General features: G+C 33.7%; 1 long non-coding RNA gene, 1 other non-coding gene and 2 pseudogenes across 2 annotated transcripts; 2 read left to right on the forward strand and 2 right to left on the reverse strand.

Moving 5' to 3' along the window:
* Positions 1-85,994: 85,994 nt before the first annotated feature.
* On the reverse strand, positions 85,995-86,113 carry LOC118607361. Its single transcript, XR_004952754.1, has one exon. It is a non-coding gene; the product is annotated as a 5S ribosomal RNA (ribosomal RNA).
* Positions 86,114-103,189: 17,076 nt separating this feature from the next.
* On the forward strand, positions 103,190-170,991 carry LOC107510985. Its single transcript, XR_004952655.1, has 5 exons — positions 103,190-103,369; positions 110,772-110,902; positions 156,114-156,211; positions 168,701-168,826; positions 170,918-170,991. It is a non-coding gene; the product is annotated as an uncharacterized LOC107510985 (long non-coding RNA).
* Positions 170,992-172,213: 1,222 nt separating this feature from the next.
* Positions 172,214-193,430, forward strand: LOC107510981 (annotated as a pseudogene).
* A 2,502-nt stretch (positions 193,431-195,932) lies between these two features.
* LOC107510982 lies at positions 195,933-204,973 on the reverse strand (annotated as a pseudogene).
* Positions 204,974-288,358: the final 83,385 nt, after the last annotated feature.

Here is a 288,358-nt window from a genome sequence, read left to right on the forward strand (position 1 = left end):
AAAACTCATTTTTTTTTCCTCAGAGAGAGAATGCAAAAATATTTAAAACTATAGGTTGTATGCTAAGAGATGCATGAATATAGAAAGCATTATGCTACTTTAATGGGTCATGGAAAGAAAATATGTTGTACAAGTATAACACACACATTCAGAATGTGTAATAAAGGATAGTGTCATCTTTAAAAATGAAAGAAAACAGCATAAATAACTAAAATGAGAACACTCTTAACATGTCAGTGATTTTATTAGAGGAATAGTTTCACTTTGTATACATAGCTTCAATTTTCCTCTGGGCACTCGAGTATAAAGTAACAATTTACACATTATAATGAAATAGAATAAACATCTCTATCTAAAATTTCACTATATGGTGGGAATTTATTCTTTCAGAGCACCAAGGTAAGGTACACCACTCTTCAGTGGTGTACAGATGCATCAGACACACAAATGGAGAATGTTCAGGAGTGTAGGAACCACATGACATTCCATTTGAGAAACTAATTCTGTTTCATTGCACTGTCCCACCCTCCACATGCTTCTGGTTGCTTGTCTGAATCCTTTGAGAGGTAGAAACAAAAATATTAAAAAAAAAAACACAAAAAACTGAAACATCCTTATAAGCATAAACCATGGAATGGCTGCCAGAGAACCTAGAAATCGTTAAATTGAACTTCCTTTCTAGATAAGCATCAGCTGTACAGATATTAAGTGACTTTCCCAAAACTACACAGCAAGGTAATGGCAGAGCACAAATGAAAACTCAAGGTTTTTCTGACACTGCACTATATTACGCTGCTTCCTTCAAAGATAGCCTCCCCTCAACTGACATACATCATGTTCTATGGCAGTAGAAGATTATAGTTGTGGCCACCACTGCTTTTCCCGCTTTACTTTTCGCCTTTGCTATGTTAGCTAACATCTATTGAGGAACTGCTATCTACTAGGCATTATTATGAGGGTTTTATATGTAATACTTTATTTAATCTTCAAATGAGGCTATTATCTGTTTTTATGGATGAGAAACTATCTTCTTGCTTCTCTTCCATCCCCTCTTCCTTCTTCACCCTTCTCTCTCTCTTTCTCTCTCTCTCGCTCTCGCTCTCGCTCTCTTTCCATAGAAGGGATTACCAAGGCTAGAATATTGCCCACAAATTGCCCAAGGTCACAAGCTGGTAAGGGGAGGCATAGGGATTGTAACCCAAACTATCTGGCTTCAGAGACTATTTTTTTTTTATCACCAAGTGGATGGAGTTCCTTTTTTTTTCCAGTAGATGGAATTTTTTCTGAAGCTGATTCTATTCTTCCCCAGAATCATCAGTCTAAAACAACAGGAAGGAAGAGAAAACATGAATAGCAGAGGCTAGTTCCTTATCACCCACCCTTGACTCATTGTAGCTCTGTTGCATGCATTCTCTTTTTCAGAAGATTCCTGGCCCATGCTACAGTTCTTGAATTTGCGGTCGCTTTAATCCAAGCCTATGTATTCACCCTCCTAGTAAGCCTCTACTTGCTATACAGTAAACTCAAGCCCCAAACAGCCTTTGCTGCTATTGAAAGTTATCTTTCGATGCAAGGTGTGTAATATATTAGTTATTTGATCTTCCTCCCATCCCCCTGCAAACTCACTTGCCTTTTCAACAGATAATAATGTAGCTCATGGTATTTAAATCTGTTACTCTTAGGAAGCCAGCATTAGTATTCTAAATTAGTGCTGGTAATGTATGAGTATCTTTTCAATTATAATTTTTAATTCTTGTAGATAAATATCTCCCTTAAGTAAGATGATATGCTTAAATATAAGAAAGTTGTCTGGCCAACTATATAATTTAAAGTTTTATTAGGACCAATATTAACTTTTATTGATGGTCATTGTGCTCTACACAGTTGGGTTGGGATTAAAATAATTAAATTGAGTCATTTGAGAAACTAACTCTGTTGCTGGAAAACTGCTCAGGTCGGTGGTATGAAAGCTGATTCCAGAATGAAAAAAAATAAGCTAATTTTTGTCAGTGATTTAGTGTTCTTCATATTACATTTTTTGATCAGTGAGATGATAATGTCGGTGATAAAATTATCACTCTTTGTGGCTTTTAATGTTATTTTACCTATTTTATTTTTATTTTTTCCTGGAATTTCTAAGAAGTTCTGTTTTTCTTTGGATATTCTTTTTTGGTTTTCTCAACTTCATTTGATCAGAGAATCATAAAATTTCCCAGATATTTTAATTTCCCATAATTCAGTTTCTCAATTATTTGAGACTTTTATGGTAATTCTTATTGGCAAACTGCTTGACAATTATATCATTGAAATAAAATAATTCTTAGTAATTTCATTACTTTTAAGTATCAGTCAAATAATAAGAACAATATTTATATTAAAATTTAAATTGTTTATACTTATCAGAAATTAGACAAACTAGGTTGTATGATTCAAATTATGTAATATTTAATATTAGGTGATTGAATAAATTATCTGAACAATAACTAATCACAAACATAGTTATAGGTATATATATATATCTATTACTATCTGTATGTATATATATATATGTTATCATTGTCTACTTTTTCTTGGTAGAGGGTTTATATTAAAGAATACTTAGTATCTGTTTAGTATATATTCCTGATTTGACAATAGTTTGTTAAGGAGAATAGATTTGCAAACTCACTACTTTTAAAATATAAAAAAACTATATGCCATGGAGTCCTGCTTCAGCATGGATTTGGGCTATCTCCTTGCAATCAGTCACCTAAGGTGTGGAAAGTAACTTTACTGCTAGACGGATAAGAATATTTCTACTTATTCAACAACAACAAAAATGTAAAACTTTTACTGTTGTTCTCTTTAATTAGCATATTTAACACAGATGCATGTGATTTCTCCGTGAAAATATCATCACAAATATGTATAGATGTTGAATTGACCTTATACATTTGCATGAATGATTTCACATATACTACTTACTGTCTTACCCACATACGTTTTATATAAAATAGTCACAGAACTATTTGTAAAATAATCTTGCAATTCTTGATTCCTCTCTCCTAATTTTCTTTCTCAATTAGAAAATTATTTTTGATATTCTGCTTTCGCCTAATTACAAATTTCTATGGAAGAAGCACAAGGAAGTAATACTTTCAAATTCCATTCCTTTTAGTTTTGAGAAAGCTGAATGCTTCTATATCTTTAGTTTTCCTTTTTAATAATCATGAAGATAAGAGGAAAATTATTAATTAGTGTTTTATGAGAATAAAGTAACAAAAACATAAGGATCAGCAGCAGATACTGTCAAGAATGCAACGCTCTCACTTCTTGGTATCTTTCCTGCTTCAGCCAAACTTTGCACTTCCCCAGAAAAGACCATAATGGTGGAGTTAATAACGTTGTCATTTTTATTATGTCCTAGAGAAAAATAAATGATCCACTTCTTTTTAAAAATTATTTATGTTTTAGATGTCCATTATAATTAGACTTCTGTATATGCAACAAAGTGATCACTCCCAAAAGTCTAGTTACTCTGCATCGCCATACAATTGATCCCCCTTCTCTGCAGTCCCCCAACACCCTTACCCTCTGGTAACCCCCAACCTGTTCTCTGTATCTATGTTTGTTTTTGTTTTGATTTTTGTTTGTTTGTTTTAGAGTCCACATTTACGTGAAATCATACAATATTTGTCTTTCTCCTTCTGACTTATTTCACTTAGCATTATATCCCTAAGGTCCATGCACACTGTCATAGATGGCCAGATTCATTATTTTTTATATCTGAGTGGTTTTTCATTGTGTGTATATGTACCAGATATTTTTTTATTCATTCATCCATTGATAGGCACTTTGGTTGTTTCCATATCTTGGCTACTGTAAATAATGCTGCAATAAACAGAGGGGTGCATATATTTTTTTGAATTAGTGTTCTTTGATATTCTTCAGATAAATACCCAGAAGTGAAATAGCTAAAATGATCCACCTCTTTATCGTGTACTGAACTTTCCTCATAAGTAAAATGTGTGTTTCTAGACTTAGCCAGTCAGGGAAAATGAATTTTGGTTTTCCTATACCTCTGTTAGAATTAGCAAGAGCTCTGTGAGGGGACTGCTAAGGGTTCCCCTTATGAGAAGCCATATAATAGGAGAGGCGAGGGATCTTAGTTAAAATATTTGTTTGATCCCCATCAGGGTTCCCGGTTGCCATGGAAAAGTTGTCTTTTTCTTTTCTCAACTCTTTCCTTTTTCATCTGCAAAATGGTGATGGGGTAAAACTCTCTAGTTTGCTTTTATCCTGTAAACATTCAGTAGCATATATATCCTGCAATATTTCTTAAAAGTTTTATAGGCTTTGCCAACCTGAATTCTTTTGTGTCTCCTTCATCCTATGTGTGAACTATTCTATCTTATCAGTCCCCAGAATGAAAGATAATGTTGAGTTGCTCCGTGAGTTGAGACATTGTTTTCATCAGAAAAATAATTTGGGCTGGAGCTGTAGAGAATAAATGTTGTGTTTTTAACATGGAACCAAAGATCATGGGATATGATTTCCTGTGCAAAGACCATTTTTTTTCAGTAATATATCATACCTCTTTTCTCCTGTGTGTGCAAAAGAACCTTCTTTCGTTATATGTTAGAAGGTGCATAACTCCAAAAGAGATGGAGCTAGATGAAAAAGAGCTATTCTGAACACTACTGATTAAAATAAATGTGCTCATAAAAAAGGCAGGAGAGTAAATTACTACATCCCCAGAACAGCAGTAACTTATACACCAACAAGTTATTTTCGAGTTTGCCAGAGGAAATAATCTGCTATCAACAAGGGGTAATTGCCTGAGCAAACTCATCTTTACATCTCACACACACTGTCACCTTGTATAAAAAAGGAGAAATGTATTACATATCAACTTAGAAAAGATTTTCTGAAATATTTTTCTAAAGATTTCTTCCTTCTCCTAGGCAACCAAAAAGAGAACATGAATACAGTTCAAAACACATCTAATCTCTGCTCCTGCCTTATCGTGGAAGAGCATCAGAACACACTGCAGATTCCATACCTCAGAGGCCTAGGGGCAAGATGAGAAAGGATCCATTTAGATAGGTATAGAAATTTTAATCTGAGATTTACCTAGCACTGCCACAGGTGAAACAGGTTAGCTAAGAAACCCTCTAGGAATAAATGTTGCTATCATTAGGAAGAAATATCAATGTGATGTATATACTTAATCTTTCACAGAATAACAAAGTCAGAAAAACAGGCAGGAAAAAGAAAGGAGAGGATGGTTAAGTAGCAAAGTGAGACAGGAGGTCTCTTTTTGAGAATAATATTTCAGGTTGTGTAGAGGACAGAGGAAGATCTTGATAAAAAAAAAAATTAAATGTACAGTTAGCACTCCAATTCTGCCTTCAGTACATTCTATTAAACTTGGTAAGTATAATTTTAATGTCTGGGATATAATGTCTATGTTAAAATTGTTAAGGATTTGGTGAGTCATTAGGGTAATAGGATGTGGGAACATGTATGCGTTGGAAAGTAACCAGAAATTCTAGGAGGTGAGTGGCCCACAGCTTTTTTAGGGGAATGGGAGTAAAGTACTTATTTTGCTAAAAAGTTGTTTCTAGAGGCATAGGCCTTAAGGTCTCTTACCTAAGGTGATTTCTCTTCATTTGAGAAAAAGTATCTGAATATGGGACTTGAGTGTATGCGTATATCTGCATGTGTACCATGACTGCATTTTGATTGACTGAAGACCAGGTCACATGACTATTATTAAAACTTCTATTGTATTTTTTTTAAAAATACTGGTTTTTCTCTTTAAATTGCCATATGGACATATATTTGAGGAAACAAAGTATACCATGCTTATTAGTATTCCTATAAAATTTCAGTAATTTTTTTTGGTGACTACAAGTGTGTTTAAATTTTTTTGCTCACAAGAAGAACTCCAAGTCCATATGCACTTTTTGATAATATTTTACGAAGTTGTTTTCTAGGATAAGTTGTATGACTATTGTATGACTATAAGAAAATGACATTTAAAGAATCAATGTGAGTAGGCTGTGTGTGTGTTTAAAAGCACATAATGTTTCTTTTCTTTTTGGTATGTTAAAAACTATAAGAGGTGACATTTTGGCCACCTATTCCTTAAAATTTTTCTTGCCTTACTGGACATTGTTATGTTATTCTATTTCTGGTCCTATGACTATTTCTCCTTTAGTCATGATTTTCCCTTTCTCCCATCCTGCGTGTCAACATGTCTCTTGGCCTCCTTCTATAACCTTAGCTCCACTTTCCCTCCCTTAGTAATTTTTTCCTCTCACAGCTTCAGTAATCATTTGCATGAGATGACTTCTATTCTTTTTTTGCCAGCACCAACAGCTCCCCAGAGCCAGTCTCTATTTCTTGTTGCTCGTTGGATTTTTTTCTCTACTAAAGCCAGCATCTTATCTGCTTATCATTGTACTCTTTAACTCTTATTTGATACATAACTTATGATTTCGTTTGACAAAATAGAGAGGATCAATGATTCAGAGTGTGGACTTGGGGACTAGACTGCTTGGGTTCAATCTTGGCTCCATCATTTAATAGCTTTGTAGTTTTGGGGCAAGTCACTCAAACTCTTTGTGCCTAGTTTTCTCCTGTGTAAACGTTAAGATTGTGGTGAGGATTAAATGCATTAATATAAGTAAAGCCCTTAGTACATAGCCCTTAGTAAGCACCAGATATCATTATTATAATAGTTATTTTTGGACATGTAATATTTTCCTCACTAAACTATATGTTCCTTGAGGGAATGATATCAAGAGTAGTTTGTACATTGTTATACCCCTAAAAGAGTTTAGCGAGACATCTAGCACAGTGACTTTCATAAACTAAACTATATGTTCCTTGAGGGAATGATATCAAGAGTAGTTTGTACATTGTTATACCCCTAAAAGAGTTTAGCGAGACATCTAGCTTTCATAAAGTTGGTGGTTAGTAAACATTTGTTGAATCAAAATTAAATCGTGTACTTCAAATTATTAGCTAAAATTTTGACATTTCCATACAATAACTTCAGACAGGATGTAGTAAGAAAAGAAAACATTTTTAGGCCTTACTTACTTGAGTTTCCTCTTAAGTAGTATTTAACACACCAGTTTTAGAAGGTTTTTTTTTTTTTTTTGCATCAAATTTCAGTTTGACAATTAAATCATGAATGCCACCTATAGATTAAGGCTTTTTTTTTTTTTAAACAGTGGTTTAAAAAATAGTTTTTAAAAAAACACATTAAAATAGAAACATTCATTACTTTGAAGAAGTTGTTTTTATTTTTACCCCCTGAGTGAATAGAGAAAGCAGAAAGTAGAAATACCCAGATGCTAAATGAATGGTCCTGTTATAAAATTTTCTGAAATGTAATTATGGTGTGAGATCCTTCCAAATTCTAACAGCTTGTTATATGTTCTTATACAGAACTTTGGTTTCATTCATGAACTCTTCAAGATTGCAGTTTAGTGTTCTGAATTGCTTTTGTTATTAAATGAGGGATACCTGAGCAGCAGTTAAGTTTAGTCAAAATCATGTCAGGGGTACCCTATAAACAGAAAGTAAAACCAATAAGGACAGAAATGCAGGAAACAAAGACAATCTGACATCTCTGGCAGGTAGGTGCTTGCCTTTGTTCTGACCTTGTGCCTTCTATATTCACGTATTTAGTTTCTTTCCCTTTCATGGCTTTTTTTTTTTTTTTTTTTTTAAAGATATTTAAGCCACTAAGGAATTCTTGACTCAAATTATTTTCTTCCTTCATACTCATTCCCAGGAAAAAGATCTTTGGAATCATCCTAAGAGTTAAAACAGTCAGGGTCCCAGTCCTCATTAAAGGATATAAAGTAAACAAAATGTAGGAGAGAGAAGTAGAAACAGAGGTGTCTCTGACGGCCCAGGGCTGCTGCCATATTTAACGTGTTATAAATGTTCTGAAAACAGAGTAAACAATGAAATCACTAGATTTAAAGATGATGTTAAGCGACTCAGGGTTCTGACAGACCAAACTGATGAGAACAAGCTACAGTGTAGTGTTCCTGACGAGTGGCAGATGAGATTGACTGGCAACAATAATGAGGGGGAAAATTAGCCCAAATATCTTCCCATGTGTAGTTAAACCTCTGGACTTTTGGAATTGTCCATTTATGGAAAATAGAAGCTCTGTGAACAGTCATTTCCTGAATACTTTAACTCAGCCTTGGTGTAACCCAACTTGGAAATCAATGAAATATAGACTAGCCTAAAAAATAAAATAGAAAACAAAATAGAGAATAATAATTTGGCCTTTTATACAAAACACATTGCTTCTACACTGATAAAATTGCATCAATTCCACTTAAGCTTTTATTTTGGATTTGACAAATGCTTTATTTACTGCTTATTGTCTCAACTACTTTTTACACATAAATAAAAAATACATTTTCTTATATCATACAACTATATAATATATAAATATACGTATGTACTATTAAATAATATTAATTATATTTTATACTTAATGTATAAATATAATACTTGCAAAAATTAAGTACCACTATAATCCCTGTTTCACAAATGAGGAAACAGAGGAATGGGGAGGTTGAATAAAACATGAGATGGACGATGCAGAAAAATCATGGCTAATAGATTAAAACAGATAGTACTCCAAATTCAAAGAGAAAACTCAGGGAAAAAATATGATAAAATTAAGGCTAGTAGTATTCAAATTATTTTTAGTAGATAGTTTCAAGGTCCCTAGGAGAGCCAAGTGAAGCCATTACTATCTTTTTATATCTTGGTATCTGCTAAGAAAGAAAGTACTGGGGTGTTAAAAAGTTTGAATGCCATTGGTATAGACTGGATTTTCCATACGTATTCAACCATACTCATTAATTTTTTTCCCAAAATACTACTGTTTTTTGGGGGGGAAGTGGTCACAGTTTGTGACACAGGACTGGACAGTCAGGCAGGTTTAAGAATATGATGATTGTATGTGTTCACCAGATCTCTCTCTCTCTTTCTCCCCCCACTCCTCTTTTTACTCTCTTTATTTTTTTGGTAACTAACATAAGCTACAGCTGTATCCTGTGATATCTAGATATTCTAAGAAATAATGTATACTAAATACAGAAATAGGTGTAAGTGGAGTTTATATTTCCTGGATAAATGTATAGTCACATTAGGGTGCTAGTGTAATGATAAAACTAGAATTTATTATATAATATTAATGTAAGTAATAGTAGTGGCTCACTATTACAAAGATTAAGTGAAACTAAGTAATCTTCAATAGCCACTGGCCAATGAATATGCTCAGCATTTAAAGACGAGCTCAGATAGTGTACTTGTGGTTCTGTTCAGCTCCACATGTTTAAAAAGTAAAGCAAAAAAAAAAAAAAAAAAATAAGGATAGTTGATAGAAACCTAGTGGAAAGAAAGAAATACCACTTTTCTCCTCATGCTACTCACTTACGAAGATTTTCTTGGCATCAGAACAAAAAAAATAACAGTATGATAAAAAATCATAGACACAGTCATTCCATTTGATAATTAAGTAATTTAAAAATAAACATTTGAAAAGAAGCTGAAGTAGGGGTTTTTCTCTCATAGGCAATAAGGCAGATTCACCCACATAGACAAGCATTTAATTGAAAATACTTTTTAATTACTGTGAATTATCTAGCTCTTTCTTTACAGAAATACCTTCAGGAAAAGCAGTTGAACTAAGTTTTCATCTTTGTTTTGCTGAGGCAATCTCTTCCTGACTTGCTCTACAGTTAAGGAAAGACCCTCTGGATATACTAAAATGTTTTCCTAAATTTATTTTTACAATATAAACAAAACAACTTTCTCTCAAAAAAAGAAATGCTCGTATTTATTTGTTAGAAAGCTGTGAAGTTATCATTATACTGAATATCCAATTGTTAAAATATGATCTCATGTGAATAGAATTTGAAAAAAATTATAATTTAAATTTCCTATAATTTATAGACTTCAGGTCATCCTTCATTTTAATCTTCATTTCTCCTATGGAAAAATAATGCTCGTCTTTGACTCAGAAAGGATGCTGGTAATTTGCATATGAGATGTATTTTATTAAGATGTTTTTATATTTGAAAACTATATCATTTGAAAATATACTGAGAAATACAGGTCAAGATTTATTGACTTGTGTCTCTTGTATGTGTTAATCAGTCTTAAAATGGTAGAAACATGCTGCCCTGCTACCTACACACTGGGGAACAGCGCTGCCTACAATCCTCAAAAAGTTTAACCTAAATTCAGATCTAGATCTCAGAGAAATATAATGTGAGATTCTGTGCCTCATGCCTGATGTGGTTAGAGGAAAAAAAAAAAAATCCTGATCTATTAATTCTGCACTAATTCCCACAAGACTCTATCCCCTTGAGGGGGATAATATGAATACAATTTTACCTATTTGAAATAGGTTGTGCTTATATTCCTGAAAATTGTTCCATTTCTTGGATCCACTTAAAAATTTTCTGTTGGCATAGCAACAGATTAACAGATCTACCACAGTTTTTAACACTTGCTTCATTCTTCAGAAAACAAAGTATATATTTATTTTACATTTAATTACATCCTTTCTGTCATCTTCTATCAGCCTGTGCATGTGAGACTAACTTCCTCTCTCATGCCTCTAAGACTTTCAATCCTATTATGTATGTTTGTAATTCAAAACCATTGTGCTAAACAGCTCTCTTAACAATGTTTCACTAAGTCACTTTCTTATTATAAAATGTTTATATGTAAATAACCAAACACTTTTAATATCTGACCTGGAAAAAAAAATCTCATTGATCTTATTTATAATACTGGATTTGAAAGCTTCTATCAAAATATTACCCAAGTATTTTTTCTTCTTCTCTGATAAATGATATTTATAAATTCTTGGGGCATAAATTAACATTTTGGAAAAAAGTACTCAGAATACAACGCCTAAATAGCTTAGTATATTTTCCCACTTTGTTTTTAATAAATCAGAATTTGAAAATCCATAGATCCAAAAAGCACAGCTCTTGCTCATCTCATCAGCATTGTCAAGGAAATTCTAATTCCTGTCCATGGAGTCCATGGGATCTGTTTAGGTCAGGGATTCTCAGCCCTGACTGCACATTGGAAACATCTGTGGAGCTTTTAAAATTGCCCAGATCACCTCCCATTCATCACCCCAATTCTGTTTTAATTATTCTAGTGTGGATTTCAAGCAGAGATATATTTTAATGTTTCCCCATGTAATACTAATGGGCAACCAGGGTTGAAAACCAGTAGGTTAGGACAAGAAAATCAACATAGATAGGTTATGTATAGATCCCTTCTCATTCTGCCTTTCACCATCCATAGGAGTAGGAAGCTAAGAAAATTTGGAAGACAAGTCATTGAGGATGAAAAGGTCAAGAAACTATGAGTTCGGAATGTTGATTATTTATACTTTATCAATATTATTTTTCAAATGGCATGTCTAGAATTAAAAAGTTTCTAGATTTCGTCTGTAGTGTATAAAATAAGGGAAGCGATAGTTCTCTTGTTCTGGTTAGTATTTTTCTTCTTTAAGTCCATGACTGTATTAATCTTTCCACACCTATATCATAATGTGTTGGATCATTTTCAATTGTGGTCTATGTTCCAAAAATTAATAAATTAAAGTAAAATAAAATAATACAGTAAAACAAAACCAAATAAAATTAATAGAAGCTGAACATTCTTTCTCACATCTTGAATTTGTAGAATTAAAAGTTTAAAATGACAATCTTTCATGCTCATTTTGAAAAATTTCATCACACTTACTCCATCATCCAAGCTCTATTATTCAAAATACTCACTTCCTCTGCTTGACCTGTATAATATGTATGGTCTCTAAAATAGAAAGATGACACTCTAGAAATCCAAAGGTTTGGATTTTTTTCTGGATGCCATAATCTAAGTACATATGGAGAACATGCTTAATTCTTATCATTCATCTTAATTAGGAATATAAAAGTTGTTATTCTGGGTCAGACTAATTTCATGTAGCCAGGAAATGGCATCATGAAGTGTCCTTCAAAATGCATATTGCTATGAATTCTTTAAACTTCCTCAATTTCATTAGTATATAGCATAAACACATATAGGACTGAGTTAAAGTTTTAAGCTTCTCAAAACTTCTCAAAACTTGAGTATTTGTTGATTTAAGATTTAAAAAATACATACAATTCTCATCTTTTTAACTTGTTTTTTTAAAAAAAGAATAATGGATTTTTCTTTTTCTTTCTTATACTAAAAATTTGCTTGCTACTACTCCCACTCCTTCTGCCCTACTGCCCCCATTGTTTCACAATGTGCCTTATACATTTGCCATTTACAAGGAAGTACCAAATTTTAAATCTGACACTTACTGAACACATCTTATTAAGCACTGCAGAATTTAGTTCTGGTAACCCCCCAAATAACATAATCATTATTACTACTAAAAATAAAACTAGTGAGTGAAGTTTCAGATTTTATTTTGCTGTTCTTTTTTGTTCTTAGAATAATCCCACAAAGGATGTAGAGTACTTTATTTAAAAGACACTTAAAATAAGTCTTTTCTCTAGATGATTTGTATTACCAATTTAATGCACAGTTAATTCTGTTTCATTTTTTCATTTAGAGTTTGCTTTTTTTTCTCTTTGAATTATTTTTTCAATCAGTAAAATATTTACATGGTTTTAAAATTAGAATTATATTTAAAGACATATTCAGAGAAGTCTCACTTACATCTTTATTCCCTTCACTCTTTTTTCTTCCTCAATCCATAAATGCTGTTTTTTTTCCCCAAAATAAGTATGTATGTGTGTGTGTATGTATATATTTCTTATACAAAAGGTAGTATACTATATACATTGTATTGCACCTTACTTTTTCATGTAATGACATATCCTGAAGATTACTCAACGGTAATATATAAAGATCCTTCTCATCTTTTCTATGGCTGCATTTTGTTCAAACTATCTCCTATTGTTGAATATTTGGGTTGTTTGCAGTCTTATGTTATTACAAAATACTGCAATTGATAACTGTGTGCACATCTTGTTTTATATGTGTAGGGAAATATCTTCAGGGTTGATTCCTACCCTAAGACTGTCTAAGTCAAAAGGAAAATATCTCTGTCATTTTGGCTGATAACTATAATCTTGCCTTCTTGTACTATACTCTATTTGGTAATGAATGATACATAATATTATTTTTTGTGTTATTAAGTTGTTTGCTCACATTTTATTTAGGAGTATTACAAAATGTTTGTTAAGGACTGAATTGTATTCCCTCAAAATTCATATGTTGAAGCTCTAATCCCCAATCTATTTGGAGATAGGGCCTTTAAAGAAGTAATTGAGGTTAAATGAAGTAATAAGTGTGGGACTCTAATCCAGTCTGACTCTTATAAGAAAAGAAAGAGACACCTGGGGTGTGTGTGCACGAAGAAAAAGTCATGTGAGGACACAGGGGGAAGATGGCCATCTGTGAGCCAAGAACAAAGGCCTCAGTAGAAACCGAACTTGTCAACACTTTGATCTTGACTTCCAGCCTCTAGTTCTGTGAGAAAATACATTTCTGCTATTTACACCACTTGATCTGTGGTATTTTGTTATGGCAGCCCTAGAAAACTAAAACACGGTGTTTATAAGTGAAGTTTGACTATAGTTGCTTTTCCTTGTTTAGTTTTTATCTTATTAGTTATATATATTATACTCTTGTCATTAAAAAGTATTTATTTTTTCTTTTTTTCTGTGCTCTAGAACAGTTTATGTGGGTTTAGGTTATCAGATCTTTGAAGTCTGACAGGTTTCCCTGAGAAAGCATTTGGGGCTGGTGTGTTTTAGAGAATAGCTTTTTGATAACGTTATTTCTTGTTTTCAAATTGGTCACTATTTCTTTTATATCAATTTTCTTTGTTTTTAAATTTACTTACATGAAGTTGTACAAAGTGGTCTCATGATTTTTTGAATTTCCTGTTTAAACGGTTATTTTCTCCTTATCATTTCTTATTTGAATGTGTGTGGTTTTTAATTTTTTTTTCTTCTTTAGATTAGCAACTAGTTGGTGTATTTTATTAAAACTTTCAAAGAACCAATTTTATTTATTCATTGTCTTGTTTTTCTTATTCTAACTCAGTAAATTTTATTATCTTCTTTCTTTTAGTTAATTTTTGAGTAAGAAGTTAATTTTATTTATATTATTTTATTTTTATTAATATAAATATTGAAAGAAATTAGTTTTCCTCTGAGTACTGCTTTAGTTGTATCCCCACAGACTGAATATTTGTGTAGCTTATATTAACATTATTTTAGAAATTCTATATTTATGTTTATTTTTCCTGAGTTATTTAATAGTTTTTAAAGTGGAAGCTTGTTTTTATATTTCTGATTTTGTTATTAATCTAAATTTTATTGCATTGTGATCAGAAAATACTATTTCTGTTGTTTTTACTTGATGCAATATATTAAAGCTTTCTTTTTGGCCTAATAGATATCAGTGTTCCATATACATTGAAAAAGAATATTGGATGAGGAATATTTTCAAGGAGTACCCCTCTCACCTTTTACTTTTGGGGAGGATGTATCTTCTGATTATATCATCTTGCTTCAAGGAAGCCCTTATCCTCATCTATTTTCTTTTTTTTTCATTCACCTTTTGAGAACACTCTAACTGCTACATGCCTCCTTTCCCAGAATATTGCTTTCCTCCATACTGCCACACCTGGATATGCATATTTTCAAGGCTCTCTCTTTTGACTTTTCAAGAACCACTTGCTCAGATCTGCCAGGTCTTAGATCTCTCAGTATTTCTCACTCAGGGTAGAGCCATCTCTTCCTGTGGTGAAATCCTAGTTCATGTTATATGCGTTTTGCCACAACTGAGACCCCATAGAACTCCTCTCCTTTCTTCCTCATGATCCCCACATTGCTATCAGAAATGAAAAGTCTGAGATTTTACCCCACTTGTAAGCTAATCCGACAGTCACATGGATGTGAGTGGAGAACATGAGATTTTTGCATCAAAAAGGAAGGACTGTTTATTGCTCATAGCAGTAGCAATAAAGTATCAACATTTTTTTTTTTTTTTGTGCCAGTTCTCCAAGCCCCAATTTCCATAGAGCAACACACAGAGGGCCATACGATAGCTGCATCTGAAGTTACTTATGTTACAGGAGGGGAACCTAAGCTTTGCAAACCCAAATCTTTATACTGGGCCATAAGCATGCTGCACTAGGTTCCAGATGGTGACACTATGTCTTTAAAGGCAAACCTGACATTTTTTTTCCCCAAAGCAAAACAGTATATCTTTCTTCTACGCTGTTCGCTATACAAACATCCTTGAAAAGATAGTCTGGAACAAAGTGCAATCATGACTTGCTCAGTAAAATGCAGAAACCTGAGACCTCATGGACAGTTGTCTCTCAACACTGCCTCTACCCTGGAGGACGTTCAGAGGCTGCCTCTGCTATATGTAAATTGGAGTTTTAGTCTTTTCTGTCTCCTAGTTCCGCTGTTGGCATGAGTTGTATATAATATTATTTGTTCTCTTACCATCCTCAGTGGTTTTTAGAAGATGTCTGATGATTCAAATTCAGGTGGTAGCCAGTACCCTACAACAATCTGAAAACCTCTAGCTACTTTATTAATTTCATAGTAAAGATTATCTATATAATAATAATGATTACATAAGTACTATATATTGTTTTCAAAGTTTTAAATCTACTGTGGACAAAATTTGGAAAGCAAAAATAAATATTGATAGAATATAAATATTATAGACCTTGACAGTATGAGTAATTGTTTAGCCAATAGAATTTGGTAGAAAATAGGCAGCAGAGATAGAAATGTAGGTATGCTAATTTCCCCATTTCATGTAGTATGTACTAAATAGATATTATCCAACAATAATGTCTAACTAGAGTCTTGAGGTTAATATTTCATGATTAAATACAGCTACTAGAAAAATTAAAATTATATAATATGACCAAGAAAAACAAGAATTGGGATGAGGAGAAGTCTGAGGGGTAATATAATTGGTTTATTTTTCATAGCCAAAAGTTAGTAGATTTTTTTATACATTTATTATAATTCCTTTATTTGAAAATAGTAACTTTTAAACCTCTCCTTTGTTTTTTTTAAACCTTTTTAAAAATTAAAGTAGAGTTGACATTCAAATATTATATTAGTTTCAGGTGTACAGAAAGTTAGTAGATTCTATTGGAAAGTGATAAAGATATAGAGTTGTAAATATTTTTTTTTATAAGTATAGTACTAATCTCTGTAAAAAGAAGTAATTATTTAAAAAATTGCCTCTGGTAATGAAATAGGAGATAATTTGGGAATAGAACATTTTACTTTTTATTTTATACAATTCTGTACTAATTAAAATTTCTGTTTTACCAAATATATGTATGATTTATAATTTAAAACAATTTTGTAAATTAAGAAATACTATTTTAAGGGCTAAGGATTTACCTCTAACAAATATAACAGCCAACACAAAAATCACTAGAGAGAGCCTCTCCTTGACGATCTCAGAATTATAGTTTGCCTAATATGGAATCCACCAGTTGTCAGCTTGGGACACATATTCAAAGGCCTGAATTGAGACATTGTATTTATGGTCTTAAGCTAGAGAACAAGGAACTGGATTAAAATCAAAACCAAAACACATTCCATAGACAAAGTATACCATTTCTTAGACTGTTATAAGTGAAGCTATGAAACTATGAATTTCTTCAAAAGAAATTCAGAGACTTTCACCTACTATGAGAAATTTAGACTCTTGCCTACTGTGTAAGGCTAATCCAATATCAAAATTGTCCTGCTTAGAAATGGAGAGTGAAGATGAAACAATATACTCAGTCGATATTACTTATTGTTACCTTCTTAAATTTTTTATTCATTTCCAAAATGTCTTATCAAATGAGACCTTATCTCTCTTAGTAGAGCTCTTTTTGGAGCAGTGTAACAAGTAGAAAAGAATGGAGTAAGTCATATCTGTGTTTTAATTCTAGTTTCTTATCGCTAGAATTCTTGTGGTACTTAAATACTCTTAGACTTATTTGTTTTCATTAGAAAATGAAATGATAATTTTAATGCAAATGATAATTTTAATTTTACAGGATTGTTTTAAAAGTTAAAAGAGATAGTGCAGGGGTCCCCAGTACTGGGTCGTGTTCTGTTAGGAACTGGGCCGCGCAGCAGTAAGGGAGCAAGCCAGTGAAGCTTCATCTGTATTTGCAGCTGCTCCCCATTGCTAGTATCACCACCTTAGCTCCACCTCAGATCATCAGGCATTAGATTCTCATAGGAGCACTGGTCCCTGGTACCAAAAAGGTTGGGGACTGCTGAGATAGTGAACTCGTGGTTGCATTCTTTACCTCATTATCCTGGCTTTGGTCTTTATTATAGAAGATAAAAGATTCAATATTTTAAAAATCAGAATATGATGAGTACATTCAGACATTCTTTTCTTTCAACCAATATTTATGGAAGGATTACTGTGTATTTCACTGTGCACTACAAGAGAGGCTAGGGTACAATTTGAGAAAAACAAGTAGATGCCTAGCCTCATCAAGCTTAGTTTCTTGTAGCAAAGACCGACATTGATCAAAGTATCACAGAACAGTTGTAAACTCACGTAAGTGTAGTGAAGGAACTCAGTTTTATAACAGTAGGTAGCAAAGACACAAAGTTTAAATTAACCAAGAAAAACTTCTCAGAGAAAAAGACTTGACCTGAATACAAGGAATTAATAAGAGTTGAACAGAAAAAGGAGAGTTTTCCGGGGAAAAAGAATAGTGTGAGTGAAGGTCATGGGTTGGTGGAGCAAACTATAACAAAGTCAAGAACCCAAGAATGTTGGGTAACTGGCACAGAGAGTGAGGGAACAGTGAGGGTATGGTTGAAGTAATTGGTGTAAATTTTTTGGTTCCCAAAAATATCTAGTACTTTGTCCTGTAATGTTAGGTATATTTTTGGTGAAAATATCAGTCTCTGTATTTTTTAAGTACTTTTTTTGTGTTAGGCACTTTATATGTATCAGTTCATGTAAATTTACCAACCCTCAAATGCCCTTTGAAGTAGCTACATCCCTGTTTTACTAATGAGGGACTTGAACTGCCGGCTATGTGGTAGAGCTTAGATTGGAAGCCAAACAGGTGCCAGGGTCTGCAGTCTTAAGTCACTACTATAATTATTGTCTTTTAGGAATGAATGAGTGAATGAATGAAATTGCTGTGTTTTGAGATCCCGCAGACTAAAATATAAGCATATTATCTTTGGACCGTTATACATTAGTTGATAACTTCTTGCACATGGTGAACACTTTATTCAGAGCTAAAATAAGGACTACTATTTATTGAGCACTTATGTGCCAGGTATTATGCAAAAGTATACATGGATTATTTCAGTTATTTGTTTATATGCCCATAAACCAAGTTAGTCTGTGAACTCATTGAGATAGGGGCCTTATTTATCTTGGTATCAACAGTGCTTGTCTTATTGTTTGTCTTCACTATATCTGCTTTTCCCTTTCTGTCCTTTTATTCCATATTTAAGTGCAATTTTAATTGCTTAAGTGCAGGGAGAAGGAGTAGGTGACCTTTTAAGAACTTCCAGGAGCTGTAATTCTGAATGTCCAATCAAACCGCTGTTAACTCAAACTACATTTTAGTATGTAACAGCAGGCTCAGTTAATTGAAAGATTGTCCTTAGATTCAAAAAAGGCTGATGCAGAAAGATGCATATAATTTTCAGCCAAATGTACTTTCTCTAAAATGTGCTTTCACATGCCTAATGAAGTTGTTTACTCTGATACTTTATCTGCATTGAGAAGAGTTGGAAATGTATATTTTTAAAGAGGGGGTATTGTTGCAAGACTTTTATGGTTATTTATCTGGGTTCTAATCCATCTGAAATGATTCCATCCCCAGGCATGCCTCAGGCCAAAACAATGTGAAGAGAACTAGGGCTGACCACAACCCCCAGTTCTCCATATCCTTCTATTTATAAAACTAACATCATAAAGAAATGTTGCAAAATATTGAGGTTAAAAATTAGTTGCAATGAAATAAATTTTAAACATGTAATAGAGTGTTAAGCAAAGTGATTGCCACAATACAAGGTGAATCACCTACAGTTAAATATATATATATATATATATATATATATAATATATAATATATATTACTTATGAAGCTACTAATCATAATCCAGGGCATTTTTGTTAAGAAATTGCCAAAAAGCACTAGGCAGAATTTACAGAGATGAGTAAAAAGCATAATTATGAAATATATTTGGGATATTCCAGTTGGTAAATGAGGCTGTGAAATTGCCTTTTGTTAAAGAGGAATATTAGTGATGATGTTAGTATTTAACTAATATTTTATGATACTTAGTCTGCTATTATGTGAAATGCTTCATACATCATCCTATATGATAGTTTAGAAATAGTTTTAATGTCTATTTTATACCTTGCTAGTGAATTGTAGTCTGTTGATACTGAATATCTTTTAGAATAATTTAAAAATGAAATATGTTTGGTTAATGACAATCAAGAGAAATTATTGAAGCTTGCACAATTTCCTTTAATTGGTGTATTCTGTGCAAATTTTAGTGAATATGAAATATCTGATAAGATGAAAATTGCTAAACTATATCCTAATCATCACCAGTACCCTCATATATGCCAAAATTCTTGCAATTTGATAAAAATCTGACAGGGCAAAAGAAACTTGATGTCTATCAATATTTACCTTCAGAAAATTTTGAATGTAAAAAGAAGTACACACAACATTACTTGCTTTGTAAAATAAATATGTGTAAAAATAGAAGAGGAGTTTGTGTTGTATTACTTTTTTTGTGGTTCTCCACAGGATATCTCTGTCTCCCTTTGCTTCCTCCCAGTGGGTTTATTCCATGATTTAGTTCTTGGCTCTTTGGTCTCTTGTTGTTACAGCTGTTGTGAATTTAAAGGTTACATCTTCTCTCAGCTCTTCAACTTTCATCTTTATGTGAACAATATTTAATTCCCACATCTTCAATATTGGTGTTCAGAACTTTACTATACTACTTCTTGCTTCTAGAAGAATATTTCAACTTAACTCCCTGGCTTCCACTTCTGCTTATTTTGTGTCTAAAATTGCAGATGTCATTCTCCATGACTCCTCTTCTAGGTCTCTGTATATATAAGTAACTCTCAAACTATTGTTCCAGCCCAGTCCTGTAGTACCTATTTCTGTCAGAAGAGCCACCTCTTTCCAACATCCAGGCTTGAGAATCTCAGAGTATCAGCTTTGCCCATGAAATAAATGTTAGCGTCATAAGTACCCAATACTGCGGTAGTAGATGCTAGAGGTAAAAGATGAATAAAATCTACTCTCTGATCTCAAGGAGCTCTGGAAAGAGCCACACTTTGTTTCTTTCCTGGTGTCGTTAACTGTATTACATTCTAGTGTGACACTATGTGAACATGAGCAAAGTGCTTCAAAGTCCTTGGGCCTAGAATTACTGGAGGAATTACTTCCATAAGAAGGGATCCCAGAAGATTCTAGATTTATACCAGTCTCAAAGGCTAAGATTCCTAAAGAGAAGTGTGTGGAAGACTTTGAAGGCTCAGAGACTTGTACAACAAAAATAAAAATTTCTCTGTAACTTTCTCTTTCTTTATTCGCCTGCCTATACATTGCTAAGACCTAGTCTAGACTTTAACATGCTCATGACTGGCCTTCACAATCTCATAAAATTTTAGTTTTAGGCTTAGTTTTTTCTTGTTCCAACCTATATAAGGCTGATAAATTAATTTTCCTCAAATCTGTTTATATTCTATAATGTCTTATAATAAAACTCAGAAATCTTAATCTGAAAATCAATGTCTTTATAATCTGACACTAATCTTTTATTGTAATTCTATTTCCTACTTTTAGAATGCAATAAATAGTAATTGAAACAAGAAGCCTAGGAAAATTTATATTTCTTAAAAAGGGACCTACTTGTTTTCTAATGGTTCATTGGGCGATAGTGTAGCATATAGTTCTAGAGTAAAGAGAGCTCTGAATTCAGATCCTGACTATGTGACATTGGGCTAGTTATTTAACCTCTCAGAGTCCTTATTTGTAAAAGGAGATGACACCATTCATGAGTGTTTTCGTGTGTGAATCTTGGCCAAGAATTGTTTCAGGCACTAGGGTTATGGTGGGCGAAGAAGTCCCAGTCTTCATGGAACTTGCATTAAAGAAGCAAATAAGTTAATAAATGAGATATGTTTTGATAATGAAAATGTCATGAAGAAAATGAATCAGACTAATAGGGAGAGAAAGGGGATGGGAGTAGTGGTCATGAATGAGCTCATAGTAGTACTAATCTCTTAGAGCTTTTGTTAGTATTAAATAAGAGAACAGTGCCAGACATTTAGTAAACCCCCAGGGAATCTTATCTATTTTAGCATCCTTGTTCTTAACTCCTCTGAATCTTGATTCATATGATTCTCCCCATCTGCAATATGCATCCTCTTTTCTGCTCATATCCTGCAGTTCCTTCAAGGCATATTTGAAACCCTCTCTCCTTTATGCTCTTGTATTGTGTCTCTCCAAATCTTAGGAATCAACAGTGCTCTGACCTAAAAGTACTTGCACATATTTGGCATTCATTCATGTGCAGCCTTGTGACCTCTCTTGACTTACATTATTTTGAATTTTTGTATTACAATTTTACTTCCCATATATGAATATTTGTTCTTCCCAGGTAGAATATAAGTTCTCCAAGGACAGAGCAAGACCCATACTTTGGATTAAAAAAAAAAAAAAAGGAGATATTATGTATATAAATAAATTTAACATAAATTTGCTGATACATTAACAGAATACTTTATGACCTTGCCTATAAACCCTAATCTAGAAGGAATTATTCTGCATATGGAGTTATGTGTCCTGGAGACCTGGAAATTGGTATGGGCAATTTAGATCAACATTTAGATTTACTTTTAAAGTTCAAGGATATAAATCCACAAAAGGGTAGACTGATGGCATATTTTCACTGAAAATTATCCTGTTTTGCAGCTTCAATCAAACGGTATGTTTGTTTATTAAAATATTATAACAACAAAGATAATGTTGCATATGGTGTGCTCAATGAGAGTAATATTTAGATTCTGAAATTTAAACACTTTGAAGAGGATGAGAGTTTAGGACTGTACATTATTGCTTTCCTGATGCAATAGAAGGTGGGAAAAAAATGGCAGCCACGGCACTTTATGTCTGCAGCTATCATCTAGATGAAGCTACAGTGTCTGGTTCATTTCCCAAATTGGGTAATTACAGCTACGAAGAAATACTAAACTTTCCTCAAGTGTCACAGAGTCAACAACATCATCTTTATGTAAAAAGTGCAAGCCCATAAATGTTAAACTTTCTCTGTGTTTTTCTGTGTAATTCTCTTCATGAGATGAACTGTTACCCATCCAAGCAAACAAACACTGCACCAGCCCTACATATATACAGTCAGTGAAGGGCAAGAAATTATTCAGCATTCAAGGCTGAGGTATTATCTGTTTTTCTTTCAAGTATGGGTGTAGATTTTTTTCTTTCATGTACCCTTAGTCTTTCTTAACCAAAGCTTAAAAAATTCAGGAGCAGTAAAATTTTATGATACAAAAGAAACTAAAGGAAAACCAAAGGGTAGAAAATAGAAACCATTGAAAAACCATTATCCAGAAATAACAATTAGTTTGTTGTACATTTGCTCATATTACTTCCTATATTTATATGCATGTAGTTTTATAAAAGTTGCATTTTATTCAAATTGTTTTTATCTGCTTTTCCATTAATAATGTATTGTAAACATTTCCCATTTCACCAAATGCTCTATAATAGTGTCATTTTTATGGCTACCTGAATCCCTTTTATATATGTGTCTGAATGTTTTTAGCAAATACTCTGTTATTGTTCATTTATTGTGATTTTAATTTTCTTCTACACAATGTGATGATGAATATAGCTTGATGTTCAATATATTCTAAATTTTTCTTCTGATTCTTGCCTTATTATTTCAATTGTGTGTATTCATGAGTGTATAAACACACACACACACACATATAATCTCATACACACACATTAGGCATAGCTCCCAAATTAGTGCTAGCATTCAGCTGTACAGTTATCAATCCACAATCCTTTATATGAAAGCTTTGGGGTCATATGTGCTATTACAATATAGAACTTTTAGAATTTAGAATATGCTACATAATACGTGCATTATTTGTAGGGGCTCAGGCAACATATGAAAATCAAACTTATAAATATTTCTAAAATAAAATATATACACATTCTCACTAAGTGGATAAATGACCTCATGTAATTTGAATCAGTTTTTGCCACCAAATGAATTTTAGAATCACCTTATGAAAATATTTGGTTTGCAGATCTGTTTGAGTTTTAGAATTGTGAGTAAAGAATTGTGAACCCATCCTATTGATAAAATATATTTGAAATGCAAACTAATATTTAGAGTCAATTGATTACACTTCAATGCATTTCACATTTTATACTTTCCTATTTCAATAAAATAATATTAAAATTTTCTTGAGGGGGAAAGTCTACTTAGCTACCTCTTTTCTTTTTCTCTATATTTGCTCTTATGAAGGAGCACAAAAACATTTCCAGTCTACATCTAATTGAAGTCACAAGAGCTTCTGAGCTTCTTAAGAAACATTTATTTATTTGTGGCAATCTAGTAATCAAGTATAATCAAATTCTGTATAGTACATAAACTTTTCAGATTAGGAATTACAGTATTTAAGAATACTAAGAAAAACATGTAAAGATGAATAGCAGGTAGGAGAACCAAAAACCCAATTGAGTGTTATACTTGCTGCCTGACAAGGTCTGAACAGGACTTACAGGAAGAGCCCCACCCACCACCACAGAGGATAGAGCCATCATTATTAACAGGAGGCTCACACCAGTGGTCAGACAAAATTGTGTCTATTGGGAAATCCTGCAGACAAAGATCCTCTAGCTGCTGGGGTAATGATCCCAAATAAATGCTTATAACTACAATGCAAGACACCCAAGGTGCAGCTCTTCTGAGCATCTGCGGCAGCAGCAATAATGTGCAACGAGAAATAGGCTCTCAGTGGCTGCTTCATGGAGCATATCCCTAGTCTAGCCTGAAGCAGAAAAATTGTTTTTCAATCCCCACAGAAATAAATAGAAGTCTAATACTCCTAGGGACAAAGTGAAGGAAGATCAAACAGGCAAAGCATTTATTTTTTCTTATAGATATATGGACCAGGAGGTTAGATTACCGCTTGGTACTTATAAGTATGTGGTAAGAGATTCCATGGATCTCAAAGTTGCTTCACTGTTTCAAAACAATCAATTTGGAGCATCAATATTTCCATCTAAAAGCTTAAAAAAGTCTCATAAAAAATAAAGGATATTATAGCTCAAAGATCTTATCTCTTCTGTAAATCATAGTTAATAAACATTAAAATCTTATCAATCCAAATGCAAGTGAAAAGACTGAATTTCTCAATATGAATGCCATTATATTATAATAATATATTACTATGTTATATTATTATTACAATTATAATAAAATCTTATAATCTTTAAATAGAACTTTCTGTCCAAAATGGCTGTGATCAGTTCTGAAAGCAGAGTAGTCTACAGCCTGATGACAGGTCAGAAACTGGCAGAGCCCCAGGGGACAGGCTCCATGATGTATCTAGATGGTAGATGTGAAATTAAAAAAAAGAAAAAGAAAAAAAAAAAGGAAAAACTGCAGCGCTTTTTGGTTAAGGTAATAAAAATGTAAACTCTATCTGCAGAGAATTTGTTATTGCTAGCACCTAAATATGCTCTATTCTTTGCAGATTGTCCTGATTTATTAAGAATCTGAACATTCAGAATTAACCATATAAATACCTTGAAATGACTTAGTCAACATTGTTATACACCACACATCATGTTTTTTATTATTAAAAAAACTGCCTATCCGTGTTTACTTGAGATGTTCATTTGGAGCTAGGATGGGGAGTGGCTTTTTAAACAAAAAGTGTTTGATTCAACTAAATCGGTTATTACAGGGAAGAGCAAAATTACAATGAATAGAATTACTAATCTTAGTTGGTACATAAATGGACTTTGGAGCCAGATTCCATGGATGCAGTCAGGATTACTCCTCACTGTCACTTTGGACAAGTCTTTTAACCTCTCTGTACATTCTTTGCTGTCTTTGAAAAAATAAATATATCTCACAGCTTTATTGACATATAATTCATGTACCATACAATTTACCTATTTAAAGTGTTCAAGTCAATGATTTTAAAATATATTCACAGAGTTTTGTAACCATTACCAAAATGAATTTTAGAACATTTTTATTACCTCAAAAAGAATTCCCATATCAATAAGCAGCCACTGTTCTTTCCCTCAACTTTGTCAAATCTTAGGCAACCACTACCCTACTGTTTTAATAGTTTTGCTTATTCTGGATATTTCATATAAATGAAATCATACAATATGCTATCTTTTGTGTCTAATTTCATTCAGTTAGCTTAATGTTTACATAGTTCATCCAATACGTAGCATGTACCAGTAGTTCATTTTTATTTCAAATACTATTCCATTGTTTGGATATACTGTATTTTATTTTCTATTGATCAGTTGGTAGACATTTGGATTTTCCTTTTTTAGCTGTTTTTGAACATCTGTAGAAGTTTTGTGTGACCATGTGTTCTCATTTCTCTTGGGTATACACTTAGGAATGAAATTGCTGGATCATATGATAACTCTGTTTAATATTTTAAGAAAATGCCAAATTGTTTTCCAAAGAAGCTGTACCATTTTACTTTCCTACCAGCAGTATATGTGGGTTTCAACTTCTCCATATCCCTGTTAACATTTGCTATTACCTATCTTTCTGATTATAGTTATCATAGTGGTGTGAAGTTGTATCTCATTACGGCTTTAATTTGCATTTCCTTGATAGCTAATACTCTTGAGCATCTTTCATGTCCTTCCTGGCCATTCGTATATACTTGGACAAATGTCTATTCAGGTCATTTATTCATTTTTTTAATTAGGTTATTTTTTATGTTATAGATTTGGGAGAATTATGCAAGTGCATTAAATACTTAGAACAGTGTCTGTTATACAGTAAATGTGAAATAATATTAAGTATTAGTATTATGACCTCATTTAAAACTATGCTAGTTCACTGAAAAATCTACAAAACTTAAAGCCTTTATTTTGAGAAAAAAAGATGACTAGGGGAACTCAACTGCAAAGAGGAAATGAACTTGATTTTTTATTGTTTTGTGTTCAATGTTTAATTGTTTTCTCCCCAGGGATTATTGTAATGAGCTTAATTAAAATAAATTAATAAGAGTTTTTAACCTTTTTTTTTTTTAAAAAATTCAACTTAGTAGTTGAAAGCCATCCTAAAAATAAACTGTTGCTATATAGAATAGAGAAAAGCAATTCAATGAATAGATTTGTTTATCATGATAAAAAGATTTTTAATAATGGAAAGGAAATGCTTACTGTATATATGTTAAAAATATAAACTATTCTGATAGCAAAATGTTTCACTTTAATAATTGCTACAAGCCTTTTTCTTACTAACTATCCCCAGTTATGAAATATTTTACTTCTATTTTATAAACTCAGAAAAAGATTCTTTTTGAGAATGCTGACACATCATGGAAGGCATAGATTAAAGCCATGTTTATAGATGCAAGTCCTATCATTTTTAAAATAAAGTAGGATATTTTCACTTTTTGCAAAATCATTTCCTGTATAACCATGGTGATCACAGAAAAGATGAAATGAACATTCAGAGTCATAGAGGGTGCACAGGAATAGCCATTAACTACTAATGGAAAAAGTTCAGCAGGGGCATTTAATCTGTATTACAGAGCCACCAATTTGTATTTTATTATATTGATAATGAATACCAACATCACCATTGAAACGAAACTAGGCATTCTCCCTTTAATCCCAATACAGAATTTAAATCAATAATGCCCACATTATCCATCTACGTGCATATCTATATATGCACATGTACTTTTAAAATACAAAATCATATAATGTGTTTCACTTTCATTTCCAATCTTTAACACAGTGATGTAGTTCTCTATTCTTCTAATCAATTTATTCTGTTAGTGTTTTTCAGCATTTTAAATCCCTGAGCTAAGTCAATAATGTTGATTACTTACCATAAGCACTGTAAATGCTATTCTAATACAGGTTATTTGCAATTTGACATCCTCATCTATATGCATTATTCTGCTAGGAAAATTAAATGAAACCCTTGATTTAGAATCTGAAACACTTAGAAGTAATGATCCTGTTTACTGATTGACTGAAGTTGTGGTTTTTAAGCACTACTTAATAGAGGAAACAAAAAGCAATATTCAAATAAAATGAAAGCATCTGAGTTACTTTAGAAAGCATTCATAGTCAAGAAATAATAGACTTTTATTTTATTTTTCCCTGTTTATACCTCAGTGCTTCTTAGCTAACATTGTTATTTAGCTCAATAGTACCAATTTCTTGAGATGTTTGATCTTTCCAAATTTAAATATAATGAATCTTATCTACTCAAAATTTCAAGATTAGAGCATTATATATATAAATCATTTTGTTATATATTTGTTTAAAATATATTACTAAAAGACTTATAAAGTATCTTTAATATATATCCTTTAAAAGGGATTGGTTTTACTTATCTATTTAATTTACCTCTTAAAATTTTATGCATCTGATAGTATAGGGGCATTTATCATAGATCACCTTCTTAGTTGAGTGAAATACTATAAAGTAATATTTATGCCATAAAAATTATGTAGACATTTGAAATAATTAAAATACTAATGAGTATATTAAACACTAAATGTAAAAATTCTCATTTCCAGATATATAATATCTGTTTTGTATAGTTTTAATTATTTTGGTTATTGATTTCATTAATTTTACTTCATTTTTTTAAAAAGTAACTTTAGTCTGTTGTGGAAACGTGAAGACAATTCACATGACAAATATTTACATTTTGGCAAAAAAAATCATGGGTAGATAGTTTTCAAGAGGATGCTTTATAGTGAAATAAGTGATTTAACTTACAACAAATGGGTAGTCCACATACCTGCTCTCTCATTAGGCTCCTGTAATGATTAAAGGAAGTACTTTAATGTGGAAAAGAGGAATACTCACTAAACTAAGTTCACGAAGTGATATACAAAAGTTGTCATTGAACTTTACCTATACAGTATTATGTTTAAAAGATTTGAAGAATGATTTTGCTTTGCATTTTAATGTACTATTGTCCAGTTGTATATTCGAGTGGCATACTGTATTAAAGTGATAAGATAGAATCTAAAGAACATATTGTATAAACACACATACGTGTGTATGTGTGTGTGTGTGTGTGTGTGTGTGTACACATGTATATATTAAATTTAAAATGTTGGGTCAAGAAAAAAAGGCTTAGGATAAATAAGTCAAACCTTTCTACAACAAATAATTCAAAAGTTAAACGGTATAAATTAGGACATGCTTTAGACACACATGTATGTGTATAGTTAATATATTTTCAATTTCTAACATGATGAGGCAAGAAAATAAAGGTTTAGTATAAATAAATCAAACCTTTCTAAAAGAAACAATTCAGAAGTTAAACTGACTAAATTAGGACATACTTAGTTGATGATGACAAGTATTTCTTTTCAACAGTATTAATGGGGGAAAAAATAAGATTAAGAGACACCTATCTACTGCACTTCAGGCTTTGAAGTGGAAATGCCTGTACGGGTTCTGTATTACATTAAGTACTTAAAGTTGGTCAACACCCTAGATATGATAAGAAGATTAAGTCCTGATTAAACTCCTATCAGTGTAATTGAAATACGTAATCTGGCAGGACAAGAGCTCTAATCAAGTGCTCTTGTTTGTCTGTCTTTGGCTCAGTATCAGATACAATCAGTCACCATTTCTTCTAAACACAGCTCCTTCAACTTTAGTTGTTTATAAAGTAATTTCGAAAGGACTTGTTACAGTTAGGTGTATGAATTTCATTTATCTGTGTTTAGGTGAGATTATGGCACTGAATTATAAGGACAAATACTAGGCTAGAAAATGCCTATACAGATTAAGTTATTTTTCCCCTTTTCCAACAATTAACAACACTAGACTGTTTAGCAGAAATCAATTGTAATTGAGGAACTGAGAAAAGGCAATAAACAAATTACTGGCGCTTTCACCAAAGTCTGAAGTTTGTTGGTTTACAGAACCTCTGTTATTTAATCCAGAAGCTCTGTAGCTTGTAAATTATCCATTACAGTTGTCACTAGGCCCTTAAACAGAAGTTACTGTACTAGTTTAAAAACACAGGAAAAGAGAGTCTCCTGGTCTTTGTCTTGGACAAAACAGACTACATAGAGTTAGGACAGTTTAAAATATAACACTAAACTTTTCAAATGATGTAAAAAGTTTAGAGGTTCAATAGGATAAAAACATATAAATGGGACTGTTCTTGTAATTAAAAATCTGATCTAGAAGCTCCTTGAAATGTTTGATTTTGACAGATTCTATTATGTTATAATTTTTCTGTGAAACTAAGAAGTTAATAACTATACATTTTAAATTATTTTAATATTGTAAGATCTTAAATTCTATATTAAAAACAGGAAGCATAAAATAGCCTTTTTTTGATTATTTGAGAGAAAAGACATTTTATTTTTTGAATATTTGGGGGGAAAATACTGTATATAACAGCATATGAAGAATCAGAGTCTGAGGATTCATTTTCTTAACCAAACTTTGACTCCCTTGCTATTTGAACTGTGTAATGTTTGCAAGAGCCTAAAATTAGATAAAAAGAAAAGCAGAATGAGTTTTGAAGGCACAAAATAGTATTTTTAATAAACAATTTGTTTAAAATATATTTGAACAAATAGGGTGACAACAATTAAAAATCTTTCTTATATTAGAATAGTGATATCTATAAAAATTTGTAAAATATTCATAAAGTATGTGATTTTTATGGCAATGAAGCTTCCTGTAGAAGAAATCCATTAAGGGCACATGGACTCTAATGTTAAATAGAAAATTATAAAAATTTAGAAGAATGCATATATGACTACCTTTGTAACATGTCATGTGGACACGAACTATAAAAAAAAAAATCTGACTGCTTTACAATCAAAGACAGCTACTGACCAAAACTCATTATAAACAAGATTAAAAAGATAAATGACAAGATGGGAAAAATAACCATTCTACTTGCGATAAATGAAAGGTTAAAAGCTCTGATATTTAAAAAAGGCATTTGCTAGTCAGCTAGGAATAAATTAATATGATACTAGCAGAACTCACAAAAAAATGAGGATGTCTCTCTAGTATCAAAGACATGGAAATAAAAACAAGTATTATTTTTTACCCAAATCAGAGGCAAAAAGTAAACAAGTTGGTATATTTTAAGGCATGAGGAAACTGATCATGTGAATTGGAGGAAATATAAATAGATTTTACCTTTGAGCAGGGAAGTTTGATAATATGTAACAAAATATTTAAAATGTCTATATTTCTCTTCTTCTAAGAATAGCACACTACAAAGTGGTACCAAAAAAATGTAAGCTAAAGAATAATTTGAAACAACTCTAAAGGATAATTTGAAACAACTTAAAAGTTCATCAATGAGGAGATGAGGAAGTAAATTAACAAATGGACTACTATGTGGTTATTTAAAATGATGCCACAGATCTATATTTATGCTAGTATGTGACATGCACCTATGTCCTTGACATACTATTGAGTTTAAAAATAGCTTTTAGAATAATATAAATATATTTATTAAGGAATTAATTCTTTCATGGGTAACTGTGCATTTTTTTCATGTATATATTACTTATGTGTATAATATGTGAACATAATTGTATATATATAATTTGAAAGAATGTTCACCAGAATTTTGATTATGGTTAATATTGAGCTTTCTAGTTATTTTTTTTCCCCAATGAATATATATCATCAAACAAAAGTAATGTTACCTGTAGAGAGAATGATGGTATATTAACAGGTGTTTCCTTTTAGTTTATTTTGTTTTTAACTTTAACTTCAGTAAGGTAAATATACTTTGTTTAATTTTCATAATAAATAGTTCATGGAATACCTGTCATAAATTAGCAAACATAAAGTTCTTTGTTTTTAATGGAAAATTTCTTTGGCTGAAGAAAACTCCCTTATGTGCTACAACTAGTCCATTCTTTTGTGAGTTTCTCTGTTTACTGACCAGAGCCTTCACTTTAAGGATATATATCATTAATAATAATTTAGAAAAAAGAGAAAAACTTGGATTTGCATTTGCCTAATCTTTTCAAGATTAATAGGTATGCTCCTTAGAAATATGTTCATAGTCATAACAGCAAAATGATAATATTTCCACAAATAAGCAAAATGGGCATGTTAGATAAAGTCCATAGCATTGCTTAGCATTTCCCTTCTGTGTTTCATAAAGTAAAACTTGAGATGCCACTTTCTTTTATAACTCATTAAAGAAGAGTCATCTGTCATCTCCAGCAAATTCTGCTCTACCCTTTACTTTTATTTCCTCCGAAGATCTTAATCGAAAAAACAATTCATAGAAATGAAAGAAATCTTGGTGACAGAAGCAACCCTTTGGAATATGGGACAAAATCCCATTCTTCAATTTGCTCTGCAGGCTTTTCTTTTTCTCTTGCTCTTTTAGAAACTGTGTTTTTTACTGCACATCTTTTTCTCATCTACTATGCAGACTTGCTGTTTATTGAGGTGTAAGTTTTGTAAGTTGAATGAGTATCAGCACAATTGGGAGCCACAACATAGTTTAAAAAGTTATCCTGGGAATAGACAATGCAAAGTATTACCCGTGGTTTTCAATATAGATTTTTTTTTTTATTACAGCACAATAGAATAAGTAGTAGAAAGTAATTTTTTTAAAAAAAGAAATTTCTGTGCTTTTGAATGTTGACCATGTCTGGGAGAAAGATACAAATTGGTTGCCAGAACAGCAAAGAAGGCAGTTGTAACCACCAGATGATTATACCTTAATGATTATGAGTACCTGAACATTAAATTTAAGTGGGATATTCCACGTGGATAATGAAGAATATCATGTGGATTATGTGATTAGAATGGGGCACTCTATTGTTCTACTAATTATGTATGGCTCTCTTTACTGAATCAATGCAGGTAGCCATTTAATTAAATTGACTACATAACTGCTGTCTTTTAACTTTGGTTGTACTATTTGTCCAAAATTAATACTAGACGGTTTTAATGAACTAGTTAAGCAGTCCCAGAAAGAAGTGAGATGCACATTTCAATGAAACTATTGATGATAACCTTTGATAATTCTGGGCAAAAATGAAATATCTTTCTCTCTTCTTTTTTCCTCTACCACCTCCTCCTTTTTTTCCTCTACCTTCCTACAAAATAATAATAATTAATAATAATAATAATAGCAACAGTAGTTTGTCTTTTAAAGTACTTGAGATTCTATTTCCATTTAAAAAGTAGACAGCTATTGTCAATTATTTCTACTTTGGAAAATATTTTTCTTATAAAATAGTAATTTTGCCAAATAAATTACTTGGTAGAGTTCAAATAGCTTAAGATGGAATTTCCAAAGCAAATGCTTGTTTTATTGAGACATGTTTTGAGTGGAAATAAAAATTTTTGTCATTGCAGAAAAAGATTATTTTGTTGTGGGAGCACAATAAATTGTTTGCTGCTATTAAGGTCCCTATGAAGAGTTCTTACATACCAGAAATGCTTAATCACTAGAAATTGAGCAGATATTTAATATAAATTTGTCCGATAGGAAGTAAACAAATACTTAAAACACAGAGAACTTCAAAAGTGTTCTGTGCTGATTCATCCTGACAATGCTTTGTCTATGGCTGAAGACTGACAACACCATATTTTCTGAACAAAACAGTTTGACAATAAATATTTTTACTATTTTAATTCTGAGAGAACTTCTGGATGGTGTGGTGTATATGTTAAATTATTAAGATACCTTTGATCTTATGGGGATACACCTGGGAAGACTGTCAGATAATGTGTTGGTATTGGTATCTGGTCATTTTATGACCTATTTTCAGAAAGGAAAACATAAGTATGTGGCTATATTCTTACATATAAAATAGAGATTTAGGTCAAGATATTAACTTTACAACTCAATCTTAAATCGAGATGGCTACACTGATTAACAAATTCAAGAGAGTGTACTTGATTGTGATTTCACTAAACTACCAACATTGGTCGATTCTCTAATTCTTAGTCTTTATTTTAGGTTTTATGCATAATTATCATAGTGTTTGATTTTTTAAACTAAAAAAATAGCATAAAATATCAACAAATTGGTAGTGATTTGATTCATTTTACTATGATTCTCTCCTTAATGGAGAGAGAATTACTAGTAAAAATAATCTGAGGGTTGGCAAACTTTTTGTGTTTTTCTGCAAAATTGTTTTTAATCTTTTTGTTAACTATCTCAGGTACACTACTTCTTTGGTAAATGCATGATTTTTAAGAATTACAATGTGATTCCAAATTCCGAGGAAATTTTATTTTGTATAAAAAGACACCACGGAGACGTTGTTAAGATGTTTCTTCTAGATCAAATGAGACAGAACCAATTATGTGCTTCAAGCTGGCAAAACCCTGAAATATTACCTCCCAGAATTCCATGAGGCTAGAAAAGGTACTTCCCCTTAACATCCATTTCTAGCCTAGAAAAGGCCAAAGTCATCCCTAGAGCAACCTGACATCAGTTTGAATCTAGAGCTTGATACCACAAGCTTGTAGGTTCATCTGGATAACAGGACCCAGTTATTTTAACCCTAGTGGTGTGAGAATCTTTTTATATACTTGTACCCTGAATTAAGAATTTAAGAATCCTTACATTGTTACTCAGGTAGATTTGAGTGATGTCTACTTGGGACTTTTTCAGTCAGAATGTCCCAGAGAAGATGTGTGTCTGACTACCCAGAAAAGAACACACTAGATTTCAATCCTGAGCAACTTGAAAAATTTTCAAATATTGTTACCCAATGCTAATAGGAAATCCGTGTTGTCAGTTTAATAGACAGAAAAGATCAGAATTGTCCTGACAGCAAGAGAATCTAGAGAGCCTACGAAGATTCAGAGTTACCTTGACTTCTCTAGGACCCCAAATCCTCTCTCAAACAAATGACACTGAGCCCCTTGGAAGTGTTATTTTTGGATGTCATATTTTATAGTTTACTATATGCTACTTTAGAACAGAAATGGTAATTAACCAAAATTGGCTGATATTACTCTATCCTTAACAGTTAACCTTCATGCTCAAAAATTGCTATTAGTACTGAATATAGCAGTGCACAAGGAGGTTGATTGGATCAGGAACTGGGCAAAAGAGAGTGTGGATTTTACAGACATTCTTACTTTGGATTTTTGATTCTGGATAAGATAGCTATTCTGAGATAATAAACAGAGTTACCAGAGATAAACACTTTCTCCTTCCACTTTGTCACCGTTTTATTGTGATATTAGTGCAAAGCCTATTCTACTGCCCTCGACAGGAGCAATGAAAAGACATTAGACTGTATATAGTGGAACTGACCTTAACATTGCCAAAAAAGGTAAGAACTTCAAACTCCAGTTCCTGAAGATTTCAAGCTCAGTATCTGTACACAAAAGGGACTGTGTGACAACATTAATTTTTACTATCTTGATTTTGAACCTAAAAAGAGTTTATCTTAACATAATAGACATGATTATCATCTGGAACACCTGATATTATTAAAAATAAAATTTATATTTTTTGAAGTTTTCTTCTGCTATTATGTAGTAGAGCAAGAGATCATGTTTACTGAAGAAAACATCAAAGACAACGTTGAGTTAGTACGAAACGATCACTTGTAAACTTTGTAATCCAGGGAGCCTGTCATTTCTTCTGACATGGCTGAGTACATAATCACTCCCAACCTCTCCGATCACATTAGATTTAGATCTCATTTACATAATACATAAGCATGCAGAAAACATCGTAGAAGGCAAATAAACACATTAAGAATGAAAGAGAAGAAATGCTCAGCCACCAAATAATTTTTCTCATGAGCACTTTAAAATGGAAACACCCAGTATGCTAATGTCTAATCCAGTTACTTTTATTCATTTCCCATTTGTAAACTATTTCATGGATTTCAACTTCAAGTTCACTTCCTAATGTTTCAGGGCAGTTCTTTGGATGAAGCTTCAAAATGAGCATGTTGTTTAGAGCATTTACTTCTGCCAGTTTGTAGAAAATGCAATCTGCTCAGCTTTTAACCATCTTGATTAATTAAGAAGCACAAAGGTAATGCACGATCAATCACGTACCTTACATTTTTCTTACATATGTCTCAACAGTTTCCAGTCCATATCATGGCATCACTTTCTTTTGTGACCAAAAAGAGATTAATAAAAATTTCTTAAGTCAACAAATAAAAATATCTGATAATTACCAGAGGTTCTTAGACCTTTTTGCCAATTGGAGAAAGATAGAAGCTAGAGGAAGGAATATTTTAAGAGCAAATTCTTAGGTAAGTAGTGACAAAATCCTTGTCCTTGCAGCTTATATAAATAATTTTTCAGTGTTTTTTTAACCTTTTCTCTCCCCTCCCAAGTCCCCTCAGCAATGAGGCATGTCACTCCACTCATTCACATCCATCTTTTTTTATTGATGTCCACTTTGGTGTCTGTACAGGTCATCAATTTTGCTGCCTCTTAGGCAGCCAGTGGGAATGTACAAGTTAAGTCACTGGATTTTGTGTGTCGAGCTTGAGGAGGAGGGAAAGGAGGAAGTGTCAGCTTTCTTTAGCACTAACAGTCCCAATCAGATACTGGCACTAGGCCTCATAAATCTTGTGGCTGACCCAGGTGAACCCTGAGGCTCAGCGCTCACTGAAAACTGATCAGGCCTCTGCTTAGTTTAACAGGCCGTTCTCAGTGACAAGTGAAGGGTTCAACAAATGCACAAAACAGATATATATTAGTTGAAAAACTAATGGCTTTTAAAAGAATGTTTGACAATTGTTTAAGGCTGTCTGTAGATCCATTATACTGATAAACGACCAACTTGGTGTACACTAAAGTGGAGCTGCTTAGGAGGACACCAACTTAAAGTTTGTTTTTTCTTTCTTTCCTCTTTTTTTTTTTTTTTCCTTTTCCTTCTTTGGTCATCCTAGTGTGAATTCCATGAGCAACATGTCCAGAAAACCTAGGAAAATACCTGCGCTGCATAAATTTAACCTTGCAGCCCAAGCAGAATTAAAAAAGCCTCTGAGTCTGCCCTCAGTGACCTGCAATTGACTGCTTGAACTTCTAAGTTAGGGTCATTCGGAGCCCAGAATAAGAGGTCAAAAGCTGGTCAGCTTTCCCTAGCCTTAACATGCTGAATAGGAAAACTTTATTGCTGTGATTTATGCAATTTGCCGAGACAGGTTAAGGAGACCTTAAAACACACCACAGGGCTCACTTGCATGAAGATACCCTCCTCTTGGAAAATAAATTCTGATTGTCCAGCTGGAAATCTCTTGGGGATACGCCTTGAAGTATTTTACCCTCTGTTTCTACAGATTCATTCCCACACTCGACCCCTGAACGTGACAGGGTTAGTGTTTCCAGATTTATTTAAACAATACAAATGCACCAAATAAAGCACTTTCAAACCTGATTAATTGCGAAGGCAGAATAACCATTGGTAATGAATTATTTGGGGGAGCAGTAAACTCCTACAAAAGTTAACTCTTAAATCAGTTGCTTCAGAGATCCAAACACAATAAAAGCTACAATATTGAAATGTTTCCAAATAAAAGATTTGGGGATTTGTGTTTGTCTTTGAACCTTGGTTCTAGTGAATTGTATAGAGTCTCTTTTGGATAATGTAGATGAAAATTATTCTGTTTTTATGGAACAGTAAGTTTTAGAGCTCTTACAAATAAGTTTCTGTTCCTAGTCTGTACATAGTGGAGTCACAAACAGATCAAGACTCGTGATTTCCTCTTTTACAGAAATTCGCAATATGTGGTTGCATTCTTTGTTCAGTTTCTACATTTGAAGCAAACCAACAATCTGGTTTTTGTGATACAAGTCATGATACAGCTATGAATGTCAGTTTTACTCAGGCTGAAAGCAAAGAATTGAACCCAGGCCTTTCACAGATGAAAAGCTACTTGGTGCTATAAATCTTTAAACTACCTTTCCGCTTTTTCACAGGGCATTTAGTGCTTCTGGGTGCATACGCTTCTATAACTCACATTGGCTCTGATCTAATAAATGTAATTCACAAGGTATTAGCCTGTAATGTGGTCTAATTTCATTTGGTAAATGAAAGAAAAAGGTAAAATTGTGAAAGATTTTCACTTTGAAAAATGGCTAGTGTGTAATATTCAGTGGCTTATTTCCATAAAAGTTTTAAAGACACAGTTTAAACAAGGGATATGTATGTCCCAAATATGTGTATGTGTGGGATTGGGATGAGTCGCTGGGTGCTCTATCAGTTTGTCAGGTAAATAAACTAAATTATGTGTGTAATAAGCTTATGTCGGGACAAGCTCAAAGGTTATAAATTAATAAATGTTCTAGAAAAGATTTTCTACACAAATATTTAGCTGATTGACCTCAAGACCTCTCTGTTTTGCAAGGTCACATTGATTTTTCTTTCCTCCATTTTAACACTGTCCAATGATGTTTTTTCTTGAAAACAAGACCTAGCTGTAAAAGACACATTTCTAATGGGCCTAGAAAAACTCCGTATATTTGTGGGGATGGAGGCAAGGAAAGGACCTTCCATCTTGCACACATTACTATAATACTTCGCTCCTGATGGTAGAAGCTGATCTTCACCCAGGTTAGAGTCCCTATAGATATGCATGAAGCCTGTTAAGAGTCGGACAAGGGAAGTTAAGGAAAAGACAAGAAACTTCAAGCAGGGCCTCTCCCCTCACATCAGACTGTCATAGCTTTTGTCTTCTCAGCGGCACAATTGACTTTTGCCAGTGGGTTCCGACACTTTAGTGTGGTTAAAATGCTGTTTTCCTGCTGCATTTAATCTGTTGTAAAAAGGGTATCTTCATTCTTGAACAATAAAAATTAAAGCTAATGTTCCCAGTTCACTGTAAATAGCTTTTTGGAAACTCAGTTAATTAAATCTTCCATTATAAAGTATTTTCTATTACTAGAAGAAATTAAAAGTAGACAGGGAGCACAGGGCAGCCATTAATGAGGTTACTGAAGATCCAAAGGGATGCTCCATTATGAGATTGGCTCCGGAGGAAGTCTGTGGTTAAGCAAACTCCTAAAGGAATGGGAGTTTGCTATACCAATGAGCACTATTGATCAATTGGTATTTTTGAAAGCTCTTACAGTAGTCAATGGGCAATTTTGTCTTTTGCCTTGGTACTAACTGTTGATTGATGCATGGATGACCTTGTTAAAAAAATAAACAGATTAATATTGAAAACTTGTTAGTAAGTAATAAATTAGGAATTTAATGTACTACATAGTACAGCCCTCTTAGGGCAGTTCAATCCTTTCCATCCTGCACGGACTAAACCTCAATTTTTAAGTGTTATTTCTTTAATTCATGCCAATTCAGTCTGTGGGATTTCCTCATCATTTGTGTTCAAAACCATTTCTATATTGACGAATATTTGGAAGAGTTGAATTCTTTCCAATTGCTTTTCCTGCCAACTCTGCTGGGATTTTCTCTCTTTGGGTTAAAATTAAAATATAAAAATATGGTCTTGTTTTCTTATCATCACCAATAATTTTTACAGTCTTAAGAACATTAACTTTAGGTATTATGGCCAAATTACAACTAAAACAACATGTGTTCCCTCCCTCTACCCCCAACCCCCCCCACCCCACCCCCAGAATGCAATCAATATAACTTTACTGAGAGAGAATGGTTGCCTTCTTAGTCTGCTGTGAGGCATTACTGGCAATAAATAATTGGCAATTGTGTTCCAGACTTGAGACACAGAAAGTTGCTTATTCCTGTGCTTGGCAGTTGGCTTTATTCAACAACTGTGTGTCACCAACAGGGGCTGTGAGGATTGCCTCTCTTTATATCTTAAGAATAATTTCATCCCTTTTATATTTCTCATCTTTACAGTTCTAGGACCTTATATTTAACTTAGAGAGCCTTTGTCTAAGAAAGGAAAAAAATGCTTAAACTAATAGAAGGCTAATTTTCCTGGAAAATTCAATTAGATAATTATGATGAAAATATTTATATTAATATATTCAGTTCAATATTTTGAGGGTCCATACTCACAAAGAAGATAATCTCACTCTTTCTTTATATAGCCTGGACAATAAGTTGATAAATCTTTTATCATTTAGTTTTATTGAATAAGAATCAATACATTATGGCTTCACTGTGCTTCCTGCACTGTTTTTACTTATATTAACTCTTAATCCTCATAACAACGTATTTGCTAGGTACACTATTATCTTCATTGAACACATGAGAAAACTAGGAGATAATAAGACTTAAGGACATACAATCAGTCATGGTAACAGGATTTCAACCCAGGGAATCTGCCTTTGAAAAGTGTGCTTGTGAACATGCTATACCACACCAAAAAATCCATGTATAGATAAAGTGAAACGGGGCATTTCTACGCAAAATCATGCAAAGTACTTGCGTCTTTAGTGTCTTCCTTAGAAAACTACTTGACTTCTTTTTCAATACCCTTCCCTTATATTCTGGTGTAGTCTTTTCTCCATCTACTTACCTCTCTGCCACCATTCATACCTTATCTAACAGGAACAAATGTAGTTTTCATTATTTGTCATTGGCTAAATGCATTCGCACTGTGATACCTTCTTTTAAGTAATATTCATTAATTCATTCACTCCACAAATATTTATTGAATCTTTATTGTGTTCCAGAAACCCCTTTCGCCTTTCCTTTCCTTTCTTCATTTTTCTCTCCCCCTCTTCTTCCTTCCTTCCTTCCTTCCTTCCTTCCTTCCTTCCTTCCTTCCTTCCTTCCTTCCTTCCTTCCTTCCTTCCTTCCTTCCTTCCTTCCTTCTCTCGCTCGCTCTCTCTCTCTCTCTCTCTCTCTCTCTCTCTCTCTCTCTCTCTCTTCCATTTTATTCTCCTCCCTCCTCCCTTCCTTCTTTTCTAACTCCCTATCTTTTCTCCCGAATAAATCCAGGCCTCAGCAAACAAGTAGAGAAGATGTTAGGTTTTCTCCTTGCCTTTTGAAATTCTGCTAAACCAGACTGGCTTCAAGGTAAACTTTTAACCGTTTTGGAAAGAGGGAGACCAACACAGTGAGGAAATCACTCCTCTGGGACCAGACAGCCCTAATCCCTGGGAGAAGCTTAAAAAAAAAAAAATACAGACTTTTCTGAAGAGTTTACTAAGTCCTCTTAAATTCTGAGGCTTGGATTCATAGACTCAGAAGTAAAGCACTTCATCTGAAGTCTACCAAGTACAATGATCTCTCATGATGAACTGGCAGAGCATTTGCTCTAACTTCTTAAGGAAAAGGTGACATGGTTCTTCAAGTTTGCTTTTAGCTATACATTTTATATGCGTAATTTCAAATGATAAGTTAATTGAAACTAACTGAAGTTTAGAAGTTTATAAATCACTTCATTTGAAATAATTTGGGGTTAGCAACAAGATCTGTGTTTTTAATGAGGCTGGTCTAAACCATGGGTTTAATTTAGAATTCAGTTAAACTTGCTTTTTCTGATCCCATTGTAAATGTTTTTTATGGTTCTAATACTTAAGGGACTTTTGTCAAACTTTTTGGTGATAACTGGACCAAAAATCTCACAGTTATTTGGCTCTCACTCTCTCCAGAGCTGGCAGAGAACAGGAATTGCAGAATGCGATTGGTAGAGCCAAATACACACAAAGACAATCTAATAACATTTCAAAAGAACGATTCCCTGGGGTTCTTTGTTGAAAGTATTTTGTCTCTTTTCAGTGATTTACTGGTTTTTCTTCTCTAGATTTCATTCCAGAGCTTAGAAAGACTTAGAAATAATAAGAGAAAAATACAATGATTTTTGCCGTTCATAGACCACAAAACACACCCAGAAAAGACTGAAATAATCATAAGTGAAAACTGGAGTTTTTGTGACTTTATTTTGTATTGAATTTAATTTATACACATATACTCATACTTATGCCTGAAATTTTGTTTCCTCAACAGAAAAAATTATATCATAAATTTAAAAGAGGTCACAAAAAGAAAGAAAAACAAAAGTAGAAATAAAATAGAATTTAAGTGATCAAAAAAGATACATATATAAAAAGATGTACAATATTTTAGCCTTTAGGAAAATTCAGATTAAAGCCTCAGTGAGATAATACTGTACCTATGTTAGAATGGCTTATTTTTTAAAAAAATTATTTATTTTTTAACATTTTATTTTTTAATTTTTTTCTGTTAGAATGGCTTAAATAAAAATACCGACAATACCATGTGTTGGCAAAGAATGTGTATAAATGAAACTCTCACACATTGCTGGTGAGAATGCAGAATGGTGTATCCACTCTGGAAAATAGTTTGGCAGTTTCTTATAAAGTTAATTATACACCTATCACATGAATTAGCAATATCACTCTTGATGTTTATCTATATAAATTAAGCCTTATACTGACACAAACACTCTCAGACAGATATCGATAGTTCTGTATGTTACTGTTGCGAACTGAAAATGACTCAAAGTCTTTCAATGGGTGCATGTACAAACAATTGGTGGTACATGCAGTCCATGTAATACTACTGAGAAATAAAAAGGAACACACTACTGATACATGTAATTATTTAGTTGAATTTCACAAATGACGTACTGAGTGAAAGGAGCCAGTATCAAAAGGATACATAGTGTTCAAATCCATTTATATATTTTAGAAAAGACAAATACAGTAGTGGAGAGCAGCAGAAGTTGCCAATGTTGAGGTAGAGGAAAGGTGTAATTATTCGGGGGATGATAGAACTGTTTTGTATCCTGATTGTGATGATGGTCACACAAATCTATGCACATGTTAAAATACATAGAATTGTACAACAAATAAAAAAATAATAAAAAGAGTATTTAGTTTTTAATCTGGATCAAGTTTTCTAATGGGAAAAAGGAAATTCATTTAGCTACACAATTTACAAGATATATAATGGAGAGAGAACACCCTGGGAACTCTGAGGAAGTTCAATTATTATTTTTATTGATACTAGGTATGTCTTTACAAAGAGGACAATGTATTAATCACAGGATTATTTTCTATATGAACAATGATGAGTTTCACTGAAATGTTTCCTTTTTTGTCCCTCAAAATAGGCAGATAACATCATTTCAAAACACAGCTGAATAAAATTAATTCAAAGTATGTCAACTCCATGTAATCTAAAAATAATCGTTTTGAGTTTGCTCAATTCATAGGTAGATTTTAACATATTCTTCAAAGAATCTCATTTATATAGCATATATATTTCGCATAGAAATCACATCTGTATTAGCTTATCTCTCAAATAATTTTGGTTTCTAAAGACTATTTTTAATGATCGTAAGCATAAAACAATGTAAAATAAAGGTGAAAAAGGCAAGAGTGAAAGAGGCAAGGTGTAGGCATTAAGCCATAAAGACATGAAATTAATTTTGTGGGATCTGTATCATCTCGCTGTAATCATACTATGTGTGTACAGGTATAAAATACCAATTTTCAATAGCATTTTAATGTCACAAGTTTTAAATAAGAGCATAATATTCTATATGTGATAAATGTTAAGTCCAACTTAAAAATTTTAATTCCCTATTTATTCAGTCCACTTCAAAAAGGCTTAATTTGCAAATTTAATCTCAGAAAAACACAATCTACTTTAACATAAATGCTTTCTCTTGTGTTTTGGTTACACTGAACAGAAGAGAAAAACTCTGGTTAATGTTTAACATTAAGTAAATCTTATATGTCATTTAAAGGCATAAATATATGCATATTTGTGTCATGTGTGGGGAAATTCACTACTTTACCCACTTTGGTAGGAGCAGTATTGCTTTAGACTAAAAACGAGTTAAATAAGATTACATAGGCCATACCAAATCTCTTGGAATATCAGAGAGATAATGGGAACATCAAAATAGGTACATTATAGTACAATAGCAAAACTCTAATACACACACATCACACATAAACACACGTTTGAGAATCATGACAATAATTGAAAAATTTGTATTATGTGTTCCAGAAATATTCAAAAAATATTTTTTCATTAAAAAAAATCTTAAAATGTTTAAAATTCTATTTCTTGAATGCTATTTAGTATTAATCAATACTATTTTCCCTACTGCATTTGAGGATCATTATTTCTCAAAGATGAGCTCTCTCTGTCAACCCTTTTCTAGGGAGCGGTTTTGTGAATCATAGATCATTCTGATTGCAATGAGTTGGGAGGTCTTATCTACTCAATGCTATTTTTTGAAGACTTTCTATTGCTAATCATGACATAACTTTTTTTTTTTAAACCTATGCACTGTTTGCCAATAAGTCATAAACAAACACATCGTAATATTTTGTTTTATTGACATCAGTAAATTCTTCCTTTGAAGGAAAATGAACACTTAAATCTTTCAGATTACATGAGTACCATTGGATACTCTGAAGAAATAATGTAATGTTGAGGTCTAATATCAGGTTATTTGTATAGAGAATATTTTATGTGATCTAGTGTGGACCAGATAAATAAAATAATTGTTTTAATATCTCAGGAAAATGACAATTTAGGATGAAAGTCAATTTAGTTGTTGAACTCAGTAAACATATTCCCAGAAATATGTAAAGTATATAATAACTAAGCTAGGAATACAGTGATATTTACAAATTGTATCAAAGAGGCAAATCTTATCAGTTTCTCTTTATCTTATCTTACATCTTACATCTGTTTTTTTTTTTTTTTTTAAATTAAAACCTTCATGGTTTCCCTATTGCACTAAATAGAAAAATCCCAAATCCTTAGAATGGGATAAATTTTCTTCTAGAATCAGTGTTCTTGTTCCTTTTATAGTGTCATCAAGCCATGTTCCCTATATCTACCCCATGACGTAGCCATCCACACTATTTGAAGTAGCTGTTTATATGTGCAGTTCCGTTTGCCCGAAATATCCTTTTTCCCCTTTCTGCTTAGTAAACTCTTCAAAGTCCATCAGAACTGGCCACTTAGGCCATTTTTGTGAAGCCTTCTTCTCCATAGCAGAATTAGGTGTGATATTTATTTTGCTCCACAGCATCTTGTGTCCAGCTCTAAAGAGAAGCAGTAATGTTGTTTTTAACCATTCATTTACTTGCCATTCTCACTAGAGTGTATTTTTAGAGAATAAGAATTTAACTTTCTTAAATCTTTGCATCCTATCAGACTTAATAAATATTTGTTGACTGAATTAAATGTGTGTGACAATGGTAATGGTAGGAAGGAGTAGTGCTAAAGATGAGGGAGAGGAAGGGAACACACGGAACAGCTTTCCCTCTGAGGACTAATTTGAGAAGACTCAATACACAACTGTGAGAAAGATATTGCAGATGAGACTATTGACTGGGATTTATGAACTGTGCCCAGAGAACAGCAGGATTTTTAAGGCTGCATGGACATAAGTGTTCTACAATGTTTTAGAAGTAAAAACAAAAGAGTTAGGAGTCATTAAGATGTCCACACCTTCTAGTTTGAGTCTTAAATTAATTTGCTCATTTTACTTTTTTTTAACAGCAATTTACACTGGATGGACTACTATGAAATTTCTCTGTGGCCTTGGGAAAGTCATTTAACATTGTTAGGCCTCAATATGCTTATAAAAATGAAAGGAATTTAGTATTCACACTAAACCAATATTTTGTTCTTCACTGACATCTTAATAGTTTAATGAAAGCCATATTTTACAGGCTTAATATGTAGAATCTGAGTTCATTCCGTGACATAATTGATGGGCTGTTCAATTTCCTTACCCAACTTTTTTCTTCATCAGCTTGCTGCAGTATTTAAAATTCCCACCAGGATCTGCTTGAGTTCAGGATTACCTCTACAAGGCTCCCTTTAAAATGTAAACAAATTATCTAGAGCATCGACACTTAAAGTCATTAAGACATGATCAATATGGATTAGTGATCTTTAAAATTTAAATTTGATCAGGTCACTACCTGACTTAAAACCTTTTAGTGGCTTCTCATTGGGCTTAGGATAGAGATAAACTGCTTATTGTGGCCTCTGAGCCCCAGCACATTTAATCCTCAACTTCCTACTCATCTTTCCAGACTCATCCCCATTACACTGCTCCAGCTCTCTGGGCTCCAATCACTCCACCTTCTTTCAGTCTCCAGCAGTCACCCTTCTTCTGCCTGCCACTTGCTATTCTCCTAAGTACTTTTTCCTGGACTGCTTAGTTAACGGCTATTTATCTTTCTACTTAATTGTTGCTTTCTCAGGGCAGTATTCCCTGACCTTCATGACTAAGTCAAATTCCCTTATTCAGACTTCCAGAAACTACGCCCCTCTGCTTCATTGGCTTCATATCACTTCTTCTCTGATGATCATATTATTGTTTGTCTTCCTTACTACACCATAAACTCCCTCAGGACAGGGATCGTGTTTCCTTTTGCTTACTGTTATATTCTTACTTTCTATCGTGAAAGATAAGCCTATCATGCCTAGTACATGTTATGCCCTCCATAAATAGTTTTTGAATGGATGGATAGATAAAAGATAAAATGAACAAATAAGTAAATATATCATCAATCTCATCAGCTCTGAGTCTTAAAGCACAGAACTCTGTGGAATGAGATTTAAGACAGATTAAAAGCCAAAGCTTTCCAGTGCCTCCCAAGATGATCACTCCTCCCTCAGCCTGCTATTCTTCTCATCCCTTCTCTTATTGCTCTCCTTCTTCTTCACTGCATTTCCTTGTGGTTCCTCAAGCACATCAAGAGCACTCTGACCTTAGGACCCTCCGACATTCTTCCTTGGAGCTCTCCTCCAGACTTCTGCGTGGCTGACTTCTTTACTAAGAAGTCTCCTTCCTTGCGAGGCCTATCCTGGCTTCTCTATTTGAAAGTGCAATCCTCTCTCTTCCTGCTCCTATAATCCTCATCCCTTTTACCATACTTTGCTTTTTTATTTTTTCCCATAGACATATTATCTGCTAACAATCTGATTTACCCATTTACTGTTTATTATTTTCTTTCTGTTTTCCTTCTTAGACTGTAAGCTCTCTAGGACCAAGGATCTCTGGAGTTTGTTGGTATAATCCAAATACCTACCTGAGGCATTGCCTAACACATGGAAGGTGCTCAACAAATATTTGTTAAATAAATGAAGGGCAGGGCATGACAGAAAAGTTGTCTAGGATAGAATAAAATATACCCAGCAATTGAAAGTCATTAGAAAAGTTGTCTAGGGGTAGAATAAAATATACCCAGCAATTGAAAGTCATTAGATTCCTGATGGAGTGCAACAGGAAGGGAGCAGGGTTTTAAAGACAAAGTCATCCGCTGCTCCATTTTACATGTGGCCTGCTTTTAAGTTGATGAACATTTATGAAGAAAGATTCTAATCTACTCCAAAATAATATATATAGTAAGTAGGCTTATGGGCATGGCCATGCTTCTGACAAATGAGAGATTTCTGCCCTTTAGTTCTGCTATGTAAACATGGCAGGTGGTTATATAAACATAGTACTTAAGAACTGTATTTGGCAAAAGAACAAGAAATATTCTTAGAAGGACATTCTGTATTCTTCTTAGTAAAAACTAGAGAATTATATAAAAGCATGAAGCCCCTTTCCCTCATATCTGTAAAAAGTGAGTATCTATATAACCATATTCACCCAAGTCAACCAGATTTCCAAATTCATCAAAATTTCTTGCTTTTACTCCACTGACAATTTTGATATTGATTATCTTTATACTTAGGATGTCTGTTTTCGAACTATATTCTTTAATATTGATAAGATGTTGACATTTATTTAACAATTGAAAATCTATATACTCATGAAGTACAAAAAAGGAAGAAAAAAAATCATGGAAGCATCCTGGAAGTACTTTAAGTAATACAGCACCTATAAGAGGGAAACTTGCTGAAATTTTCTATTCAGTGGAAAATCATAACTAAGTTGGTTTTAAAACTCAATTGTATCAGACTTACAGGAGGTTACATAATTTTAAAGGTCAGACTTGGTCACAGGAAAGATAGTACAAACTTTATTCTGAAGTACAGCTGCCAGGAATGCATTTAGCCTCTTAATAAACAGATAAAGATCTTTTGTTTCTTTTACTGTTACTCTTGCTCTTTGAATCTTTACATGATTTCTCTGCCCACATTTCCTCTAAGTTTTCTCCCAAAGGATGGTTGTAATGGCAGTTTGCCTTCTACATCTTTCCACCCCAGTCTTCAATCTTCTTGAAAGAATTAGGAAGAAAAAAAGAACTAATCGTACACAGTTGGCGCTGTGATCCTCTCAGTGAAATTATTTAGGCTACCAAAGTTCTCTCTACCCACCGTGTAGCTGTATAAATTATTTGCATTAAAATTTCTTATGACTTTTGTTATGTTGGCATTCATATCTTATATTTTATAGAAAGATTTCTAATTAAAATCCAATGGTCTAGGTTTCAATTATCTAGGCAGGGACTCTCGTTACATAGTAATACCTACTTAAAGCATTAAATCAGAAAAAAGACCAAACCAAATAAAATAAAACTGCAGATAGGTGGGGTCATGAGATATGTGGCTGGAATGGGGGATTTGCAAAACCTTGTTATTCAAAAAAACAGGAACACTGGAAAAGCTTTACTCTCTCCATGAATTTTAAAGCGTGAATAAGCTTAACCTACTGAACACAACTCTGAAATGTTTCTAATTCCCTTATTATCAATGAAGGTAGACCAGAGAATGCGGAGAGAATTTCACCTTAGGGAAATGTACTGCTGTGCATTTTCAGTAACTGTATAGTCCATTTCTGCCGCTATGCTTGAAAATTAACAGCATGTTAACAGGACTATTACCTACACTGTGGCACTGTCTGTTTAGGATTAGGCCATTAAATATTGATGGAGATAATTGTTCCTGCACTTGAACATCAGAAAGATGGAACTAAGAGTAGTTTAACTGGCATTTGCTTTTATGCTTGGTAAATAGAGGGCTGGATTTCAACATATAGAAGGATAAGTATTACCTTGTACTCAGTTTCACAGCCAAGGCATCATTGATCAGAAACTGTGGTTTGTAAAAATGTTATAGTAAAAGTTAAACGAAACAGTTCAGCTGAGCTTTGTTGGAATTTACTGAAATAAAATGTGATAAAACTGTTTCTTAAGAACATGCAAGCAGAATTCTTGCTGTTTGTCTATTTATTTATTTTAAAATGTTACATGTTATGCTAAGAATTACCATAGTATTTAGTGTATTTTATAATCTAGAAGATTTTTTTATACTTTTACTGAATAATGCATTAAGCAGCCTGCTGATTGGGTAAAAGAGTCTAAGACTTTATCCCATGGCAGTTTGTCCTGTCTGTCTTTCTGACCAGATTGTGAGTTTCTTCAAGGATTATATCCTGTTCATTATTCTAACCTCAGTGCCTAGCATAGCACTTAATATATCTTAGGTAGTCAATAAATACAAGTAGAACTTATATTTACAATATGGTCTTTGCCCTTGATATCCTTACCCAGTTATAGAAATATCTCATCTGATGGAATTGAGCATTACTAGCTTTGAATGACAATGCTGAAGACTCAGGAGATAATTTAGATTATTGGTAAAAACGATGGGCCTTTGTGGCAAGCAGACGTGTTCAGATCTAGGCTCTATCACTTAACAGCATGTGATTTTGGGCAAAGTATTTAAAATTCTGAACCCTTAGGTTTTTCATCAGTAAAACAGGGATAATAATATCTACCTCATAGGGCCGTTCTGACAATAAGTAGATACCATAGATTTTCAATGACAGCAATTACTTTTTTTTTTTTATTACATATAAAAAGAAGTTGGGCTATTTTAAGAATCTATTCAATTAACTTGTCTTTTAATTAAAACAAAGCAAAGCAATAGTGTCTAGAATGTGGCAACAATACTCAGGGATTATTTTTTTTTTAAATAAAATGACTTTCAATATTATTTCTTTCATGCTTGTATGTATGTATGTATATACGTATGTACGTGTGTGTGTATATATATATATGTATGTATGTATTTATAACATTCTAATCCTGTTTTTTACTAATGACTTGTTGGATATACTACGTCAACCCAAAATTAAATCAGAACATAGCTCATGATTTGGTGAACACAGTAGTTATAGGCTGAATTGAGTCCTCTCAAAATTCAAATATCGAAGCTCTAACTTACAGTACTTCAAAATGTGACTGTTTTTAGAGATAGAGCCTTTCAAAAGGTAATTAGGTTAAAATGAGGTTGTTAGGGTGGGCGCTGGGCCAATCTGACTAGTATCCTTATAGAAGGGAAACCTAGGACACAGTGGAAGAGACAGCAGGACTGCACACTCCCAGAGCAAAGACCGTGCGAAGACACAGTGAGAAGGCTACCGTCTGCAGACAAGGAGAGAGGCCTCAGAAGAAATCAACCCTGCTTTCCACCTTGAGCTTAGACTCCTCACCTCCATACCTATGAAAAAAATACATTTCTGTTGTTTAAGCTACCCCGTTTGTGGTATTTTGATATGTCAGCCTTAGGAAACTAATACAACTGTAAATACTAAACTAAATTCAGTTTAGTTTTAACTTTATAGAAACCGAATCAAACAAATAATTTTTAAACATTTACTTGGTAAACTACTTAAACTTACTGGTAATGTATGAACCCATTTTCAAGTAATGGATTTTTTACCATGAACTTTGAAAACAATTCCAAAGAAAGCTTCAAAAAGTATTTGAATACTCAGAATCAGTGCCAATGCAGTGGGAACCTTGATGTTTGATCTCTTATAATCTGAAGCTCCTGCAGCCACTGGCAGAATCTCTTGCTATGTCTCCTTGTACTTTCTTATTCCTTTTATTTTTGGCAGCATGGTAGATACATCTGCTTGTTGCCACAGTTCCTAGGGTTCACAAGTTTATGGTATCATTTTGTTTTTGCTTTTCTAATATCTTAAAATATTTTCTTTGATTGACCCTGTTTGGTGTGCCTCATTTTAGCTGACTGTCAGGTAAGCTAGTGTTGGGATCTAGGCTCTATCGCTTACCAGATGATTTATTCCTAAGTCTTTATCCCCATCCTTTACTTTGATCATTGCATCCACATACCTATCTCCTCAAGTTTCACCTCATTAGAATTGGTTTTGTTGTTAAAACAAGTTAAAATTTCTTCCAGTTTTTTATACCATCAGCACAATAAAAGTGATACAAAGTAGCATAGTAGTTAAGTGAGAGCCTCGGGGTCAGATGCCTGTGTTCAGATCTCAGTTTTGCTTGTTTCCACCTGTGATTTGTTGGACTGTTTACCTCTAAGAGCCTCAACTTCCTTCTTAAAATGGAGATTTCAATGGGTCATTGTGAGGTTAAATGAGAGGATACGTGTCAAGTTCTTAGCAGAGAGACTAGACTGGCACACAGTAGACCTCCAAGTAACATTAACCTTTGTGATCTTAGAGCATCTATTTCCAGGAGTAACAATGTGCCTCAACAATGGCTGAGTTTTGTGCAAAAAAATACATGATGGTAATCTGAAAAGCTGTAAATTGTTCTTCATTTCAGGAGCAACGGTAAGGTGAATTTCATGTCCCTTATCTTTGAGTGAAGTTAAAACCAACAGCAGCTGGTTTCACCTAAGAAAGTGGTCCTAAAAGTTATAATTGCACATTTCTCTCTTGCTTTTTGCTTTTCAACTGCACTCTCTGAAGTCTTTACTTGAGTATGAAGCTGTTCAATATTTTATTTTTGATCTCATTTTTATACTGGAAATATATAGACTTTGGGTGGTAGGGCAGAAAGTAACTGAGTCCATTTCAATAACATCAATTTAGTTTAGCTAAAAAGGACTTAACATCTGTAATCAGACTTCCAATCAACCTCCAACTTCTGGCATTCTCGACAGACAGGACAATGCAAACCTAAAAGGAATACATTTATTTAGACTAATTAGAGATATGTTCTGGAATATAGGTGGAGAATTACAAATATATTTCTTTTAGATCATTTTTAAAAGTTTTTACCTACCAGTCTCAGGGAGGAGTCACCTTTTCTTGACATGAGAGCACAAATATTGTGGATGAAGCCATGGAAGTGTTCAACATGTCCATCTTAACAGACGTTAGTGGTAGGATGAGTCATATTCTTATTTGTTTTTTATTACATTTGTTGATTAAGCTAAAAGTGTTACTTAAGATATATCAAAGACAAATATTAAAGACTATAAACCATTTTAAATTATTTTTTTCAGAAATGTTTAATGCATATTTAATAATCTCTTTTCAACTATACCAAGTTTCTACTGTGAAAGCTAGAAAACCTCTGAAGAATTAAAAGAGCTAAAATTTTACTTCGAACTTTTTTCTAAGTAGATAGAGTTTCATTCACAACCAGATAAAGACATCTTTGTATCCTATTTATTGCAATAATAGACCGGATGGATTCTTGGTAAAACCTGAATATTTTTAAAAGCTGTATATGTTCTAGTTCTAAATTGCATGTTTTAAGCATATTGCTTTGAAATCCTGAAAAAAAAAATGCATACTGAATTTTGATGTGTTCTAAAACAGTCATGAAAATTAACATCTTCCCTCAGCCCAGGGCCAAACAGATTTTTTTGCAGGGCCAAATTAGAATCTGCCTACAGGCTTCAGATAAAAAAAGGTAACAAGCAGGCAACTTTATAAAGTCAGAAAAGGCAAAGTAATCTTACATGGCTATCTTTTTTGGTAATTTAAGTAGCTAGGGAAGAAAATAATCTTTTAACTAAGCCTAAACCCTCTGGAGTGTGTAGATATTAATAGGTCTTTTTCAGGATGTAAGCAGGCATAATGGTTCTTTACTGCCTATAGGCAACAAATCGATTTAATGTAGAAATATAAGTTACGAGAAGTAGAACTTGCAAGACATATTAACTAGGTACTCTTTTTAGATTCTTTTAGGGTTCACATTTGAACAGGCCTAGCTTGTTACATAGAACTGGGAAGTCAGAAGCCAGAATCATGGATTACTAATTACAGATTATTATTTCTACCTGCTTTGAGATGCCATTGATGAAACTAACAGTGTGGATCATAATAGCCATTAGACTAAGCACAACAATAGAGAAGCAATGCCTAGAGCATCAGGAAGGCAAGAACATAGAGCAGTCCAGGAAGAGAAGGCCTGGGAATGAGAGCATGTAGACTTGGAGACTCCATAGTACATAAATGTGGATATCAGTGTACTGAGTCAGGAACCAGTTCAACATTCAAGAAACAATTATGAGCACCAATTATATACCTGGTAGTGGTAGCTGTTAAAAGTCAAAAATGAATGAGACAACTCTGCTCTCAAAGAGCTCAAAGTCTGGTGAAACGTCCATAAGAGAATGAAGGAAATATGGCCTAGAAAAGATAATAAAAAAAATATATCAGCAAACATGTCTTGAGTACTTAAGATAGTCTGATCTCTGTTTCAAGCCTATTAGCATTCATTTTCATTTATACAACAACTCAGTAAGTTAGGGATAATTATGATTTCCATGTTACAATTAAGAGAACTGAGACCAGGAAGGGGTAAGTAGCTTATCCAAGGTCACAAAAGTACTAAGCAGTGCTTGAGCCAAGAGAAAGGAAATAAAACAGGGGCAGCAAGAGAAGACATGGATAGATGGATGGATAGATGGATGGATGGAGATATCTAGATCTATATATATCTCAACATATGTGTATGTCATTACAGACATCTTCATCATCCTCACACACACATCGTAAATATGCTTTATGTGTTTCTGCTTTACCAGTTTCTTGTATGCCATTGCCACACTTGGACCATACTTAATGCATTTCCTCATTCCTTGTGTCTGTCTACCAAGACCAGCTCAAATTCTACTTTATTCATGAGTCCTTCTCTGAAGATTCTTAATAGAAATGATCTTTCCCCACTCTAAAATGTCATTACCTTTATTCTTGTTCATTTACTCACTAATACTATTTTATAGAGTGCACTGTAGCTAGTTACCTTTCTTGAATGTGGCAGTTTGAAAAGTGTTTCCCCTCAGTGCTGCACATATAAGGCACACAATAAGTGTTTCTTGATGCATCAATGCATGGATCGATTGGAGCAAGAAACCCCCTGCCATTCATGCACCATTGCTCCCTGTACCAATGTCTGATGAGCTATTGTTTTTTGTGGTTCCATTAATATTACAGTTTTAATCAGAGATGTCCAAATGGAATCTACTCTACTATCTCTGTTCTGGTAGAACTGATTTCTAGCATTGTGTTATGCTGGGTTCTTTGCTGGGTCATTTCTTGGTTCACTCTGATAAGCTTGTTTCAAAGTTCTATATCTTTTCTAGTCTGGTAAACAGTATCTCCCAAGGAAAGTCTGGAAAGGAATCAGTCAGCCAGCCAGTCAGCCAGCCAGGATGCTTTTTCCTTACAACATTTTATGGCCCTTTACAAACCTGCTAAAATGAGAATCATTCTTTTGCAGTTCTCTCATCAGATTACAGTTGTAATGTCTGGAGTGTTGATCATCTCCAAATTCAGAGACCCTTAGAATAGATGAGACCTCTCTCTCCTCTGGAGTCCATAGTAAGTCTGGCCTGCACGATGGTCATTTTAACTGGCAGAATAAGAGAAGGACTGAAACCTCATTGCAGCCTTTTCAGCTTCCTTTGAATTCTTTCCCAGAGCAGTTACCCCTAGTAGGCTAAGCTCTAAGGAGTTGGTAAAATACCCCAATTGTTCTCTATTACACTCTTTTTATTTACTGTGCTGACAGAGTCAAATGACTCCACAAAGACATCATGTTGGCTGCAATTACTCCCCCCTCACCCGCCCTCCCTCCCATCCCCGCCTCCAATCTTTGTGTTTTCTAAGCTGTTTCAAATCTTCGAGGAGTGAGTCCTAGGGGAAACCAGAGTTTAGAATTCTTAATCTAGTGAACTAGGGTTACAAAAAATAATATGAAATTATAATTATGTTATTCTTGGGTAGAAACAGGAGAAACATAAAATTCTTTGTCTAGGAGTACCCAGATTATGGATTTAATGGACTATAATAGAATTGCATGATCCATTCAGTCAGAGCCAATATTCTACGTGTGTCAATTGTGGAGGGGTTTTATGATGAGAGGGCTCATGATCTAGTTGATCAAGAAATATGTAGCACAAATCTTTGATTCACAGATCATATATAAGGTTCATCTATAAGAAGTCTGAGGAACTATTAACCTTTTTTATTAATATGGCTGATGCACATATTCTCTGGATTAAATGCTGAAGGAGGGGTCGAGGATGGGGGTTATGCGTTGCTGGTTTTACAAAAAACAAGAATCTCTGTGGACTATCCTAACTCAGTGAGTAGATTACGCTTGCCAGTTATTGAGGGAAAAAAATCCTTTATATCCTCTTCAAAATCTCTCTTCAAAAGTATCTATTTGACCTAACTGATAGTTCTATGTATGACAGTGCTCAGATTAATGCTAACAACAAACAAACAAGCAAACAAAACAAAAACACACAAAGAACTAGGTTAATGCTTAGGATTGGGAGAAAAAGAACACATATTTTCTCTTTTCCCCTCCATCACCCTCCCTGTCTTCTTTGTCAAAATTATATTATACATTGAAGAGTTGCATAGAGAAAAAAAAAACATTTAAACAAGTGAACATGTAGCAGCAATACAAATTAAATTTATCTACTATATGCCATGTACTGTGTAAGTAACCAGAGAAAGAAAGAAAAGTGAGGTGCTCTTTGTATCCAAAGTCCAATAGAATCGATAGAAAGCAAAAGAGAATGTACATGAACAGATGTAATATGAAAAGTAGGGAAATGAAAAAAATCAGAAATTATAATGGAAAAGTAACCATGTGGAAAGAAAGGAAGTTTTCATAGAATGCTCTAAAAATATACCAGAAAGATGATTTTTTAAAAAAGAATAATTCTTAATGAAGAAAATTATATTTTTTGCCCTATAAAAAAAGAAGCATGCCATCCTAATCCATTATAGTAGGACATGTGTTGTTTGTTAGCTTTTGTTTTTGTTTTTATAAGATAATGAATTGTACTCATCTCCCTTGTGATTTGGAGCATAAGGTTTCATATATGTGGGATGTAGCAGAATAGAAATATTAACTGTTCTAAACAGAGATTATACTGGCAGTATTAGTTATATTAGCTCAAAATAAGTCCTAACTCTAGAAATAGTGAAAAAAGTCAAACAAAGACATGAAGCTAAGCAGAATTCCTTTAAGTTATGCTGTTTTTGACCTTTAATGTTAACTTGGAGACCTAGAATCAACAGTATCTTTTTTCTATCAAATGTCCTATTGGGAGTCTTTATCAAGGTAAATATCTAGAGACAGGTAGTCAGAGGTAGAAATAAGACCAAGTTTTACATTTTCAAAATTTGGAAAAGAAAGATATTGTTTTCTAAAGTAGTCAAAGCAAAGGTCTTTCATCAGAAACTCAGAAGAAAATAGTTTTTAATAAATCCCTTACAAATATATTGGCATATTTATACTCGGGTGGTAAATGTTATTAATTACCTTACTAATCACTGCCCAAACTAATTTCTTTGGAACTCAAGATTTTTTCAAATTATTTAACAAAACACAGAGATAGTATTCACAGTGCAGTATTGATTATGTCACACCCATTCATTCCTGTATTCATTCACACATTTAGTGTGTTACTATACTTGGGGATACAGAGAGGAACTTGGCACAGTTCCAGATTTCAAGAAACCACATTTTTTTGCAGGAGATGACATCATCACAGTTTTATAATTGCTTATCCCCTTTCATTGTATGTGTACGAAATATGGAGTGATGGATAAAACAGTTTGGAGGTTAGAAGGCCTTGCTCTGAGTTCTTCTACCACTTAATAGCTGTGTTCTAAGCAGAGCAGCTTAGAACACCGTAAAATGAGATAGAAATTCCTTCGTGGAGTTAAGAGGATTATATGAAACAGTGCATGTGAATCATTTAGCACAGGACCTGGCACCTTCAAATTAATTTTAACAAAAATTAGCCATTATTATCATCATAGCACTGGAATCTGGTCAAAAACTTTTTTTTTTTTTTTTTTTTTTTCCCCTGAAAAATACTAAGGAACTTATTTACAGATACATAGATCATAGGTAGAAATATTAGGATTCCCACCCAGGTTTCACTGTCAAATAATTTACATGTTCAGGATTTTTTTCTTTCTACAACATTAGATATCTTCTGAAATGGCTTCATTTCCATGACTTCCTTGAAAGGATAATACTTGTAATTAATATGGAAAAATCATCCATGCAGTTTTTTCTAAATCTCCTTTTCTCTGGCCTATTTTGCTAAATCTTCTGTAAGAATTATTCTTTTTACCCTTTTACAGAAAGACTTATAATATTGAGGCATGATACTTGTTACTAAATGATTAATAATAATTATAGAAGTTTCACTTTTTCTCAACCAAATATCACCACATTATGGAGCCAGCAACTTTAGACACTTAATTAACTCTTATTTTGTAGCTTCTAAACACAGTTTTTAAAGAAATCTTTTAAAAAGATGTCAAGTATGTACTAAAGCTTTGTCAGTTCTGTTTTCAGGCTAGAGTACTATTTTTTTTTTAACTGCTAAGTTATACATCCCATTGGAATCCATTACCGTGACAGGTTTTTCTAGGCAAATAGCACACCAGAGGAAAGTTTGGCTTTGAGTTTTCTTTCTGATTTAGTTTATTCTTTGGTTGCTAATTTGCATTTTTCTCTGAAACAGATTAAAATTAAAATACATATTCAAAAGCATAAAGCAAAGAAAGACAACCTCTGGCCCCCAACTAACAGTATAAATTTGGGAAGATTATTTCACTGATTTCTATCTCAGTTTAAACATTTGTAAAAGTGGGTAATAATTTTTATTATAAAGTTCTGTTTTGAGGATAGAATGTGGTCATGCGCTAGAGTTGACCTATTGTTAATTATTCAGGAATTCTGAGAACTGGATATTAAAATTTTGGTAGTTTAAAATTGGCCATGGGGGGAATATTTACACCAGAGAAATTGGCAAATGCTATACATTAGAGCTTTCCTTTTCTTTCCTGGACAGTGGGTTCACCACATATCACTGGATAATCTTCATAAATCACTTAGTAAAATTCCAGGCCCACATTAAGATTTTAATATTCTTAATTCTTAGGAGCATGATTATGATATTATTTCAGAAATCTACCTAGGGGTGTTTTTCTAAGTTACCTCTCCAAAGATTTGTATCAGTTTTTACCTTTATGCTAACAATAAAGATGTCAAAATGTTTGTGTTAAGAAACCTACCTTTTAGTACCTGCACGGAAGAATTAAAGAGGAATATGCAGAGCCTCATGAGAGAAAATTTATCCTTAGTTGATAGCTGAGATGCCTTAATGAGACGGAGTAGAAATACTGCCGATTGCAGGTCATTGTAAGCTTCTTGTTTTATTTCTTTTCTTCGGTAGCAGTACAAAAAGCATTTCATAAATTAATCTAGCTAACATTAAAAAGTAAATATTTTCTAGCATAACATGCCACCTTATTTCTCTGTTTGTTGATTTGTTGGCTACTATTACTTTTGTTTTTTTCTATACAATAAATTTTGCTTACCTGGAAGGGAAGTGTTTGAAAATCACATACAAATTCAAAATGTGTTTTTAATGATAAGGTCCATGGCTTGGCTCTGAATAGATCATCCATATATCAAATACTTTTATGGCTCTGTCTTCTACTTGATCTGGACACAGGAAAAGCAGGATTCCAGGCAAAGAGGGCAGTTTCCCAAACTTCACTTGTGTAAGTGATTAGAGGCGGCTGTTTGAATTCACATTTCAGAGCATGAGCTCAGAAACGGGCCACATTTTTTAGTGTGACTGCTTTTACTAGGAGGGGTGTGGGCATCTGCTACAGCTAGATAGCAGATGTTGGGGTAAAAAAATCCCCATTTAGATATAAAATGTATGAGAAAGGATCTAGAGAATAAATAAGGAATGTCAAAAGATGTTGAAGGAATACACTGACATATTTATAGTGACTACTGACTGACAGAAAAAAAAAATTGACCATAGCAATTTTATTTTTGAAATGTTCAGAGAAGTTATTGCTCAGATTCAGTTAATTCCTTTTATTTTTCTAACATCTTATTGGTATATATAGTTTTATCTTATTATATATTCCCAATGCAAAAATTAAATGTGTATAGCATATGTAGTCTCAAGTAGTTTTTATTTTTTCCTGATAATAAATTTTTTACAACTCAATGAAAATTTTAAGAAATAGAGAAGAGAATGAAGGGTAGATAATCTTATCCCTGGATTAAACAAGTGTTAACATTTGTGTAATAAGCTCTTAGACTTTTTAAAAGCAATATTTGAACACATATATAGACATATGAATATAAGCATGCATATATATAATTGTTCATTTGCTATTTATTTATTTTAAATACGGGGCCATTTCATTCTGAAAACTTGTTTTTTCATTTATTATAGCTTGGTTATTGTTCCATGTTCATATCTGTAGACCTATTTCATTATTTTTGATAGCTATTTAGTATTCTGCTGATTGTATATACTATGACTTATGTAATAAGATATATATTGATAGACATGTAGGAGTTTCTAATTTTTAACATTAAAAACAATGGCCATTCACATGTATATTTCTATCTCTCTATATAATTATACATTTATGAGTATTTCTATAGAATAAATACCCAGAAGTGGAGTCTTAATTATGACTTATTTTAATTAAAATTTTTTTTTCAATTACAGTTGATATACAACATCATATTAGTTTTTAGTGTAGAACATAACGATTAGACATTTATATAACTTACAAAGTGATCACTCCTTAAATCTGGTACCCATCTGACAACATACATAGTTATTTGTTATTACTACTTTTAATTCTCAGAATAACCTTGTAAGTTAAGGTTATTATTATTATATTCATTTTATTGAAAGTGACTAAAGAATAAAAAATTTAAATAGCCTATCCAAAGTCATGTAGCTAATAACTAGAAGAGCTAAGTTGTACGCCTACCCCTTGTGTGAGCACAGTACACAATTTGACTACAGAATACTATATTGAGCTGTCTCTGATTACTTCTGTCTCGTAGTATTTCAATTATTTTCATAATTTAATATTTCTGAGATCTAAATCTATCTCCCCATTGATGACATTTAATAATCATTGTTATTCAGTTAGCAGTATAGCATAGATGTCATTACTGACATATGTGCGTCTAGGTTGTTATTTACTGGTTCTATGACTAGACACCTATAACCCTTGAAAAGACCACTTAAGGACCTTGAAGGCAGGACTATGATTTGTCTGAAAATCTTGTGACACTTTCATTTAAGAGAAAAAAGTAACAGTAACAAAACTTGCCAAATGGATGTCAAAATCCTGGAAGGAAAACTTAGAGATGATATTAGAGAATTTTATAAAGAAATAGGAAATAGTGCAACACCAACTATTTCGATGAAATAGTGGGTAATATTTGGCAGAAAAACGCAGATATTGTTAACTCTGAGTCAAAAAGTATTTAAAAAGAATGGATCCCAAATGTAAAGATTCCAACAAATTTATTTAATTTATACATTCTATGTTATGTATGCATAGGAGTAATATATGATAGAGTCAAAGTCTAAATGTAAAAGAGCTCTTTGAGTAACTGAAAATGAAAATTGCGAATGATGAGAAAATGTTGTGTATGGTATAATTCACGATAGTTTTTTTCTTTCTCTTGGATATACATAATACAATGGTATCCCTTACAATTAATGACTTTTTAGTTCCATTGTGATATATTAGTACCTACTTTATAAGTTGGTTATAAAAATGGCTATAAGAGCTTAGAATAGTGCCTAGTATATGATGAGCATTTGATAAATAATAGTTATTAAAAATATTTAATAAAAATTGCAAATTTTCCTCCCAAAAGGGTGAATCAATTTACAATACCAATTTAACAATTTTATTACAGTAATTTATAAACCTAAAACATAATTTGGTGTAATTCTTTTTTTTTAAAAAAAGCTATTATCTCAAACCTATCATATGTGACCATGTATCTTCCATATAGATAAAAGGAATAGTTAAGTTTGCTGAAAATCTTAAAAAAACACACAAAGAAACAGAACAACTTTTGTGTAGTCCCATGATTACTTAATTCTACCTATTATTTTCTCAAATAGGTTTTAATTTCTGGGTTATAGGTGGAAGTTAAAATTTCACTTTCACCAATGACACTTTGACCTCTAGAGATAATAATAATAAATATTATTCAACAAATAAATTATATTTAAAAAATTTTTTAAATCAGTGGAAATTTCTTGGATGCTTGGATTTAAAAAAAAAACACTGAGAACATATTACAAAACCGAGTTCAGGAATATTTTGATATATATGAAATTAATCTACTTTAAAAACAGTTTTTAAAAATTTGTGCCTATTGTTGTATTCAAGAAAACCAGAATTCTGTTGGTAAGGAAAATATGGAAAAAAATATAAAATACAGTATATACATCTCTAGATATTTACCATTTACCTCAAATATATTCGTGAAAGAGAAAGTTCATTTTACATTATGTGTTCAACCACTTGCTGACATATCTTTCCATTTAGTCATGTCTTAAACCTCTGCTCCTAGAGTTTATAAATCTAAGGGATGACCAAGTCAAAGGCTGGGTTGTAAAATTATTGCAATGAAGGTTTTAGTTGTTTCTAGGGCTATCTGAAGAAGAAGTTTAATTTTCTTCATGAGGGCAGACAGTAGTTGAGTCCTTCTTAGATGCTCATATTAAGTCCAAGAAATGGCCAAACCTATACAGAAACAGCATGGCCCAGCTTACCTGAGTAGGGCTGTTGAGGCTAGATAGGTATGCTTAAAATGTAGCAGGCCTCATGCCAGCATATCTAATACAGTAGTTGTTAAGATACGTAAACAATTGTAATTGAAAGTGGAGTCAAGCATTTAGAGGCAGAAACACTAATTAGAACTAATTGACAAGTGTTATAACACTCACCAGGGTAGCTCTTTACATAGGAAAATGATAGTTATGTAAATACAGTGATTAATTGTATTCACTTAGCCATTATTTTTCTTCTTGGCATCAAGCATGACCAGAATTTAGCCACTGATTACAACTTCAAATTTGCGGTAGATTTCCAAGTGAAAATTTCTGTTTCTCAAATCAGTTTTGCTTCTGTCATTTATATATGTGTGCTTGTATGTATGTTGTGTGTATGTGTATGTGTGTGTGTGCTTTATCACATTTCTATGTGTATAGATATAGATACAATTTATAACTATCTTCAACCTCTGCTGTAGAAGCTACTCTCAATCCATTGACATATTAAAAAATTATTCTATGTTGATAGGCATAAAAACACTTATTTCATATACTTTATGTGATCTAAATATTCTAGTAATAATAATTTGAAAACAAGTCTTCAGGTCTGTCAATCTAGTATTCCCACCAACATTACAATTCTCTTAAGAAAGAGGAGTTATATTAAATACATTATACAATGTACTATAAGTACATTTTGCCATATTAAAAATATCATTTGAAAACTCTTAAATGGAGGTTTCATTGAAAGTGAAACCAAAGAAAATATATTTGACTATTTCTTATAACATAAGATATGGTAAGGAAAAGTTTGTTAGCTCAAACTAGACACTCCAGATGAGAACTGCAGTGGAAAGACAACACAGTTCAGAAAAGTTTGAGGATCTGGGTTCAAGGTATAATTCTATTACTAATTATCTATAAAACCAAAAAAAGCCACTTGAGCTCATTTGATCCTAGTTTTCTCATCTTTAAAATGAGGGGAATGAAACATGTTTTCCAAGGTCTCTTTTTCCTTTGAAAAATTAGTCCATTTAAAGTTACTTATTTTGAAATATTTCCAAGGTAAATTCACTAAAGTGAAGTTTAGTCCATTTTCACAAAAACTGGTACAGAGCCCCTGGGATGTTAATGGTAGCTCATACCTAAGATTGAGTACCATCTGGTTTATGACCCTGATGATCTTTACCCATTTCTTTGAGGGGTGGGAGTGGGAATTGGATAGAGGTAAGAGAATCTGATATCCTTGAATTTAGTTACTTTATCCAGTTGTCCTGTTTCAGTGACATAGGTATTATAAACCATTTTTCTGTTTTTTTTGTTTGTTTGTTTGTTTTTGTTTTTGGTTTTCAGTTTTAGGTCAGGGAAAAGAATAAATTTGAGGGAGTTGATAATTCACTTCTACATAAAATCATACCTCTAAATAACTTTTTTGAAAATGTGTCTGATTTTTGCAACCAAAATCATCACAACTTCTTTTATAAGTTAATGTCAGAGTAATTGAATATAAAGAAGAATTTTATTATTATATTCGTTTTTTGAGGTCTGCTGTAACAAATAATTACAAACTGGGTAGCTTGAAAAACAGAAAATTATTCTCTCATGGTTTTGGGGGCTAGAAGTCTGCAATCATGCAATTGACAAGGCTATGCACCCTCAGAAGTCTCTAGGAAAGAATCTGTTCCATGCCTCTCTCCTAAGTTATAGTAGTAGATGCTTTATGGTATTTCTTGATTTATGGAAGCATCATTCTGTCTTTGTTATCACATGGTGTCATCCTTGTGTGTCTGTGTCTCTGTCTAAATCTCTCTCTCCTTATATGGCTACCAGTCATTGAATTTAGGACCCAATTTAATGAAGTATGATGTCATCTTAACTAATCACATCTGTAAATACCCTATTTTCAAATAAGGTCACATTTTGTGTTTGGGGACAGACATAAATTTTGGAGGGGTCATTATTCAACTCACTATTTCTCCTAAAGAAAAATAACAACTTGACAAGTATCTGATGACAAATAAAAATATTTTAATTTAAAAATCAAAAATTCACAAAAATCTATCATGCCCAAGAACTTTTAGGAGTAAGTATTGGATATTATTTTCAAATATGGCTTATATTAGTCCAAACTGCAAATTTTGAGTAATAATTTTCATAATAAACTTTAAATGTATGAATCTATAGGATGATATGAAAATTGAGAACATGCCAAGTATATTTAGCTAAACAATTTTGAGGAGACAAAACTGGTTAATGTATACAAGAAAAACAAAAAAAGAACAAAAACAATGTTTCTTTCAATCCTAAATTCTTTCCTTTATGGCTTTTTCTCTTCTTTTAAAACATTTTTCTTTTTAATATCTCCATCTGATGTAACCTTACATATCTACTATTCTGTTTTCTTCATTTTTAACCTTTTTTTTCTTTTATCATTGATTTTAAAAACTCAACTTTTAACTTTGATATGTAAGTAAGAACTGGTTATTTATCTAATAACCAGTGATCTAATTTAGCTGAAATCATTTTTTTTTTAAGAAAGGTACCATGACTTAAATATTGACAAATTAAAAAAAATACTTTTATCATATTTTTTTCTGAATCCTTTTTCTCTTATGACTTTATAATGATATTTTAATTAAAATGTTGATAATAAAGATACAAAAATTATTTAAATTTATGCCTGTAAATAATGCATAAAATTCAAAATATTAACACATACACTTCATGAGAGAGAAAGAAAGGGCTCAATGGTGAAAGGGCAGAGTGTGTTCAATGAAACAATTGAGAAGTGAAATAGTATGTATATGTATTTTTAAAGGATTTATCTTTTTAAACAATGAGGGGAATTGAGCAGCATAATGCAGGAATCTACATAATTAGGGCTGATAGTCTTTAAAGCAGATAGTGCTAGTGGTAATTCAATAGAAAAGAATACATTTAAAAGAAGTTTAGAGAGTATAATTGATAATACAGGTTAAACGATGGAAGAGAAGGATTTGAGGATGACATGTAGGTTTATATTTTGGTCAATTTGGTAGATGGCAGTGGCTTTAACATCCGAGGGTGAATACAAGTGGCTTTAACATTCTAGGGTGAATACAAGAATGAATAAGATTTTGGGGAAAAAAAATGAGATGTTTGTAACTTGAGATGTTTATGGAGCATCAAAGAATAGTCATCCAAACAGTGGGTTTGGAGCTCAGAAAAAAATACCTTAGATTAAGAGAATTTAAAATTTGATTTAATTTTTCTAATTTTTTTCAAAAAAAAAGTTTTAGTGGTTTATGAATAACAAAAAATAATAAATTGAAAATAAGTAATAAAAATGTATTTAAAAAGAAAATAAAAGTAGGAAAATTAGAGGGAGCCTGAAATGAGATTTGTTAACAAAATGTACTGCTACAAGGCCTTATACTGTTGCTTGAAGTGAAGTAAAAATATTTCTTTAAACTTTCCAACACAATCATGAGGTGGGAAGGCTGTGAATGTTAAGAATTCATAGAGTTTTATATTTTGTTAATTGTCATATCCCCTGAACTTAAAAGAATGTCTGACACCTAGTAGTTTTTCAGTAAGTATTTTTTGAGTAAATGCATGAAATAATAGATTTTAAAATAATTTTTATTGACAATAATTATTTGGCCTTGACAAAATTACTATAGTGTTTTAGATTATATCATTTTTTCCAAGGACATTGATATTTGGCTGGTTCAATTATCCACAAAATATTAATATCATTTTCACTTTGGAGAGGGGAAGGAAATCTAGGTTTCCTTGAAATAGTTCTTACACTTAATATTAGCCTGTTCCTAGATGCTTCAGAAAAGGTTTGCTCATGAAGTTCTACTTTATAAATGACCATGGTCATAGCTGTTGAAGGAGGTTGTTTATTCCTATCAGGTTCACAATTAATGGGAATAAGAAGGAGGATAATTGTACATTTGTTTCCTCTAGTTTTAAAGATATGCAAGAGTTTAATTTTCCTCATCTATGCAAAAGTAGCTTCTATTGCATCATTTTCCTATTTCCTGTGAGCATACGACCAACCCGTGTGTCCCTCAGGCTCCTTGAAAAAGAGGGAGCCAGATATAGCCGACATTGACTAGGGACTGAGAGACCCAGAGTCCATTAGAACAGTGAAATAAATTATGATCACAAATGTAACTTCGTAGTATTCTGAGTTTGAGAACCATGAAAAGCCAATCATATAATTTGTATAAAATGCCAAAAAACATTCTAAGGAAATGAGTAAAAAGGCAACTGAGCTTTCTCCTGTCAGAAACACAAGAGATCTTCTGAATGCTTATGAGATTTTCTGAATGTTTATGAGTCCTAGAACATTCTTTTGGCATCTCTTTTTGTATTCAGCCCCTCCTACCACCACCCCCCACCCCCGCCCCGCCGCAGCACACACAGAGACAATATTTCTCTGCAATTTCAAATTTTTGTGAATCAATTTCCTCCAGACCCAAGAGACTATACTTCATTGGAATAGAGGCTTTACCAACATCACAGATGGAGTTTCCTTTTTGCTCTACCCTAGCCAAGCTCTGTATCTATAGCCCTGAAAATCTACTCTGATTCTTTCTTTCTACCTGCTACTATTCTAATTCATGCCTTACCCTCTTGACTTGTTGGGTGTTTGAAAGAATAGGTAGTGGAAAGAAGACAACATTGATCACCAAATGCTTTCTAAGAACTCCCACTGTACCGGGTCCATGGTAGCTCTTATGTGACAATCTCATGTAATCATCTATTTGAAAGTGCAAATAACCATCCTTCATTCTTTGGGGGCAGTCCTACTGTTTCCTGAATGTTAGATTGATCTGTGCCACACTTTAGGTTTCACTGCTGCTTTCTGGAAGACACAGCTCAACTTTTCAAAAGACTTCCCAGATGCCTTCTCTCTGAAAGATGATGGATCAAGAGTCTGAATTATCACAAGTGTCAGTGATTCTCTTCCACCGGGAAGATGTGGTAAAAAAGATAAAGCCATAATGTCAAACCTTATGCACTTTTATATATCTAAAAATTTTAGCGAAAAGCATAATGTGGATAATATTTTTAAACATATTTTCAGATGGATTGCTGTATCTTATCACTCTTATTTTCTCTGAGACTTCTCACCCAATGATGCTTTGAGTTTTGGGTCTGCAAGGGGAATAGTACATAATCCCTAGAACAAGAAATCTTTATTCAAAATTTACTGTCCACTTAGATTTCATTTGAGAACACATCGAGAAAACCAGTCTTTTGAGGAGAGATATAATTTTTAAAATTTCTTTAGTAAATCAAATCAAGCCTTAAGAATCTAGATCATAAAGTAATTTCTATAATATAGAAATAATTTTCTTTCTGCCTAGGACTCTCCACCATCAGGCTGACAACCCTGGTGTAAAAAGAATATATGCTAGAACTGAAATCTGCCCCTTATGGCATCTAGGGCTATGGGCAAGGGGAAGTAGAGACATAGAGAAAAAAATTCTGATGAATTGGGGTATCATTCTTAAGTACTCTCCATCCTTAGCATAATCATTACTGGGTCCCAAGGGAGGGAGCCGTATTTTCGAGGAGCCTTAGGACACTGTAACCAGTGGTATACTTTTGCTGCCATACTAGTGGTGTGCTTTTGCAGGCATGCTGCTTTTTTTCTGTAGATGCCTCAAACCAGGCCACTTCCAGTATGGTACTAAGGGGAAAGTAAAGGGCAAGGTTTATTAGGTTGGCAGAGTGTTGATCCCTCTTCATGGCATGTACATAGCAGACAGGAACCCATATTTGTCCCAGTGACAGGAAATGGCTGCAGGTCATCAGAGCTTAGTCTAGAGTAAAGAGGTCAACTTATACAGCGAATTTTAGCACCATAGTGCTGGTACATCATAATGAGAGAGCTGGACGGCTACATTAGCTTCTCAGATGTCACCAGTCCAGGGAGCAGCTAGTCCAGCCACTCTTCAGCCAGAGACTTGCAAGGATCCTGAAAGAACCATGCATATTGAAAAACCCTTCTCATTTCCTACCCAGCAAAAGGCTACATGCCAACACTGCCCCGTATACCAAGATGCCTTCTCAGAGAGGAGCAGAGGCTGGGAGTAGAACTTTATAAGACTGAACATTTTCTTGAGTGGTCTAGTCAGAAACAGTTACCTACAAAGTTTCTTTTAATTATTAGGTTGTACTAAAGTTAACCAATTAGACTAAGTTATAGTCAATTCTAAACCTTTCCCCAATACCCAGAAGGATGAAGACTTTTTAAGGAAATTAGGTCAATTATAGAAAAACAAAGGCATTTTTTTCCTACATAAAGGTGTGTTTTTGAGAACATGTTCTAGATTATATTTGATCTTTGTTCAGATAATTAGGAAATGAGACAAATCAAGGAGACTGGTTTTAGTAATACGATGCCTACCTAGTTTTGCATACTAATAAAAGTTTTTGGGATCATGGATAAATTAGTGTGGTTGATACTACGGTCATACCATTTATCCATGGTGGGGAGTTCCAAGACCCATGGTGAATGCCTGAAACCACAGATCGTTTCAATCTCTATTTATACTATGTTTTTTTTTTCCCCTATAAATACATACCCGTGATGAAGTTTAATTTATAAATTAGGCAATTTCATGGATAGAAGATTTATTCTTACCACAGACCTTAGTAACCTCAGTATGATTTTTTTCTTTCCTTAGTAAGTGGAAAACTTTCACCTTTTCACTTAAAGAAAACATTTATAGCTTCTCTTTGGCATATTTGAACTGGCAGCATCACTATTCTTATGTTTATTAAGTAAAATGATGGTTACTTGAATACAAGCACTGTGATACTGCAACAGTGACCTGATAACCACAGTAGCTACTAAGTGACTAATAGGAGGGAATACACTCATGGATACACCAGACAAAAGGATGATTTATGACATCCTAGGTAGAATGGAACAGACAGTGTGAGATTTCATCATGCTACTTAGATTGCATGCAATTTAAACCTTATGAATTGTTTGTTTCTGGAATTTTCCATGTAATATTTTCAGAGCATGGTTTACTGCAGGTAAGGGAGAACTACTGTACTTAAGAATTCTGGCCCATTCATAGTTTCAGGAGGTCTACAGTGAGAGTAGACATGGCTTCTCCTTTCAAAATAATTATTTGGGAGAGAAGCAAGAAAGACCTGTTTTAAGAGTACAAATGAGCTAAAAAATTATACTTCTTCTGCTTTAAGAAAGTACTCAGGCTCAGGGTGCCCAGCTCTCATCAGAGACACTGGAAAGCTCTGTCTTTAATTTGATGGACGAAATGAGAGATTCGTTTGAACAGCTGATTTTTATCCCAGTCATCCCACAAACTGTTGGTATTTGTTTGAGATTTCTTCCTAGTAGGCTGTTTATCACTCTGACTTTCTTTGTTCTTCCTGGCTTTGATCTCAGTGGACCAGATTCTTGTCCTAAGTAACTCTAGGGGAATTCCAAGACAAGAGCAACACTCTCTGATTTGATGTTTGCAAGCGTTAGTTTTTGCTTTCTCCAGCGTTTGTCTTTGCTTTTCTGTGTGCTTCTTTCATTTCCTTTTTTCACTTCAGTTCATTTTTAGAGTGCAGCGTATCAGAGAAACAAGAAGATGGGTCTTCTACAGAGTTTCTCTTTTGGATTGATTTTTCGAAGAGGGGCAGAATAGTGATAAAAGCCTTGCCCTGGTTTTGCCACATGGGAGTCAGTCCAAAGGCGAGTGTTTATTACCTCAGCGAAAAATAATACCCAAGCCTGTTTGTGAGCAGTGGTTACAAGTATAGAATTGTATTAGCTGATTATTGGGAGGCCTAACCCTTTCTAGACATTTATGTTTAATTGTTGTAAAAATGTTTTAAAATCACAATTTTTGGCTCACTTGCTATTGTTTTTAGATTTCTCATCGATTTTTGGTTATTTCTGACATTGTATATGTATACTTTCAGCACATATACATAAATATTATCATGACTGTCATTGTCTCTTGCAGATTCTCCCCTTTTGAGAGATGCTTCTTTTGTCAATGTTTGGTTGAGGCGGATGCTACTTTGATAACACCATCTCCTGGCTACGATGGAGTTAAACTATTTTTAATCTGGCAGTAAAATAGCCCATTCTTAGAAATAAAGCTGTTGTCAGTACTTGCAAAACAAATCAATGATGATAAAGAGACTAAAGATGATGATGATGTATCTCTAATACATATCCCAATAAGATATGTTTGTTAACTACTGTTCTGTATAAATAGCATTCATATATAAAACTAGTTACCTCATAAAAATCTCTAAAACATGTGTTTACTTATTATTTTATGTGTAAACCTTCATTCTTTATATATCATTCCATCTTATGAACTTCATGAAAGTGAAAATATGACACACTTCAGGTAGCTCAAATCCTTAAAGTATATCATCAGTTGGAAGCATTTTCCATAAAGAAGAACATGAAAGGCAACACTAGGCCTAAGTCTCTCTGGCAATGACTTCTTCTTCTTCTTTTTTTAATTTTTATTTATTTATTTATTATTTATTTTTTATGGTGACATTAGTTAACGAAATCTAATAAGTTTCAACTCTACACTTTAATAATAAGGCATATGTGTGTGTGTGTGTGTGTGTGTGTGTGTATTTACACTGTGTGTTCACCTCCCATAGTTAGATTTCTTTCTGTCACCACATATTTGACCCTTTTACCCTGTCTACCTCTCCCGCCAACCCCCTACCCTCTGGTAATCACTAGTCTATAGTACATGTTTGTTTGTCCTGTTCATTTGTTGCTTTTAGGCTTCTATCCCATATGTAAGTGATATCATGTGATTTTCAATTTTTTTCTGTCTGGCTTATTTCACTTAGCGTGATTATCTTGAAGTCCATTCATGTTGTCGCAAATGGCAGTATTTCATCTCTTCTTATGAATGAGTAATGTTCCATTGTATATAATGCCACAGCTTCTTTAGCCAATCATCTATCATAGGACACTTTGGTTGCTTTCATGTCCTGGCTACTGTGAATAATGCTGCTATGAATATTGGTGTGCAAATATCTTTTCAGATATGGGTTAAGTCTTTGAGGTAGATACCCAGTAGAAGAATTGCTGGATCATATGGTAGACCAATTCTTAGTTTTTTGAGGGACCTCCATACTGTTTTCCATAGTGGCTTTACCAATTTGCAGTCCCACCAGCAGTATATGAGGGTTCCTTTTTCTCTGCACCCTCTCCAACATTTGTTATTACTTATCCTGTTGATTATAGATATTCTAACAGGCGTGAGATGGTTTCTCATTGTGGTTTTGAGTTGCATTTCCCTAATAGCTAGCGATATTGAACATCTTTTCAAATATTTGTTGGCCACTTGTATGTCCTCTAGGGAAAAGTATCTGTTCAGGTCCTCTGCCCATTTTTTGATTGGATTTTTTTTAAAATTTTTATTGAGTCCTATGAGTTCTTTATCTATTATGGATATTAGGCCCTTATTGGAGGCATTTTTCTCGTTCGGATGGTTGTCTTTTTACCCTGTTGATGATTTCTATTGCTGAGCAAAAGCTTTTTAGTTTGTTGTCATCCCACTCATTTATTTTAGCTTTTACTTCCCTTGCCTTTGACATCAAATTCATAAAATTCTCTTTAAGTCCAAGGTCCTTGAGTTTTGTTTCTGTTTTCTTCTATGCATTTTATTGTTTCAGGTCTTATATTTAGGTCCTTAATCCATTTTGAATTAATTTTGGTGTGTGGTGATAGACAATAATCTAGTTTCATTCTTTTGCAGATGGCTTTCCAGTTTTCGCAGCACCATTTATTGAAGAGGATTTCCTTTCTTCACGGTATGTTTTGGGCTTTTTTTGTCAAAAATTATTTGCCCATATAAATATGGGTTTACTTCTGGATTTGGCAGTGACTTTTTATACCATGAGTATACTCACTTTTCACTTGTAACATAGATACATTGCTGCTTAGGCCTTTGTCCTTTAAGATAGATGTTCCCAACCTTTTTGAACCCAGGGTCGGGTGCTCCTATGAGAATCTAATGCCTGATGATCGGAGATGGAGCTGAGGTGGTGATGCTAGTGCTGGGGAGCCGTTAGGTAAAACATAGCCTTAGCTGATTGTAGCTGATGAGAACTGGTGCTGGCCTCTCTGGAGGTGGTTGAGTGTGGTGTCTCAGAATTTGTAGCAGATTTATTTTTTAAATTGCTGATTCATTCCTCTGCTTCATCTAATCTACTCTTGGTCCCTCTAATGTATTCTTCATTTCAGTTATTGTACTCTTCATTTCTGACTGTTCTTTTTTTGTTTTTGTTATTGTTGTTTATCTCCATTTTTGTTTCCTATCTCTTCGTTGAAGTTCTCACTGAGATCACTGAACACCCAAATAACCAGTGTGTTTTGAACTCTGCCTCTTGTCTCCATTTCATTTAATTTTTCTCTGGAAATTTATCTTTTATTTGGGACATGTTTCTTTGTCTCCCCACTTTGGCTGCCTCCCTGTGTCTCTCAGTCTTGGTAGAGTGGCCTTATGTAGTAGATATTCTGTGGTGCCTGGTGGTGCATTCTCCCTGGTCTCCTGAGCCTGATGTTTCAGGTATGTTCCTTGTGTGGGTTGTATGTACCCTCATGTTGTAGTTGAGCCTTGATTTCTGTTTGCATATCAATGGGAAGGACTTACCCTCAGGTCGATTGGTCATGAGGACTGGCTGTGACTATAGCAGAGAAGCTGTTGTGTGGGAGCTGACCACAGAACACGATTTGCTTTAGCAGGGCTCTGGTGCCTGCCAAGTCTGCCCTGTAGGTGTATCATTTTTGGAGGTGGTTGGGTGGTGCTCTGGTGTGGTCTGAAGCTGGCCAACAGCAGTTGTTTCTGGGGCCTCTAGGGAGGGACTCTGTTGCAGGCCAAAGTCAGCCATTGCCAGTGCCCTGCCAGGGCCACTTGTGCTGTGCTTGGAGGTTCCTAGGAGAGGCTAAGCTGTGAACTGAGGCCAGCTGCCACTAATGCTGGGCTTGGAGCTGCTTTGCAAGAGGCACAGGACATGCTGAGGCCCTGAGATTTGGCAACCCTGGCTTTAAGACATTACCAATCCTTTTCATGTAGGAGTTTGTCCTCAGCAAATACTTTTAATGCAGTCTCATTAAGCTTATCACATCTTTGATGAATTTTGAAATCAGAATTTACTAGTCAGTCAACTAAAATGTTGCTGAATGTGTATAATTTATTATCTTTATGTCTTGGCTTATAAGTTAACACAACACAATAAAACATATTGATGAAAAAAATGTAAAGCTTCACATAAACAAAAAACAAAAGGCAAACAGATGGAAGCTCAGCACATAGGAGAATAGCTATAGGGTTGAGAGAATGTATTTTTTATTTTCATTTAGCCGTCTACATTATAAAACTTTTGGCAATTATATAAATTTTGGGCCGAAGTTTTGAATGAGAAATGAAACTATTCAAACTAATTGTCACAAATTAAAAAAAAATATTATAGAAATTTTATAAGATAAAACCTTTTAATTTGATTTCTTGACATTAGATAAAGCATGCTCATAGTGTCCAAATTCCTCTCAGATAATTCAGCTAAGCCACATACCAAGGTAGTCTAAGACTTGCTTTATTTTGAGAAGGCCGAATCATCTAGGACAAGCCCTAGATAATCTCAGGGTTTTTATATTTCTGAATTCACCCAAGTATGGACATAAACTACATGCAGAAGTGATAGAATTTGACACTGAACCTCAAAAATTTACTAAGCCCGGAGTTAAACCTAGAATGTGCTTTTTTTTTTTTTTTTTTTTTTTTTTTACTGTAGCACAAATGAAAATCGATTCAAAACAGAGCCAAACTAGGATTATGAATGAGTCTCCAAATACTCTAGAATTCCAAACCTAAATGAATTTAGAACCATGACCTTTAGAGATGCAGCTAAGATAGGATTTAAAAGACTCACCTAATAGCCTGTTCTTGAGCCTTAAGATTTGTTTGGTGCATGTTGCCAACGATCATGCATGTGGAGGAGGATTTAAAAGGGCCCTTTTCGGACATGGTTCCTTAGTGTAGTGGTTAGCACATCTGCTTTACACACAGAAGGTCTTGGGTTCACACCCTAGTGGAGTCAATGGTCCATGGTCTATGGCCATACCACCCTGAACAAGCCCAATGTCTGATCTCAGAAGCTAAGCAGCACCGGGTCTGGTTAGTACTTGGATGGGAAACCACCTGGGAAGACCAGGTGCTGTAGGCATAAATAATAATGAATAATAAAAAATAAATAAATAAAAGGGCACTTTTCTGAAACCCAGTGCATTATTTAGAAACTTAGAGGTGTCTATGGCCAATCTGTTTTTCAACCAACCCTTATCTTCCCCCCAAAATACTTTTTTGGGATGAGTGTATTATTTTATCTTTTATTAAACTATGAGTTTTGCTGAATTATGGAAATGGTCTGCAATGTCAGCTTTGTTTCTCTCTACCTTCCATTTGCAGAATCTTGATCTGGGATCTTTATACACATTAGCTACTTAACACATGCTTTTATTTAAAGGACACTAGTAAGTAGAACTTCTGAGATCGGAAATATTTTTGGCAATGTAAAATTTTCTCTAACTTTTTTCAGACATAGCTTAGTAAGTTGAGTGAACTGATTCATAGGTACTCATGTTTTACACTAATTTCACAAACTTTATGGAAAATATCAACTATTATATTGTACTACATAGTAAATATATGTGGAATATGATCTGCTTTGTGAATTAAAATTTATTTAACATTCATTCAACTAACAGTTGTCGAGTTATTAATAGGTGCCTAATAAGCATCACTCTGGTTCGAATACTGGGAATAAAGTTTAATATTCACAGTTCTCAAAATTATTATGCTCTGTAAGTTTACTAAGTAAATACTATGTATTAAGTACTTATTTAATAAATATTTATTAAATAAGTTTAAAAGGCTTTACCTGCTTTTTCTCATTAAATTATAACAGTTTATCATTTCCACTTTTACAGTCATGACAACTAAAGCTTAGAGAAGTTAATTGCTTTCCGAAAGCTAAAATCTTTATGAAGAAATCTGATTCCTAAATCTGTGCTTGCAAATATAGCCAGGAGGCAAGGATTAAGGGTAACCTAAAAGCTTTCTTAAAATTGGTTTCCACCACTGAGATTTGGGGAGATTTCATTGAAAAATCAGAATATTTGAATTCTCTTGAAAAAAAAATGCATGGTAAGTACTTAAGGCAGTAATTCAAATATTTAACAATTAACATAGTCTGGACAACAGTTAATCATAAAGAGACATTGATCAGTGAGAAAGGACAGCTTCTTCAAGCAATTGGGATTGCCATTCCAATGTCTAAATTAAATATCAGCTGATTCAAAGATAGCCATTAAAATAATGAAAACGAATGCATACTTTTCAAAAATATCAGTAGACAAAAGCGAATACAGAAATTTCATCAATTCTGCAAGAATAAGAAACTGAAGTCTATAGAAATTAAGTGACTTACTTTATAGTGAGCCAGATGGAGTCAGGACTAAACTTGGAGTTTTAATTAAGTCTGATGTTGCTCTACTGTACCGCAACAAATTTGATCCCACAAATTCAATGTGCAAATCAATATTTGGAAAATGTTTATTTTTCCTTATTTCAGGTATATATGTATATGCTATCATTACTATGGGTGACTCATTTTTTGAGTTTAAACATCTCCATTTATGCTTTATAGATTATTAATATGTACATCTGTGAATGTGCTTTAAAAATATTACCTACATCTTAAATCTTAAAGTGTATACTTTGTAAAACTGTATTAATTAGGAAAGTATTGCTGCCTCTATTAAAATCATGAGTAAATGGCTGTTATTCAAAAAAAGTAAGAATTTGTTCTATGTATTTATAAACATACATTATTTCTACCACTTCAATTTTTCTGAGAGAAAGACACGTTTCAAGTTATGTCTTTCTTTGCTACATAATGTAAAAGGTAAAATATTTTTCTTGATTAAATGATTTGTAGCATCCAAGTAACAAGTTGAAAGCTTAAAAAAGAAAGAAATATGCAATCTAGAAATGATTCTCTTACTTTAGCAGGTACACATTTATTCTTTGACCCCAAATACTCTAATAGCAATATAAGTTAGTTTCCTATTTTTAATAGAAAAAGAAATAGTAAAGCGAATCTTTAAAATTCCATTAATATCATTTGATAATACACTGGGAAGTTGTTATTAAAGTTCAGTATTTGTATAATTCTGGTTGGATGTTATCTAAGAAAATTTTAGCTAAAGTAGTTTAAGAAAGTCCAATTAAATCAGATCAGATTATTAAAAATTAAATTTCTGTTATCTAACAGAGGAATCATTTTTGAACACCTACTGAAAGTTAACCATTATTTTATAACAGTTAAGTGATATAATAGCTAATAGTATTTTCCTTGAACATTGTGCTATATAACTTACATGGAAGTGAAAACAAAAAGAAAATGAGTAAAGTTATCTCAGGAGAGAAAAAAAAATGTTGGGTCAGAAATATAGTTACCATATTAGATCAAAGTTGGCCATGACCTATGGAGGGTCCTTATTTAAAAAAAAAGGTGTTTTCTTATGAGTCAGCCAGCCTGGCTTTAAAGAAAGGAATGTTGTTATGGAACGAATATAAATAATGAGGAACCAGAGAGAAAGGCTGTTAAATATCTTTTAGCACAAAAACAAAGGATTAGCTTTTGCAGGCACAAGGGATTAAACCTAAAGCTACTGAATTATGCTTATTAAATCCCTGAAACTCCGCCGCCCAGTTTATTTAAGAGCCTTTTCCCCTTGGTTTCACATTCTACTTTCCTTATGTGTGTACAATGAGACATGCATTTCTTCTGAAAAATAAAGAGAAATCTACCCTGCTCAAAATGACTTCTGAGGGTGGTTAGACCCTTCCTCTGGCCACCTGCATGTATCCTCTCAATCACTGTGCACATATCTAATGGGGCAACAGGACAGGTGCAATAGATGACAATAACGTATGCCATCCACAGGGATGTGAGGTCTGGTCTGGCCCTTGGTCTTGGGTCGCCTCTGAGGATGATGGCATGCAATCATGCTTCATCATACTTTGTTATTGATATTTCTCTTTAGACTTGTCAAAGGGACTGGCTGTAGAGTTTCTATAAGACAGAAATCACATTTTGCAAGAATGTTGTTAGTGACACAGGTTACACTGAAAATGTGACATTATAAAAATTAATTTACAATAAAAATTGCTCTTTGTCAAGAGTGTGGGTCAGACAGAGGATGATTCATCTGCGCATAGACCATCCTTGGCCATAATGTAGAGTATATTGCTTTCTTGTCACTAGCAAAAGTTTTATTCAAATGCATCTCCAAGATGTTATTTCTGGATTTGGTCAGAATCCTATTAAATTCAAATTTTAGAATATTTTTATGTTTCACTTGATTTCCTCAATTATAGAGCTTTACTTCTGATATCAACTGTTCTCCATAACAGTTTCACACTATAAGTTTACCAGAAAAATTCATGCCAGTTATTATTATTTTTATGAGTTTATATCCTCAAATATGAAACATACAAAATAGGCTAGAATTTATTAACATGAAACATTTAATACAGAAAGAGATAGGGCATTATAAAGTTATATGTCATGAGCATATTGAATGTGCCCAATTGCTTTTAAACGCCTCAAGTATAACCATTATGTGCTATTATAGGGATTATAAACTATATTGAAGTAATATATTCAAGCATCCAAAAAATCAGAGTAAATAAAAATAATTTTGCTCATTGGCTCACAGTTAGGAAGGAATGAGAGTAATAACAATAAAATAATAATGTGCAGGGAAAGATGGATACATCCTGCAGCAGCCTGAGCTGCAGCAGGCCCTGATTCAAGGGAGGGAGCCGGAGGCTTCCAACTCGTAAAAATGAATATTTGTCTGCCAAGGAAATACTGCACATATCTCTTTCCCACTCTTGCCCTCCAGGGGCCTATTCTGACCTCTCTTTGTTCCCGTCGAGATGGGGAACAGAGGGTAAGAATATGGCTCAGGACATTTCATTCTAGGAGCCCATGACTCTGGGAGTAGTTCGGCCCCTGCATCTCATGGGAGTAATTTAGTACCTGGATCACACTGACCTTGCAGAGCAGAATCTGTGTTGAGCATCTTACTTGGGCCTTAGGCTTTGTTCTTATTAGGAGATGAAGTGAGAGACCATTTCAAGTTATACCGTTTAGCAGTGAGAAAATTGAGGAATAGATACGTTATGTAATATCTTATTCCAATTCAATTTTTTCTAGAGTTCTCTTGTTGAAATCCAGTCGATACTGTTCATACTGATATCAGGAGATTTCTCAGGAATATGAGCTATATGCCAGTGTTCTAGGACAATGGTTATTTGCTGTCTTATCTCAGGCTGCCTCAATCATATTCACTGGAAAGTGTGTGTGTGTGTGGGGGGGGTGTGGTTTGCACATACCACTTACCTTAATGCCTCACTAGGGTAAGCAGTGGGGGAGAGGAAGGTACCTGTGTGGGGCAGGCTGGTGCTGGGAAGAAGGGGCAGAAAATATTTCTTGTCAGCCCTCGTTAGTCACAGTCATAGGAGGTACAGTAGAAGATCAAGCTCATTACAAGGAAACATTTTTTTCTTATGGCAAAATGTATGAAAATCTTAAAGGTCAAGCTGTGTGCTAGGAATTGTTGAAAAGCTTTGTGCATTTGCTAACTGAATCATGAATAACAGTGCATGTTAAAAGTGATTATGTTTAAAAATAGGGCACATACAGAGTTAAAAGTGACTTTGAAATTCGTCTTGTTCATGTACATATGTGATCTTAGAAAGGCATATATTCATTTTTATACATAATTTTAATAAAAATTTTATTTTAGAATAGTTTCAGATGTATGGAAAATTGCAAACTAGTAGAGACAATTTCCCCTCATATATCAGAACAATTTTCTTTACTATTAGCGTCTTATGCTGGTATAGTATATTTGTCACAAGTAATAAACCAATATTGATACATTATTAACCAAAGTACATACTTAATTCAGATTCCTTTGGTTTCTACCTATTATTCTTTTTTCTATTTCAGGAACCCATCTGGGAATATAATTTTCATTGACAAATTATGTGGATGATTCTTTCATATCCTTATCTGTCACATATATGTTCTCTTCAGAGAGGTGTCAGTTTAGATCTTTTATTCATTCTTTAATTTCTCTCCTGTTGTTGAGCCTTAAATGTTCTATTCTGGTACAATCTCCCCATTATATATGTTTTGTAAATACTTCATTAAGATATGGTCTGTTTTTTCAAATTCCCAACAGTACCCTTCAAAGAGCAATTTTTGATTTTAATAAAATAAACTCATGAATCTTTTCTTTTATAGATTGTGCCTTTAGTGCTGTATCCAGAAACTCATCACCAAATCCAAGGTCATGTAGATTTTATCCCATGTTTTCTTCCAAAATTTTCACAACCTTGAATTTTAGGTTCAGTTCTTTATGCAAATACTCCTTATATTGTTTGTCTTTATTTTCTACATTGAATTGAACCCTTGTCCAAGATCAGTTGGCCATATCTATGTAGGTCTATTTCTGAGCTCTCTATTCTATTCCATTGATCTTTAAATATTTCACTCCACTTTCTTCTTGCTTCAGGAATTCTGATAGGAAGTTTACTGTCATTCTGATCTCTATTCCTGTCTGGATAAGGTGTCTTTTCCTCTTTCTTCTTTCAAAAATTTCTCTTTGTCTTCCATTTATTGCAGTTTAAATATAATATGGCTAGTTAGAGTTTTTGCTTTGTTTTAATCTGTGGTTTAAGGTCCATCATTAATCTTGGCAATTTTACTTTAAATATTTCTCCTGCTTTGTTCTTTCTTCTTCAGAGATATACCAATTAGGTATTTGTTACACATTTTGACATTGCCCCACAATTCTTGGATGTTTTGTTTGTTTTCATTCATTTTTTCTCTCTGCATTTCAGTTTGGGATGTTTCTATTGATCTAGCCTCACTTTCATTGATTCTTTACTTGGCACTTCTGGTCCACTGAAGGCATGCTTCATTTCTGTGACTCTGTTTTTACTTCTAGCCTTTCTTTTGAATTTTTGCTTAGAGTTTCCATCTCTCTACTTATATAAACCATCTTTTCTTGACTGTTCTTTCCTTTTCCAATTAAAACTCTTAACATATTAGCCTTTATTATTTTAAATTATCTGATAATTCCAGCATCTGTGTCATTTCTGAGTTTAGTTCTGATGATTGTTTCCTGTATTCGGAATGTGTTTTTTCTTGCCTTTTGTCATACCTTGTAGTTTTTTTTTTTTTTTTTTTTTTTGAAATCTAGACATTGCATTGGGTACTAGCAACTGAAGTAAGCAGGCCTACCTTGTGAGGATTTACAAACATTTGTCTAGGAATTTGACTGTATTTAATGTGTGCTGTAGCTCTAGGTACCAGAGGCTTTAAATTCCTCTATTGCCCTTACAGTATTTCCCTCCTTAACTTTGGGCTTCTGTAAAACTCTTTCACAGAGGAAATTTGCATCTTATTCAGCAGTAATCCGCTGTTGTTTTACTGGAGACTTGTTGGTGTGGTGGTGAAATGTGAGGAAGGGGAGCATTCTATTGTTTTCCAATGAAATCTCCATGGTTTAGTCGCCTGTCTTGTGGAAGTGACCTTCGAAAGTGTTTCTCCAGTTGTCTAATTCCTCCGTGTCTCCTCTGTTCCCTGACTGCTGAATTCCCGGTCTATTTACTTGAAGCTTTGATTCCTGTGGAATATGTTTTTTTTCTCTCCGTGGAGAAAGCAGGGAGGCCTTAGGGAACTGGAGCAGAACGCTTGCCCTGCCCCGAGTTGCGATAAGGCTTTGGCAAAGTCTTTCTCCTTAGAGTCTAGGCCTTTGTTGTGGAGAAGGTTCTGGAAATATTTCCAAATGATTCATCTTCCTGCCCCCTTGCAGTTCCATGAGAGTATTTTTTACAGATCACTGTGAGAACCTGATGGAGTTCATGGAAGTACAGCCCTTAAAAGTGTGAGGCCTTCCACGAGATTGTGGTCCCTAGGAGTTTCTTATTTTTATGCAATCCAAATTCGATTTGTAAAAATTAACCTTTAAGTGTTCCTATAGTTTATGACTCCAGAGATTAGAAACAGTGATCAAAGTTAAGTTTCAAAATCAAATGGAGTCTCTTATTTTAGACCACATGTTTCATAAAGAGCTCATGTCCTACTCAGCTATATCTCCAGCAAGAACTCCTTTTAGGCTCTCCTATACAACTAATTACTGGTTAAAAGAATGAGAAAACAGGTGATGGAAGCATAGCTACACGTTAAACACTTTCTTCAGTCACTTCTTGACTGATTAAGGAATAATCTTTTTGAAATTAAGTAAGGAAATTTCTGACTTCTGCAAAAATTCCAGCATACATGTAACTATACAAGTAGTTGTTCAGAATCATGAAAAATTCAACTAAAATTTGAGAAAAGCATCTAATCCATACAGACTAGAAATTATTTCTTTGACTGATGAATAGAAGATAATAAGTACATTTCTTCATAATTAATATAGATACATTTCCTATCTACCACCTACTCTGATAACCATCATTATAAGTAATCCCTTAGCTCCTTTGAAGTCCTATAACATTGTTCATGTGGTATTTGCACTTTCTTCTATGTTTTATGCTTATTTCACATATTGGTTTTAGACTGTAAGCTTCCTAGGAGCAGTAGTAACACATAATAGTTGCTCAATAAAAATAATCTTTCAACAAACATTTACTGAGTGTTTATGATATACTTAAGAAATATGATATGCTGCCTTTAACAGAATGTCACGTTAGTGAGTAAATAAATTTAGACTGTGACTCTTCTGAATAATCAAAATCCTCTTTTGAAGGAGATCACACTAAGTAAAGATTAAAGCAGATTCTCATTCTTTGAAATTAAGAAAGAAAATTATCATTTGATTGAGTATGATTCATCAGAGAAAGCAGACATTCTTGCTTTAAAAATAAAGACATATTTTGTTGACAAAACTCAAATAGAAGCATATAATAGGTCACTAAAAATAAACAGAACAAACTTTTAAAAACTTGAGTGTCTTGATATTGGAGCACACACAAACTAGTCAAAAGAGAAGTCCCAGAAATCTTTAGAATCATATACTAAAACATATACATTTTCAGTTAGGGATGTACTGTGCCCTGAAAGTTCTAGTCTTTTTGTATCATAATGAGAACTATGTCTAATATTTCTTCATATTTGTCAAAGATAATGAACTCCCTTTCATATTAAACTAGACTACTCTTTATACATTGGCTTTATAAGGTTTTACTGACATTCATTTTCAATTATGCATCAGCAGGTTCACCTCTGCTCTGTTCAATTCACAGACTGAATGGAAACCATAAACTAAGCATATACTGTATCAGTTAAAGGTTTACCAAATGAGTTCCCATGGTTTCCTTTTCTTACTAAATGCATTCCCACATGCTGGAAAATATCTCTGAAGCGGAATGCATCCTGGCCTTTAGGCCTGAGGGTACATTATTTCAAGCATATCAGGCGCCTGGTCTAGTGCCTTTTACATGGGAAACATCTAAAGACCCTGTTCCCTAACAAAGATTTCAATAAAAATCCAAATAAAATTGATTCCTCCTTTGGCTTTGTTTTCATTTGGAGATAGAAGCTCTGGCATGTTTATTTACTTACATTGTTTTAGCTCCCACAGCTGAACACAAGGAAGAGGAAGGGACTACAAATAGTTTGTTTACACAAATTGACACTGGCTTTTTAAAATCATGTGCCATATTTCATTTTTATTAAAAGAACTGCTATTGTAAATCCTTTAGTAGAAGCTATTTGCGAGATCTATTAATTAATAAAATTTATACAAAATAAAAATAACACTCTCTTACAAACATTTAAAGTATCATAATTTCACAGGACTAGCTTATGTGAGTCTAAATGTAGTGTTCCATAAATCAGATAAATGCCATATGCCAACTCCTAATGAATATATTTTTTTAAATCTCACATTTTCCTGTCCCGTGCTTAATTTGTGAATAAAGTTATATATTATATCTTAAACTCTAAAGGTGGATTTGTTGGTTTATTAATTCAAGTGTGATATCAGATCATAGAGGTGATTTGCCTCATTTGGGAATGTCATGTGGTGACGTTCTGATTAATGCACTACCATGAACAGAGGCAACAGATTAACCATAGCATGCACAGGAAATGCTAATTCTTCATTGAAACTCTCAATTGTTGAGTCACATGCAGTTTCAATTATTTTGCATGTTTGGCAATCTTTCTTCCCCAATGGAACAATAAACATTAACTTATTATGAAAACCTGGTTGACATAAATTACTATATTAAAAAAAATTATTAGAATGCTAGTTTTCTTTTTTGCAACATGATAAACTTGTGTTTTATTTTTAAAAGGACTTAATCAAACTTCTCCACAAATATTTCAAATTTGTCATGGACCACCAAAATGTCAGCTCTCTGATGGCTCTGTTAATTCATTCTTTTTCAAGATGATATACTGGAGAGTGGGGAATATTATAATCTGGAATTTAGTACTTGAACAGAGACATTTTAAGGGTACTAAGATGGCTTTTAAAAAATCACAATGCCTTTTTGTTCCATATTTGTTTTCTAACATCAAATGTTCTTGGAAACACTTAAATTATAATCTCAGGGTCCTTTGTATTTACGACCATGATAGTTTTAATATGAGAAGTTCATGCTACATTTTCTCTCTTTTTTTTTTTTTTACTGAAAATACACATGAGAACAGTGGATACTCTCTGCAGGCTCTAAGAGGCCAAGCTGACGTCTGGGAAGGCTTTGGTGGGCGGCCTCCACTGTCCAGGCCCCCTTGTGAAGGAACCTTCTGTCTTGCAGTGGGATTGCAGCTTCTTGGAAAGGGGAGCCATTTATCACAGTCCTAAATGAAAGCATTCTTTAAACACAAATGTCTTTTTTCTCCCTTTGTCTAATTACTGAGAGGAAAAGTGAGAAGGAAATGTCAAAACAGAGAAACAGTGGTGTATAGAGAGAGCAGCCACTCTGGAGCTCAACCAGCTTTTGTGATGGTCTGGGCGATTTGTCAAATGGTTGTGGCATAAGTCAAGCTCTAAGGTTGAAAGGTCTTGACCTAAGGAGTCCTGGAATCAGACAGTGTAAGCAAGGGGTCTGCTAGAATTTTCAGCTATAGTGGAGATGAACAATAATGAGAGCTGGACATAACAAAACCTCATTTGCATAATTCAGGTAAGTAATTTTATTGAAACTGACAAGGATGTGACAGGCTAAGAAAGAGAAGAGAACACACTCTTACTGGGAACCATTAAAGCTCCTCAGTTAGGTATGTGAAAATAAATGACAGCTAATCTCTTCACTAAAAAATCTGTAAACAATGCTATTTTACCCAGGACTCACCCATGACCTTTTGTAGAACTTGCTATAGATTCTTTAGTCTAGTCTTCTAGAATATAGCAAATAGAATGGACTGAATTCAAATTGTGTTTTAGACTTTCACTGATAGTAATTACTTCCCTAATAGGTACTCCTTCCAAAGCAGGTCCACATTAAAAAAGAAAGAGTGGAAACATTTTTAAGTGGGCAGCAATCAAAGATTTGAGATTGGAGCTACATAAAACCTTACTTTTACTTAATAATAGATTTTTTGTGGAGAAAATTTTAACTTGAGTTGCTTGTACTAAGAATCTAAAAAATGAAATTCCTTAAGTACTTGAGCTTCCTGATACATGTTCAGGAGATTATATTAATCATTACTGATTGACTTTTTCAACTGTTTTTTGTTTTTCTATTTCAAAAGGTGCAGATTTAAACAAGGCATGAGTTTAATATTGATACATAGTGTTAAAAACTAAAACATTTAATGCCTAATAAATATTGTTATTAATTTTGATAAAATCTTATAATATCAGTAAAACCTACAAATTAGATTTTATGTGGCCCGGATATACCTATCCATAAAAAAAAGCAACCAAAATGATAAGATTATCAGCAAAAGGATTTCCTTATTTTAGATAAAAGAAGCTACATTCTTAAAAGCACTCTCCTTGTCCTTTATATTTGGCTTGCTTTGATGTGTGGATCACCAGGAGATAGCTACATATCTTTTGTAATCCAGGCTGCTCACTAGTCATTGGTGACTTTTATAGGCAAGGCAGTAATGGATGGAAACAGTAATCAGGCTAGAGAAGAATGCTACTCAAACCTAGTGTGCCAGAGGAGAACCATGTCTGCTGTGTCCTGCAAACATGAGAAAAATACAAAACCCACTTAGATACGAGTTGCAAAATCTCCAAGCATTTCTAGGTAGCAAATATACAAGTACTCCTTCTGCAGTGTATGGAACACATATATAGTTTGACCAAAATGTGGGTATTCCATCGAATGAGAAGCAATTGAGAGTTCTGGCTAGATCAAATGTGGATCTCAGTATTATAAGTAGTCTAATGCATAATTCATGAGGCTTAATGAATATTCCAATTCATGACAGCCAACTGGCTCCATAGGTCACACCTCCTAGTCTCATATAAATAAAGAATGAGATGCTGGAAAGCATACCAGCTGAACCAAACTGAGTGCCAAAAACATGCATATTAATGAGGCACTATAATAGATACTTGACTCTTTGGAAGTGCCTATATTGGTTTCCAGCTACAGAGGGAAAGGAAGTTCACAATGTACCTTTAAACACACCATACTGTGTACCATAAAATACAGCTTTTTCTATGAAATATGAAATCAAATTATACTGATGTGCTTTCAGATTCAGTCATTAACTCCATAACATCCTCTGACACTTCTATCAAAATTGAAACATTCTGGAAAGATCCCCACCCCCTGTTCCCATGTTCCTTTGCAAGTCTCAACTTGGTAACTAGGGAGAGGAAGTCCTTCAACAGTGCTGTTCTTTTATGTGTTCTGTTTAGACCTTGGATCAGGATGAATGGTAGCTCAGATGAATGCATTTGTGCCATTTTTCTTGGCCTCAGACTATGTTTTCTCACTACCATGACATCTGAACAGAAGGAGAAAACATCTCCCTTTTGTAGCAGGCTAATTTAATTTGTACCTTCCACCTAGGGGTAAATATGTTTGTCTGTCTGTCTGAGCTTTTTTGCCTACTTTCTTTTCTCACGGGAAACCCTACTGAGTCAAAAGCAGGAAATTGCTTAGTGCTCTAACTTTATTTTAACGTAATTTAATTTCAAGCCTTCACACCCACCCTAAAGTGAAGCAACTGTTGGAACCCCCTCGGGATACCCTTAATGACTTCTGCATGTCTCCCGTGTCACAGATGTCAAAGGCTTGTTGTTTGGGGGGTATTTTATTTTTTGGAATAGATGATTTAAAAGAGACTGCTTTGGGCTGTTTTACCCACAGAAGATGTGCATTCGTTTTAAAATAATGAAGAAAAAAGTTTTGCAGACTTTACATTGACCCACATCCTTTCAGATCCATATTACAACCCACTGATCTTTACCTGATCTTGAGCTGATCTTGGGTATTATTTGTGGCTTGACCTTGTTTGATGTAGAGTTTGTCAAAGATTTAAAGTAGACTACCAACAAATACATTTTGTCCTGAGTAAAACAGCAGTAGTTCAATACTAAAAAACTTGGACATATTTAGGCATTTGATCTAGATAGTGTTACTGTTGTGTCAGGGCATCCCAGATATCAGATTGAACAGCTCAAATTAAAATTACAATAATAGTCTACTTAATAAAAAAAGCTTAAATGGGGGAGAATTTTTTACTTGAATGAAATGAACTTATCAACATGAAATTTTGTTTCTCTGAATTGTAATAGTTTTCAAATATACTTTTTATTTTTTTTAATGCCTATAGCACCTGGTCTTCTTAGGTGGTCTCCCATCTAAGTACTAACCAGGCCCGACCCTGCTTAGCTTCTGAGATCAGATGAGATCGGGCATGTTCAGGGTGGCATGGCTGTAGTCAAAAGTATTTTAAGGTAAAAAAAAAAATTGCTTCTTTTTTCTTATGTTTGTGAGAACACACTCTAATCAAATTCTCTTTCATGATGCTTATATCTCTCTTTACCACTTTTCATATTTAGAGATATAACCACAATTAATAATTCCCCATAATAAGAAATAGGACATCTTTGACATTGTATTATAAATATGAGTTGTTTAAAATAGAAAAATCACGATAACATTATTTTATTAATTCCTATTTAATTTTAAAGGTCTTTTTGTAATATGTTATTAGTTTATAACATGAGAATCTTTAAATACTCATGGACTGACCAATCTTATTTTTTAGCACCATACCGTAATAGTTTTCCATGCATCTAATTTAAAAGGAATATCAATTTATAGTAATTATGTTAACGATAAAGTTGTATTGTTTGAGCTTGAATTCTGAACTGTATAGAGTTAATCCATAAAACAGTTAAACATATTAACTGGTTTGATGCTATTGAATAAACACATGTGAAAATTTCTTAGATTAGAATACCTAAGTATACTTGTGTGAAACTATGTATTCAAAAACATGAAGAGATATGGCTTTTTCAGAGGAAGAATTCATAGAAAAGAATATTACAGTTGGGTATAAGAAAATTTCAGGGCTTTCAAAAAGTCTGAGTTGTGGATCTCAGATCCATGTTTCTTCAAAATATGTAAAAAATATAGCTCAATTTAAAAATTATAGAAATACTTCATTCCTAAAGCATTATGTTTGATAAGGAAGCCAAATCTAGTTAGTGTGATTTAATTAACTAGGAATTTGAACATTTGATTTGTTGCTAGGGAAATTTTCCATCTTTTCAGGCTCAAAAATGGCACAAATTAACTGCTGCAGGAGAAAGCTATCTTTGATATAATAATGTGACATTTCCAACAGAATCCAAAATTGCACATTGAAGCTGGCCACTAGTACATTATAATCTAAAGTACTTCTATAAATGGCTAGATAATAAATATTTTGGGCTTTGGGAGCTACATATGGTATCTGTCATATATTTCTCTTTGTTTTATTTTGTTTTACAACCATTTAAAATTTTAAAAACCACTCTTAGCTTGAGGGCCATACAAAAAAATGGCCAAGGACTGGATTTGGATCACTGACTCTAGTTTTTTAACCTCTAATTTAAGCTTTTAAGACCTTGTTTAATGTGGCAAACATCTGCTTATTCTCAGATATGTTATTATACAGATGATCATTTCGAACTCAGAATTTCTTTTTTTATTTTATATGGTGCTATGATTTATGAAAGAATATCTGCTCTATAAGGTTACATATATATAATATGTAACATTATATATAGTATGTATTAGCATTATATATTGTATATATTAGAATTATATATTATGCATATTAGTATATATATGCACACACATATTCTAATTGGTGGACTTAAAAAATTTAATTTCTAATACTTATTCACAACAGCCCAAGAACTGCTATCATTTATCCTACTACACATGGTAATCTTTTATTGGAAAGTTGAATATTTTGTGGGAATCTGAACACCTTTCCACAAGCATTAGCTTTTCCATATTGCTGCTAAGTGAATGATACAATGTGAAAATTTCTCCAATTAACTTTAATGTAAAATACTATAAGATGTAATACTACATGTATTGTACTTTTACAATTTTTCTTTAACACACATTTAAAGTCAAAGTCTTTTAATTTTAAATAACACAAGATTTCAAAGAATTCAGGGTATTTTTCTAGTAATTACTTCAAATATTTCAATAAAATATAGTTTTTCTAATTTGTAGACTAATATAACATATCCAAAATAGTATGTCTGAATAGGCAAAACTTTCCTCTTTGTGTGAATGGCTTTTTTAAATAAAATTATTTGGCTCTAGATTATCTTTAAAATATCAAAATGCATTATTCAGTTCAACTTCCCTATATATTTAATGACTGTGTTTTGGGGCCACATTTTCTTTAAACTACAATATACAGACTGTTGCTGTACTGCTTGTCTCTCCCAGCTTCTGCACTCATTACCTTCTCACAGTTTCCTCACAGTGTGGATGAGACTGTTCACCGAACTAGTGCAGAATATGAAATAGAGACTCACAATGTGATGAGGAAAAGAATTTTGCCTTTAGGCAGGTTGTTATTTTAAATGCAGTGCCAAAGATATTATTTCATTTTACAGCAATACTTAAGCTCTAACATTTTGTCTTAAAACTAAAGCGATCATGGTCTAATGGCCACAGGGTTGATCCCTACCCACAGTAGACATGCAAAGGGTATTCAGACCCTGCTAGAGGCAGTTGGGGATGCAAGGGGGTGAATCTAATGGGGAGTCTTTACCTTAGAAGTATTATAAGAACCATTTAGTATCAGGCAAAGAACTGTAAGGATGAATATTTTGTTGTTGACTTATCCATGACCTTTGCTTTCTTTAACAAAGGCTGTTTTACACTTACCATATATATGCCAGAGATTGCTTTTGGCTCCAGGGATATAACAGTATTTTAGAATCTTTCCTTCCTTCTTGACTGGCTTTTCTTTTTAAACACATTTTCAAATTACATCTCTATAGTCATCACAAAGGGGTCCAAGATCATAAAATATGCATAGTTTACTTCAAGTCCTGTAAAAATTATGGTCTTGCAAGTAATAGCATTTATTGTAATCATTAGTAAACTTGACTATTTCCTCCACTAACTAGAACAGAAGTTAAAAAATTCCCTAATTTGTATTAAAAAAATTTTTGTGTAGGATCACATGCACGCTATTCTGCAGAGACCCATAGCTTTTTCTGTGTCTCAGAATTCCTTAATCCAAAAGAGAATAAGAAACACTGAATTAAGCTCTGAATTTCTTAAAGGTGGAGATTTCTCTTCGAAAACTGGAATGCCAATTTACTCGTTTACCATGAGAAATATAAGGAAGATCAGGTTTTTGAGTTTATATTTTATTGCATTCTTATATCATAGACACATCAACCAAGAAAATCTAATTACAATCATTTTCTCTGTAAACTTTTGTATACTCAACAATCTAATTTTTAAGGCTTTTCTTAATGACTTATATGAAACTTATGACATTTTGCAGATTCATCTCAAGTTGTATTTTAGTAACAAAAGTAAAAAAATAGTATAAAATTCAAATTATCTTTGAAAGGTGATCTTTTTTCAGTGCTCAAGAAATATTTGTCAGTAATGATGAGAATGATATTAAATAAAAACTTTCATTATTCTCCATAAACTTTTAACATAAGACAGGGGATAGTATTAGACATTAGTGCTCTTTTAGAAAGTGATGTTTTGGATACATTAGGATGCAAGCCCTCTCTGAAGCCTAAGCTCTTTGATATCTCTATGTAATGTCTATCTTCTTAAGCCAGTCTGGACCTGAAATTTAGTGCTTTCACTGGTTTACAAAAAAATCTGCAGACGTGATACTTTTGTTGAGTTGAAAAGATTTTGCAGAAAAATTGAAGATCATGAAAAGGTAGCCTTATGCCATTTTATATTTTTTAAATCTTAAGCTTTACCTTGTCTCTTTGCTTTTCCTTCTCTCCCTCGAAGATTTTAACCACCCAGAGTTCTTGATTCTTTTTATCTGATATACAGAACAGCTTCCTCTTTCTCCCAGGCCCTTTCACTGCTAATCCTCAAATATAGAAAACTCAGTTTATTTTCCTAGAAAAATATAGCTATTTCTATACAAAAGTATTGTGGCGTGAATTGTTAAAGTTATTGTACTTTGTGCACCCTGCATGTAAAATTTACCCTGTATTTGCATTCCTTATCTGTAACATTGTTAGTATTGTGAGAGCTTCTCAATAATACTTCAGGTGGATATAACATGGTTCATCTAGAATTTTTTAATTTACTGCTTCATTTGCTCCTTCAAAATAACTAAGTAATTGACAAGAGAAATTAAAGCAACAATGACTTGTGTTAAACAGGTTAAATGATTTTTCAATTTTGTCATGTGGCTTAACAGGAAAGAGATTAGAACCCAGGTCTTTGAATGCCAAGTGCAGTGCTTTCTCTGACATCAAGCCAAAATGAATGTTAGCTGGATAAAGAAATATTTAAATATATCACCAAAATACATCTACAGTTAAATGGATATGGTAATTAAAAGTAAAGATTTGATGACTCTTCTATGAAAAGAGGTAGAAGGGTGGTGGGGGGAGAGGTAAGACCAAACATCACACAGACAATATGATATTCCACTCTAGAAGAAAAAAGTGTTTTCTTATATTGTCAAAGGAACATTATAACACCTAACAAAACTAAAAATTATACTTGAGTATCATCTCACACCTGATCCATTTTTAATTACCAAATATACCCAAACCATGCCTCAGTACCATTTTGATGAGGCTGTGATTTGCTGGTCTTTTACCAGTAGGGATTTCTCACACTAGTGAAGAATATTCTTCTCCTCTGGGTCCTTGTGTAAAAGGATTGTTTGGAGGCTGATGAAATGATCTTTTAATAGCAGGATCAACCAACTTTATTTGTTAGATAAGGCAATAAATTCATCTGTGACAGGAATGGGACACTGGACAAAACAGCTTTGGGATTACCCATTCTGAGTTCTTACATTTTTTTTTTTTTTTTTCTGGCAAGCTGATTGTCCAAAATGGCTGAGGACAGAGTTTGGGGACTTCCTTGAGATTATAAAAACAGGATGTAGGACTGTTTTTGTGCCTCTTTCCTAATAATTATTTCATATATGACAGATATTTATTTAAACTTGCTTTCAATTCAGCATATCACCTGGTAGAGAGGCTATGAAGAAAATAGAGATTTAAATTATTCATTCTCTTTATATCTTCTTTTACTGTAGATAATAAATACTTGACTATATCAACACCAAAATCTATGTACATGAGACACACACAACCCAACAAATAAGTGAGTATAAAATTACTTTGAGATTTGTTTATTTCCAATGCCAACCAGTACCAGGATATTTTTGGTACAGTCAGACTAATCAAGCATCTACAAACAGTGTGCAGAGATTGATAGATTTTTAGATATTGGCACATGTACATTTACAGCTATTGACAAAGCTTAACTCCTTTGAAGAACATTCCAACTAATATTGGCATTCTGTTTTATCCGTTGACACTCAACATGATGTACTGTGGAAGACTTTAAGACTTTCAGTGTTTGACTAAGCTTTACAGTCATTAATGTTTAATCACTTACAATTCAGTAAGCATTGTGCTTTCATTTTTTATATGGCTTGTTTATATATGTAAAGTAAATCAACAGTGCCTTTCTGATAGTCTCTCAGAACATTTATAATCAATCCCATTAATTATAATCAGTGATGAGTATGAATACAACTGCTATTTGAAATTACTTTATCATTTTATACAGGTTCTGAATTCAGTTTTCCCTTCATAAAAATTATAATAAAAATAAACACCAGTCAAATTCTTTAAAGCTATGAATATCTTGGAAGATGGGAGAGCAAAGATAATATTATCCCTTTTTTATAATGCACTGCATGAAAAATGTTATATGTCCATGCACTATTTCTATATTGTAAATAAGAAAAATAATTAAATTTAATTTTTTTTGGATGAAAGAGATTTTTACCCATTGAGAGAGTCAAAATGCTACAGTGTCCATCCTTAAGAACAAGTGCAACTTGCTCATAGAATGGTTACCCTGAGGAAACAATGAAGGGACCTTGAAGCATCATTTTGCACATGCCACTGCAATGAATGAACACCATTGTATCATCACCATCAGGACACTAGTGAGAGACAAAATGCACTTGGCCAAGGCTGGGGGAAATGGGGACACAAAGAACCCAATTCAAGCAAAGCATAGTGGGTAGAGGACACATTTGTCGAATTTTAACAGACTCCTGGCATTTGTATTTTACTCTTTGTTTACATTTTGGCTTTTACAGAAATGCTGAAGTGATTTTGCAAGTCTTCTTTGTATTCTGAGGAACCGAAAATGTAGATAAAAGCACAATACATTACTTAAGAACATTTTTTAATGTTCTCAGAAATATTTAAAAAAATTGGTTTCAAAGAAACTAAGAAACAATGGAAAACTTTTCATATAACAAATAAAAATGTCATTTTTTATTTATAGCTCTACATATGGAAAAATACAGTTCTATTTTTCCCTTTCATGAAACTGGCCCTAAGTGCGAACAAACAAGCCACAACCAGGCTGTCAGATACTTAGTTATACTTTATTGCCATCAGAGTCCTACCATTGTGTCAGATATCATATTATTTAATCACCTGTCTCTATTTTCAATAAAACGAATTTCTTTAAAAAGTCTAAATTCATTTTTTTTTTCTGTACTGTAGAGTTTGAATACATACCTGTCTTTTATTGACATGTAATTCATGGTCACTGAAAATGACAGGAAAATATGGCAATAAGTGGAGGTTTAGATAATTGAATCCATTGTAACTTTCAGAAAAATAAGGCAAAAGACTGAAGCCAGAGTATCTGTATGCTGCCATAAAGGTGGCCATAACTGAAATGCCCATTTGAGAATGGCACAGCTGGTCTCCTTCTGTCTTTACCAAGTTTGTCTGGTGACTAGTTCTACTCTGGAGTTACCCTACTGGAGCCAGTTCAGTCTGAGTACATAGGACTGTATGGGAAGTTAGCTGCAAATGTCAATCATAAGGTCCATTCTTGGAACCCATTCTCTGGGTCTTTGTGTCCTATTTCTTCCTCTTAAAGTGATTTTATCCTAGACCACATGCAGGTTTACTCTATAATTTCACTGAAGTCTCTGTTTAAATTTGATCTCCTTAGAAAGTTTTAAAAAGAATTTCTATACATGTAGTGTTCTGCTTCATTTTTCTTAAGATGACTTTTCATTACTTAATATCTTATATAACTTATAATTTATTATATGTATTGATTTATCTTTATGTGTTACATGCACATTGATGCCCCCAGATCTGAAAACATGTGTCAAATTAATAAGTGCATAAGTAAATCTAAAGTAATAAAATTAAATTCACTATATGTCTTTTCAAAAATAGTTTTACCTTCAAATTTCACCAATATGATATAATACCAGCAAGCTAGAAGATGGAGTACTAAGTATGAACGTTTTGAGTATAAATTTATCTTTATGTCCTGAAAGACAATGAAATTACACATAATGATAAAAAATAATTAATATTATCTTAATAATTCATTAAAAACTACTTGATATGATCATCAAGATGATTAATTTATTCATCATATACATAAAATCTTCAGTTCAATGCTCTTGGCACTATCCATATACCTGCTTAAAGAGGCTATTGATTATGTAATTATAGAACAATTGTTACTTTTGTTTAAAAAGAGCTCCACTTGCCTCATTTCTTATGGATGTTAGCCCAATTAATTTCCCAGAAGCAAACTGAAATTTAGTACTAGACGTTGGGCTTTTGAGGCTACTTAGATTCTTGTTTGTACTAATTCTTTTTATGATTGGCTTTTTTCAACTCATCGAATAGAAATTGATTCCCTAGAATTACTTAATATTTAGATAATGGTGAAATGGTTATGTTTTTCTACACAGTTTATTATTTATTTATATTGTTTGGGTTGAAAAGTTGTTTAAATATTGAAAAAATCCTTTCTCTCTCTCTCTCTCTCTCTCTCTCTCTCTCTCTCTCTCTCTCTCTCTCTCTCTCTCCCTCCCTGCCCCCCCCCATTACTGCTACTGACATGTTACTGTTCATGATTTTAAGTACTTATTCTTGAGTACTCCTATGTCCTAGGATTGTACTGAATGCCTTCAATACCTCAATACCTTTTTATTTTTTTTAAATCTAAATCTCACGCTGGCTTTAAGATGTAGCATCATTTTACAGGTTAAGAAACTGAGTCCCTGAGAGACCAGCCCTCATCACTTAGACTAATTGGCTTCATTGGATTAAACATCCAGGTTATCTTCCTGAGCACTTGAACTCTGTGTCTTTAAAAGAGAGTAGACTAATAAAAAAGGACTGTGACATGTTCCTTCTTTTCATGGTGACCACCAACTTTTTCTCTATCTTATCTCTTCTTCCTTGTCTTATACATGAAACAGAAAAATATTGTTTCACATCTTGAGAATATGATACATAAATTAGGAAAAGAAATAAAAATCAAGATATAAATAATAATGTGATAATGAACATTAATAAAAGCTGATTTGAAAATTAAGTATTTTTCCCTAAACTCTGAGTGATAAAAGAATAAGAGGTTAGTTTATGATGAACAGGTTAAAATTGTTTAAAAATTTTTTTGATTAAAGTTATACTCTTTTGGCCTTTTTTGTGGAAATACTCTCCAAATAAAATAAGACAAAAACAACATTAAACATAAACAGAACAAGTAGGCTTCTTTATATCAGTAGACTTATTTAAAATGTTCCTTTTATTGTTGAATGTAGTAAAATATATTTGCATCATTCCAACTGTGTTTTTCCTACCCCAAGGGAAAATCACTTTGAAGAATGCAGCAAATTATTTTGTATACTACATCCAAGACTACTGAACCAGAAGAATAAGGACATACTGCTTGTGAGTTCAGCTGGATCAATAGCTCAGTTCTGGGATTTGCTTGTCTGCTGGATACTGAATGAAAAGCACTAAGCTGCCAGTTTGTGCCAAGGATATTTAAGACCCCAGTGTAGCCAAAAGACACTTTTCATAAGATAGAAAGCAACTTACCTGTAAAAATGTTTAGATATATGAGCACACAACATACAGAGATTATGAAATGTACTTGGCACATCATGTAGAAAATTTTTCCTTTCTGTCCTATTACTTAAGAAAAAGAGCTCATGCGTGTGCACACGGATACAGACACACACACACACACACACATACACACATTCAACCATATATACAAATATATATTTGTAGAATGACTCTATTCCAAAGGCCTCAAAGCACTCCACAGATATGATCAATCCATTCTCATATCTCTGTTAATGAAAAGTGAGTGGCTGTGAATACCTACTTTTTTTCTGCTGGAGAGCATTACACAGCTGGCCATGCAGGCTCAGGAACCAGTTTTCTCCATCTCTCACTTTCTGGACTCCACTCTTCACCATTGTATGCTGCCTTGTTGCATGCATGTGCAAACTGATGAATCATCAAATCAGAGTCCTGCCAACGATTTGTTCCTGTCTGCTTTTCTGCCAGTCCTAGTTTTCTCTCAGTAAGCATCCCTATAAGGTCCTGATATCATAGCAGCAAGATATGCAAGCAGGCCTTTTAGATAGGAAGAAGCAGCAAGAAGTTACTAGGTCTAGACTTTCATGCTTAGTGTCAGATCTCTGTGGTACTGTCACTGTTCTGAACACTAAAGACTCTCCAAAGTGGAATTAGGAACTGCCATGAGAAAAGGGGCAATACAAACAAAGCAATTAAAAGTGGAAAAGTAAAAGTCATCCTGTTAAAAAATAGATATACATTGAGGTGACAAAAAGTTCCTGGCAATTGGCTGTACTCATTATTCTTACCCTCTAGTCTATACTCAGAATAGAAACATGCAATCCAGAATGATAGGATAAGTGAAAGCTCTCAACATCCCATTCAGGCTCAGTTGCCTTCCTGAGGATGTAGGAGTGCTTTCCTGGCATGGAGCCCAGCTGGGATCTGCAAGAGGAGAGTTAGCACTTGAATCTCTTTGTTACTGAAAAGTGGCCCTTGCCTTTAGGCGTTTCCTCAACTCCAGCTTCTGCTTCAAGCAGTGGTGCAGTGACTAAAAACTGTCGAAAATAAAGAAAAAATATAAAAATATTTGGTAAGACAATTCCTTCCACTGTAGTAAAAGGGAAAACTCTGCTTCGATTTCACAATTAACCTCCACATTTGACTCAGGACTTTGAGTCTGACCATCAATCAAGAAAGTGAAGAGGAATTTTCTTTCCTTTAGGATGTCACGTTCACTGCAAGTGAAAGGGAGAGGGCGGTGAGGGAGGAGGAGGGCGGGAGGGTGCGGTGCGTGGGACGTCGTGGAGGGGGGCGGGAGGGCGGAGGGGGGGGAGGGAGGGAGGAGGGAGGAGGGAGGGAGGAGAGAGAGGGAAAGAGAGGAGGGAGAAAAAGCAAGGAAGAGAGAAAGAAAGCAGGAAGGAGGTGGGAAGTTGGTTGCGGCTCTGAACTACCTCACACCCCCTCCCTCTCTCACCTATCCCCTCTATCCTCCCTCCCTCCCTATCTCTCTCGCCCTCTCTCCAGCCCGTCCTCCCTCCCACCCCCTCAAAAACAGTTCTTTCATACTTTTTAGGAAAGTATCAAAGATCAGTGATTTACTATACCTGTGCTGAGAAAGTGTTTCTGAATCAAATAACTTTAAATCTCTCTCTACTCAAAATATTCTTTCAAGAAGAAACAAGCACAAGTGGCCTAGATGTAGCTTAACCAAATGGTTAGGTTAATGTAGCACAATCTCTGCAATCAATCAAATGTGAGTCCAAATTTCTTTTTAACCTTTTAAATTGTATGACCTTGGGTAAATTGCATAATGTCTCTGGGCCTCAAATTTTCCAGTAAATTACCAGTAATAATGTCTATGTCATAGGGTTGTGGTGAAGATTAAATTAGATACTGTATATAAATGGCTAAATTTAGTGCCAGGAATTAAGTAAGCCCTTAATGAGTGGTGTGTGATTGGTATTACTCAATGGTCCAAATTTTTATTTTCCTACCAGCAATAAAAACTTTCAGATAAGGGATTGTAAAAAATAGTTTTGCTTATGGCAAGGGCACATTAATATGTGTAACATGGGTATTGATAGGAGCCAAAGAAAAATACAAAGAAATACAATGAACAAAAAAGAAAATGGGAAAGATCAAATTGGGAAGAATAACTAGGAAAGGGGAAGGCCAAAGTGTAATAGAAAAGTCAGTTCTATGTTGAAGCACATAGTATGAAGTTTGAAAAGATGGGCTATAGGTTTAGATAAAATCAGCTTCAAAATTTCCCTGCGGCACTTACTATTTTTGTGCCTTGGGTAAATTATTTAACTTCTCTAAATTCCCCCTCCTTCCTTTCCCTTCAGAAATGTTAGAATATTAAGTACTTCAGAGAGTGTTGGAAGTATTAAACAAGTATAATATATGTCAGTTAAACTGAGAAGTTTCTTTACTATCTTCTCTATTGGAATAATTCCCTAAACACACTGCATAACCACCTCACTCACATCACTCAACTTTGTGAAATAAAGATATACACAATACAAACAAATAATGAGCTACATAAAAATAGTGAACAATTTCATGTATAAAATAATTTCGATAAAAGTTTAATGTCTTGTTTCTTTGTTATTAATTTAAATTTCCAAAACAAAACGAAATGTTCAATTTAGGACCAAATCTGAGGGCATGGCATTTCAGCCCCCTTTATCACCAGAACATTGTATTTTTATCAATAAAATTTAAAGTTTACTTTAAAAAGCTAAACAAAAGTGCTCGCTTCAGCAGCACATATACTAAAAAAGCTAAACAAAGGTATTTATTGTACTAACATCCACCTTAACCATATTTGTTTCCTAAGTATGAACTCCTGACTGATTTTACTGACAAGTGGAATTGAGAAAGTAAGGAACAACCAGCTCATCAATACTACATAGCATTGCTCTATTTTTTAGTGGACAGCAAATTGTGCTGAGCTCAAATATTATTTGAGTATTTGTTCTATAAAATAAATGTTCTATGAAATAAAACCTTCTTATCATGCTTTTAAATATCTAAGGGAAAAAAAGCTATAAATAAATAAAATATTTTAAATGGCATAGCAAATGTTCACCTCAGGCCATACTTAAAAGAATGAGCACTGGAAATAAGAGTGTTACAAATAGACTTTATTATTTTGCTTTATGGATAGCACAGCAGTTTTTTTAAAAATATGTAAAACTATAGAAAATGGCCATTAACATTCTAGTGATCTCTAAGTTACCTGGTGTTTTTGGAAGTATAAAAAGTTTTCATAAAACTGCTGATGTCAGTATAGCTTTTATGCATAGACAGGTGATTAGGTTTGATTTAAAAAATCAGACTTTCCAAGTAAAAGATCACTTGGATTTTACTTTAGTTTAAATAAATAAATAAATAAATAAATAATAATAATAATAATAATAATAATAATAATAAACTCCAATAAAATTTTAGGCTGAGATGGGGAAAGCATACATTTTGTTTCTTGTTCCTTAGTCTTCTTAACTAAACTTCTGTTTCTGGTTGATAATATATTTTCAAACAACCAGTAAAATGTCACATAAAAAGCTTTCTTCTATATTAACAGAGGACATTGTATGTAATCCCATAGAAATTATTTTGGAAAATTTAGAGGAAATGTTCTGATTTAGTTTTAAACTGGTATCAAATATATATATATGTTTACTGAGTGGGAATTGAGAGTATTTGTTCAGATCAGCTGACGTTTAAAATAGATAGGGAGATCCGAAAATAAGTCATAAATATTTTACAACAATATAACTGGCTTTTCCTAGTTCTCTTTATTTATATTGGTACTTTGGTGGGAAAGTAATGAATTATAAGTATAAATATAAATTATAACTATAAATATAAAATATAAATAATAAGCATAAATTATAAATACATGAGATTTCTGATAGCCATTATAATACAAACCTCTCTGAATATCAGCTTGAACCCTAAACTTCAAACATGTGTCATGGCCAAAAATGGTAACTGGGATTTTTCAAGTAGAAAGTTTTCCACATTTCAGGAAAGTCTTGATTTCACCTCCCTGTTCTCATGCTTTATGTATTTTATAAGGAAAATAAAAACGTTTTCCCTAAATTTTGTCCCCCTAATTCTCTTATATTTCTGCAGCTAAAGGAATCCTAATCTCTTACTATCACTCTAAAAATATGATATACTTCAATATAAATACTGAATGTGCCATTTCGGAATCATCTCTCCGGAGACCTTTCCTTGCACCAGTGCTGCTCTTCTGCCTTGCTCCCTGCTCCTATGAAATACTAAGGAGAGGACAAGTCCTGTTCTGAAGGTCATAGATGTCGCTTCAGATCATCTGGGGTTTCCATAGTGTCCTATAGTGGTTACCCTCCTCTCACTATATCTAGCTATTTCTATAAGCCCCTGAGTTTGACTCTGATTGAGGAGCCTAGGTTTTAGTCCTGGTGTCATTGTCTTTTTATCTTGCTAGAACCAATGTCTTCCTCGGGTGGGAAATTGTCTCTGTTATATTCCTCCCCGCTCCCCAATCTCATGACTTCCTTTGAGATCGCCCTTTCTTTCTGGCGTAAATAAACATCATAGCTTAGCGTTAGTAGTAGAAAGTACACTAATTTAATGTTATTAAAATCTTATTCCAAGAATATTAGTGGGTCGAGGACTTGAGTAGGTTCTGGGATGAAGAGGTATATTCTCTGCCTTCAAAGAGCTGAGTTTACTGAACAGACCAGACTGGTCGTGAATATGAGAGAAGCACTGGGGTAGGGAGCAGTGGCAGGGAGAGTTTCTCAGGAGTGCCATTTGAAAGGAGTTACTAGTATGGCTGGTGCTTAAGGCATGAGAGGGAGAAGACTAGAAATAAATTTGGATAGTTGGGCAAGGTCTTTTCCTGGCATTGTTAATACTTCATGGAGACTGTTGCCATTGAAAGCCAGCGATGCATTTGGGGCAAATCAGATGTGCATACTGGAAAGATCACCCTAATGGTAGAATGGAAGATAAATTGAAAATGAAGATTGGAGTTGGGTGGGGAGAATTAGATTTAGGGAGACCAGGAAGGAGACTACTGAGTAGTCCAGTTGTATACTGATGACTGTTAAAGAGTAGATGTGAACATTTTAGGAAGTAGACTTGATAGATTTGGGCATTGATTAAACGTAGAGGATGAGGCTGACATCTGGATTCCTGGCTCAGACAACTGGGTAAACACCTTGTTTTCCCCCCAGAGACTCAGAATAAGAGGAGTTTTGGAGTGGATTTGGTAAGAGAGAGAAATGAGATCAAATGAGTTTGGCTTTGGATCTGCAGAATTTGAAGTCTATGTGGAAGAACTCAGTGGAAATGCCTTAAATAGCCTGTTAGATATATAAAGCTGGAACTTCGTACATTTAAAGTAAAGTGTTTAAAAGTTATATACAGTGACATACTAAGGATGGACTGTGGCAGCAGTCCACCCTGGGCAAAGACAGTAAAAGGGGCCTTATTTGTAGAATTAAAAATGAAAACAAAACCAATTAAAAGTCAGTCTGCACTGACAATTCAGAAGAATGCCAATGAAAAAAATATTCCTCCCTGAAAACATCTTTTATTTGTCTAAGCTCTAAGCAATTGCTACAATTACTGTCCCCTTTATAAAATTATGGTGCACATGCATCAGAAGGCTATGATCTTACATTCCATTTTGGTTGTGGAAATCTAAAACAGATAGAATAAAATTTCTGTAATTGATAATCCAAATTATGAAAGGTGTTATCAGGACAGTTTAATACCATTAGAACACGAGTTTGGGAAGATGAATGCTGAATTGGGATATAATGGAAATATACAAAAATCATATATCTATAGATAAGATAAATTTTAGTACTTCATAAAAGTCTACAAGATCTAATACTGAGTTATTTCTCTTATTATATGTCCCCATTGATCACTTCATCCACGTTGGCTTTTTTAGTATTTTTTATACTCTGCTGCCTTGGGATTTCTGCACTCGTCTTCTCTTTGGAATGCTTTTCCCCTCATAAACTCATGGCTTATTCTTCACTTTCTTCAGGTCTCTTATCAAATATTGTCTTCTAAGAGAACTCTTTCTTGCTTACCTTATCGAAAGCTATATCTCCCACCTCACCCACCATTCATTTGCTATGCTATGCACTTCCATACTTTTTTAAAAACCATTTATCACTATCTAATGTGCAATGGAGTTTATTGCTTTTTATAAATTACTTTTTATTTGTTCCTTTGTTATCAGTTTCCCTGAAATGTAGGCATGAACAGTGGTTTTCCTTTTTTATTTATTGTTAGATCCTAGTTTTTATAGGCTCACAGGCATAAAGTAATTACATAATAAATATTTGTTGATTAAATAGACAAAGGATATTACATGATTTGCAAAAGTAGTTTTATAATAAAGAAAATATATATATATATATATATATACTACATAAAAATAATAAAACATCTTTTTTTGGAAGGAAGAACTCATGTCTTACATACTAAATGCTTTCACAGTGTCTACCTCAGTTTCTGTACAAAAAAGTGCTCAATAGATAGGGTAACTATATGTTCTAGTTCGTTCCTGTAGTCTCAGCATTAATTATTAATGGCACCACCTTTAATTTTCACAGGGGTCTCAGTTAGGACAATAATATAATCCTTTAGTAAATAAATGTCTGATGAATGAAATATTAAAGACTACTGTGAAAAAAATAAAGCTATTTGAGACATATCCTACTTTCACCTCCCCCCAGCTAATTATGCATTTAATTGGGTGAAGTTTCTAAGGAAAACAGCTTAATATAATTCCCTCTCCCCACCTCAACCTGATTTTATCTCCTGTAGCTGTCTTAGTTTTATATTTCCATTGAATTCCATAACAGATATATATTTTTGGATTGAATGGTTCAATTCATTCACAAAGTATTTACTGAGTCCCTACAATGTGTTTGGTCTTTTAAGAGACTCCCTTTCTGATGGGGATTCAATTGGTATTTTAGAGCCAATGTCACAGGTATAAATGATTATTAATTATTTTTAGAAACATTTAAAAAATACTTTTAATGCAAATAAAAAATATAAAAATAAAATTAACATAAACCGAGTCCTCTAAAATAGCTAAAATGCTCTTAGAAGTTTTCCCAACTCTGCCCTACTATATAACCCTCCATAATCCTAACGACTGAAAAGTAGCACTCTCAGATTTGGCATTCATTTAGTCTTTAATTTTATGAGTATTTTAAAAATTTATATTTTATATAAAAATTTTGTACTCTACTTTCACTCATTATTTTATCATAGGTGCTTTCAGACCACTACAAGTCGCATACATTATAATTATAAGTATAGCTATAATTTATGTTAATTGTTTAATCAATTCTTTATTATAGACATTTGATTTATTATTACTTTTAATTATAGAGAAATTCTATAATAAATGCCCTTATGACTCTGGGTTACTTTATATTTTGATTTCCTTTGAGTAAAAAATGTTGAATCTCAGTCACAGGGTTTAAGCTAGACTTTTTAAATCTCCTGGTATGATCTTCTAAAATGTTTTTACTAATTTATGGCATTAACAACAATTTAAGATGCTATACTTTGTTTTCTAAATTTAACTGCACTTTTCCTAATTTGGGTATTGTTACTATTTTCTCTTCTGTTACTAGAGGAGACATGAAAAATTTGTTGAACAGATAGAAGGCCAACAGCTACTGTGATGAATATAGTTATTTTTAGTTATCTATTGGCTGATAATATAATTTGATGGTTAAAAGCCTAGATTTCAGATAAAATTAGAGCCAAATCTTACTTCTGTTTAGTATCTGCTAGAATTTCAATTTTGTACATATTATATAACTAAATCTTTGTTTCTAAGATGGATATAATTTCTACTTCATAGGATTACCGCAGGCTAATTATTATAAAACTCATATTAGAGTGCCTGTACTTAGTAGGCACACAGAATATTATATTATTATTATTATTATTATTATTATTATTATTATGAAAAAGTAAATTAGGCTAGGAAGGAAAAAGGTATACAACAAATAGCGTGCTTTGTTGTTTTTATCTGATGCTTTAAATGTCTAAAGGTTAAATTTTTTTTCTATAAGTTGATTGATTACATTTACACATTCCTATGGTATCATTTAGGAGACTTCATTTATATGTGACAGAAATCACTGCAAAGTAATTTTAGGAAAATTACAACCACTGGTTCTTGTAACTAGTTAACTCATGGGTAGATTTGGATTTGGCTTTTGTAGATTAAGAGTCTCGAATGATGTCAAGTCTTTGTTGCCTTCTTGTTCTGGCTCTCACTCTCGCTGGTTCCACTCTGCCCCTTGTAAAATGTTCTCATTCTCTCCTATACAGGCAGACTCCCTCCATGTGGCTAAGAAGCACACTTACCAGTGATTCCAGGCTTCCTCATTCCAACTCATCACAGTGGACAACTGCTGTCTCCCACATCCATGATTGAATCTTTTGGGATCCACCTTTTAACCTCCATTTACAATCCAGCCAGCTTTTTTCAGGAGCACTAAACCCTACAGCATTTATGGTATGTAATGAATACACTTGTTTCTTTTGCTTCTAGAAAGGTATTAATTTTATAGCACGAGTTTCATGGCTCAGATCAGGAACTTCGACTGAGAAAGTCTGAAGGCAAATGATGTAAATGCCCAGGCCAAGATGAGAGAGGTGATCAGAAATGAGTTTGGGAAATCTTCTTGGACATCCAAAGAACTACAAATATCACCTATGCTTAGCTGATGACATTACAGAGAATTTTGTCACATACCTAGAAGAATATTGATAAGTTGGTTTCTTTGATAAATATTCATTTTCCAAGGCACTCCCTGCGGGTGCTAAAGGGAAACTATTATCATTACCACCATCTGGGGCCCAGAGGAAGCAGGGTTAGGCCTTGTATATTCTTCTGTCTGGCTTCCCACGATGGATGTCTTCTTGAGGTCTTTATTGAAGTGCCTCAAAAAGTAGGGGAGAACTTTCTGAGGTGAAAAAGTGGTAACAGTCTTTTGGTTGTTAGAATACTATTAGAATACTATTCATGATCTGCTAAAAAATATCCCTTGGTACCATTGTCAGAGCCATAATAAAAATTATTGGTTAGTTTGAATATGATATTTCTTATGTTTCTATATAATGCTGCTTAGATTACAATCCTAGACAATAATTATTGTCAGCTGAATCATCTTAGAAAACACAGGAAACCATGAGCATCCAACACCCAAAACTGAACCATTCCATTTTCTCTAAGCAACATGCACCTGCTGAGGTGTGAGCTGCCTGCCATCAGTGTCATTTCAAATGATGACATTTCATCAATGTCATGAGAAATACGATTGACTTTTCTTCTGCTATGAATGAGGGCTAGATTTTTATTCCATTTTTAGGGCTGTTTGACTGACCTGCATTTTCTTTGGTGTCTGTGGTAAATTCTTGCTCAGAAAGCTATTACCTCTTCGATTTTGTGTTGAAGGTTACAAGTCATGTTAGGCAAAGCTGTGAGGATTTTGCTGAATCCTTGGTGAAAAGCAATCATCGCTGCTGAGTTTTCTTCATTTATACTTACATACATTTTGACAAATAGTATGCTTTAGCACAAATTATGTTGTCATGTTTGTGCCTTCGTCTTATTCTAAAAATCTCAGTTTTAGGGGCATGGAAATCCAAGTGGAAGATGAGGTCCTTGATGTCAATTAGCAGGTAGCAATTTCTAGCTTGTTTTATTTCTAAATAAGCTACTTTAAATTAAAGAGGGTTAATCACTTGTAACCTGCATGTGTAGACTGAGAAAAGAAAAAAAAATTCAATACTAGACTCACATTTTTTTTTATAATAGAACCTTTTTTTGTGTATAAAACTTTTGTGCCAATATTTAATTATTCAGATAATTACCTTAATTTGCCAATGGAAATACAACTACACCTAAATGAAATTAAAGTTGGGAATGTAGCCCAGTGCTTTTGATTTTGTTTTATTACTTTACTCTGAATATTGCCTTATTTAATCCTCTATTGTTCTCTCTACACTTTTATTCTGAGCTAATTTATTTTTCCAGCCCCAAATTGCACCTCTATGTGAATAAAATCTGAACTATGGATAATTTCAATTCTATTGTCTCAGACTATCTATACCTATCTTTCTAGATGCCTACTATACGTTTCCATTTTGAGATTCCATCATAATCTCAAACCTCATGTACCTAATATCCAAAATATATAAAGAACTCATATAACTCAAAAATAAAAACTTAAACAATTCAATTAAAAAATAGACAGAGAACCTGAACAGACACTTCTCCCAAAAAGACATAAAATAGCCAACAGACGTATGAAAAGATGTTTCACTTCACTAGCTACTAGGGAAATGTAAACCAAAACTACAATGAGATACCATTTCACACCTGTTAGAATGACCCTCTCAATGTATTCTCATTGAGCAGAGAGACTTATTAAAAAATAAATCAGATAATATCACTTCTTTGCTGAAAACTCTCCAGTAACTGCCATTGCACTCACAGTAAAACCTCCATTTCTCTTTCTTTGACCTAAGTTATTACATCATCATGTCACACCTAGATAACTGCAATATCCCCCAAGCCTTCTTATACTATTCTCTCCAGATTTTGATCTGTCTGAATACCTTAACAAGGCCAGTCTTTATGAAACACTTTTTTATCACCTTACTTTATAACACACAATTTTTATCTCATAATATTTCAAGTAAAAATTTCACTTAATAACCACTTTTTGGAAAGGGCCACATCTTTTCCATTTGATTTTCTATTGCAATGTTGAGCCCACGAAAAGTACTCAACACATATTTGTTTATTGACTCATTTTAAATGTCATCTTAGGTTATCTATTAATTATTAAACATGTTGTATGTGCTAACAACATGGCACTAAATATGAAACAAACAAAAGCAGACCTTTTTGGAGTCTACCAGAGAGAAAATGCATGATACGCAGAATGAGAGTTATTTATTAAGCATTTGACATTTTAGTTATGGGTAACCCGAAGTTCAAAGAGGTTAAGGAACTTTGTCAAGGACAAAAAACCAGGAAGTGGCAGATACATTTCAAATATAGGTAGTCTGCTAGCTGAGTCCATGAACTGAATTGCCCCTCATAATGTACATTTGTTTACTGTAAGATTTTAAGGCTGTGGACCACTATTATAATTTTAATGTAAAGTTTCTTATGTATTTTGCTAACACTAAATATATAAATCATAAATTTTCCTTTTTGTTATATCAGAGAACTATGAGGGCTTGTACTTTGTTTCAGTCAAATATCAGAGAAAAATAGTTAAATATTCACCAATTTTCTCAGTTATGCCCACTTTATAAATAGCTCTTGGCAACTTAGGGGCCCACATGGTGAGTGCATAGTACTATCTTGCAGTCATTCCATCACTGGGACAAGAATTTCGAGGAGCTGTCAGTCTTACAAATTACTTTCAGAAAGACTTGTTTTCAATAGTTGAGTTTAAAAACATTCTAAATTACATTTACTACAGTTTGTTTAAAGCTTTTTTTCTTGGCCTATCTTTCTGAGTTACAGCTTAATTTTTCACTGTCTTATTTTAATTTCTCTCTTTCTTTCTAGATCTCATCCTCTCATTTATTATTCTTTGTCTCCTCTCTGTTTCTGGCTTTTCTTCCTGCAGCTGGGCTTTGGTTAGAAGGGGTGGGCGCAGCTGCCCAACCATTTTCACATTCTTTACTGATGTGATTTTCTTGAGGTAAAACATCACTTAAGAAATATTACTCAACAATTAAATGTTTCTGTCCTCCTCAGATTCAGTATCTGAAATTCTGCCAATAGACCCTTTGCAGTTGTGTGTATTGGTTTGGATCCCTTCCTGTTATACATTATTTTATTTGTTCTGTGCTGGTTTGCCTTTTATGTAATATTTTGTTATAGTTGTAATTTCTCCTTTCTATCTAATCTGAATCACTGACTTGTTTCCACTGTTATCTTTCTTTTTCTTTCTTTCTTCCTTCCTTTTCTTCCTCCCCGCCCCCCCTCAGGGAAAGGGGACTCATTCACTACTTTTTTGACTGCTTTTGACTACAAATTTGACTGTTTTTTAAACTAAATGTTTCATCAGTTTGCTGGACTAGGTTTTCACAGGATTCAGGGACAATTTTGGAGGCAAGAGTTGGACTCTTGCTCAGCCTTTGAAGACTAACTTGTCCACTGTGCTTTTGGATTAAAGTAGGGGATAATTTATATTGATATCGCTACTTAAGGGCACAAAGTTGCACACAGCAAATTTATGGTAGACACCATGACGTGTTTTTAATCTTTCAAAAGTTATCCTAGACTTTTTTAGAGTAGCACTTCAGCTGACTTTTCAATAGAAGTATTAGATATTTAAACATTTATATTAATTTGTTGAATAACCCATATACATTATGCTTAGTTTATCTTTAGACAAATAAGGATGTATCAGGGTGCCTGAATTAAATGCCACTATTTAGCATTTATAGAAATAAAGGAGGTGGGTTCAGGGATAATATTAAGATATTTAATAATCACGAATACCAATGCTCAGAATGCAAGCCAGCCTTAGATTTGGGTTTTGGAACTCCTATCACGCTAGTACTTAACATCTTAGTTGTTGGATTATTGGGAAGCTGGCATCCTAGTGGAGGGCACCAGGGGATACACATGGGAAACTTGAGTTAGTACAGAATTATTTTAATACTTTAAGTGGATACAAATTAGTCTTAGGTGAGAGTATGCTTACAGTTGATTTGTTTTTATTCAGATGCAGTTATCTCTTTCCAATTTATACAGTGTGAACCATAGAGAGTATTGTGATGGCGTATAATTTCCCATGGTGGTTTTGGTGAAGTGTTTCCAGGTCAAGTTTAGATCTTTTTAAATTGAGGTTCTCAACTTTATGAAAATCAAAGCCTACCTTCATCTAGAAAAGGAAATTTTGTTCGTTTGTTTGTTTCACAAAAGATACTTAATTAGGATTGAGTTTTGGTTGCACCAATTATTAACTATAATTTTGGGAAAATTATTTAATAACTTTAATTTTACCCTTCTTCCTTACTGGTAAAAAGAAGAGAATGGAATAAAATAAGCTCTAAGCTCTCTTTAAGATCTAATATCTCAAATTCTATTCAAAAACCAACACAAAAACTTCTTTTGTCTCATATTTAATAAAAATCAACTCTTAGAATGTATAGGAAAAGACAGAGGATGACCAACTTCTGGGGTTATAAACCATCCCTGATAATTACTTCCATATTTCTTTCCACAGGGCTTCAACACTCTGTTTAAAGATTATCTGACTAAAATATTTCTTCTTTGATTTGAATACAAAAGCAAAAAATGACTATATAAAATAAATTTCCTTTTCTCTATATAGGAGCATTTGATTGCATTGTGAAACATCACGATAACCTTTCTGCAATAAGGGTGCAGTTAAATTGAATTCTTCTCTCTGTCTTATGTGGAAGACAATTTTCAATGTTTATTTTAATTGAAAATGGGTCGAACTTAGTGAAAGTTCATTGTTGAGTTAGCGTTTGTCACTTTTGGGACCATGTAGAATGAGCTGTTTTTTGTAGAAAGTCAGAACTATTAATTTGTAGAATTAACAGTTCTTACCTAAATTAAAAGAATAAACAAGAAATGATAATTTCTTTTTAACCTTAAAACTGCTCTGCAATTAATCTGGATCACACACTAGAATTCTCTTAGCCTTTGGCATTTCCACAGGTTTCTGAAGCACAACAGCTAAATTGTTTAGGTCATTTGATGACCCGTTTTACAGACAACAGCTTTAGACCCTAATGATCACATTTTGGTAATGCTCTTATTTAGAAACTAAATCATGACCTTTCACACAAAACTAAATATATTCCCTTTAAGGTGAAGACCAGTACTTTGCCTGGTCTAATTATAGTATCAGTTATCATCTTCTAGTCTTCTGAGACTAACATACCACAATGGAAATGACCTTAAGACAATGAATACCTTGTTTATGATTGGGATTAATATATTTTTTATTGAATTTAGGTGTAATTCTTGTTAATTCCAATTTAACTGCAGTGTATGTATTTATTAAAGACTATACAACTAATTAAAGAGCGAAATTTGCAACTAGAATTAGAAATCAGAAAAAGTAACCACAACAGGAAAGACTCAAGCTGAGGATTTGGCCAAAAATGTATTTATTTGTTCTTTCATCTACTACCCACCATTAAAGAAATATTTATTCTCTCTGTCTTCTATGGAAGACAATTTTGTAGGCAGTTGTTAATATTTGTGATATAAAAACAGAAGAAAACAGACCTTGATCCCAAGGAATTCACTTTTGGGGGCATATTAAAAATATGAATTATTATAATATCAGGTTTGTGGAACTAGAGAGAAATATTACAAATATAGTGGTGGTAAGAGTAACAAAAATTATGGAGTTCTCATCTATATCAGACAATCATCTAAACAATTTATATTCAATATTTACGATAACAAGAATGAACTATGTACTGTGATTATCGTTTCCATCCTACAGATTGGAAATTGAATTATATTCAGTGTCACTCAGTGATTCTGGGACCATTGAGAAGAATCACTTCTCACAGAAGGGAGACTGAGATCTCTCAGATATTAGCTCCTAAAAACAGTTATAAAAGGACCCTATGTATGGCAAGCAAAATCATCCCCTATAGAAAGATGTTTCTATCTAGAATATCTAGAATATTTCATCCAGAATATACTTGCACTGCTGAACAAAGATACAATGGGCATTAGTTTTAGCATTACATTTCTCTTCCATTACATGTATGTTACAGTCAGTTATTGATTTTTAAGGTCTACATATATGGCAAGACACAGGCTGAACATACATCATGAGATTTCTTCACATAAAAATTCAGATATGGGGATGCTCTTAAAAAACACATTGTTCTCATAATGCAGAGTTTGAGTTCCCACCAGATAGGGCACTAGCTGGAAACAAGCAACCATTGTCCTTTGTAAATGGGCAGATATGTTCCAGTTTGCCATGGTTCCCATCACTCCTTATTTTATCTTACGCTTGGTTCAAATTCCTTGCCTAAATTTACAGGCATTTTAGTTTGCTATTCCTTTTTGAATCATCGCTATTTTTATTATATTTAAGAATAAGAATGAATGAATTAAAAGATGAACATTCTCTTTACTATCTTAAGTAATATTATCTGGATGATAGTTGACACTGTAATACCAGGGTATGTTTTCTTATTATTTCTCCAAAAATATGATGGGGGAGGAGGGGAGAGAGAGAGAAAGAGAAGAAGGGAGAAGGGAGAGGGGAGAGGGGAGAGGGGGGAAAGAAAGAATGAGAATAAGAGAACTATATAACAAAGACATTTATCAGAAGAACACATGTAATGTCAATTGAACTAGTACTCATTAAGATTTTTTTTCTCGTTAACAACTTTATCAATGTCCATACAAATTTACTTTATTTGTATTTGAACAGTTCAATATTTGTTTAGTTTGTGCTTTAAAGTAAATAATTGAGACTTTTTCCCAACTGCCTCTGGGTATAAGAGTAGAAAAATAATGAAACATTAAAAGGAAACAAGCTTTACAAATTTATTGACTCAAAAACAGAAAAACAGATTAGTTGGAAATACTACAAGGGGTCGTTGTAGTATTAGGACATTGTTGTGTTAGGACATTGAGGCATCAACCAGTGTGCAATTAAAAAATAAAACCTGTGAGGAGGCAATGTGGGAGAATAAAAGCCTATTAAAGCACTCCTAAGATTTAAGTCTCTTGCCAGCAGAGCCATCTGTCAAGAGATTATGGTAGGAAATTTCTGCAGGAATTTTCCCTTGGGATCAAATGAAGTGCCAAGAAAAGGTGTTTGGCATAAGAAGTGAGGACAAACTCTGAGAGTCTTCTGCTGTGTTTATCACAGACAGAGAGGGAACCACCAACCCACTGGGTCTCAGAGAAGAGGAAGAGAAGAAAGGGATGTCTCTGTATTGCTTTTGACCAGAGAACTGAAGTCATATTAAAAAGAGTTTATGACAACAAATCTCTTTTAAGGTAAGTTAAACTTTGCTGCATTGAATTCTTAAAATTTTTCATAATTTAAAGACAATAAAGTAATTTATTGATCTTTGCATACTAAGGATACTAATATAAAAATGAATGTTAAGTTTCTGAGTCAAATTGCAGAAGGCAATAAAAAATACTTGAGCCAAAGTGAGAATGTCATTTTTTTTTTTTGAAAACATGAATTTTTGGAGTTTGTGAAAATACCCAAGACATTTATTTATATGGAATGTAATACTAATATGCTATTTTCACTGATTTACGAGTAAATGCTGGGTAAAAAGTAATCAAGATGGATTCATGAGTATTTGCCTCTAGAGAATTAAGTTCATGCCATGCTGTGAAATAATTAAAAACCATACAACCATGAAAGTTACAAGGGTTTATAATAAGGACAAATATTTCATAAAGTTTCTAGAATTATGTCAGGAAAAGATACTTTAACTTTTAAGATTCTAAGTAGATCTTAGTTCATTTCCTGACCTATGTTCTCGTATAGTAGTATCCTGTATTTTTTAACAATAGTTATTCACCATTTCCCTTGTGATTGATTTTATTTTTATTTCTTTTTTAAGAGATGAAAAATGTTGATTATAAAGTTAGAATAAAAATATCACAGATTTATTATCTAGACTTTTTTGTCAGAAAGAGAGCTGTTTCTTTAACTGTCAAGAAAATAAACAGGTAAAAAGGTATATCTCATCCCAATTAAGCAATTTTTAAAAAATGTGTAATACTGACAATTGTTAATCAGAAATCAGGACTAACTGTAGTTAAATTCAATTTTATTTTGTCTTAATCAAAATAAAGACTTTTTGTTTAACACATTGGTTACTTAGAGAAATGGAGATGAGGAGACATAAATATAAATTCTAAGTGGAAATAGGAAACAATCTTATTTGCTTGGAAAGAATAAAAAGTCTAATAAAACAGGGCTAATTCTGAGTGATCACAGCGATCCAGTGTTCACGCTGGCACTGTGCCCATATCAGATTATTGTGTCTGTAATTGGAGAGAAATTATCTAGTGAATTTAAGTCAAGTTATCTTATGAATTCAATTATAGTGGACAATTAATTTTAATAACATAGTCTTTTGAATCTTCCTTCTTCTCTGACAAAGGAACAGTTCTGCCTGAATTATCAGGATATTGTTTAAATTCTTAATATTTTGTTCATTCTTCCATTCACTTGTTCATTCAACTAATATTTAGTGAGCAATGTTCAGATGGAGGGCATTATTGGTCTAGGCAAGAAATAATGAATGGACATGGCCCCTCTCTCAATGAACTTATAGTTCATTACATGACACATAATTACTCCTTTAATAAGTTTCAAAATCATTTGTAAAACAAAACTTGAATATTATTTCACCAACATAAATTTAAGGTAACAGAAGATAAGTGATAGTAATAAGATGTATCTGTATTAATATTATAATTCAAGATTTTCAGTACATTGATTTTATTTTTACTTGAATAGTTTAAAAATTTGTTTAAATAAGCAAGTACTGAAATGGACATTATTTGCTGTGCTTTTTAATTTTCATTAAATATGGTTTCTAATTCTTTAAAAATATGAAAACATTAATTTTATATGTGGAAAAAGACAAATCATTACTGCACAATAAAAAGTACACCAATTTTACTAAAAATTTATAAATATTGCATCTTGTTTGTGGTCAAAATCTGATTTCTGCATATGGACACATACTTGAATGTTAAGTCTATTTGAAATTGGAAATTAGATTCTTACCTGCTATATCCATCGTTCCTCAGGTTGATTTGGGGGTATGTGCATTTCTAGCATTTTTGGCAGTAGTATAATGATTGGTCCTGAACAAAAGTAATATGTTAAGTTTTTGAGTTATGGAGATCCTCTCTGGGATCCTGGCCAGAAATAATGAAGTTCTTGCTTAGATAAAGGGGTCTGGAGCCTGTCACCTCAAATAAAATGCATTTATCATAGAGTACTATCATAGTATCTTTTCAAAACAATGAAATGCATATTTTTGAGTAAGCGAGTATAGAAAACAAGTATGATCCTTGTCTCTTTCCCACCAATAGTGAGCTGCTTCTAGAATCTCTAATCTTGAATTCTCTGCACTTTGAAAAAAAAAAACAAAACACTGTTTCCATATTATAGGAAGAGCCTATGTGCCTAGATTCTTTCCTGCCCACAGCTCTAGTACTGATTAGGGGTTTCTGTGCTTGCTGTTATAACAAGAGCAGAAGGGGGAAACATCACAGTACAAGCATGAATTCACTGCTGCATTGCTTGTTCTCTGTTAGCTTAAGCTCTTTGGCTCCTGCTTTCTCTTGCCACCCATGTGGACATGACCCTGCTTGGGGCCTCAGTTTTGAGGTTCTGAATCCTCAGCACAGTGCAGTGAACCAACACACAGCACCAGTTACTCACATAGGTGTCGTTCCAGCACTAAACTTGTCAGGCAGCTGTGCTATCTCCAGGGATTTTCTTTTTTTGGTCCTTTACTTGATATGAAAAATAACTGTGGCACAAGCTGATTAGGGATGAAAATATTACAACCTTGAACTTAACTGCTATACCAATGAGTATACCAGAGTAATAATGAGTTAGAATAAAATGATACTACCTTCTGATGTAGCTAGTTTTCCTTCTGTTCTTTACTCTTTATGATCTACTCAGACAGGTGTCAAGGACTGCTTTTTATTTTATTTTATTTTATTTTATTTTATTTATTTTATTTATTTTATTTTTCTTTTAACACTATTGACTGAAGGCCCACCAATATTTTTTAATCCACATTATAGTCATTGGGTAAATAAGTCTTCATGGTGAATTCTCTAATTGCTTCTTTGTGGTTCCAGGACCTGGCATAATTCTTGGCATAAAGTAGATACTTAATCTTTGTAAATACTTGAATATACTAAACAGAGATGGAATACCTGCTACATGTGGGCAACTTGGAGAAATTGTGTAGATCCTAGTTCATTTTTAAGAAAGATGAACTAGTATTGGAAAAATAACTAAGAGACTATCCTCAGACCATTGGGTTTCTCTGTCACAGGAGGACAGTCACAGAGAGGAGCCTTTAAGTCGCATTCTGGGACCTCCCAAACTTTCACTTTTTAAAGCCGCTTCTAACGATATACAGGAACACAACTGTACGGGAAGGACACAAAATCATTTAGTTCCATGGATGCAAGTCAACAACGCCTAGGAAAAATATTTATCTAAAACTAAAGTACTAATTCTAAAACCATTTTATGAAGTTGAGAAGTTCAGATTAAAAGGATAACAATTAATTAAAGTGGGAAACTGGATCATTTGACAAATTCATCTATGTATATAACTAAATTTATATTTCCATTTTTATTTCAATAGTAGTTTCCTTGCTGTCCTTCTTTACGAATTGCTGAGATAAATATTTTACCATTGTCTGAGTATTCAAAATTCTATACAATATCATTTTGTGGTACACGGAATTACTTTAGTATTATTATTAAAACAATAGAAATCTACATTTATGTAATAGTTCATATTAATTAGTCACAAATGTTAGCAATGTAAAGGTCCTTAGCAGCACTCTAAGCAAATCACCTCATTTTACAAATGAGGGAACTGAGTTATATAAAAGTTAACTTGAGTATTTTTTTTTCCAAAAAAATAAAATAACCAAAATTATCATTCAAAGTTATGTTTTCTGTTATATGAAAAATGATTGTCAATGAGACACTCAAGGTCAGAGTTGGTATCTGGCTTTATCTTCTTTTAAAAATGAATTTAATGACTTCATTAAAATTTAGGCGTATATAAAAGGCAGCAATACTATCACTCAGTTAACAGATTTACTTATCAGAATTTCAAACAAGGAATTCATCAGGCTACAAATTCTTTTCAAGGAACAGACTATCCTGTATTTAAAGGACATGAAGGCCATATCTCCTGTCATTCCCCTGATGAAAATTCTGATGATGTATGCTAGTATGTCGTGGAGAGAGGGCTGCTTTCTGTCTTGGCTAGCTCAGGGTACAGAAATCCACCAAGAGAAAGGCAGAGTTAAAAATTTTCTCCTCTTTAGAGAACCAATATGTTTGGAGCATCCTGCCATTTCTATTCTAAATTGGGTTTCAATATTCTCAAGTTATCCTATCTGGATGTCCTTAAGGGCATTTATCCTGCTAGGTGTCTTTAAGGCTGAGAACTGGCCTTTAGAGTCAGCTCCTGCAGTGGCTCAAGACACAAGGTAGTTCAAGAGAAAAGGCAGAAACAAATGCAAGACAGTGACTAAGACACTGACAGACACACACCGAAAAGAAAACAACACACACCCATACACATACACAATTTATGGAGAGACAGAGACATACTATGGTAGTGACTTCTTTATTTATAATAATAAAAAACTAAGCTCTTAAAGAAAAATAGCATAATTAGAGTAAAACTATCTTGACCCAAAGAATACCAGTGTTCGAAGACATTTTCTTTCTCTGAATGCAGCTTAAGAAAGTATTTTTGAATGTGTTCTGTGGGAACACCAGCTCCATTGAATGTCCTCTATCATCATCCCCCAACCCTCATTCTAAGAATTTGGTGATGATATAACTTTAAGAAATATTGGATTGAACAAAGTTAATTGACCATCTTTATCACAGAGCTTTAAAAATCTCTAAGATGCAATTTTCCTAAACATATCTCACTACTGAAATTTTTTTGGTTCGGAGCTTCTCATGATACCAGTACTCTGTTCAACATATTGGAGAGGTGGTGACTTCCATCATTTAACTGTGTTGGGCACTGGGGTTAACCAAGACATTTTTTCATCTTGTGTGGAGCTTATAGTTAAGTGCTATGAGGGAATCCTAATTTAATAAGTCTTATGGTTGGGTTAGTAGTATAATGGCACCATTGACCACCATTTTCATTCAGAGTAGACTATCAGAGATCTAATAAGTTATTCAGAAGTGAGCTGACTCAGGTTACTAGTGTCCCAGCTTTTTAAAGCAGTGATAGATCTTTTGTTTAAATATAATCTTCCATTGACATCTAATATGTAAAATAGATAAAAGGCAGGTGAGTCAGTTGGTTTTGGATAGGGTTATAGAATCTTTCCTTTTTGACTTTGTTCAAAGCCAGCAATTTAGCATCTCTTTGACCTTGCTTCCATCATCACATCTCTCTTCTTTCTGACCACAACCAGTAGAAAATCTCCATTTTTAAAATCTCATGTAATTACATTGGGTCTACCTGTAAAATACAGGATAATCTCATTCCAGGGTCCATATCCTTAGTTATATATGCAAAGTCCCCTTTATATATTCACAGATTCCTAACATTAGGATGTGAACGATTAGGCTGCATTATTCTGCTTATCAGAGTATTATAAGCTCCTCCCTCAAATGCTAAATCCCTAAATATATTAGTTTCATCTAACTAAATAAATTATGAGTCATTTTCCTCTTTGCATGTGGGTTCTTTTCCAAATGAATAGGAAACTACTATTCACCCTCCAGGGTCCTGAGCCAGTGAGCCCCTACTATGAGACAAATGCCTTTCTCTGATGCATCTGATTGCTGCTCCTTCCGGGTTTCTTCTTTATTTATAAATAGTGGCTTCTGTGTCCAGATCTATCTGTGTCCTCTTGGGCTCCTGTTAATAATGTGAGCTCCCCAAAGTGAGCTCCTCAATCCAATTTGGCTTTTATTTATTTATTTATTTACTTATTTATTAAATCAGTAGGCTTTCTCTTGGTGATATTCCTTGAGATACTTTGTAGGTGACTTTCCCACATTTTGGTCTATCATCCATGTGTCAATGACTCAAATAATTTTTCCAGCTTTGAGTCCTCCTACAGTTCTCAACTTACTTAGCCAACAGCCTATGAGATATCTCTTCTTTAATGCCCAATAAACATCGGAGTCAAAGTCTCTAAGACTACTCTCAGCTTCAGTGATTTGCTAGATGGACTCTCAGAACTCAGAAAAGCTCTTAAACTCATGATGGGACTTTATTGCAGTGAAAAGACACAGATTATATTTCGCAAATGAAAAAGGGACATAGGCTGTAGGCCAGGAGAAATCAGGCGCTAGCTACCAGCTTTTCTCTGCCAGTGACATTCTAAGCATACTTGATTCTTTCAGCAGCAATGTACAATAACATATATAAAGTATTTTCATTGTTTACCTTTTAAAAAATGTGTTCTATCTTCTTCCTTACTTTGGCAAAATATAAGACACTGTAAGCTTAAGATCTTACTAGTTCCCTTTATATCCCTTGGTTAACAATAAAAGATATTCACGTAATATTTACCCATCCCTAGAGTTTAAAAAGTTGCTTGGATTATAATTGATGTTTAATAAAAAGTTGTTTAACTAAACTTGAAGACTAGTAATATTGAGGGAAGTCCAATAAAGCAGGGGTCTCCAACCCCCAAACCATGGACTAGTACTGATCATGGGCTATTAGGAACTGGGCTGCACAGCAGGAGGTGAGTGGTGGGCAAGTGAGCAAAGCTTCATCTGTATTTGCAGCCACTCCCTAGCACTAGCATCAAAGCCTCAGCTCCAGCTCAGATCATCACGCATTAGATTCTCATAGGAGCACTGGTCCCTGGTGTCAAAAAAGCTTGGGGACTGCTGCAATAAAGTCATTTCTCTCTCAATTTTCTTTAACATTTTCCTTCCATTTACTAATTTGGTAAAAAAAAAGCTTTATTTATTTATTTTTGTCTTAGCTATTAAAAAATAAAAATGGTTCATACAAGTTTTGGTGAGTTTTACCATTATATTGAAATTTTATTTTGAGGCTGACATGGTTTCAACATATTTCACAATTGATTAAGCAACTGTGAAATACATTGGAGAGTTGTGTTCATAAGATTCCTCTACTTTTTATTTGATATATCTAGAATTTTAGATGATGAATATTATGTTTAGACTAAAAATGTCATGTTGTTGTTTTAATTTTGTTGTGTTGCATATTGCTATTGCTTTTCTCTTTAGTTTTGTTACTTATGTTGTTTACCTCTACTGAATAAAAATAACAGAGGAATGTCACTAACGTTTAATTCAGAGTTTAGTTAACATGGTTTTGTGATGATAAGCAGAATCAATGACAAGCAAACTAACTTATTTTTATAATAAAGTAAATTACAAAATGAATTTATAATTATAAACTGCATTTTAATTGCCAAATATTTATTTATATTTTGGCAAATCTAGTAATCTTCTAAAATAACTTCACTTTGACAATCTTCTGTTAACATCAAGAACATGTTATAACATCTGATTACAAAAAGTATTGAGTAATTTACTTTAATATGCTGACAACAAAGCTGTACCAATTTATAAAAACATTGGATACAGATGAAAGCCTACGAAATGAAGGGAGCATATTCGGGTAACTATAACTACCCCATTATCAAACCTGAGATTAATATTGGCATGTACTAAAAAACTGTTGCTAAATCTTAATCTACCATGTCAGCATCTTTCAAAAAATTTCATAACTAACCACTAGCTCCTGAAAAACATAACTCCAGGTCTATTCCCTTCTTGCCTATAACACATAGCATGTCTGTGACTTGGTCCTGATGCTGTGGTTCTTGCCTGAGCATAACGAAAAGAACCATGTGTGTTGTTCCTGTCCACCACTGTATCCTGGACCCTGCTGTTCTGGTGGATTTTCCTGACATTAAGCAAAATTTAGGGTTTGGGAAATCTGGGCAGGTGCACTAGATGCATCAGAGGCACATGTGTAACAGTGTGGAGCATTTCTCCTTGGCCTGTTAGGTTTGACATGCCAAAATAGCCCAGAAGGAATAGCAGTACCCTTTGAAGTAGGTAAGATGCTTCCCTGATGTCACTTCTCTAAGTTTTAGATCAATGCCTGGGAGATGAATCAAAACATGTGAGGGAGTCACCAAGGGGAAATGTGCAGGAAAGGTTGCAGAAAAAGTGAAGCACCCAAGCCCAGGGAAAAGGTGGGGTGAGATGTGCAAGCAGGAAAAAACAAAAGGCTGAGTCATTGGAAGCCTAATTGACAATGGCACAGCTGTGACAACATTTTGCTGGCGGTCTGACCTATTTGATGAAAGGGCCTTTGCTTTCCTTGGAACCTCAGATTTGCAGTGGCTCATAGGAACGCACCACTCGTGTTTCCAGCTGGCTCAGCCTCATAAATACCTAAACTCACAGGATGACATTTTTAATGCTCTGCAATTGCTATTCTGCATTTATATTTATTGCAATTCAACATATCCATTAGTGCATCTATCATTGATAAGTTTGTCACTGCTTCAGGAATACAGTCCATCACGCTGCATCAATTTCACTTTACAAGCTATTAATGTACTATAATACGGCTTACAATATCATGTGGATATATTTGATTAGAGAGGTGTCAGAGTCAGTCAGATTGAACTGAGAAATGCAAGAAGACCCAAAATCTTAATTTATTTATTGTAAAGATGAACAGCCTTGATGCATAGTGAATATGTTAATATAACAGGTGTATCTCTTTCACTTTCTCAAACAGGCACTGAAAAGAACAAATTTAAGCAATATATTTTGACTCAGTTTAAACACAGCAGACTTATAATATTTTGTTGACATTTGGCATGTTTATTCTTCAGCAGCATCATATTTATGTTTTAATATTTTCTGCATGCAATTAGCAGCTTTATTCAAGAGACAATGATGGCATATGAGTCCAGGAGATAGAACCAACTATAGGTTTCTGAAATAAGGTAAATAAAAATATTAAAACAGTAAATACCACAGATTTTTAATACATGACAAAACATTTTTGGTTGCTATAACAATTTCTGTTAAAAATAAACACAAACAAAAGGCACCTGTACAACAACAAAAATAAAATTGTACAGAAATAAACAATGCTCATAATTATGAACTACATTATTCTGACATTAGAATCTGGCAAATTACTGTTGATGTCCATGGATTCCAGAGGCTGAATTAGGTTATGGCAGTCTGAGCTATTTCAACATTTCTGATCCTAATAATTTGTTTGAGCCCCATTTTAAATCTTATTATACTAGCTGCAAAATAGAAGGGAACACAAATTATGCACTTAAAAAATCTGTTTGTGAACTATTATGAAATCCACCCATGAAAATCATTTTCTAGAGAAGTTAGTTATAGCTTACATGGATAAACACTAGAGGCAGATATACACTTGAACTTTTACTGTTCGAATGTGTGGCATTGGGCAAAGCAATGATTTCTTCAAACTTCACTTTCTGTATGTTTAATGGAGATAATAAGACCTAATGCACAAGATTGTCCTTCGAATTAAAGAAGAATTAAATTGGGGTACATTCACACTATAAAATATAGGTTAGAAAGAGTTAGATGACCCTGTATGTTATGCTACAAAATCATCAGCAAGAACAAGCTAGATTAAAAATATCTAAGATCAGCACGTTATAAGCATTATGTAAAAACATGATATATAATGTATATGCATAGAAAAAAAATGGTGGGATATTCAAAACATGGAAATCTGTCATAAGGTAAGATAAGGGCAAGATTTACTTTTCATACTATCTGATGTTTTGCTATTTGTTCATATTATTTTTATGATAAAATTCATAGTTTAATTTTAAAAGATGTAATTCATGAAAAAGATTAACATTAACACATCCAAGAGTTCAATAGATGCTGGCTGTTTTTATAATGCCAATAATAAATTCTCCCTTCACCGTGAAATGTGATAGACATCTTTGTTGCTGTTCTAATAAGTAATATAATTTGACTCTGAAATTAAATAAGGAGGAGTTGTATGGTAACGGGATGGATTTACAAAGTCCATGTGATAAATTTCTCCGAGTGTGGGTACACTATAAACTTAGGAAACACCAATAGTATGAGAGGCTGCTTAAAAAGAGTGCTAGCAAAAGGGTATCTTCATAAGGAGCGTGCATAAGACGAGGAAGGAGCAGTTCCTGTCTACTCTTACCAGTCACTGTACTCTGGAAACTTGTGTCCTGGGCAGGTTTCCTATCTTAGAAGAGGTTGACAAATTAGAGTATTTGTAGAGGAAGATGACCAGGACAACATAGGGAGCAGAGTCCATATCCACATGGATAGCTCAAGGAGCTGAGCACCCGGGGAAATAAAGGAAAGGGGGCCCCCATAGTGACAGTTCAAGGGCTGCTGCACAGAAGGAGGATACAACTTAATCTGTGTTAGTTCCTGAGGGCAGAACTAACGGAGTAGGAGTTAAAAGGAGACATATTTCAGCTTGCTGCCGCAGCTAAAACTCAGCATGTCATGATTTACAGCAGCAAATGCCACCCTAGGCAGGGATAGACTTTTCTGTTGAATTCTAAAGATAAAATGTACCAAAGCATCTGGTTTCTCATAAGGATAATGTCCCAAACCTAAACTAAATAAATAATCCCTGCAGATATAGCTTTACAAAGGTTAGATACATCTAGTGGATGAACTTTGCGTCTTCTGTAGAAGCTCCTGCTATCACTGGCTCCATCTCATCTCTACCCCCACCTGTATTCAACAGAATGCTTCATCGTCTTGGTTTTGCCTTTTCAGTGCCGTTAGCCATCATCACTTCATTCTGTTATCACAGCTGGCAGAGTTCAGATACTGGGCACCACTGTCCACTAATGCTAGACTTGTCTCTCTACCTCCAAATTGCCCCCTCCACCCTTTTTATCCTTTGTGCCTTTATGACCATGTATTTATACTTTTGCCTTTGTATTTAGCTTCTGCCTTGCATCAGTGTCAGTTAGGTAATATTCATTTCTTCCTACTGAAATGTAAACTCCTTGAGAGTTTAAGAGCAATATATATTTGTGTCCTAGTATCCTAGAAGAGAGTAAACCTCAATAGAGTGAATCACGTTCCTTTAGGAATAGCAAATGGTGGCAATTGCAGATTTGAATATAGGTTTAAATGTTTATTAGTGAGCCATTTACCACTTCTTTCTGGTCCTTATTTTTGCCAGAGATCTTCTATCCCTGTTGGGTATAAGTAACAAGGAAATACGAAGCATACAATCAGAAGAGAATTGTTAGATAATAATACATGTGTAAAACTGTGTCAGTTATTAAGAAAATCTTTAACAAAAATGTATATTATTCTTCAAAACTTCTAGGATTAGTTTTACGGATACTTTCAGATTTGTCCACGAGCGATACTCCAAATATTTTGCAGTGATTGTTGGTAGGGACTGACAGATACTGGCTTTAGGACTAGGGCAGAGTTTGGGGTCTCCTGCTGTGCTAGGGCATTAACTCTTTGGCTGTGGGAACTCATGATTAGTGCTGGAAAGTGCTAAGGAGCAGAGGCAAGCCTCAGGAATGTACAGGGGGACAACACTCAGCTTACATTTGGTAGTCAAACTATTTCCCTAAAAGTAACTAAATCTCATAGGTGTGTCACTCACTCTCTCAGGCCACTGGATGCTTATAAATATCAGGACTTTTCAACATACAGCTTCATTTTCACCTCTGCCCTCCTGTACTCTATTCAAAAGTAGATTTGAGAATTTTAAAAGTAGGTTTGATAAGCGCTTCACCCAAAATGAGGGAAGCAGATTAGGATTTTAGTTTAGACTATGCATCAAAAAGATGAGAACTCTGAATCAGATTCAAATGTTACAGTGAACTGCACCAAATCTTTGCCCTAGATTTCCAAAAAATATGGTTCAAGCCTGAAAATCTAGCACATTAGAAATAGTCTTTATCGCTTAGAAATACTTTTTGGGGAAACCATTCAAATAGTACATACTTAAGAAATGAAAAGCAAATATAATGATGGGAAGGGGAAAACATTCTAAAATTTCACGAATCAAATTTTTTTTACAATCTTACACTCATTAGCTCAATTTAATCAATTGTTTGTTTGTTTTTTTTTTTTAATTAAGCAACTGCTCTGTGCCAGGTATAATCCTTATTGCTATTGAACGTATATAGACTCAATAAGTCATTCCAGACAAGGGGACTCAGTCTAGGCAACTGATATTTCTTCATAACACTTATCTAAATTGCAATTTTTACAATAATTTATTTAATTTTTAAAATGTCTATCATTTTGAGCTGTGACTCCACAAAGGCGGGAAACTTCCATTTTTTTCATTAACAGGGCAGCACCTAGTACAGTGACCAGCACATGATAAGTGTTCAAAAAATGTTTGCTGAATGGATGAGTTGGAAGATGATCAAATTACTATATTTCAAAGTAGAATAATATAAGTATTAGGAGAGAAGTACCCACAAAGCACTGTGATTGAAAGATAGGTGTCTTATGTGTTAGGGTGGGAATTAAAGAACATGTCATTTGAGATATAATTGTGTGACATACACATTTATATTACGTGACCAGATTAAGATACCACACATACTTTCATCCTAATAAATTCTAAAATAAAAGTTTCATGTTTAATTCCTCAAAATGTCTAATGGCTTGAAGGAAGGATATGTAAAAGACAGTGCTTCATTACGGCCTCAATTTGCACCTACCTGTAGAGCCTGTGCAGTCATCATCACCATCTTTTCTAATAGGGAGAGAGAGTGACCTCTGCTTATATTTACAGATGACAGAGCTGAAAGTATTTCAAACCACATGCATGAGTGCAGACCACAAGATCAATGGAGCCCTGCAGAGAGTTCCACAGGCACAGTATGAATGACTTAGTCCTTTCCCAGCCTAGGAGCTGCTGGTAGGGAATCTTTTTGCTGTCAGTAGTCCCACTTGTGTGTTCACTCTTGGACAGTGTAACATTATTTTTCTAGTACAAGCCACCCCATTCCGATTGCTACATGCCAGCATGCACTCCTGTTGCTACCCAGAAAATGACAGCTTTTCCACATTGCTTCTGGTGGTGCCTCACAGCACCCTCATTACTTGTGATCAACAGTCTTATCTCCCTTTCCACTGTTTCTTTAGCATCTGTCTCTGTTGGTCTTCCTCGCACTCTTAGCCTAGTAGTCCTTGGTGGCAATGAGCTTGACTCTGATGACAGTTGGCTTACTGAGTAGGAACTTAGTACTGATGACTCCTTCTTTCATTTGCAGTACACACAGTTGTTACTGAGAAAATGAACACAAGAGATCCTGATCTGGTGTGTGACTTGGAAGTGCCATTCTTCGTAGGGCTTGTCCAATCAAGAAGTTTGGGGTGATTCTATTTGCTAAGAGTTAATAGTTTATTAGCTATGTATCAATGCACCCTTTGAAAGAATCTCATTAGTTTTGAATTGCCTATAGGTATTCTGAATATATACTACTCTTTTGATGTATATGATATGATACAACATCATGTAGACTTCACAAATAATCCATAATTACTGATTGAGTCTTCTCTTTATGGAGGCTAATCAACATATATTTATAACCATAGAAGTTTAGAAATTTACAACCTAAGATATAAATGATCATCTGATAAATTTACAAGTAGCAGTTCCATGTTCTTCATTATATCCTCTAGCATAGTCAGCTGAAAGTATATTTCACTTTCTAATGTCATTTTGATATCAAATGTAAGGGCCACGATAAATCTAAGTCAGAAACACAATATCATTAATTGCCAGTGTCAGTAATATTGGCTGAAGTTTTATATATATATTTTTAAAATTAAAAATCTCATTTTGTAATTCTTAATGACCACTCGTTGATCAAAGCTATTTTCAGTCATGATAAGGAACAGATAATAATTGTTGAAAAATGTAGGCTTTCATCATCGAGATATTCATTACACAATTTTCCAGAGAACCTAAAAGAGTTCTTAAAATTTTTTTCTACCTAAATTTAATGAAGTAGATGAAGTCTATAGTTGTTTGGTGGCTGACAAATGTAGTTGTTTTGTCTATTAAGGTATGTTCAGCTTGGGTAAATGTAGGTGTTAAGTCCCAATGGCAGCTTATGATTTACTTTATGAGCCATGCTACTGCTTTAGTTTCAAGCTATTAACATGCAAAATTGTAAAAAAGGCTAAAAATGCAGTATTTTCCTCTTCTTAAAGTTTAACCTTTAGCCTGGTACTGAATGTCCTATTTATATTAGCCAGGTTTCTTTTGGTTTTAAATCCATTTTAAGTCATTAATTCAGTCATTTTATCTACCTCCACTTAACCAGTTCTCTAGATTGATAAATGTCCTCTATTACTCCTATGAAGTGCACTAATATGCACAGCATGCAATGCAAGTGTTAGATGACTATTCTCTGTCACGTTTGTGCATGTTTTCTCCAACCAGTGAGGGAAATGCTTAAGAAGAATAAGGTATGTTTTTTTTTTTTCTCCTCAGATATGTTTATACCTGTTGTAGTAATACAATTATGTAATACAATTTAATACCTGTTTCCTGATAAATTAGTGTAAAAAAATAGAGTTGTGAGTATTGAAACTAAATGAAATACTTGAGAGAATTGGGTAAAGGCAAGTGATTAAAACAATATTGATCAGAAATCATGTGTGCGTAAGACAACTATGAATCAGGAAAATATTTTTAAAATTTGGAAGAATTGTATATCCAGATTGCTTTACGATTAGCTTTAAAACCACCATTTCACTTTGAAAAAGATTAAACTAAAAATCATGTTCAATTGACAGATATAAAGTAATTGAAAAATATGTATACTTTTTATATTTTAAGTTAAAGAGTTAGAAGTATCCATCACCTTTATGAGTTCACACTTGAGCTTTTTCAATTAAGCAGTAATCTCCTGGTCTAGGTTCTTATGGAAAATAGTTTTATCCAGTAACAGAAACTAACTTTTGTTCGTGGATTTATGTGAATAATACTGGGTATTTCATTGAATCTCAGGATGAACTAAATCAAGACCTCAAAAGGGAAGGAGGTTTGGAAGTTTTGGAGAGCTCAGAAGCAGAAGTTCGGTTTATGACTATTTTCATTTACTCTGCTCATTTGCATCTTGGGACATCTCAGTCTGTGTCTCTAGGTCTTAAGTTTCAAGATCCTGGAGAAGAGAAGCTGATTCTGCCAGCTTAGCTCAGCTACCCTTAAATCAATTACCTATCCTGAATTCAACATCTATATTCCAGAGGAAGAGCCTGGTTTTATAGTCATGAATCAAGAAACTATTTTTGGAAAAGAAGAACCCTTATGAGTTATGCACTGACCCCAATAAGGATATACTTCACCTTAAAATTGAATATTTAAGGATAAGAAAAAATAGAAAAGAAGTTTACTGATAAATATACGAAAAGAATGAGGAATTTTATCCATCAGAATTCTGGGGAGCTGCTTTTAGAGCTAGGAGAGATTAGAGTGGAGGATCAGGATATAAATTCTGAAGATATGAGAGAAAGAGAGGGTCACAAACATAAAAAGTAGGGCTTTTGAAAAGGTATGGGCAGCAACAGTCTAGAAGGATGAAACCAATGATACTGAGTGGCTAGGAAAATAGGGAAAGAGAGAGAGACAGAGAGCAAGACAGAAAGAGACAGAGAGACAGAGATTTTGTCATCTGTCTTGCATATGGGATGTTGGGAAGAGAGAAGATCTAAAGAAGCTTTTAAAACATTTGCAGGAGGGAAGCACTGCACAAATACCCATACCCTCTACTGCAAGGAAACCAAAATAAAAATCAATATTTTTTAAGAATTTAGTTGTTGAATTGGATGAGCAAAATCAGGTCTCAAGACGGCAGCTGATAATTATTCAAGCTAAAATATACCTAATGTAATACACACTGACTACAATACTTTAGATTTTACATTGCTTTTGGAAATAATCCTTGTTCTTAGAGAAAAAGAATTATATCCAAACACATTTTCCACTTAAAGCAAAGTAGAGAGTTACAAACTCAGGTTCTAGTCTTTGTTTCTCCAATGAATAGGTCTATAAACTAGTATTTCTAAGCCTCATTTTCCTGACTCATAAAATGTGGATGACGGATATGAATATCAAATAAGCTGATGTACAAATGTGTGCAGTACAAAAGCAAAATATTATTCCAGCATGAAATTATTAATGGCTTATTTTTCATATACTTATTTATTATGAAACCTAGAATCTTACAAAGGTATAGATAGAATAAAATAAATGTTAATAAATATTATTGATAAAGGAACATTATTTCGTTTCAGACCTTTTACTCTCTTCCCTTTTATTATTTCTTCTGAAAGATCACAAAGATCACTCGTTTTTATTTTTCCCTGCTTCTCCAACACATTTAGATCTTCTAAAATTCCTCCCTACACACCTCCAGAATATGATACACATTTCTAGTTCTCTTCCTACATGACTTTGAAACAAATATTCAGGGCCCTTTTTTTTAGTATGAAGTTGCCAATTCTCAATATCCATCAATACATTCTCAGCATATTAGGCTCTGGACTATGTGGAAGTGTATACTAGCTCTTCATGGTTTCATATTACCTCCTCCCTAATTTCATAATATCTAGGGTATTTTATTATACCCTTAGTATTTTATTATAATTTTTATTTCTGGGTAAAAGCTCCTAAGATCACAGTACTACTTCTCCATGTCTTCAGGAGAAGAACTTGGTTTGAGTAACCCCCACAATCTCCTCTCTCTGTCCCCCACGGTTCTTATCTGTGGTCTAGAACTTTGTGCCATAAAAAGATGATCAGAAAAGCCTATTAAGGACAAAACAGACATCCCAGTGCACTCAGCATCAGGCAGATCATTTGTAAATTTAGGAAACTCCTGACAAGTCCTTGCAATTTTAATATCCCCTTGTCTTACACAGAAAAAAAAATCACCTTTGGTCATTTTTGACAGATATAATTTGAGTCTTCTGTGTATACGCTAGATGAAAGGAGACATATATGAATTACTTTTTACTGTACACTATATTGCAAAAAAGATTATAGCTTTTCATAAACCTAATTCATAAAATGACATTCAATGTAAGTTATTTCTTTCCAGAGAGATTCCCATGGAATGCCCGTAGGTTTAAAATAGTACTCATTGTTTATTGAACTACTTAAAAGAAATCAAAAGTGATTATGCTTATGCTTTCTTAAAGAAGAAAAAAGTTAGATTTTAATCTATTCATGTTCCTTCTATGAGAGTATGTTCCAACTGAGAAATGGGACAAAACAGGAAATACTTTATGATTTTTTATGTGAAAAGGGGACTATAACCATCACTTCTGTTTAGTTTGTAATTTTTCAAGTTTTGCCAGCCTTTCATCCCCTCCTGATGGGGCACTTCTTAACTTTCATCATACACAGTTATACAAGTGGGTATTAACAGAGGAAAAATTACATGAATTATTTAGAAAAGCCAAATGTTTTAAGCATTGCTGTGAAAAGTAATATTTCAACGTTATTCCTATCATCCTTTGTATATAAAAAAGCCAACATTTACTTACTCTGGGTAAAAACAAAAATATGTTCTTATGCTAAAGTTATTGAAAAAAAGTTTCTATAAAAATAATAGATATTATTTATAAAATATAGTATAGATAAAACACTATATATATATGTATACATATATATGCAGTGAGCAAAGTATTTTATTCTGAAAGTGTTGTTTCTAAATGTTGTATGTATGGGTGATATTTAAAACCATTTATTTAATTCCTCCATAGTCATTCTAATTCCTTTCATATAAAATAAATCATTTGAACTACAATCATTAAAATGCTTTTAAACAGTAAAGTTCTATACCAGTAAGCAGTATTATTACTTCTATGGTTTATTTATACCTCTATACACTGCTTTCTGCATTTTATGTATTCTTCATGAAAATCATTGACAACACAATGAACTTTCCAAATACCACAAACTATCCTGTTCACAAGCACTCTGGGAGAATCATTTAGAATTTTTGAATAATAAAAAATGAAATCAATCCCTATTTGTGCAAGTTCCTAGTGTGTTATGAATGCAATGAGATCTTGGTATTTGCTTATCAAAGGAATGCACTAAAATATTGCAGAAAAGGCCACGGGGCATGGCAAACTCCATTTTATTACTTCACTTTCCTTTGACTATTAATTCCACATTCCTTTCTTCTGTTGGTCTTATTAATGGATTTTAACAATGAGATGAAGTCTTCAGTCTAGTGTTTAGCAAAAAATGGTGGAATTCCAATATGAATGAGGCTTCGTTTTATAGAAGATATCGTGAGTAGTGAATAGTCTGTTTTTTGATGTTTTCATATTTTATTAGGAAAGTGTAATCAGTGAGTAGTTTTCTTACTTGATGATTATTTTCTTATGTTCTTTTCTCATGGAAAATTAATTCGGCAGATATTGATTGAATTCCTATGTATGCTTCTGAGGTGGTCTTTTAAAATGACTCCCTCTATCTAGTCTTTTCTTCTGTTTTATATTCTGCTCTTGTGTTACTCTTAAGATTCAAAGTCCCAATAAAGAGGATCCAGTTGGCCAAACTTAAATAAAGCTGTAATGTGGTAGTAAGAGAAAAGTTTTGGCAGAAGGAGCCCAAATGCCTTCTATCTCTTAGAGGTAAAACAAGTGCCTGGATTTATCCCATTAAGACTGCATTTATTAGAGAAGAAGTGTGGTAAGCAAAGGGATATAGGTAATGGTCTCTATGGTCCGGAAGCCTACATGGAGTAGGTAGAAGTTTAGCACAGCTTTGAACAAAGTGTGGGTTTCAGATGGGCATAGAATGGAAGCCAAAAGCATTATAAGAATGAATCAATTTAAATGACTAATATTCAATTGTTCACTTTCTTACAATCTATTGAGATAGCCATGAAATAATCAATCACAGAGACAATAGCATTACGAACTTTGAGTATTTGGGTTTCATAAGTGATGCCACTTTACAACATGATTCTTGATAGAGGTTCTTAGTTTGTTTTATATTTACCTGAATTTTACTTGGTCATTACTAGCCTTATTGTGAAATAAAACATACATACAACGTTCCACTTTCCTCTTAGGGGAATTGAGACTATTGCGAGTTTTGTTAATGACTCTGATGCCCTCAGAGGGAGGTTCAAAGTATTGCACATAAGGGATGTGAGAAAATGATTTTCCTTAATCATTTCTCAATTCAAATTTTAGTGTATCTTTGTTCTGTAAACTTGAGCAAATGTTTTGAATGCTGAACTTCAATTCCACACATAAATATATAATAATTTATATCATTGATTATCTGACATATATTGAATATATTAAAAACTATTTATAGAAGTAAGTATAGTGTCAATTACATGCCTTACTTTAAGAGAAATAAATCCATTCTAAATTTAAAAAAACTCAATAATTTGAAAATTCTATGCCATTATCTAGGGAAAAATATAACCAAATGGTTCAATATGAAATATACATGCACAGTACAAGAATGAGGTTGAAATTTTAGTGTCTCAATACTAGCATTTGATAATCTTAAAACTAAAATTATATTCTTAGAAATTCGTATAAATGTCATTTCTATTTTTTCCATTGTTTCATAAGCCAATAAAAAGACAACTCATTTTATCATCAATTATATCAGATTTTCTAGTTTAAAAGAATAGTGAGAACAAATAAATACATAGTTCTTTCTCAATTTTCTGCACTAAGGAAGCAATGATGTGGATACTCTGAAATAGCAGATGATGTAAGCAATGCTTATGTCATTGGCTTGGCAAGTGTGGGGATTCTTAGAACCAGCCTTGCATAAACTGGATCAGCAGCTGAGAGCTTGGTTATGTGATGTAATTTGAGGGAACCAATTCAAAAGTTTCTTTTTAGCATCTAGAGTACCTGAAAATCTCCCGAAACGTATTGAAAGACCTGTTGAAGAATTAAAACATTATCTGACAAGAACAGAAAATTAATTTACTAATGCCCAGAAACATGTATATCCTCCCTTTTCCTGGATTCAATTCCATCTTTCTTTGCTCTTCTCTCTAAAAAAGTGTCTTTTATTTTTTCCCAAACACTACCTGACTTCCATTTTATCCTATTCTGGAATAGGCTCCCCTTTTCTCCTCACTTGTTCTAATTCTATGTTAGCCTTAAAGTCCACCTTAAACCCTGTCTTCCATAAACCTTCACTACTAACTGAAGTTGAAAGGCATTGTTCTTTCTCTGAACACTTATAAGCCTTGTGGTTTGTAAGACTCATTTAGTACATAATTGTTTAGTTTTGCCTTGTGGCATCTAATCTTTTGTATGCTTAGTTCTTTTTAAAAATTGTGGGGTTTTTTCTTTATTTATATTTTCCTATTTTTTTTTTTTTTTGGTTCAATCCGTTCTTTACACAACATTCAGAAGGAACTTTCCAAATGTCATTCTCCTGTTTAAAATCCAATGCACATTTAATTAGGTCTATATTCCTTACCTTGACTTATAAAGTAACATGGGTTTTCTTTCCAAACACAGACCACAAAGAGCTCTTTCCTGCCTTAGAGCCATTCCAATGCTATTCTTTCTGTTTAGAATTCATTCTACTTATCTCTATGCTGTTGGCATCTTCTCATCCTTTAGTGCTCCATCTATGTGTTACTTCTTCAATAGTCTTGTTCTGATTATATTATCAAAATATGATTATCTCTAGGTTCTCTATGTTATGGCTTATACTTTTCTTTTATATCTATTTTGATAGTTTCTATTTATCTCATAATCTTCTCTTCACCATGCTTCACTCTAACTCTGCTCTGGAGTCTTGTCATATGAACTGCATCGGTGGGCTCCCTGCTCTCTGGATTCAGGTTGGATTTAGTCAATGAGGGGAGATTTAGAAAGTGAGGAGTGAAGGCAACATATTATTCTCTTGATTCTCTCCCTTTCAGGTCATCCAGTGTTGGCTGTTTCTTATAAAGTAGATATTGTGTATTTCCATTTTAGAGATGAAACAACTCAGAGCGGTGAATAGATTCACAGTCACACAGGTACAATTGAGTGTTGAGATTTAAATTTAAGCACTTTCTCCATATCACCCTGCCTCATTTAACAATTGGAATAACCATATTTGATACAACTTTCATTTCTCAGACCAGTTGAAAGTACTAATCTAAGTTTCATTTCTTTATCTCTTTGCTTCGAAAATTACCATGTCTTTGACTTACGTTCACAACACAGGGTTGGGGGAACAGTCACCATAGCATTTATACCATGTGTGTTGACCTGTAGAATCCTTGTAGAATTTGTTATCGAATGTCTTAAAAGTCAGTTAGATCTGTGACACATAACCAAGAGTTAGTAAATTTTAAAAAATTGGAATAATAACTATTTTGAAATATATCCTGAAGGAAATATAATAAGATATCATAATAATAATAAGTTACTATTAAAAATTACTTCAACTTAATTTTCAGAGTAATTAAAAAAATCACCGAAGTTGTTAATGTTGAGCTACATATATTGTCTATCACAACAATATGGATCAAACTCTCAATGAGAGATTCTTTTTGAAATCACCATGTCACAAACCCTTTAACAGTAGTATTTCTGTTATATGTTAACTGGAAAAAAATTACTACTTGGACTTTATTAATTGAGAGAACAAATGAAAAAGCTAGAGTTTAATTTCAGGCAGAATGCAAAATTCTTACAGGTTTTAGAAATAGTCTTAGAAATAGTCTTGTGGGGAATAATTGTTTAGGCCTTGAAAGTTTGATTGTTTCACATGTTTTGCTAATGTCGTATGTGCAATACCTCCACTCTTAACTCAAATATGAAGAGCTGTGTAAAAGTCTTTTATTCCCTTAAGAAAATCCATTAATCTCCCTAAATATAGAAAAGGCAAAAAAAACATAAAGGATGAGACTGAACCTTAATGTAAATACAGATAAATATGGCGACAGCTGTAGCTGAATAGTTACAGAATTGGCTTGAGAAATGAAACCTCTGTAGCACACACACACACACACACACACACACACACACACATACACACATACACTTTAGATTTATTTATGAAACAGCATCTTCTAAACACAGAACCTTGCATTGCAGAAAAGGCAATTAAATAGAACAGCATGAGGTTGTCAATCACTTCAACAACTAACAAAAGCATCTACTATCAAAGCAAATAATGTAAATGTGCAAAAAGGTACCTTGCTATCAAAGTAAATAATGTAAACATGCAAAGGCACAGAATTCTCTGTATCAAATGTCACCATTTTAATGTTCACCATTTTTGTACGTTTTAGCATATGCTTGAATACTATATCACTTATTCTGAAATTTGATATATAATTGGCCATTATCATTTCTTAGAGGATTTGGTCATCATGTGAAGCTTTAGAAAGAAGTTGGGACTTTCTTTTTCCTTCCTTCCTTCCTTCCTTCCTTCCTTCCTTCCTTCCTTCCTTCCTTCCTTCCTTCCTTCCCTCCTCCCTTCCTTTCTCTCTCTCTCTCTCTCTCTCTCTCTCTCTCTCTCTCTCTCTTTTTCTCTTCCTTTTTTGTTGGTAGTGTTGTACAAATAAATGGACAGTCACAGCTTATCATCACTTAAAGATGCATGTGCATGCTGCAGTTTACTGAAACATGATTGGCTGCTACATAAATCAATCTGATAGAGATCAGTTCCATGAAGAAGAGATAAATCATTAGCCAGAGCTTTTGGAATGTAATTCATTTTAGATAGTGATTATTGATGATTTAATTTTAGCAGTACATGTACATGTCTAGACCACGATTTTATATAAAATGTTAATGCAGAAGAATATGTTCATTTTAAAAGTGATTATAAAGAAACCAATTAGGAGTTTACATGCAAAACATGTTAATGAAATGGCAGGATTGAGAGGTCCAAAGTTCTATTTCCTAAGTGAGTTAGAAAGTAGCATATTTCTCAAGGAAATTTCTTAAATATTTTCTTAAGACAAAGCAGCATAACGAGGTGGCCCCAAACTTATTTGACTTACCATACCCAGGTGACTGAGGCTCTGGAACATTTTGGATATATATTTTCTGCAACTTGTCCTCCATTTCTACTGTTCTACGTGTCCTAGACCTCCACTTCTATTCATTTCAATTCAGCAGCATTTAGTGGGAGTTCTTATGAGGAAAGATCTTGTGCTCCAAAACTCATTGCTTGTTTTCTGTTATGTAGGTAAGCAGGGAGTGAGAAACATGTGTTTAATGGTGCTGACACCAGTAACTCCAGGTAGTGGCTTGATACCAGCAAAGTTGTGTGGAAAGGTGGACCAGCTAAGATGATGTCCAGGGCGCCTGTCTCTTAGGAACATTAGGATAACATTGGGAAATTAATGGGATGAAATAATTAAATTTATTAGAAAATTTCCAAGGAAAGTTTTATGCCCTATTGGGAAAATATTTTGAAAGTCTACTTAGAGTGGGGATGAGCTGGTCAGATAACAATAGCTGTTCACTAGAATATCTTCTCAGAAGTGTGTTTGATTTACTGAGTTAAGTTTTCAGGTTTGGGTCAGAGATGAAGGCTGCCACCAACAGGAATCTTCCTTCTTTATCTTTTCTTCATGAGGTCCTGCTTTGAATAAATGTGAACAAATATTTTAACTGTACTGGTTTATAGGGACACAAAATTGACCTGCCCAAATGCTGATCTAAGTCTCTGGTTAATAGGACAGATGAAAGCACAATGGTAGACTTCAGAAAAATTTTTTATTTCATGTCTCTGGTCTTGCCCCTGGTGAACTCAGAGTTAGTCATCTGTTGTTGTTTTTTTTTTTTATTCGATCTCTAGCCTTTAATAAGGACATCCATTTCACTGAGGAGGTAGAATATATTAAAAATCCTAGTTTGTGATCAGTTTTGCAGTTTTCTTTTCCATCTCGTGCCTCTCCATACACAATCTTTCTAGTCTTTGCTTCCCCCCTGGAAGTGTCATCGTCTTTTCTAACTCCTAGCAGTTCCTCAGTCTACACTATTTAAAGTCTGAACTGATTGACTTGCCAGCCTCCAGAATCCACTTTTTGTCTTATCCTTTTATACTTGTGTTTCTGCTAATAGCTTATTTCTTTTCCTTCTGCATGATCCCAAGACATCCTGCATGCTTCACTTTAGTCACCAACTCCACAGTGAAACAGGGTGCCCAGGTGGATGCCAATATTTGTTTAAAAATGAATGACTAGAAGATAGAACTATCCTGCCTTTTAAATCACAAAGCTTACTGTGTCCCATCTTGATTAAAATAAATAAAGGAAAGATTTTATTCTCAGTAAGTTTGAGACATTGGAGAGAGAAGCTGGCATATATGATAATATAAATGGTTATATTTTTGTATTTCACATAAGGTTTATTTTAGGAATATAAAATTTCCCCTCTGTGGCAGTTACAAAAGATTTGGGGGTCTCGATTCCAGAAGAGAGAGAAGTAAGCTAGCTAGTGCAACATGAAATAAGAGGGAGGGTATGGTGTGTATATGTGTGTGTGTATGTGTGTGTGTGTGTGTGTGTGTGTGTGTGTGTGTGTGTGTGTAAGGAGACACATTTAGTAGGGGATCCCAGTGGAAGCGTACACATTCTGGGGCAGAAGGAGTCATACAAATCTTGATACTGTCCTATATTTCTTTTCTTTCTATTTTCTTTGTAATTTCTTTCCTTCTGTTTTATCTAAGCTTTCATCAAAGCTTTGTGAAATATCTCATTCTGCAATTGACTGTGCTGTAGGGAATAACAAGATAAGCCCATGTCTACATTTAGCACAAAATGGCAAGAGGGGAGCAAAGATGGCTTTAGGAAAGTCAAATTTAGGCAGCAAGAGGTTGCCAGAAGTAGGGTGTGGCAGCAGACAGACAGATGGCTGTCTGAGGGAGAAAGTGACAACTAGCACACATTCTTGAACATATAAGCGATTTCTGGGATTCTCAGAGTTATTAGGGCACAAGAAATTGCTACAAGTCCAAAGTCCCTCAGGGTGGGGGTCTCAGACTATTGTTGTAGTCATTAAAGGGAAGGGTGACCCCTGGAGGCCAGAGCAGCCTATAGCGAGAGTTCTCTTCATCAATTCTAAGATGTATTCCTAGGTAAATAATAAAAATGCCCACCCCTTCCGAAATGCCAGCTAAGCATTTTTGAAAAGTGCATTATTTTATTAGACCATCTTATTGAATTAATGTACAGTTAGAGCTAAAGAAATAAATGCAGACTTTGCAGTGTTTATCCTCCCAGGCATCACCTGCTCCTTGATTCTCCTGAGCCAGAAATTCAAGCATCCTTTTACTCTTCTTGAAGAAACCGCAACACATGCCCAATGGCATAAGTGTCCTCTCCCCCTCTCTTCAATCTTCCTCCATCACCCAAAATACGTCTATTAGTGAATGCAGTGCATTCTGAACTAGCAGTGCATTTGATAGAGTTAAATGTTTTCTTCTCACAGTCTAGTGGATAAGCTTCTTCTTGACAAGATTTGAAGGTATTATATGCTTCAGCTTCACTGTCAAGCCTATTGAGGGAAATTCTGTGTATACTGGAGACATGTTCTGTACTGAAACTGCGCAGCTAGAAAGTTATGTTTTCAGCCTGATCCCAAGGGTTGTTGGGATCTGATATGTTCATGCTGAAGCAGAGGTGTTTATAGTAACTCTAGTGAACATAAAACTGTATCCAGACTTGGTGGATTATCTCTGAACCTTTGACAAATACATTAGTCTCTTTTCGAATAACATTCTCAATTTCTCCAGTTCAGAAACAGCTTTTGTCTCCTTAAGCACAAGTTATGATCCCCAACTGCCTCACAACTTATGTTCTGATCAAAAGTAGATTTGTTCTGTGGCTTGACTACTGAAAAGGTCTGCGTCCTCCCTTTTTCGTCATTTATAACTTAGATAATATAATGTACTATGTGATTTCTAATGAAAATATTTTCTGAAGGGCAAAACAAGAATTATTTGATTAGTTCTTGATTCAAGTTAGCAGGGCATATTACAGAAGTGAAATAAATTATGTTTAGATCATTTAGATTACTTTAAATGTGTAATTTTACTGAAAATTTTTTGGTTATTGTAGCTGCTTAGGCATCAAAAACTCAGGTAGTGATGATTGTCCCAGAGTTTAAAAATCAGAGCAGGAAGCTATCATTTATTGTGACCTGACTTTATGTAAGACTCTAAGACTGCTACAAACTTTTTCCAGAATGTTTTACAGAATTGCTTTAAAAAACCCCACAGGGTAAATAGTATTCTCAGAATAAACAGAAAAATGCTGACCTTGTCAGATTTAGTTGCTGAAAGCCAAGCTGTTTTAAAACTTGGAATATCAAGGGTCATGGTTATAAACAATGCAGATTATGAGAGAGAGAGTAAGAGAGAGAGAAAGTAAAAAAGCTCTAATGGGAAAAAAGTATAGTGAGCTGCACTATGAATATAAGTAATAAATACGTTGACCTTGATAAGAAGGGAATGAGATATTTATGTAAACATATAAAATAAAAATAAGGCTAAAAAAAAAAAATCCCCAAACAAAACAAAACCCTGAGGCCCAGAACACTTGAAAAAATTTTTCTTAGAGCATATTTAAAGCCGGAAATGAGTCACTTTAACTTCATCTGTTTTTGGTTTCAGAAGGGGAGAAAGGTCAAAGCTTCTTTGTTTTAAGTACGCTGGTCACTACTTCTGAAGTGTAACATGATAGGGTTCAGGAACCTAAATGAAACAGGCATTTCCCAGACACCCAGAGCTGTATGAGAGTCCTCTGCTGTGACAGGCCAAGAAATGGGCTTCAAAAAAAGTATCTTAAACAAAGGCAAGGCGGAGCATGACCCTTTCTTGACTTTCATAGCTGGGTGGATGTTTCTATAGCCAGCTCTATAGAGAATAGGATACAGAAATCAGCCAGTCCTTTCTATAGTTTTATACATTATCACACATTATAGCCTCACAACCAAATCATTACAGTTCTAGTTATACCTAGGCACTAGACACAAAACGATGCATTCTATATGTTGCCCTGATAGAAGCACTGTTTTCAGCTAAGCCAAATAAAAGAAATAGGTTAAGAAACAATTCTCCTTGCTGAGAACACAAGTACTAACTTCTATAAAGTTCTATAGTCCTTAAACCTACTGGATTCAACATCCTTCTAATGGGAATGTTAAAGTATAATATGCCTAAAAAAGTGGGGCCGAGGCTGGCCGAACAGGTGGATTTTAAGAAGTAAGCTCAATCTCTACTCTGAGCTAGAGAACAAACTACTTTATTTAGCAGGAAAGAGAAAATATATCCTTTTCCATGTCTTCACCAAATTTGCCAAAGTGAGGGGGCCTATCTTGAGAAAAAGAAGGAGTTTTAGAGCACGGAAGCAAAACTTGCAAATGCAGTCACTGAGGCTTTCTGTAGCCTCTCCCGTTTGTTGGTGGCTGACCTCTCCTTTGCTGTCCTCCTCTACTCCATCCAGAGCTTGCTGTTTCACATACTTCTCTGGACTATAGGCTGGATGTTCCTGACTTTGACTCAAACTCTTTCAGGTCTGCTGTATTTCTGACCCTGCTTCCCTTGAGCAATATATTCACTCTGGGTCATCACTACCATGCCTGTCACCATTTTGCTTAATGGTTGGGTTTTGATGTTTTTGACCTTGGGTTGAACCCAGTAATGAATAACTTCTCTATACTGGCTCAGCGGCTGAGTTATCAGTGCCTTTCCCTCACAATACGCATGTTTTCAATGATTAGAAATGCAACCTCCAAGGATATGGGGTGATATTTAGTTGCAGGTTCTGGAGATGGAGGTATTCCAATCTAGATGCCTGTTCACAGAAATGCTCCAAATTTATGTTTAATATAAGGACAGATCCTATCTAAAACCCTGGATGACCTTCTCCCTCCATTGCAACCCCCACTTTAAGAAGGCAGAAAATGTTTCCCAGTTAGTACATGCAGCTCATTATAGTTTATCGAGATTTTTCATATATATATTATCTCACTGGATTTTTTACAACCTTGAGAACTTAGAAGAGAAATTATTATTATCCCTCAAAGTTACACCGCTGGAAGGTGGCAGATCTGGAATGAAAATCATGTTCTGTTGTCTCTAGTACCAGCACTCTTTCTACCACTCCATATCTCTATGCCTTTTTCTAATTATTATTACAAGAATAGTCAATCCACAGTTGCAGAGTTATAGAGCCTTATGAAAGTTTAAATATTGTCTGATTTAACATTATTATTATTATCAAAAAGAAAATATTGTCTCTGAAGAAAAGAAATGGCTTACACAGAATTATTGGTAGAAGACACCATATCGTCTGACTTTAAATCACGCACACAATACACACACAAAGAGAAAAAGAAAGGAGATTGGGACAGAAACTAACAAGACTTAGGAGGCAGTAATAAGGAAATATTCAATATAGTTACTGGTTTCAGGTAGTAAATTTCAGTAAAGGCTATATTGTAGTATGAAAAACTAAAATAATTAGTTTTGTCTTAACTATAAAAAACATAAACAAAGGCTAAATTTGTAATAATTTTTTTAAGTTTATGTCTTATGGTTCTTTTAAAAATTTATTTATTGAATATCTCTTTATGCACATATCATCGCTGTTCATATAAATATGACCACTACTCTCAAAGGACTCTTTGTGTTAAAGAGGATTGTGGCAATTTTAAACTATAGCCACGAATTCTTTGACACTCTTCCCACCTAAAGGTGGGATCTGTGTCCCCTCCCAATGAATCTGGGTCGGCTTGTGACTGCTTCAACTAATAACAGTGATAGTATATGACTTCTTAGTCATGTAAGGCCATGCTGAGTTGATATGTAAGAAGCCCAACAATTACTATGAGGCCACCATGCTAGGGAGACAACATGCCTACTCCATATGTAGGCACTGGCACTTCTGTTGACAGTCCCAGCTAAGCCCAATCTTATCACCAGTACCACTAAGGTGCCAGAATGTGAGTAATCTTTAACTCTCATCCCAGTCCATCTACTAGCTGAGTACCACTAAATGACTCTGTCAATGTCCCATAAAATAGAAAAACCACCTGTCTGAGCCTTGTCCAAATTCCTGATCCATTACAATCATGAGACATAACAAGATGGTGGTTGTTTTAAACTACAAAGTTTTGAGATTTATTTTATAGCAGTAAATAATAAGAACAAGACTATAATAAATAAATTGTAAGGAACTGAGAAATAATAGAAGGCATTATCTCAATCTCTAAGAGCTTTTGGGTTAAGGGATAAGAATAATTCCTGAAGCAATTAGAGATCAAAAAAACCCAGAAAAGTCAAGAAAGTCTTAGGAAAATGTCATATTGAAATGGATCTTGGAGAGGTAACATAACTTAGTGAGGGGGCAATTCAGGAGAGAACAATGTGATATTTAGTGAGCATTAAAACTGGCATATAACCTTGAAGTTGTAATCACAAGCTCTAAATTACCTATTCTGAATGCCTCAGAAAGTAGAAGTAATGACAACTACCATTTATTTAGTGCTTATTATGAGCCAAGAACTCTACGAAGTGCTTTATATATTATTTCATTTATCTTTTAATGAACTTTCAAAATATGCATTATTATGCTTTTTGTACCTGGGGAGGAACGGAACAGTTTGCTCAAGGTAACACAAGTAGTGGGTGGCAGGACCACAGCTCTGACTCTGAAGTTCATGATTTTAACTCCTGTTCTGCACTGCTCCTCTGCAATCACCTTTCCCCAAAGTGAGAAATATAACTGTACTATACCATAGCTTAGATAGAACATTATTCATACTAATAAAATTCAAGAAAATATTTTATTTTCTAGAGCTTTAATAAGTGAATCAAAACATCCTCTTGAATCCACAGCATAAATCTGGTGATTGAAATTATTTTTTCAATGTTTTTAAAAAGCCATATAAAATGTTATATTTAATAAAAATTTACAAAATCTCCAAATTTTCACTATTATCCTTTTCTCAAAAACCTCTCTTTAGCTTAAAAAAAAAAACCAAAAAAACAACAACAAAAAAAACCTCTTTGTTCTAATTGAGACATACCAACAATTCTAAAACGTCCCTTTGGGGATTTTCTTGTTAAGTAATGAGAAAATACCTCTGTTATGTAGCTGAATGCATGATTGGTTATTTCATTGAAGGTATTTTAACCCCTATAAACTAATAAAGAAAACCAAAATATGACGAAGGTGCTCAAACTTTAACACACTAATATAAATGAATACTCAAAATCATATTCTTAGCTTTAACTAAAAGAAAACACATGTGAAAAGGTGCAAAGATCTGCAAAAAGATAGAGTTTAATGGTCATCTGGTATAGAAAGGATATCAGTAGATTGAGCAGCGTTGTTCTCTGTGATTTAAATTGTCATTAAAAACAGACTCAATCTTGAAGTGATAATCACAAGCTTTAAATCACCTACTCTGAATGTCTTAGAAAGTAGAAACCTCTTCTCTCAGGAGAAAAAAGTAAAGAAATACAATGTGCCCACCAAAGAAGGCAGCTCTGTGCGGATGACAGAGGAGGTTCCTGCCTTCTTTCTACAGTGTATTAAAGTGTATGGAATTACTAGTGAGAAAACTTCTGTGACTAGAAAGAACAGTTTATCCAGAAATGAAGAGTTTACCACATAGCCAGCATAGGAGTGTTTCAAAAGTAGAAGTTTATAACATATACACATACAATGCTAATCATCTGTTCTTCATTAAGTGATTGAATTAAGAGTATTTGAAAATAGATTAAATGTCTTTCTAAAGAAGTAAAATGGTTATAGTTGTGTTATTATTTGAAAACCTGTGTATTATAAACCTTTTCCTGTCATTAATTATTCTATTATATGGAAATACCAAAGTTTACTAATTTAATATTCTATAGTTGAACATCAGATTATTTTCTTGTCTTTCTTCAGGACAAAAAACTTATTTGAACATTAATGTTTGTGTACATTTATAATAATTTCCTTAAAATACAGTTTATAAATTAAGTTACTAGGTCAAAGAGTGTACATATTTTCAGCCATTTTTTCATTGACCAATTTGCCCTAGAGGAAAGTCATGCCTAGGAGAGTGTTTCTGTCCCTTAGTGAGTATAAAAATTTAAATTTTTTCATTAAAAATGTGTGGATTTGTTAAACTTCTTTATTCCATTTGTTTTCTTTTAATTTCCTAAATGAATTTTTTCTAATGTACTATTCTGATTAACTATTAATTATATTAATAGTTAATATAGGTTCTCACTTTGTTGTTATGATATCAGCTAATCATCTGTAATTTCTTCTAAATTTTTATGGTTTAACTTAAAAAGCATGTTTTTAATGTACCAACAATTAATTTGAAGAATAGTATAGGAACAAAAAATGTCTTTCTACTTTTTAAAAAATGTATATTAAAAAGCTATATACCCAAATGTAATTTTTCTTTAAAATCATTATCTTAGAAAGCTAATCACATATTCTAATGATACTCAGAACGTACTGTAACTTTTATCTAAAATTGTCTTTAATGCCTTAGAAACTTAGAAAGCCACCTAAACACACCATTTTGTGATTTATAAGCATGCTTTGATTTTGATGAGAACTGGAACGACTCAGCTTGATCACTTATCTCATTCAGCAGCCTTGGCTTTGATTGGCTTTTTGCTCTCTCTAAAAATAAAATCTGCCCTCAATTGATGAAGATTCACTATCCCTAGGATATTTCAAAGGATTATACCAAAAGTACCAAAAAATTACTAAAATAGGACTTCCAAAAATACTCTGAGCAGTAGAATAAAAATCTGTCTTCCTAAAGTGACTAATTTGAAAATGACAGCGCTGATTTTGTTGTATTCTTTCTTGTTTGGTTGTTTAAATTTTGGTTTTATTATTTAATAATTGTACTGTCATATTTTCCCTAAGAATCAACTTACTAAGTGGCCAATTTTATCTGATTTCAAAATGTTCATGTACTTGTGGGAAAAAAAGCAAGAATGTGTGTGTGTGTGTGTGCGCGCGCGTGCGTGTGTGTGCATGCATGTGTGTGTGCATGTGTTTTAATCAGATTAATTCTAGGACATATATAGCACAGTATCTCACAGATAGAGCTAGGATTATGAATATTAGTATTAAACAATTATTCTACTAGTAGATTTAGTAATGAGAAGCATGACAAAGAACACAAATAATACATTATGCTAATTAATAAAAATATATGTTCTAATAACACACTTTTGGGGGGGGGCGGGAGGAGGGAAGGAATAGAAACTCCATTTCCATATATACCAAAGAAAGTATAGGGATATACTTTAGAAGTCAAAAAGGGAAAGAAATTTTGTTTAGAGATGGCAAACTAGTGGGCCTAAATTCTTTCTATTAATTTAATTTTCTTTTTCCTCAATGTACATGCCTTTGGGTCATTTCTATACCCTGAAGTGATCATAGACTCTTCCCACTCCTGGGCCCTAAGGTACCTGCTTTTGCAATTCCCAAATTGGAATTTCTCGATAACATTAGGCACTAATTAAACAAGTAAAACTCTATACACCTGAAAGTTCTTTTGAGAAAGGACTATGACTGGAAAAGAAGGGGAGTAAGAGATTGATCCTTCAGGTATCAAAGAAAGAGTGAGCACATGATTTATTGATCCTTTACCTTTGGGATCCACTAACCTTGTGATCTGTAATATCTTAATTCTTACCTGGAAGTTCAAGGAACTCTCACGCTTTAGGGGTCAATTTTTCTTTGGTCTGAGGAGTTTAAGGAGCACCGGGCCAAAAATGAGAGCCCTGTGCCATTTACCCTTCACTTCACGGTCCCAGGTTCATTCTGCATCTTGAGGGGTCTTTCATACAGGTGGGTAGATATTATAATTACCTGTCTAAATTCAAGTTCTGTCCGTCTTTTCCCTTACCCCAACAGTCACTTCATAGCCACAGCGCAGGACTAATTGTGCCTACAAAGGTGGTATTGTCCGCTACTGAAAGAATAAACAAGGAAAGGGCCTATTCGAGCCCCAGAAACAGGCTCAGGGTCATTTGAGCAGAGTCTAGAAGGATGGGCACAGATGAGCATGTCTCCTTAGCATAGTGTTCTCCTTGTTCCATTGGAATTAGCATGGCTAGAGGAGGAGACCCACAAAATTCACTAAAGCACAGAGCACAAGACCTCTCGCCCGAGTCCAAGGTGACAGCTATTTCCAGGGACTAAAATCTTGGTGATTTGTGTAGTCTTGAATCCCAAACTAGCACTGTTATTTTATTGTGCTCTTCTCAAAGACCACATCTTTGCCTGGGACTCTGTTCTTAAAGATTATGTCTCCACCTGCTTCTGCTAATGACCTGGATTTCTGCCTGATGTCTGCTCCAGGGTCCTTGACCATCTTGCTAATACAGAGAGCTGGAATCTCCAATTAGCTTCTTTTGGACATAATCATGAAGCTGACTGCTGGTTTTAACCTACATCATAGCCTGCCTCTGGTTTAGTCAGTCATCTGACTGCCTACTATGCTCTAGTAGTCATGCCTTCCAGCCCCACTTTGTGACCTGATCTAGAATCAAGTGAAACTTCTGTGGATAAGAGATCCCAACAAATACACTTGTCCCCAGCAGGATAGCTTCAGGCTGGCAGAGAAGTCAGGTAATTGTAGCAACCAAGCACTGGGGAATAGGTTTCTAACAGACTTCCTGAACCCATTCTCCTTAAATGATTAAGAGGCCATTTCAAGGAGAGGGCTCTTATCCCTTTTGAGCATAGGTACAACTATCCTAAAAGGAGTCAAGCAGATTTACCTTTAATGTGGACCTTATTTCTCAGAGTCATTCTTGCCTTTCTTCTCACTGATACCTGAAATTGATTTAACAAGGATTCAGTCTTCCATTTCATAATTAGAGACAAAAGGCTCAAAATACACAGGACTGACTATGGTTAGGCATTTACAGAAACTCATTCACACTCAAATGTCATCAGTCAATCAATCAGTTAACATCTATAAATGGGAGATATTAGATTCCTTTCTTTTTTGATGAGTGTGTATGTGGGTGGGTGAGGGATAGTAGAAAGAAACTTAAAAAATCAGTGCTTCTGCATATGTGAATGCAATTACCATGGAGAGGGGGAAAGAGGAACATAAATGGAAGGCTGGCAACATAGAAGACAACTATGAAAACTTCATGGATTCATTCACCTTCTCATTGCCAGATGGCATGTGAAATTCAGTTCTAATTCTATTCCATTCTTAGGACATAGCATTCAAAGAACATAATCTATAAATGATTTACCAGTGATGCGATTATGTTTGAAGAACAAAAGATCATACTACAATTTTTGTAGAGAAAAGACAATACACATCTTTAATTTAAATTCTGTAACCTGAATGCACAGATATAAAGCAGTGTTTCATGCTGTGTGGGGTCTGAGTGTAACTGAAACACGGAATCTGGCCTGAGGTTACCATGACTGGGTATCTTGTAGCTGTTCTTTGAATAGATACCTTCATACATCATTATCTGTTCTTATTTTTACTTTGAGTCTTAGGGCAAAGAAATTTCATAGTCATAAAATAATATAGCTAATATTTTTTTAACAATAGCCCTAAGAAATAAGTTTGAGGATCAAGGGGTAGAAAGTTTATTAACTTGCAAAAGTCAATGGAGACAGAGGCTGATAGCACCAGGATTCTAAACTAGACAGTTTGATCCCATGAATACTCATGAAAACCCTTGTTGTCCTGTGCTAAGTATAATAGTAAGAGCCACACTTTATAGTTTCTTCTGTATAATTTTGTGTTCATGTCACTGTTTGCCTCAAGACTTTGGATTCAAGGGAGTGTTTTGCAACAGTAAATAGACCAGATAAACATCATAATTACCTCTGTTTTAACTGTTTCCAGCATAAAATGTTTTCACTGATGTAACTGTTCAATAAGTGACATAAAAATAAGTGGTACAAAGGCATTCTCATAGATGGCAAGCAGTAAATTAATATGGCAAGAAACAGAAAATGGCTGGTCCTCAGAAAACCAGTAGGGGCACATGCTCAAAGTGCCTACTTTGGAACATGCAAACAAGTTTAATGTCAATCTGCCTTTCAGAATTTCTCTGCTTAAAAGATTTTGTTCTTTCATAAGTAACCAAGCTAGAAGGCTCTGATTAAAGTAGGCTAGACTCACAATAGAATGTTTGAGAAAAGTAGCAGTTTTATCTTAAGATGTCTAGGTCCTAGGAAGCTAACACCAGAATTTGGTTGGGATTAGAGGATTATTGAGAATAGATAGTAATTAATGCATCAATTCATTTATTAATTGCACAAACATTTATTATCAATAAGATAATGTATTAAGGTACAATGATTTGTTCTTTGGAAAATACAAATTTTAGCCATATAAATGCTCAGGTATTTTGGTTTGAATCAGTAGAAACCAGCTGAAGCTAACACTGAATCAAGGGGAGATTTATTATAAGGAGATATGGAATTCTAAGAAAGGGAATATACGAGACCTCAGGAAAGGATGCTCCAAGAAGTCATGGAACTTATCTCTTTATCACTGTGACCATGACTACCAACCCAGTATTTGGCACATAGAAGGTACTTGATTAACAATCGCAGAATAAATTAAGGGTAGAAGGTACTCGATTAACAGTTGCAGAATAAATTAAGGGGTAAACCAAGAACAGAAATGTCTGTAGCAGGAAACCCAGAAAGTGGTCAATTTTCTATGTCTCATTTTTTTGCCTTTGCATTCCTGTTCTCTCTGATCACTTGACAGAGAATATGGCAGGCAGCTCAACCATCCTGGAGTCTAGATATTTCAATGCAGTTATACTTCTTAACTGTGTGTGATTCTAACTGGCTCAAAGTGGTTTCTTGGTCATAAAAGCTGGCTTAGTCCTCATGGCCAGGAGTGAGATTATGTGGAAAAACATGGTTGGTTGCTGGGAGCACACCTAGAGAGATGAATTCTGAAGATGATGTTTATTGCAGACTTGGCAAATAACTCAAGGAGTGTTTATTCCAAGCTAAAAATGTATATCACAGTAATAGGGCCTTTAGGTACATATATAAATATATACAAACACACATTGATTTTAGTGTTCTACATTTGAGCCATCTTACTCTATTTATTCTCCCTGAAAACATGATACTTATATTCATGTTTTCAAATAACCTCTCATAATTTGATGATTCTCAAATCTATAATTTCAGCATAGAATCTCTCCTAAACTCTGGATCCACAAATTCAGCTTTTTACTTAACTTCCCATGCATGTTCTTAGACATCTCATTTTTGTATATTCAAAAATCAAATCACCTCCCCTCCAAACTTTCACCTCCTCCAGGATTCTTTAACATGTGAAAATGAATATATTTTTCAAATACACTAAAAATGTGGTCAATGTTTGCAAATCATTCTTATTAGAGGCAAAAATATGATGATTCAAAGAGGATATCTTGGAATTGGAAACAGAAAATTAAAATATGAAAACTGCCAGCAATATCACACATTAATAAAATGTATGCCCACACAGTCTAAAAACAATATGTAGTTTGGGAATTCAAATCAATTTATTTGGCCATTGGAGTGAGTACTAGGGTGACTATATATCCCAGTTTCCTGAAGCAGTTCTAATTTATTCCTATTGGCACAGCATCCTGCCTAATTTGTATTTGCTTTTAATGTTTATTATTATAAAATGTTATCAAGAATTAAAATAGTCTTGGGTGGATTTAGTATAATCATACCTTTTCCTCTAGCTTCTGCCATGGGCTTATCCCATAATATGTGAGATGTATATACAGTGGACAGAATTCTCACTTTATTACTACTGATAGTAACTAATGATAACCTATTACTGATTTCCTAGCTTTTTCCAGCCAATGTGGCTAGACTACTATTTCATCTAAGGGCAGCTAAATTCATGTAGTATTCATGTGGTAATGGGAGAAGTATTCTACTCTGATGCCCCTAGTGGTATTGGGTATACTAATCATTTTTGCCAGGGTCTATACAATGGTCTGTAAGATGCACAAAATCTTCTATCAGTGAGGTTGAAAGGAAACATGGGAAATTATGTCATGTTTACATGAAGCATAAACAGGCCATAAAAAATGAACAGCCCTGCCATGGAAAACATAGAGAGTAATTTAATACTCTTTTGCTAAATGATTTTTGTATTTAATATATGGTGAAAATCTATTATTTAATGGTTTTATTTTTTGGTAATAGTTCTAAATTTTGTAATATACTCTCACTTAAGCAAAAAATTAAATTGAAAAGGCAAAAGTGCATGTTTGTTGAACAAGCTGCTACTGCTTTTCATATTTCAAGATATTTTAATGTTGACTGTATAACTTGCACAAAAGGTTTGCTGACATTTATCATCTACCATCATCAAGGGACATAGCTACATATAAATAAAAGATGATAAATTTGCTAAAGCAGCATATCTATATAGTATAAAATTTAAGAAATATCTTTTGGAGGCTGGGTTCAAAGTAAACTATTTAACACTTACAGATGTAGACAGTGTGTTTATGTATTACTCTTTCAAGCATGACTTTTTATTTAGATAAGATGACTGCTCATCTCAATTAATTTCACTTATTTTGATTCTAAGAGTTTTTTTTGCATATAAAAACTAAAGTGATAGATACGATGTTTGACACATTAGTAGAAGAAAAACTCCATAAATTGTTAAATGATGTGAATTTTACTCCAGTATCATCAGGTATTTCAAATAGAAAATTAATTCCAAAAGTGGTTCAATTTCTTTTTTTATCCAGTTCACACCCAAGTAAAGGTTTTGAAGGTTCATTTTGTCATAGAAGAAATACATTATCAAAAATGCAATTGTAATTTCTATTGAAAGGGCAACATTGAAGATAAAATGATTTGATCTTTCAGCACCATAAGAAAATAAACTTTGGAGTAGTGTAACATCATACTAAAACCATTGTTCTTAACAAATTAAGAAACTTATGAAGCAGAAATATATGTAAAATTGGTATGTAGCCATGGTACACATATAATTCATGCTATGTCCAAACAAGCTGATATATCTAATCATCAAAATAGAATTGGTAGTTTTTTAGAAATAATTTTATTTTTAAAATTTATTATTGAGTAGAGCCATTATATAGTTCCAGCAATAAAATAAAAATAATTAGTTGATGCAAAATAATTTTAAAATTCTATAATTTTCATTATTTTTAGCATCCTCTTTTACTCTCAAATCTGTCTTTGTTTAGATGATCAGTTATAAGATTATGCTACCTATTTAAATAAAAGACATTACTGCCCACCCATTGAACCAACACATAAACCTGGAAGTCATTTGATCCTTCTCACTTAAACATCCAGTTGCTAAGTAATTATAATTTTAATTAAGTTTCCACTTCTTTTTCACTACCTAAGTTCAATGCTTTAGCATTTCTCTCCAAAATTGCTTTAAAAGACTTCTGCCTGGTCTTCCATTCCCAATCTTCCATCCTTTCAATCCATCCTCCATACTGCTGTCAAAGTGATAGTTACGTATAATCCTTTGAAAGTTATCAGTTTCCTACAGAATGAAGTTCAAGCCTTTTGTCATAGAAGATCTATCTTGCCTTCATACCTCATTTCTTGGCTGCTCCCTCCTTGCATCCTTCACTCTGGCTATATCTGTACATCAAATATACTATTTTCTTTCAGGAAAAAAGACAGATGAAATTCATTCAGCCTCTTAAATATTTCCCCCCTCTTTTCTCTGCTTGGTTCTCTTAGCACAAAGTGTATTCCTTTACTATAGCACTTAATACACTCTACTACAATTGTGGATTTGCTGTCCTCCTCTCTAAACTGTGAGTTTCATTAGAACTCACAAGTTTCATTTGTGTTTTCTTCAAAAGCTCTAGTAATAAAATAGTCCCTTACACATCATAGACATGCAATAAAAGTGTATTGAATACAAGATAGAAAATGAGGATCATAATGAGGCACCCATAAAATGTTACATGAGAGAGAGCAAAGGGATAAGTTACATCTAGCCAGAGAGAAAGAGGACAAAAATTTAGACAGAATTTGAGTTTTTAATTGGTCTTGTGGCATGTGTAGGATTTGGGAATGCAAGGATGGGGAAAAAGAAATCCTAGGCAAAAATATAACATAAAAAGATAGAAAGTATCTTATAAACAGTACAAATTTAAGTCTGGGTAGAAACATTATAACATGAAGTTGAGTCGTGAGAAATATTTGGAAGGTCCAGATCTAGATTCCTCAATGGTAATCAGTCTAAAATTAAGACTTTATTCTCCAAATAATGGGAAATATTCTGGGTATTTACAGGTAACCTGAAAACTGCATATGAATTTACAGGTAACCTGAAAACTGCATATGAATTAGCTTCATAGAAGGAAAAGAACCCAAAGGGACTACTTAGGAAATCATCACATAGGCTATGTGAGTGACAAGTTGTGTCATTCTGGAGCCAACCTATACAGATTCGTGAGAGCTAATTGCTAAGGTTTCAGGATTTTAGTTTTTAGATACAATAATTATTAAAAATTAAATTATTTATGTAATTTAAATTACAATTAAATAATTTGTTAAAATAAAGGTAATAAATACTCAAAACTACTTACCTTATGCTTATTTATCTATTATCTATGCATTTGAAGTTACTTGTATCTGTATGGCATAAATAACATGAAATGATATCGTATTGAACATCTCTTTCTAACTCAGTGTGTAGCAATATCATGATGGCAGCTTGGAATTGGTCATGATGGGAATATTTACACTATATCAATTAGCAAATGCTACAATCATGACTTGATTTATTGTTTTATTATCTAGATTTAAGAAAGTAGTGGAGAAAATTATGATATAGATAAAACTTAAAAGTTTGTCATGTTTTTAGTCATTCTATTTGTGAATAGCATGAAAATTCATGGAATATTCTTCTAATAAAAATTACTGTCTAAAAGTTGTTAATGTCATTATTGAATGATTGAAGTTTCAACATATTTCTTTATTTTTTCAGAAGGTTTATATCAGAACTGCATCTGTTCATCAACTGCAACCATAGGTTGGTTGGCTATGGGTACAAAATTTGGCAAAAATTAACACAAGCATTCTGTAAGAATCAATTGGATACATGAAATTTACAATAAAGAGCATGATGCATTTTATTATAATTTTAAGTTGTGTGCTACATATCCTTTGTTAATTGTAATAAGTATATGTGTGTGTATGTGTACACATATATACATACACATTTTTTTTTGGTGAAAATGGCATATTACACAGTGATGGCAATATGACCTTAGCAATAGAAATGGAGAGGAAGGAATACTTTCAAAAAATATTTTGAGATGATGCTACAGTGAATACTAATTGAATGTAAGGGGATGAACAGTGATTCAGAGATGCGTAAAGTTTTGAGGCTGTTGACATTTTGTATTTGGGGGAAATTTGAGGCACAAATAGAAAAGATTTATGAAAGATGAGAATGTAGTTTTTCACTGCTGTATGGATTGGGGAGTCATCTTCACTGGGGTGTCCTCACAGTCACTGTAAAAACTATAAAGGAGGGTTAACAGCCTCAAAAGATATTTGAGAGGAAAACTAATCTTAGGGGAAGGAGAAAAGGAAAATGTAGTAAAAGAATCAGAGAAGTTGAAAGAGAACTGGGAGACTATGGGATCAAAGAAACCTGGTAAAGAGAAATCGTCAAATAGGACCTTGTCAACAGAGAAGCAAAATTTGCAATCAAACTTTTTGAGTATTTTGTTTGAAATGAAAAACTAGAGGGGAAAAAATAATGTTTAGATTGGCATAGATCACCACAGGCCACAGTAAAAGATAGAGCATATGATGTAAATGTTATTATAAAAGAATCAGGAACACATAGGTTTATCTTCTTGAATATCTGTAGGTTTGGTCAAAACTACCAATTCCCAATCAAATTTTTGAGGTTTATATTTAAATGTCAAAGAATCAAGAATATAGGCTGTAGATTCTGAGAATGAAAGAGTCCTTGAAAGAATTTGCATGCCAAATATCTCAAAATCAAGTCCAGGAATGATTATAGTAGTTGACAACCTCTGGCATTAGGGAATCTCAATTATTCACATGATAACAAAATCCAGAAGTTAATCCAAGCACTTACAAGGTGAAAGGCATCTAGACTGCATACCTAATACAGGCAAATGCTCTTAGTGAAATGTAAACTTTATTTGATAAGTGCTGTGACAAAAAGTTCATTTGGAAGAAAAATGGATAGTAGGCTCTGCCAGCTTTCTTATCATTTAGGGAGAACACCACAGCAGTATCAACAGATTGACTCTTGCTTTTGATTTCCCTCTAAAAAAAAATGATTCGTCAAAGTTATATCTGAAAATCTGCTATGTTCAACAATTACTCATAGAAAAACAGAATTTTCTGGAGACCAGAAAGCTGGGCCAAGGTATAATTGGGGAACTTGTGTTTCATGTACTCTGGAGATATTAACTTGATAATCTACTCTGAAGAGATTTTTCTCTGCAAAATTAGGAGATCTCTAGATTGATTTGTACTTTATTAATATTTTCACTAATATTTTAGTTTTATATTTTTTTCTCTTGCATTTATCAAGGTCAATCGATATAAAAACTAATATATTTAATATATTTCTTTGGCCAAACTTGAGATGGAATTACTGTAAGAGTATGTACACACTGCATATTAGAATTTTTTTTTAATTCATAAAAATATTTCTCCATTTGAGTTAAAGGTAAAAAGAGTGTTATCCAAGGGGGTGGGGAAAAATAAGATACTATTGTGTATCTGATTTCTAAATAAGGTTATATTCTGTGGACATGAATTTTGGAGAGTACTATTTAATCCACAACAGTTTATAACTGGGTTCATATATTTAATAAAATATTAAAGTAATTCTAAAAATTTTACATATGAGTTTTCTAAGTAATAAAGGTTATATTCTGGTTTATTTTGTATCAGATTCACAATCATTTTTTCATCTACCCTAATCTCTCTTTTTCCAGTTGCTCTTGTTTTGGACGGCTATGGCTTACCCATGAGAAAGGTTTAACTCTTGCCTATAGTTGATAATTATGGGAATGCAAGGTGGCAGATAAGCTGATTCACTCTTTCTAAGTATTTGACCCTCAAAAGTAGCCCGACACTTAAAAATAAAATCTTCATTTCCTAGCTGAATCGTTATATTAATATCAGACAAACTGGACTTCAAAACAAGAAGTATTGCCAGAAATGAATAGGCCATTTCACAGTAATAAAAGTGTCAGTTAATCAGAAAGACTTATCTTAAATGTGTATTTATCTAATAAAAGAGTCTCAAAATCCATGCAGCAGAGAATATATAGTCAAATCCACAATCATAGCTGGCCATTTTTAAATATTCCACTTGAAGTAATTGTTAGAACACGTAGATAGAAATATCAGTAAGAATATAGGAAATTTGAACAGCACTATCAACACACTTGGCCTAAATAGTATTTATAGAACACTCCATTCAATACTGCAGAATATCCACTTTTTTCAACTACATGTGGGATGTTTGCCAAGGTAGACAATAGAATAGACCAAAAAAACTCAGCAAATAAAAAACAGAAGGAAAGCTTACAGAACATGTTCTCTAACCACAAAAAGAATTACATTAAAAATCAATGATATATTTAAAAATTGCCAAATATTTTAAAATGAAAAAAGAGATATGCTTTATGGTCTCAACTCTTAAAATAATCTCAGTCAACCAACTTATTTAACTCTATGAATCCCAGCTGAGTAAAGAAAAATTTCCACCGAATTGGTCAAGAAAATTAATACTCAAAACTAAATAATACTTTTGAAATTTATGGGTAATCAGGCTCTTTAAAGTTGTCTTATATATTGTGATTAATCTTACATACTGCCATTGGCTGGCTGCATCAATAAGGGTGTTTTCAGTAATATAAATAATTCTTTCTGCTATCCTAAGATTGTATAGCATTGATAGTATAGTGCTGAGCATAGCTGTCTAGATACTCTAAGATTATACAGATATCCTACATTACTTTTCATGGTCCCATCTTTTAAAATTTCTAAGATTTCAAAGTCTTTTGTAAAATTTTATTATTAGTTTCACATATGTAGTACATTTATATACTTTATGAAATAATCCCCCCTTATTGCTCTATCGCCCATCTGGCTATACACATAGCCATTACAATACTACTGACTACATTCCCTATGTCAGACTCCCTATTTCTGTGACCATCTTTTACCTATGAATCTGTGCCTCTTTAAACCCTCACCCCTTTCTCCCACCGTCCAAACTCCTCCCCTCTGGCTGGCTCCAGAACGTCTTCTGTATCTGTGAGTCTGTTTTCATTTAGATTCATTTCCTTAGATTCCACATATAAGTGAAATCATATGGTATTTCTCTAACTTATTTCACTCAGCATAATAACTTCTAGGTTCATCCATGTCGTTGCAAATGGTAGAATTTCATTTTTTGTATTGTTGAGTAATATTCCATTGTATATATGAACTATAGCTTCTTTAACCAATCATCTGTTGATGGGTATTTAGATTGTTTCCACATCTTGGCTATTGTGAATAGTGCTGCTGTGAATATGGGGATGCATACATCTTTACGAATTAGTGTTTTGGTTTTCTTTGGATAAATACCCAGAAGTACAATTTCTGGGTCAAAAGGTAGTTCCTTTTTAATTTTTTGAGGTGAGGACCCACCAGACTATTTTCCATAGTGGCTGTACCAATTTGCAATCCCACCAACAGTTTATGAGGGTTCCCTTTTCTTCATATCCTCGCCAACACTTGTTGTTTTTTTATGTTGATAATAGCTATTCTGACAGGTTATATCTCATTGTGGTTTTAATTTGCATTTCTCTGATCATTAGTGATCTTGAGTATCTTCTCATATGTCTATTGGCCATCTGTATTTCCTCCTGCAGCAGGAGAGAAACTTGCCAAGTCTTGAAAATGAAAAATAAACACTTTTCCTATATATATTAGTGCCATGGTTTATTGACTACTTACTCAGCTCCAATGTAATTAGGGTCATTAGTAAAGCATAACCAGCTCAGATCCTGTCAATACCTGATCTTTAAAATGGTTGAATACCTTCTGTACTGGATGCCAAAAGAGCTAGCCCCTAAAGGGTATCATAGCTGTTGTTGCAATGCAAGTAGAAGCAGAGGTGCCATTTCTTGTTGAAAACTTTTCTTGGGAAAAAATTTTCTGCTGTAGACATAGTGTTTCAAAAATCAGACAAAATATATTTCATGGAAAATCTATTTTGAGATCGACATTCATTTGAAAAGCTAAAACTAGCATCCGGATAAAAAAAGGAAAGGATGAAACATCAAACTGAAAATATCTTTCTATATTGTGACATTTCCTCAGATGTAAATGAGACCACCTTTAAGGCTGTCACAAGCAAAGAAATCTAACTGGGGTCTTGATGACTGAAGGGATGTTAAAGAATCTCTCATCAGCGGACCATAAAGAATAAAGGAAAAGCTATCAGCAATGTGCAGATGTTATCAGGATATGACTTCAGCACAACCCCACATCCCGATGGAGAGACAAAACTGCAGATGTTTAATATATTACAAGAACTAACTGCAAATTCTGTTTTGCTTCTCCTACTTTATAATGTTTACTTTTTTTTTAAAGACATGAATTGCACTTTTGAAGAACTCCTTCCAATCTTAATTACTTCATAAGTCTACTAGGATGCAGAGTTCTGGGTAGAATGGTAGATCAAATCCTACCTGGGTGTGGGACAGTGTGAAAGATGCAGGGAGGGATATGTTTAAGCATTTATATCAGGTGGTGGGAAGAGAGTTTTCATTGCTGTGCGATAATGGTACCCTAAATGTGATATAGAGGCTTGTGCACTGATTTGACAACAAACACATCAAATTTACTTTAAAGCTGCTCCAGTCTTGGCAAAGTAAAAGCTTTTATAGAGACCCAAATTTGTTCAACAAAGTAGAAGACATTCGGAGATGTGAAGCAAATAGTTCTGCCCAGATGATATTTTTAAGTTAAAAATGGTAGCGTAATAATCTAATAGACTATTTTGTTTCAAAAAGAATTATTTGCCTTGACGAGAATTCTTTTTTTGGGGTGGGGGGAGGGAGTAAGGGAGCTACTAGGTTTAATATTTGTGTTATCAAAATCGGCCAATTGTAAAGTCATAAACCTGTATTTCTTTCACGTTGATTAGTTTAAATGTGGTTATTTTACAAAAAAAGTTTTGTTTGCCAAATAAAAGTACCCCACCTACTCTGTTTGGTTGTTGTTTTCATCCCAACTCTAAGGGGGTGTCAGCAGTTGAGGTAGAGTAGATCAGTTGGCTAGTGCCCTCTTCTGCCCATCACAGGTCTCTCCTGCCCTCCTTCTCTCGGCTCTCCATCCACAGTTTCTCTTCTCTCCCTCAGGGAACCAGCAGGACCTCGCTCTTCAGGGCCTTCATGTGAAATAAGCCTACATTGTCTGACTCACGGGAACTGAAAATAATGAGAAAAAAGAGAAAAAGGTAATTTTTTAAAATAAACAGATTACCAATTTGAAATTAAAATTATAAGCCACACTAATTATTGGGATGAGCTTGTACTTCAGAAAAAAAATGTAACATACATTTAAAATAGTAAATATTAGGAAGCATGTCAAAGAATTACATTCTACCTTTAGTGCAAATGATTAAGTTTGGTGTTTATAAAGCTGGAGAATCAGAGACAGATATCACCTGGAATTAGGAGTGGCTTACCATGTATTCTGAAAATAATTTCTTCAAGATTCAGGGGAGAATAAGGCCAAAAAAATGGGGTTAAAACATTGTACTTGATTCCAAAGGGAGGGAACAAGAGAGAAGCCAAACAAAAGGATAGCTATGTTTTCTCTTAGCAGGCTTGAGTAAGCAAAGTAATTCTAATCTGATGATTAGAAACAAACCAAACCAAAGACAAAGCAACTGCTGGGTTGTATTTACCTATTTGCATCCACATGAACTAAGTGTAATAGAAAGTGAATACGGCTCATCTTTAAAGGTTGGTTTGACTGGGCTTATGTTCTCTTCATGTTTCTACTCCTAGTGCCCAGAGTAGTGCTGGAGACATAGACCTTACCAATAATGTTGGTTTAATTGAATCATTGAAAAGAGCAAAGAACCCTATTCTGAATATTAAATGAAATAAAAGATTCAAATATTTGAAGACTTCAACACTCTTTGTCCAAAGGACCATCTAAACTTGTAAGAAAATTTCATGTAATTTTTATGCTAGGATAGGCAACTACAGAGGGAATGAAAGAAATTCTTTAGTGGAAGGTGAATTCCACCCTTTGCTAAGATGTGACTGACCGATAAACTCAAAATATTTTGAGGAGATGCTATCTGCCAAAGGGATTACCACAACATATGTAGGATCAAAGAAAATTCCACATTTTACCCTGGTGATTAGCTATAATTAAATAAAGTAAGTCTTTTTAAACTTCATTAGTAGCAAGACGTTTGCTACAGCAGAGTGGGCACAAATCATCCATTCTTAATTAAAAGATAATCCACTGGATGGCCATAATCTTTTTCTAAAAATACACCATTTCCCCCTGAAAGATTTTCTCATCAAATAAGGATAAATAACAGTTTCTATGAGTTTAAGCCATGAAGGAATGGATGCTCCTCCCGTTTGCTTCAGTGAGTGCTGAATGTGGCTGATAACATCACTTTGGCATGCTATTATCTAAAATGGTAGAATACCTCACTTCAGCAAAGTCTGACATAAATCTTTGAAAACAAAGACATTGCATATGTATGAGCTGAAATAGATATGACAGTGTTGGCACATTAATATTCCTGTCACTAGGGGGTTTCAAACTTTTAAGGAGAGGATGGGAATGAATTCAGACTGTAACTGGTAAAATAGGGTGACATACAGTAGGACAATTAGGCAATACCTACCACAATAAAATGTGTACAGGGAAAGGGTTCCCTGCTTTCTGCCTTTGGTAAAAAATGACTGTAGGATTATCTCTTGGGAATGCCAAGAATAATTAATTTGGCTTAGAGATTTGCATGGTTGTTCTAAGCATACTAATAAGAATGTTCTGTGAAGACCCGTCCCAATCAATGGAAGAGAGAGCTGTTTTTTCTTGTGTAGCCACTGTGGTGGTTCATGTGTAACAGATGTTTCCATTTATTCCACAACAATCCTCATTAAAAGTAACTGTGAGGCTCATTAATTGAATGGTTTTCCACATAGTTGGATCTGCACAGAAAATAGTCTTATTATTGTATGTTTTATGATTATTTCTCTTCCTGTTTTTGATGGCTAATATGAAAAGCTTTACCACACCTTTTACCTTAATTTATCAGGAAGAAGTAAATGAATGAAAAATAAACTTATTTTTACTCCATCTTATATTGTATGGACTTACTATATGTTGAGAAACTTCTACCTAGAAATGCCAACTATTTTTGGAAAAGCTTTGTATATTATCAAAATCTAGAAAATTACCACTTACTAGGGAAAATGACGTAACAGTTGCATCAGATTTTTTTCTGTGTGGGAGTAGGGAAGAGTTATTCAACACAAGGCCTTAATGAAAAATCGTCACTAAGATACAGTTCTGGTGTCTGGAGCTGATGTTAAATTTTTTTTTTTTTTTTTTTTTTGTAAAATATATGTGTTGACATGGTGAGTGGAAATGAAGGGCTGCTTTGAGGTTTTTTACTAAAAACATTTTGGACATGTTGCTGTAGTCCTGGGGGGCTTGGTCTGGGCCTGGCAGCAGTTTACCCAGATGCAGAAAAGACTTCAAAACCTCTCCTTTGACAAAGAGACATGAAATAATATCTGACAAAGGCATTGCAAACAAACATGATGGCAAATCAGCAATTATACAGGCTACAAGGGAGAGCACGTCTCACTTCCGAATGTCTTTTTTTCTTCTTCTTCAGATTTTACTAATAACATCTCGTAGAGGTGCTTAGGTCAGTATTTTTAAAAACAATTTAATATATGACTGTGCTTTGGATTTAGTTTAACTCCTTTATTACACTAATTCTATTTGTCATTTCATGCATGTGTCAGCATTGTTTTTGAATGGCAAAAAAAAAGGTTGAGAATAAACCAAGCACAAAGAAAGATTCTTGTGGCTTACTGTATGTAACTGTTTTAGAAAGGAATAAATATTCCATGAAGGTAGGTTATATGACACTTGCAAAATATTACTATCTCTTAAATAGAGTTATATGTAAAAGAAAAATATCTATGATAAATTAAATAATATTGGTGAGAAAATGGCAGCAAATTTGACCAGATCCATGTTGCGCTGATACTCTCTTTAAATGTATTATTCTTGATTTTGGAAAATAAATAAAAGAGGGACTTTTCAAAAGGAATTATAAAGTTAAGTTTAAATGTGAAAATATTTACCTTGATTTTTTAAATCAAATTCTATTAAATACCATGAAAAATTTACATGTACAAAATGAATATTGATCCCATCTTATAAATAAATCATTGTTAAAAGCCTATATGCCTAATAAACTGAAGCCCAAGTTTCAACCAGGATCAATATGAAGGAAAACAACAACAATAACAATATAATAAATCAGATGGAACACATACTTCACAAATAACCGTAGCATAAACTTCCTCAAAATCTTTGCCTTTTTATTTCATAATCATCGATACGATACTGATCAAGGATATACTATATCTCAAATAAAATGTTCATGGTATAAAATTATTGATATGAACTATAAATAAAAACAAAGCTACTTAGGTCTTTACAATGTTCTCTTTTATGTTGATTTATTATAGAAAAATAATGAATTGCAGCTTCTTCTTCTTCCCCTGACATATTTGGGATAGTTTACATGACTTTGAAATGGCTTAAATATTTTAACACCCACTATAGGATGTTTTGAAGAGAGGAAGAAAAACATGCATTTATCTTGTGGGTGGTTGTTTCTTACCATCTCATTCAATATTTAGGAATACCAAAGGTATATAATTTAAAGAGAAAGGAAAAGCAAACTAGTCAAATGTGTTACAATACAAGAATATATTTTAAAGACTATATTAAAAGAAACTTGATAATCAGCAAACGATTTATCACATAGTCTATAGTATGAAGGCAGTGCAAGATCTCTGAGGTCTGTGATAACTATATGTGCTAATCAAGTTGCCTATAAAGTAGCTTTAGGTAAGGACACTCCTAAATTTATAAACACTAGTTACTATTTTAAAAACTACTAGATGTATTTTCTTAACCCTATTAACATAAAGAAATTTATAACATCACAATTTCTTTCTTAAGATAATCTTTTGTTCTATCAGATCATATGGGTTAAACTTATTGTGATACTAATGTTTTCTGACAGTGAGTCAAAATTTCAGCATATCACTGATAAAACAATCATATTCCTTCGTTTATTATCTATAATACACCTTATAGAATAGTGTTTTATTAAAACATTTCAGATAAAATTTATTTGATTTCAAAGATATACCATATCTTGTTTATTCAAATGAAACATTTGTCCCACATTTTAGTATATCATACACATTTTTTATTTGAATTGAACAAAAATGGTCACGATTTTGATTGTATGCAGAGTTGAAACATTTATTATAATAATCGCTTCCTATGGAATTTGGAAAACAAATGTCTACAAACAAAGGCAAATTTGGTATTGCCAATGAAGACTATACCCTAAGTCATTGGTACCATTTAATCCTACATGCTATGGCATTTCATTATCTAGCAAAACAAGTCTTCTAGTTTTTGCTACCATTTTATATAAAATAAAAAGACCAACTTCTTTTCTTATCCTTTCATTGCTTACTCCCGGAAAAAAAAAACCAGATATGTTTTATAAAACATGTTGCTATATTAAAATATATGTCTGCTTTCCTTCAGAAGACAGATTAGAGTGCTTCAATTGCCATTAAAGTTGTTGCTCTTTGTAAGAAAATGTAATGCTGTATATATAAAAATGCAAAGTGTAATGTAGAGTCAAATGTCTCTCAGCACAAGAGTTGTTCGTTTTAGCACCCATTTTGTTGGTATTTATCAACTTACTAATTATAGGCAAATTGCTTCCAACACGAAAACTGTGATGATTAGCAGTTTTTTCTGCTAACTCTAGTCTACTGTAGTTCCGGTAAAGAATGTCAATAATTCAGATTCCTTTCTTTTTCCTGGCTTAGAATAAGTAAAAATAAATTCATCAGGCTAGCATTTCTCTACTTTTAGAAACATGGTTTGGAAAGATGGGGGTAGAAAGAAGAAAAGGGATAGATTAAATATATCAAATCAAGAAGGTCTACTTGCTACCTCCTATCAATTGAACAATCTTGAATGCTCACAAAGTGGAATTATGTAATGCCAGCTTAATTAACAAAATAATTGTATTTGAGCATTTGTACAGGAAATGTACCAGTTGTCAAAACCCAGCATAAAATTTCTATATTAAAAGGAGAAAGAAGAGTCTTAAGAGTTCTCTCACATATCATCATTAATACCCCCAAATGACTTAATATACTGTTTAAATTTCTCATGTAAGTATTCAGCAGAGTTACATGATATTGCTTGGTCAAACATAAAAAAGTTTGTAACCTTCAGCCTTCTATTACAAGCCTTTAAAATGAGCTCAAATGAAAATGGGAGTAACATGCCAATCCAGAAAATGTTTTCATAACATGCAATATAATAAAAGGTTGAATTTTCTATCACCATTACTAATTTCACCCATTTGTTTCTCATTACAATAAGTAAACAAGATTAAATGGAAAATCTTACAGTTCACAGAGTACATTACACAGCAGAAATGTCTGTAGCAAATACTGACTTAGTGTCTTAACCAACTTATGTGCCACTAAGTGACCATTTCTCCCTGCTATGAAGTTTTCACAAATTTAAAGTTATATTGGCAGGTTCCAGTCAACAATGATGTCTGCAATGGCCTTCTTTCTCCAATACATTGCTTTTAGTCTAATTGCTTATTTGCAGTCTCAGCAAGCAGAGAGAATTTTATCCTCTTTGCCTTGTCTCTGAATACTAACTAGCTGGCCCAGCCGAAGCGCTCTAAAGAGAGAAACTGCATGAGAGACACACTGCATTTGACACAGTCAAGAGGTAAAAGAAAGAGCAAAACAAAAGTCTATTCAGGACTGAATCCTCTGATATTCTTCCCCATCCCCCAACCCCTTTAAAAATAAAGCGTATGGGGGGAAAACCCATAAATCTATGCCTGAATGCCTGAGGTTGTCAGAATAAAGGACAATGAATGACAGGTGACTGTCAGTATAATTTTCAGTCTCCAAGTTATCACTTTTTGGCATTGTTGAACAAAAAAAGTGTATACATAACAAGGAAATATGTCATAAATTCTCTATGAATACACAGACAAGTTCAATATAGGAGAAGCAACTAAATATTTTCACATGGGCACATAGGTTTCCTTTCAGTTCCATATTTTTTACTGGAAAATGTACTCAAATTATTAAGTGGTTTTTTAGTGATAACAATGCTAAATAACTGGGTAAACTGCTGAAGGGTTATGAACCTGCTTTACCTTTACTTCCTTTTAAAAAGCATATTTAAAGAATAGGAGATCCGACTTGATAAATAAAACTCCTTGCACATGTTGCTAAAATTTTTAAAAAGGAGTAAGAGCCAACTGATGGGAGTTTTTCTGTTTGATTTTTAAAAGGCTCCTTTCAAGCTATTTTCCCGCAAGATCTTTTTACACTTTCATCTTCACAGACTGCCTTAATCCTCCTGTCTTTGTTGTTCCAATGTCTGATCAGTTTGTTTTAAAGTTGCATCTACCCCACATTTGCTAGAACTGAAACTTGACTTCGGGCACTTGCAGTTATAAATCCCTACAAAAGTGCAGGCTTTCCAGAAAAAGGTGGAAAGTACTAAAGCAGGAAAGGTTTTGATGATTATTTAAATAATGTATATTAAGTTGTCTGTTGCATGAACTACAGGTACAGAAAGATAACAAACGTGAAGCAATTTGTAATTAAAATTAGTCTGGCCTCTTAAATTACTAGCATGCTCCAGTCTGCTGACCATCTGTAGTGGAAGGACAAAGACTCTATTCTCAGTTCCACTGGGCTGGGGAAAGGACACAACTGCCCAGAGCCCTGTTTCTAGGCCTCGCTATTAGTGGGCATAAAGATGGTTCGTTGTAGCCAACTTTCTCATGCCAGGCCATAAGCAGGAGTATAGAGACAGTGATCTGTGTCACTCTAAGCACTCACAGGGCACCATTAAGATGAAGCTCAACTGCTGTTACTACCCCAGCAGGCGTTACTACACATTCTAAATTTTTTGAGAGAAACGAAGAAAGAAAGGAAAGAGCACAGTGAAATGGAACAAGAAAAACAAGAGGAAGTTAATCTCCTGGTTATACCTTTTTCTCTCTTGCCTGCTATAAAGGGCAAAAATAATCTTAAAAGGATGAACATGAAAGAATGCTATGTATTTCACTAAAATATGGACAATAATTTGTATTAAAGTTTGAAAATTGAAAGTATTTAGCAGGAAATAGTCATACAGACTTCAGCTTAGTCTTCAAGAAATTAATTTGTAGAATATTTAACAAACTGATGACATGAAAATTTTCCTTGATTGCGTATGAAATATAACTTTACACAAATAAGGGAACAAGATTGCTGAATTCTGTTTTTATTTTTCACTTACAGGGGCTGTAATTTAAACTGCAGCATTTGAGTATTTATTTTGTGAGCCTAAGCAGAAAAGATTACATTTAATACCTGAAATATTTTCATACAGAGTCCTTATTTGTAGTAGTTGTATTTTTACTACTTTTTTTTTTTATAATGGTCCTCATGAGAAAACTCCTATGGAAAACAATAAGTTTAAAAATCTTGTTATAATTGATATTGACAAGTTTATAGCTATTAAATTTGAAAGTCACAGATAAAATTGTTTTAATATTCAGGGTTAGTCTAGTATTGCTTTTGTCTATTAGAAAACACATAGGTATGAAAGTTATATAGGACAGTTATATGAGACAAAGATTTAATTCGAGAGGAAATAGGAAGCCAATTTTCAACTTACAACAAACAAAATGAAATGTGTGAATATTTAAAAAAACAGTTTCTATTTCGAGGGGGAGGAAGAGGGTTCAAATAATCCAAATTAAAGATTCTACTTAGTAGTTGGATGAAAAAAGTTTTTAATGTTAATAGAATAATTATTATTTTAAACAAAAAATTTGAGGATTGTGTGTGAGTGTATATGTGACTGTGTCAGTGTGTGTGTGTGTATATATAATGATAGTGAGAAAGTAGAATTATGTTGTGAATAATAACTACTTCGTACTAGAGTCTTTTTAAAATGAAGTTATTTAATTCTTCATTTCATTTATATTTAACAAGATACCCACTATACAGTTGAGAAATTCCAATTATTTTTAAAAATAATGACCTATGAGTCAGTCATATCTTGACAATTCCTAGTGAGAGTTCAAGAAAAAACCCAGGGCCTTAAAAATACAGAAATTTATGTTGATCATTATCATCATAAAATAACAGAAAAGTTCATGAATAAGATGATTATTTCCTGGGATATTTATTTCTATGAGGACTTTTATTTTTTTGCCTAATGACAAAGAGCAAGATGGTCAAGAGAAGGGATAAAATTCCCAGTCAACAGTCATTCTTAAATAGTAGGTGATAAATGCTTTCCTTTTGAAATCTATTTGGCCAAAATACATTGGTAGCTGTACACAGATCCTCTAGGTTATAATGATGCAGTGTCAGGGCTGAGTAGTGGAATACATGATTATGGTGAGCCAGGGAACCAAGGAGGCAGCATGGCAGGGTGGAGTATACACTCTAGACCGAAGGAAGGAAGGTTTATGAGAGCTCTGGAAGAGGAGAAAGAATCTTGCTGGAAAAGAAAATGAGCAAAGACGCAGATGCGAGGGTAAATATAGATGGAAAATGTCCAAACCTTAACTTGCCCTTTGCATAGATAGTTAGATAAACACATACATAACACTTTCATACATAATAGATAGATAGATGGATAGATACTAAATGGAGAACCTCAACTTGGGAAGTAAAACTCTGTGATAACATTTTAGAAAAGTTTATTACTTTTTCCTTGTTTCATTTAAAATTTATACGGAAGTTTTAATAATATAACAAATACCAAAAAATAGAGAAAGAGAGATTTGAAAAGCTGGCAATGTAAACTTTATTTTACCACTTTTCAGACTGAGAATAGACTTTAGATTAGACATTCATGCAACAATTGGGATGACCTACTCATGTTCTTCCCCCACCTCCCACCCTGGCCCTGGACTCTGAGCTCTAGGACCTAAGTTCAAAAGGCAACGTAGCAATGACTTATGCAGTGCCATTTGAGTATAAATTGGTATAATTTTTCTGAAGGAAAAAACAACAACAAATGCCCTCTAGGTCAAAAACCTTGAGCATATGTATATACGAACAATTCTACTGCTTGGAATTTATCCAAAATAAATAATCAGATAATCTAGGTAATTAAAATGGAATCAACCTAAATGTGAACTGTAAAAGATTAATTAAATAAATTAGGTTATATCCATATGGCCATTATTGCTTAATTCCAACCATGAAAAATCATCACTATGGGCAATTGTTCTAAGTTTAGGTGAAGTGGAGCAGTTATTCTTGATTAGCATCCCTTGGGATTGTGCACAGGTAGTCTGTGTGGGTAGTCTATACTTCATACTTGATGAAATGCTTAAGCAGGTGGGTCTCCTTGACTAAGTCAGACAGGGAAGCTGTTCTACTGTTACACATAGCAGTTTGCCACTCATGTTCCTCCAGTGGGAAGGTTCAGTTTGGTTACTAAGTAAAAAGTTATTCTTTACACTCAATGAAATTTTAAATAACATAGTATAGCAAGATATAAAAAAATATATACACTGTGTTTATAATAAGATAACCTGTATAAATCATCTTTGCTTTATCTGTGCCTTACAGAGAAAAGCTGATTTAAAAAACTAGCTAACATCTACTAGAAAAAAGCAGAAGTTTGAGAATTTCTCAGAGAATTATATACAGCAACCACTATTGTAAATTTTTCTTCACATCTAGGTTACATTTTTTTTTTTTTTTTTTTAGGTGAGGCAACCCTTGGTTGACCTCATGGATTGCAAGGACCTTGTCAGTTTACAATCCCTTATTTTTATTTATTTATTTTTTACATCTGTAGTACCTGGTCGTCCTAGGTGGTCTCCTGTCCAAGTACTAATCAGGACTGACCCTGGCTTAGCTTCTAAGATCAGATGAGATCAGGCTTGTTCAGGGTAGCATGGCTGTAGACTAGGTTACTTTTTTTTTTTTAATGAATACTTTTACACTTACTCCAAGTGTTAAAGTGATAATCAATTGAAACTACAAATTCTCACAATTTTATGGAGTTCTGCCCTTGAAAATTTCAAACGTCTGTTCATTATAGTTTTAAATGTACTAATCTAGCATTTATTTTCCTTTTTCTACCTGTACATAATGAATTGGTAACATCATATATTACTTTGAAGAAGATGGTATTTCTTCTCAGAATAGCTTTGGGGCAGTAGTCAAAAGTCTTTTATTAATCCACTCCAAGAGTACTCATCTCTATTTGAGAAGGCTGGCCCTTGTGCTCCTCAGGGTCAGGTAGCTGACCTTAACACTCTCCGTGTTCCAACAGTAGAAGATACTAAACAAATGTCTGTGGCACGAAGAACACTGAGGCAATCCTCATTTCACCTAAGTTTATCTGTTCATTGTCCCATGAGTGTGTGTGTGTGTGTGTATAATCTTGCATTATAAGTTATCTTTCATAAGTACAGGCATTATATACTACTAATGATTCTTTCATATAAGCAACAAACATCTACTGTTAATGAAAGTAACTTAGTGGAAGAATAGCAAGGTGGGAGTGGAGGCTCACACAATTAACATGAAGCTGGTACAAATCATGATACAAATGAATTCAGGAAGGATAGGATAGAGGCAGTAGGAACCACAGTAACTTTCCAATAGCAGAGTGGTCAGAATATCATCATGGTGACAGCTGTTCTTGAGTCATGCCAGTTCTTTCCAATGTCTTAGAAGCAAAGATCTAATTGACAGATTTAGGCCAAAAATAGAACCTCCTATTCTACTACTAATTGTGAAAAAAAAAAAATTTAACCCTCCCCCTTCGCCTTTCTAGAAGGGAGGGAGCAGGAGTGGCATTTAATTTGTGCACATGAAGAGGGAGGCAATTTCCAAAAGGAAATAGAGGTGTCATTAGGAAGGAGCAAAAGTGCTGAACAGCCATCTATTTACTAAATTCTAATTAGATGAGTAGGTTCTAAAGCACAGGGAATAGCCCTTATACTTCTTCATCTGTTAAAAGGATGCTTGGAAAAGTGGATGGTCATATATGTACTGAAAGGAAAGAAAACATGTCAATATTTTGAGATATTAATATTCATTGAAATTGTGTAAATATGTTACATGTATCCATGAATGCAGCATTATTCTGATGCCCACATGAGTTAAAACCAGATATGCAAACCCTTCTAGAAAGCTACCTTGTAAGACCTGTATTTCATGTGCACTGAGGTTGTGCACAAGTTGGAAAGTGCACACATTAACAATGTATAATAATGCTGTTAGTGCAGTATCTATTAAAGGTTCAGTCAAGTAATAGTGGTTTATTATTGGAATTAAGCCTTCTTCACTAGTGCAGAGAGGAGTTTACATTTGCCTTTTTAAATTAGTCCTTTACTGATCACCAGTTTGTCCACAAACCCTACTGAGAAAAGATAAACCCCAAAGTTTAAATCTCCTTCCGTCAGTAAGGTAAGAATCTTTGGTCTTAGGTGATATAACAGATATCAAATAGGCTAAATTAAAACTTTTTAATTTCCAACATTTAAAAAAATTATACAATAAATGATCCTTTCCAGCTGCTAAATCCAAAAAATTTAATGGGACTTAAATGCATTCACCAGACTCATTCTGTGTAAGAAATATTTTCAGTGTCCTGTGGGTTTTTTTAGTTATTTCCTCATTTCGGAGTTAAGCAATACAGACAAAGGGAAAATGACAGTGCCAGGAAGCTTGTGTGTGCATCCTTCTTTCCTATGACTATGCCAGCTACCAAAGTGCTGACCAAAGGTGAAAGGTCAGCAGTCATCTGTGGCAGATGTGCTTTATTATGATAAATGCTTGGATGATGGAAATGGTTTTGTTCACAGATAGTTTATAATTTAGGTGAGAAATAGAAATGTGAGGGAGCTTCACTGCTGGGAATCTTATTTCATATTTGAGTGCAATTAACCAGCTGATAAACAGGCTTTTGTTTTCCATCTGAATGGCCAATGTCTGTTCATTTGGGACACTATCTTGTCAAATGGGCAGCAATAATAATAAAGTTTATGTATCTTGGCTCTCTTCCATTCTAAAACCTGTAATAACCTACTGCGTTGGAATCAAGTACCTGAACTGCACATGCGAAATAATTATCTTCTAGAATTCACCTGATGGTGAGGGTATGGAAGATTATCTTGTTTTGAACTGGAAATAAGGACTAAAAGTGTCTTTTTATTTCAATGGCTCTTTATTTTAGTATAATCAGAAAATACTTTCGAGCTCCAGTAATCTATATTCTATAACATTATGTAGCTTAAATAAGACATACATTATCACATTTCAAAAGATAATCTAAATTTAAAGAGTGTATGAAAATGTCTTTTTATCTGAACTATAGCCATTTTCCGAACTCTAGCCATTTTACAAGCACTTATTAATAATGCCAAGGACTTTTTGTCTTTACTTAATATTTTACCACAAACTCAATTTTGCATCTTCACTTTTTTTTTCTCCTCACGCATACATTTTTCAATGTTCCATATTTATCTATTTTTTTCTAAATAATGCCATTTATTTCTGTTTTTGCTTAATTTAATATTTTCATAAATGAAGATGACATAAGATTGTACATTTTTTTCTTACAGTGATGATTGAAAAGAAGTCACCTACATCCTCTTGCTTAATTTCCCTTGAGAAGGATGAGCAAAGTGAGCTGTGTAGCCTTGTAACCATGGAACAGATTTCCTGTGAATGTTCGCAGCTTTGGCAAGGTAATTGCTACTGTCACACAATTTCTGGTAAAATTTGTGGAAGAATGGAAATTACATTATTAATCTTTATGTGTTGACCAGATATGACTAGGTGAATTTAAGAAGGGAAATCAATGCAGATTTTTATTTATTTCCCCCAATAAATATCTATTGAGCACTACTACTATGTGATATTTATTTGAGGATAAAAATATGAATAATATATGGCTTCAGGTCTCAAGGACTTAATAATCTAGCATGTTTGGTTCAACTGGTAGTGGTGGTGACTGGCAATGATTTTGGTTTGCATTGGAAAAGAATTGTCTGGAAACAAATATATCACCTGGGACCTGTACATTATCACCTGCAAAATCTACACTAGTTTAACTTCTTAACATATTTTTTCTGTTACCACAGTTTTGCTTAAATGTGCTATTGCTTAATTATTTTTGCTGATCACACTTAAATCTCATATTTTAATTAGCATCAAATTTCTCAAACAATTTCAAAAGGCAAGACAGAATGGTGAGACCAAACCTTAATCAAATGTAGGAAACTTTTCTCAGCCCCTACTCTGTCTGAGAAAGTGCTTCGTGTTCTATAAAAAATATGTTCATTAGCATAAAGGACATAATTTTCGTGTGGAGGTGGGATATGCGTATATATATATATGTATATGTATAAGTGTCTAAATAACATTATATATATATGTGTGTATAAATACACACACACACACACATACACAATGCTCATACACATTTATACATATATAGATGTGAATCAATGTAGTATAGACCATAAATTAAAAGTGATACTCCATTACTTCAAATCTAAATAATATATCTTTGTGGGGTTGGGTTAGTCATAGAGAAAGGTCATTATTAAATTCAACATAAAGTGAGGTATTGAACTTGTTTTAGTAAAAAAGGAAGAAGATATGCATGTTCTAATAATAAAAATAGAGAAAAGGAAGGTAAACAGTTTCGGAATTAATTTGGTGAATAATTTTAGGAAATGTAATATCCACAAAGCACTTTTACTTCAGCCAAAAAATTGGTATATGCAACTGTTTTCTTTAGGTCGAAATCTGTATAATGAAAGAATGACTGACTACTCTTACTATGAATTTGTTTTCCAGTAACAATTACTTTTACAGTATTAATTCTCATTTTCTCTTGTTTAGCAGTCCTACAGTTTACCTGTCAATTGTATTTGATAAATAGTTATTATGAACCAAGAAGTATTTGTTGATTTTTATGTGACTAGCCTTGGGCTGGAGTTTCAAAGCAGAGCAGAAATGAAAGACCTTTCCTGCAAGGCCGTTCTAATATTATTGAGTAGCCTACTATCTGGCAATATACTTGAAAATACAATTACTGGCAATATGGAAAAGGACATGTGTTGTTGCTATAGAAAGACAGAGTTTATATCTAAGGACTTTTTAGAAACATGCAGAGAACACGGTAGCAACAAGCAAACCCTTGCATCTGGCATGTATGTTAGGAAGCTCTGTACTTTGGAATGCCTTCCACCAAATTTTTAAAGATCCCCTCTGGGAGCTAAGACCTACGAGGTCCAGGAGTGTCATTCAGGCTGGGCACCATGATGTTTAGATTACAGTATTTCTTTCAAGGATCACCTGAGTCCAACCTACCAGAATAGTGCTGACATGTTGATTTGGGGTGAATCTCACTTACCTCACATACAGGATGAGTTCAGGACTCTGGACAATGAAGTCCACCTGTAACCCTTGGACTTGAGTCATATATGTGAGCCACAGGGTCAATTCTCACCTCTCTGTGTTCAGATCATTTGCCTCCTCCAATATCCACCAGCAGTAGATATCTTTTACTTTGTGTCATACCCGCCACCAGATCCCTTCTTCCATAGGCTTTGCACTACTACATGTCAGGCAAATCTATGGGAGTGGTTGGAGCTATCTCCTCTGAGGCCTTTCTAGACCTTAGTTCCTCAATGTTAATCAGCTCTTCCGATCATAGTTCCTTCTTGCCTGTGATTGATGTGGTGACATACTCTCCTGGGTTAGTCTTAAGCCTTGCTGGAAATGGCATAGACATTTCTTATGTGAATAAGACCATTTCTCTTTCTTAGCTTATGGGAACCCTCACCATTCCTCCCCACTGGTGGCTGTATGTGGAAGGCAGAGGAGTGGTCAACACTGAAAGGTATTACATTCTAGAATGAAATGATTTTGGCTAAAGATTTTAAGGGAAGACATGTTTGGAAGATGTGTTATTCTGTGTTTAAGCTATAAAGTTCTGTATGGTAAATTAAAATGACAGAAAAGGAATGATAATGCATACTTTCCTACATACTCGGGATAAGACTTGCATTTATTTGTGGTCATCATCAGTGAAGCACAGTTATAACCTTTGATAGCACAATGAAGCCACTGAGTAAAGTAGCTTCACGAGTAATGATATAACTCAATAAATGACATTAGGGAATTGCAATAGCAAGAATATTGTTTCAATACAAATGCATTCTGAAGAGCTATGACTTTGTGAATAATAATGACACTGTTACCTTTTTCATGTAGTGTGAGGTATGAAATTATTTAGAAAATGACACATTATTTAATAAATAACGTTAAGAGATTGAACGTGAATAGGAAGAGATGGTGCCTGGACACTAAAAAGAATTTTCATATATAACTTTTTCTTCTCTACTCATTATTCTAAGTCTTCATTTCCATCTTATATAGGCTCATGAATTTTGTGATTCATTTTTAATCTAATTGTTAATGTAGACATTAGCCCTACAGAAATATTTGTCTAGGGCTCTTCACAACTAGGGATGGCCTTAGAAAAGCATATCAGAGACAAACACAGAATATCAAGAATATTGTTGAAGGAATTCTCAGCTTTATCAGTCTTGGTTGTGTCAAGATAGTCATTGTGTTTCTAATGCTGAACTTGGTAGTTTCTTACACCAGTTGAATCTTGGCTCAGAACAACTTTTGTCAGACCAACACACATACTAGTAATTTTGAAATGTCTTCTTTTAACAAACAAACAAACAAACAAACAAACAGTGTTTTACCATCTCATCTACAATGAATGTGAACTCAGAGCCTAGTAAAACTACTCATTTTTATGGTAGAAGCATTGTGGCCCATACCAGTTCATTCTGCATTGTTTATGTTGTACCAATGAACCCATGAAAAGCCACAACTTGAAAATAAAAATTTTCGTCCACTGGAGCATTCAAGTCAGCATACTTTGTACAGTTTGCCTGTGTCGATGTGTAAAAGGAGAAATAGAAAAATAGATACAATGTAGTCAAATTATCAGCATGATTTTGATTCAGTGCCTGGTATGTGTCTCAGATCTAGTATATAGTTCACAATTATTTCTGTAGCACAGTTAATATTAAATATTATTAACGATGATCTGGAAGGTTTGTTGGACCATGAAACAACAAAAAATAATGATATCATTTGGGAAACATTGTATGTTAAGGTAAGAGAGCTTATGAATATAGTTTTGAAAAATTTAAAAAGCTTTTTAAACTTGAAGTGAGTTATTGGATAACTGGAATACCTGTACCAGTGTGCTTTGGCTAATCAAGATGTCCTTGGGTGAGGAGCTGCTGTTGCCAACACACGGCAACTCACAAGCATGTTCACACAGCCACGGGGGAGCAGACATATTCAGATATTCAGAGTAGCCATTGATAACCCACTGAGTGTTCTGTGCTACATATTTAGACATATTTTAAAACGGTTCAAATTAGTGGAGTACACACATTGATCTTATTCCTGTGCCAGAGTCTACTATAGAAAGTGAAACTTTTTCCTTTTGAGTAATTAACACAATTATTATTTTCATTATTTTTCTGAAAAATGTTAGATTTTTAAATTTTATATATCCTAAATACTTTAAAAGAGCCTTTTCCCAAAAATTATTTAGATGCAATTAAAATCCCATTACAAGAAGAAATTGTAATCTAGGGTATTATCATCTAATAAATTCAATACTATATGTTTTGTGTATGTTTTATGATCCTGGCTTACAGTCAATGATTGAACACTGTGATAATGCCAAGAAACCAAAAAATTAGTAGTAATACTCTAAATTTAAGATTGATTTCTTATGATAATTAATTTTTCAATTTGCCTAAGAAATTTTTAAAAGTTTTCTTGTTTTCTTTCACTTCCTTTTTTCTTTTATTTTTTGAAAGAAAAGATAAGAAATTATTTATGACGATTTCAGTTGGACAAATTTCACATGTCTTAATGGTAAATTAAATAATTTAAAATAAAACTATAGATAAAATAAGTGGCTTAGTTTAATGTTTCTTCCATCATAATGTAAAGAACTTTTTAAAGCAACTAGCTGCCCACTGAAATTTTAAAAAATCATTTTATACATTTTGATTTTTATGTCATAGGCCACATAAAGATAGACTCTAGTAAATTGACCCCCTCCCCCCAAAAAATTATCTGATCATACTTGATTTTTGTAGTCATCAAAGAGTGTTTGCTTTCAAAAGGATTCTTGTACTACCAGCTTGCTTGCCTTGGGGAATGTCAATTAAATCCAAATTATTTTATGACAGAGATTTTGCCATTTTTAGAGGCAGGGTAAGTGAACTAGAAATGACAAAAATCAAATGAGAAATGAAAAAATAAAGTTTGAAATTTACCTGTAAATTGCTTATCTTTCAATTAAGCATTGATTTACCCTTACCAAATGTTTCCATTTGTAGATTTCTATTAAAAAATAGGCCTTTTTCATTTCCTGTTAATACACAATTTAGTATCTTTTAATGAATTCTTGTGCCCAATGCTTTCTGAAGAGTTTCGTGTTATCTTTGCTATCTAGTACTTATAAAGAATCACTTTCAGTGTGTGTGGTCTAGTTCCTAACAGTCTATCAATTCATTGAATTTCCTGAATTTCAGAAAGACACCAATTGATTCTTTATGCTGCCTGGCAGAGCAATTCTTAATTTTTGTCTGTTTCTTTCCAACATCAGTCTTAAGAAGAAAAGGTTTTCCTTACATTGCCTTGAAGGGTTTACTGAATCATACATTAACTTTATCTTGTCTGTTATTTAAAATGGAAAATGCTGTCCCTTAAGACACTGGCACTCTGCCATTTGCCTCCAGAATATTTCATGGTTCACTGTGAAGACTGCTGCTTATTCTAGAAGAACATATGGGTTATTTCAGAGAAGTTTTCTGTACATTCAGATGCTGAGTATGTAGTATTTACATTTGTTCTCTAACAAATAATTTTTCTGGAATTTTAACATCTTAAAAGATTTTTGGGAACTTACTGAAAAGTATATTTGAACACAATGACACAAAAGGAAGTTTGTGAGTTGGAAGAAGGGACTAAATTTAGTTGAAGCAGAGTTTAGCATCATTAGAACATATTCTTGTGATTTTATTATTTTTCACTGGAGTATTTCTCCCTCCTCCTCCTGCTCTTCCTCTTCCTCCTTCTTCTTGTGATTTCCAATAGTCACTATAAAAATTTAAAGTGGGGAAAAAAAAATCCTCCTGCACTCTGTGTTGTTGATAAATAAGTCATTGAAATGCAATAGAAGTTAGCACACACCTGAGGATGATCGTGTCATTAAAATTGCATCCAGTCAGTCTGGGAATACCTCACCTGTACTGTTCTGTAAACACTTTTCTCACTAAAACACCTGTTTGTATATATTTCAAAAGAATCAAACAAAATTCACTTAAAAACAATTAAAATTAAAGCATGACTAAATCCAAAATTGAAGTGCTAATTGCAACTCCAAAAAAGAATAATTTCCCCCTTTTGTACAATACATTTTATTGATGACTGGAACTGAGCAGATTCTATGAGAAAGAGACAAATTCTTTGTATTGTATTACTTTCTACTAGATTATCTCTTTGTCGATCATTTGGTAAGCAACTCATTGATTTGTTATAAGTTATAGAGCTAGTTGGCATTTAAATGAGAGCTAATCTGCAAATAGTACTAGGGTGATGAAGGAAAAATGGGGAAGTTAAAGAAAATAAAATAAGAAAATAATGACCATGTTCTAAATCTGGAAACCATTAGTGGCTTCATAGTCAGGAAAACTGACATAGAAAATCTTTTGCCCAAGTAAACCTAGGGTCTTTCCAGATCTTGAGAAGTCAAGGAGTTGGGCAGGAGAGAGGTGGTAAAGATCAGAGCAAGATAAAAAGGGAAGATAAAAATAAGTGAAAGAACCTTCATGTCATCACAGAAGACATAAAGCCAGAGAGAGATTTTAGAGACTGTCCCCTTTGGGAAAACCCAAAGCGAATATGGCTATGTGTCTCACCACTTCATTATTTAATTCTCCCTCATGTTATGAATAAATATATGTTATTGGATCATCATCTTGTTCTTAATTCAATGTGTCTCATGTTGCCACTTGGCCATGAAAACAATCAATGTGAGAGGAAGGAGGCAAAATCCTCTCTGAACTCACTCTATAGTTAGTGACATTCACCTAGTTCCTGAAGATTTCCTTAAAGGACAGGGAAAGGGAAGCTTAAAAAGAATCTTACAGGCAAAAGTCTGGAGAATTGGCAGAATTCTTAATCACCCAGGCCACATGAGATGAGGAAGACAATCACATAGATTCATTCACTGTAACTGCAGCTAACAGACAGGAGAGAAAAGGAAGGAATGACTCACTCATCCTCACTTTCTGCAGGCAAAGTCAAGAGAAAAAAGCTAAATTGTTGACAAAGTTTCTAAGTAATGGTTTCATTGTATGATTTACTGGTTAGTATAGTTCTTTTCCCTGTAGACCACAATGTGATTATTTATATAGGACCCACATTTTATTAAAATGACATTTGTCTTTTAGATTAGTGTGTTCTTATAAAAACTTGGTGACTAAAATATAATCGCGTCTCATGAAATCCCCTAATAGATATATCCTAAAAAGGAACTTTGGCTATATATTAGCCTTTTAATGCATCTACCATAATCTAACATTCTAACCATTACCTTCTCAGTCCTGATTTCTCTGAGCTATTTGATGCTTTTATTTTTATGTACACTGAGACATTATGACTTTGAGTTAGAACTACAGAACAATACGTGATAGTCGCTCACTAGAATGCTTACCAGGTATAGATAATTATTTAAATATTTTTATTCTGGAAACACAACTTTGAATAATGTTTAAATGTGTTTTATAAACAATGTGCTCCATATTTTCCTAAAGATTCCAAAATTCTGAAATATGTAGTAAAACAACCAATTTTAAATTCTACTACCCCAAGAAACCCAAAGTATTCCAAAGATTTATACCTGTAATGTGCACACATATCTACACCTCTATGCCCAAAGGCAGAATAATCCTCACAATGTGTATTTTGAAGAGAGAGAAATGAGGATGGCAGGCTCTGCTGTTTTTAAGTCAGTAAAGCATGTCGTTATTTAGATTTTCTCAAAGGGAGTTTAGTTTCCAAAATTCTATGAAGCCCTTGATATAATAAAGTCTGATCTATGACGTGATCCTTTGGTATTTCCTATATTTTTGTTCTTAACATTCAAAAGTAGTGCTGCTGATGGTGTCATTGTATTTGTCAGATTTCCATCCATCGATAGGTTTCATGCTTGACTTGTTTATACCAACCTTGACTTTTGGGGAACATTGGCATCCAAAGAACACAGGGAGAAGGCCGTGACAACTACAGAGAGACAATGTCACTGTGCCTTATATCGTGCCCAGGATGTACGCCCTAAGTCCTCACAGGAAGAGGCATTAAATAAAGAAAATAACATTCATGAAATCTTTTATGACATTAAGTCAATACGTTCTTTAGAGAATTTAGTAAATTGTGAGTTTTTATTCTTAAAAGAATACAAATGATAAGTCTTGTTTTTCTCTCTAGTCGATATATCCTTTTATCCTTAACATTCATCAATCAACTTTTCTTTTCACTCAGTCTTTGATAATATTGACTTCATGCAGGAAAGGCACAATTAATGCTCCTCCATTTACCAGTAACTTGTGAAAGAAAAGTCATATTCCACCTTGACCTCAGGGTTGAGACTTTTCCTGTCTGGGATGTGTACAGTCTCTATGACACTGGGCCATAGGAGTGTTTGACATGTAGTATTGTATCATATGAAGCTAGTTTTCTTAAGTTTTGTCAAGATATCATGTGCTCTAGGCCATTGGCAGAGAATAAACAAAAACCAACCATGTAGGTTGCTTGTCATTGTATTTAGATATCACCACTAGAATAATTCTTCTATCTTCAAAGAATATCTTTGCAATCTTTTTGTATTGTGTTGTAACAACTTAACAGAGCCTCTTGTACCATGGTATGACTGCTGACCACAATAGAGCCAAGTTATATGATAATACTACAGCCTCCCATAGGAACCTTCAATCTAAACGTTATATAGTAAATCTTGGTTGGATTGACATATGGGCCAAGTGCTATAATGCAGAACTGCCACTTTTATTTTTTATCCACTTTTACCTGTTATTCTATTATTATTTAGCTACCAAAAGAGGAATTTTTTTTTTTTATCTCAGTTGGTGGTAATTAAAATTTTTATAATCTGTCTTTGGTGTCCCATAGGCATATGATTTTTATACATCCACCCATATATTTCATTATCCACTTAAATATTTTAAATGACTAAACCAGCTTCCTTTTTGACATGCTTAGAGGAGAACCTAGGTTCTACTTTTTATGCTTTCAAATGCACTATGAATCATTCTGCCAAACTCCTGCCCTTCATGTGAATGATATATTTTATTTACACGCTTAGAAAAAAATCTATGCATGGCCATTATTAATCACTCACACCTTTAAGAATGATCTTACCTTTTAGCTATTCATCAAGATCGGTATCCTTCCTGTTAGAAGGAGACACATCATAACTGATGTGCAATCGAACTGTAGATGGGTCCAAGTACATGGCTATTACCAGAATAGATGTCTCTTCATTTTAGGATTACACACACATGCATACATGTGCACGCACACACACACACACACTCACACTCACTCATTCATGTCTCCATATGCTATATCTATTCCGGCAATTCTCTTTAAAGTTCCAAAGTGCAAAACAATGTCAGTTTTCAATAAATACATCACTATGATATTGAAGGGCAGTGTGCCATTCCCAAAAGCTGCTCCTACACTCAGCCAAGGCTATTAAGGCACTGGACAACTGGAATTAGCAAAGGTTTGAAAACAATATGATTTTTATCAAGAACAAGAGAAAAAAATTGGTAAATAAATAAGTTATCTTTAATTATGTACTAATCTCTCAGGAGAAAAACTACTTTATAATTGAATCACATCCCTGTTTAAATATCAAGAAATAAATGTTTTCTGCCTTTGACGATAAGTGTAATGCATGCTTTTCATAAGTGAAAAAAACTTTAAATGCATTCAGAAAATGTATTTAATTTTTTTGGTGGACATTCTCATGTACCTCTAAAATGTTGACTGGAAATTGGAAAGATACTATATCACTACAGAGAAAAACAAAACAAAACAGAGCTTGACATATCTGGTTCTCCTTTCTTTAGCTACTACTATGATTTTGTACTGGGATGAGAATTAGAGAAGTCTGAAAGTTTAGATAGCTTCTAAAAAAAGTATTAGATAATATGGTGAAATGAAGTAGAATTGTGCTTCAGGGTAAGATTCTTATTACACAACATCTGTCCTCAATATGCATAACCTTAGAAATATCACTAAACTAAATACATCATGGGAGAGACATTTAACTACACAGGTAGCACTTTAAAATTACAGTCAGAAAACCTTTGCAGTAAGACTTTGAATCTTTGAAGATGCTATGAACTCTCTTTTCAGCAGAATGTTTAACTCCTTGGGCATTAAGGAATTACTTAATAGAAAAGAAAATAACCCACGGGAGAAAATGTAGCTGGCAGTAAAGCTGCTTAAAATTTTTGATAGGCCATAGTATAGTACAGTAGAAAGGCAAATGATTCTGCCCTCACTCTCAAACTCTATTTCTTAAGAGTTTCTCATTCATTAATTTTTCTTTCCTGGCATTAAAAGCTTCCAAAAAGAAAGACTGGGATATTGAGCTGGTTGTGGATATCCTTCTTACTGATTTCCACACTTTATGGAAGGCAGATCTGCAAGACACAGCATCCAATCTCAATTTATACTTTTATAACTTAATCCAAATGCAGAAAAAGGCAGCCACATGAAGGAAGTTACTGCAGATAACAGGGATATATCACTCACCATTGTCTTAAACAGAGCAGCAGTTGATCCTTCTTAAGGTATACTTATTTGGTGAGTGCTTACAATGTGCCTGGAGTTGTGTGGAATGCTGGTGGGAACATAAAAACGGCAAGTAAAGGTTCCTTTTTCTGAGGAGCTCAAGGTCTAGTATATGAGAGTCATATAAAAATAATATAACAATGTGACATGGGCCACAGAATAGATGAGAATACAATTCCACAGAAACAAATACTCTTTAGAATTATACTTGACGTGGGCTTTAAATATATTGTGAAAAAGCTATCTTACATATTTAAAAATATTTTTCTGAGAATGTACATAATTTTGTGATCTTTTATATTATGCTGCTTTAAAAAGAACACCCTGTTTTTTTTCTCATATCAAATTAACAGTCTCATTCAATGAGGATGTTACTTTAAGGTATGATGAATTCAGAGCAGCTACATTTATTATCTCTATGTTTCAGGAAGGCAAAAGCAAGACAAAGGGATACCCCTTTAGAATCTGGATCACTTTAGCTCGTTACATCTCAACCATCAAACCTGCACAAGATGTGCCCAGATTAGTCAACAAGAAGATGATTAGAGATAAAACCTCTCATCTTGGGATAAATTTAATCCAGACAGCATGTGCTCTTGGGTCATTTTATAAATGTAGTATTTTAGAACAGCATTCTCAGAGATCCAGCAGTGCATATCCAGCATTGTAGCTAAAATATTCAAATAGAAATAAAAATAACTCCCCAGAAAAATCGCTGGCATTCATGTTTCCGTTGGAGAATAATTACAGAAGTCAGTTTAAAAGCTGGAATAAGAGATATCGAAATACCACCTCTCACCCCCACAGAAATGTTAATTGACTAGTTGTATTAAAGTCTTAAAGCAAAGGTTCCAGAAGCTTCTCTTTTCTAGATTTATGGTGTCACAGTTACTGGCCATAACCAGACTTTCTGAAAGGAAACAGTGCCTGGACAGTGAGGAGATCCAACCACATATTTCTTGGAGTAGCAGAATTTAGCCCTGAAGGTTTAATATTTCTAATCCTGTTATTTTTAATACTATCACTATAATTTGAGGTGAATTGAATATATTTTCTTCTTTATCTCTGCACAATCTCACATATTTCCTGCAAATGACTTTTGGTTGATCTTACAAACAGTTTTGCTTGTTTAATTCTTAAAAAGAATATATACGAAATCAAAGTGAAGTCTGTTTATAATAACATGCAGGGCATATCTCCTTATGATGGCTCATGACAAAGCTGATGATGCAGTGACTATACATCTAGCCCATGATTTCTTGCCTTTTAAAACCCAACTTACTATTATATCAAAAATCATGATTTTCACTAACGACAGATTCAGCACACACATATTCACACTAATATGTGTATTTATGTGTGTGCGAAATAGCTACACAATGAGTTATTGAGTTGTATACAGAAAAAATGCTAGGCAACTGAAAATTACAAGGATATAATGCCATCAAGGGGTTTAATGGTGACATCATAAATCACAAGAGCAAAGTATAAATGGACTGTACTTCCCCACAACTCTGAGATGCTGCTAGAGCTATGATTTCAAGTTGTTTACGGTCCCCTACCACCATTCCCTTATACATGGATAATTTGTGTTATAATTTTCATCTTCTCCAATTCTCTCTACTTTTCCTCATCAAATTCAACGTTCTTTTTTTTTCTAAACCCAGAAAGAATCTGTTTCCTCCTTTCTGCTATTAGAGCAGCTATATTTAAATGTAAAACCGATTGTCCCAAGTTGAAATACAACAATTCTAAAAATCTTGCCATTCTGGGTTAGGTGTCATACTCATGCAATGTGACAGACAGGTGACAACACACCTAAGAATTAAGAGATTTTCTCCTCTTGGATAACAGTGTGCTTCATGTACCTATTCTCTTTTCCTCTATGAGTAGGAAATCTAATTACATATAGTACCCCATTATGAATGCAAGCATAGAAATGATTTTATAGTTATGCTTTTTATTCACTTCTTAAATTCAGAGAATCCAAGTAATATTCTAATTTATTTCTTGTGTCCTAAATGATTCCATTTACTCTCTGATGCTGTCTTACAGAGGAATATATTAACATAAAATAATAACTGGCCCAAACTTTAGTCCAAATTTAAATATGTCCTAGCAAAGCCAGCCCCATTCTAATTGCTTTTATGTGTCACTTTAAAGCTGGGAGACCCAAGTTCCTGGCAGCTTTGCTTTGGGTCTTAATTAGCCACTTAACTGCAAATTGGTTGGCACCCTAGTTCTTTCATCAGTTATTATCCAAATAGCATCACCGACTTAGGATAAAGAAAAGAAAGATCCCCCATGTAGCAGGTCTTTCCATCATTATTGCCCTTTAATACAAAGAGGGGGGTTCCTAACTCTAATTAAGGCTATGTTTTTAATAGGCAATTGGCATCTTATTTAATTCACTCTCAGTGAGATGTCTTAAAGGAAAAACAATCACAGTAATGTGTATACAGTGCTATAGAATTTACAAAATATTTTCATCTATTCTATTACTCTCACGTAGTGTCTGTTCTAGCCATGTATTAATCGATATGTTTTTATTGGTTGCTGTGATTTAAGATGTGGATTTTATTTCAGTCCTTATTCCATTTTTCTGCAAAATGCACTAAGCTACCTAATAAAATTAACCAAGTCAATCTCCAGTATAAAAAAGGCAGTTGGCATCTTTATTTTTTGTTGCATGTCTAGGAAATGGGCAGACTACCAAGATCCTACATGGATAGGTACTTCTTTGCAAAGGAAGCCTAAATGGTTAGAGGATGGAAGTTATGAGAGAGAAGAAAAATGGAGGAAGATCAGAGGAGTTTTAGGTCTATGAATATAGAAATAAGCATGTAAGGGAGAAAGAGACTACAGCTATATATCAGATTCAAAAACAAAGGAGTTGAAAATTCAAAAAGAAAATGACTTAATTGGTTTACTGTTTTAGCAGAATACTCTCAATTGATGTTTTGCATGCAATATGATATACATCCTTTGTTTCTGCTAAGAAAGAAAATAAATAATCCTGGTGCCTTTATAAATAATCAATACTTTTTTTTTAGCCTATCGTTTCAAACGGGTTTCCTTTATTTATGCTATAATACTTTTTACAAATTTTAAATGCAGGTACTTTTTTCTATTCTGTCATTTTAAATCATTAGGAATTATATTCAGTTATGTAAACTCAAACTTTTTCTACCTCTCTCAAAGACAGTGTAGTTGAGACTTTGTGTATCTCAAATTTCCTTTGCCTATCATAGCTCTTGGAGCTGAGAGCCAAATACACAGGCTGACCAAAAGTAAATGTTTTTTAGGCTCTGTGTTTTTGAAAACTTGGAGATAGTGAATTATGTTTATGAGATTCATTTCTAAACTGCACTAAAGCTTATAAAATATTAGTATTTACAATATCCTGGAACAACAAACACAGCATGGAAGCAGCTGCCTCATCAGAGATTGAGCCATGGTGATCTCAGACATTTGTCTATTTATCATGGATTGGATTTCCTTGGCAAAGAATTCAATAAAGAAGACTAGCACACTGGTCCAACACTATGTTTGACATTGCAATAAAATTTGCCCATCTCTGCCACCCCAAATACCTAATACTTCTATCTGGTAAGCCTATTGCCCTTGAATTGAAGTGTTAAAACAAAAATATGGAACTTAGATCAAATGAAGTCAGGCCAATGCAAAATGAGTGGTGTTTTGAAGAGAACACAGAATTTTTTTGTTTGTTTGTTTGCCTATGTCGGCAATATTAAATCTCAATTAAATCTCAAAAGAAGCAGAAGTGTGCTTACAGAAAAGATTTGAAAGAAAAAAAACCTCGGAACTATTATGTTTTAACTACCTGAATACAAACTTGTTCTTGTGAAATATGTTAATTATTAACTCTGTTAATAGTAACACTAGAGTTTTTTTCTCTCCCATATATGATTATAGGGTACCCTGTTTTTAAGTATATTATGCATGTGAATTTATCCAACAAGTTCTCTTTCCCTAAATAAAAATTCAATAATCTCCTGGAAGAAGTGTGATGATAATACATTTTTTTGTGAATTACTCAGCTAACAAAAGATTTTATTTTTTACATCAAACAAATAAAGCACTTTACCTTGTGCCTTTCATGTAGTAAATACTCATTAAAATATTGAAATAAAATAGATGAGAAGAAAGGACTATGTCTAGTAACAGAATATTTCTAGCTAATGCTGTACAGTTCCATCTTCGATATCTAAAGTATGTTATTTTAACCACTTCAAAAGAAAGAACACTTTATTTTTGTTTAATTACCAGAATAATTTCACAGTGTAGCTTCTTGCCCACAAAGAACTTCAAATAAAGGAGCGTCCACCTGAAATTAATGTGCAGCCAAAAATGTAAAAAAAAAAAAAAAAAAAAATTTTTTTGCTATTTCTGAGTGTTCACTAGGCCTTCACTGTGATAGACATTACCCTGAAAAATAAATGGGCAATCTCTTCCTGTTCATCTAGATTGAGTTTATCCTGGTTTGAAAAAAAACCAACACATTCTAGAGTTTTTCTAATTTCTTTATTGATTGTTCATTTTCGAGCAGCCACAACAGTTGGCCAAGGTCAACAAGTTAGAACTACAATGCCTCAAGTCTCTTGGGAGTTATGTTTTTTATATCAAAATGGAGATTATTCAGGGTGTTTTTCCCCCCAGCTGTTTTTAAGCAGATAGTATGCTGACCACCCAGTGGATGGAACTGGGATGGGTGGAAGTGAAAGAAACTACTTAATATGACTCAAAAGAAAAAAATGCAAGATTCTTGGGGAAAATTCTATCATGGCAGGAGGCCATGAAATACTTATATTAAACAACGTATTTTGTCCTCTAGATTGTAAACTTATCTCCTATGAGTAGCTCTTAAGAATTAATACAAAATAGAATACAATGCTATAGGAAGGGGAAGGTATGCATTAAGGTTATGTTAAGTTCATAGAATAAAAAAGTAAATAAATAAAATCTTCTCTCTTAAATGTTTTTAATTTGTATTTTTATATCCTGTTTTAAATGGTATCAAAAACATCAGTGAATAATTTAATACTGAGTAAACCTTATGTGAGATATTCTATCCTCATGATTTTATAAAATCGGATTTATAGAATTGACTCATATAAATAGACTATCAAGTAGAATTATTATTTCTAAATATTAGAAGTAATAAAAGATTGGAAGAGTATTGTAATTTTACTTTATTTTTTTCATAGATTAATCAGTAGCTTTTCTTTAAATAACTAATTTAAACCTTAATTAACCCTTGGCTAATATGGTAAACAGAATTTAGTTTATCAGATTGCCTTTAAGAGTAGATACACACCTATTATCATTGTTACTCAGTAAGCTTCATGAGATTAGGAAAACAGGTTTATTCATTACTATATTCCTAACACCTAGAGCAGTCCCTGACAGATATTAAACGTTAGATAAACTATTAGCTGAATAAATGTACGTAAATCAGTGATTTCTCTGACCAAAGAGACAAATTACAAAACTAAAACAAACAACAGCAAACTATACAAAAACAAAAACAAAAACATTAAGGCAGAACCTAGAAGTTTCGATGTTTTAGTAGGATTGCCCAGTGATTTTGATGATCATTTAATTTTGGTAACTACCAACTATATCCAGCTTGGTACCATGTGTTAAAAAACCATAAATGAACATATCTGGAGCTCAATTTAAAAAAATCTGAATGCCTTTGTAATAGCCACATACAACCTGGTTAACTGAAATTTTTATATCACTCTCTACCATTGTACACTAATTCCATTTTACTCATATTCCTTACCCTCTGGCAACCAAAGACATGTGGGTTTCCAATCCCTGAATAATAGATACTTATAATTCAATTTTGGCAGATTCTCAATTTATATGAAAGCTTTGATTTGATATTTATTATTCTTTATTTTATTTTTATATTTCTTATAAGAAATGGAGTACATTTTTGAGATAAAAAAATAGAAAAACTAAGAATAAGCTTAAACTAAATGCCCTTTAAAATGCCCTCCAATTATGAAATTCTATGTGGCCACTCATATTAAAAATCTTAAGTATGTAATACATTTCTCAGGTCTCCAATATTGCTTTTATAAAGAGAGGGATGCAGAAGACACATGCAAATGAAGAGCATGTGCCTTAAGGGCTGGGAACAGATCTGCCTTCAAATGCAGGAATCTCATTAGTTACCTTAAAATTTAAAGTTGTCTTTTTTAAAAAAAAAGACACATGGAAAACTGAGATTTATCTCTTTCATGTTACCAATGTGATAATAGATTAAAAATTTCTCTGTGGTTTGAAGAAGTCTTTAAGGATATTGGTCTGGCCTTTGCTTATTTCTTCAACATCATCTCTTACCACCTTCCTAAATTTTACTCAGTTCCTGGAAAAGATCATTAGCTCTCTTACTTTTAGGACTTCTCTCATATTGATACTACCACTTGGAATATTTCTCTCATCTTCTTCTCTTGGCTAATTCCCCTCTTAGATTCTGGTAAGAAGTAATTGCTTATCCTTGAAGGGTCCAATGTGTTTCATCTGCTACCAAATAACCATAGTACCACTTGAATTTTTCAAGGGAGAATGCTTTACCACCAGCTCAGTTTCAATCTCTACTGCTGGTAGACATTAAGAAATGGCAGTAACTAGATTTGCCTTGATGAGAAGGAGCCCAGGCATAGCTTTCATGCCTTCCACCATGGCCACTCTGCTTGTGGTCCCATTGAACAAGAATATTTAGGTACTAGCATAGCAGAGGAAACAAATTGGGCAGTATCCACAAGACAGGTCATCTTATCCATCTTGTTATTAAATGCTTACTCTGTGGTGGGCTGTGTATGTGTGTGTGTGTGGGGGGGGGGCGCGCGTGCGCGTTCATGTGAATAACAGGAGACACAAAGATTTACATACTTCATACTTACTCCAAAAGTCCATTTGTATATTTAATAATGGTCACCAATTCCAGCATGTGCATTTTCCCCGTCATACCCATAAGCAATTCCCTGATATCAGCTGGTTGTCCTACAATTTAACTCAATTCTGATACTATTTATCCATAGATAACATCAGATTAAAGGTTCAGTCCTACAAGACTGCCCTGGCCCCATTTCAAATGCCAATTGCAAGTCCAGGTTGTCTCCCAGGCTTTTAATTTTATCTCACTCTGTTTAAAGGTTTCTAAAAATGTAGCCTAACCAACTGGCAATAAATCAAAGGTTCCAATGACCTCCTCCATAAATCTGATTAATTTACTAGATAAACTCGGAGAATTCAGAGAAACCTTTTGCTTACTAGATGTGAGGTTTGTTATAAAGGTATATATATAACTCAGGAACAGCCATATGGAAGAGATGCATAGGACAAAGTATGGGGAAAGGGTACAGAGCTTCCATGCTTACTCTGAGTACATCAATCTCCCCAAATCTCCACGTTTTCACCAAAAACCTGGACGCTCTCTGAACCACATCATTTTGGGTGTTTATGAGCACTTCATTAATTGTATATGCCAATTTGACTGAGCTAAGTAAGGGATACCCAGGAAACATTATTTCTGGGAATAGATTAATTAGTATTTTAATTAGTAAAGTAGGTCAAAACATCCCCTTACCAATGTGGATGGACATCATCCAATTGGTTGAGAGACTAAATAGAACAAGAAGGTAGAGAAAAGGTGAATTTTCTCTTTCTTCTTGACTTAGAATGTCCATTTACTCCTGAACATGGACACTGGAACTCCTGGTTCTCAGGCCTTCCAACTCTGGGCCTTATACCAGCAGCCCCACTTCAGACTGGGAGTTATGCCATTAGCTTCCCTGGTTCTTTGGCTTTCCAACTCAGACTAAATTATACCACTAACTTTCCTGGTTCTCCAGCTTTCAGAAAGCAGATCATAAGACTTCTTGGCCTCCATAATCACGCGAGTCAATTTTTATAATTAGTCTCTCTCTCTCTCTCTCTCTCTTTCTCTTTCTCTCTCTCTCTATATATTATATATTATATATTATATATTATATATTATATAATATATAATATAATATATATTATATAGATAGATATAGATATAGATATAGGTATAGATATATAGATGATATATAGATATATACCCTATTAATTCTGATTCCCTAGAGAACCCTAATACAGGAGTGTAAAGAGTACTGACATTTTTAAGACTGCTAATTTGCAGAAGGCTAATTTGCATCAGGTCTTATGGATTGTAAATGCAAGCTGTTGCATTAAGAGCTGTGAACTTGAAATCAAGTGATTGGTTTTTAATCCTGTCTTTGCCACCTAGAGCATTTCTCTTTAGTCGCAAATGTGGAAGATGGAATAGAAGGTCTTTGAGCATTTTTCAGAATTGATTATTATACAATTATGGTTACAAATTAGAACCCTGGGATTCTGTGAATATCTAATGTTAATCTCCTTAAAGTCTGAAAAAAAAGATAATTTAATAAGTCTTGGAAATGTGAGCAGTGCTATATGAAACATGAAATATTAGATGTGAATATGATTAGACAGCTAAATGATTGGGTAGCCAAAATGTGGTGGAAAAGGTGATCTCATAGGGTGTAGGAAAGAACTGTAAGAAGCACATTTTGATATTGTATAGATAAGGATGTCAGTGAGGCATTCCACAGGACAAGAATGAAAGAGAAAATAAAGAACAGCAGGCAGATTTGGGTGATACATGGATATAGATATATCTGGTAGCTAGATTCATGTGAATAGACAAAGCTGGTAAAAATGTTAATCAAAGAAATTTGTAGTGGAGTCACATGAAGCTTCCTTTACAAATGAGTTGTATGATGTAAAATTAAAGGAAATTCTGAAAGAACGGTTGAAGTGAAAAATAAACAACAGAAAAACCCTGAGCCCTTGAGTGTTTGAAGGAATTATAATGTGTAATTGAAGAGAGAAAGAATACAAAAAGGAGTTTAGTCTTACTAATATTAAAGTGACATGGCAAAACCACTGTTTTGTATAGAAATTTACATAAGTGATGTATAAAATGACATAAAAAATTTAGCTATGTTTTATTCAACATTTCAATATGCAAATTAAAAATAATACAGCTAGAACATTTCCTTTACCCTTTTCAAAATTGCTATTAGCTTGATACAGGTGAAATTCTAACTATTCTATCATGGAACTCACCTTATCGTGATCAGAACTGGTTTTTATATGTGTCTAATAGAATGACTAACTATTCTCTGACATTATCTAGCTACTTTCTCTTCCATTTTTGTATTTTTCATGTAATACTATGTGAACAATATGGTGTTTATGTATAAATTCAGTCTAGATAGGATAATCAGAGAAAAATTCAAGCAATGTTTTTGTTCAAAAGATAAGTGTCAGTGATGGGATGGCAGATGACTTCAGTATGCAAATATTTTGGCTTTCATAGCGATAAGATGAATTCCAGCACAAACTACTTCCACCTGCAGAATTTTCTAATAAAAATGTAGTCATGTTGTCTTTGGTCCACTTTCTTTATAAAGATACTCAATTTTCTTTACTTCACAATAATGGTCCCGAGATACATTCTTCATGACTAAGGTTAAGGTGGAGGATACAGATGTAGCACCATGTTATAAAACTGTAGTTTTATCCATCTGGATCGACTTCCATGCTGCTATTATCCATATGGGAAATTGCAAAGAAAGAAGAAATATGACTTTCATTAGATTTGTGAAATATACTGAAATAAAACAGAATGGATTGTCTATCAATTTGTTTATCATTCCGGACAAAGGAATGTGCCAATCATCCAACTACATATATTTCTATATACAATTGAATACTCTTAGATATTTACATCTGTATATGTTGTCCTACAAAAAAGTCTTCAAAAGCGATCTAGTGTTTTTATCTGGATCTTTTCTTCCCACAACTATGACATATTGTAAATTGTCTCAAAGAGTCTTATTACAATGTTTAGTTCTTTAATCTCATGTCAAACTGAAGGTTAGTTTGACCCATATTAAATGAGAGTAGAAAAAGAGAAAAGAAGACACTGGTGATAAACAGTGTTTAATTCCTTTTTGGAAAAAACAATCAACTCTATTTCTGTAGGAGAAAGCTGAAAATGGCAAAAGCTCGCACAAATATACAATGCTATATCATTCTCAAGTTAATAAAAACAATTTATATGCAGGGTAGTGAACAAGAGGAAAGTTATGGAAAACATTTCTCATGGAAGGACAGTGTACCAGATGTGCTAAGACTTATGGGAACAATCAGAGGTGACCAGTCTCTGCAGCAGCCCTTATTAAGTTAGACTGTGACCCAACACCTTCAACTTATTAAGCTGTCGAGAACTTTAGTGATTAAAACCAAAGAAAGGTCAAATACAAAACTTCAGAATATCCCTGCACTGATATTTTCTTATAGGCACTAGAACCTCATGAAGATACTTCTCATAATGCATGGACTTCTAAAAATTAGATATTTGAACTTGAGGGAAATTTTAGGAGATGACACTTCAGAATTTCTCACCAGTTTTAAACTTTAACCAACATCTAAAGAAATATCCTTAGAAGATAGTTCAGCATACTGTTAGAACTGAGACCAGAGAAAAAGATTCATGGGATTCTTAACATGCTCAGTTAGGTCCTAAAGATAAATGACAGTTGTAACTACAGATAGAGGTACTAGGGATAAACTTTCAAAATGTTACAATTAATTTATGTAAAAGTTAAAATTAAGTTGGGAAGATTTAATGCTGCCCCAAAGTTGTATCCTAGGCTTTAGATAGTGCATGGGTTTGGATAACTTTTCTCAGTCCTGGGCTCTTTCTTGCCTTCTCCAAATGTATTTATCCCTGTATTGTGATACACAGATACTCACACTCAGAATACATTGGTATGTAATGTAGAGGTACAGGAGTATCACATATATGTAAATAAATACTACCCACATATCTAAGATAAGGTTAAATGCTACCCTTCCTATTGTCTTGGAGTTAAAGCAGAAGTCTCAATTCGATTTGTCCCACACCCTTCATCTCTGAAGCAAGTTTCTGTCTGATCTCTGCAGCACATGCCAAGACAATGAAACTATTTCTACAACTTTAGCCTGTTGATCATCTCTAGATTGTGAAAGAGAAAAAATGCAAAAGACCATTTACTCCTAAAATCCTCTCCTCTTCACTGTATTTTCCCTTACCTCCTATCAAGTGAAAAGAATTGCCTTCAGGAGAAGTGTTTGAAGAGCTTTACAATTTCTTGGAATTCAAAGGCTATAGGACCTAGCCACTGCTCTCTGTACGGAGAGTTCTGAAAGCAGCACAGTGATGGAGAGGGGGCCCAGTAGAAAGTAAACTGGGACTCCATGACATGCAAAGGACCAATGGGAACCCTGAGGAAGGAAGCTTTCCCTGAGTCTTCTCATAAGTGACTCCACCATTTCACAGAACCACTTTTCGGGTAAAGGGACACTGCAGAGACTCAACTACCATTAACAGAGGTAATAAAAGGAAAATTGTTTAATGGTGGCTTACCGGAAGAAGCTTCCAGAAGGCCACAAAACTCACCCTGAGAGGGAAGACCAAAATTGTTTATGTTTGCTTCCCCTCCCTATTCCAGGATTTCAGTGGGTTAGGAAGAAATTTAAAGTTGATAGAAATTTGGAATTAGGTGATTTTTTGGTTAACTGGACTTTTATTACATTAGTATAATATGAAAATCTGTGAGATCTGCCGAATATTTTCATTGAAGCATTTTCATATTCTGTTGACAAGATTGTAAATATATACAATATTTCGTACATACAAAAGATGGCAGCATTTATTATAATATATTAATAATTCTCCAGAAATTTATATTCTTTCACCTTTTATCCTTCTGTGAATTGATCTCTAGAAAATCATCAAAATTCAGATAATAGTGTTCATCATAGTATTATTTCTGATAATAAAAACACAGAAACCACTTGTATCTAATAAAGCAATGGTCAATATGTTATGGAATATTAGTATAATGGAGATGCATTAAATAACCATTTAAACTGTTATTTTTGAAGATTAATATACAAGCAAATGTTCAACACATAATGTTAAGTTAAAAAGATGCAAAATCAGACTTTTTTGCCTCTGGAATTCTCTGGGGCCACAGACTTTGCGTACTACCATGGACTCTGCATCAAACCAGCAGTTTGCAGGTGGTGGTGCCAAGGCAGTTGAGGGCTGCAGCTGCTCCACAGTGCTGGCATCTACAAATGTTTCAATGTGCATGTGGGGTTCAGCTCCCTGCCCCTGGCCACCTGCCCTGGGGTTACGGAAGACCCCTGAGTGAATGGCTTTATGTACCAGAATGAGCTGCACATGGAGGGCTTCAGGAGTCTGAAGGAGGGTGAGGCAGAAGAGTTCACCTTTAAGAAGTCCACCAAGGGGCTGGAATCTATCTGATTCACCAGCCCTGCTGGGGTGTCCTGTATTGGGAGTGAGAGGGAATCACAAAGGAAAGAACATGCAGAAGTGGAGATCAAAGCAAGACAGGTGCTACAACTGTGGAGGTCTAGATCATCTTGCCAACAAATGCAAGTGCCACCCTAGCCTAAGAAGTGCAACTTCTGGCAGAGCATCAGCCATATGGTGGCCTCACATTCATTTTAGGTCCAGTAGGCCCCCAGTTCACAGGGAAAGCCAGCCTACTTTTGGGGGGAAGAAGAGATCCATAGTCCTCTCCCGCATGGGGGAGGGAAACTCTCTTTTTGCTATCAGGCAGTTTCAAGGAGTAGGCATCAATCGGCAGAATGGAGAAAGTGGGGATATGGCAGGTAGGGGGCAGCTGGCACTACCATGTACCTCAGGCCGGGATTCACAGCCTCACTCCCTCTTCCCTTTTGGCACAGGGCTCTATCAAAGTGAGAACTTTGGTAGAAATCCCTTCCTGCATGCTTTATCTGTATCTCCACCCCCACAATCTCCAGGTTTGAAAGTGAGTTGGACAGGGAAGTTGTTTTCCTTTTAAAAAAAGCATATGTAATAATATTTCTCATGCCAGAGTGAAAATATTAAACATGAGACCAGATTGATGGACCAAGCCTACAAACAACTACATTATGGGAGGTAATCTCTCACAGATAAGGTAGGGTTTTCCCACATGTTGTCTCCTCTTAACCCAGTCTCGGGCTAGGGTGCTGAAAATTGTCCCACGCAATGGGTCGTGATGATAGGCAAAAGAGGTGGTTGGGGGAAGAGTTGCAGATCTGCCGCTCCTAAGCTCACTCCCACCCCTTTCTGGTCCTTTGGATAACTGCACCGTTGGTCCCACTTTCTCCAGGATGCCAACTGCACTAGCTTGTAATTTTAACCTGTTTTTCCTAATATAAATATTCTGTTTTTGTATTTTAACCTAAGGCCCTCATTTCTGCACTGTGTTCTCAGGTATCTAAGCAATCTCAGGGATAAGTGGACAACATATTCACGTATACACAGCAGGAATATTTTTTGTTGTTTTATTACTCGGGAAAATAATTATTTGGAGTGTATTGCCTATTGAACTACCTCATTTTTGCCCATTAGAGCTGGCTTTTTTGGCATATTATCTTCTTGACACCTCTCTACCTTCAGTGTTTCATGGAAGGCTAGGTTTTAACTGGCTGATCTTTGATAGTAAGATTGGAACAGGAATAGGTAATATAGAAGTTAGGAGAGGCTGGGCCAGCTGAAAGGCACAGAGGGGACGCCAAGATTAGGTGAGGTTTATCTATGTATGTGTAATGAAGGATTCCTATTCCAGGCCTCTAATCCCAGGATTTGAGATTTACTTTACATACTAGATCCATCCTTCACTGGATTGGGCTAGGCCTACCGTGCACAAGGAGTATGTGTATGTGTTTGTGAAAAATATGAGTTGACAGGTTTAAAGACCAACAACTCTGTACCCATTTTGAGCTGCCTAGGGATGGATATATGAAGCAAAAACTGAATTCCTAAACCTTTAAAAATTCTGAGCTTTTCCTCCTTGGCTTCGAGAGAGACCATAAGTAGTGATTTCTTTGTGGGAACCATGGCCAGTGTCCTGCCATGCTGCAGCAGTGATTAGTGTCATGGTAGCTAAAGAAGAAAAGGGAGTTTTGTTTACATGCTATGTATGAGATCTCTAAAAATCTACCACTGTGTTTTGAAATGGGGCAAATGCAAAGAACACATTGGGTGATATATTTTAATGGGTCTCAAATTTCTGTGAACTACATGTTCTTTCTTTTTCTTTCTTGATCAACAGCCTGGCTGTCTTATTTTCCCCTTCACTTGATGATTTTGATGCAAATCCTTACAACATGGCTTTCTGTGTGGCCAATAGAAGGTTAGAAGATACAACCTAAAAGTTTAAGGAATTGGCTCTCTGTGAGGTGAACCTTGAGCAGAGGGACTGGAATGAGTCAGGTACATAAATTCCTTCCCTTTTCTTTCTCTTCTCCATGGACTCCTCAGAGGCTTGCTTTTTTGTTGCAAACTTTACAAACAAGTTCTGAGTGCCAGGTAACATAAGGGCAAGGCAGACTACCATGTCTCTTTGTGGCAACTTGTTAAGCAGAAATCAGTAGGGTAGCATATCATAGCACACTGGTTTCACCTTCCTTTGTCTTGCTTCGCTTTCCTCTCATCTTCACCATCAGGGCAAACACTTCCCCAAAAGTATTAGCACCTTAATTCTTATCTTACTCTTCACTTTCTAAAAAAACCAGTTTAATATACTTTCCACTTAGGATAACTGCTCTCATGACATGTAGACATGGTATATCTTGGGCCATCAGCATTCTGGGTAAAAGTTTTGCTAGTGAACATGCCCTTGCTATTATTTTGGGAGATAAACTGAAAGAAAAAATATATGGATCTACAAAATAAGAGCTTATTTCTTCAGATACCCAAAATTGTGATGGAAAAGATGACTTTGTCAAAAACAATTTTAAGGTTGTGGTGGTGATCTCAGGGCTTTGTCAGTAACAGAGAGAGAGAGTTACCACAATTTGGTCCAGAGAAAAATTACTGCTTTCAAATTCATTATATTTAAGATTATTTAGCACAGTCTGATTGCATCAGAATTATAGTTTCTAACTCAGTGGGTGAAATTACATACATTGTCTGAGACTCAGTGACAATCCAAGCCCTAAAGCCCTATGTGATTAGGAGTGGATTTAATCTGACTTCTACTAGTGTGGGCTATTTTATGTCTGACCACCTCAGCATTCATTTCAGCAGCTGCCATGCATGGATTTGAGAAGACCATGGTGACTCAACTGTGGCTGCATGGAATGAAGTGAATATGCAAAAACTTTGCCTTTTATACTGAGTTTAGGAATGAAAATGGACATTGACAATGAGATTTCAAAGAGAGGTCTATAATTTGTTGGGTGAAAATGTCTATGAAGTGTTAAAACAGAAAGAATATGTAAACTTTGTTATTGATATAAGTCTAGCTTATCTAATTGTATCCACACTTAAAACAATATTCAGGTATATCTAATATCAATAGTAATAAAAAGCATATGATGTTGAGAATAAAATTTTTCTAGCCTTTCTTGTGTTCTAAATTCTCAAGGATTACATTTTATCATTAAGAACCTCAGAATAGATGTGTTTTGACATTCGGAAAGATGTAAAACAAATATGATATCCGGTGTCTATGCTAAAGAAATGTAACAACTCTAATATGACCAATTGAGCATTCAGTTACTGTCCAAGTTCATGGATCATAGTTTACTATTTCTTCCTAAGGCAAGAATTTGGGCCCTAGTATCAAAAGACACTAATAAAATGCTTGCATTTTAATCCGTGAAAAATTAAATCAACTACTATAATGTACCAAAACTTGAAGAAAAAAAGAAAAAATATATAAAAATTACATAGCTCAACCTGAAACTAAGTAGAAATATGTATGAAAGTAAATTTTCTCCAATGAAACAATTAGACTACACACTTCAAAAACATTCTCCCCTTCCTTTTTTTCCAGCGAATAATTTTATATATTTTTATAAAGCTTCAGCATTCTTAATTACCATTAATTTGCACAATTTGAGATATAGTCATTAGTTTTAACATTTCAAGGAAAAAATTAATGAAAAAAGGAGAATGGTAACTCCCTGAGAAGTTTATGTACTTAGTAAAGTTTAGTTTGTCTTGGAGTCTTTAAAAAAATTAAGTCCAGGATTTTATTCTAATTGCCATCCTGATCAAATGCAATATGTATGTGTGAATTCTAGATAAAAGATAAAATATTTCCAACTAATAAACATGAGACCCACTAATTGGACTGTCTAAAATTGATTTTACTGGGTTTAGATAAGGAAGACTTCAATAATAAGTTCCACTTATTTATTTTTAAATATAGTTTTAAAAACTCTGCTTTTGTGGTAAATTTCTAGACAAATCATAAATGTAAAGCACAATATTATAAATATTGTACTATTCACTGGTACCTGCTGGAAAAGTTAAATGCTTGTATTCTAATTATAAAAATTCTGATCTTTTGGAATAATGGGTTTTCTAAAACAATTTTTTGAAAATCAGCACTTGCTTTTAAACTGTTAAAAATGTCAATTTAAATTTTAAGAATTCCTTTCAAATATATCTTATAGTTACTTCTTTCAGTTTCAATTATTTTTTACTTTCGGCTATATATTCAACACAGAATCAGTTATGAAAAACAGTTTCAATGTAAAATAAAACTAGTCAATCTAGTAGTCTGAATGTGATTTATCGATATTCTGGATGTGATTTATCAATATAGTCTGAACATGATTTATCAATTTTCAGAATTAAATTTCTATAATGCTGAAAAAACGTCTTAATATTCAAAAGCAGCATCTTCCAGCAAGACTAGAAAGTTAGTAGATAGGATCAAACGTAAGTACTGCCTGACTTCTTCTAAAATGATGCACTCTTTTATTCTTAAAGTAATCAACTTGAATAACAACTGAGTTTCTCAGTCTGTTCTCTCAATGAAACAGACAATATACCACTGTCTGTATGCTTGGGTCCACAGACTTCTTTTGCGGGTCATTTCCAGAGGATGAAGCATTCACTAGACAAAACTTCAGTTCCTGAATAAACTTCGTTACAGTGGTAGATAACAACTGTATGAGCTGGGGGTATAACATAACTCCTTTGTTCCCAGCAGGCCACTGTGGTGGCATCTGATATAGTGGCAACTGATATCCAGTGATGACCTGAAGTGATGAACTTCCATAAGGAAGGTATATCTGAATACACTGAGTTATAGGATTCACATCATTGAATGCTGCATAAAATTTTAGTGTTTAGATTATTTCAGACACTCTCAAACTATGATGAATGAGGAGGATTAAAAACCAAAGGACATGGCTGCACATGATACGGATGTAAATTTTGTTTCCTGATTGAAGGGCCCAGTTTCAGCTTTTTACCATGGAAATTTATCTGTGATTCCACTATTTTCTGCACATCTGCATTATTATAAAAGGAAACAAATCCATAGCCTTTAGACAAATCAGTTCAATCCATGATTATCTTCACTTCTCTTACTGAACCATATCTAGTAAAGAAACTTCTAATTTCAGTGTTATCCATCCTAACATTAATTCCACTAACAAATATAATGTTTGGTATGATTTTGCCTTCAGGTAAAACATAGCCTTGGCTGGTTGTAGCTGATGAGAACCGGTGCTGGCCTCTCTGGAGGTGGTTGAGTTTGGAGTCTCAGAATTTGCAGCAGACTTATGTTCCAAATTGCTGATTCATTCCTTTGCTTTGTCTAATCTACTTTTGTTTCCCTCTAATGTATTCTTCATTTCAGTTATCGTACTCTTCATTTCTGACTCTTTTTTTTTTGTTGTTTATCTCCATTTTTATTTTCTGTCACTATGTTGAGATCATTGAATATCCTAATAACCAGTGTTTTGAACTCTGCATTTAGTACATTACTTGTCTCCATTTCATTTATTTTTTTCTCTGGAATGTCTGTGCCTGCAGCCACCCATTGTCTCACTCAGTCACAGTTTCTGCTAGTTTCCACAGCAAGAAGTTTGGGGGACTTCTTTCTCTGGCACTGGAACCCTGGGCTGGGGAGCCTGGTATGCAGCTGGGATTTTCTGCTCCTTAGTGGGACATTCAGAGACAAGATATCTTTCCCAATTTTGAAACATCACACGTGGATGTGGAACCCTCCCATTCCAGCCCATTCCAGGTCTTTGCTCCTACTACCAGCCTCAAGGTGGCTTCTTCTGTGTATCCTTAGGTATAGGACTTCTTTTCAGGTAGACCTCAGGTGATTCTCAGTGATGATTGTTCTATAGTTTAGTTGTAATTTTGATGTGGTCATGGGAGGAGTGAGCACATTTACCTACTCTACCAACTTGACCAGAGACAATATTTCCTTTTATAATATGTCCTCTCTAGTCTCAACAGCCAAGTTCTGAGTTATTTTTTTAAATGAGATAACTGAAAATTAAAAAAAAAAATTTTTAATTGACATAAAATTAATGTAATTTTCACTATGGACCTTAGAAAATATAAACAAAGGCATATTAAGAGAAACAAGATTTGCAACACCTAGGGAGAATCATTGCTAATTTTGGTGTGTTTGTACACACACACACATAGATACGTAACTCCAAATTAAGTTAATAGTATGTAGGCAGTATTGTATTTTGTTTTGGTTCTTTTTGCCATCAATTTTCTGTATATTTCCCCATATCGTTTCCTATTCATTGAAAACACAATGTTTAATGGGTTCATATTATTACTTCATATAGTTGTAAGCATACCTTATTTATTCACTAGCGCATGGGTGGATATTTATAGATGGTCTTTCCATTTTTTCTCTTACAGAGAGTTCTGTACTGAGGATCAATATCCATATTCTTTTTTTTTTGGTGAATTTCCTATTCTCTCCTAAGAAATAGAATTACTGAATCAATTAAAACACAATTAAAATTCTTTTGATGAATGTTGCCAAATTATTTACAAAAACTGGAGGCCAAAATGCTATTCCACATATTTTCAATTTATATTTTTGACTGCTCATTGAAGTTTGACTTTTTTATTTATTTGGCAATTTGTATTTATTATTTATATAATTTAATGTCTTCATTTTTCTGCTGTAAGAATTTAGCTTATGTATTGGGTTATTTATCTTATGTATTGGGTATTGGGTTATAAGAACTTTTTACTTATTAAGGATTTTTACAAGCATGCCAGATGTGAGTAAAAAAAAAGAGAGAGAGAGAGAAAGGACTTGCTTTTACAAGCTTTTTTTTTTTTAGACAGAAATTAAATAAGCAAAAACATTTGTTTTGCATAAAGCCATTTCTTTTCTTCTGACCTTTTAGATAACAATAGGGGTAGTAGGATAGAGAAGGGTGATGCTTTAGCTAATGTGACTGAAGTGTGATAAGCTTCTCCAATTTATCAAAGCTTTTTATTAAATACATATATCATTTTTTATTTAGGTCTTGCCCTCTTCTCAAATTTCTTCCTTTGTATTTTGTATTTTTTTGTTGTTGTTATTATAAATGGGATTTGCCTTTGCACTGTTTTCTAACTGGCTATAGCATGTAACTGACTCTTTTAATTATAGTGTCTATAGTTGGAGGAGTGGTGCCAATGTTAGTCTCAGAGTGAGCCAATTAACACATGGAGCCAATCAAAATCTCCTGTGATTTAGTCCCCAGGAATCTATCTTCCTAACTTCCTAAGCTCATGCTCAATGTGAAGATGTCTGAGTTAGAGAACCTTATGATGACCAAAAAGCTTAGCCTTTAAAAAGTACTTATGTGGATTGGTAGTTTATGTTTTGAAATTATACTATGAAACCTTCTATTTATCAAATATTTTAATTTGTATATTTTTGCATCTAACCAAGTTTAAGAAACTTTGAAAAGATATTTATACATTCTAAAAATACACTTAATATTGTCTAAGTTATATTAGTTTTTGAACTTATTTTCTTACAGATTTTTCTTTAAAGAAGAAGAAAAGTTTAATTCAACATGACTGGATAATGATGACCAAGACCAAGAAGCTATCTCTGTTTCGTGACTTTACACTTGACCAGGAAGGATGTGGATGGATGTATGAAAGGGGTCGTTAAGTGACTATTACTGTGGGAGCAATATCCAGGAAAAATCTTCCTGTCTTGCTGAGTATCTACCTATGTATTTTCATGGCACTAATTACTATGTGGGGATCCTGACATAGCACATTAGCCCAGGGACAACATGAGAATCAAGAAGAAACACTCACAATTCTCCTAAAGGTCTACCTATGGCTTGCAGTTTTGAAACTTTTTTTCTCCCATGCATTCAAAATATTAACTGCAATGTTGCATTGATATAATGTATTAAAAATTCTTTGGTATAATTAAATTTTCCTACTAAATTTGAAGACTTCAAATGTTTCATGTTTGGGGGTCAAGCCTATATGTTTATATTATATTTTTCACAGGTTTGGTTGAAAAAAATTTAAGGATATTAACAGAATATAAGAGAATATTGATGCCATGAGTTTCTTTTCTCCCTGTACACTAGAGATCCAACTTAAGGGTAAGGAAAAATGCTTGCCTTCCAATAGCCAGCCTCAAACCATCACCGAGTATACACCACGTACAGATTACTTCATCCGTATGGTCCCATGCCATTTCATACTTGACTATCATTGTGCTCAGTACCATGATGTAAAATAATTTATTTATCTGATGTTTCTTTACTGGATTATAACTCCGGAAAGGTAGGAAATTGGTCTTATTTTGCTTTGTGTCTTCTTTAAACCTCTGTATAGGAAAGGCATATGGTAATTGCTTATTGAATGAATCAATAATTCATTGAATAATCTTTTTATTTTGTTCTCACATTATTTCTGAACTTGATCAACATCAGAGTCAGCCAAATGCTTTTATAAACTGTTTAATTCTATAGTAAGTTACTAAAACTTAAACAATTTTCTGTTAAAAAAAATGGTTGTTTTCACTGTGCTTCTCTTCAACTTACAGGGTAAATTCACGTTTGATTTGATGAGTAAGTATATTTAGACACTTATCTGGCACACTTGAATAAATTCCTCTAAGATGATAGATCAGTGTACTGTTTTTAAGTAATAATATAGCATGTGGAATTTACTCTGACAGCTTCTAGCAGCAGCAATAGCTAACACTCATGTAACATTTACTACGTGCCAGGCTACTAGCTAACTTAAAACTACATGCCAGGCATGATTCAAAGACTTTACATATATTAATTTGTTTAATCTTCTCATTAGCACTTTGAAGTTGGTATTATTGTTCCCATCTCACATATGAGACAAATGAAGCTACAAGAAGTTAAATAAAGTACCCAAGGTTATGTAACTGGTAAGTGGTAGCTTTAGCTTTAGAAACTAGGCCATAGTCCTTTATAGCCTGTAATCCTGACCACCTATGCTAAATACTCTCCAAAGACTCTGCTATTTTGATCACATTTAAAACATTACCCAGAGGAGGAAAAATATATTAAGTGGTAAAGATAGAATTACAGAAATGTAACTTATGCTGAGTTCATTAAAATCAACATTAGGTCAGAAGAATTTATTAATGATAATAAACTCCTAGATTATGAATCATACATTTACATCCTAAATGAAAATTTTTGAGATGAAAAGTGGCACATAGAATACCCATTGCAGTCTGTAATGGTCAAAGCTAATCCAAAATCTTTGAACAAACAACACTGCAGGATCTGCAGTGTTCTTTTACATAGAAGTCTTTTTTTTTTTTCTTTTTCCCCCAGCCAAGACTAATTAATTAGTGCTAGTTAAGAAAGACTGTCCACCTGGGCTTTCACTCCTCTTCACACTCCCAAATTTCCCTGAATCTTGGCTAAGAGAAAGGGGTACCTGAGCCTGCCAGCCCATCCTTTGTACCTCTCAGTTTGTCCCCTGCCATCTGTCTGACAACATTGCTGCCTCTCACCTAACACTGCTCCCCACTTGGCCCCTAGCTTTTAGTTAACCTCACTAGCATGGCCATTCTTTAAAAGTCACTTCCATTCCTAACCAGATTTCATCTGGTTAGAAAAAAGTGGCATTTTAAAGCATTTTAATAACCAATAAGAATATAACAATAGTTTTATTCACATTGTCACAGGAATGCTATAAAATGAAGCAAAGTAGAAATCATTTTAAAGGGTGGTACAAAGAACCTTCTTATCTGCCAACTGTGTTTACCAGAAATGTATCTTCATTCAGGTTTGTCTAAAAGACTGTATTGTTACTCCTGAAGGATTCTATCAGATAGTACCAGATATAATTACATTAATATAAATTAATATCGACTTAGAAGGAGCTAATGTTTCTTGAGTTTTTACATTGTATGGTATGTGCTTATATATATTATTTCATTTGATCATCACCAATTATGCTCAGGTAGATGTTATCAACCTGTTTAAAAAAATACAGAAATATTACAAAATATTTCTCCAAAGTCTCAGAGTCAGTAGGTTGCAGAGGTGGGATTTGATGTTGGTCTTTTCTAACTCCAAATCTCAAACTCCTTCCACAATCCCATGATTAAAAAAAAAATGAGTTTAAAAGAGAGACTAGAGAAGCATTGAGGCCAGGCTCCCACCTGGGAGATTCTGGGACGCCAGAAGATAACATAAAATCTAAGAGAATCTTTGAATATTGACAAAAAGAGTGAAGAATAATAAGTTCCTAGGAAACTCAAGAATGTTCTCTCTTTGCAGTATTTCTAGAAGCTTAGTGTTTATGGTGGACTCAAGTAAGAGACTGGAAAAGAGTGTAAAGTGGATATTTGAGTGAGAAAACTCCAGCTTTGAAGATTTGTTTCCCCTATTCATATTTATTAGATTTCAACCTTTTAAATTCACACTCCAACTTTAAAAGGTATTGTTCAAAAAGTATTGGTTGCTACTAGATGAATGATAGTGAAGAAAGTGCTGATAGAAATAGAGAAGTGATTGTCAAATATTAGAAAGGTTGAATGTATAAGATTTAGCAACTCTTTGAATGTGAGGGAAAGAGGCGAGATTGCAATTACAGAGGCCCAGAGTTGTGAAACTGGATGATCCAAGAAGGGTGTTGGGTTCAGTTCGTGGTGCTTGTAGAGCATCTTGGTGGAGATGATCAGAGGGGAGTTTTGAAGAGAGAAAAAGCTTGTGATGTAGGTGATGGTTAATTTACAGATTAGCTTGTAAAGATAGTTAAAGCAAGTCTACTACAGGTGATTTTATAGGGAAAAAAAACATAAGAAGATTAGATAAAGGGACTAAGGATGGAAACTGGAAACTTCTGTTTAGGGGGCAGGATAAGAAGTAACAGTCTATAAAAAGGTCCTAAAAAGAACAATCTGAGATTGCAGTATCATGGAAGGCACTGGAGGAGAGCTATAGTGAAAAAGATTCTATGGAGAAGTTCAAGATAAGGATGGAAGAAAAAAAATCTTAAATTTGGCAGGTTATTATTACATCACTGAGACAGCAATACACTAGATTAATGGAGCAAATGGGAAAAGAAACAGGAAATGGAGGCTCCTTTTCTGAGAATGATCATTTGAGAAATCTAGCAGTCATGTGAGTACCATGTTTGCAGTCTTAACATTTGAAATAAAGAATCTAGGACAGAGAAAGAGAATGGAAGGAAGGGAGAGAGAGAGAGAGAGAGAGAGAGAGAGAGAGAGAGAGAGAGAGAGAGAGAAAGAGAAAGAAAAGAAAAAAGTATGGGACAAGCTCTCAGGATTGGGACGAGATAAAATGAAGTCACAATTGAATGAGCCTTATAATTCTTTATCTGCAATAGGAGGGAGAGATGAGAAGATACATGAAGAAGATGAGAGTTTGGGAGAAAAATGGGAGAGATGGTGAGTGAGAAAGTTCATTGCTACAGGTCTTGATCTCACTTAAGTAGAAGGTGAGATTATTTGTAGATAATAAGTGTGAGTTAGGTCTCTGTTCTTAAGGGAATGAAGCAAACTTATGCAAATGCTGTCAATTTAGAGATAAATTAAAGCATTATTAGGAGCAGTGAGTGGCTGGTTTGTGCTGAGTTTATGTTGGAACCAGTTTTATTATAGACCTCTCTCCAGAATAACCTAAGAAACCAAGAGCAGAAACATGGGTGTTTGAGGCTTACCAGAGTTAGGGAATTATCATACTCATTGCTTACTATTGCTGTTTTCAAACTTCTTTTCAGTACCTTCAAAAACTCAGCAAGCTATTTTTTTTTTATCTTTATTGTTTTTATCTACCAAATCCCATAACCCTTACCTGTTTCTATGATTTCAATACATGGGTTATAATCTTTCTCTTCTTACTTCTTAACATCTTCCTTCCATTGTTTCACAATGCAGATTAATAACATCATTGTTTAAAAGTCTTTTGACTTCCGAAGCTCTATTTCACTACCTAATTCTACCTAAGTAACCTACAAACACCCCTACATTTCACATGCCATCATCATTTTTCATAGCTGCTTCCCTACCATGATCTTGAGCTGTGGCTTCAGATTTAAGAATCTCAACTAGGGAGTAAAATTTATTAATTTAAAAGTTAAACAGCATATATTTTAAGCTGAAAAATAATAATTATTCTGTAAGACTGATCTTCCTACATTCAAAATTCTAATACAGTCTCTTTCTCTGAAAGACAATAAAACTGAATGTGTCCACTTTTTAAAATGTCCCTTTGAGTTTTAGTATGAGGACTATGTAATCTATTAAATAATAGTCACCACTGAATGAAAATCGACACTGCGATAGGTATTCAAAGCACATTCTGTCAACTCCTCATAGCAAAATCTCAGAAATACCAACATCATCTGGCTAATTATTACCATAATCATTATTTGAACAGTGATCTGACTCCAAAACCTAGGATTTTATCCCATAGTTCTCATACATAACATTCCACATATTACTTTGAAACTGTATTTAAATGACAGTGTAAATATTTCTAAAATTTTATTTATCTTTTAGACCTTAAGGTAATATAAATTGAATTAGGTATAAAATGACTATTTTTTATCAAAAACATAGGGCCTGTTGTTGTTCAGTTAGAATTCCAAGTCTGGAGCTTGAAGCTATGGAATCTTAGGAATTTAGACCAAAGTTTTATTAAGTCTCAGTTTCTTCATCTATAAAATAGGAAAAAAATAATACCACACATATAACATCAGGTTGTTGTTAAAACAATTAAACGAGGTAATATATGCAAAGTGCTTAGCACATGTGGAACAAAGTAACTACTCAATATATACCAGGTAACAATATTGCCATTATAATTATTATATCTCATTAATATTTTTCAAAATATTTTAAAGTATTTCTAATCATTAGTTAATTTTTCAGGCTCTCAGAATGCTCTATTGATATAACACACTATAACACATAAGGACATCCCTGACCAAAATATGTGTAGTAAGATACGGTCTATTTTTAACAGTGCTTTGGTTATCACCAGAGAAAGCTAATACTTTGATAGTATAGATTCTATTTTCCTAATTAAAAAAAAAAAAAAAAACTTTCTCATAATTTTTTTCTTCTGTCTAGATGGCAAAAAAAAAACAAAAACAAAAACAAAAACAAAACAAAACAAAAAACCAGAAAAGATTCTGACATTCTGGTATCAACGTCACACAGTACTAATTCCCATCCTCGATATTCCTTTAATGTACCATTTACAGAGCCATGGTTGGGAGGCTGGCTGCTTCGGCTCTCACATATCTGGCTCACCAAAAGTATTCCATCCTCATTGCCCACCACCTCATAACGAATCCCTAGTGGCGCTCTGTTAGGAATTAGGCTGTCATTCTCAAGTTGACACTCACTGCTTTTGGCAGCATTGTTTCTGGTGATGTGTTTGTTAAGGGGGCCATTTGCTGATACCTGATGAAGTATCACCAACATTAAGCCTCTTGAAAATGAGCTTGCTTTGCTAATATAAGGGCTGTGGAACCTCTGGGATTAGGGTGCATAGTAATGACTAAGTTTGGTTCCAGACCACCTGTCTGTGACAAAGGGCTAGGGACTTCAGACATCCCTGAGATACACTCTGCACAGGAAAAGAAGAAGGAAAGAAATATGCCTCTCTAATGCAGATTTCCTTTTGATTCCATGACAGTTTACCCCCAAGGGGCTCGCAGCCTGGCACTTTTTTGCAATGAGTATTTTGCTTGTTTTGCGTTGTCTCCAGATTAAAACTAACACCTTAACTAAGAGGTACAGTTTATCATGAAGATTAAAACTAGTGTAAAGTGATAAACTGGAGAATATTGCCTAAAATTTTATGAAGTTTATAACTCTAAAAACCTTTACATCAGTGGTTCTAAAAAAAAGAAAAGAAAAGAAAAGAAAGAAGGAAGGGAGGGAGGGAGGGAGGAAGGGAGGGAGGGAGGGAGGGAGGATGAATGGATAAATGGATGGAAGGAAGAAAGGAAGAAAAAAAAGAAAAAAGAAAGAATCAGAATCACTCATGGAACTTAATAACTCAAATCCTGGGCTTTATCCCTAGAGATTCTGATTTAATAGGCCTGACGTAGTGCCTAGAAATCTGTTTTAATATGTAATCTAGTCAATTCTGGTGCAGGTGGTCTTAAGAAAACACTCATGAAGCACTAATACAGAATTTCTAGAGACTTGTAATTTAATTTTTAACTGCCATTTTGGTTGGCCCTGTTGTAGCCAAACAATAAGATGCCAAAGAAAACTCTCCAAGTTTTCTATTCTCTTTACATGTATGGATTCTCATTCACATTTCCATCTGTTAATTCAATCACTCATTTAATTTTTATTTTGAATTGCTGGAGGCTTTACATTTCCCCTGCAGTTCCACCCTCCACCTCTCCAACTTGCTTGTGTCCCAGAGGCCAGAATCTATGAACTGCATCAATCAGTGTCCTCTGCTTTCAGAATGACAGTGGATAGTAAAGTCAGAATATTGACTTTTTTGTGCTTCTGAGAGAAGTTTGTCAGTGACTGAATTCCTTCTAGTTTGTCAATGGCTGAATTCTTTTACTCAAGCATTCAATAGGAGGCATTGTAGCTATAGCTCATACTGAATTCTGGTAACTGCCCCCTTCTCTTGCCCCATCAGACTTAGAAGACTAACAGCTTCTTAAGATTGTCTAACCCAAGATGCTTCACTATATCCCTTGCTGATTTCATGTAACTCTGTTCATACATCGTAAGAGCCCTGTGGTTAAACTCTCTTCTCTTACTCCTTTTGAGGGTGATATGCTTTTCCTGAGGGGATCCTGACCAACATATTAAGTAGCTTTATACCAGCTTCTGAGGTCTTGGAAAATAAAGCATGGTAACAAATAATTATTTTGAATTGAGATAGGTGCTACAGTAGAAGTATATACAAAGTGATAAGGAAACTTAGTGGAGGCAAAAAAGGAATCTGTCTTGGCAATTGGAAAAAATGTATAGATGCAGTGACATTCCTGTAGGTTCCTGAATATTATTTAGGAAGTCTTAAGGCAGGAATACAGAGGAGGAGCAATCACAAAGGGTCCCCTGAGACTCATGCCACTCCACTACTTCAGGTCACTATCATTTCTCACAAGGGCTAATGCTACAGTTTCCCTTCATTCTTTTTTACTCTCCTCCAGTTCATTCCCCACACAGCAGAGGAGTGATCTTGATAAAACATAAAGAGAATAATGTCAATGTATACGTATTTATAAATAAAAGAAAGATATTTCTAATTTATTTGTAGCTAAAGCTTGGAGTGCACAAGAGGTAGTGGTAGTAGTGGTGGAAAACAATGATGGACGTATTCTAAATAAGAACTGAAACACTGCAAAATTATGGAAGGCTTTAGAATAGAGGAGTGACATAATCAAATCTTTATTTCAGAACTCTGGAAGCAATATGAAAAATGAACTATAAGAAGAAGAGACCAGTGAAAGGAAATCTTATAGGAGCCTCTTCTCACATGATAGGATTCTCACTGATCTTGTAAAAGTGATTTTGTTATCCATTGGAAATAGTCTCAAAAACAGATCATTTTCCAGAACATTATCTTCTAGTAAAGAGTATAAAAATCCCTAGTGACAATACACACCTAAGGTTTCACAATTGCCTAAGCCTATTGTTCTGAGATAATGTAAAAATTCAAAATTGCTTTAATGTTCTATTATAGAGAGAAATTTGCCATAAAAGAATATTCACACCTCAAATTTTTCTTAGCAATCTGATAATTATAACAAATCCAGGTTTTAGAATTTTTATTTTTCCCCATACAGTATTAAATTATTTATTTACCAACTAATTTTGGCATAGATATTAAATGCATATTGTGATCATGGAAATTTAGGCTATTATATTCTTATGAAAAACACTAAATGTAAAATACTGAGCATGCATTATTTCTGAATGCATTTGATTATTTACTTAAAAAATACAGGAAAAGTTTCTATGTATTTACTTTCAGTGTAATGGAAAAGAATATATTTCCTGTCAAAAAATTCTCTTAAATGAATCTGATTTCATATATTGAAAACTCAAGTACAGAGAGGATAGTCTGACTGCTAACAAGGGAAACACTAAAGGTCTATAGAATTAAAATGATGGCACGCCTCTAAAAAACAAATAAAAAATAGTTAAGTACAAAATTAGAGGAAAGAGGTAAAGGGTAAAACAAAATTTAATTGATCCAATCATGTGTTATAAAATCATATTATAAAAATCTTTTCTTATGTGAAAATATTGATTTCATTTTTATGTTTATGTGGTTTTTAACAGCAGCTTTCTTAATATGTAATTGACATAATATAAACTGAATATATTTAAGGTAAACCACTTGAAAAGTTTTTGTGCATGTATATACCCATGAAATAATCATCGTAATCAAGAGATAAACATATCCATCACCCCTCAAAGTTTTCTTATGCCCTCTTGTAATCCCTTCCCCCAACTCTCCCTGACCCTCATATTGACCCCACAAAATGCTGATCTGTGTTGTATCACTAGAGATTAGTTTACATTTCCTAAAATTTAATATAAATAGACTCATATAGTATTTTTCATCTAGCTTCTTTCATTAGCATGGGTGAGTAGTATTCCATACTGATATCCTAAAAATTTTTAATCTTTTGCATGCTGATGAAAATTTGGATTGTTTCCATTTTGGGGTTATTACAAATAAAACATGCAAACTCGTGTATACAGGTCTCTGTGTGGCCATATACTTTCATTTCTATCAGATGAACACCTAGGAGTAGAATGGCTGGACCATATGGTGGATATTATTTTTTAACTTTTTATTACATGATCAAGTTATTTTCCCAAATGATTGTACCATTTAAATTTGCATAGTGTAAGAGAATTCCAGTTCTTACATATTACTGCCAGCACTTGATGTAATCAACTCCTTTCCTCTTCTTTGTGAACACCAATTAAATGTATATCAGGTAGCTTGAATTTGTTCCATAGGTTAAAGATGTTTTGCTCATTTTTTTTTGTCTTCCCCCCTCCCCCATTTTGTTTAGGTATTGTTATATATTTATATCTCTAATTTTTGAACATGTTATATTAAACTGTTTTAATATCCTTGCCTGCTAATTTTAACATCTGGGTCAGTTCACTACAATTGATTATTTTCCTCTTTTTGGGTCTTATTTTCTTTCTTTTCATGGCTGTTTTTTTTTTTTGGCATATAATTGTTTATTGTGTTTTTTAAATGATTCTTTGAATTTCTGTAGTGTCGCTTATAACTTCATATATGATTTTATTTATCTGGGTTCTCTTTTTTCTTTCTGATGAGTTTAGCTAAAGGTTTGAAAGTCTGAGAAATTGAGCTTAAGTATAAATGGCCTGTGTGTAAACTGCATATGCCTAATCCCTTTGGCATTCCGGTCGCAGCTGGACGGTGCCTATAACATCCGGGTCTCTGACCCACCAAGCCTGAGCGACTCCAGGTGGGGAGGCCAGGTGCATGTAGTTTCGGCGTTTATCCTGCCTACTCACTTTCTTCCTGGCGAAACGGGTTCAGATGACGTGTCCGGGAACATACCTGCAAGCGACCTTGCAGGTAGGCCAGAGCCTTCACCCACCTTGTGGAGGTGGAGGGGAACATAAACAATAGCGCTTACTGGTTCCTTCAACAGGAGAGTTCCCACAGTCCCCCAAGAGCTTCTGTGGCTCCTCAGCCTTTTTCTATATAGTTTCCCTCTTCTTTCGTGTACCGAAAGTCATCCACCGTGGGAGTGACCTCTGTGTAGGCTCTCTATTCAAGTGGTAGTTTTGGGAGCACACTTGGAGCAGAGCAGGTGATGATGGCGTCTGGGGCACTAGCATGCCAGGCCACAGCAGCTCCTGGCGGGGAAGGCAAGTGGGTCGTGGTGACACGCTGTTGTTCCCCGCTGGCTCCCTTTGTTCAGAGACAATAGGCTCTAGGCAGTGTAGTTGCAAACGCACTGTGGTGAGCTTGAGGTAGGCCAAAGCCACACTACCGAAGTGGAGAGAAGTGTAAGCAGAGGTCTCATTCGTTGCTAAGGCAGAGCGTTCCCTGCAAGAGGGCTCCCAGGCTTCTTAGGCTCTGTTTGGTTTCCTTCTCTTGTTTGTTATTCAGAAGGCGTTCATTCAGCCCTCAGCTGTTTGACAGGAGTAATTGTCTACATATGTGTGTCTTCAGGTTTGCTCATGAGAGAGGATGAGTTCAGTGTCCTCCTCCGCGGCTGCCATCTTGGACAGCTCTCTGGTATTTTTTTTTTTTTTTATTAGATGCCATATATTTTATTTGGTTTGGTGTTAGATATTTTTATATTTCAATAAGTATTCTCGTGACTTGTTTTGTGATGCAGTTAAGTTACTTAGAAACAGTTGATCCTTTGGGCTCTTTATTACCATTGGGGTGATGGGAGCTCAGGTAACACCGGAGTTTTGGTTCTTATCATTGATGAAGAAATTAATTCCAATTCAGCGACAGTTATAAGAGGTAAGATTTATTAAAGGCACATTTTGAGATAGAAACGGGTCACACCTAAACTGGCTAACCGTGCGGAGAAGAAGATATGCTCTGTGAGGATCAGGTTACAGCAAGGAAGGGGAGCTGTAACCCGTGGAAAGGGGAAGGTCTGTATTATACTAGGGCCGGGATAGTTGATTACAAAAGCGTACCTAAATGATTTGCACATGAGGTCATTTTGATGGACACTTGGCTGCTATATAACTCCCTGCCTACTGTGCATGTGCTTACCCAGAATTCAGTCTGTTATAATTAGATTCATGAACTTCCTGGGCATAGAGATGATAATATAATGATGATATAGTGAGGCTGAGGTTGTGGGTAGGTTAGGGTAGTACCTTCTGCACAAGGGTCTGTGGCTGAATTAAACCGGCTAGAGGTTTATGGCCCTCTAGTCCTTTGTCTCTCAGGATGCAGAAGTGATTCTTTACTACCAATGGGTGTTCTTTGGGTGGTCTCTGGGCTGGTCCTCTGTTCCTTTGTTCCCCTGTGGGTCATGTCTAATTATTATTCTAATTATTCTGCCCAATGCCCTTTGAATCTTTTTTTTTTCCAGTCTGGCCCCTTTAGAATGCTGGGCACTGTTACCACTTCTTTTGTTTGCCTCTTTCCCCAGCCTGGTATAGTTTCTTTATGATTTGCTAAACACCCAAGTGAATACTTGAGGCAGACCTTCTGCAGACCTTTAGGGTTCTCTCTCTGCCGCTTTCTGGTATTCTGTCCTATGAACTTTAGATGCCTTCTCCCTGAACTCAGCTCCATCTCCTCAACTCAGGGAATCTAATGAGCTCCTCTGGGCTCCCTGCATTGCAGCCATAATCGGGCAGTCAAAAGGCTTGTCTCAGTTTGTTTTTGTCACTTAGAGGTTACTGTCCCTTTTTTTTTTTTTTTTTTGGCCCGACATCCAGTGTCTTGGAAACCATTGCTCACTTTTTTTTTTTTTTTTTGGTTATCTCATATGGAAGGTTAAATCTGGCCCTGTGACTTTACCTTGCCCAGAAGACCAAGTTATATATTATAATGAGTGATTTTACTTATTTAAGTATATTATAAGAATTTAATTTTTTTTGGAAAAATTAGTTCAGGTGTTAGAAAAGGGAATTTAATTGCGAGGATTATTTATGACTCCAAGCTTAATTTCACAAAACATTAGAGATGTATCACTCATTTATATTGAAGATAAATACTTTATTGAAAATTTTATATACTCTGAAATATTCTTACTATTTCTTCTAAAAAATCTGTCATTATTATGAGCAAAATATATTTAAGTAAGTACTGTGTATAGTATAATCACCTATATAACTATGTTGAATTTAAATATAAAACATTTATTATTGGAGTAAAAACCTGACCTTGATAGTGTTATATTTTAGAATATGATGTAACAAGAGTGACTATTTATCACTCTGAAAAAGCCAACTGTATCTCTTGACACATAAATAGAACTATGCACATAAAGACAGGTTCTTAAAAACATCAAATAATCCAGACAGCCATAATGTGCTAGTCTATCTGAGGCTCTTTATGTCTCTAAGATCATTTGAGTAAATTTTATAAATGGTGTCTTATTAAGGTCTTCACTGCTCTGGTGTGGTTAATATACCTCATGTGAATCACTCTTATTATCCATCATTATTAACTGCCAATGTTCAAATTCTAACTCTTTTCCTTACTAGTGGTGAAATTTTGGGAAGGTTACTTAGCCTCTCTTTGGCTCATATTCTTATCTATAAAATAGAATTAATAATAGTAGTGCTTAAAACAGTGCATGACAAATAACAAGTATTATAAACATTTGTTAAAATAAATATGGTGATCGATATTGAACAAAGCTTGCTGGAAGACAGGCATCTGATAATAATAACACTTGGTGAGTTTGCTGGTGTTTGATAGCAGAAAGGGTTCATCATTTTTTTTCTAAGAGGAAGTCTGGGGTAAGAGAAAGCCTTCTCTGAAGTCTGGGGTGACAGAAAGGTTCTCTGAAGTACTGTGGGGCAGCAATGAAGTATGTCTTAGATGAGAGGGCTCAAAATGGTAAGAAGGTCTGAGATAGCTCTCAAGTCTCCTACAGCCCTGAGCAGCATGAGAGAACAAATCATAATTATTTTATTCCTAAGAAGTCCAGAGAAGTAGCTAAAAGTTAAGTTGGAAGCAAAGGAAAACAATGGTGCAAGATGGACTTTGCGGCCATGGAAGAACCTCAAGAGTGTATAGTGGATGCTATGAAGACCAAGGTCAGTGTCTAAAGTCCAGGCTGGCTAAACTGCATCTAATTGATGACGATGAAGGCAGGCACCAATGTCCCTGGGCCAAAAACCCTTACCTCATGTTGTGAGAATATATCGGTCACCAGGCCAAGGAAGAAAAGTAAAAGAAGAAAAGGCCCAGAGGAAAAAGAGGACTCCTAAAGTGTCATTTGAATAATCAGATATTTGACAACATATTTCTGAATGTGGCTAGGTTTCTACTCCCAGGCAGAAATAGGTTTCAAGGAAGAAATTAAGTCTAATTATGACAAAAGCTGAGGTTTTGAGCCCCTGAATTTCTTGACTGTGAAATTTGTACTAATAACTTTTAAACTATAATTATAGGTGCATATATTATATGACATTGTAAGCTTTGGTGCTCTGGAAGTACATTCAGGAGACATAAGTCTGGTCATGATTTTGTAGCTTATAATTGTGATAACATGAGCAATTCTTTAACCTAATAACTTATTTTTTTTTTCATGGTAAAATGTATGTTTTAACACCTGTCCAGCATTCCTTAGGATTCCCATGAGTGTCAAATGGGATTATTTAGGTAAAAGTGCTCTAAGAAATATAACTGCAATCACAGGAAATTATTAAGAATTAGAACACAAGTAATGATGAGTTTCAAAGAAATCATGAAATGCAGACTAATATAAAAGTGAGCTCCCTCAAATAGGGTTATGAAAGTCAATATATAGTGAAGAAAGTCAGTATACTGAGCTGTGAAGAAATAAATTACAGCCTTTGAGTCTGAATGACCTGATGAAGAATTCAAGAATTCTTAGCTTAGGTATTTACTATCTTTAGGACACGAATAAAGTTATTTTATCTTTTTGAGACTAAACTTTCTCATCTACAAAATGAGTTCGTGTTAAGGAATGGAAATCATGTGTGTTAAGGCCCTTGGAAATAGTAGGCCTTTACCAATAAATAATAGTTATTTTTATTTGTTCTCAAAAAGTGTTGACTGGTTTACTGTAACAAGACATGGTTGGCATATGAAGGTAGATGAGAAAGTAGAAGTCAGGAACGAGCAGAGGTAAGTCAGATCAGAATGTTCACTGATTAAACACCGTATGTAGTTTATGGCAATTGCCTTTTGAGGGCAGAGAAGTTTGCAAGAATCATACTGGGGAAGGAGGGGATTGAATTAGCTCCTCTCCATGTACCTTGGGAGAGCACATGGGAAGTTTGGAGCAACATTTAAATTGGTTGTAAAGACAAAGACTGCATATCCTCCATAATAACAAAATGAGGATCAGTTTATTGTGGTGTCTGTGATACCAAGCTCAGGACTTAAACAATACACATTCTTCCCCTTTTAAGCATATAACCTAGTGAGACAGGCCAAAAATACTTTTAAAATGCCTGAGTTATTCTAAACTTTATTAGAAAAAAGTGAGAATTTCTTTCATTACTATGAAATAAAAGGCATGATTCAGATTGAAGGCAAGTTAAAAATGTAGTTTAGGACAGAGTAGAGATCATAGTGTCAGTAACAACAACAGCACCAACAATAACAACAATAAAAAGAATAACAGTAATTTTATTTTTAAAAAAATGAGCAAAGTGTTTACTCAAAGGGAAGAGTATGGGGTCTCCCTCTTCATTTAAGCTGTTATGAAGGGTACCTTGCTAGTTACATGGAGATGAAGATATGGAGGGCGAAGCTTGGAGCAAAAGACCAAGGGTTGAACTTGACTTTGGGAATCAGCTAAAGATGATTTTGGCAACTTGTTAGTAATTGGTTTGTGGGAAACTTGGAGCAGGAGAAAAGGCAAAAATGATCTAGAAACCCCCGATTGGTTCAAAGGTTCGCAAGAGGAATTTTGTTCATCTTAGGTAGATTAAGTTTTAGATAGCAGATTACTAATAGTAGGGCCTACTATCTGTCCTTATGCCTATCTATCTCTCTATCTCTATTACCTTCATAATTTTCTGATAACTTTTGTATGAATTTGGTCATTTGATCTCAGAACAATACTGAGCAATAGTCAAAGCAAATGTCATTAGCCTCAATTTTCAGATTAAAAATAAAAAGTTCAAAGAGAGAGAGTGACTTGCTCAAGTTTATACCATAAATGATGGAGCTACAGCTGGAACTCACATCTTCTGATAAACAATCGACATCTACCTACAACATACACTATAGTATACTTTACATTTTCACTCAGAAATAAATATCACTTTAGATGAGAGTATTGCCCAAGACCTGTAGATAAAAATAAACAAACAGAAAAAAACCCACATCAGGCCGTACAGACACTATGACTAGATCTCATATATAAATGTTGGAGTATATCCCAGTTTCAAATCTATTGATGCTATTTTAATCTATAGGTCTGATATGATTAGCATTTACCCTGCCTACTTCTCAGGTTTCCTATAATGAGATTTTCTGAAGTCTTAAGAAATGGTCTATGAACAATTTTAGTTCTCACCACCTCTTCCTCTTTTAAGGTGAAAATAGAGCTGTTTGCATTGGCATTTCAAATCAAGAAGTGCTTAATTAAGCAGAAAGGCTTGTACTTTGGTGTAGCATATTCTTGGCATAGGTCTGTGGGGGCAAACACAGCATATCATAGGTCAAGAATATATCCCATTTCTGCACTGTTAGGCTAATTCACTTGGGACGTTAGAGAAATTTCCTCTTTCCAAATTTCATTTATAAGTCAACCTTAAAATAAACTGCATAACAAGATTGAGAGATCATGGCATTTTTAAGGTCATTTTGTCCTCAGGCAACCTAAGGGGCAAGAGAAAAAAACAAACAAACCTAGTTTATCAGTTAATTCTACTGATGTGTATATTTACTCTATTATTCTGATAGTTAAAGGTCCCAAACAAGTTAATTTTTGTTTTAAAGGCTAAGTATTTTTTTTTCTTTTCTTTTTCCTTTATCTTTTTGTTCCTAAATTATCAGATTAATTATCTTAAGTTTATAGGTACAGCCAGAGGGTGTGACAAAGATATAACATTTCTAGATCTACATAGGCTGAGTCAGTAGTTGTTACTGGTTCTGAAAATTAAAAAGAGGGAATAAAATCTTAGTTCAGAGCTACATTGCTAGAGACACAGAATGCTATGAAATTCTAGCCAAAGTGTTTACCCTGAATTAGTGCAATTTTGACCAGGACTAACTGCATCTGACTAGATCATGGATGATGCCATTCCTCCAGGAGGGAGGGTCATTCCCCCTTTTATTTATATTCCATTTCATTTAGTATGCATGGTGGGCATGGTGCCACTCTGACTTTTAACCTTAATGGAGAGAGCATACAAGTTGACCGGGAACCTCTAGGGAAAATAGAGCTTTAATGACAATTTGAGTGTAAAATCTGGTCTCTGGAATAAAGGTCACCACATCTGCATAGCCCCTGGAGTCAGGCTTAGAGCCCTGTCTGCCTTCAAATAAAGAAGCATTTTCCTGTGTCTTAAGGCTGCTTTAGTTTGAGGTACAAGGAGCACATGACAGAATCAGGGGAACTGAGTGATGTTTGTGCATGTTTGACTGCACTCTGCATCCTAAGAGAAGACTTTGGAGAAACCCAATCAATACTACAAGCATGTCTTGGACAGCAGCAATGCTGTTTTCATTCTGTTACAATAATGAATTGAAGCCTCCCAACAGCAGGTATAATAAGCACTACTCAACCCTTGATATTCAATCACCTTTAACTGGTTATATCTATCTAAAATTCACTGTTAACTGTCGTTTTACAATACCCCATTGGCAACCTTTTATGGCTCTCTCTGCACAAAAATGCAAAAACATCAAAAATGCCTTTCAGTGCCATATACTCAGTGCTTCCCTCTATTTGCTAAAATGTTTTCCATTTTTTATTTAAAATCCAGTTGAAGGCATTCAGACATTGTGCACAAAATGAAGTGGTTTTGCCTTCAGTTTGAAATTATTTTTGCCATTACCATTAGACTAGAGTTCATATCTTCATTTCTGGTTTTGAAGTGATTTCGTGTTATCTAGATCCCCTAAAGCAAGCTAATCTTTTACAAATAAAAATGAAAAGAAACCTTTTTTTTTACTTGCATATATACACACACACACACACACACACACACATATATGTGTGTGTGTGTGTATATATATATTTTCTTTTTGGTATTTGACTACTCTTTATTCACATAAAGCACTTTTTTACCCCACTATAAAACAAGAAGCAGAATAACAAATACAGTTTATGCAGTAGAAATGAGCAACTATTTCTACTTTATTTTTTTAATGCAAATGAGACAAGAAATTAAGGGTTCATGAAAAATCCTAGTAAAATCCATATCCTGGTGAGTATCTAGGATGAGAATTCACAGTCTGAATGCAAATAAGTATATCTTGACATATTTTACTAGCTTTTTATTTCATTTTAAAATTTAATTTTAAATATCAAGAATCTATTGTTTTAGGGTTAACTCAACAAAATATCTGCTCAATTCAAGCTATGTTACAAGATTATATTAAATTACATCATTAGATTTTAAAATTTCAATTTCATCAGTTCAGAGTGCTTCACATAAATGGAATGAATTTAAAATTAGATCTTTGGCAGGTGAGTTAGCCACCTATTATATAAGTACCTTCAGTTTACTGAACAAATAATCATTTTGTTTTTATTTCCAATTTGATTTATAGGCTTTATAAGATGATTTCAGTGGATTCTTGGAAACATTTATTTTACTCTGTAAAATGCAAAACAAGGCAACAGTAACAGAAATCCAAATTAGTTACCATAATAGAACAAATGTCGCTTAAAAATTTTAAGCTTTCTTATATAGAATCAGCAAAAGTATAATCTTCTTTAAATATCAGAAAAAAAATCATAATATTTAAGAAAGATAATGGAAACTGTCTTGTGATAAAATTTTATAAATTTCAGCATTCCTAAAAGAACTAATATATGGATAGTTTAATGATACAATAATATATTATAAATATATTAGATTTTATGAATAAGATTTTTAAAATAGGCTTTATGTACTTTTGTGTCTTGTATACAGAATAGGCAAGCTTCTAATTCCAAACAAATAAAAAGCTAAAAGGTTCCATCAAAGCAAGTGTGGTAAAACTAAACTTAGCTTTTATAATAAAAAGAGTGTCAAATTCAATTTCCCTTTCTACTACCCAGTAATTCTGAAATGTTTTGAAGTAGCACCAGGCTACAGAGTAATGCAATCTGCAAAATATCACCAATATTTTCAAACATGTGGTAATGATTTTCCTTACACTTAAAAGTGGCCCCAATTCTAACAAGCACAGTTGCTTTAGTAAAAATGCTAACTTTGACAGGTTTGCTAGCCATTTTTTATTATGTCTAATGAAAGATCATTAACTTCTTCTAATACTTCAAAAGATCGCCACATTTTGGGGAGGAGAGGTGTAGTAATCACTATAAATCCTTATTGCTCAAGCAAATAATGGATACATTAAACAAATACATTAATTACTTAGGTTACATATATTTTAGATACTTATAATTTCAACAATTATTAATTCCAAAATCGTGAAACACATATTTGACTTTATGAGACATTATTTAAAAATCCTGTTCTCACAATGTTGACAATATGAAATATAAGACTTTTATTTTGCAGAAAATAAACTCAAAATTAGAAACATACATAGTACTGACAGAGCATGAATTATTTCTCTTAAATTTTAGAGAAATCTAAATTCTATCAAATTTGGAAATGCATTATAGTTTATATCAAAGTGTTACAAAAATAGATGAATTTGTACAGTAACATATGCATTAGTGAAATAAAAGGATTTGAGAGGGAAATAATTGAGGTCTAGTATCGTGACCAAAGTCTTTAGTTTGTTTTCATAGAAACATAAAATGTATTTTATATAATTAATAATTGGAGACATAAGAAAGTTGTGAAAATCTTTGTTTTGAAATGACACATTTGTTTTATATATATACTTTTATTCAGAATGTGAAATAAAATGAAGTTCAGTCACTGGAGAAAAATGTTTCATAACTAGAATACAGCAATGATTTAATAAGTTCTATGAAAAGTCCATTTGCATGAGATCAGCACCTAGCCTATAATGCATAGTAATGGATTGTTGGCTTGATTTTATACCACTTGACATCAGATTACAATACACTGAATAAATGTTAACCTATAATCCCTTTAGTAAAAGCGAGCATTGTTTGTCTTCTCTTGTAGAGACCACATTGATTTTCTTTTATTGGATGCTCAACCACTGCATCTTAGATTGATTACTTTGAATTAAATGTGCAGAGAACATTTTTATTATTCTAAAACAGCAATCTTAACATTAAGAAGATGCACTTCCTCCCATCCCCTCTGTACTACAGAATGTATACTCAGCCATAACATTTAGATTTCTTTAGTTTTCCCATTTTGTTTTAGGGCTGCTGTGATGCTGACCCATACTCTGCCCCTGTGACCCTTGACCCAGACACATCTGACCAGTCAAGGCTCTGGGGGTGGCAAATTAATAGAAGCCCTGCTTGTTAATTGCATAAAAGAAAAGCCAAAGAATTCATCACCTCAGTCATGGCCATTGCTTTCCTTTGACCTCCTTCTCCCATAAGGCTTTTGCTGGTGGTCACATCTGTGGTTTTCCTATAGCCTACATATTTGCCATATAATTATTCAGCATCAAACCTTATTAATCAAATCGATGCTGTGTTTTAAATGGAAATTGCAGGATTAATACAAGCATTCATTTCATCCTGAAAATCTTGATGGCTTTAGCACATGAAATCCAATTGGAATATAAAAGAAGGGATGTAGAGGCCTGATTGAATTAGGGGAGGCATGGTGCACATTAAATTACATATGCCAGCAGGGCTCCATGCTTTTATAGTAAAATACTGCTTCAGAGTCCATACGTCATATAACCTCTTGTGATTTTTCTGATATTCACTGACACTCTCAAGATAAGAACATAAAAGGTTCCCATATTTTTAAAGATGTTTAAAAAATATCCAATTTGTCTTCAATAGAAAAAACAATTTTCTATGACCGTCTTATTGAAGGTGAGAAATTATCACACAAAAAAAATATAGCTAAAACTAGTATATTTTCTATTAAATAGTGCTAGACATCTCTTCATGTGATGGGAAAAATAGATAAATCTATAAAATCAACTTTTAATAAACCCTTTTTTTACTCCAAATGTCTTTACATAGTAGGTGATCAATAAATATTACCACCTAATTAATAAAGAAAAAGCATTTTATATAGGGCCTGGGAAACTATCCATGTTTATTTTACTGCATTTGTTACAGAAAACAATTTGAGATTGAGCCTTGGAAAAGAGTCACAGACAGACTGTTATTGACAAGTACCACAAAGATATCAGCAAAACTCAATAGATTATTCTTTGAGGTTAACCCTGACCTAGTACACGATTAGTACCAGCACATCAGTAACCTAAGAAAATAGGTCAAATTATGTTCTTTAATGCTTTAATTTGAACATTTTGGCACATTCTAAAATTTTCTCTTACAGAGGTTTGCTTACCTCAGTTTTTGTTTTTAATATAGTGAACATGAGAGAAATGTGTCTTTGTATTTATAACCCTATTTATGGATGTGGATATGCTATTAGCACATTGATACATGACCATTTGGAAGGAATTTAAATATAATGCAAGTATAACAATCATAAAAAGATAAACAGTTATGAGATAGTAAAGCAGTTTAGTTAAGAGAGTTCAGTAAAGGGCAATGGTAGTATCTTATGATGAGAAATTATCATAGACGACATTCCTTCCAGAATTTCTTGATTTGATGTAATTTAAAGGTCAGGCTTTGTCTCACTCAAAACAAGTCTAAACTTACTTTTGAGATTGGCTGTAATTATTATTTTTTTAACTAAAGAAGCAAAGGTCTTCCCACAAAGGTTTCTCATAATTTATATGTACCATTATGTGAATTAGAAAAAGGTAACCCCTCTAGACAAGCACAGACTCCTGGATGTCCAGCATGGTGAGTTTTTGTGTTTAACCAAAATAGAAAAAGGAATATCTGCTACATATATGGAGTTTGAGCTAGATTTCATGCCTTCTTATGTGTCCTTGTACAGTCAACAACCTGGGCTACCATATGTGACAGATCTGCCTTCTATTACTATCCAAAGTCATATGAAAATCCTTGCTTACTTTTCATCAGTTACCAATAGACCATGGTTAGTATTTAGTTCCAAAGAATAAATTTGAATCCAAATAAAATTTAGGGACAAACACGATAGGCAGAAAGTTCTGATTAAGGAGAGTTTTTCTATGGAATACATCCAAGTGTTAATTATCTGCCAGATTCCACTTAAGAATAAATGAGAGTTTTATCTACGTGGTTTTCTTGGGTAACTGTACAAGAGGAATACTTTTGAAGGGTTCCTACCTGTAGTAGTTCCTCTTAATATGTACTGTCATTCTGTAACAACAGTTCAAAGGATAGGGGACTTTCCCTCTACCTAAGTTAATTTTAAAAGTTTTGAATAATGCATTTCTCTATATATTTCACCTCAACATGGGAAAAAAGTTACTCAGAAGATCATATGGCAATGAATTTATGAGACTACATTTGACAATCATGAAAACAAACTGCTCCAGTGTAATTCTTGATACATCTTTTTTTTTTCTTTCTTTCTCGGCAGGCCAGAGTGTTGCTATATTTCCAGGTGGGTAGTGGAGGGGTCTGACACAAATTCTTTCATTTTAATATGTTATTTGAAAAATCAGATGATTTTACTTACTAAATTATATACATACTTCATAATCAGTTGTAAAAGACAATTAGTTGTAAAGTAAATCGGCTTAGAATCCAGAGGACTTTAATAATAAGTTGATACACAAATACTGTTAGGTATGATTTGTTAATTAGAAACAAATTGTACCTCAGATCCTTCAATGTAATTAGCATCATTCACTATATATGGCCCGGAGTTTAGTTAACGTAGGAATAGACTCAGAGCTTATAGTTTTTTAAAATCAGGTTTCAAATAGCTTAAAATAAAATGAAAATCTTTAGGATGAATTAAAAAAATGTTAATCCGGCACAGTGGTTTTTCCTGATTTGGTATAATAATGTGTATGAATAAACTCAGGCATGTACAGTGTGTGTATGTATGTGTTTATACAAGCATGTGTTCTCTCATTCCAGAGAGGGGCAGTAGTAGTGTTTCTGTACAAGGCTGGTTCTCCAAGTAGTTCTCTCGATTTTTTCATGTTAAGGTTTAGAAAACAAAATTTTTTGAATCACCCCTTTATCAAACAAAAGTAATGAATCAATTTGATGTTGCTCTTCATTAATAAAAGGGCAAAACTTTTTCTTGTCTTACCAAGAAATCATTATTTGCTTATTTATGATGTTGTTATTGTTAAAATGAGAAAGGAGATCTGCTAAATATGTATTTGATGTGTTAGAAATGCTTTCAAGATAGGTGAATGCAGAAAACTGAAAATCGACCACCTAAAGTCTAAGATAATTGTTCTAAGCCAATCATGAAAATGATTCCCTCTGCATGCCAATAGAGCTAACTGTTTTGTGTCTTATGAAGATGTATATTCTCCTTTCTGTAGTAAGCTAAAATTCATTCTCTCTTTTTCTAAGGTAAATGTAATTATTTGGTGTTTTTACATGAGGAGAAATAGCACAGACCAGGAAAAATCTCGTACATTCCACTATAGCACATAATTAGGATCTGAAGAAAAACAATGCCTGCCTGACTTTATCATGTATAGAGCAGATTAAAGTGAAGACTATTAAATACTCAATGAGAAGAAAAAAAATCTTGTCATTTTTTTTTTTTTTTTTTGTAGACAAATGTTTAGAAAGTAGATAGGAGAACTTTGGGTGGAAAAGGTATATAAAAGACTTCTCCATGAGAACTTTCTCCATATAGTACAGTGAGAGGTGCCATGAAACCACATAATAATCTGTGAACATTTTTTAAAGTTGTACAGTGGTCTAAAAGTTTATATTAATATTCTCTTAGGTTTGGCAAGAAACCCATAGAACTAAGGTATACATCACAATGAGCTCTAATTACATTGAGTTTACCTCTAATCTACTTTATTGTTGTAATTATTTGCTACCATTTGAGTGATGGAGAAATCCTTTTTAATAACGGACTAATCCTATTTGAAAGAAGAATCAAATACTGTTCAATTTCATTTATGTTATCAACATATCTTGTTGAAGAAAAAAAATTTTAATACTGTATTAAGTTAGGTTATTTTCACATTACTTTAAAAATAATTATGTAGGTGTATGAAGAAGTATGATCTGTTAGCATTCACATGAAAATAGGTAATAAATATCTAGGGAGATAGTTTTAAGAATCTGTGCTTAACATCTACACAACACTTTTCCCCCTCAAGTTCAGTTTAAAACCAAGAGATTTAATTTTCCAATTTGTCAAACTATTGATTTTATTTTGTTATTCTGTTCATTTACTTATTCTAAGATTGCATCGCAATGATCTGATTTGATCGATTTAAATATAAGTGAAAAACTGCAATTTCTGTTAAAATCTGGATGTGTTTACTACATATTTTAGCTTAACTATCTCAACACTATGAACAGTACCTTTTTACAATATGCAGTGCATATTTCAAGATGATATTCTTCTCCGCAACTGAAGAAAAACATCTTTTGTTTTTTTTAATATGAAGTGAATTTCTTGTTAATGTATTGACTGGATAAGAAAGTAAATTGTTTACATATTATTCTTATATACATATATAAGTTTATAGTATAATAAAAAACTGTTAAATAAATAATAGTTAAAGAATAATCTTTTTTTTCTTAATGGTAGAGTACAATGATAATGAAAAGTATGTTCTAAGTACAGTTACACAGATAACAAGCCATAAAGCAGAATGATTCTGTGAAATCATTCTGAGACAAAAAACTGATAAAAGCTAAACATTTTCAAAGGATACATTTCCAATGTACAGATGATGCTTTATGCTTAACAAGAGCCTTTTAAAAAATATGTGATAGAGCTGCTCATACTGTACACCTTGTTTAAGTCTCAATTGATTGTACACTGTGCAAGCATGAACAGTGCAAATGAACTCTGATGCTTTATAGGCATTGAGAGACCATAGTAATTGACAAGTGCAGAGGACAAGGTCTTTCATACAGATTTTTTAAAAAAAAATTTAAGAAGCAGAATTAAAGATAAAATTACCTATTTAATAATCTCTTTTGAAGTCAGTATTTAACAGGGAGCCAGACATTCTTTAATGAAGGCCCATCACACTAATAATGCACTCTATGCTTTTACCTTCCAAATAATACCATAAACTAAAGATTCAGTGCAGGATGATATCCAACCTTGCACCAGCCCCTCAGATAGTTCAGGACATCTCAACAAACACTTGAAATGCTACCAAACCCAAGCCGCCACTTCACATGATTTATGATGTCATTAATGTCAAGCTATCAGTGGACAAGAGTAAAAGAGACAACAGCAAAGCTGACTAAAAACAAATAGTTTTGATTAAACTCAAGGACGTTCAGTACAGCTTTCAGCAAAAAGGCATTCATCATTTCCGAAGCTGACCTTGTGTTTTTTTCCCTTCATTTTTTAAAAATCCTAAATGCAAACGTAACACACATTAGTATTCTTGCAGACTCTGAACCATGTTGTAGCTATGTCACTCTTAAAGATAAAATGAATGAAGTAAAAGATACAGCACCCTTTTTGATGGGGCTGATGGAGTAGTTAATTGACCCTTTTCCTTAAACTCTTCTGTCCCCTCTCCTTTTATTTCCCAGAAGACTTCTGTCACTCTCCTTCTAAATCATTTGCAAAGAGTAGGCTCCTCTGTCTCTCTGCTTTCCTGTTTTTTATGCCATTTTTTTTTATTCAAAAGGAAAAGGACAAAATTGGATACAACAATAAAGGTAAAAATGTATGTGAAGTAAATAAGAAAAGCAAATATTTTCCTGTGAACATTTTAACTAGGCTACACACATGTTTTCTAGAGATACAGATTGCTCCTCAGAGTATTAGTGTGCTTACGTCTCTTGAAATAAGCAGGGATAATGCCCTTTTATCTGATGTGGGCTATATTTCAAACATATATAGTCTCTTTTGAGCAAGAATTAAAATATAAAAATGTAAAGGGGAAACAAATAATATATCAGAGATTTTGTTCTTAGTCAACAACTAGTTGGACCATCACTTAAGAAAATTTTATTTTATGCCATTGTAAAAGCTGCCATAACTCCTTGAAATGACAGGAGAAAACTAATAGTTGAGGCTTTAAGAATGTAGTTTAAAAATCTGTCAGTAACGCTTTTTTTTTTTTTTAAGGTAATAAAGTTTTCTACTCAAGTACAAATGTTAAACAGTGGTGCTCTCCCCATATATTTCTGATATCATTATGAGGATCAAGGCTTCACATTCTTTTATTTCAACAATTCTTTTATGCTGTTAGCATGGCACACTTCAAAACCATGAGGTTTTATCAGCAGGTATGGCTTTCACAGTCATTAATATAATTTAAATTATATCTCAATAATAGAATAAAATTATTTAATTATGGTATTTAAATTTTAACTATGCATATAATTAAATAAAATTTTAAAAATCAGTATCTCTTAAGATAAGATGAAAGCTGTAATTTTTTTTTTAGTGATTGGAATACTTTCTGAAATGTTGCTCATTTTTAGCTGGAATCATTTACTAGTGTACACTTAAAACACTCCTCTCCAATTTAGGTATATTTACTTGATTAAAAGTTCTGGTAAGATTTTTTTTTTTTTAATAGGAAATAAGACAGACTGTTTTATAAGTATTAACTGTGCATGAGAACATTTGTAATATAACCCTTGGAGAATAATAAACAGATACTAGAGATTGAAATTCTGACATAGTTTACAGAACAATAATCCAAACATCTGTTATAATGACAAGGGATTTGAGCAGAATAGAGAGTACATCGAAAAGCTATGCTACTTTTAGTACAGTTGTAACGTTAAATCAAAGCATTGCAGCTCAAGGCAGCTTGCTGTTAATATAAACAATTTTCTACATATTCCTGGGCCACAAGCCAGATCTCAGGATTCAGTTACAAGCACAAGGTCAAGAGGGAATCAACAGTATAAAATTACTGCCTATGAATCAAAAGAATAAATGGATAATTAAATAAGAAAACAAATTAGAAGGTATATTCTCATTTAACTCATCAAATGAATTAGTCGAGAAACTATGTATGGAATTTGTTCCATACATAGTAGAAGCTTTAATGTATTTATTGATTAAACCTGAGCTATTAGCATTTCTATGAGTCAGGCTCACCCTACCATTTTTTTCTATATCTATATTTGTTTTCCTAAGAAAATCCAAACCTAATCATAATCATAGAGATAAATATCTAGTCATAATATTATTCAAGGAAGAAAATAAATGATGCTGAAAATTTTTAAACTAATCATATATGCAAATTTCCTTAATCCTGAACTTCTAAGAGACAGAGTGTTGTGAGGAGTGACTTGTGTCCTGGTGTTAAGTTATCTAAAATCTAGTTCCACTTTTATTAATATGATCTTAGCCACAGCATTAAGCACCTCTATAATCTAGTTTCCTGTAAAATTCAGATTATAGACTATTTAGTTAAATAGACTCTAAGACACTTTCTGGAATAGAAAAAAAAAAACACACAAAAAACAAAAACCGTGATATCCAAACTTGATATATATGTGATCAAATCATTGAGATGAAAGTTTCTAAAGGATTTCTCAGTCTAACAATATATCAGGTTTCTGATATGAGTAAAAGTAATATCAACATGTATTGTCTAGAAAGACTGTTTTAGGTTAGTAGCTATTTGAATTCCCTTCCTGTTAAGTAGAGAAATATTTCTAAAATCTTCAAATTTGAAAGAAAGAAAAATACTTGAAAAAATAATAAAAGCTGAGAGAAAGGAGTAATATTTTCTTTTTATTCTTTTAAAAAGAAAGAGTAGAAATGTTGTAAAATCAAAACCTATGAAATTTCTTCTTCTCAGCAGACATTTTTGAAGGACCTGAAATGTAAATGAAGATAAGCTTCTCTGAAAGAGGAGTAGTCTTATGGCATTGAAATAGGAAATGAAGGGGACAGAATTTGTCATAGAAAATATTCTACATGAGTTTATCAAATATGCCATCAGGTTAAACATCATTCTTCTAAATTATTCCATTCCAAAGGAAGTCAACCTAACCCCCCACCTTAAAAATTTTTCATAAAATGTAAGAAAATAATCACTAAAGTTTAATGATGGCATAAATTGTTCCGAAATGTTGAAAAGAGTATTAACTAGGATGATCTACCCATTCTGGTAAAGGTAAACAAATGCCAACTGTCTCCTCTCACTGAGTATAACTATCAAACCTGCACAAATTGCATAAACATTGTTTGAGAACACTGAAAAGTGAACATCAGCAAGGCTGGAAAGGGAAGAACTCCAGAATTTGAAGTACTGCAAACAAACAGTGAGTTTACTATTTTCTTCCTCCAGTATCTCTTGGCCTGATCACAAGGCAATTCAAAACTCAGAAGTGAGACTATGCTTCATAAACAGAGAGATCAAAGAGAAACCCTCCAGTTCTGGTTTGAGAAGCAGAAAAGTAAACTTCTAAAGTTCAGAGAAAGTGGAGAAAGTGTGGAGGGGGGGGATCTCTTAACTTTTTTTCTCTACTTTTTCTCTATTTTATTGCACTCTATAACCAGGTGATCCTGCAGGCAAAAATCTGAGGCAGGGGAAACTTCCTTTCTCTTTAATGGAGCTGCCATTTCCTCAGTGGACAGTGCTAGACAAGTGATTTTCTTTTTTTCTTTCTGTATCCCCTTTTCCTGCCACATGGCCCTGGAATTAATGCAGTCACAGAAGAGGACAGTTTTTAACTAGAGGACCAAAAGGCGAAACCCAGAGGAAAGCAAAGTACCAGTGATATTATAGAGAGGAAATAGGTAGGGAAAGTAGCAATTTTGTTTATTAATTTTGGATTAGACACCGACCTATACGAATATGAATCAGATTTTAATTAGCATGCCAAATACTTTAAGAAGGAATGGATCTTTCATTAGGTCTCAAACTGATCACTGGGTCATGCATATGCAGGACCAAAAAGAACACCGCAAGGGCTTTGAAAACTAAACTGATGTTAGAAATACATCTTATAGAAAGCTAAAAGAAAACAATCAACATTCTCATGGAATATAAGTAAGACCCCAAATCTCATAATATTCAAAATGAACACAATACAGCAAAATCACTTGGCATATGAATAACCACAAAAATCTCAACTGATGGGACAATGAAATACCAGTGAAAAGACAACAGAGATGTTGGAATCATCTAGCAAGGATTTTAAAGCAGCATTGTCAAAATACTCCGACAGGCAATTGCAAACACTCTTGAATCAAAAATTAGAGCATGAAATATCAGCAGATAATAGAAGATATAAAGAAGACACATAAACATGTACATACCTGAATTATATGCACCTAAAAAATATCAGTTGAAAATGGACAGAATTGAGGGAGAAATAAATGATTGAGCAATGATAGGGGAGACTTTAATACTCCACTTTTAATAATGAATGGGAAACTAGTCAGAAGATCTATAAGGAAATAGAAGACTTAAACAACATTATAAGACAACTGTCTATATCTAACGCTCCTAACGTACATCTTTAGAACTTTCCACTGAATAGCAGCGAATACACAATCATGTCAAAAGCATAAAGAATGTTTTCCAATATAGACCATATGCTAGACTTTAAAAAGAGTCCTAAAAATATAAAAGGTTAAGGAGAAGTTTTTAATAATGTTAAACTTATTTCATTTTTCCTTTATGGACTGTGATTTGGTGTTGTATCTCAAAATTCACCACCAATCTTAAAGTCATACAGAATTTCTCCCGCACCTTCTAGATGGCTTATAGTTTTCAATTTTACAGTTGTCTCTGATATAATTTGATTTAATTTTTGTTTAATGTGTAAGAATGCAGGAAAAAAATGGCATAGATAATAGAGGCTCTGTTGATCTCTCTTGCAACCAAATGAAAGTTGTGACGGAAACAAGGGGCAAGCAGCAAGCAAAAATCACCTGGGATCTAGATAAGCAAGCCATACAACCAGAGAGAAATCTAAGAAATTACCTTGCAACAGCAGAAAGTAGGACAGAGACAGGACGTGGGGCTTTCTGTTCTCAGTGGCTGAGTGAGACGGGGCTGTGGCAGTGGCAGATCTTAAAGGGGCTGCATCCACGAGAGGCGTTCACCGTGATGGACCTGCTTGTTCTGAGCACCAGTGCCTATTTGGCTGTTTGCAGGGGGCACCAGGGATTTACAGTGAGACATTATCGGAATGAGGGTTGAGGAGAAATAAGCTTTGTACAGAAGTGCCAGTGGTATCCATTGTTCCCTGTTGTGCCCTTCCCCCTCCCAGTGCGGGGACACAGTGCCGCCATAGCCCCAATGTCATCAAACTGGATAACAGAAGTCTCTCCTCCCAGAGGATTCCATGAAACCCTGCCTCCTCCAACTTGCGGCCCCACCCAAGTCACATCCAGGTATTCTCAGTGAGTCAGGTGCTTCTTATTGAGCGACACTGGAGGCAGCTGGCCTTAGTTTCTGGTGTGGCCTTCTGAGGCAACTATAAACAGAGCATCTATGGATTGCTTACTGAATCTTAACAAGTGGCCCTGGAGGGGTAAAGACTTGGGATAAGTTTGCCCTGCAGCTGAACCGCTCTCAGGACTGTGCCACTGGACACCTACTTCACAAATTTACACTAATAAGACCGGGAGACTTAGGAACGTTGCTTAGTACACAGAAACAGACATAGAAAGGCAGCTAAAATAGAAAGAGAAAGAAGCAGAAACCATATGAGAACAGAATAGAGATCCAAAAATAATGGGGGCAAGAAATCTAACAGATGCAGAGTTCAAGACACTGATTAAAAAGATGCTTAATAAACTTTTGGTAAGTGTAGATAAATTCAGTGAGAACTTCAACAAAAAGATGAAAAACATAGAAACAGAAATGAAAATTATAAAAGGGAGCCAGTCTGAAATGAAGAACACATTATCTGAAATGAGAAGAATATTAAATGGAATAAACAAAGGAAAAAACAAAGTGAACAAAGAAAAGTACCAAATGCCCTATCTAGAGGATGGGAAAGCCAAGGACACTCAATCAGAATAGCAAGAGATAAGATGCCAAGACTATAAAAATAATTTAAGGAGAATATGAGACACTATTAAGGGTCCAAAAATACATATGATTGACGTAACAAGAAAATCAAAATGTTGAACAGCTGTTTGAAGAAATAATTATGGAAAACTTCCCTAACCTGGTGAAGGAAATGGACATAAAACTCCAGGAAGCTCAAAGAATTCCAAAAATCAGGGATCCAAAGAGGCCCACATTAAGTAAGACACATCATTATTAAAATGCCGAAGGTAAAATACAAAGAAAGAATATTAAAAGCAGGAAGAGAAAAACAGATAGTTACTTATAAGGGAATACCCATAAGAAATGTCAGCTTATTTCCCAAAAGAAACTGTGCAAGACAGGAGGGCTTGACAAAAAAATATTCAACATGATGAAGTCCCAGGATCTACAACCAAGAATACTTTATCCAGCAAAGCTATTTAGAGTTGAAGGATAGATAAGGAGCTTTCCAGACAAAAATAATCTAAAGGAATTTATCACCACCAAGCCAGTATTACAGGAAATGTTGGAAGGACTTCTTTAAGAAGAAAAAACATATTTCAAAAACAGGAATAAAGAATGGTGACAACTACATTCCTACCAATAAGTACCTCAAATGGAAAAAAAATTAAGTGCTCCAACTAAAAGATAGAGTGGCTGAAAGGATAAGAAAACAAGACCCCTGCATATACTGCCTACAAGAGACTCACTTCAAATTAAAAGACACACACAGACTAAAAGGAAGGGAATGGAAAAAGATATTGCTTTGATGGACCTAGAAGGTCAGACAGAAAAAGATAAACACTATATGATTTCACTTATATGCAGATAAGGAATAAAAAGAACAAACTAATCAAAAACAAACTCACAAATATAGTGGACAATTTGGTGTCAGATGAGGTAGGAGGGCTGAGAGAAAGGAGTGAAGGGTTAAAGAAGTACATATTAGTAGATGATGGATGGTCACAGGGATGGGGAGCATGGCATAGGGACTGCATTTAGCATTAATCCATTGGCTAGGTGGAGGGTCTAGGGAGGGAGGGAGCAATTGGGGGAATCATTTTACAAACTATATAGACATCTAACCAATGTACTGCATACTTGAAATGAATTAAATTAATTAAAAAAAAGAATGCATATGCATGTCCAATATTTTTAGTACCATTTGTTGAAAAAAAAAATCTTTGACTTATATTTGTGTCTTTGTCAAGATTTTTATGGTATATACAGATGCCAGTCTATTTCTGGGCTCTTTTTCATGTTCTGTTGACTTATATGTCTATCCTTTCATTTATACCACAATGTCTTGATTGTTGTCATTTTATAGTGAGCTTTGAAATATATTGTGAGACATCCAGCTTTGTTTTTCTTCAGTATTTTGTTAGCTGTTCTACAAAGTTTTGACTTTATTAATTTGAGAAATAGTTTGTTGGTATATACAATATATCTTGCTGGGATTTTGAATGGAATTGCATAGAATCTATATATCAAGTTGGGAAGCATTGATATTTTAACAATATAGAGTCTTCCAATTTATAAGCATGGAAAATATCTCTGCTTTTTTATTTCCTTCATTAGTATTTTGTTTTTAGCATACATATTCTATACATACTTTGTTACATTTATGACTATGAAATATGTTTTTTCATGCTATTATAAATTAATTTTTCAAATTGCATATGTCAATTTCTCCTTGCTGGTATATAGAAAAATAATTGACTTCTAAATTTATCCAAATATTTTATAAACTTGATATATTCACATATGTTCACTTATTAGTTCCAGACATTTATTTGGGCTTTCCCACATAGACAATTGTGCCATCTGCAAAAAAAAAAAAAAAAGTTTTATTTTTTCCCATATGTATATCTTTTATTTATTTCTTGTTGCACTAGCTAGAGATGTGAAGTGTGATGTCTCTTGTTTCTGATGTTAGGGGAACAGCATTCTATATTTCATTATTAGTTAAATTTTCGTTATAGATTTTTGCTAAGTGTACTCTATGAGTTGTGGAAGTTCTCTTTAATTTTCTAAGAATTTTTGTTGTGGATGCATGTTGGATTATGTCAAATGTTTTTTCTGTGTTAGCCAATATGATAATATGACTTTTCTGTTAATACTGTAGGTTTCTTGATTTTTGAATGTTAAATCAGCCTTGTTTAACTGGAATTAATTTCACTTAGCTGTGGTATACAAATCTTTTCAAACAATGTTGGATTCTATTTTTTAGTATTTCATTGTGGATTTTTACATGTATTAGAAACACTGTTCTGTAGTTTTCTTGTCTGTAATGTCTTCATAAAATTAGTTAGGAAATGTTTCCTCTGTTTCTATTTCTAAAAGAAATTTTAATAGTGTAATTTTTTCCATAAATGTTTGGTGGAATTCACCAGTAAAACCATCATGGCCTGACAATTTTCTTATGGTAATTAATTATTGATTTCTATTATTTTAAAATTTCAAAAGAGTGTTTTAAGGCCTAGAATGTGGACTATGTTAGCTCATGTTCCATGTGAACTTGAGAAGAATGTGTGCTCTACTTTTGCTGTGTGAAGCATTCTGTACATCCGGTTAGATCAAATTGACTGATAATGCTCTTCCAGTTATCACATCCCTACTTATATTCTGCCTGCTTGATCTGTCAATTATTGAAAGAGAGGTATTTAAGTCTGTAACTATATTGTATTTGTTTATTTATCCTTTTAGTTCTATCAGTGCCCGCTTTATACATTTTAAAAGTCTTTTAGGTGTAGACATATATAGAATCCTATGTCATCTTTGAAGATGGTCTATTTATTATTATGCAATGCCTGTCTTTATCTTTGGTAATATTCCTTGCTTTGAAGACTTCTTTGTCTGAAGTTACTATGTAGCTACTCCAGCATATTTTTGCTTAGTGTTACTCTGATATACCTTTGTCCATTCCTTTGTTTTTCATCTATGGGAGTCTTTATATTTGAAGTGGTTTCTTTTATACAACATAATATTGCCTCTAGTTTATAATTTTTGTTGACTCATTTAACCTCTATCTTTTAATCGGCATCTTTAGAGCATTTATATTTTAAGTGATTATTAATATTGTCAGATTAATATCTATCATATTTGTAACTGATATTATTTCATTGCATTTATTCATTGTTTCTTTCCCCCCTTTTTCTGTTATCTCTGATATTAAGCATCTTATATGATTGATTCCATTTTATTTCCTTTCAGAACATATATATAATACTTCTTTAAAAAATTTTAGTTATTGGTCTAGAGTTTAAAATATGTATATTTTAAATGAATATAAGTCAACCTTCAAATAATACTATACTCCTTTATATGTAGTGCAGGTAACAGAGCATTCTCAATACTTCCTTTCTTTGTGACATTACTGTCATACATTTCACTAGCCGTAGCCTATAGTTACCCAATACACTGTTTCTATCCTTACTTTTAAAGAAACAGAAATTTTTTAGGTCAATTAAGAATAAGAAATATAAGATTTTGTTTGAACTTTTATTATTACTTCTCTAACACTCTTCTTTTTTTATGTAGGTTTAAGTTTAAAATTCTATTATTTTTCCTCAGCATGAAGAACTTTTAAAAATCTTTCTTATAAGATTAGTCTTCTGGTGAGACATTTCCTTAGTTTCATTTGTCAGGGAAAGTCTTTATTTCTCTATTTTGAAATATAACTTTGCTGGATATAGAATTGTAGGTAGATTAGTTGGTTTTATTTCTTCAACATTTTAAATATTTGACTCTTTTTTCTTCTTCATATGGTTTCTAATGAGAAGTCACTTAATTCTTATCTTTGTTCTATAGGCAAGGCATTCTACCTTAAACTCGTTTCCTTTGTTTTGGGTTTTTCAAAGATCAATCATTAATATGCTTAGGTCTGGATTTTTTTGAAAGATTGTACTTATTCTACTTGAGTTCTCTGAGCTTCTTGGAGCTTGGATTGTATTTGCATGAATTTTGGAAATTTCTCAGCCATTATTACTTCAAACATTTCTTCTGCTCTATTTTATCTTTCTACTGCTTCTGTTATTCCAATTATAATTATGTTGACCCTTTTGAAATTGTACCACAGATTTTAGGTGTTCTGTTTTTTTTTTTAATTCTTTTTTTCCTCTCGCATTTTAGTTTAGAAAGTTCCTATTGACCTATCTTCCAGCTTAGTGACTTTTTCCCCCCTCAGGCATGTTGCGCCATCAAAAGCATTTTTTATTTCTGTTTAGTAGATTTTTTTTTAGCATTTCTTTTTGTTTCTTTCTTAGAATGTTCATCTCTCTAGTTACATATCCTATCTCTTGCGTGCTGTCTGCTTTTTCCATTAGAGACTTTGACATATTAATCACTGTTATTTTAAATTCCTTGTCTCATAATTCTAACATCTGTGTCATATCTGAGTCTGGTTCTGATGATTGCTTTCTCTGTTCATATTGTGTTTTTTTTTCTTGCTGTTAAGCATGCCTAGTAGTTTTTCTTAAGGACTGTAATGTTGGATTAGAAACTGAGGTAAATAGGACTTTAGTGTGAGGATTTATGGTAGTCTGGCTAAATAGGCTACTGTTTAATGTGTGCTGTCGTTATAACAGCCAAAGGCTTCAAATTTCTGTAATACCTTGTTTTTGTCTTCCCCTTTGCTTTGGGGCTTCTCTTTGTTCTGATCCTCAAATACAGTCTTTATCTCTTAACTCTTTTAACTATAATTCACTATGATTATACTAGAGTCCTGTTGGTTTCTTCCTGTAGTGTGGGAGAGGGGAGTCTTCTATGTTCTTCATATTAAATTTTAGTGGTTTAGTAGGTCTGAGTTTTGGGCTGTGCCATTTACAGACGTTTTCCAGTGACATAATTATCCCTTCCTTGTCCTCTATTCCCTTCCCTGTCTGCACTGTGTATCATCTGTTTCCTTGAAGCTCCGTGGCTATGTTTTCCGTCCTTGGGTTAGATAGGAAGTTTAGAGAGTGCTGGAATAGGGATAAATTTCTTTCCTATACTGGGATAAGGCTTTGGAGTTGAGCTCCAGTCACTGCCCTTTCCCTTATAATATGCCTTTGTTATGGAGAAGGCTTTTGCTAGAGTAAAGGAATCTTTCTTGGATCCTCACTGTCAAAACCTGGTAGTATTATCAAAGAGGAAAAGCCCATGAAAGTGTGGGTTTTTCATGGCACTGGAGCCCCATAAGTTTCTCTCTTTCTTGCCAGTTTAATCTAGTTTAACCTCCATCCATTCATCTAAATTATCAATTGAATATTTTTACCAGCTTAAGGCTTCATTGACTTCTGCTTCATATTAGCACTCTCGTGTGTTGTATCTCTCTGGAATCACCTTTCTAAACAAATTTGAGGTGAAAGTTTGTCTTATGACCTCAGTTCTGGGACAAGTCAAAACAAGTTATTAATATTGAGTTTTTCTAGATTTTTCTTGTTATAAAGACAGAATGACAATTTCTAAACTTTTTACCTTTTAAAGATATAACTGAAAGTCCCTACTCTGCTTTCTCTCACTTGTATATATTACAATTTAATAAGATGTTTATTTTTTTTGTTGATTAATTAATTAATTGTCTTTCTCTCCAAATTAGCATGTAAGCTTTATGCAGGCAGGGATTTTTTGTCTTTTTATTAGATTTTTATTGATATATCATTATTAAAGTGTAGATTTAATGAGTTCATATTAATGATTTTAAAATTATATACTCAAAATCTAAAGTTTTCAAAGAATCCTGCATTCAATTAATATCTTTTTCATATTTCCTTTATATACCTTTCTCTTTCTGTAATGTTTTTGCTTATTGGCAAAGCCCAAAGTGAATGCTCAAACACCCATAGAAAAACAATTGGTTTGATGGTGGTTGTTTCCGAGATAACTGATTTCAAGGTTGAGAAATAATTCTCATCTCACAAACCAATTTAATAAATCAGTAGTAGTTGCTTAGAAACCAGATTTTAAGTTCAGTGGAAAAAAATTCATGATTAATGAGATTTGCATTTCTACTTAGTAGGAAGAAAAGTTGCAGCACTCTTTCTCCGTAGGTGCCATCTCTGCCTATTTGCACACAAACTTAATTAATTATTTTTAAATAGACGACAACATGGTTTACATAGGCTTTTAGCTGTATACATTCTAGTTTAGTTTAATTTCCAAAAATATACATGTATAATTTATTCATTAATAACATATATTTATAGAAATGTCAACTTAATTTTAGTCCTTTTTAAAAATATAGTCCTTTTTAACAAAAGAAACTTTTAATTTTTAGTAACGAATGATCTTTTTACTAATATGAGTAATCTTAATTCAGCCCATTTATGTTTAACTTGTATTTTTCACTAGCTTGCATATATTATATTTTCCATTTGAATCATATTTCTATTAGCCTTGCAATATCAGATTCATTAGGATCAAATATAATCAATTTGAAAATTATTTGGATAGATTTGCTTTCTGGGAATTCAGAGCCATATTAAGTGATTGGAATTTAACATCTTTATTCTAAACAGTAAGAATTTTTAACAACTGGTACTATTGAGTTAGTAAGAATATTATCACTTAAATTCCTGGGAATGCCTACCAGATAGCATATCCAACCAAAATAACAAGGTGAGTTTTTGTCTCATATATTGGATAAAGTTGAAAAGAAATGTTTTCAGCATTGTGTTTTTGTTATATTAGTACAACATTATCAATATTATTTTCGTATGAGTAAAATACTTTCAATAAAATCATTTTGGCAAAGAGTTTTTAAATTTGTTTTAAGTCAGGAAAGTATTGAGAAAAGAGTCTCCATTTTTATTGCAGAATAAAAAATAATTAGTATTTTTTCTCCTTTTAAATGCCTTGGCACAACAGTCTAGTTTCTCATCAGTGAGACATTTATTATTATTTTTTGATGATTTGGGTTTTTTAAATTAAATTAGTTGAAATTACTGGTACATTTTCAAAAATTGACAATCCTAAAATAACCTCAAAAGAGTTAAAATTCTAGGGAAATAAACATATCTGAATTCAATATAGATTTTATTTTCTTAAAGATAGAGATGAAACACAGTGAGGTGCAACAGGATGTATAGACATTGATGTGTTTGAATTGGATCCAAGTCTGCTCAAGAAATTTCATCATTTTTATCCTATAGAGTAGCTCAACATAATTGTTTGATATACTGCCCTTACTGTCCTTCAACACCAGGCCCTCTTTGGTTCCTTGGGCAGGATTTAAAGACTTGAGAGTAAAGCATGAAGACAATTAGATCTGGTTATCAGTTCTATAATGCTTTAATGAAATTAGACATATTAAAGCCTAGATTAAGAAAAAAGAATTTTTCAATTTCAAAAGTCACTAGTTTAGAGCTAATCTCTCTAGTTTATCTAGGGATGAGTAAGACTTTCCTTTTCTTCTATCTTGATTTGCTTTGCTTTGGTGCCATGGAGGTATTAATTTTATTCTATCCAGTTTTTAAATGTTAATTGTGCATGTCAAAACAAACATTTCCTCCTAAAACTGGTTGTCATAAAAAAAAATGTCATATCGAAAGAAACTGAAGCATGAACTCTAAAAGCTTTAGTTAGCTAAATGAATATTGACTAGCTGATGCTACATATAATGAAAAAAGCTTTAATGAGGTCTCAGGTAATAATAATGTGAAGATTTCATCTCACTTACCAATGTTTTATCACATCTTAAAAATGTAAAGTTTAACTCTATTAAGATGGTCAGGCTGATCTGAAAGTATCTCTAATCTGTTAGTTTACCAGATGGGCAATGACTAGAATAGAGTTAAATGTACAACTCTCTTCATTGTGTGAAATTTGTGGTGATGATTAAAGTGCTAGAGCTTAAACTTTCTAAGCTATTTCTTATGCTATATGGTGAAGAACCAAAGGAAATTACAACATTAAATGATTAAATCCAAGAGCAGTATCACTGACAAGCTCATCATACAACATTCATTTGACAGCAGTTTACAGAATATGTAATATGATAAGGAACAGGTCCAAGGAAGATAAGAGGCACCATTAACTGCCAAGGATTGTGCACTTCGCATGGACTATAGCATTTAATCTTCAAAAGAACCCCTTGAGATAAGCATATTTTTATCATCCCCTTTCTACTGTAAAACACTGAGGCTCAAAGAGCTTGAGTGTTACCCCTAGGGTCACGTGATTAGTAAATGAATAGACAAGATTTGGTTCAATCCAGGCATAATTTATCCTTCTTGTTCTCAACTACAATAATATACTACAATATAGAAACACAACCAGGAGCAAAAGTTAAGGAGACATTTGAAATATAGTCCCCCATAACAGATGTTTAAGTCTGATTTATTTATTTTTATTGCTCTTGTTGTGTAGATATAGAATACAGTATGTAGAATAAAGGCTCCCTAAAGATGTACTTGTCCTAATTACCAGAACCTGATATGTTGCTTTACATGGCAAAAAGGGTCTTTGGTGATGTCATTAAGTTAAAAATCTTGAGATGGGAAGATTACCCTGGATTATCCCATGAGTTCAACGTAGTCACAATGGTTCTTATAAAGTGAAAAAGCAGGCAGGAGAGTCACAGTGAATGAAGGTGAGAAGAACTGAACCTACCCTGCTGGTTTGAAGGTAGAAGTAGAGAACTACAAGTCAAGGAATGTAAGCAGCTTCTAGAAGCTTGAAAAGACAAGAAAACAGATTTTCCCCTAGAGCATTTATAAGGAATACAATTCTGCTAACAGTACAATTTTAGTCCCTTGAAAGCCATTTCAGACTTCTGACTTCCAGAACTGTAAGAAAATGTTTAGTATTGTTTTAAGTCACAAAGTTTCTGGTAATTTGTTACAGTAGCAAGAGGAAAAAAGTATATAAACCAAGATCAAAATCTTTCCTTCCTTCCTTCCTTCCTTCCTTCCTTCCTTCCTTCCTTCCTTCCTTCCTTCCTTCCTTCCTTCCTTCCTTCCTTCCTTCCTTCCTCACTCTCTCTATGTTCCATAAAAGATTTGGAATGTTTGAGCAACATTTACTCAGACGAAATTTATTTATAATCAACCAAGGTCCTTGAGAGATATTAAAAGCACTTACTATTGTATGCTCTGAATCCCTTCTATCTGTCTAACATTCTCATTATTAATTGGCAAAGGATGGATATACATTTCATCTTCCAATGCTAATTCTGATCAGAAAGTGATGTCATTTTGGAGAGCAGGTTTGAGAAAGATTCTGAAGGCATGTTAAGGCTCAGTAGGTAAAAGCACTATAGTTAATTATCAATGCTAATGTTTGCATGAGACCAGCAGAAAGGAGGCAATGCCATGTCCAGAAATAGATCAGAAATGTAGAGTTTCCTTAGAAATTTGAAGAAGAATTGATTCATTGGGAACAGTAGAAGTTCATAAAGAAGCTTGAAGATGTTGGGTAAGAGGTGAGGAAAAAGGTACCCAAAAGGACCAGTCTTGCCTTATTTCAAATATTTTTCTTGGAGATAATCTTGGAATGATTTTTCCTGGACCTCATGACTTGCTCAAGAATGTGCATTTCACAATGAATTGAAATAACAGCTTTTCATAGACTCCCAATGTTCTAGCAAACTGTGATCTATACACAGTAATAATTCCTTTAGCCTAGAGAGATTTATACACTATGCAAAATCATGAATTGTTTTACTCCTCATTGCAGTTAATGAAAATACTCTCAACAACTTTTTGTAGCTATGTAAGTATACTAAACTTAAAGGCACATGACTAAGGAAAAATTAAAGGTTAAGTGACGTGATTATAAACTTTGAATTGTTTTTGATGAGCCCTACTTACATATAAGTTTAGAGATCTCCCTCCTTTATTCAAGAAAAAATTCTTGAGAAAAATACTTGTTAGAATTATTTGTTAAATGTTCCATGTTATCATTACAGCAATGCCTCAGAAATAATTAGAGGGAAAGGTCAAAATACTAACTTTTCCTTGGAGATCTCAATATAGATTGACCAAGAGCAATGTGTTCTCTCTGTAATAGTTGGAAAGTTCATAGCTTTAGGAAATATTATGGTCTATAATGCATTTATAAGCAACAGACATTTCTTCTCAAATCTTAAATTCTTGTTTTCATTTTTATTTACATATAACAGCTATTTCCTTGAATTATTTTTATTTATTGTTTTTATTAACTGAGATTTAACAAACCATTATCTTTAAGCATAGGGAAAAAAATCTCTTCTCAATTGATGTGTTCATTTTAATTGAGCATAGTTATAATTATATATACTTGACAAAGGACATATTTACAATTAAAGCTTCTTTATATTAGTTGTGACATTAACTTACTATAGCCAACTTGGCATTTAAATCATGCATTAATTTAATACTAGATATGTGCTACAGTCGAAATAGTCATAGTATCAAAATATTAGTAGGTATAAAATAAAGTATCTTTTTTATGCAATTAAATCTACTAATTACCAAATCCATTCATGAGTTTATGGTACACAAACTTGTCACCAATCAAATGTGCTGTTGTCAGGTTAAAAAGAAAAAAAGTAGTTTTATGAGTATTGAAAAAATACAGAGATTCCTAGAATATAATAATCATTTAAGACTCAATCTAACACATAAGGAAGTAGAAAGAGAGCAATGTTTTAGGATTGATATACAGTGAATAGCTTTGCATGAAAAATTAAGATTCTTTTGAACCTACCTTAAATAAAGCATCCGGCACATGATAGAGATGGATCACTTGCTCTCATAAATCTGGCATTTAAACTGAACTAGTTATGAATATTCGTGACAGAAAGATTTAGCTATATGCCTCATCTCCCCACCAGTGACTAAATAATTAGTCTTTCAGTTAATCTTCATTACCATTGTCATCTTCCACCTTGTCCTTTGAAAACAAGATTGAAATAGAAGGATATCTAGAAATTTATATTGAGAAATATGAGGGCTGTAAGCCATTCATATGACAACAGTGCTTGGAAGAGACAGCAAAAGTTACTTCATCTAATCTATAGATACACCAATGTTAAATTGATTAAAATTTCAAAGGAGATTTTGGTTCATGGTAATGCTGATGAATGGTCCATAGACAGCAAAGGGTAAGATAAAATGCAGGCCAGGAGGAAGCACTAAATTGTCTTTCACATTCCTTATGCCTCTCTATTGTTTCTGTCCCCTGCCCTCCAACAAAGCTACTACTTTAGTCTTACAGCACAAATTCGTTTCTAAATAGGAGTTTATGTGATAAGATCTAAGAGCATGGATATGCTTTTAGGATTCCCTCATGAATTCTGTAAGAGAGCAAGGGAAACTGATTGAAACTTATTCTTAGAAGTGAAGTTCTCCATCACTGAGAAGGCACCTTCATTAAGCACTATTGACTGGTAAATCAAGTAGAAGTCCATTAATAGAAAAATAAAACTAGTCATAATATCATTTATTTTGTGCCAACCAGACACTTTGATCAGCTCTTACCTGATCTGTCCCACAATCCTGTTCTATAGTACCAATCTCCTCTTTCAGATAAGGAAATTGAGGCATGTGAGGTAAAGTAACTTGTTCAAGGTAATTGCAAGTTTGTGGTAGAACAAGAGCTTTAAACCGTATCTGTAAGATTTCAAGTAAAAAATTGTCAGATGATTTTACTTGTTTTTAGCATATCTCAATTACGTCTTTTACTTTTTCATTTAATCAATGAGGAAGAAACAGTGAGAAAAATTAGGCTCTGCAGAGAAAAAAATAAAGTGAACAAATAAATAGATTTTATAAGAAAGATAAAATATTTTCTTAAGCTTAGATTTTTTTTTATCTGGAATTATGCTGATAATAGCCATTTTATTTATTTAAAAAATCTCTTTGGATCCTCTTCTGTCCAGAAAACACAAGTTTCTGTATAGAGAAGTTGTATTGGTTTTAGCACTTGTTTAACTGAAGCTATTGATAAAATACTATAGCTTCATCCATTTTTTTTCACATTCATAGACAGATAGCTCTTTTTAGTAGGTCCTTTGGGATCACGCTGCCTTCATTATTTGTTTGCAAGAGCACATAACCAGAAGCTTCATTGACATTCAACAAGAAGGCATCTTCCCAGTGAAATTTAGGGAATTCACCTTCTTGTCAATAACAGATTTCAGGAAGTTTTGTTTTCAATATTCCTACATAACCTAAGCCACTTATTATTTGGTACTTTCTTTCAGGATCTAATATCTAAATCAAATAAGAACACCTTGTATTGTCATCAAGTGATAAATTTATTTGTGAAAGAAAGAGTTCCTTTTTTTTTGTTTTTCATTTAGGCATAAATAAATGCATTTTTCTTCCTGAACATGAATTAATTAATGCTTTTCTGTCCCAGACATTTACAGCATGAAAAAAATGTAAATCCAGAACTATCAATACAATTAACATTAAAAGTGAGTTTGAAAAGAGAATATAGTCTGACAATAAATTTATGAAATTTAAGTCCATCATAAACTAATAAAATATATTGTGAGTTAAAAGGAAAAGAAAGCTGATTGGATTCCAGACTGAGTACATTCTAGTTACACTGTGCTATATTCTATGTTATCTTCCTGCCACTGTAAGTTGTTACAACTGAAATAGTTTGTTAATTTCAACACAAAAAATTTGCACATTTTGGGTGCCCAACCTGGAAGAAATTGATGCTTTTGCTTAAAGATGCCTCTAAGTATGAAAGTGAAATTTCTTCTAATCAGGTTAGCACATTAATTAAGATCATTATGACTCAAATATTAGAAAGCTTTGGCACCTGTTTTAGAGATGCATGTGCTTTGAAACTAAATAGGAATGCAAAATCATAACACCGTGATCTCTTTTCAAAAGTGAAGCTTAGGAAAGCATACAGGTATTTTTAAAAATATTATTAACTCAAAATCTCCATTATTTTAGAACACCAGAGAATATATAATTAGGTAAAATTTGTTCAGATCAATGAGAATAAATATGGACACGCTATCATTCTCTCACTGTGAGAAAGACTGATTTGAGCTTCCACTAATTCCAGAAGTGACTATAAACTCATCCTGCAAAGTGTTTGCTATCTTCTCTGGAATCATATGCACAAAAGTGTATTTTATTACATTGTCAAAAATTTTCTTAGAAGATGTTTTAAAAAATTCTAAATAAAATTTATGTTTGTATTTGTCATTCAATTTTTTGAAGATATAATGTTCTATATATGAGTCTCAAAAATGAACATTGCCTCTACCTGAGAAATGTAAATTCCTCCTCCTTTCTCATAAGGGCATGTAACTGTTTCCAATTTTGACTTAACCACTGGAAACTTCAGATCCGAATTTTAAGCAAGCATAATCATCTTAGATACACAGACCCTTATCATTAATATATCTTTATAATCTTTGCCTTGGTCCTAATTTTCTATTTTTATTTTTATTAAATGTATTTTCTTAGAATTTGCTTCAAATCCTCTGTGGAGTTATAAATAAATAAAAATTATTAACAAAGTGTGGTGAGGCTTTGTATTATTGGAGAGACTGTATACTGTCCATTATAATATACTATTTTTCAATGAAGATGTTCCCACTGAAAAGAAAGACCTTCAGTTCCAAGTGAACTTTCATATATTTAAAAGCTAGAAATCTAAAGCTCACACAGTAAATATTACAATGAGATAACAATTTGAGGTTTCAGAGTTCTCAATTCCTACAAATAAATACATTGGTCCCGTTTAGCATGAGCTGCCCCAAATTTTCACGTGGTTCAGCTCTTGAGCCCTTTCGCATTTTAGTTCCTTAAACTCACCTAGAGCTCTTGCTATGAAAAATAAGTCAATTGAATTGTCATGTCTGTTCAAAACTGAAAATGACTTGTATTTCATAATAGAATCTAGATGGTGGCAAAATATTACATAGAAGTACAAATGAATAACTTTCTATTTGGGGGAAGGAGAAAGGAAAACCTTGCAAATGTTCAGTTTTAAAAATATGCAAGGATATAGACTTAAGAACATTACGATTTGTTATTCAAAGATTAATTTATTAAATTTAAGGAAGATATGTCATTTTTTGTTTCAAATACATGCTTATTAAAATATGAAATATTGCCTTACCCATGCTTTCAAACTCTGATCATATAGGTTCATGAGAAATATTCACCTCTAAAAAGATTTCTGTTTGTTTTTTAAGGCAATCGACTTCTTTTTTCCCCACTCAATAAAGGGAAATATTTTCTAAGTTTTCTTTTCCAATATTCTAAAATAACAATTACTTAAGATACTAATGAGTATGACAGTGACTCATGACATTATCATGTATCCTGAAAACCAGTCAGTGACAATCAGTATCTCATTATTTCATAAACTAAAGTTATATTCCTGTGAATCTTGCCAGAATTAAAAATTTAATATTGTGAATTCTTGCATCTGTGTGACCCATTTCCAAACGTCTTCAATGAGGCTTCTATAATCTCTACTATGCATGCATTTAAAAATATACAGGTAAGAATTGTCATTAAATCTTTTCTAGTTGTGTTTTAAATTAAAATTATTTCTTTTAAAAAGAAGAGTCAAAGTTCTAGCTAGAGCAATCAGGCAAGAAAAAGATATAAAAGCCATCCAGATAGGGAATGAAGTCAAATGTAACTTTTTGAAGGTAACATGATTCTCTATATAGAAAACCCTAAAGACTCCACCAAAAAAGCTATTAGAAACAATAAACAAGTACAGTAAGGTTGCAGGATACAAAATCAATGTATAAAAATCCATTTCATTCCTATACAGTAGCAACAAAATTTCAGAAAAAGAAACGGAAGAAAAATTTTTTTTGCAATTGCAACAACAATAAAATACCTCAGAATAAACTTAACAAAGCATGTGAAGGACCTATACACTGAAAACTACAAGACATTATTAAAATAAATCAAAGAAGATACAAAACAACGAAAAGATATTCAGTATTCATTGACTAGAAAAATCAACATAGTTAAAATGGCCATATTATTTAAAGTAATATACAGATTTAATTCAATCCCTATCAAAATCCTGATAGCATTTTTTAAAGAAATAGAATGAAAAATCATCATATTTTTATGGAATCACAAAAGAATCTGAATATCCAAAGCAATCCTGAGAAAACAAAACAAGGCCAAAGTTATTACACTCCTGATTTCAAATTATACTGCAAAGTGCCAATAATCAAAACAGAGTGGTATTTGTAGAAAAACGAACACACAAAACAATGGAACAGAATTGGGAGTCCAGAAAATAAACTCATGTATATATGGGAAATAGTTTTTGACTAAGGAGCCAAAAATATACAAGGGAGAAAATAAAGCCTTCTCAAAAAATGGTGCTGGGAAAATTGGAAAGCCAAATAAAAAGCTGATATCTGTCACCATACATTTACTTAGATTTACTCAAAATGAATCAAAAACCTAAAACTAAGACCTGAAACAGTATATTGCATAGAAGAATACATAGGTACTAAACTCTTGGACCTTGGATTTAGAGAAGATTTTGTGAATTTGACCTTAAAGGCAAGGGAAGTAAAATCAAAAATAAAATAATTGCAATTGGACTATATCAATCTAAAAGCTTTTGCAAAGCAAAGGTAATCATTGACAAAACAAAGAAGCAACCAAGTGAATAGGAGAAGATATTTGTAAACAACACCTCTGATAAGGGCCTAATTCCAAAATATGCAAAGAACTCATACAACTCAACAACAAAAAAGCAAAAAATTCAATTAAAAACCGAAGGACCTGAACAGATTCTTCTCCTAAGAAGACATAAAAACTGCCAACAGACATATGAAAAGATGCTCTACTTCACTAGCTATTAATGAAATACAAATCAAAACCAAACCACAAGTGAGATGCCACCTCATACTTGTTAGAATGGCTATCATCGACAAGACAAATACTAACAAGTGTTGAAGAGGTTATGGGGTAAAGGAACTCTCATACACTGATGGTAGGAATGTAAAATTGGTACAGCCATTGTGGAACACAGTATAAAGTTTCCTCAAAAAGTTAAGACTAGAATTACCATATGACCCAGCAATCCCTCCTCTTGGTATCTAACCGCTCCCCCACCAAAAAAAAAATTGGAAACATTTATCTGTAAAGATATATGCACCCTGATGTTCATAGCAGCCTTATTCTCAGTGGTCAAGATGTAGAAATAACCAAAGTACCCTTTGATAGATTATTGCATAAAGAAGATGTGGTACATGTATACAATGGAAGATTACTCAGCCATAAGAAAAGATGAAATACTGCCATTTGTGACAACAGGGATAGATCTTGAGATTATCATGCTAGGCAAAATAAGTCAGACAGGAAAAGTTGAGAACCATGTGATTTCAGTCATATTTGGGCTATGAAACAGAAAGCAACACATAAACAAGACAAACAAAAACTAATAGACATGGCAATTTAATGGTTACCCAAGGGAAAAGGGAAAGGAAGGGAGGTAGATAAGGGTAAAGGTGGTCAAATATATGGTAATAGATTTGACTGGGTGGTGAACACACATGCAATAGACATATGATGTATTACTGAACTGTGCACTTGAAACCTATATACTTTTATTAACTAGTGTCGCCCTGACAAATTTAATTAAAAAAAAAATAAAGAGAATAGTCAAAGTTAAAGAGATGTAAAATAGAAAATTGCTTGCCAGACATTAGGGAAGATGGAATGGGTATCATTATAAAGAAATATGAAGAATTTTATTGTGATGATGAAATGATCCTGCATCTTGATTGTAGGGGTGGTTATAAGATATGTACATGTAGTGACATCATAGAACTATACGTTAATGATGCAAAAATGAGTGAATTCAAAAATGGGTGAAATATGGCTAAGATCTGAAGTCTAATTAATTTAATTGTGACAGTAGATTTCTGGTTTTGATAATGCACTGTGGTTACATAAGATATTACTATTGGGAAAGCTAAATAATAGGTACCCAGGACATCTATATACTTAGTTTGCAACTTCATGTGAGTATAAATTATTTTAAAATAGAAAGTGTTTTTTCTTAAAGAGTAATCAAATTAGCTTAAAGTGGGACAGGTTTTATTGATTTTGTTTTCAGTAAATAGCCACCTAATAATAAGAAAATAAAGTTACGTATCAAGCAGAAATAAGTACATAAATCATACTTAAATAGTTTTGAAATTTATTTCATACATTTTGATTTTAATGTGATATTATAATTAAATAAAAGTTTAAATTTGGTGTTTTGCTATCATCTTGTGACAAAAAATATCATTTTCCATTCACTAATCTATTAATTTAGATGTTTAAGACCACTTCGAATGTGATATCATTGTTTGGAAAGAAAGCGAAAGGATACCCAGAGAACAGTTTCTCAAAAAGCTGCCTGCCTATTTCTGTACCACTTTAGTGTATGATAACATAATTTACGAAGAATACAGTGCCTTCTCTCTATACTTTATGACAATAAATAGGTAATATTTATTGCATATTCTTTATGTTAATAAGAACACTGCTAAAAAGCTTATAATTAGTTTCATTTAATATCCATTCTCACACAATGAGGTAGGTTATTATCAATCGAGTTTTTAAAGATTGACCTAAATATGCCTGAGGTTTTCTTTCTAAATCTGGTATTGCTGGATATTGATTAGAAAATTCTAAATGTTTACCATTAGTTTTTATCTACTGAAATATAAGCTTTGATTTTAGGCCCAGATTGTTTATTCTGAAATTCTCATCTTATCAAGCTAGCCATAGTACTGCAATTCTTTAAAGTTCTCTAGATTTACCACTAAATTCAACTCATTGAGTTCTTCCCAATCATCAGTGACCATATATATCAGCACAAATTGCATGCAAACTCTCAGAATGAAGTGCTGTTGACAGTGTCAGATGCCAGAGAAGGGATATTCCTCATCTATCTACTAGTTGGAATTTCTGTTTTTCCATTGAGCCCAATGGGATTTACACAATTGCCCCAATTTATAAAAAGCAGTTTATGAATCTAGTTTTCAGTTGGATAATGATATCCCAATTCAGTTTTGCATGATTAAGGCAGGTTTTAAAGCACAAACAGAAGAAAGTAAACACTCCCACCAAACTACAAATATGCAGATTATTAAAATTATAAAAAAGATGATAATGAAATAGTGATGATGATATATAAAGGATTGATTTACTTTAGGTAAGAAATTTATTTATTCACCTGTTGATTTTATATAAACTGGATTTTTGTGGTTGATTTGAAAGCACAACACAAAACATACGGTGACTAATTAAATCAAGCTGTTTCTGCATGTATCTGTCCAATTTTTTCAGTACCATCTATTGAAGAGACCTGTCTTTACACCATTGTATATTTTTGCTTCCTTTGTTATTATAAGTCTTTAATCAACTCATCTTTTCAAAAGTTAAATTTTCATAAGTTTAGCTCTTCAAAGTTTCCTGAGAGCTAGAACTGTATGATTTACATTGACACGGTAAGCTCCTAGCACATAGGAGACCCAGTAAGTATGTGATGGATTGATGTTTGGAGACAAGAAATGTAACTGATTAAAAAACCCCACTATAATACATCAAACCCATTCAAATAAAACTGAATCATTGTATCCCTTCAAATAGCCACTGATGTTAAGAAAATTTTTTATTCATATTTCTATCGTTATATGTTTCTAAATGGCATATTGTATTATATGGGATATCCTCTATAAATCATTATAAATATGTTTTTAAATATATTCAGTTTCTCCTCATACAAATACTCAAAGTTTTAATAAAATTGTTATGATTAAAATTATAGTAGCAGCCAGGCTAAAACAATAAATGGTGTTTGGGTCAATCATATGTTGGTATAAAACTTTCCTGATTCTTTCTAATGCATATAATAAAAGGGTTGATAATCTATATGCCAGCTTGCAGCCTTTTTTATATAGCATACATAATAGACATTTTCTTCTTTAGCATAGTACTACATTACCATTTTTGATAGACTATAATATTTCATTGTATAAGTCTGCCATAATCAACTTATTTTTCTAATTTTCAAGATTAAACGTGTGTATACATATCTTCACATGCCTATTTAATTTTCATAAATGAAATTCATATAACAAAATTTTGAGTTAGAGTTCAAAATTTATATATATATAAATATATAAGTTTAGTTTATCCTTGAACAACTTGGGTTTCAGCTGTGCAGGTCCACTTATACACAGATTTTTTTCAAGAAATATACAGTTGGCCCTCCATGTGCCCAATTTTGCATCTGTGGATTAAACAGCAGATCAGAAACAGTAGTTTTAATTTGAGGTTGGAAATCCATGGATGTGAAGGGCCAACTATGTGCACTGTTCCATGTCATTTCAGATGAGGGACTTGAGCATCTGCTGATTTGGATGTCCTCATGAGGTCTTAGAATAAATTCCCTGCAGAAACCAAGTTATCAACTACAACCGTAGTTACGATTTTTGGGAATCAAAGTTTTATGGGGATTTTTGACTGCACGGAAGTCAGTGCCCCTAACCCCTGCATTGTTCAAGGGTCAGTTTTATATGTATATGTATATGTATATGTATATCTATCTATCTATCTATCTATCTATCTATCTATCTATCTATCTATCATCTATCTATGTATCTATCTATCATCTATCTTGTTTTTCAATTAGATTTGACATTCAATATTATTTTATATTAGTTTCTGGTATACAGAATAGTGATTAGACATTTATATAATTTACAAAGTGATTCCCTGGTTAGTACCCACCTGACACTATACATAGTTATTACAATGTTATTGACTGTATTCCCTGTGCTGTACTTCACATCCTCGTGACCATTTCACTACCAATTTACACTTCTTAATCTCTTCATCTTTATAACCAGCCTCCCCACACTCCTCTCTTCAACCCTCTCCCACTGGCAATCACCAATTTGTTCTCTGTATCAATGAGTCTAGTTCCATTTTGTTCATTTAATTAGATTCCACATATTTATAAAATCACATGGCATTTTTCTTTTTCTGTCTGACTCATTTCACTTAGCATAATACCCTCCAGATTTATCTATGTTGTTATAAATGATAAGATTTCATTTTTTATTCCTGAATAATATTCGATTGTTTACATGTACCATTTCTTTATCCAATTGTCTATTGATGGATGCTTAGGTTGCTTCCATATCTTGGACATTGTAAATAGTGTTGCAGTGAACATATGGTGTGCATAAATCATTTTGAATTAGTGGTTTGGTTTTCTTCAGATAAATACCTGGAAATGGAATTGCTGGGTAATGAGGTAGTTCTCTTTTCAATTCTTAGAAGACCCTTAAGCTGTTTTCTAGAGTGGCTGCACCAATTTGCAGTCCCACCATCATTATACAAGGGTTCCCTTTTCTCCACATGCTTTCCAATAGTTGTTGTTTTGAATTGTTGATGATAGTCATTCTGACAGGTGTGAGGTGATATCTCATTGTGGTTTCAATTTGCATTTCTCTGATGAGTAGTAACATTGAGCATCTTTTCATATGTCTATTGGCCATCTCTATGTCCTTTCTGGAGAAATGCCTATTCAGGTTCTCGGCCCATTTTTAAACTTAAGTGTGTGTGTGTGTGTGTGTGTGTGTGTGTGTGTGTGTGTGTGTGTGTGTGTTGGGTTATGTAATTCTTTATAAATTTTGGATATTAACCCCTTATCAGATGTGTCATTGACAAATATCTTCTCCTATTCAGTAGGCTATTTTTTCACTCTGTTGATGGTTTCCTTTGGTGTGCAAAACCTTTTTAGTTTGTTGTATTTTTTCTCTTGTTTCCCTTTCCCAAGAAGATATATTCAAAAAGAAATTACTGTTAGCAATATCAGAGAGTTTACTGCCTAGAGTTTTCTTCTAGAAGTTTTATGGTTTTGGGTCTTACATTTAAGTCTTTAATCATTTTGGGTCTGTTCTTGTATAAGATGTAAAAAGGTGGTCCAGTTCCTTCCTTCCTTCCTTCCTTCCTTCCTTCCTTCCTTCCTTCCTTCCTTCCTTCCTTCCTTCCTTCCTTCCTTCCTTTCTTTCTTTCTGCATGTATCTGTCCAATTTTTTCAGTACCATCTATTGAAGAGACCTGTCTTTACACCATTGTATATTTTTGCTTTCTTTGTTATTATAAGTAAGCATATAGTCTTAGATTTATTTCTGGGCTCTCTGTTCTCTATTGATCAATATATTTGTTTTTATGCCAGTACCATGTTGTTTTGATTACTGTAGCTTTGTAGTATAGTTTGATATCAGGTAGTATGATGCTTCCAACTTTGTTCTTCTTTCTCAAGATTACTGTGGCTATTCGGGGTCCTTTATGGTTCCATATACATTTTAGGATTATTTATTCTTGCTCTCTGTAAAATGCCATTGGTATTGTGATAGGGATTGCATTGAATCTATAGATTGCTTTGGATACTATGGCCATTTTAATGATGGTGATTCTTCCTATCCATGACTGTGGTATATCCTTCTATTTATTTGTATATTCTTCAATTTCTTATTTTTTTTCAATGACATAATTTTCTGATCATAAGTTTTTACCTCTTTGGTTAAATTTTTTTCTAGATATTTTATTGTTTTTGATGCAATTTTAAATAGGATAGTTTTCTTAATTTTTCTTTCTGATAGTTCATTATTAGTATATGAAAATACAACCAATTTCTGAATATTAAATTTGTATCCTGCTACTTTACTAATTTATTTATTAGTTCTAACAGTTCTATTTTGTGTGAAATCTTTAGGTTTCTCTTTATATGGTATATTATCTACTTATTCCTTTCTAATTTGGATACCGTTTTCTTTTTTTTTTTCTTGTCTAATTACTGTGGCTAGGACTTCCAATGCTAAGTTAATAAAAGTGGTGAAAGTGGACATCCTTGCTTCATTCATGATGTTAAGGAAAATGCTTTTAGTTTTTCCCTGTTGAGTATGATGTTAGTTGTGGGTTTGTCATATATGACTTTTATTATGTTGATGTATTTCCCCACTATTTCAACTCTGCTGAGAGTTTTTATTATAAATGGATGCTGTATTTTGTCAAACAATTTTTCTTCATATATTGATACAATTATATGATTTTTATCTTTTTATTATAAATGGATGCTGAGAGTTTTTATTATAAATGGATGCTGTATTTTGTCAAACAATTTTTCTTCATATATTGATACAATTATATGATTTTTATCTTTTGATTCGTTAATGTGGTATATCAATCAATTGATTTGTGAATATTGAACCAACTTTGCATCCCAAAAATAAATTAAACTCGATTCTGGTGTGTGATCTTTAAATGTCTTGCTAAATTCAGTTTGCAAATATTTTGTTGAGGATTTTTACATCTGTGTTCATCAGGGATATAAGTCTAGAATTTTTTTTTTTTGTAATATCTTTGTCTGGTTTGGGAATCAGGGTAATGGTAGCCTCATAAAATGAACTTGGAAGCCTTCTCTGCTCTTGAATGTTTTGAAATAGTTTGAGAAGAATAGGTGTTAATTCTTCTTTAAACGTTTGGTAAAATTTACTTGTGAAGCCATCTGGTCAAGGACTTTTTTGTTTGTTGGGATTTTTTGATTTTTGATTCAATTTCATTAGAGATTGGTCAGTTCAGATTTTCTGTTTCTGTTTGACTCGGTCTTAGAAAATTGTTTATTTCCAGGATTTTATTCATTGCTTTCGGATTGTCTAATATGCTGGTATATAATTTCTTCTAGGTTTTTTTTATACTTTGTATTTCTGTATCTCCTCTTTCACCTTTGATTTTAATTGTTTGGGTCCTTTTTTCTTGATGAATCTGGTTAAATGTTTATCAGTTTTGTTTATTTTTTTCAAAGAACCAGCTTTTATTTTCATTGATCTTTTGTGTTATGTTAGATTCAATTTTGTTTATTTCCACTCTGATCTTAATTATTTTCTTCCTTCTACTCACTGTGGGCTTTGTTTGCTATTTTTTTTCTAGTACCTTTGGGTGTAAGAGATTATATTGTTTATTTGAGATTTTTCTTGTTTCTTGAGGTAGGCATGCATTGCTATAAATTTCCCTCTTAGAATTGCTTTCACTATGTCCCATAGATTTTGGCTCATTGTGTTTATGTGTTTTTTTTTTTTTTAAGAAAAGTTTTTAATTTTTTATTCAATTCCATTATAGTTATTCTGGAAATAAAATATTAGACAGACAGATATACTAAATTAAAAATTATTATGTACAAAACCCACTGTCATTTATCGATAAAAAGTTTAAGCTATCTAGATTGCGTTTTTACAGGAGCAGCAGCATTTACAGAAGCAACAGCAAAGACCCTACCTAATCCCCCTCTCATAGCAAATGATTAAGGTATATAGAAAATTACTACCCTTTGAGAAAATATACCAATTGAATAGATGAAATGTCATCACTGAAAATTAATCATTATAAGGCATAATTAATTTTAAGAAATCTAAAATTTAAAGAAAGTATTAAAGTTTCTTCATTATTCCTGTCATGTGTCAACAAATAGGAAAAATGTAGTCAAACCCAAATGAGTAGAAAAAAGAGGAAGTTGGGAATACAGAGTGAATATGTTGGGAAAAAAATTTAAAGTAAGACTGGGTAATCAGTGTTCTTATTGCTGTAACCTCTACCACCTTCTCTTAATATCAAAGTAAAATTGTAGAAATAATTATGTGATTTAAAAATGAAAGGAGTTTTTTCTTTGGATCAGTTTATACTTTGGGTCAATAATATATGCAACATGTTCAATGAAATGAAATTCTTTTCATACCTTCGTTGTGATCACAGGCCTAGATCCATAAGTAATAATCCAGAATAACTGAATTGATCTCTCCACTAGTTTTTTCACCCTTTTTTCCCCAATAAGCTCCAGAAGACAATCTTGGATTAGCTCAACATGCCAAAGTGAGCACTCTTACCTAGTCCCATATGATAGCATTTCTTTTTTGAGGACCTTCTCCAGCAGTTCATCAGAATATTTCAGGGCTCCCAGGTGAACAAGAACCTGTAGTAATCTATGGTCAGCAAACATGGAGATGTTGGAGATGTATTTAAGGCAGTTGTCTCCTTTTACCTCTAACAAATTCCAAGTACATGCCACAAGGATTTGGGCCCATTTGTAAAAAGAAATTCTTTTTACCCACAGGCAATCACTCTGGGCTCTGATGGAGGGACAGCAGATGGGGAGGTGCCAGAGACCTACAAAGACTGAGTTGTGTGCCTTCAGGCCTGGAGGGACAGCTCCCATTACTCCTGTGTCGAGCCCTACTCCAGTGCGGCCTATAGGCAGGCACCGTCTTGTCTGTGTTGAGCCCTCCCCGCAGAGGGCCTGTGTTTTCATTTTCATTAGCTTCAAGGTATCTTTTGATTTTTTCCCTTTATCTCATTGGTAACCCATTCGTTGTTTAGTAGCACGTTATTTAGCCTCCATGTGTTTGTGTGGTTTTCAGAAATTCTTTTCTTGTAATTCATTTCTAGTTTCATACCATTGTGGTTGGAGAAGATAGTTGATATGATTTCAGTATTTTAAAATTTATTGAAACTTGTTTTGTGCCCTGACATGTGGTCGGTCTTGGAAAATGTTTCATTTGCACTTGAGAATAATTTATATTCTGTTACTGTGGGGTCAAATGCTTTAAAAATATCAATTAAATCCATCTGGTTTAGTGCGTCATTTTGGGTTGCTGTTTCCTTGTTGATTTTCTATCTGAAAGATCTGTCCATTGGTGTCAGTGGGATATTAAAGTCCCCTACTATTGTTGTATTACTGTCAACCTCTCCCTTTATGTTGGTCAATATTTGCTTTATATATTTATATGCTCCTTTCTTGGGTGCATAAATGTTCACTAGGGTTATGTCCTCTTGTTGAATTAATCTCTTTTTCACTATGGAATGTTCTTCTTTGTCTCTTATATAGCCTTTGTTTAAAATCTGTTTTGTCTGATATAATTGTTGCTACCCCAACTATTTTTAAATTTCCATTTGCATGAAATATATTTCTCTATCCTTTTACTATTAGTCTGTGTGTATCTTTTGATCTGAAGTGGGTCTCTTATAGACAGCATATGTTTTCTTATCTATTCAGCTATTCTGTCTTTTGATGAAGCATTTAATCTAGTTACATTTAAAGTGCTTATTGATAGGTATATATTTATCATCATTTTGTTATTCATATTTATATTCTTTTTTCCACTTCTTTTTCTTAAAAAAGTCCCTTTAACATTTCTTGTAATACTGACTTGGTGGTGGTGAATTCCTTTAGTTTTTTCCTGTCTGGAAAGTTCTTTGTCTCATTTTCAATTTTAGTTGATAGTCTTTTTGGGTAGAATAATCTTGGTTGTAGGTCATCATTTTTCATCACTTTAAATATCTCATGCCAGTACCTCTGGCTTGCAAAGTTTCTGTTGAGAAATCAACTGATAATCTTATGAGAGTTCTCTTGTAAGTAACTAGTTGCCTTTCTCTTACTGCTTTTAGTATTCTCCCATTGTCGTTAACCTTTGGCATTTCAATTATGATGTGTCTTGTGTAGGTCTCTTTGGCTTCATCTTGTTTGGGACTCTGAGTTTACTGGCCGTGTATGTCTACTTTGTTTGTCAGTTTAGGGGAATTTTTAGTCTTTTTTTTTTTTCAATCCCTTTTTCTCATCTCCTTCTGGTCCTCCTATCATATGAATGTTGTTATGCTTGATATTGTCCCATTGGTCCCTAATCTACCCTCATTTTTTCTTTTGATTCTTTTTTCTTGTTGCTGTTCTGATTGCATGTTTTCTGCTACCTTGTGTTCCAAATCGCTGATTTGATCATCTGCTTCATCTAATCTGTTGTTGATTTCTTCTAGTGTATTCTTCATTTCAGTTTTATTGTAGTCTTCTTTTCTGACAAGTTCCTTTTTATGGTTTCTATGTCCTTTTTTATGCCTACTGTCTCTTCTTTAAAGTTCTCACTGAGCTCATCTAGTTATTCTCTAGGTTAATTGAGCAGTTTATAACCAGTGTTTTGAACTCTGTCTCCAGTAGGCTGATTGCCTCCATTTCATTTAGTTCTTTTTATGGAGTTTCATCCTGCTCTTTTATTTGGCACGTTTTTTTTTTTTTTTTTTTTTTTTTTTTTGTCTTCTCATTTTGGCTGTGACTCTTTTTGTTTCTACATATTAGATAAATTCGTAACATCTCCCAGTCCTGTCTGTGTGGCCTTTTGTAGTAGGTCCTCCGTGCGGCCCAGTGGTGCGGCCTCCATGATCACCTGTGCCAGGTGCTCTAGGATTGTCCCTTGTATGAATTGTGTGTTCCTTTCTGTTGGTGTTGAACCTTAATTGCGATTGTCACATCAGTGGTTGGGATTGACTCTCAACCTGATGGGCTGTGTGGATTGGCTATGCACACAGCATATGAGCTGCTGTGTAGGGGCTGACTCCAGGGAGTGGGATTCATCCCAGCACACTTGTGTGTCTGTTGAGACCACTCTTTTGGTATACTGCTTATGAAACAAATCCAGTGGTACTCTGTTGTGGTCTAAGCCAACTTCTAGGTATGTTGGTTCTAGGGCCCTTTGAGAGTCTCTCATGTAAGCCAAGGTCAGTTGCTACTTGTAACTACCCAGGGCTCCCTGGTAGAAGCGACAAAGTTATTTTCAATCAGTTGCTGCCTTTGCTGGACCTGGAGACATATGCGAGAGGCGACACTGTGAACCGAGGCTAACTACCACCAGTATTGGGCCTGGGACAGCTTAGAAAAAGTCTCCAGGCACCGCAAGTCCTGACGCTGCCTGCTGTCTTCCTATTAGGTTCATCAGCTGAAAGAGACTTGGGCAGTAGATAAGTAGGGTGAAGTGGAGTATTGGGGAGTCATCATGGGGCAAGTTGTATTCTCTAGGTTAGTGCAAATGCAATTTTGGTGTCAGTGCTGAGCCCGTAGCCACTCACAAAAATCTCATATCCCACTGAGGCCAGCTGCTGCTTGCCTCAGGCCCATAGATCCCCAAGGTTTGTTTAAGAATACTACAGATCATGCTGAGGCTGGTTGTCTGCCACCAAAGTGACTCTGGAGGTATGAGAGAAGAGGCCTATTGATTGCTGCTGAAGGAGCCTCCTACCCATGCTTAGGGTGGGGCTGGTTGCCTAGATACGAAAATGCCTCTACCAGTGGGTGAGTTGAGTAGGGTGGGGCCTCAGAGAGTTTACCAAGCCAATGCAGATTCATAATTGACCATGTAGGAAAAGGACTCATCACAGGCAAAATGGTACCTGCCTGTAGGATACGCCGGAGGATAGTTCAACAAAGGGACAATGGCATCTAACTCTCCAGCCCTCACCCTGAAGCCACACAACTCAGTCTTTCCCAGTATGTCTCTGGATCCTCCGGAGCTGCTCTCCCTCCACTGGACACCAGGGGCATTGCTTGTGAGCAAGTGAGTCTGTGCATGGGCCTTCTAAGAGGATGTCTGGCTTTCCAACATCCTTCTTTCTCACCTAAAAGGTCAGAACCCCTGCAGATTTTCATAGCCATATTTTGTGGAGACTCCTCTTAGCACTGAAATCCTGGGCTGAGGAGCTCCAGTATGGGGCTGGGGTCCCTTGCTCCTCCAGGGGAAACCTCTTCAGTAGCGATGTCCATCCTGATGTCCAACCATTACACGTAGATGTGGGTCCAACCTGTTTTGTGTTTCTGCCCCTCTTACCAGTTTCGATGTGGCCTCTTTATACCTTTAGTTACAAAAGTTCTGTTCAGCTAGTCTTCACATGGTTCTTCAGATTGATTAGTTTATAATTTAGTTGTAATTTTAATGTGGCCACGGAAGAAGGTGAGCACAGTGTTTTCCTACTTCACCATCTTGACCAGAATCTATTTTCTATCTATTAACACAGATGGCTCTCAGAACACATTTTACCACTTTATACTTTCATCTTTAAATAGTGACAATATACTCCTCATCCTTAACAGCAAAAGACATTATCAACTGTACTAATCTAGGCCAATCTTTAAAAAAAATGTGTTGCTTTAATTTATTGTGTTACTTTAATTTAATTTATACAGAGATTAGTACCTCTTAATATATTTTATGTTCGTTTGTATCTCTTTTTTTTTTTTTTTTTTTGCAGGGAGGATTGCCTATTTTTTTTTTGTATTTGTAACTTTTTATTTTATTTTTTTATGATGACATTGGTTAATGAAATCCAATAAGTTTCAGCTGTACACTTTAACAGTAAGGCCTATATATATTTACACTGTGTGTTCACCTCCCATAGTTGGAATTCTTTCTGTCACCACATTTTTGACCCCTTTACCCTGCCCACCTTCCCCTTCTCTCCTCTCCATTACCCTCTGGTAACCACGAGTCTGTAGTCCATGTCCATGAGTCTCTGTTTGTTTGTCCTATTCATTTGTCGCTTTAAGGTTTCTATCCTACATATAAGTGATATCATGTGATTTTCAACTTTTTCTGTCTTGCTTATTTCACTTAGCATGATTATCTCAAGGTCCATCCATATTGTCATAAATAGCAGTATTTCATCTCTTCTTATGGCTGAGTAATATTCCATTTTCTATATGTACCACAGCTTCTTTAGACAATCATTTATTGTAGGACATTTTGGTTGCTTCCATGTCCTGGCCACTGTAATTAATGCTGCTATGAACATCAGTGTGCAAATATCTTTTTGGATATGGGTTTTCAAGTCTTTGGGGTAAATACTCAGTAGAGGGATTGCTGGATCATATGGTAGACCAATTCTTAGTTTTTTGAGGAACCTCCATACTGTTTTCCATAGTTACTGTATCAATTTGCAATCCCACCAGCAGCGTATGAGGGTTCTTTTTTCTCTGCATCCTCTCCAAAATTTGTTATTACTTGTCCTGTTCTAACAAATGTGAGATGGTGTCTCATTGTGGTTTTGATTTGGGATTGCCTATTTTTTTTTCTTGCTCATTTTTTTCAATTGAGTTTTTTCTAATTTATTAGTCAGTAAGATTTATTTACTTATTACCATTATTAATAATTTTCCTCACATATTTTGCAAATATTTGTTATACATTTTCTTTTTATTTAAAATTTTTTGTTTGCCATATAAAAGCATTATATTTTAGGTAATCGAATCTATCAAATTTTCTTTATTGACTTTTCTTTTTGAAGCTATGCTCACGAAATCCTCCCCTGTCCCAAATTATAAAACTATTTACCTAAAAAATTTTTAGTAATTCTTTCCTTTTAATTTTAATCTTAAATATTCAAATAATTTTTAATTTATTTTGCTATAAATGTCATGGCGAATACGAACTTTACTTTTTATTTTTATGACTCCTCAGTTCTTCAGCAATTGTGACTGAATAACCTGTTAATTCCCTAACCTAGCTTGAAGTTAACATATACAGTACTACTCTGGAAAAACAGACATGGATTTCAGCTAATTTTGAAATAATACATATATTTTTCATAAATCTTTGGCATGATATTCTCATTCTTGACAGACAGTTTTATAGTTCTTAGTTATTACATATCACTGAAATAAATTAAAAATTAAAGATGAGAACTGTCTCTTAGTTGAGGGACAAAGTAGAAACCTAGTCCCTACAGATGTAGATGGACACTTTACAGAAAGGTATCTGAGAAGAGAAATGTAATGCCCTTTTCTGTTCTTGTTTTTGTTTTTTCATAAACTTGTGTTTCATTATTGACTTGGAGTAAATTCTTTTCATTTATCTCTCCTTCTTGGATAGAGTATTTTAAATTATATGGAAACTTAGAAATCCTTGTGAATTATGATAGATATAATAAAACTATGAATAAAAATAAAAGATTAGCATTATAGTGCTTAAATATAGTGTTTTGAGCTGCACATATTGTCATGACTTAAAATGTGTCATAAAATATGTACGTGTATTTGAATATAAATTCTAAAGAAAAATTCGAAGTTAGCATTTTTTTTCTAGTCCAATTTTTTTTCTAGTCCAAGGATGTTTGGCTTAAAATAATAAACGCTGTTATCTATTGAGAGTTTCTATTTGCTAGACACTATTCTGAGCAATTTACAAATGTTAACTCCTTTGAATCTTACAATAAATGTATGATGAGTCCACTGAAGCACCAAGAGCTGAGATAACTCTGCTAGGAGCTTACACTTGTAAAAGGCAGGGCCAAGATTCACTCCAAGCAGTCAGCTCCCCAGTCCAACCCTTAACCACAACCCTGGCTCTCCAAGGACTCCACTGGTTTCTAATCCACTGCTCCAGTAGTCTTATGCTTGGAGACTGTCATCTCCCTAAACAGATTTATGTTTCAAGTTTTATAAAAAAGATGAAATATAGACTGATTTCTTTGCAGAATGACTCAGGATAAAATGAAAATGTCAGGCATACTGTTTACATGTCAAAGCACAATGAAAAATATGAGTGTTTATCAACATTGCAAAAAATGTTCTATTCATTTTTAAGCTATTCATAATAAAAGTATAGAGTAATAACCCTAGACTTTATGGTCATATATGCTCCTCTCATACATTGCCTAACACTGATTCAAATAATAAAATACATAATGATTATTATGAGCCAGTCTTTATAAATATAGTGATGAACAAGATAGCAAAGGTCCCTACTCTCATGGAGCTTCCAGGGCAGTTAGGGTAGGGGTGGAAGACTTTGCAGAAAATAAACAACAATTTAGAAGGTGTAGCGTCCTCAGATGATGCTAATAAAATTAATCCAAAGGAAGATAATTTTCTATATTTAACACTGTGAAAATCAATTCAGCTGAAGAAATATTTTTTGAAATCCTCTTCAGAATTAAAACTACATCCTGTTAGAAGACAATGTCTTAACATAAGAAAAAATTATTACTTTAATGGTTTTACATCTCAAATCACAGTTGATGGAAGTTATATCAATCTAGAAAAAGTGATTCTTAAGAAATAAGACTCAGACTGAGAAGTATAATATGAAATATATAACTCATTTTATTTTAGGTCTGGATTAAAGCTAACACTTGAGAACTAATATTTTGAAACTGACTATAAATGAAGGATAGCAGTAACCAAGCAAAAACTTTCAGTTTCCAGTTTTTGGAGGAAACACACAATGGACTATCACCAAATAGATAATTTAGCATTTTTCAATACCTAAGAGTAAAATACTAGATTCAACTAAGCTATCAAATAAAATAAACCAATAGGACTTATAATGTCAGTAGTTCTATTTTATTGTGAAATCAATAAACCAAGACATTAATTTAAGCCCAGTCTTTGATTTTATGTTTGTACTCGTCTCCTGGGTTAGACTGTGCTCTAAAGTCAATGTGGCTAGAAAAAGAAGGAAGCAGAAGTAGAAACTATGTTCCAGGGTGAATTGCAAGATGTGAGAAATCTTTTAAATATTGTTGTTAACAGATATCCTGCTTGATGATGAGTCTTTCCTCTTAGCCTTTAATGGGCTTTCTTATTACAGTTTATTTATAATGCATTTATTTGTGTACTTATTCACTTACTTATTTTTCCAGATAGCCAGCAGTAATGTTTTAGCATTGGAGCCACACGAACAAAGCTATAAATTTCTAAATTTTAGTATAAAACACATTCTGCCACCTTACCTAAAACCACTCCTAAATCTCATCATCAGCCATTATTTGAACTAGATCAGTTGAGTCAACTGCTTACAAGAAGCCAAATTCCTATATCTAATCTTTTCACATTCTCTGACCCGCTACCCCCAAAGCTGAGTTAATCATCCCCTTAGTTTGCAATCTTAATGTGTTGTACTTCCCCTGATGTTGCCTTTGGCCTTTTGTTCCACAATGACAATGCTCTCAGAGTGTAAATAGTATCTTTTTATTTACCATTGCATCAATGTCTTACAGTAGGACAGAGATGGAATGAGTGTGTAATAAATATGTATTTCATAAAAGAAGAAAAACTAATAGAAACTTGAAAAACATTCAATCTGATGAGTAATGTATTTCAAACAGGAAGAATTACATCTAAAATGTTAGCATTCTGTTAATTTTTGAAAATTTTGAATTCATATGTATGGCATGATGTATAAATTAAAGTGTTTTCATCTTTAAAGGACCAAAAATTCAATAAATGTAATATTTACTAGAAAACTTAGATTGTTGTTGGTACTAATAATTATTTGCCTATATATACTCATACACAGCGAGAACTTAGCATTTACAATTTCCAACTATTTCAACACTGCTAAAAGTTTAAGGAGGGAGCTTTTCAGAGATGGAGCCTGTAGAAACTTTATTTCTTGTCTTTTAATCAAAGGAAGGATTCATTTCCAAAAGCTGTCCATCTGGTTCCTTTCATGAGCTCTAAATTTATATGATAAAAAGGAAGAAATATAATTAATATATTTTTTCAATAAGAGACAGTTTTAGGCATGTGCTTCAGCAATGAATTGTGAAAGCTTTGACACATCTAATTTTGAAATCTATGTTTCCACTATGGGAGAGGATGAAGGAGAAGGCAGGACCTTTTGCTTATGAGAAGATCTTTTAGTGATCTATAGCTACAAACCAGGAGAGGATAGCTTCAATTTTGCTCTTGAAAACATGTATCAAGCCCTATTGCCAACACATAGTCTTTCCTGTCACACATTTCACTGATTCTAAATCAGTGAAGGAGCTGTCTTCTGGCAGCATTGCTGCATTTGAATCTCTTGTCTTTCAAATCCAATCTGAAATTGCTAAACCTGGAGATCTGCATTTCAAAAAAGAAAAAAAAAGAGGCAGTAACTGTAATAATATTATGCCATTAATATTCCCAAGAAGTAGACTGACGGGAAAAGGAGCTTATGTAGTAAAGAGAAAAGAAGCTGTGGGAGAACCTCGTAGTATATTTTCAAAAGTGGAGTATGGGAGAGGAACGAGATCAGATTGTCAGTCTTTCAAGGTCAAATGCATTGATTTCATTATATAAGGTCAGTAGCAGTACTACCAGCAGCAGAATTATACTAAAAGACAAAAATAAAAAGTGTACAGTTGCTGGAAACTCAGGAACTCTGAGTCGTAAATACTGGATTCGCTCATAATTGTTGCATGACAAACCATTTAATTTCAGTCAGCATTTTCCATAAAATATTAGACATGGGTTGAATCTACCTAATGAAGTTAGCACCTGAATGTTACTTGAGAGGCTATTACAGGAAGGAGGATTATAGTTTGGGGTTTTATTCTGGCTCCTTTTCCGCATATAATGGATGCCTATAAATTAAAAACTAATTTTTCTTGCTGTATGGCTCTTCCAAATCTTATCCAGCTTGGGTGCCTAGGATGCTAGGAGTTTAATGGAAGGAAACTTAAGTATTGGAAATGATTCTGTTGGCAGTTTTCACATAATGAAAAGTAAGGTACATAATGAACCACGTCCTTCTTCATTTGGTAATATGAATTGGTAAAAAAAGATTTAAAGGTAAGTATTGTTAGAATATGTCCATAGAAGGAAGACGAATGTTGCTTATGTCTACACAACCATGCTAACTTTATATTTTGAGTTAATTAGAGTTCATATGTGTGATGACAGTTGGGCACACTGACTGGTGAAATGACCAATGAGAACAAGAAGGGAGAGCAACACAGATATCATCTGCTATTTTAATACTCTTACATACATTTTTGGTAATTCAAAATGTTTGTGTAGAAATATTCATAAAGTTAGCAGCTTATTTCCAGGTAATGGCAATTTATTATCTCATATGGCTTAGATGGCACATATCTAAGGATTCCAAGCTTTCATGTCCAGAGAACATTACCCATCTGGTATTGATGGAAAACTTTGAACATAGCTTATAGTTCATCTGGGAAAGACACATATTCATAGAAATTTTACCTTAAACTTGATAGGGAAAACTAATGTATAAAAAAGTATGACATTGTTAAACACAAACTAATTTTACTTATTAGTTAAGCCATTTTAGTGAAGAAAGAGAAGTTTTTTCTAGTTTTTGTAATGAATATTTAAAAAACCTTTTTGAAAAGTCAGATTCATATTAACATGTACATTCATATCACTCCTCTTTCAACATGTGATTAGCTTTGTCCAATTTGAAAGTTTTTTCCCCAAATTGCCCAAACATAAACAATATTTTAAATTAGTTTTTAAAAATATGTGTCCTTGTCCCCATCCTGTACATGTTGAAACTGAATCCTTAGGAAGGGGACTAGGAGTCTGTTATTTTTAATAAAGAATTGCAAGCGTTCATTCCTCAGCCTAGTGCTCCCATGTTTATATGCTCTGATCTCATAGAGACCTCCCGTCCACAGAGGTCCACCCTTTTCAGGCCTGGCTTTATGAGCTCACAGTCTGCATAGTTGCACAGGGTCTGTGTTCCTAAAGGCTCAGCACTTGGTCTAATGCTCAACTGTCACCATCTTTAAATTCTTGTAATTTTTCAGGGAGAGTTCTTGCATTTCCATTTTGCACTGGGCCCTGCTATTTTTGTAACTGGTCTTGATAACCCATTTCTGTCACTGCAACATTACATTTTTATGATTTGCAGTTATTTCTGCTTAAAATTGTTAATTCAACTCTTTAAACAGCTGGTCATCAATTTTCTTAAGATCTTAACAAAATTTCACCTTCTCGGACAGGCTTTTCTCAGCCACCATTTCTAAAGAAGTCCTCTCTGTCCAGTTATCTCCATAAATGTCACTGCTTATTATCACTAAAGCACCTATGACAGCATAGAGCTATTTACTTTTATTTGTTTACTTATTTCCCTGTTAAAGGTATATTCCAAGAAGGAAGAGACATTTTATTTAGTCTTATTCAATATTTTATCTCCGTGCCTTACAATATTGAGTCAATATTTATTGAATGAATAAATAAGTGAATGCCTGGAATTCAGTGAATCTGAAGCATAGGAACCATGAAGAAGAGTGATATGAGATAAAACTGTTGAAGTAAGGAAGGACCCCGAGTTAGAGATGTTTGTCTTTATCCTCTCAGAGGGGGAGAGTTATAAGTTGAAAAATAGAAATTTTTATTCAATATTATAAAGTTGGAAACTGCATTTCTTTAAAAATGAACTTTCCTGAAAATGGCCTATTTCTCATTATCTGGGGAATCATCATCTGTACTGACATTTTACGTAAATAAAAAATAGGGATAATTAATATTTTTAGCATTTTGGACTTCAACTATTTCGATACTCTCCTAAAAAGTACAACACTGTATTCTGAATATGTAGCTAAAATAGACCAACTGTCCCTAGTTTGGTGCTACCTAAAAGTAAAAGTGGTAATTTTGTCAATATTCCTATCTTTTTTCCAAGGGAATATAAAAAGTAAGGAAAAACAATATCTAATTAAAATTTCAAGGGCCATTGTGTCTATTGCAAATGTTCAGGTCATGTAGCACATATAACAGTGGTCATAGTGCAAAATTATACTATTTTTCTTGTGAATATCTTTTTCTGGGCATGTATCTTTTTCCTGAAAAAATTATATATTCAGTTTAAATGATCTTATAATCAAGTGAGTAGGTGTACTGAAATGTCAAATAAGAATGACAATATTCCCACCTACCTGCCTTCACAGGATGCCGTGAGAATTGATATGAAAATGCCTTTGAAGTGTTTTGAACTTATAAGAAAGATCTAATATAAACATAGATTTGTATATTCATTCCAGTGGCCCCTATGATAAATCTTACAACTTTAGAGTTAGAAGAGTTATAGTTACCTTTGAGTCCTAACTCCTTAGTACAGATTCGAAGCCTAAAGAGGTGAATATTTTTTTTTAATAACTTTTATTTTTCAAGCAAAAGTAAACATTGATTCAGTGGACATTTAACATCGATTTCATAGCTTTGATCATTGAAGGATACTGTACTGGTAACACAGTATGTTAATTTGTTAGCTGTAACAAAATACCACAGACTGGGTGGTTTAAACAACAGAAATTTATTTTTTACAATTCTAGAGGCTAGAAATCTGAGCTTAAGGTTTCAACAGGGTTGATTTCTTGTGAGGCCTCCCTCCTTCACTTACAGATAGTTATCTTTTCCTTGTACCTTCACATGGTCTTCTCTCTGAACCTGTTTGTATCCTAATTTCTTTTTCTTATAACGTTACCAGTCATATTGAAGTAGTACCCACCTTTATGGCCTCATTTTAATTTAAGGACCTTCTTAAAGCCTAAATCTCCAAACACAGTCACATTCTGAGGTACTCAGGGTTAGCAATTTAACATATAAATTTTGGGGGACACAATTCAAATCATAACACGCAAATACCTGAGTTTGGGCTTAGCATAAAGTCACTAATTAGTCACTTTATATCCACACTTACTGCTTTTTAATGCTTCCTATTGCTCTTAGAATAAAATGTAAACCCCTTACTACAATCTACATAGCCCTATATCTCTGGCTTTAGTAATGTGCTATTCTCTCTGCCACTCTTTCTGACATATTGTTCTTTCTGGTTCTCACATGCCCAGCCGTTTCTCTACTATTCTTTGCTCTTGTCTTTGCTGGGTAGGTTATTTTTTACGCTTTTCATATAATTAATTATATTTCTCCTATTATGAATGTCTAGATGTTTCATTTCTAAATTTTAAGTTGGAAGTTTAATGATACTTTCTATGGTTTACATTTTTTGTGACTTTTTATCTTTTTTCATGAGTTATTGTTTTTGATTTCACATCTTTAAATCCTTTGAGTTCTGAGTTATACACCTAAATCATTGTTTCTATCAGAAGGGGAACTTTATTTTATGCAATATGAACAGGGTGTTAAATACTGATTTAATGTTAAAGTTACCATTGAGAACAAAAGTTTGGAAGTTTTTGTTGCTTTAATTAAAAAGAAAAAGTCTTCAAGTGCCACCTTCAAAATGTGAGAGGTAACAAGAGAAAGAGAAAAGAAACAGAGTAGAGAGTATATCTTTATATTATTGGAAAGCTATTCATGACAAGGACTTAAATATCCTATGGTAGTTTGTCTCATATTATAGTTTTATTTATTTATATCTCTGTATACAGCAATATGTACTCAAGTATTTACTTAGTTTTTTCTTTTTTTTTTTCTTTTTTTTTAATTTTATTAATTTCAAGTATACAGTACTTTAGACATTTATACAGTTTATAAAACAATCCTGCTAATGGCTCTTTCTCAACTCTGGCTCTCCACCTAACCAATACATTAATGCCAACTGCATTCCCTATGCCATGCTCCTCATCCCCATGACCATCTACCAACTACTAATTTGTATTTCTTTAACCCTTCACCCCATTCTCCCAATCCCCCAATCTTCCTGCCCCTGCCCCATGTCGTTCACCAAATTGTCCACTATATTTGTGAGTTCGTTTTTGATTAGTTTGTTCTTTTCGTTCCTTAGATTTCACATATAAATGAAATCATATGGTTTTTATCGTTTTATGTCTGACTTAATTCACTCAGCCTCATAACCTCTAGGTCCATACATGTCATTGAAAATGGTAGGATTTCATTTTTTTTAATGGCTGAGTAATATTCCATTGTATATATGAACCATAACTTCTTTATCCAACCATTTGTTGATGGACATTTAGGGTTCTCTGTATATATGTATCATGTCATCAGCAAATAATGAGAGTTTTATTTCTTCCTTTCCAATTCGGATGCATTTTATTTCTCGACTTCTTGCCTTATTGCTGTGGCTAAGACTTCCAATACAATGTTGAAGAGGAATGGTGAAAGTGGGCATCCTTGGCTTATTCCTGATCTTAAGGAAAATACTTTTAGCCATTCCCCATTGAGTATGATGTTAACCATGGATTTGTCATATATGACCTTTATTAAGTTGAGGTATGTTCCCTCTATTCCCACTTTGCTGAGAGTTTTTATCATAAATGGATGCTAGATTTCGTCAAAGTGTTTTCTGCATCTATTGATATGATCATATGGTTTTTATCTTTTGATTTGTTAATGTGGTATATCACATTAATTGATTTGTGGATATTGTACCAACCTTGCATCTTAGGAATATTCAACTTGATCATGATGTATGATATTTTTAATGTTTGCTAAATTCAGTTTGCTGATATTTTGTTGAGGATTTTTGCACCAATGTTCATAAGAGATATCAGTCTATAGTTTCTTTTTTGTAATGTCTGGTTTTAAAATCAAGGTAATGGTGGCCTCATAAAAGGCCTTAAGGAGCTTTCCCTTTCTTGAATTTTTTGGAATAGTTTGAGAAGAATAGATGTTAATTCTTCTTTGAGTGTTTGGTAAAATTTTTCTATGAAGCCATCTAGTCTAGGACTTTTGTTTTTCGGGAAATTTTTGATTACTGATTCTATTTCACTGGTGATAATTGGTAGGTTCAGATTTTCTGTTTCTTCTAGACTCAGATTGTATGTTTATAGGAATGTATCCATTTCTTCCAGATTGTCCAATTTGTTGGCACATGATTGTTTGTAGTATTTTCTTATGATCCTTTGTATTTCTGTGGAGTCCGTAGTTATTTCTTTTTCATTTCTGATTTTATGTATTTGAGTTCTCTCTCTTTTTTCCTTTATGAATCTGGCTAAGGGTCTGTCAATTTTGTTTATCCTTTCAAAGAATCAGCTCTTGGTTTCATTAATCTTTTGTATAGTTTTTCTAGACTCTATTTTCTTTCCACTCTGATCTTTAGTATTTTCTTACTCCTGTTTACTTTGGGCTTTGTTTACTGTTCTTTTTCTAGTTCTTTTAAGTGTAAGAGTTAGATTGTTTATTTGAGCTTTTTCTTGTTTCTTGAGGTAGGCCTGTATTGCTATGAATTTCCCTTTTAGGACTGCTTTTGCTATGTCCCATAGATTTGGGGTTGTTGCATTTTTATTTTCATTTGTCTCTAGGTATCTTTTGATTTCTTTCTTGATCTCATTGATAACCCATTCATTGTTTAATAGCATGTTACATGTTATTTAGCCTCCATGTATTTGTGTATTTTCCAGTTTTTTTCTTGTAGTTGATTTTTAGTTTCATATTATAATCAGAGAAGACAGTTGATATGATTTCAGTATTCTTAAGTTTATTGAGACCTTTTTTGTTGCCTAACATGTGATCTATCCTGTAAAATGTTCCATGTGCACTTGAGAAGAATGTATATTTTGCTGCTTTGTGGTAAAATGCTCTGAAAATATCTGTTAAATCCATCTGGTCTAGTATATCTTCTAGGCCCATTGTTTCCTTGTTGCTCCTTTGCCTGGAAAATCTGTCCATTGGTGTCAATGGGTGTTAAAGTCCTACTATGAGTGAATTACTATTGATCTCTCATTATACGTCAGTCAATAATTGTTTTATGTGTGTAGGCACTCCTGTATTGAGTGCAGATGTGTTTAGTAGGGTTATGTCCTCTTCATTTAACAATCCTTTTATCACTATATAATGCCCTTCTTTGCCTCTTATTATAGCCTCTGTTTTAAAGTCTATTTAATCTAAGTACCACTGTCTGGGTTTTTTTTTTTTTTTTTTTTTTTTTTTCATTTCCATTTGTGTGAGATATCTTTTTCTATTCTTTTTATATATTTTTTTCAGTCTGTGTGATTTGATCTGAAGTGGGTCTCTTGTAGACCCACTTCATATGCATGGGTCTTGTTTTCTTATATATTCAGCTACCCTATGTCTTTTGATTGGAGCATTTAATCCATTTACATTTAAAGTGATTACTGATAGGTACATAATTACTGCCCTTTCATTATTCGTGTTTCTTTATTCTTTTTCCTTTTTTACCCTTTCTCTTTTTACAGAAGTCCCTTTAACATTTCTTGTAATATTGGCTTGTTAGTGATGAATTCCCTAAGCTTTTCCCTATCTGGGAAGCTCTTCATCTCACTTTCTATTTTAATCAAAAGCCTTGTTGAGTAGAGTATTCATCGTTGTAGAGTCTTGTTTTTCATAACTTTGAATATTTTTTATGAGTCCTTTCTGGCCTGCAAAGTTTCCACTGAAAAATCAGCAGACAGTCTTGTAGGTATACCCTTGTAAGTAACTAGCTTCCTTTCTCTTGTTACTTTTAAGATTCTCTTTTTGTCTTTGACCTTTGGCATTTTAATTATGTATCTTGGTGTGGGTCTGTTTGAATTCCTCTTGCTTGGGGCTCTGTGCTTCCTGAACTTGTATGTCTAATTCCTTTGCCAGGTTAGGGAAGTTTTCTGTCATTATTTCTTCAAATAGAGTCTCGATCCCTTGCTCGCTCTCTTCTTCTTCAGGTACTCCTCTGATTTGGATATTTTTACACTTTATGTTGTCCCAGAGGTCTATTAAACTATCCTCATTTTTAAAAAATCTTTTTTGATGTTTTTGCTATTCTGATTGGGTGTATTCTGCTACCTTGTCTTTCAGTTCGCTAATTCAATTTTCTGCTTTGTCCAATCTACTGTCGAATCCTTTTACTATATTTTTACTTCAGTTATTGTATTCTTCATTTATGTCTGGTTCTTTTTCCTGGTTTCAGTGTCCTCTTTTATGCTTACTATCTCTCTGTTGAGTTTCTCATTGTGCTCATCCATACTTCTCCTATGTTCATTGAACATCCTTACAGTATTTTGAATTCTGTCTCTGTTAGATTGCTTGCCTCCATTTCATTTAGCTTATTTTCTGGAGTTTTCTTTTCTCCTGTTGTTTCATTTATGGCACGTTTCATTGTTTTCTCATTCTATTAGCATCTCTGTGTCTGTTTCTATGTGTCAAGAATATTCGTTTCATCTCTCAGCCTTGGCCTGATGGCCTTATGTGGAAGGTGTCCTATGTGGCCCAGTGGCACAGTCTCCCTGATCCCCTTTGCTGGGAGCCTGGATGTGATCTCTGTGTGGGTCCTGTGTGATCTTCTGTTGTTGCCAAGCCTTTATTGTTGTTACTACATCAGTGGATGGGATTAAAGCTCAGGCCGACTAATTGTAGGAATTGGCTACATTCACAGGGTGAGAGTTGGTGTGTGGGGAATGACCCCACTGAGTGGAATTTGCCCTAGCAGGCTTGTGTACTTGTTTCAGCCACCCTTCGTGTGTACTGCTAATGGGGATAGTCAGGATTTGGTCTGTTGTGATCTAGTGCCAGCTTCCGGATATGTTGGTTTTGTGGCCCCTTGGGAGCGGCTCACCCATAGGCCAAGGTCACTGCTGCTTTTGATTGCTCAGGGCTACCTGGTGGGAGCTACAAAACAATCTGCAGATGGTTGTTGCCTATGCTGGATCTATAGGTAAGTGGAAGAGATGACACAGAGGTCCAGTTGTCCCCTGGCAGTTTAGCAGAGGGAGCAGTGATCCTCAAAGCCTGACACAGCCTGTCAGTTGCCCGTAAGTGTCTGAAACTGGAAAAGCCTCTGGGTGATATGCATGTTGAGTGGTACAGGGACCTGGGAGTATCTATTGAGTAAATTTCCCCCTGCCACTGCAGCGTCAGTTTATATGCCAGTGCTGTTTCTGTGGCTCCCTGTACAAGTTTCCACTCATAGTAAGGTAAGCTGCTGCCCACCTCGGGCCTGAATGTGCCACCCCAGGGCAGAGGCAGCTGCCTATCAACTTGCGGTGGGCACTTTGTGTATTGGATGGGTCAGGAGCTCAGGGAGTCAAGGTCTGTCAGGCCAGTAGCCTCAGTTTTCTGCAATTTCTGTGTCTGCATGTTTCCGTAGTAGTCACAGATTACAGAGAAAAGCTGCTGTCCGGGGCAGTCCCATAGACCCCTGCGATTCCCTCAGGAGATATCACAGCTCATACAGGCAGCAGTGGTCTGCCCACGATGGTTTTCCCTGAAATGAGCTCACTGCTCCCACCAAGGTCTGTTGCCTACACACACTACACAAACCTAGAGCCAAGCAGGGCTGGGAGGCTGCCTTTCAATGAGCTGCAGGTACTTTGTGGCTTGGATAAAGTGGAATCTCAGGGTGGCAAGGGCTGTCAGGTCAATACAGCTTCAGTTTTCCTGCAAGTTCTCTGCCCAGACTTTCCGCTGTAGTCACAGATCACTGTGAGACCTGCTGCCATATGGAGCAGTCCCATAGATCCTCGTGCTCCTGGATACAATATTGCAACTCCTATAGGTAGCAGACCTCTGTCTGCAACCGATTTCCGATTTCCGTACAGGGTCCACCCTGTGCTAGCAAGTTTGTTGCCTGTGTGGATTGGAAGACGGGGTCGGGGTGGGCAGTGGTGGTTTACTGTCAATAGGTCGCCAGGGACAATTTGTGAGTTGGGTTGGATGGGGTCTCAGGGAGACTATGGTCCTGAGATAGATACAGCTTCAATCTTGCTGCAACTTCAGTAACCCTTCCCACATTCCAGCAGAAGTCCCAGATCACAGCAAGACCAGCTGCTGTCTGGGACTGGCCCACGGATCCCCAAGATCTGGCCAAGTTTGTTTTGGCAGCAGTAATCTGCCTGAAACTGTCTCCAAGTTGGGTGCATGCAGTGCTGGCTGCCAGCTGCAAATGTGTGGTCCTGAATTGGTGCAGGGCATGGCAGCCATCCAGCAACAAAAGCCCCTGGCAATTGCAGGTTGGGTGGGGCAGGCTGATCTCCTCTGGCCAGGGCTTCCCAATGGCCTCTGGGAGAAGTCTGCACAGTCAAGCTGAAGGGTCTGTGGATTGCGTGGTAGTAGGGCTGGACTAAGGCACAATGGTGGCTGCCCTTCCAGCCCTTGTTTTGGCACCAGGTAATGCAGAGTTTCTCTGTAGGAACCTGACGCAAGCCTCTGAGCCACTGCTGATGTCCCGGGTAAGTGTCCGCAGGTCAGAAAGCCTGTGTGTGCGCCCTTTAACGGGGCATCTGGGGTTTCAGTCTCCTTCTGTCTCACCTAGACTGCTGGAATTCCCTCTGGTTTTTACATTTGGAGTTATGGGAAACTCTTCTTTCCTGGGATGGGACCCTGGATTGGGGAGTCCCCAGATGAGGCCCGGACACTCTTCTCATTCAGGGGAGCCTCTGTAGCTTCGCTCTACCTCCCTGTGATCCTACATCATCTGCAGGTGCAGGTCCAGCCTGATTCGAGACATTGCTCCTCCTACGGGCTTTGATGTGGCTCCTTTATATTGTCAGACATACATGTAATGATCAGTTGGATTCCACATTGATTATTTTTTAATTTGCTTGGGAGGAGGCAAACCCAGCTTTTATCTAGTCTGCCATCTTCCTCTTCTCCTCTGATTTCCAGACCTTTACTTTGTTTTTTAAATCAGAATATTTTCCTGACTCAGATTATTTCTCAACTAGTTTACTCGTTCTCCCATAACTAAAATATTGGAGAAGTAGAAGAAGATGCTAGTGTGACTTTCACATAAGGAAGCAAGCTTAAGGCAGGATTAAGGATACACATGAGTTTTTCTGGCAGGTCCTGGTCTAGAGTGAAATTTGTTATCTCTGAGTTATCTTGCTTTGAGACTAGCAGAAAGAGCTTCTTAACCTGGAGGGTGACAAAGGGATGGTGGAAGGAGAGTTTTAGAGATATCCCTTCAGTGGGTATCCAGAGGAGGAAGGCTATTATATGTTTATTTTAATCAAAGTATTAGGGGAGGATGTCTATAGCAGAAAAAGCCTATTTTCTCTTGTCTCCTTGAGGGTTAAATGTGGAGCACCCATGGCCTAAATCTGAGCAGAAGCAGTCAGCTTTTTGGTTGGCCATGATCTTTTTTCTTACCTCAAGTATTTTGGGGAAAGAACAATTAGTAGCCTGTATACCTATAATCCTGTGTAATTGCTAGGATTAATGTCAAAAAATACTTTATTATGATCTACTTAATCAAATTTAAAAGTATTTGGTTCAGAAATGCTTTGGGAACTTATTTTTTTAAAGATTGGATTAGAATGAAATTTTGTTTTCATTTTGCCCCTATCTACTAAATAATTGTTCTAATAGATTCGCCTTTCTTATATACTGTCAACATTCTGGAAAATTGATTTTTTAACAAAATAAAATGTACATTTCTGAAGCATAGCCCATTAACTACTGGAGATTCATGAAACAGTCTTTTTAAATGTTCATGTTTATAATTGTCAGCTAAGTATTCTGAGATTAATGGATATTCATCGCAATATTCCTCCTCCATCAGTTTTACAGGTATTCGTGTTTGTGCACTTTGTTTCTTGAGTTCAACAAGATTTTACCTGATATTCTCTAGTATGCTTCACATATGAGTTCTTTAGCTATATTCTCTGAAATAAAAAAAAAATAATCTTCTTTAGACATAGTGCTCTATTGTATCACCAAAATTTGTATAATCTTTCAGTATTTATATGAACTTTGAGGATAGTTCTAAAAGTAAGTAATATACAAAGAAGCTTGTCTGGTGTGTCTTTTGCTTCATCTAATACTTTATAAGGAGTCTACTAAAAGATCGATATCTAATATAGGAGGAAGTCATATTACTCAATTGTAAAAAATATCCAAATTACTTAATTAAAAAAATTAGCTAAAGAATATAGCTAAAGAACTTATGTAAGCAGAGGACCTGAATAAATATTTTTCCAAGATATATATTCAAATACTTAACAGGTAAATGAAAAGGTGTTCAATGTCACTAATAATCAGAGAAATGCAAATCAAAACCACAATAAGATAGTACCTCACACCTGTTAGAATGGCTATTATCAAAAAGACAAGAGATAATAAGTTTTACCCAAGATGTAGAAAAAAGGGAACCCTTATGCACTACTAATGGGAATATAAATTGGTACAGCCACTATGGGGAGCAGTATGGAAGTTCCTCAAAAAGTTAGGAATAGGACTGTCATATGATCTAGCAACTCCATTTCTGGGTATATGTCTAAAGGATATAAATCACTGCCTCAAAGAGATACCCGAATCCCTATATTTATTGCAGCATTATTTGCAATAGCCAAGACATGAGTGTTCAACCTAAGTGTTCATTGATAGGTGAATGCATATAGAAAATGGGGCATATATGTTAAATAGAATATTATTCAGCCATAAAAGAGAAGAAAATCCTGTAATTTGCTGCAGCATAGATGAACCTTGAGGGCATTATGCTAAGTGAAATAAATCAGACAGAAAAAGATGAATATTTTATGATGTGGTTTATGTGAAATCTGAAAATACCCAACCTCATAGAAAGAGAACAGATTAGTGGTTGCTAGATGAGAGGGTGGGGGAAATAGGTTAAGGTGGGTAAAAGGCACAAACTTCTAGTTATAATAGAAATAAGTCTTGAAGAAGTAATGCACAGCATGGTGACTATCCTTAAAAATACTGTATTGTATTCTTGAAAGTTGCTAAGGGAATGAATTTTAAACATTCTCATCGCAAAAAAAAAAAAGTGACTATTGTGAGGTAATAACTGTTAACATATTGTAGTTATCACTTTGCAATATATATATATATATATCAAATCATTATATTGTATACCATAAATATGAACAATGTTATATGCCAATTTATCTTAACAAAACTGAAAAAGAAAATTAGGAAAATAACATGCAAGATTTGAGGGGATTAAACAAAACCTTGCATTATATTAGTACATTGTAAAAACTGAAAAATTATATTTATTATTACTATTGTTATTATTTGTACATTTTCCATTACTCTAGAGGATCCTGATTTAAACAGCATAAATTATTCATATGATGCTTTATATAGACTAGATGCCAGACCAGAATGAAGTTGGACCAAATCTCTAAAAAACATTTACTTGTTACAGCAATGGGACTGAAATATAGCTCTTGACTAGTAATGGGGTAACTATAATCATTCCTACTAATTTTGGGGGAAAGATCAATATAATATAGATATATAAATATAGAAGTGGGATTTAGGAGATTTTACAGAAATACATGCATGGAAGAAGAAAAAGTATTTTAAATCTTAAGACTTTTCATTGAGAAAGGGAAGACTACAAAGTCAAAGCTAAAGCAGTACAAAAGGCAGCACTCACCTTTTCAAAATCCATGCCTAGAGAAAAAGCACATCCTTGAAAGCTGAGCTGGTTGAATCTTAAGTAGTATTAGACTGTTAGTAGCCTTGAATGCGTTTGCCCAAAGACATTTTGGCATTCCTTCCATGATTTTCATATGCTTCTAATGTACTCTTGAAAAATCAAAGTTCTATTTGGTATTTTATGTTTGTAGTTGACTCTGTGTAAAAGATGAAGGAAAACCATTAGGCTGATTTCCCTTTCCTTAGAGTTTTATAATACTCTATGTTGAATAGTGACAATGCTATACAGTATACACTTTGACTTAATATAAGCAAATGAATTTCCAGAAGGGTGAAACCTGTTTTTATTTTAGCCATCCTTACTTTCCAGTCTGCTTTCACAGTTGCCTTTCTTTCTGTAACAGCACCTGCCATACACCTTTCTGAAATTTTTAGAGATAGGAATAATTAAGAGAAATTTGGATCAGTCCTGCATGTGGTCTAGTGAAAATAAGGATTAACCTCTAGTATTAGCTGATTTTTGGTTGCCCTTAAATGTTGAAGTTTACTTTAAAATGCATGTACGACCATGGTTTTTACATAATTTAATGTTTCAAGAGAAATATCTTTTGATATATGCTCAGTTTTATAAATATAGAAGATAAATGTGATAGAGAGGAGCCAGAAAGAGAAAGACAAATATAAATTTGTTTCAGAATATTTAATTTTCATTATGATGATGAAATATAACAAGAAATACATCAGCATGTTTCTTCTATTACTTAGGAATCACAATTAATTTCCCTAAAATGTAATTTTTTTATAATACATTTTCCAGTACATTGCCTTTTAATCTCAAAATACATTTCATTTGTAAATTGAGTGACAATCTGCTTTTCTTTTACTGTGATAATTCAGAAACTAGAAATTACCTGATGGGTCTGGCAATTAAGAGACAAAAAAAGAAAATATGATGAAAGTTTCATTTTCTGAAGTTTGCTCTCCTGATGTGTATGCTGATACTTCTAGTTGCAAGTAGTTTATGTCTATAGAAGGGTGGTTACTTTTAATAGGTAGTCATTTGTGAAAGTGTACTGTTTTGTGACAAGATAGTATTGCTCCAAAAGAATCAATAGGTGGGGAGAAAGCTTCATTTATTGTTCTATTTAAAGTTTTCAGTGGAAAAATTGTGTCGGTAGTTGTTTCATCTGCACTAGAAAATGTAGAGAAATTAGAGGTTTAATAAAGTTTCATTGATATTACTTGTGTGTATGAAGGAAGTCAGGAGAGCCTCAAGTTATTTATTATTATTATTATTTTAGAACTTAATATGTGTTAATATGTGTCTTTAGGTCCCTGACAGAAGGAGGACCCTTACCAGGATTGGAGGTAGTATCCCACAGAGCAGGGGATATATTTCATACTCAGCAGTAACCATTCTATTTTGAATTCTAGGGAAAAAAAGATTTAGCTATTGATCCAACTGACGATCTACCTTGTATTTTTTCAAAAGAAAGTATAAATCTAAATACAGAATTCAGCTTTTGACTGTGGTGGGTAAAATGTTGTTACCTGATACAAGTTAATTAAAAAAAAAAATAGTGAATTCATTTAAGAAAAAAAAAAAACAATCCTCATAGAATTCTTTTGTTCTAAATGGAGAATTAGTCATTGTATTTTATCTTTTGATGTACTGGCAATAAGACTCCACACACAGATTCCATTTGGCTTTGCTAATATTCTATCAACTCTGGGACCCACAGATTGAACTTAGATAATGTGGCTCTCAATGCCAGATGAAGTTTTTTCTCAAAGCACCTATCATGTTTCCATCTTTCATTCTTGGTCCTTTTCTTTCCAAAAAAAGTTCCCCTAATGGATATTAGATAAAATAATAGCATGGCAGTTAAAAAAATATATATATATATATATTTCAAATCTTTTACTACAGAGACAAGGATAGTATGTTCATTTTTCTCCTTTTATTCTCATTTAAAAATTTTAGTATTAGCCGAAAACCTGACAATCACTTTTAGTCAAGTAAACAAATAAATCAACAGAGAAATTTTTTATAGGATGAAAGTGATCTAAACTGTCACTGCGAAAGACCAAAGCAAAATTCATTCTATGTGGACCTCAAGCAAGTCAGTTTTTGAGGGATAATTTTAATAATAGCTTAAACTAAAATGCATATTTTAACAAGGCATGTTTTCAGTACATAATAAATGTTTAAATTAGATTAATTAGTATGTATAGTTGAGGCTTTCTTACTGTTTAGAATTATTCGCCTTGCTAAAATAGTAAATCTAGATGAGCTGAGCATGTAAATGATTCTAATAACACTTGGCATTTGTACAGTGCATTATATTTTCTAAGTATTTTATAATTATAGTATTAATTAGTTAAGTGATGCTGTGATCTTGTGAAGACGTCTGCATCATTCATTATCTCCTTTCACATTTGGAAAAAACTTTAAATTCAAAGAACACAGTAATTCACACTGTAAGTAAATCAAGTTAGTACTAAAAAACCTTCTGTATGAATTGTTCATATCTGATGCTGCATTTTACTAAGAACAGTTTATTTTGATGCCATATTCTCTTGGTTCAAGGGGTAGAGATTTCATCCCAAATTAGTAGACTAAAAAAAAAAAAAAAGAATAAAAAATAGGGAATTCTTTAGTTTCATTGCATTCTGTCTCTCATAAGAAACTTCCATTTCATCCTTCAGTCTGACCTGTTGAGCATGGCGCCTTAATAGTAAATTGAGTGGCCTCCTGGAAGGACCGTTGATCCTCTACTGGAAGGAAGCATAGTCTGTGACCATTTCTGGAGCTACATGTCAGGTCAAAGGAAAACAATAAGGTCCAAAGTTAATGAGGCTGAAAAATTCACTTAAGTGTCTTTGATTTATATTTTCAATGCAAATTAAGTACGGTTTCCAAGATATTATAGTGTAATTGTATATTATAAGCAAATAGCCACAATAAGCATTAATTATTCATATATTTATATTCTGGCTTCTGAGAGAAAACCTGAAAATAAGACAAGGCTTCTGTACTAAAGTGACTCTTAGTTTAGTAGAATAATATAAACATGTCAACAAATTAGAGAAATATAGAAGAAATGTCTCTTAGACTCTTGCTATGTATTAGGCATAGTTTTAAGAAATACAACAGTGAAAAAAACAGATAAAAAAATCCCTGGCTTTATTTAGCATGTATTCTAGTGGGTAAATAAAAAATATTATAGGTACTGTGATAGAAGAATGATATGATAGAGTATTTACAGATATGACATGAAGAAAAAGGTGGGCAATATTTATTTAACCGAGGGGCTGTGTGGTCAGGAAAGGCTTGATGATGAATCATTATTTAAATTAAATGTTGTAAAGTAAGTAAATATTCACTTGAGAGATAGAAGAATTTTAAGGCAGCCAAAAAGATTGGTGGATGGAGGTTGATTGGAGTGAGATATGGTTAGACGAAGAGAAAATATACTAAATAGAGAAATTCTGGTGGACAAAGACTTGGACATATAAAACAGTCAGGTAAACTGCAAGTAATTAGGCCAGGCTAGTACTTATGGTATATTGGGCAGTCGGTTTCAAGAATTAGTAAAAAAACTACAGACCCACACAGTTTGGAAAATTAATACTTTAATTACAGCTATAAAGTATATTGGCAAAGAAGATGGCATAGATGAATGGTGCTGGCAGGTGCCTGGCTTAATTGTAAAGGAGAATAACTTTATAGTTCAATAATTCCAATATAAAAGCTGTATCTAAAAATGAGAACATTTTGAATAGATACTTTTAATACAAAAGACATACCAATATAAAATAAGCAAGTGGAAAGATGCTTAACATCATTCATCATTAAGGGAATATAAATTAAAACCATAATGAGATAACACTTATATCACTAGGATATCTCAAAAAAAATTTTTTTTAAGACATAAAAAGGACTGGTGAGGATGTGGAGGAACATGGTTTCTCATTTGTTGCCTATGAGAATCCCAACAGTTTGAAAAAAAAAATTAAGTAGATTTTATACAGTTAAACTTAAATTTAACTGTGATCCTGTAACCTCATCCTAGATATTACAAAGAAAAATGAAAATGCTTGTTTTCACAAAGTTTATGTAAATGTTTATAAAACTTTTCTTTATAGTTGATCAAAACTGAAAACAATCTAAATGCCCATCAGGATAAATAAACTGTGGTATAACCATGTAATGGTTACATGGAATAGGACTCATCAATGAAAGAGAATAAACAGATGTAGCATAATAACTGAATCTCAAAAACATTTTGCTAAATGAAAAAAACCAGACATAAAAAAGTACATATATACTGTTTGAATCTATTTAGCGACTTTCTGAGAAAGCAATACTATAGGAACAGAAAACATATTGGTAGTTCCCTGGGTGTAGGAAATGACTAAAAAGAGGCGTGAGGAACTACTACAGTTTAGAAATATATCTTAATTGTGTTGGTGAATATACAACTATATATACATCTCAAAACTCATGAAACTATACAATAAGAAGAGTAAGTTTTGTTGCGTGCAAGTTATATCTCAATAAACTGGACTTTAAAAATAAATTTAACATCCCAAAAAAGGGGATATATGAAATTGGAAATTTATGAATTTGACCTCAAAGGCAAGGTAAGTAAAGGCAGAAATAAGTAAATGGGACTATATTAAACTAAAAAGCTTCTGGACAGCAGAAAAAACCATCAGTAAAACAGAGGCAACTGACTGAATGGGAGAATATATCTGCAAACAATGCCTCTGATAAGAAGCTAAAATCCAAAATGTATAAAGAACTCATACACATTAACAATAAAAAAAAACAAATAATTCAATTACAAAATTAGCAGAGGACCTGAACAGACACTTGTCCCAAGAAGACATATAAACTGCCAACACACATATGAAAAGATGTACAACTTCACCAGCTGTTAGGGAAATGCAAATCAAAACCACAATGGGACACTACCTGTTAGAATGGCTATTATCAACAGGACAAGTAATAATAAGTGGTGGAGCAGTTGTGGGTTAAAAGAACCTTCATACAGTGCTGATGGGAATGTAAATTGGTACTGTCATTATGGAAAACAGTATGGAGGTTCCTCAAAAAATTAAGACAGAATTAACATATGACCCAGCAATCCTTCTTCTGGGTATCTACCTCTAAAATTTGAAAACATTTATTTGTAAAGATACATGTACCCTGCTGTTCACTACAATATTATCCACTGTGGCTAAGACATAGAGACATCTAAAATGCCTTTTGATAGATGATTGGATATCAAGGATATTGTACATATACAATGGAATTTTGCTCAGCCATAAGAAAAGATGAAATATTGCCATTTGCGACAAAATGGATGGATCTTGAAATAATCATGCTAAGAGAAATGTCAGAAAAAGTGAGAACCATATGATTTCACTCATATGTAGAATATAAAACCGAAAGCCACAAATGAACAAGACAAACAAAAACTCATAGACACAGACAACAGTTTAGTAATTACCAGAGGGAAAAGGGGGAGAGGAGGAAGTAAATAAGGATAAAAGAGGTCAAATGTATGGTGATGGAAGGAAATTTGACTTTGGGTAATGAACATGCAATGCAATATACATATGTTGTATTATTGAATTATACACTTGACACATACAATTTTATTAACCAATGTACCCCAATAAATTTAATAAAAAAGAAATTGTTTCAGAGCAATAAATTATGGTTGAAAATATTGTGACATTCTATGTAGTTATCAAAAAGAATAAGTAATTTCTATGTACTTTTATGAATAATTAACTTAAGTATTCATTAAGTTAATAAAAAAGTGAGTTGCATACCAAAACTGAGTCATGAAGAAATAAAAGTGTGAACGAACTTGAAAATTAGTACGAGATTGAATCAGTAATTAAAAACCTCTCAGCAAAGAAAAACCCAAAACTAGATATTTTTACTGGAAAATTCTACAAAACTTTTAAAGAAAAATTAACACCAGTTTTCTTCAAACTCTTCCAAAAAAACTGACAATAAGAAACACTGATAAACTAATTATTTGAGGTCAACAACACCCTTATACAAAGCTAGACAAAGACATGATAGGAAAACTACAGACCAATATCCTTGATGGATATTGATAGAAAATGTTCGATAGAATCTTATTAGTCTGTATTCAGCAATATAGTAAAAAGATTATACAACATGAGGAAATAGGATTTATTTCTAGAATGCAGTATGGTTCAGTGTATAGAAATTAACCAATATAATACACCACATTAACAGAATGAAGGCGTATACATACCTGATTATCACTATTGATACAGAAAAAGCATTTGACAAATTTCAACATCCTTTGATAAGAAAAACGCTCAACAAACAAGGAATAGAAGGAAATACCTCAACATAATAAAAGTTATATATGAAAAGCCCACACTGACAATAAAAGTAACTTAAAACTTTCCCGTTAGGATCAGAAATAAGATGAGAATGTTCACTTTGATCACTTTTACTTAACATAGTACTAGGAGATCAAGCCAAGGCAATTAAGCAAGAAAAAGAAATTTTAAAAAATCCAAATTATCTTTTGGAAAAACAGAAGTAAAATTGTCTTGGTTCACAGATCTTATATTTGGAAGATTTAATATTGTTAAGATCTCAGCACTACCCAAAGTAATCTACAGATTTAACGCAATCTCTATCAAAGTCATAATACATTTTCTGAAGAAATAGAAAAATCTATTCTAAAAGTCATATGGAATCTCAAGGGATCCTGTCCCACACTTCCTGATTCCAAAACTTACTGCCAACCCATAGTAACCAAAACGATGTGATACTGGTATAGAGACAGACCTATAGACCAATAGAATAGAATTCTAAGCCTAGCAATAAACCTTTGTGTAAATGGTTAAGTAATTTTTGACAAGAGTAACAAAGCCATTCAAAGGAGAAAGGACAACTTTTTTAGCAAATGGCATTTAGACAACTGAATATCCACATGCAAAAGTGAAGCTGGACCTTTACATTACATCATATACAAAACTAACTCAAAATGGTCAAAGATTTAAACATAAGAACTAAAACTATAAAGCTCAGAATAAAACATGGGAGAAAATCTTTGTGACATTAGATTTATTGGATATGACACCAAAAGCGAAAGCAACTAAAGTAAAAAAATAGATAAATTGGACAATGAAATATTTCTATGCAACAAGAGACACAATTAGCATAGTGAAAAGACAATCTGTAGAATGGGAAAAATATTTGTAAATCTTATAACTGATAAGGGATTAATATTCAGAAAATACAGAGAACTCCTAAAAGTCAGCATAACAAAAGCAAACAATAATGAAGAAATGAGCAAAGGACTTGAATGGATACTTCTCCAAGGAAGACATACAAATGGCCAAAAGTGCATAAGAAGATGCTCAGTATCACTAATTACCAGAGAAATGCAAATCAAAACTACAGTGAGATACCACTCACACTCATCAAAAGTACAGAAAGTAACAAGTTTTGGTGAAAATGTGAAGAAATTTGAACCCTGTACACTATTGGTGTGAATGTGAAATGGTGCAGCTGCTATGAAAAACAGTATGATTGTTCCTCAAAAAATTAAAAATACAATTACCATATGATTCAGCAATTCTACTTCTAGTCATGTGCTCAAAAGGATTGAAAGCGGGGTCTCATATTTGTACCTCCATGTTCATGACATCATTCAAAATGTACACTTAAGTGTCCATTGATGATAAATGAATTTAAAAATGTGATTTTATTTTTATATATATACACACACATATATGTGTATATATATATAGTGAGCTATTATTCACCATAACAAGAAATGAAATCCTAGCATACACCAAATATGCATGAACCTTGAGGACATTATGCAAATTGGAATAAGCCAGCCAAAAAACCAAATACTATATGATCCCACTATATGAGGTATCTAAAGTAATAAAATTTATATAGAGACTGAAAACAGAATGGTAGTTGCCAGAGACTGGGGAGAGGCAGGAATAGGAAATTGTTTAATAAGTATAGAGTTTCAGTTTTGCAAGATAAAAAAAGTTCTGGAGATTGCACAACATTGAGATTGTACTTAGCGCTACTGAATTGTACACTTAAAAATGCTTAAGATGGTAAGTTTTATGTTATATGAATTTACCATAACTTAAAAAAGTATTTAAAGGTTTTAAAAAAATCCAGTTGCAGAACAAGTCATTTATTGTATAGCACAATTTGCATAAATAAAGCATAGTTTAAAAATTAGGGCAGAAGAACTGAGGATAAGAGAATACTAGGAAAATTCATTTGTATTTTATTTTAACCTTTGGTATATTTTGGAATTTGAGTATATATTATCTTGAAAAAAAAATATTTAGAAAGGTAGATTGACATAGGTAGATATTTAAATAGATGAATAAATTGATATACAGCTGAGATGGTCCACATTAAATTACTGATATTTGATCAAAAAGAACAGTCTCATAGAATTCAATAAAATATAGGAATTAGTAAAAGAAAACAGAGATAGCATAATGTTTAAAATCCTTTCCATTTTGATGTCATTAAATAAAAATACACCTATAAAAAATAAGTCTCAATTTAGTGTTAAAAAGTTAGCAGTCTGCTGAGTTCTTGATATTATAGTCCAAATTGCTTCATTTGAAATTCTGCTTGCAATTATTGGTTTTTGTGAAGCATGTTAGCTCGCTCAATTTCTAACATTAGAATTTAGGCCTTACTGCATAGTTTACATATAGTACAGTTATAGAGACTTAAACAATATAGATATATATAACATCTTAAGAATATTTCTAGACAAGTCAACACTGTTGGATTATCATAATGTGTTTTTCATGTATTGATTATATTAAGGAAGAATATTTGAATGTCATAAAAGTGGAATTTGCCTTTTTGAATCCACATCAGTATAAAAGACACTGAGCAGAAAAACCATGATTGTGAATGGGATGAAGCTCATAGTGTTTGGTTCAGAAATCTTTCTTTGTCTGTGATGGCGCTCATGTTCCTTAGGCAGATAATGTATAGTAATAGTTGAAGCATATAATAAATATTCTTTCTTACTAATGTATTATGTTTTATTAGCTAGATCAATATTGCTGTAATTTCCACCCATTAGCATCTCATTGCTTTAAAGTACATAAAAATATTTATATTGACACTGATCAAAATTGTAAGTGTATATTAAAATGTGAATGACATATAATCAGAATTTTCTGTTTCTACTGCCTCCAGTTATTTGTGACCCCAGATATAAAGTTCAAGTTTATACTTAATAGCACAATTATGTAAATCTGTAATTCTAACACTGAATTACAGCTGGTAATGATCAATAATTATATTTATGTATGATGTGAAGTTAATACTGCCACCATAGATTAATGTAAACAACAAAATTATTTTTGCAGTCAAGAGCTAACAAATCATCATAAGCAAAGAGAACTAAAACAATCTAATCTCTTCAGAGTCTAATTTTTCCAGAAGAGTAAACATATTTTTTATTCCCAATGAATGTAAAGCCCACAATTAAAGAAAACACAACTACCAAAAACATCGTGATGGCTGTTTCACTACACTTTTTAATTTTTATTTCAGTCTTCAGAAAAGGGAAAATATTCTTAAGTATTTAATAAGGCTTTGTTGAGAAGAGCACTGGAAGAGGTCAAAGACAGAAGAAAAAAAGAAATTTCAGAAAAATACAATGAGCCAATTTAAAAAATATTTAGGAAAATATGTACATCTCTCTGTACCTTATAGAGTTCAAGGTCTTTAAAAAATCTTTACAAATGCATTGGAAAATTAGATGTAGCTACTATGTTGTCTGTCCCTTTCCTGACTTATATCCATAATTGAAAGAAACAAAATCTTGAAATATTCCATATAAAAGAGATTTTAGCTTGTAACCATTGGTAATTTCTGAACTAGGGAGATGACATAGGAATTTTGCTACGTATCTTTGCATTGCTTAGTGCTACGTACGTAGTAGACGGTGGATAAACACACAAGGATAGAGATGAACCATATTAGAAACCATAAAAAGAACTGAAGAACATATACAATATTATAAAATGATTATATCCTCGCTAAGACTAAAATCAATGTCATATTTTCTATTTCACCAATAAAATTAGAAGAGAGATTGACTATAGGAGGATAGGCACTTTATACCTATTTTATTCATTTCTCATTCATTCATTTTTAGCCAACACTCATATAATGGGTCCTATAGGCCAAGCATTATTCTAGGCATTTTGTATATAAAAAATATTATTTCTCACAATTGCTCTGTGATATAGGTACTATCAGAATCTCCATTTTACAGATGAGAAAAATAGGGCACAGAGAGGTCCAAGCTCACATGGTTAATAAGTTGAGGAGATAGGATATTAACCAGTTTTACTTGAAGTTAAAGTCATATTATTTGGTTCATACTACACTTAATAATCCAGATTATCAGTATTATGTAATAGAACTGTGTTAAAATACAATTTTTGACATCTTAATTTAAGCCAAACTATATTATTAAATATCACTCTACTCCATTTCAGAGTTTATCATCTTTAGCACCTTTCACACTTAGAGATCAAAAGATTCTTTGTTTGTGTGGCTGTGCATTGTAGGATGTATGACAAAGTTCCTGGCTTCTTCCCACTAGATGCTATTAGCACCTCCCCATCCAGTTGTGACAACCAAAATGTCCCCTGCGGAGCAAAATCACTCCCAGTCGAGAACCACTGAATCCTAGCCAAATCCTGTATATAGTAAAACGGATTTTTAATAACTGCTTTTCAGTAACCTAGAACAGTTATTCAATAAAAGTCAGATATTATCTCTATTCCCAATCTACCTAGGAAACTACACATCTTAATTCTATCAAGGATGAATCTGGGAAATGAAAATTGACAACAAGAGTTAGTCATTGCTATGTAACAACTTATCATAATGATGTTACCAGTGATGGGTGGCCTCCTTGACTTTTATGGATTCTCATCTCTGACATAGCATATTTTTCACTTGTGACTATATTGATGATATATACAGACATCTGGAAGGAGATAATTTCTACTCCTTCTAACCCATTGACACAAATACTGTATAGATCCTAAGATTGACTGCTTCTGAGATTATGTTAAAACCTTCCTTATGAATGTATTTCCCTTCTTAATTAACATGAAGTTCTGTTTTTTTTTAAAGGTCAACTCAATAGAATAATTCCATTCACTTTCATGCCAAAAACTTTTTTTGAATTGGTAGTAAAGAATTATTAGCCAATAGCTTAATTCTCCTAGCTACCATCTTAGCAAAGTGAAAAAAGCAGAATAATTCTAAGCTCCTTTGCAGAAGTTCCTTGTGACATGATATTTTCACACTGTAAAATTTCATTCAGTGACCTGGGATGATAGACTCACATTTCTTCCCTGATGTCTATGGGACTCCTCAAGCAGCTTAAGCAAGGATAAGTTTGTTTTTTATACCTTTTCAGTACAAAAATGTTTCTAAGACTACATTTATGTAAAATTAATTTATTCAACAAATATATATATATGTAGCATTTATTATATGCTAGCCACTGATCTAAGAGATTCACAAATATTAGCTCATTTAACTCTCGCAGCATTATGAGGCAGGCACTATGTCTTTATAATCATCTCAGCTTTAAAAGCAAAGAAACTGAGGCACAGAATCTTGGCCATGCTGCCACTGCAGAATGTTCTTAATCATTTTTTGAGAGATTCTATTTCTTTTCTAACTTGAAAATACCTCTACATTTCTGCAAAAAAAAAGATTTGTTATTATTAATATTTTTATTCATAGAGTCTCATTTAGCAGAGATCTAAAATTTTTAGACAAAGTTCTAATCCTGAATTTGAAAATTGAAACCCCTGAGCCAAATTTTCCCCACAGAAGTGTGTGTGTGTGTGTGTGTGTGTGTGTGTGTGACAAAAATTGTTGTTATTACATTATTTGCCAACATTTAAAGCTTTGGGAAATTTTTCATAAAAATATGGATTTTGGGTTGTTCCCGAAATAATTGTAAGATAAGAAAATAACAGATTTAATTTTTATATATGGCAACAATCTGTCACAGCTAAGCAGCTGTCCTTTTTACGTGGGACATGCAAGCCCTAACATTCCATTATCTTGCCAGTCTCACTCATGTTTCTTGCTGGTCTTTGTGAATATTTGAGTTTGAGATCCCTACTCTAGTCCCTGGAAGGACTGGAAAGTGACAAAACAGAACTTAATTCTCAGAGAATTTAGTTGTCTGAGAACAGGTGCCATTTCTAGAATTTGAGAATAAGGTGAAATCTTAGGCTCAGAAAAATGCCCAGAGACCAATGATTAAATGTGGGTTACGAATTACAATATTGCAGTATTCTGATTGCTAAAAAAATTCAACCGAGTAAATTTAAAGATGTTATTGGCTTTATGCAATGATTCATAAATCCAGCAGCATCCAATCTAATAGATAGAAAGGAGCTCCAAGGAGCAATAAAAAGTGAAAGACTTTTATAGGCAAAAAGGAGCCAGAATGAGGAAGTTAAAAAGCAGATTGGTTGTGGCAAGGTCGCTTTCCTTTAGGGATTGTAGGTGTCTGTCAGGCAGATTACTTCATTAGTGCTGATCAGGTAATTCCTGATTGACTGGTTGAAGATTCCACTTCTGGGAGAGCCACAACTATAAGTAAGTTAAATCTTAGTTTGGTGACCTGGCCCTTAGCATAAACAACTTCATTCGAGAGGAAATATGTATTTAGTTATATCTCATGTATATTCTATCTTTAACCACAGTTCCCGGCTCACAATTTCAAAGACTTACAATTTCCTGAGCAAAATGAGCAATGGAAGTATCTTTTGTTATATAATATTTGGTCTTCTGTTCTCAGTTCTTGAAAACACTTTAGGACTATAAAAGTGAAATGGCTATCTTGTTATTCATAACAAGCCCCTTTCCACCACAACTAGGTTTATGTTAATGAGATGACTTATGTAAGGCACTTGGGCTGACTTCCAGGGTTATTAGCCACCAGTAGA

This window comes from Rousettus aegyptiacus, unplaced genomic scaffold, assembly GCF_014176215.1.
Source record: "Rousettus aegyptiacus isolate mRouAeg1 unplaced genomic scaffold, mRouAeg1.p scaffold_m13_p_8, whole genome shotgun sequence".
Taxonomy (NCBI): Eukaryota; Metazoa; Chordata; class Mammalia; order Chiroptera; family Pteropodidae; genus Rousettus; species Rousettus aegyptiacus.